Raw genomic sequence first — 288,358 nt, 5'->3', positions numbered from 1 at the left:
AAACTGCTTGCTTCACATCACTGCTGTGGTATGAAATAAGATTTGAAGTATGCTTACTCCAGCTTTCATGGCTGTTTACCCAAATTTTTAACCAAAAGATAGTGACAGCAGTTATTTTTAAGAGTGTCTAACAAAGGAAGCTTTACTGTCTCTGACCAGCTCTTTTTAGAGATGGTGACCATCAGCAAAGAACAAATGAGACCAAAGGAGCCTGAGCCTGTTCCTTCAGTGATGAATGTTGCAGGTGTTACAATGGGGCTACTGAATCAATTTTTATTTTTTTATTTTTTATTTTATTTTTTTTTTTTGGGGGGGGGGGGGGGAGACGACTGACCCTTCAATAAACAGAAATTGTCCTCTGAGCCATCTTGTCTCAGGTGGGTGACACTGACTGGCTGGTACCTGATTTCTATGAGATGATGCCAACATCAGTGTGCCCCAAGTGCTACTGATTAAATCCTTTTTCTTTTCTGTGGCCCCTCCATGCGTAAGCAGCTCCCAGCAGCTGTGTCTGTCATTCTGCCCCTCCCTGCCTCCTTCTGATGACGGCTGTGATGGGTCCTTCAGGTAAAGCCTTGATCATGTTCCAGGCCTCAAAGCGCGTCATGTCCTGCAGACTGACTCCCTGGACCTGCAGCAGTGCATCTCCGTGCTGCAGACCGCTCTGCTCAGCTGCTCCACCTGACACACACACACACACACACACACACACAAACACACGTTGGGCTGGGCACTCCAAAAGCAATGCCTCATTATGAGCTCTTGGTATCTTCCACAGTGTTACCATACTGGTTTCAATAAGGATGTTTCAGTCCTGATAACAAAACCATTACCTTTTGTTTTAGTATTCTTTAAAGGTCAAGTGTTTAGGATTCTAGAGGGACCTATTGGCAGGAGTGGAATATAATATTCATAATTATGTGTTAAGGGCTGCACGGTGGCGCAGCAGGTAGTGCTCGTGCCTCACAGCACGAAGGTTGCCGGTTCGATCCCCGGGTCAGGCGGGGCCTTTCTGTGTGAAGTTTGCATGTTCTTCCCGTGCATGCGTGGGTTCTCTCCGGGTACTCCGGCTTCCTCCCACAGACCAAAAACATGCTCATTAGGTTAATTGATGACTCTAAATTGTCCGTAGGTGTGAGTGTGAATGTTTGTTTGTCCTTTCATGTGGCCCTGCAATCGGCTGGCGACCGGTTCAGGGTGTACCCCGCCTCTCGCCCATTGTAGCTGGGATAGGCTCCAGCCCCCCGCAACCCCGAAAGGGATAGGCGGTATAGATAATGGATGGATGGATAATTATGTGTTAATTAGTGTATAATCACATGAAACTAAGAATTGTGTTTTTGTTGGCTTATATGAGCCCTTTGTATCTACAGAGGGAGTGGTTCATCTTCCAGGTAGTCCGCCATGTTTCTACAGTATCCCAGATTGGTCAAACTAATCACTAGCGAGGGCCTTTTGTGTTATTACATCACCTGAAGGCCACCATAGACACACAAAATGGAGGGGTAAGGGGAGGAGTTTTCAGTTGGGTGCAATCTGAAACTTCATCAGAAGATGGCACCAAATCCCATTCACTGGACCTTTACGTAAAAGCAGGTTTCTACCAACCTTTTTATTGCACAAAAAGTCGCACAAACCAGAATTCATGGCCAAGTTTCAGTCATGTACAATTTTAACATAATTACTGCGATGACAGACACGAGTATTACTGCTGTAGTTGTTATGTCTGTAGCAGCTTCCATTCACCAGGTTCCATTCCCAATTTTGAAAATAATTGCACTCCAGAGATTAATCACATCCCCTCCTTTAAGAAAATCTAAATCTCATAATTATCTGTCTTTTCAGTGATAACATTCATTCACAGTTGAATAAATAAACACCATTTAAAACCTTGATAGATGATTAGTGATGGTTTAGAATGAAATATAACTTATGAACTGACTGGAAATTTTTTCATTGGACGTATAACGAAATCATAGTGTACCTTTGAAGATCCTGTTGATGAATAAAGGTCTGTCTCCATGGATTGAGCCTTTTCCTCCCTCCAGAGTGAAGCCGACTCCTCCGGCTCCTTTCTCCAGCTCCACACTCACTGGAGCCCCCAGCTCCTCCACTGCAACACAAAACAGTCAACAAAACAGGGCATATGTAGCCTGCACACCTTAACTTAACCTTAACCCAAACTTGATATATTAACTGGTAGAATTTCTGTCATGGTAATAAATGTGAACCACAGGGCTTGTTTTCTGACAGCACTGTAAATGTGGAGATGGTCAAACGGTTGATGGCGCCACCCTTCTGTGTTGTTGTATGACTCACTTGCAGGGTCGTTGAGCTCTTCGCTCCTGCAGCCTCCCCCCTCTCTTCCATCCTCCTGCACTCTTTTGCTGATGACCACCACAGTCAACTTCAGACTGCGGGCCTGACGCAGAGCAGCGGTGGCATCAGCGTGTGTGACGCCACGCAGCGTTTGTCCGTTTATAGACAACACCTCATCTCCTTTCTGAATGGTGCCCTCCTGAGCTGCCAGGCCGCTGGGAAACACTCTGTGGACCTGGATGGAAAGCAGATTCAGAGAGTGTGTGAGAGTGTGTACATGTGCAGACGAAGGTCTCAGAGGTCTCAGAGGCCACATTCTTCGTGTTTTCACCAGAAGCCGTGACATATAACTGAGGGAGATCTCTGCAATAGCTGATATATTTGTCACTGAATCTTCGAAGCGTATGTAACCCACCCTGCAAACATTTGACGCCACAGAAGTTAATTTCATAAAAGCTTTATCAGAAATTATTGACTATGTTAGTCTGACCAAAACTACACTGTTTTGGTCAAGATGGAACAATGATGAAGAGAATCTGCGAGAAGGCCAAGAGCAACCAAAAACCAGACAGACAGACCAGAAGACAAAACCAGCCTACTAGCTGACTTGACATCTGTACTTTATTATTCTAACAATTCATCTTCCTGGCAAACATTTGTATTATCATGATATTATCATATTCAACAAATAATTTGCATATTATTTTCAGAACAAAGTGATATAATATTGCAACTACAAACAACAATGCCTGCATTATAGATGTATCTTTCACTGTTGTGTATTTTTCTTCTATTAATGCCACTGATCTGGATCAAGTTATCAAGCAGCTGGAATCTTTAAGTCCATCCAACATTATGAACATCTCACTGACTGAAACTTTCCCCTCCTCTCCAGGGGTTCTGTTATTACACCATTACTGAGAAAAATAAGAGATCCTTTTGTAATTAGTAACTATAGACTGATTTCAAACCTCAGTGAAATACTGGAAAAAGTTGGATAATTACTTTTCTGTTCATAGTTTTGAAGAGATTTTAATGAAGAGACATTAACATTCAGTTGGTCTGTACATTTCTGTCTTCTGATGATCTCAGGCCTATAAGCAAGCCGCTAAACCATTATCAATGATTTTTTTTGCAGCTGTAAAAAGAGAAGCCTGAGATAATGATAGCAGGTTTGAAAAAATAGACAGGAAGTGTATTTAGACTTACAGGCACTGTCTCTGAGGCATGGTGACCACGTCAGGAAGGAACAGTTATTTTGACTCTGATGCTAACTTTTAAAGTCACATCAATAATTTAAGCAAGACAAAACTAATGTGTGTGTAAAACACATCTGAAGCTAGAATATTTCAGTGCATGCATTCATCTCAGCCTGGTCAGATTACTATAAGGCTCCTCACATTGCTGGGTAACTCAAACAAACAGCAGGAAGGCGTCATCTCATTCAGGATGCAGCAGGCTTCTCTATCTCCAGCTCTATATCATTCTCTATATCTATATCTATATCTATATCTATATCTATATCTTTATTTATATCTATCATCCAAATATGGTCACCTCTGACTCTATATCAATGTGGACAAAGTACTATCCAAATTAAAATCAGTCCAAGTCTTGCTCTAATTTGATCAGCATGAATGTATAGAGTTCTGCTTACTGTAGGAGCTTTGCTCTCCAGATCAGAGCCTCCAGCGATGCTGAAGCCCAGTCCAGCTCCCTCCTCTTTATGCAGAATCACAACATGGATGTTCACCAGTTGCTGTGGAAAAAGGTCACATTACAACTTTAACTGCCTTTATGAAGGAGCTTTGAGCCACCAAGCATTTTTCACATTCACACAACTTTATTCATTCATAGATCATGTTTCCAAATGGAACTGACTCTGAGCAAGCCATGGCACCATCAAGCTAATTAAGGTCTGAGACTTTGGCTAAAGATCTTTAAGAGCTCTCAGTCAGATCCACCCCTCTAAATAATGGTCACTACTGGCACCAAAAAAAATGGCAAAGGCCAAAATGCCAAACTCGAGGCTTTGAAACAGTCATCCACAAATCAGTGGGTGATATGATGGTGGCCATGACCACTTCTTTTAGACAGTCTATACATTTAACCCGTGAACACCTATGGCTTACGGGAAATAGTGTTTGTTAAAGGCTGCAAATTAAAACAAATACTGAATAAGCAAGAATATTAGATTTTTCTATTTATTTTCTATTTAGAATATTAGTCTTTCAAAACACTGCTGCCCTCATCAAATATATGAAGTGAACCACAAAACACACTGTTGAGGCTGAGTTTTAGTTATTAGTGCAGTTACAAATGTCAGCAGGATTTTGAATGAGGTTTTCTTACATCTGGAAAAGAACCTTTAAAATCCAGTTTGACTGTGGCTCATGGTGAATTACTTTTTCAAAATTTGAGATCAAAGTCTTTTTTTCCAAAGAGTCCTTGCCAAACACGCAGAATAATTATGCTACATAAACAAACACAAAACTAACGCCCACAGAAGGGACTGGAATAAGCAAACAGGAAAAACAAGAGTGAGACTCTGCAGCTATGCTGACAACTCTGTGAGGCTACTGAGGCACAGCGGTGCTTTGAACTCAATGCTAACACTAGCATGTTAGCATGCTCACAATGGCAATGTTAAACATGTTGAGCAGATATAATGTTTACCATGTCACCATGTTCACCATCTGAGTTTAGCATATTAGCATTCTAACAGGCTGATAAGCACTAACTAGAGAGTGCAGTTGAGGCTGTTTTGCAGGTATTTGGTCATAAACCAAAGTATGAGACAAACTGAAACTTTGACGTGATGGTGGCACTTGATGTCGAGGGGAAGGGAGGGCAACATGAATGTGAGTACCAAATGTTATGGTAATCTATTCAATTTGTTGAAATACTTCACAAACAAACAAAAAGAAAAAAAAAACCCTGCAAACCTCATGGGAGCATATTTCACAGAATAAATGAAAACATTGTCCTGCTGGTGGCGTGAGATGAGAGGTCAAGGATAACCACTGGAGGCCCATGACTGTCATTTTTTATAATTTCATTAGAATTCATCTGAAAGTTGAGATGATCAGTGTGGACCAACACAGTATTTGACTGATCAGCAGCCTGACAATGCCATCCCTAGAGTCATGCTGCTACCCCAGCCATCTGCTGAAAAACCAAACAAACTTTACGCTATTCAGACATTTTGACTCTAAAAATATCCATTATTTTATGCCTAAAATAATTTTTGGTGACTAGTGCCAGTAACTAGTGTACAATACTTGATTAATACTTGACAACTTGATTACGTTGAAATCCCTCATCACACTCAAATAGTTACACACATTCAGACCTGGAAGCTGCCCAGTGAAACCATGGTCTCATTTACTGGCCACTGAGCAGTTCCACTGGAGAACCTGGGGTAAAATGCCTCGATCAAGGGCACCTCAGTGGTGGTAATGAGAGAGGACAAGCACTGCTTTTTTTTTTAAAAAAAAAAACAACATTACAAATCTCTGTGTAAAATTGGTGCAAATGGGAGCGAGGGACAAATGAAAAATAAATATGAGCAGTTCTACATTTATATTTGTAATAGTGCAGTCATAAAAAACAGCCAGATGGGTTTGAATATTTCATCAAGGTAAATAGAACACTGATGGTTAATGTGTAAATCCTGTCTGACAGTATTATGGGTTGCTATACAGAACACAGAGCACTGATCTTTCAACGGAGGCACCTTGTGTTTTCAGATCATCTCTATTTACAGAAGGTTCTCAGTCTGCTGTTTAATACACAGCAGATGTTGAGCACATGATGGCTCTCAGATGGCCAAATATTTGAGTTGTAACTGAGATTTCCATTTGACTAGGACACATGTAAAGTTCCTCCAGGACGCGCACACACACACACACACACACACACACACACACACACACACACACACACACACACACACCAAAAAATGAACACAAAACACACCAATTACAAGACATGCATGCCAAATAACATTATTCAAATGGATCATAAAGGCACAGTGGCCTCTTTGATTCTCAGTAATCAGAGACAGCAACAGTATTAAGTGCACAGTTAGATCCAATACCAGACCACTGCAAAAATATTTCATCCTTGTAAAAATATACTACCTAAAAGTTTACAGTAAATACAGTAGTATTTAATTAGATTGATCCATTGAAAGTTCAAAAATACACCTGAAAACAGCACTAAAGCTCACAAATCAACATGTTTAATGTGGACACAAACAGAGATAAAAATAATCATTTGTGATTTTAGGGGAAGATATGTGCTGGAACTATTACTTGACAAACACAGCTGTAACAGTGTATCCACCCTGCACTTCAGTGCAGTGTCTCCGCCCACAGCGTGGTTTGCCATTAAGAGCCAGCAAACACAGGTTTGCTTTTGGTCTCTGAGCAGACGCGATACATACCAAGCTCCTGCTCCACTGTAACAACAATACTGTGTGAACTGCCTCACAGTCACAAAGAAATACTTTTCATTTTTCTTGTGGACAAAGCCAGTATTTAGCAAGGTGGGAGAGTTTTCTACAATAATTGATTAACATTTGGTGGCTGTTTTATGTGTACATTTCAGTATATGCTATGATTAAATCTGACTTCTTGGAGGTCAACAAAAAATAAATTCTTAAAGGATTAAGCATTCACCTCAATAAAGTGGGTCTCACTTTATTTGATGTGATGTGTATAAGACTGACATGACACTGTCATAACCATCACATGACACCATGTTCATGTCATGAACAGGAAGTCTTTTTTCTTTTATTATTACTATTTTTTACCTTCAGCGTCTCTTCATCCAGACCTTTGACTTCCTGGATCATTCTCTGTATTTCTTGTGAAGGGATGGCTGAGATGACAGAATGAACACATGCAGAAGTGACTGCTGCCTTGTCATGAGATCCCCCTTCCCCTCGCTCAATGGTACACTCCCTCAGTGTCGCCAAGCTGTGATTAAAAAAAGGGGAAAACACATTACGGATGAGAATGTACTGATACCTGTGAGCATTGTGCATACGGTGTGTAATGTGCTGTGTTTAACATTTGTTTTGTCAAGAAAAACTTGTCACTGCTTCTCAGATGAAACAGGAAGTCATTTTTTTCAACCTGAACCCACTTCCTTATGAATATAAAGCAGGCACAGAGTGCCTTCTGGGGGAGGAGTACCTCTAAATGATAACACACTGCATGCACAAGTCATGTTTGGACAATCTGATGCGCAGACGTCTTACCTGACAGAGAATCCCCTATCAGTGCCATCTGGGACAACCTCAGACTCCTGTGGGTTTGTAAAATCCACTGCAGAGGGGCTTTGCAGGTTTTGGGAGTGAGGGTTACCATGGCAATGGTGCATGGGTAGAGACTGCATCAACACTTGTGAAACCTAGACCAAAAACAGCACATTCAAATAGAATAAGACACAATTAAAATCTTAATTTTTGAGTCGTATTTTCTTGGGTTATCATTCCAATGAATAAAATTGATGTATTCCCGTTAACCTTATGTGAATTGCTGGTATGTGGGACAAAGACAAGTGATGGGTCAAGAAAGACAGGCAGATAATCAGACAGGCCAGGAAATGAACCCTGAAGTTAGCCAAACATGGTCAAAAGAAAAATCATAGTCATTATTAAATTATTATGGTCTACTGTAAACATCCACAACATACAGAACCACTTCCTGCTTCCACTTTGACTCTGAAATTGGACATGCGTGGAATGAAACTTTGTTTGAAATATATGCCCGACTATACAATGTCAAGTTTGAGGCATGTCATATTGTGCATTGAACACCTTGCACCACAAAGAGTTTGGCAAGTGAACCCAAATGCAGAAGACAGCAGGAAGACAGGATCAAAAACAGAATGATTTGTCCTTTAACCTCAGACACAGGAACAGGTGAACAGAAGAGCAAACTCAACACAGACAACTCAAAACTGGACTAAAATACAAGCTACACTGTTGAGGGGATCACGTGCAGGTGGAGAGATGAAGAGAAGTTCAAGTTCAGAGGAATGAGAATAAGAAAGGAGCAGGGAAAACAGTGGGAGCAGAGCAGGGCCAACAACGGTGAACAGCAAGAGCAGAGCTGGGAGCCAGGAGAGAAGGGAAAGGAGAAGACACCCACCCACCCAAACAAACAGCCAGAGCAGCACTGAGACACACAGGGGAACACAAAGGAAATAACTGAAGGCACAACCATGACAGTGACACCTTGTCAATCAAAGCTCACACAGTGTAGAGGGACTGGAGTGGTGCACACACACGCAGCTTTCCTATGCAGTAAAGGCTTATAGAAACTCAGGTGTGCTAACCTCCAAATAAAGCTGTATAGATAGTCTGGATAAACAGTTGTTTGTAGCTTGTTTACAACTGTATGATTGCATGTTTGTGTTTCTTGACCCATCAGATTTTGTTAAAGCAGTGCTAAAATGGTAAAAATGGCCTAATCTCAATCATTTCTCATATGGTGAATATAGCACATTACCATTGTTCTTCATGATTACCTGGTTACTGAAGGCGAGGATTTTCCCTAAGCTCTCTCCCTCCAGGCCCCTCAGGGCCAGGTCTGTGGGTGGAGCAGCACCCACAGTCATGCTCGTCAGCTTTCCTGAGCTCCGTCCTCCGTCCCCCTCTGGCTCCTCTGGGGGACTTTTCCCTTCAGCTTGATTGATTCTCACAGATGTCACAGGAGGTACAGCCTCGGGCTCTGTGGAACTGTTAAGATCCTCTCTGTGTAGCTCAGACTCCTGCTTTGATGGGACGTCATTCCTGTAATCATGGACTGCAGCTGAATAAGAATCATGTGTCCCTGAAGCCAGATCAGTGCTGATGTTGTCAGAAAGTGGGAGATCTGTGGGGGAATGGAATGGGGAAGGTTCACTCTCAGAGGACTTGGCAGTTGTTTTATTATAAGCTTCAGAAGTGGAGGAGGTGATAGCAGAAGGTGTAGCAGAGATGGTTTTGCTGTCTGTCTCCCTAATGGATGAAGGCTGGTTTGGCTGGATCTCTTTGGGGATTTCATCTTTGCCCTTTCCATAATCTCCATGTGAGGCTGGGTAATTCCTGGACTGCTTCTCCATAACATGAGGAGAGGTGGAAGGTGCCACAAGCCTCCTGCTGCCCCCTTTCTCTGGACCCTCTGGACTGGAAAAAGACTCAAATGAGTTGATCTTTTGTTGGATTGATAGCTTGGCTGTTGATGAGGCAGACCTGACTCCAAAACTTCTGTTGAAGGCCACAGTGGGCCTCTGCCCTGCTGGTTTATCTTCCTTCTTCTGGTCCTGCTCATCCCGAATCTTCCTCAGACTCTGGCGAAACCAGGTAGGCTTGGGTGCCACCGGGGGACCCCTCTTTGCTTCTGGAGGAGTTTCAGATGTGTTTTCAGGAATCATGTCAGCCAGAGGATCTGAGGTCATGTCTGTGGCTGTGCCATTGAGTTCGAGGTTGTTCTCTTCATCACTCATGGTGGCAGGCTTGCTGTGGGCGTTCATAGGCTGTATCCTGTCAGCAGTGTGGTGGCAGTGATGGTGGTGGATCTCAGGCACCTCTTCAGGGGAGCTGTCTGAAAGACGAACCCAGGGATCCTGAAGCTGCTCTTGAGTATGTTGGTCAATACGGGCCTGTCTCCTTAGAGTTCCTCTCTTTGGCTGTGAGCAGAGCACACCTGATGAATCACCTATTCACACAACACAAAGAAAAACAGAAAAAATTGGAGATGTGGTCGTATGTTACAAACATTTTCATTTAACAAACTCATTATCAAATATTAGTGTTTTCACACTGTGAAACAAATGATGGCTGGAATAGTCATCCGCAAGCCCCATGAAGTCCAAGGTTCTTCAGTCCAAAAATGAGTGATTTCCTGCATTTAAGTGCATTTATATAAAACCAGCAAAAACCAAAGTGCAATAAAATTGCTGATGATGGAAGTGTAACAAAAACCAGGCTATTTTTTACTTATATCACCACTTGGATATGTGCAACATACTGTTGGGTGTGGTCTAACAGTTGTCCACAGTTGGTCATCATCAGCTTTTAGGACAACCATCCATCCATCCATTTTCTATACCGCGTATCCCTTTCGGGGTTGCAGGGGGTGCTGGAGCCTACCCCAGCCATCAACGGGCGAGAGTCGGGGTACACCCTGGACCGGTCCCCAGTCGATCGCAGGGCACAAACACACAACCACTCACACTCACACTCACACCTAGGGGCAATTTTACAGTCACCAATTAATCTAATGAGCATTTTGGTCTGTGGGAGGAAGCCGGAGTACCCGGAGAGAACCCACGCATGCACGGGAAGAACATGCAAAAGGCCCGACCTGGGAATCGAACCGGCAACCTTGCTGGTGTGAGGCACGCGCACTACCTGCTGCACCACCATGCAGCCCTAGGATAACTATACAGTATAATTTCAAGTGAGGTTAATCATACTAAATTTGACCTTTAATATTTGTGCTTCTGCTCAAGGATCCTTAACAACCCTGCTGTAACTGAAGCAGAATTGAATTGACCATCAACATTGCCTCAGCCCCAGTTGAACTCCATCATTATATCCTGATTGAATTTTATCTACTGACACATAAAACACTGCTTCAAATAGGAAATGGAACCTGAGTTGCTTTCCACTGAAATACTGCTAACCACAGCAGCTTCCTGTCACGTTGCTGAATTTTACTGCTTGATTAATCAGACTGTTCTGAAGATGCATTCAAGTGCTTAAATGTAAGGTAAAAGTGCTTGTCTCCTACCTGTGTGTAGTCTGTCGTTGGTGCTGGCTGCTGTGTCTGGGTGAGTGAAATCTTCTTTGCTCCCCTCTGACTGTTCTCCTATTTGTTCTCCTTCCTGCTGCACAAACAGGAAGTATTGTGTCACAACAGCTTCTCTCGCAGCAACCACATAGAGGTGCAGTAATGTACGTTCCTTCCGCTGAGATATTCATCCACATCTCTGCTACTGTTCTCACACCCTTTCATTCAGTCAGTACCGGGCCCATAACCTAACAAGCAACAAGCATGATGCATATGGACAGAGGTTAAATTGGGATTTGTGAGGAGAGGGATCCCTTTTCCATTGATATGGGGTGGGCTGGTTTCAAAGGGACTATGTCTTCCAATGAAAACTGCAGACATTGTGTCCTATGTATGTGGATTGTCTATTGCCTAAATTGCCCACAAACCCCTCTCAAATTGAAGACATGACACTCCTGCTGCTGTTAGATGGCTGCTGCTCAAAGAGAAGGAGGCTACACTCTACATTTGTTTTGTCAGCGTGACACAGCGTCTGTAAGCAGATGTTTCAAGCCAAAAGTGTGAGAATTGGCCACTGTGACAGTTTTGACAGGGTGTGATTTACATGACAGTAATTTAACTCCATACAGGCACACAACAAGCAGTGTTTGCATGCTGACATGCACACAAACACACTCACATGCACAGTAAGTATGATTGAAACATAAGATTGGTATTGTAACCACTATATTATGCATTTGTATTCCTTATTCACTTGAGTGAGTTTTCAAGGCCATTTACACATATAGAGAAGTATACACACACAAACAACACAAACAACATGGCCAAAAGTATGTGTCCACCTTAACCTTATACTCTGGCCCAATATCAGATGATTCAGCACACAATATATAATTTGTACACCTGGAGCAAATTTCCTGTGCCACTGTAGGTTAGTGGTCTGTCATGCAATGAGGTGCAAAGTCAGGAGACCAGAGTCTGCACTCTGTGACAGACCTGCAATAATGTTTGCCTTTGAAAAAAAAGTTTCATCAAACGTAACCACAACTTTATCATGCACAGATTGTAGGAGGAAGGAATGGTAAACATTGGCAATGAATGATAAAATACATCAATGAGCATAATGTAAGGTGTTGCAGAATTGCCTGATTACAGTGTTTTTTCATAGTGATAAGGTTGTACAACCATGTGTAACTGTTGAATGTTTCATTCCAAAACCATTGGCATTCATCTGCTACTACAATAGTCTCTGCTCGGATGTCTTTCCAAAAGATTTTGAAATCCAGTATAAAAAATAACTCCACAGAAAAATCACACAAAAGTCAATGGACAGTGGTGTCCACATGCTTTTGGTCATAGAGTGCTCATAAGAACAAAAACTAGAGGGGAGGAAATGTGGAGGCATGACTGATTTGGTGTTGCATGCAGTAGTTGTCATGTTTTGGTTGAACTGTACTTTCTATTGAGGCATCTTTTATAAAGAGCTTATAAGCTGTAACTAGTGGCTTTATTAATGTTAATAAATAATTAATGATTTATTTATCAATCAAAGGCCATTCATGCTCATAGATTAACCCATTAAGATGTCCAAATAACATTAACCCTTAACCTTGCCTTTAATTACAACTTTTAAACACTTAAAAGTAGTACCAAAAATACACATGTAAAAGAACAGCAGTTAAATTGTGTGCTGTCAGTGTGCTGTGAATAAAGAATTGTCCCATTCTCTTTACATTTCATTCATAAAAGGTCATTCGTGTTCGGCATGCTCTCACCAGCAAATCACTGAAAGGCACATCATTTCACATACATTCCTTAAGAGTAATCTGAGGATGCTTCGCAAGGCCTTGTATACACTGCTGAAGAACTGTAGGCAGTGAAAGGAGAGGAGAGGAGAGGAGAGGAGAGGAGTGTGTTACATGTTACTCATTTCAGAAGAAGCAGGATTAGTACATTGAGGGAAACATTAGTATAAGCAGGTACAGTACACTGAAGAAGACAGTGCAGTTAGCAGGTAGCGTTCCCCCATCTGTCTCTTCTGATGCTTAAGAGAAAGAACTCAGAGTGGAAGTGAAGCAAATAGAGCTGACAGCTTCAGACATACCTTGTGACTGAACTTAGATACTGTTTGATTAACCAAATTAGCTGGATCTGAGCAGCATCTCTCAGACAGTGAAGGTCAATACAGTGAAGAAAAACCTTCACATGTACTCATTTTACTCTTTTACTCTGCTTAACTTTGGACTTGCCTTTGTTTATCACCAAATTTAAATATTTAAAGAAATGTCCCTTTTTCGCTCTTTAACTGTATGGTACATACCTCAGGTAAGGGTTGGGTCTCAAACCTGGCAGATTTGGCCAGGTTGAACTTTAGGCACTGGTACAGGCTGATCTCAGTTTTAAGACTGTACATAACTCTTTTGGTTAAAATCTCTCCATTTGAGCCAAAAATAGAGGTTGAGTTACAGGTCAATTAAAGAAAGGAAATTAATATTTTTGCAATCAATGTCTTATCATTGGTGAATTTCTGTGAATTTCCCTTAGGGATGAATAGCCTACCTACCTACCTACCTACCTACCTACCTACCTACCTACCTACCTACCTACCTAGTGTAACTACATGTACATAAAGTTTTCATGCTTACAGGCTTGTAGCATAGTTACCTTCAAGGCTGGGACATGTAGTCAGTCTGTAGATCCTAAATACAAATGGCCTGTATGACGATCTGTCTATAAATATGAATAATCATATATCTGTATGATGGATAGAGGAGGTTTTAATTTGGTGGTTTTGTCAGAAGCTAATTAAAACATATCATGAAAAGTCATGCTGCATTTACTTGCACATGACGATTTGTCATACTGTATATTTGCAGTAAGAAAGAGTATCTACAATGATTTCAGGACCAAAGATTGTCAAAGTAAACACCATGGTGTCCCCATCATGATGTAAAAGGAACCCTGTTCATTAAAGAGCAAATGCAAGTGAGTACAATTTTTACAGCTTCTTTAACTATAACCCTCCTGTGTTGTCCTGCAGCTGTATGTAGAGTGCTGTACCTGGCAGCTGGTGTGCAATGATGACTCCAGTCCTTCATCTCTATCTGGTGATCCTCTACTGGAGCCACTGGAGTCTCCATTATAACCCTCCTCACTAGTCACATCCTGAGGCCAGCAGTACCGACGTGGAGAAGCTCGCACCCTGCAGGTGGACTATGCACGCATGCACGCACACACACACACACACACACACACACACACACACACACACACACACACACACACACACACACACACACACACACACACACACACACACAGTTTACAGTCAATGCACTAATATACAAAGGCCTAATTCAGACTAGTAAATGGTAAAGCAGTCATGTTTACTGGCACATTTCCCATGAGCCATGGGACTATAGTGGAACCTTTGGGGTTATAATTAAGGGTGAATGATTTATTGTTTGGAAGTCAGATGTCCATTAGGTTGGCTGTTGTACCCATTAAACTTTGTATGAACTTCTGTATGGATACAGTGTGCCTATTCATTTGATCTACTTATTGTATTAAATCTTTATTTAAACAGGAGTGAGATTAAAAATCTCTTTTTCAAGACAGTCCTGACATAAGACAGACAGCATGCACAATTATTCAGTTACAGACATCAAGCAAACATATAACAATTTACAATGAAAACAATGCGCAAATTACAGAATCATAAAATACCAAAAAATATTCAGCAGCATTCAAAACATCTACAGCCAGATATTCTTGCTTTCAAGCCTTTTAGAATCATCATAATGCATTAAGTGAGACAGCTGCTGAAGATTCAGGTCATTTTGCAACTGACAGAGTACTGCAATGTCACTGAGTACAGACTTTATGGACAATTAGTGGGAGTGAAGACAACACCTCCCTGTGCATTTTTGAAGAATGTACTGTTAAGATGGAAGCAGACCAAGAATAGCCTTAGAAATAAGAATATGCCAGTGGTTGAGTCTACAGGTGGACAAGGCAGACCATCCAACCCCTGCATACAAACTGAAATGGTAAGTCAGGGCTTTGTAAGAAATCTCAGTGGTCCATGGTAGACAGTATTCTGCATGGCAACAATACGTGCATGTATGTAACATCACCACAGTCCAGCAGAATATTGATAGATGTGCTTAGATCAAAGAATCAGTGACTGCAATTTTTTTTAGAAAAATTTCTTAGTCATCTCCGTCCTCCTAAGACCCAGTTTTTCATTCCTGCAGAGGACCTGTGATAGTCTGACAACTTGCCCCTATTGCACCATGTGTCATGCCAGATGGACAGTGCAATAGGGTTCAGCCCCCATGACCCTAAACAGGATATGTAAATATAGAGAATGGATAGACCTTGAAGATGTGAGAAAAAATAATGCAACAAAATAGGGTCTCATGGCTATTGTGGTAGTCCCTTTGAATTTTGTTCGTGTTTCAAAACTACTTTTATTTTAGTCTTAACGCATTTTTTTGAAGAGGATATGAAAGAAGGAAGGAAAGGATGTGCATGTGGTACCTTGTTGCCCCTGAAGGCCAGATCTAGGGCCTGCTGACTGGATAAGGTGGCAGAGGAGGAGTTGTATGGGACGTTGTAGTCTTCATCAGGATACACAGGCACTGATAGTCTGTTGTCAGACCATGTCTCTGTCATAGACTATACAACAGGAATGGGACAAAAATAAGATAACATACACTGCTACACATCAGAAGAGATGATTACTATTTCCAATTAAGAAAATCATACATCAACATTCTGATACATTCTCATAAAAAAATCTATATATAGAAAACTAACTAACTCTCTGAATACACATCCTAGAAACTGTATTTTGAACCATGTGTTTTCCCGTTTGGTTACCTTGGGTGTGTCTAGGCTGTGGACACGGGATGACGGGTTATGGTGTGTGTTGTGGAGGTTGTGGATGGTGAGGCAGCGGTTGTGGTGGTGGTGGCTGGCGGTGTTGTCGCTGCAGGAGCGGGTCATGGTCCTCTGTGCACGTCGAACCGTCAGCTGGCTGAAACTCTTCTCCAGACAATGCTCACATCTCTGGCGGCTATGAGAGCAAGACTCCAGTCTACGCAGCCCTGGCATGGGAAAATAAATACAAGAATTTTTCTGAAAATAGATGATAATATATTGAAATAATGGCATAAACAATCACATGAATACTCACTGATCTCAAGTATTGCATGAATTAGAGATGTAATGAACTGAACAGAGGCTTTTCAATACTTCTGCATTCAGTATGTGTCTCAAACTGTCCATGTCATCATAGTGAGGCTACTCACTCTTGATCAATGTGCAATAGTAAGCATTAGAAATCTGAATGGTCCTTCCACTACACTGGTGCTGAGTTATAAATACAATGACAATGAAACATTCTGATTGTGAGTGGAATTTTTACTGTCTATTGGAATGTTTGGACAACTTGAAGAGGCACTCCACTGGCTTCACACATGCAGTTCAGTTTTATTTCCATGAGTAGTACTACTCACAAGCCTGTGAAAAAAGTTATACTTTGTCTTTTGTGTTGCTTTTGGAGGAAGCTTCAGCTTTCTAAAATCTGAAAAAATAACTGATAATGTCATTAAGATTATCCTGGATTGGGCTGGGAGACAGATTTACAAGTATAGAACTGGAAGCCTGTGCAGGCATTTACAAGGCGGATTCTGATAAGTGAGTTTTATTATGGAATGTCTAGAATCCAGTGTTATGGAGTGTAAACCCCACAAGGAACTAAATTTGACAAAACTCTGGAAGTGCAACATCAAATTACTTGAGTACAACTTTAATAACTCAAAACGTACAAGAGCTATTTCGAAGAAAAGTCTTTTCACCATTCTAGAGAATTAAGCACAATTTGACATACTGCATGTATAATGTCTGTAACATTTGAGCTATGGGGGATCAAAATTGGAAACATTCTTTGTGAGTCTCTTTAAAAAATGCAAATATTTATGGTTTATGAATTTATGAATTTTAAAATAAAAAATGCATTAAATTCAACACTAATGGTACAATAACAGCAGAGCAAAAGAAAGGGCATGGGGGAATGCTAATTAGTGTGCAAGACAACATGAGTCAAGACAGATATGTGCCTATGGAAATGTAATAATGAACAAATAAATATGTCACCATCAATACTCCACTGGCTCTTATCCTTTCTCAGTTTGCTGTTTTCCACTGCCTGAGCGATAGCGTCATTCAGCTGCTGCTCTGATACCTGTGATACACAGAGTGCAGGCGATGGGAATGTCAATGGTGATGTGCAAGTCAGGGTGATGACAAGTACTGATTTTCACATTCACATTTTAAAGAGAGTTAAAAAGGTCAAAAAGGACAACATACGTATAAAAACAAAGAGTATAAAAATAGTCCTAACATTATCGTCTGAGCCTTAAAATCCAAGTTGTATAGAGCTACTACAGAGCAGAATTCCTCTCTCAGTATGTCTGTAAAACTATGAAATCTTCTGTATTATAAAGTACCAAAACCAACACTGACTTGATTCTACTAACAAGGACTGTCTGCGTCCAAAGTCAATAATTAGTAAAAACACAGCAATGAGCCACATTGCTCCACTCTATGTTGATACACACACACACACACACACACACACACACACACACACACACACACACACACACACACACACACACACACAGTCATTAATTTGGCTCAATACAACATACACCATCCTGCAGCAACATAAACTCAGCAAAGCACCAAATTCATTCTGCTTCAAGTAGTTTAGAATCTAGTTATACAGAAATACTGAGATTTCAAACCACCACCAAACAACAAACAAGAGTTACTAGAGAGGCAGTTTAAGAAACTAGAAAATAGAAACAGTGTCAAATGTATCCCTGCTAGAAAAAACAGCACAGACCAGCATCATTTCCATGCTGGTCCGTGCTGGTCTATGCTGGTTGATGCTGGATTGATGCTGGTTTAGCTGGTGAGTCAACATAGCTATGTTGGTACACCAGCATGGTATTGCTAATGTTACCAAGCCAGTAACATGCGCACCTCGGCAAGCACATGTCCTGACTGGTGGACCACTAGTAATGCATTACCTGGATTATTACCTGTACTATTTTACATCTGCTTGCCTTTTTTATTTTGAGCGAATCTGAGTTGTGGAATTTAAACGGAGAACAAAAAGCTGGAGTGAATGTGGTTTAGGCGCAGCTCCTCCGTCTGTAAAATTGCCCCTAGGTGTGAGTGTGAGTGTGAATGGTTGTGTGTGCCTCTAGCCCGTTGACGGCTGGGATAGGCTCCAGCCCCCCCGCAACCCCGAGAGGGATACGCGGTATAGAAAATGGATGGATGGATGGATGGATGGATGGATGGATGGATGGTTTAGACGGAGGAACGTGTTTACAGGCAGCCAGTCCTTGTCATATCATTAATGTTATGTTGCTAACATTGTTTAGTTGAGTTAACCTAATTTACTGCACATGTATAATGTAACGTTACTATTGATATTTATGTTTTATTGATATAAGCAGCAAAGCACACGTAACAAAATTTAGCGTTACAGCTGACGTAAAGTTACTTTGTAGTGCTGTAAACCGTTAGCTTGTGTCCACACTTGGTCCAACACAAACTAGCCTTGTCTCCTGTTTGCCCAAGGTCTGGTTAAACGGACCTTCAAACTGTGATAACACCCGACGTTTTACGAGTAATCCATCTGGGATTAAGCCCTCACTAACATCTGAATATCAGCGCTGCCTGTGATGATCGATCATTAAATGTCCAACGTGAGGCGCGACAGGTGACGTCATTATAATGAGCCATGTGCTTCTGTTTGTTTGAGAAACGATGGAAGATTCAATGATGGACAGATGAAGAAAGATACACTTGCATCAGAACAGATTCATTTCATTAGATAAATATCACTTTTTCATTTAGTTGTCTGTAGTTGTGAAATAATTCTACGGAGGTGACAACGCTTGCAGATGAGATTCAATTGGAGCTTTACAGGAGCTACAGATCGCATTTGTTTCGTTCCTTTTTCAGAGCTCACATGGTATTTTCTGCTGCTGACATGTAAAGACCATTTTAATGAATATGAAAATAGATGCTATTGAATATTATTACATACCCTATCTTTAAGTAGTTGAGAATTTAGTAGAACAAAGAAATTTGATAAACATGACCTGTCCTGTGTCTGTCCTCTCTGTCTTTGTAAAAGGGAAAATGCAGCATCTGCTGAGATCCAGAACTGCCTTGGGAGTTGCTGTGATGTATTGTGGGGTTGTTGGTTTCAGCAACTCCACTTCAGGCCTTCATTCAGCCTGCAGGTAGCACCCTTTTCTCTTCTCACTCACATCCAAACACATATTGGCACATGATATGATTCAGTTACTCAGTGGTGTGAAATATTTTCGGTTTGATCTGAACTTTGGTGTGTGCCAAAGTGCCTGTATTATACACAAATGAGGCTGCACAATATGCTGAAAAAATCATATTGCAGTTTTTGTTTTTTTTTGACAGATTGATTAGTGGGAATGATTATTTTTACATCATAATGATATGACATTTGTTGGCATCTGTACCCAACTGACATGTTTTCTAACATCTGGAGAACAAGATTTGTAGGCCAGAGCATCTCTGCATCATTTTTGTCACACATTTGACTGTCATGTCATCCATCAAAAAACTGCAGCTTCTGCAGTTTGAATATTGCACTTGACTATATTGCCACTTTGATAAAAATTTTTATCAACTGTGCAGCCCTACCCCTAGTCGCCCAATGCTGTGCATCAGTGTGTCAATGTGTGTGTGTGAATGATTAGGTCTCCCTGATGAGCTGGTTGGCACCCTGCATGGTAGCATGTATGCACTTAATTACACAGAAATACGGTATGTGATATGGCTTGTGCTTGTCTTGGAGAGATGTTATAGAGGTGTTATTTGGCCTTTAACTTGTTATGTACGTGTTGTATGTTTATTTCTGAATATTTTTTACACTGATAACTGCTAATGATGAGAAACTTGCTTGTGTTTTTTTTAGATCAAGCATTTGAACAAGGTTTACAGGGGAGAACAGCACCCAGCAGAGAGACAAGTCCACCATTAGTAAGTATCAACTGCAGTATATGAGACAAGATATTAATCAATTATTAGTATGGTCAATATAATCCACTGTCCCTTACATTGTGACTGAGATCTGTATGTGGAGACAAATCTGTAAAACTTTAGGCTGAAAAAAAAAAAAAAGTCCAAAAAAGTATTTCGCTGGAAGAGCTGGAAATACAGACAAGTCATCAGGTACAACTCACACAGGCCTCTCAATTGGCTGTCTTATCACACATGACTTTTGCTACACTTCTGCCATGGTAGATCTGCAAATAAAATGCAAATTGAAATCCTACTAGGACTTTTCAGTGACCCTTACTGTGTCCTTTTTCCCTCCCCCACCCCCAGATGCACCAAAGATCCAGCTGATTACTGGCAATTTGGAGGAGGATTCTTCTTTATCTGCTACGTTGCATTGTCACTTCTGATACAGATTCATTGACCTTTTGTAGTATGTTTTGATTTGACTTAATAACACACTGTATAGTGGGGGTTCTAATTAAGACTGTAATGATTGTCCACAAATATTATCAGAACTGTGGTATACAGAGCCCCCAAGGGCAGCTCTTCACCTGTTTCAAAGGTGAAATCATGACCTCAAGTGATTGTACTGCTAACAGATAAGATAGACACATGGAGAAATACTATTTTTAGTTTTTAAGTTCCAGTTCCTTGAATAACTGGTTGATATTGTCAATTTACATCTGAATACACCAAATAAAGGAGTTGTAGAATCTGGTGTACATTTTATTTGTAATGAAGTTTCCAACCCCACTTTAATTGAAACACTGAAAATCTTTAGATGTATCTATTCTGTATTTCCTAAGTATGTTTTCAGTTGAGGATATTTCACAGTAACCTTTAACATGATATTTTTAGTCAGTACAGCAGTTATAATATTAAATGTATTACATTAAAACTGGACTTTTACAAAACTGAATCATTAAATATTGCAGCTTGTACTTTTGCAGGTTTTTAACGTTATTTGACATATTTAAACATTCAATCTAAACACAAAGACTGCAAGTTACAGATGATTTTAATCTCTTTTTATGCAGTTTACAATCTTGAGCATGTGTTAACGCACTTAATTGAAAGTGTTAGATTGTAATAATTTAGGAAAAATCTGTAGAATAACGGTATTTTTCTGCAGAAACTTCAATGAAAGTTTAATTTTATTTGAATCAGATGTATTGTTTTCAATATTTGACTTTAATTTTAGGGTTCTTGTTTGGCAGCCATAGCTGCCAGTCATTTGACCTTTTTTTTTTAACAGATTTTTTTCTGACAGTGTACACAATTACACATATGCATAGACATGTCTCTGGGGCCCAGTGTTAGGACTCTGCTATAATTTCTGTTGCAGCAGTAGGTTTCTAATTGTTTCTAAGTAGGTTTCTCAGTATGTTTTTCTAATAGCTTTATATCCTAATGGGACCAGTTTTCTAATTGTTTTAGCTCCTAATGGAACCAGTAGCTTTCTAATGGTTTTGCATCCTAATGGGACCAGTAGGTTCCTAATGGTTTCTTCTAATGGTTCCTAATGGGGTTCCCATTAGACCATTAGAAAACTAATGTTTTTTTTAATGGTATTCTACTGGATTTTTCAGCAGGGCAGGACCCTGTCTTATTGTTTTGTTGACATTGCTGCTACAGATAGTTACACAGGGAGGTGTGTTGCAGGGACACAGCAGAAGTTCATGACCCACCAGACCTCGGAGGAGCTCCTCTCTCACTGCACTACGCTTCTTGCCTGCATTTCTGCAGAAATTTAAATTCACTGCATGGGACGAAATTTTGCTAAACATAGGATCCCATGATGGACCAGCATAACCAGCATAACCAGCACGGGATGTTGGTCACCAGCATCAAAACACAACATATGCTGGTATTGCTGGTTATACTGGTCATACCCCATGCTGGTTTTGCTGGTGGCTAGCTTTGCTGGTCTATGCTGGTTTTTCTAGCAGGGATTAGAGAGCAAATTCAAGACTGACTTGACTTCTCATCTAGCACCATTGTCACAGGTTAAGCATTTCATTTGTCCAATACTTTTATTTATGACCAGTAACCTGCAAACAAATGACGTCGCCATCAGTCTCAGCTGTACTTTATTTTTAGTGTTTAGTGTGAGTTAGTAAGTGTTAGCATGCTAACATGCTAAACTATAAATTGAACATGGTAAACATTAACCCTGCTAAACAACTGTATGTCAGCATGGTCATTGTGGGGGTGTCAGCATGCTGATGTTAGCGTTTAGTTTGAGGTAGCACTGTACAGCCTCACAGAGCCACTGGCCACTCGCTTTTATTTATCCTGCAAAGTTCTGTATTCCAACCAAAAACCTCCATTAATGGCCACTGAACAACACCACTAGTGTCAATAGGTGTTACATAACTTCCTCAAGGGCTTCATCTCAGCCAATTACTGACTGTTGTTAAGGTCCTAACAATTCATTGCAGTGTTTCCCCTAGAATTTTTTTCAGACCTGGTGGCACCCACCGGAAAAACCCTAAACGGAGAGACGCATGGGATGGTGTATTGGCGCAGTTGGATTAAATCAGGTGGCACAGCAAGCAGTCTGCAATTCTGCAATTATTATATTTGCATTCAAATTTTTGTTCACCCAGACTGTATTCAAGATCACAAGGAGAGGGTGACTTAATAAGAAGCATTTATTGCATACAAATGGAACATGCTTGATTACACATTGGCACTTCAACCACACAGTGTGCATTGTTCTGTGCTGCACTTGAGTTTTCTCGGTTTAGAGAAGAACTTCACCAAGGCTTTGTGGTAGGAGAATTTCCTACACATAATTGAGATTCTATCAGTTATAAATAATTTAAACATTTAACAAACATTAAACATAGAAGTTTTTTATTCATTTTATTATAACAGAGTTACATACATTTGACAATGCCTGGGGAAAAATGACCCCTCAGTGGTTCTAGTGGAAAACTAGCCTATTGTCTGTGTCATTTTCATCATTATTGCTTACCAAAAAAAAAGCTCAATCAGAACAAAAATATAAGCTAAACAACAAATTGGAAACTTATCATGGGGAGTGTGGTACAACCAAGGGCTGTATTTATGGTTATTAAGCCATTCAGGATCCCAGCCAGATGTTCTGTGTTTAGCTGTATTATTTTTTATTTATTTATTTATTTTTGGACTGGGTTACCAGTCGGACCGGGCCCGCGGTCACCCGGGCTCTCAGCAGTGGTACTTGTATCGTTACTAGGCAACGAAGCAGGTTGACTCATGTTGCGCTGCACAGAGGCGCTCCTAAATGTAAATGATTATTGATTTATGAATGAATGAATAGGTGGCTTATTTTTGGCATATTGATTTTTTTTTTTGGCCTGGCGGGTGGTCTCCCTGGCCTGTGCAATGGTAGGGGAAACACTGCATTGAGTACTCATTTTTCATCCCTGCTTATTCCTCCCTTTTGATAAGCAAGGGGGTGAGAATGAGAACTATTCCAGCATGTACTGGGAGGATGTCCCAGAAACACACACACATTTATACACAGCAAGTTAGAGCCTCAGGTCCAACCTGTTGGAGTTTGGACTAAGCAGAACAGCAAATTGAAAGCTGAAGGGAGTCCATGCCAGCAGCACAGGGACCCCGAGGTGAACTCATGAGGCAACGTTAACATTGAGCCAGTAGAGGCTTTGCCCTGTAAGCCTGTAAATCTGCACTGGTTGAAGTAAATAAAGTTGAGGCGTTGCATACTTTGGGGTCTGGGTGTCGACTGATGATGATGTGGACTGGACCTGGTGTGCACTGGCTCAGGACTGTGTAGACGTCATTCAGCGCCATGTTGTAAACCACAGTGTCGTTGATCTCCATGATCTCATCCCCACAGCTAAAGGTAGCGAGAGTTCAGGAAAAGGTGTTGGACAGAGAGAAAAAAAACATAGAGAAGACAAACATAAGTGTGCAGAAGAGCTTGCATAGTGTTACACTCAGGACCAAAGACATGGTAGAATAAAATATTGTATTTTATTGTTGGGCACAAAAGATTTGACACATATACTGTTTAAATTATATATAAAAATAAACTCTGTTGTAACTGGGTCAGCTGTGTAACATACATATACCACAGGAGTTTTGAAATACATTAAGGAGAAAGGCTGTGTATAGGAAGTGCTTTAATTAGTGAACATAGTATTGATGGTCACATACAGAACTCTGCTTTTAACCTCACATCATATTACAAGCTGCATCGAACAGTATCTGTCTTTAGCAACTCACTCAGTTACACTCCTTCACATAAACTTTGTCTCATTTCTTTTTGTGACAGTAAGTTTTCAAAGTCTTTCTAACCAGGATTCCTCCTTACCGGAGTCTTCCATCCATGTGTGCTACCGATCCAGGAGAAAGGGTGTGGATGTAGATCCCAGGGCATCCATCACTCGATGGAACACAACACAGTCCAATACCCAGACCAACACCAGCCTCTGAGGAATGACACACACATACAAAACCTTTATTACTTTATACTGTGATCTGTTATGATATAGCATTAAAGGTGGCCACTTTACTTCAAAAAGATTGAGCATTTATAATAAAATAAAGGACACAAGAGCCATTTTTGGTATTTTAAATGATAAAATATCAAAAAAGTAACTTTAGTGTCAGTACTGTTCCTTGAGGCTGACCTTTCTGCAGGATAATCTCTATCATGATGCGGTCTCTGGGTTTCGCAGGCTGACCCGGGATGCTCAGGGTGTTACTGCAGCTGTTGTTCAGGTAGTTGTAGTCTCCCATGTCAACACTGACCCTGGCCATGCCTGTTGTGGAGCTGAGGGAACGCGACCTGCACAGCTGAGCTACTTGGGCCTGACCACACAGAGCTCCCACACGCAGGCTGGTCCTCACCACCAGAGTCAGCAGACCCTTCTTGATTTGCTGCACAGAGAAAACAACATTTCATAATTCAAAAAAACTCAACTAAACTAAAACTCTTGTTTAAGATGTAACCGGGATGGATTAACTCTACCATGAGCAAAAATGAGCTCTGGTCTTCTGCTGACAACCTAGTTTCACCAACTCTCTGCACATTGTGTATGATTAGTAATTAGTAATGACACTTTTGTTTATGGTAACTTGATAAAGCTCACATTTATTTAGGAATATGCACCACATAAACACAAGCTGCACTAATCATAAAGGCTTTAAAACTAGATTTCAACTCAACAAGACGAGGCCTCATGATTATGTGATAATCAAGCGTCACCTTTAAGACACTGTCATTTCGGTTTATGTTGTGTGTTCCGTGGTGCACACAGTGTTACCAAACAAATTTGCAACGAATTATATTAGCACAAAGATCCCACGGTTGGGGCCCTGGGCGGTTGCCCACTATGCTCGGTAGATAATCCATCCTTGCATGGAACACTGGTGAACAGAGCTTGCTCAGTGAATAAGAATAAATTAACTTAAAAAGGCATGTTACTTACTGAATGGGTCACACAAGGCCATAAAACCACTCAGCCTCTTACAAATACTGCGCACAATAAATGAAAGACCTCTACACTGAAAACAGATAGATCATTTTGCCACAAAACTTGTCATTTTTGGTATGTGTGTATTTACAACACCAAGCCCAAAAAAGTGTTAGGTTTCTTTTGAAAACATTCACCGAGCTAGCTTCACTGATATCTGTAGGCTGTGTGTTCTAGAGCTGAGGTTGCATCCCTGATTTTCTTTCGCCTGTTGCAGGAAACTTCCAATGAACCAGCAGCAGATGGTCACAGTGTTCTTGAAGGCAAAAAATATATAGATCTTGGTCCTTTTCCATTAAGGGCTTTGTATACAAGGAAGAGGACCTTCAAATCAATCCTGAATGTTACAGGAAGCCAGTGCAGAGCAGCTAAAACTGGACTAATGTGCTTTCTCCTCTTGGTTCTGGTTAATAGACGAGCTGCAGAGTTTTGAAAGAGCTGAAGTCTCTCAGAGAGTGAATGAATAATACTATATACTGTATCTTATCTTATCTTATCTTATCTTATCTTATCTTATCTTATCTTATCTTATCTTATCTTATCTTATCTTATCTTGTCTTGTCTTGTCTTGAGACAATATTTGAATCTTTTTAAGCCGTGCAATTCTCTCAGTCAGTGGCTCACAGTCAGTTGTCACCATGTTGTCTCTGTCCTGATCCGGTTACAGACACGACAAGAAGGTTTGTGCTGCCCAGAGGTCACACTCATCAAGCACTGAAGAAGTCATAAAAGTGATAAAAAATATGGTGGTAGCCATCTGTTTCTTTCATTAATTTAAGTCCCTGTGATTTCTAAGTATTAGGGTTTGTCTTTTCAAAACTTCAAAAACAAAGCAAAAAAGAAAGAAAGAAAGAAAGAAAGAAAGAAAGAAAGAAAGAAAGAAAGAAAGAAAGAAAGAAAGAAAGAAAGAAAGAAAGAAATCTGCAAACGAATGTAAGCAAAGCACAGAGCAAGCAGGAAAAGTGTCTGCTCTGTAAGAGAGCAGGAAGTGATGTTTATTCAACCATCACATTTCAGCACAGAGCAATCATCAGGGCAAAATGGGCAAAAGCACGGCCATATATAGATACAAGATGGCTGAATGTTTGTCAATAATCCAGTTGACAAGGCGCCTCTAAAGGATGATACACTTCCAAAAGAGAAACTTCACGGTGAGTAAAGCAGCGCACACGTTACATAAACATTTGATTTAAGAAAGTGGAGAAGCTTTTATGGATTGGAGAAGTTTAATTGCAGTGGATGCTGAATCCCTTAATTGCACAACTTTTAATCTCATTATACTTATTCACATACTGAATATATGAAAGTCACCCGTTTCATTTTATTTATTTCCTTTGAATTGTATATGTTTGTTTGTCTGTCCTGTACATGCACACATGCATATAGTTGAGTAGATATGTTGGGGTGGAAGAGGTATTAAGATGCTTTACTTGAGGAGAAAATAGTCATACCCCAGAGTAAAAATGCCATTTAACAAGTAAAAATACTGCATTCAAAATATTACACGTGCAAACTGTTCTCATGAGTATAATGAGAAAACTACTTAAAGGACGCTACAACAGGTCCTTCATCCAACCTCTGTCAGACTGTTTAACTCCAGCATCATGTAATGTAGCACTGTGCTGATGTTTCCCATTTCAACATCACAAACATACTGTTTTGGGTTTTTTTTCACTATGGTTATTTATGCTGAAATATGCTCACATCCATTACATCTTGTGCAATTTGTATTGTCGTATATTTTTTTATACTGTGCAATAGAACAAACACTGTATTCATTATCAATTGTGCAATGTTTTTTTATGCAACAGTTTTTTCTCATGTGCAATTCAACATATGTCCTTGGCAGAACAGTATTATCACCTTAGAATGTGTACATAGTGTACATACACATGGTTGATTTTTATTTTTCATTCTGTATCCTTTTTATCCTGATCTTTGTGTGCCACTGCTTTTGCCTGTCTTTTTATACTTTGCTGTGACAACTTAATTTCCCCGGCATGGGATTAATTAAGTTTTATCTTATCTCATCTTAAAGCAAATGCCGACTTATACTCTTATTTAATCAGTAGCAATGCATCATGTCTTAAAAACGTATCATATCATTTGTATGCATGCTCTTACAGACCCTGCACACCTATAATCACCCACACAGGTCTTTCACTTATGCAGCCTAATGAGTGCTGTGCTTGATTTCCCTCACACTTACCCAGTTATCATTCTTAGCACATAGCAGTCTGATCAGACAGGGTGAGTGGAAACACGTGTTTAGACACGAGTCTAAAATCTTCAATGTAACTAAAGCTGTCAAATAAATGTAGGCAAGAGTTCAATGTATTAAACCTAAGTCCAGTATTTGGGTAACTGTAGTTAGTTACTTTTCACCAATGTGAAATATGTGATATATCGACCCTGTCTTAAAATATTCCATTTACATCATACAAAATTGTTTTCTCAATCACTTTGTGCTGACAAACCTAATTTCTGCCTGCACTGTAATCAGAAGCAGCTTGAGTGAATGACTGGCATCTGGTTTGTGGTTGTGTTTGGGCAACAAAAGCATTTTGGTTAAGGTTAGGAAGAGATTGTAGTTTTGGTTAAATGTTGATAGGCAGCTCTCACTTGACTTGCCAGACGCATTATCAAACAACATTTCTTCATTGTGTTAACAGAAAATTGACTCCTGACCTGACTTGTTGTCAGGGTCATAATTGCCTTACTTTGAACTTGTGCAGGGCTTCATCGTGAGTCAGACCATGTAGTGACTCTCCATTCAGTTCCAGGATCTCATCACCTACACAGACATCAGCAACAGAAGATCTGAGAGCATTGAAGTGTTACACAGGTGTGTTGTGTTACACATCGTGTGTAATATTTTGCTTTCATCTCTTACTTTTCAACTGACGGAGTTTAAACTTCAACTAATAATCCAAGTGCCTTCATCACATGCACTCTTCACACACTTACAACTCAAATGCAATTTTCAACTGCTGTAATCTTAAATCAGACTTCAAAAGTGTGTCAAATGACCAGTTGGAGAGCCACAGCAGAATGAAAAGCCTTTGTGAACTAGGTGCCTCACGGTGATTAATAACAGAGAGTAGCAGGATGGAAGTTATGGAGAAAAGACATGAATCATCTCACACTATATTTTGTGTATGAGTTTCATGTACAGTATGTTGTCACTCACCCTCCTGTAGCCTTCCATCAGCAGCTGCTGCCCCTCCAGGGAAAATGGTCTTGACATAGATCCCCATTGGTCCGTACATGCTGTCCCTCCCTCCCACTATACTAAAGCCCAGACCCTGAGAACAGCAGCAGAATTCATATTAATAACATCAGCAGTGATCTTTAAACAACACTATAATCACTAGCATAGTTTTTAACATAAGCATAATTAAATGGTACATTTTGGCATTTAACTTAGATAAGAGAAGTTAATTAAGACCTAAACTGGTTGAGTGCCATGTCCACTGTCAACTACTAAAAGGAAAACACAAGTACGTGTAGAAACAGTGGTGCAAAAAACAGTTAAGCAACATAATTCATTTATTGTACAACAGTTATTATAGTCTACTGACGACAGTGGTGACTGAACTGCAGCAGGTACAGATCTGTGACAACGTTTACAATCTGATAATAGAGAGAACTAATCATTTTTCTTGGTGGGGGTGTTCTCACCTTGCCATGGCCCTTCATCAGAACAATATTACAGATGATGAAGGCTTGCACGTTGCTGCAGGAGTGTACAAGCTGGGCAGAGCTGAGAGAGCGGGAGGGACGGTGCACAGGCTGGAGAGGAGCGGCATGTAACACACACACACACACACACACACACACACACACACACACACACACACACACACACACACACACACACACACACACACACACACACAAAGCAGGGAATTACATCATAATGTAATTCTTCCCTTTACTATAAGTAAGCAATAACATTTTGTTGCTGACATGATCAAACTACTAGCATCAATATTAAGTCTGAATTTTAAAAGCTTCTATCAGATTTACTTGTTTAAATATCTGTTAAAATGCCAATACAGCAATAGTCACACTGCTGACCAGTCCTGGGTATTATTTCATATCTTTGGTCAATAATTTGTTTTCTTTACATTTACATTTTAAAAAAAAGTCAAACTGTCCTGCTGGGAGATAGCCAGATCATGATCTTCTTCACTCAGTGATTGTTAAGAATGCACTGTTTTTCCAGCTATATGGGTCATCTGTTTATTGTTAGGATGAAACTTCTAGTGGCCCTAGAAAATATGACATGAGGAAGGGACGACATCAGGTGACGCAGTATAAAGAGCAAGAAAGTCTGAATATGCAGGAGGTGGAGTGGATGGATGGGCCAAACAAATGAACAACCGTGCATGTTCTGTGTGACACTGAAAGACAGTGCTGACTTATTTTAACCTATGGAACGTACGTGACAGTGCCATTTTTAACGCAAACCATGATCTTTTCCTAAACCTAGTAGTTTTGGTGCCTAAACCTAAGCAAACTGTAACCCCATTAACTGCGCAATGATGAAGGTCCGGTACGCCCACTGCTGGTACTCTCCAATCATCAGATGATGTTGTTTTAGGAGTCATTGACTATAGACATATTCGGTCATTTAGGTTCACGGATATGTTGCATTTTTCAGTTCAGAGACTGAAGCTTTTCTTTGTGTTTTACTTGACACTGTAAAAGTCACAGAATTTCTTCAAAGTAGATTCTGACCAATAAACCCTCTTTGAGACAAGACCTCAAGATGAGAAGATAAGGCGGGATCCACCTCATGGACCTATTCATGTCATTTGTTGTGTTCCATTTAGAATGTCAGATAAATTAAATACCTGTATAGCTGCATGAGGAAACTCCAGCTGCTGGGACAGAGACTTCCTGTTTCCATATAAACCACCATTCCCATGAGGATGACTTGCATACAGCTCTGGGGTCTTCATGATGATGCTGTCCAGGTCCCCGATCCAATAAGGATGAACGCCTGGTTACACACACAGTATCAACAGAAAATGAATGTCAGGTTAAAATGAATCTGCCTTAAAATTATAAGACAGAAATAGACCCAGAACCCGCATTTAAACAGTCCATTGTAAAGCGCATGAAATCAGTTTTAATGAACTTCAGTGAGAGGCCAACAACATAGAAACAGCTACCAAACATTTAGCACTTTACTCCAAATGTTCAGTTCATGTTGAGAATGCCACATCAGTGTGTTCACTCAGAACAGCGCTAAATTTTACATCATCACACTGAAAAGGCTTTTCCTTTAGTTCAGGATATCAATATGTATAATTTCCCCACATTATCCCACACTGCTCACTATCTGTCTCAGCCTCTGCCCTCTGGAACGTGCCACAGATCCTTGTCCACCACACCATCCATTTCAGGTGCAAAAAAGCAGAAAGGACCCAGACTTCTGCCTCCCAGTTTTAATCCTCTTTCACTGTCATGGATGCAGCTCTTCGCTGTACACCGAGCAATACTGTGACTATCATTTTTGATCAGTTCGATATATTATGTCTGCCCAAACGTTATGCTGCTGACATGGTGTGCTGAATGTGTTTGTCCATGCTGTACTGATAACAAATTCATTAAAAATGAAAGGATGTATTGGATTGAATTAAAACATACAGAAGCTTGTATTATCTGAATCACTGTGACTATATGTCTTGAACAGCTGTCATGTTTTTGTCACTCCAGATACACAGCACCATTTACAATCTGCTGAGTTAAATCTCACTCCAGTGGAACTGTAAGCGCAGCACTTCTCACAATTAGGACCACATTTCCCAGAAGCGGCTTGGCTTCCCAGTGCTAAAAGGGTATTACTCCCTGGCCTCACACCTCCCTAAAGACAAAAAAACATACTAGAAACAATTTTCCCATCATCCTCCTGTCTTTCATCATCTGTCACCCTCTAAAAGCTTCTGCTGTGCCTCTGGACAGAACAGCAGCCTCCTCCTGTTTGTGCAGCTTTCTGCCTAAATGTGACTCATTCAGGCTGTACATGCAAGTGAAATGCAGTAAAACTAATGCCTCTCACTCATGTTGGTGGATGATAGATATGTTCTAACTGAGTGAAAAGTGTATGATACACACTAGTTGAGCTGGAGCGTGTCCTGTTGTTGGCCACCTGTCCTGTTGGGCTGTGCTCACTTTTCTCCATTTCCCAGCATCTCTCCTCATTCACCTCTGGGATGGGTAACTACTCACACACACACACACACACACACACACACACACACACACACACACACACACACACACAAAATGGGAAACAGAAAGAAATCTTTGTGGACAGTATGGGCAGCTTAGAAAACAATGTAAATGATGACAAAATTATAAATCTAATAGTGGGTGAGATTTCTCTTTTGGTAAGAGATTAGTTTACCTTGAGGTGGTTGTTATTGCCTAAAAGTTCTTCGTCTGTGTATCCAGGCAATGATGGATGTTCAGAAGGGGAAATGAGAGCCGGATGCTGGGGGCTTGTAGTCATGCTATGCGAACAGAGAGTGTCTTCACAAGTGGAAATGTCCTGAAGTACACAACACACCAACAAAGGCAGTTCAACTGTGGCACAACAATGGCAGAAGGTAACTGTAAAGTTCACTGGAGGCTTACTTCATATATTGGTTCACATGATCATTTCTGTACTAATTCTGACTGCGCAGTACAAAGTAATACATTACACTAATCTTTGTACTTTGTAATGGATTACTTTGTCTATTGTAGCTCTAAACTGCATATCAGGACATTTAACTGCACTGAGCAGTTAGCATTACATGCATTAAACATACTGTGGTACTAGATCAAAGTCTAGAACAGAATAGTGGAGAATAACAGTTTAATAACAGAGAATAACAGAGACCCAATAATTCCCTCATGAGCAAGCACTTGGCGACGGCGGCGAGGAAAAAGAGAGACAGAGAGAGGGACAGACAGACATGCAGTCACAGTAACAGTCACAGTAGTCACAGTAGCAGTGACAGTGGATGTAATAACAGTAGCATAGCATGGATCAGATTCATATTTGTCATTTATCCATTTTAAAGAGACATTTTGAAACCCTTGAAAGAGGAAACACATCAAACACAAATGAAAAGTTTGATAAGCAGTGAAACACGGCAGTTCAACACCAGCAGGGCTTCTGCTCCTACAGACCAGCTGTAGTTGGTCTGTATGACCAGTAGCTTACTGTATGATGGTTAATATTAGCAAGCTATATATATATATATATATATATATATATATATATATATATATATATATATATATATATATATATTTTTTTTTTTTTTTTTTTTTTTTTTTTTTTTTTTCAAAGTATGGCCCTGCTCAATTATGACCCAGCCCAAGAATCCTGTCATACTGTAAGTGTCTATAGTGACTATCTGACATTAACAAATGGGCAATTAATCCTTACTTAGAGTTTCAGAGAGCAGGGAGAGTGTATTTTTTAGGTTTTGCACTGGCTTTGGAGAAAAAAAAAACCCATTATTATTATATATAATATCGTGCTCTATCTATTTTACCTGAGACATGAAAGACATAACAGCTAAGATCATTTGAACATATTTTAAGAAAACTGAAAATAGGAAGAGCATTTTGGGAACTTTGGGGTTTATTATACAAAGAAAATGACATTAGCTAGCATTTCACAAACAACACAAAAAGTTTTGTCAATTTTAAACTAGTCTTTGTATTCAAAGCAGTGGGAATGCAGGCAGATCTTTTGACAGTGTCAAGGTCCCCCTTCAACTCACTACTGTCACAACTGCCCCATAAAATATGACATGCACAGTTTCACAGTTTCAAGATTCCCTAAAACCACCAGCTGGTGGATCTAAGCTTTATTTCAATAGAGGAACCGCTTCAATGGTCAAAGAATTGTGACATCTTTACATTAGTATAATATTTTTACATAATTTGATTTCTGTTAATTTTGGGTCACATTAGGAAAGGTCATCCAATTTCAGGCTAAAAGAATGGCATTTAGGGTGTTTTTACTGATGTCAAATGTCAAAAGGGTTAAATTTGACCCAAACAGTATGTAATGGTTCAGTCAATTCCCTGACTAAAGCTTCATATATCTACAGCAACATGATTTATATATCTGCTGGATCATTATGAACTGGTCGTTTGGAGCACATTGCTGAAGGGAGCCATTATGAAAAAAAATCAACAGACAGTGTTGAAAACAGAATCAGCTGAGCCCAGACGTCACATGTTCGACATTCTTTCCTACTGCTCTTTTTCTCCATTTCTGCTTCATTCTGCTGTTCAGGTTTCCACAGCCTCTTAAAAGAGACTCAAATAGACTTGGCAGGATGACAACATGTTACGCTGCCCAGCAGGAAAGCCACCACGGCAACCAAAACCTAAAACCTGAAAAAAGCCACATAGACTGCCCCTGTGGCTGCTGAGGAGCAGTGGAAACACACCATGCCCAGTTCAGTACTGACAGCTGTGTTCCAAATGACACATGCATACACTCAGCTACTCTGCTTACTCCTGTTGATGCAGTTCCTTGTCTAATGGTAATACTGACTAAAAATAATTAAAGCTATAATCTCACAACACATTTTTAAGATTTTACCTGGGACTTCATGTAATGTAAATGACACACCATTTCCCTGAATCTCCATAACAAGCTGAGGAGATTCCTAAACTGTGCTTTGTTCATGATGTCAGAATGTATCAAATTCCTTGACTCTTCCTGTCTGGAATACACGTTTTCTAGACTTCATGTTATTCCAGAAATTCCATGAGCACTCTGAAGCGTACTAGTTATCTACAGTAAACTTTGCTGGGTTTTCTTCTTTTCACATTGCTCTTTTTTTGTTAACCAAATTCAAATTCTTTAAATGCCTGTGTGTGTGTTACCATTTCAGACTGGATTCCAAACAGCCTTGTGTTTCAGTGTGTGTGGGAAGACTGGGAATGTTGCAGCATGAGAAATGCCATGCCCACACAGAAAGAGTTAGTGTCGAGAGGGGACTTGGAGTGACTGGACTATCATTTTTGACTCTTCAACAGCCCATGGACACACGCAGGCCATGTATCTGATCATTATTGGTTTTATTTAGTTGTTTATCTATATATCTACATTGACTTCAAATATCAGTGAGTGCATCACATTGATGAGTACTCAGGATGCTGAAACCTATTCATGCCTTTATTGCATCTTTCTAGAGTACTGTGATTATGTGACTGAATAACTTTTTTAAATTCTCTTCACCTCCCGTCTCTAGATCAATGATCTGCTCGCATCACTGTGGTTGCAGACTTTTTACACTTTTAGAATTCACAGAAGGGAAGGATTCTTCTTAACAACCACAAGGTCCTGCATGGCATAGCCCAAGATAAGTCAATTAGTGACCTTATAAAGCCTTATTTCTTTATCATTTGTAAGATTGCTCATGATACAATTTATTGATAAGAATAGAGCAAGCAAACATGTGCCCAAAATTTTTGTAAAATCAAGTGCAGGATATGAGGTTATAGCTGTTGCACTAGTGACATAATGACATTCAAGGTACATTAAGCATTATGCAAGACATTTACAGTATACACACATGCAGTATACAAACATGCATCTATTTGCACCAACAGGTAAAGCCATATTTGCACAAATTACTGCATCAACAGATTAACTGCCATTGTAGAAATTATTTATCTTGCGTAATGTTTTAATTACCAAAGTGTTTGGCTTTATTGGACTGATGACAATAGGATAGAGTTTTCGTAGTAAATTAGAGAAAAGCAGGAGAAACTTCACAGAGTTCATTTCATGCGCCAGCTGTCATTACCTCATTATAGGCTTTAATGTGAATGCTCCGTGTACCCTCGCCTGCCATCCAAGCACTGCCATTTAGAAACTGTCCGTTAAAGGGTGCCAGCTTGTCTGGGCTCAGGAAGCTGCAGCCTCTGAAGAATGAACACACAGAAACACCTGAAAAGCATGTCCAAAAATTTCAAGCACAAAACTTACATAACTCATTCAAATAAACATATTACAAGAGTTAAACTGATATGCCAAAAGTCTGCCGAATGTCAATATATTTTGCATTTTACACTGATTAGTAGCATATTGAAAGCCTTTTCACTGAGTCAGCAGATGAAAGGTTTTCTGTGTTGATTTTGACCACTAATACTGCTTTGTTTTAATGAATGGTTGTATTCACTATATGACACACATTCCTGCCATGAGTTTCATGTCTCGGATCACCAATGGTGGCAGTAATATGCAATGAAACACAGCAATGCACCAACAAAAGCAGTGAAGAAGAAAACTGCAATGGATTTAGGACATGAACAAATATTTTTCAAAAATGGACTGGAAAACATTTTACGAGGAAAGAAATGCAACACATTTATTAGCTCAGTGACACACACAACGCGTTTTGGTGAAAGTAAAGTATTATTTTACTTTGTTTACAAGTATTTAGCTCATGTTTTTTTCTCTTTATTTTTTAAATCCCAGACATGAGTGAGTTGCTTCCTGTTTCTATATTTTCTAAATCCAGGACACTGTGTTATTTAATATATTTAAAGTCATGATGAATATCAGCTAGCCAAACTCAATCTGAACCTCAGTATTTTTGCAAAGGTACTTTGTGATCCTCAATGAGCTGTGTGATTCTCCAAAAAAAGAAAAAAGATCCAGATTAGGGCAGGACATTATGCTTCTCTAATTCAATACTATGACGATACTTAGGTGCTGATTCAATGTGTACTATGATTAACTACTGTGATTCTACAGGTATTGCAATTTAATATTATAATTTATTGTGATTTTTGATTTTTATTTGTTTTTGAACACTAGATTATGAGAAAAAGTTGACTCATACACTGCTAGAGGCTATATATCATGAGTCATGTGTCCAAAAACAAAGCACATCACATGCCAGTCTTTTTGAGTATTATTTCAGCAGCAAAATAAAATACTTTTTGTTTTTCACGCTTAGCTGCTCATCATAAGAAAATAAGTAAAGCAAGATGTTGGGCCAAAATGAATACAGCCCCTGAAAATGTGAAACTTTAGATTAACATCCTTAACGTATGAAATTGAACTTGAAACCTGTCCTTTCAAAAGCCTGAACTTCAGTAGACATAAAAGTGGTCAATAAATTGTACAATAGAATGAATGTAGCAGACTAAGTTAGCAATGTGAAGTCAGCAGCTACTGGTTCATTTCCACAGATCACAAGAAATATATACCTGTAAATATAAACTTGCATATTTTATTTGAAGCATGTGAAGTAAATGGATCATTTGTTGAGATTTTACCACTGTTGTGATGCAAATTTCTGTTTGCGGTTTAATCAAAGAAAGAATCAAGAAGTCGATTTCGAAATCGTAAACCAAAGAATTACGATACTAAAGTGAATAGATTTTTTCACACCTCTAATCCAGATTGGAGTTGAATTACTCCACTAGCTGTCATGCTTTTACCATGGCCATTAACCAGCAAACAGGAGTTAACCTTGGATCAATACACACTTAGAACTTAACTGCTTTGAATGTTCTTTGCAGCCAAGCAACCAATGAATCCATGACCATAACCAAGTCCTCAGGTTTCATGAATGTGTCATCATAACTTGATCAGTGTACCAGGTTAGACATGCTGCAGAAATCATTCATCTCAATATGCAACCACTTGATTAGTCTGTCTCCAGCTGACGTTAAGGGAAAACAGTTGTATTAATATGCAGTTTTCCTGATCCACATAAAATATCCAAATACAGATGTAGTTGAAGTGGGTTCAATGTCAGACATCAGCATAATGATGATAAGTTCTGACGGAACGTTTTTCTTTAGCTGTACTACATTCTAATTTAATCTGATATGAAGAGTGTATTTTTGTATACCTACCTAAGTGCAGCTTTTCAACATCACTTAGAGTTGTGGTACTGTTTCATTACCTGTGTTGGTTCCCTCCATTCCTCACTGGCTCTACATTATTGTCTTTGTCCTCTGTCTGGACGCTGTTATCAGCCATTTGTGGTCCACACACCTCCTCAGTGGGCTTTGTGGCTACACACATTTTCCAGATACTACTCTCCTATAAACACATACACATACATACACACAGTGAACACATATAAGGGAACCTCTGTACTAGGTGGTAGAAAGCAAGCTTTATGAGCATATCACCATCTGGTTAAGGGAGGGAACAGCCAAGGAAAAAGAAAACAGCAGTAAGGTTTTATAAGTGCATGAACTGGGTCCCAGTGTTTGGAGGTTAAGCTTATGAGGCAAAGTCATTTATGTTTCAATAGCTCTTAAGGGGACAGTATGTGACCAGATTATTAAATAATATTATACAGACAGTATGATTGTGTTCTTTAAATGGGTACTGAGGTGTTTCTTGTGGGTCAATTACTTTAAATATCAATAATTTTCACAAAGGTGAAGGTTCACACGTGAAAAAAGGAAATCAATAATCCAATTGATAGTAAAACAACTATTTGAATGTGTTAATCTTCTCTAATCTTAATATTAACCCCTTTATGACAGCATGACTGTATTCACAAGGACTTCATTCATGAATATCTATTTGACTGTAAAGCATTCACTCTCAACATAAAAGACAAAAGCAATTGGCTGATAGTTTCTGTCTGGTAGGTGACTGATTTATTGTTAAAGGTGACATAAATTAGCCTCAGAGGAAAAACGCTGCTTCATTAAATACCAGTAACTTCTGACTCAGCACAATTAAGTCTTGGTATGTGTTACTGGATACCTTTTAGACAATAACACATAAAAGTATTAGGCACATGGATAGGGACGTGTTGGCCAATCAATCGCTTTGCTCCAAACTGAAACATCTATGAAACTAATGAACAAATTATCATAAAATTTTGATCAGACATTTGTTTTACCCTGAAGATGAACTGTGAAAACTTTGGGGATCCTCCTCCACCATCATCAGGTCAAATTTATAAAATGGCCATTATTTCATTAATACCAAATACCTGGAAAACTAGTGACATTCCCATCACCGTCAGTTGTTCTTTGTGTTTCGTGATAATTAGTAAATGTTAGCATGCTAACATACTAAGCTAATATGGTGACCAAAGATTAGCATGTTAGCTATGTCCTTGTAAGCACTGCTGTCACAGAGCTGTTAATGTGAATGTAGACCCATGTGATTTATTTAAATTAGAAGGCAATCACTTGAATTATTACTCATTCATCATTATCATTTCTATTTTTAGTTCCAGCAACATGCGGACAAATAATTAAAGACAGTCAGAGGTTGCTTGATGAGACAAAAAAGGTCTAATTATTTTTACAAAGTCAATTGCTTTTTACAGACTAAATAACCAAATGTAGCATTTTGCAACTTGTGTTCTATCGGGAAATGTAAAATGCCTCCGTTTTTGCTACTTTATTTAAAAACTGCCACCAATAATAATTTATTAAATATTAACATCCTACAGTAACTGATATGCAGTTAGAGTGCTGCTTCCCACCTGTACAGCAAGTGCTCTTGTTAATAGTTAGAAACCATATGTTATTATGACATTACTCCAATGTGTGTGAAATGACTGTGTTATTTACTTTGACGTAGGCAAAACAATCAAGCAAACAGCCTTCATAAAATAAGAGCATCCTGCGGTCTACATTCAATGACTGGAAACCAGGAGAGTGCTTTCTGAGGCAACACTTGTCTGATGGCACTATTGTTGTCATCTTTGGAATAATTGTTTCCTAACCACTGACAGAAGTGTTAAAAGTCTTACAGCTGTAGATATTAAGTTAACTCCCTCCCACCATTAACTCCTTCTCCATGACCATAACGTAAATATAATAAAAAGTTCTTTGTGTAGCTGGCTGTGAGGGATGTATGGTCTTGGAGTGAGTTTGAATCTGTTTGAGTACATCATATTGGGGTGTACATAACCACAATGATCCTGGTCCCATGTTGCATGTTACCACCTCTCAAAGCGCCATAGTGTCTGATAAAACCATACGGGGGACATGTGGATCATAAGAGACCAGTTCAAAATTACAGGAATTTGCATTAAACATGTAACAATGTGTCGGAAACATAACTAATGATGCTCACTGGTCAAGATGAGCATCATTACTGTCTACCCATATTTGACATCTGTGGAATGAGCTGTAGAAACAGAACAGAACAACAAATCCTGCCTTTGTCTGACTGTTTGACATTCAGGCCAGCTACAGCTCTCCGTCTACCAACACACCGGCACAGGGCATGTGATTATCATTGCATTTACCACAGTTTATGGAGCACAGCGTTAGCACGTTGAAACCATGCTGAGGCTTAGTATATACAAGTAATAAACACTCATTTCTCTGTGTTATGTTGTCAAGATTGAAAATTGTTGATATATTATAAAACATGACATTATTAATGGGTAAGTCATACATCTGACCATCTGGAACCATAAGTTAAATGGCAGATGCTTCAGTCAGTCATTTGACAGGAATGAATCACAATTGTTGGGGTATATTTCCTTTACATGATCTGTATTCTCATTTAAAAGCACAGCCCTCCCTTCCTGTCAGTTCAAAGCAGAAACTTTCTCTGCTACAGTCACGTACTGGTTAAAACTTGACAAGAACTGTAATCATAACACCACCATTAGTCATCATTAGCCATTATTTGTCTACTTGAGCTCATGTTTCTTTTTTTCTATTTGCTTTTGTGTTTCCTTGTGTGATGTCATAGATGGTTGTTGTTGTTTTTGGTTATTATAAACATTCATTTTCAGATTTCAGACTGCTACATGTTACTTTAATAGTTAATAGTTCAATAGTTTGAACTATCAATATCCATCAAGGGACTGGTATTGGAAAATAGCCTTGGCTGTATTCATGTGTGCAGTTAACTGACACTGCTTCTGCAACTGTCAGTGTTTTCTGTGCTTGTCCCTCACAAACACACTACTGAACTAAAACTACATTTTAGGGAGCCTGAAGGAGCCATGTGTAGTGAAAAATGTTTGTTCAGCACAAATGGTCATGGTTTTTATTACTGTTACATGACAATTCATCACCATATCAGCTGCAGAGTCAGTCAAGTGACTGTGGTTTAAGGCTTTGACACACACTGAAAGTGAATGCCTTCTGACATTGATATTAAAATACTAAATCTGTTTCTGACTTCAATATATACAGGTAAATATATAAATGAAATCAAATATATCTCTGTGTCTAAAATAACGCTTTGGAACTCATCCATGTCACAGTTGTTCTAAAACAATTTAGTGTGCAATGCATGGAAACACTAATTTAACAGTTCAGTGTTTAAGAGCGCTGAATTACGAGAAAAATAACAGTATTGGCAGTTATTTCCATTCAAGGCAACATGATGTCATTTTTGCTGAACAGTGGCCACTTTGGCTTGAAGTGGTAACTACAAAATAATGGAACATTTAATTTCTCTGGAGTTAGTTGTTTTTATGACATCATCGTTCGGTGATGAGAGAGAGTAATGCTATGTTGGAATACCAAAATGCTGCTATACCAATGGCATGGATGGTAGAGGTGGGACAGATTCCCATGTTTACGACTCGTGACAGGAGAACTCAAGGCAGTTCTTTTACTACAGAGTTGGGCTAGTGAGGGTTTAAAATACTGCGTATTGACAAAATAACACTCAATCAATGAAATGTGGGTTTAGATTTTATTGAATGATGGACTTTGGCTGATGTGAGGAATGTTTGGTTTTCAAGCACTACCATATTCCAAAGATCCAAGTTGGATCTATTGGAGCTGAAGTTAGGGTTAGGGTTAGGTTAAGTCCTAAATACTGTACCACTATGTTGATGTCCGCACTATTAAAGTCAGAATCTCTTAATTCCAATGATTCCAATATTAAACATGACAATGTATGAAACATGGTTTTGATTGACATTTCAGTTGGGTATAGTGAATAATAAATGGGAGACAGTAGATAGTAACACAGATGCATCTATCTGAGACAACATTCAATGCAATTCAGCATAAACTACTTTCCCATATCTACATTACAGGCCTATAATCACAGAAGCTCCTCTCAATTATTTAATTTGCATGTCTGTTGCCCAGCAAAAGGGCACAGCTCAGAGTCACTACAGGAAAAAGACAACAAGAATTGATATAAAAAAACATCAACCTGGTGATGGAACTAGAGGAAAAGTCAAGGGATGACCAAAGTCAAGAGAATTCATCCTTTAAAGTAGTTTAAAGCAGGATAAGGGTGAGGATATTAGTAATTAGTCTGAGATTATGCTTAGATCATTTTCAGATGCAAATTATCAGTCTTGTGCAGACTCTTGCAGTTTTACCTTGATGCTGAAGGACCTCCTTACGCTCCTCTTGTTCTCCCTGAGTGTGGCGGTATGATGCACCTGGTTATGTGCCTCAGTGCCTCCTCTTTTCTCCAGGGCTGATTGCTGGGTTGTCCTCCAGTGTCTGTTTTCTGTATCTATGTACTGTGTTTGATCCCCAACAGTCACGTCTGTCTTCCACCCTGGACTCCATGTATTGGACCCGTCTGACACTTCCCCAGCGTGCCTCTCTTCTGGATAGTCATCATTAGTTTTAGAGTGACACAGGATCAGGGACCTGGAGAAAGTCACTGAAAGTCAGCTTCAGGCATTAAATGATATAAATAGCAACTCTGTGAGGCTGTAAAGTACCATAGTAATGATGCCATAAAAGTGATAGAGCAGAAGTGCATGCTGTATATCAGAACTGAAAAAGAAAAAAGAAATACTCAAACTATTATCTCTGGTTTTCATTTGACAAAACTCAATCAGTATGTAGCAAATTCCAGACTATGAAATTACATGATTTACATGCAGTTGTAAAGAAGGTTTTCTGCTATTTCTGCCGGTGTGAAGGTGAGTGAGCTAGCTTCTTGTGTCTGGACCTTCCTGTGCAGCCCTAGCTGTAAGCCTTTAAGTGGTGCTGGTACCTGGAGAGCATGGCCAGCCTCTTGGAGCGGTGGTTGTGGCTGCTGCTTGGGTTGTTGGTGCTGCTGCTTTTACCCTGCTCCCTGCGTCTCCTCTCCATCCTCCGAGCAGCCGCTGTGCTGGCTTTCCTCCTCTGGTGGGAGTATCTCTGAGGCATGGCTGTCAGTGTGTGTGTATGTGTGTACACTGGGAGCTCAGGAACCAACACACTCCTCCCAGCCGGCCAGAAGCCTAATGGAGAGGGACGCTCTAGAGGGCAATTAGAAAATTCAGTTAGGACAGTCTGACTGCATCCGTGTGTGAGAGTGTTCTGAGAAACTGCTGAGGCAATTGTGGAGGCTAACAGAGATAAAAGCGCTTTTCATTCCCTGCTTTGAAAAAAAAAAAAAAAAGCCAAAGTTTTCCTCAGTCCACATGACTGCAGCTTCATCAGACTGCTGCTGAGAGAAACAATACTTCACACACACATGACTAGACCATATGGAGCATGGGCAACAGCATCTGATGTAGTTGTAGAGGCTCACTCTTAGCTCAGTTTCTTTTTTAATGTAGACACAGTCTATACTTTGTGAGAACATGTAATGTAAGATAATGGTGTAGCTATATTGTATTGGTTCCATTAATGGGCTGGAGTGAATGATGGTCTTTACACTTCAGTGTTTCACACTCTAGAGATTACTGTAGGATGACCCTTAAATGCATTATACATGCTAGTGTAGATAGCCTCTCACATTTGCCATGAACACTTAGTAAACAATGTGTAGAAGCTCTTAGTGAAACACATAAGGCCTTTGTCTGACATCATTATCTTACTAGCTTCTCTGCTAACCCCCTCACAGTCAGAGCGTGTTTTCCAGCTGCACACAATGTTGATTCTCCGACTGCACGAGGCATTCGCACTGTCTTGCTTGGATCATTTCATATTGACTGAACAGTAATAACCTCGACTTTTGTGACTGCTGCAGCTTTAGTTTTTGATGATTAGATGTTATACACCTGTCAAAAACGTTTTCCACTTCCTCCAATCTTCATGCTAAGCTAAAATAAACCAGACAAACTACAAGACCGCACCACGTGTGGTTTTGAGATGGTCACTGTGTCAGATTAAGCAACCTTGGCTGAGTTCTCAGTGCTGCTCTGTTACAGTGACGTGGCAGCCTGTATGCTGACAAATGCCTCTCTGTGCTGTGAATATTATAGCATGCAGGTGGAACATAACAGACCTCTTCAAACAGTAAATACTATGTATAATGTGCTGATCACGAGGCAGTGAGTTGTAGTCCCAACTCTCAATTTTATCTACATCTCTGAAGCTAAAACTAAAATAACTAAGAAAATTAAGTATGAAAATAACTAATTAACATATGTTTTATTTAAAAAAAATCTATTACATAAATGAATGCATTAAAATGACTTTAAGTCTGTTTTCATCATGTTTTGTTTTCATCCATGTCATATCACAAAGGCCAAGTCCACCTGTACATAAGCATGTTGTGTTGTGTTGTGTTGTGTTGTGTTGTGTTGTGTTGTGTTGTGTTGTGTTGTGTTGTGTTGTGTTGTGTTGTGTTGTGTTGTGTGTGATTAATAAAAGTAAATCTTAAATCTTAAACAGCCAACCAGAAGCCTAAAAAAAGCTATTACCGATAGGCTACCTGCAGCTAGAGGTCCAACCAGGTCTCCTTCAAAACTGATGAGTTAGTGCTGGGGTCTGTGTTGTGGGAGTGTTGGATTTTGCAGCAGTGACTTCAATGGCATATTCTGACAACTCTGTTCCTCAAGAAAATTGGAAGAATAACTGTACATTTCTGTGTAAACATGTAAAGTCTAATCAAGATTAGCACCAGCACTATTTTGACGTCCGTCATTGCACAGAATCACCTCATGCAAACAAAGGAGGTAACGCACGCCGCCACACACTCGGTTGTCACAAGCCAAACACTCTTCACCCTGGAAGAACTTCTCCAAAAGCTTCCCATCTCCTCACCTGCAGCTCATCAGTCCTTCAGTAGACAAACCAGTCCACTTCCACTTGGTGTCAGTCAGGCTACCTTTACACTTAGGGAAAACGCATGTGTTTTCATGCGGTTTGGCCTCTCGTTTACACGCAAACTGAGTTTTTTTCATGGAAAACGATCATTTTTAAAATCTCCGGCCAAAGTGGAGATTTCTGAAAATGCTGGTTATGTGTTGGCGTGTAAACAGCGTATAGGTTCCGAAATGTCACAACATGCAACTGAAAATACTTAACGTCATGTGAGCGACCTATGTTTGGCATAGTTATGATGGCGCTCGACGGTGTATTTATCTGGGTTCATGTAAACGACAACATTTTTGAAAACGATGCTGTGTGCACAATGTTATTTTTGAAAACGGAGGGGCTAAAACATCTGTTTTCCAAAAGACCCTGCTACATGTAAACGTGTAGCAGATTGAGTGTTGTTGCCAAGCTCTCCAGCATTTCTAGTTTTTGCCTCTGCTTGTTCTGACTCTGCTTGTTCTGACTCTGCTTGTTCTGACTCTGCTTGCCTGTGTTTTGGATTCTGATTATCTGTCTGGGCTTCTTTAGAATTGTTTGCCTGAATGACTGATGTCCAGCTTTTGACCTTGCTTGATTTTTGATACAGATAAATTCCTGAACAGCCAAATAAATCAATCAGTAATCCAGTGAATGAGTATAGATGTAAGGTTTTCTTTTCTGATGAATCAGTGGCTCCAATCCTGAAAGTGTGTTAGCAGTTATGGAGCATTAGTCGGCTTGTGTCGGCTTGGCCAGATAGACAGGAAACAGAGACATGGATCTCTATGCTGGAGGCCTATAAGCCCCAAAGACTCCATATCTCCCCCTCTTCCCTTTTCAAAGGCTTATACACTCTCTAGCTGGACAGATGCCAGCACAGTGGAAACAACACTAGGATGTGTAAATCAATCTCAGCAACATTCTCTAAACCAGCTATTGAACATCATATTCTTTCTGAGCACTCCGTGAATATAAATACAAATGTGCATTTAAATAAAGCCACGTCAGATCTGCAGCACTGTAGTACCATATTCAAGCAACGATGGTTGTTTGTTTGTATGTGTTTCCCTGCGATTGACTGGCAGCCGGTTCAGGGTGTACCCCGCCTCTTGCCCATTGACAGCTGGGATAGACTCCAGCCCCCCCGCAACCCCAAAAAGGGATAGTCGGGTATAGACAATGGATGGATGGATGATACATTTACTGAGGCACTGTACTTTGATACATTTTTGAGGTACTCCTCCAAACTAACTTGAATATTTACCATTTACTGACTTTTCAATGCAATTTCAATGTAGTCAAAGGATCATCACTGGCAGACATAACATCAACTAGACCAATTCAAAAGCAGCTGCTGGATGTAAAAGTGCGGGTGGATGTTGTTGATAAGAGAACAGTTACAATCAACCCACACATGCTGAGGCAGGAAGAGACCAAAGGTTCACTTCAGAAAAAGTCAAATGTGAGATTGGTTTGTTCAATTCATTGTATGTGAATTCTAAATTTTAAAATCATCATGTGTGATTTTAGGGGTAGTTGCTGTAACAATATTGTGAAAACAGTTTCCACCCAGTGTGTCAGTGCACTGCTGTGTCTCTGGTTATAGAGTCAGCAAGCACAGGTTTTTGTGCGCGATCATCACTGATGGTTTTGGCAACCTCACTGTGATGCTACTGGCTGTTAGAAATAGTTTGAGCAAGCATGTAACTCCTATAAAACGTTTCTGTTTTTTACACTTTTGTTTGTGTCCAGATTAAAAAAGCAAGGCACAACATGTTAATTCGTGAGCTTTCCCCCTGCTGGGACAGATACTGTTTCCAGAAAGTAACAGCTGCAATTTCACAGGGTCTTTAAAGCCCTTGTGTGTAGTCTGTATGTTAGTTAGCATGTATATATTTACGCCTTGCTTCTGAGAAGCACTTGTTTCAGAGCCTTGAAGATGTCACTCTCTCCTGCGTTGTTGGCAGAAGTTCAGAGTCTAACTTTCCTCCGACACACTCTATTCTGTTGATGTCATGGCTCAGCAGTAACACTGTTTAGAATGAAAACCAAGAGGAAAAATGGAGGAGGAGGAGGAGGAGGAGGAGATTGAGTCGTGTAGGTCACACTGAAAGATGTGTTTTGGATAGACGTGTGTGATGTGTTTGCATATTCATGTGTGTGTGTGTGTACGTGTATGGATGTGTACATGTCCTCATAGAAACCATACTCTTAGCCTCTCGCAGGGACTCCAGCTGAACAGAACCTGATTGAGAGAGAGCAGTGGGTGGGGCTGCTGTGCTGTGCAGCTGAACAACGTGTGTGTTGTTTGGAGTTTTCACTGGGGATTTTTCCAGTCTATGAGACGGAGCAGGGCCTGCAGAGGACAGCCAAGAGAGCCACCTGAAGGGAGTCAGGCTGCCAATGAATTATCCACCACTTTCACAGTGTTACAGTCACAGAGATTATTTCTCAACTTGGCCTTTAAGGGCACACGACTCATCTTGAATTCCTGTTCAGCAAATGATCTCACACTCTCGACGGAGTCTTGGCTACTATAGCCTCTGTTGCATCAGTGTGGAATGACAACTTCATGCTGACTATGGCCATGTGGCCTTATCTAAGCCTGGACCCGTGGGTTTATGTGTGGCTGTGGGGAGAGCAGAGAGGAAGCCATGCCCATCCACTGCTGGCCTCATTGGGCTATTTGTACTCTAAACGTTGCCTTGGAATGGACATACACAGTGTTATATAATTTGTGTTTTCACAAAGGACTTCTGTGTGCAAGTCGGTCCATGAATACACACACACACACACACACACACACACACACACACACACACACACACACACACACACACACACACACACACACAGGTTATTACACACATCCAGCCTCAGGCCAACAAGTGCATCATGTAACTTCCCTGCTCTGCAACTCATTTTCATAATTACACAATGCTCACTCAGACGGGCCTCAAAAACAACATTTTTTCTCTTACTTTCCTGTCATATAATCTCTATGGTCGTAAATGTCAACTTGGATACCAGTCTGAGAGACATATGGTTCAGATAATCACGGACTTGCACTGATAAACATTCCCATTAAAAGCACTTTAGCGTTAGGAATGGAAGTCCTACTCACCGTAGCCGATCATGCTGTCTTTCAGCCAGTGTCCACAGCTTCTACCAGAGGATGGATTCAGTCCACACAGACAGGCAGAAGTCCAGACAGAACATCAGGTCAAAAGCTGATGTATCACTCAGAGCATGGCTTCCTCGCTGTGATTCATCTGGGGTAACGTGCCCGCACCTCTTCTCATCGTCCGTCCTCCACCTCCCTCCTTTTCCTCCCCCTCTGTCTGGAGAATACAACACTGTGTCTCAGTGAGGCATGGCTCCCCAAAATCACTGCCCTTTTCCTGTGAGCCAGCTCCAGAGAGGAAAACACACCACACTTAACTGGGCCTGACCTCACACCTATTTTGCAACACACACTAGTTATAGTCTTTTACAAGACTCTGTGAGTGTGTGCCTGTGTGTGTGCCCACAGATGTGTAGGTACATACTGTATGCTGTACAGGATGAATAGGTTCTCTGTGGTCCCCTCCAGTTTACATATAAATGTGTGTGTGTGTGTGTGTGTGTGTGTGTGTGTGTGTGTGTGTGTGTGTGTGTGTGTGTGTGTGTGTGTGTGTGTGTGTGTGTGTGTGTGTGTGTGTGTGTATGAATCCAGTTTTCAGTCTGGATCAGTGTTGTTTGAACTGCAGCACTGGCAGTAAATATACAAATATGGGTTGATTTTGGTGGGGGTGGTGAATGGAGAGAACTCTGGGTTTGTTTTAGGCCTGGTTGGTATGTGGTTTAAGATACTGATGAACATTAAATGTGGGCTATTTTCAAACTCAGAGGAAACCAGCATTCCTAACAAAGAGGGTGCTGTGGAGGAGGAGCTGTCAAACAGACACAAAACGTCATTTGATAAGAATTAAGCCAATAGGCACATATTTTCATTGTTGCATTAGAAGAAGAAGAAGACATCCTTTATTAGTCACAACAACACAACATGCAGAGTTATGGTAGGAAACTGCACAGGTGAAGCACACCAGGGGCGGTGGGCTGCCAGCTGACTGGCACCCGGGGACCAGTTCCTTTATCGTCACATTGGTCAGGTGGTGATCTTCTTGCATGTTTTTTGTGGGGGTATTTTATGGAGGATACCCCCAGGTGAACACGAGGAGAACATGCAAACTCCACAAAGAAAGGCCCCTTTTCTTGAGCAGCATGCACCAAAGGCATGGTGGAGGACACGCCCCCAGCGCCCACAGCGCCCCTGGTGGGAATCGAACCTGGAATCTTCTAGCTGTGAGGTGACAGTGTTACCCCTGTACCACCTAATTAGTTTAGTAATTAGTTTTGAATTGTACAACTATGTATGGGGAAACATTCCCATCAGACTACATTTAAGAAGTTACAAAAATTCCGTACAGAGATTATTTTTCATTCATGCAGGTTAGAATCTTAGCTTGCTGGTGGAGGCAACTATAGTAGCTTTCGTCAATGAAAATTATGACTAAATATCGTCGTCAACGAACCTTTATCACGTGACGAAAAGAGACGAGACGCAACGCAACGTAAATGCTGGTCATGTGACGGTAACTATAATTAAATATATAATGCAATATCGTTGACGAATAAAAACGAGACTAAATGTGGTTTACAAAATAAAAACTCTCCTGAAATGTCTCTTCATTTTCGCTGACTAAAATGAAACGAGACGAAATGTTCTAACGTTATTTCGTCTCGTTTAGTCGCGTTGTTATTATTTTGCAGTGTTTCTGTTTCCCGTGTCTCACTTCAGGGACCGCACTGGTGACGTCACGGCATTAGTTCCCACTCGCGGCATTATTTAGAAGATGCAGCTGCAGTAGATTAGCGTTAACCACAGACAACCAACACAGAGAACGGGACCGATGGACAGCCAGAAAGCTTTGGTTGGTAAAATAAATATGTTGTCAAATCAGAGCGTCTTCGTGTCTGGAATGGATGTATTCTTGAGCCTATAAGCTAACAATAATATAATAATAAGACCACCTTGTTTGAATTGTGAAATGGGTTTGACTAAAAGAAAATTTTGGTTTTGTCTAAACTACTAGATACTCTATTGACTGGGTTAAACGGAATTGCATTACTAAAAAGAGACTACAAATTTCATTGACTAAAACTAGACTAAAATGTCATCAGTTTTCATTGACTAAAACTAGACGGAAATAGTCACGGATAATTCTGACTAAAATAAGACTAAAATGCTCAGACTTTTAGTGGACTGAAACTTGACTAGATTAAAAAGAGTATGAACGTGACTAAAACTAATAAAAACTAAAATGACAGCTTGACACAAAGACTAGACTAAGACTAAAATTAAAACAGGCCACCAAAAACAACACTAGAGGCAACCAGAAATCCCTTGTCTATGTCACATTGACAGTGTACTTCAGTGAGACTGGTGACAGACAGATGAATGAAAGTTAAAACTGAAGTAGTAGAGCCTGAGATATCCTGATTTTTAGTCCCATCCAGTATGGGTCAACACTGGATCCTACGCTTCCCATAATGCAATTCAATAGCATTTTATGTTGCTATTTGATGACATTTACTGTCTTTTGAACATCCATGTCTTTCAAGCTCACTGTTAAATAGCTGAACCTGTGTTAACTGATTTTTTTGGCCTCTTGGGAGAACAACAACGTCTGACATCACATTTTTATATTAAGTTAGTAAGACTGACGTATTACCAAACAGTTGTTTATTTACAGATCTGGCAGGCACAGAGCAACATTATTATTTATTTGGAGGGTTACCTTAATGTCACTGCCGCTTAAACTTCACAAACATGCCACCTGCAATTTGTTTTACTAATTTTTAGCTCCACATTTTTGGTGCATGTCATGCATTTATCAGTGGAAAGCAACATCATTCCTCACATGGCCTCTGTTGACTGAGTTAGGTCAGTAAGCTGCATCTCTGCAGCCGCTCACTGGCTGTGGTTAACATTGTTGGGCAGCTTCAGAAGTCCCTCCGTGGACCCCAGTTGTCTCTCATGCTCTTATGCAGACATTGTACAGGCTTCAACCCACACAAACACATCTGGAATAGAATAATTTAGAATATCTTTCTATCATTTTGACAAGAATGAATCAGATATCCGCTGCATGAGGAGTTTGGTATGTGTTTTGTTGTGCCTCCCTCTAGTGGCTCACATGAGTCACTGTGGTTAGGGGCCACAACAATGAATTCCTACAGAGGTCTTCCTCAGTTTAGAATTTGACCAGTGATGAGGAGGAGTTAGACTTTGTGAGGGTTAGGGTTACACAACCCAATAATGTTTTTGTATTTGTTTACACTCCTCGCCCTCATCAGCAGAGCTGCCTGAAGAAAGACGAGACAGACATGTCTAAGGTGATACAATTCAAGGGCATAGGATGTGGTCCCTGAACACATATTTGGTAAACAAATAATATTTTCTGGCTTAGTAAGTTGTTGAGGATCCCCTGAACACTCAAGGGAAGCTGACAAGCACACAATGAAGATTCTGAGGGCTGCAGATGATGCACCAGTTGTAGCTTGTCCCTCAGCTGTGCATCACTGGCCACACTGAGGCACTGTACAGGGCGGATGTAACAGATCCCACCCTTGTCCTTGCAGGCACCTAAACAAAGCATTACACATCACTACTGTGGTGACTGTAATATGACAGCACTCATATGAACCCTGGACTCTGGTGTCAAAGTTGTGCACTTTGCTAACCGGCCCTCCTACTGCTTATGACTTCTACCTGCTGCAAAAGGAAAGGGTAAAGTGACAGGAGACACAGGGAGACACAGACAGAAGCACAGCAGACACAGGGAGACATAGACAGGATACACAGTGAGAGACAGACAGGAACACAGCAGACACAGGCAGAAACAGACAGGAGACACAGCAAAGGGAGAGACAGACAGGAGCACAGCAGACACAGGCAGAAACAGACAGGAGACACAGCAAAGGGAGAGACAGACAGGAGCACAGCAGACACAGGGGCAGGCAGACAGGAGACACAGGGAGAGATAGACAGGAGACACAGGAAAGGGAGAGATTTAAGGAAACACAAGGGGAAACAGTGGAACATGACCGTAGCTGTGATAAACTGTGTAGAAAGTGGAACTATGTCACTCTGCTAGGATGGAATCATTTTCCTGTGTTTATGCTTGAAATGAGATTTGACATGTAATCTTCTGTAGTTAACTTGAGAAGTTTAAAAAACACCACATGGCTTGTATGTTGTACTGTTTCTTATGATGTTAAAGTAGATGCCTTGTTTCTGTCTGTGCTGGGTGACATGAAGAAATGAAGAACTGAACTGAGTCACGGTGATCTAATAGCACACAGTAGACAGGCTTCTGTACTGTACTGTACTGTGTGGAGGAAATGGACCACACCTCAGAGGGAAAACAGGCTAAAAAACATCCTCAGTAAACAGCCTGAGAGCAGGAAGCACTCTCTCTGGTGTGTCTCAGTGTTTCACTTCCATCTGTGGCCTGGGCCACAAGGGGCTGGGCTGAATATATTGAAACAATGACACACTCCTCTGCCTCTTTCTGATCTCAAACAGAACATATTACTCTTACTCTGTGCATCTATCCAAGGTTCAGAAAAGAATGTCTTTGATTCTGTCTCTTTTGATGAAATGTCTCGTCATGTTTTACTTTCAAATGAAGGATAAATGGTACTTTCTTTGACACTTTTCTTCCCACTGTTGGCCTGCTATTGTGCAGACCGTGAGCATGACCCTCCTCCTTTGCACAGAAAGGTTTATGGTTTAAGAGTAGTTGACTTTGCTAAGGACATGGTCCTACCCTGGACATGGTCCTGCCCTGGACATGGTCCTGCCCTGGCTTCCCACTTGCAGTCTCGTTCATTTTGGACAAATTACCAGGACAGGTGCCATTGATTGTCCCGAGGTGTTTAGACCTTGGGCCAAAGTTGACATCCCAACTTGTACTACTTCAAAAATACAGTGAAGCATTCTCACACATGATTTCTGTGAAGTATCTACACCTTGAATCCTTCTGAACAGCAGCAACATTAAATCACAGCCTTACAGTTTGGTCCCATGTCTCTCACAAACCTGAAGCTTGCAGATGAGTTTGTGCTGAACACATATTTTACATACAGATCTCAACTCTGATTATTATCTTCTTATGTTGCCACTATAAAAAAACAGTTCATTTTTGCTGTATTTTCATGGATCCATTCTTATTCAGGTATTCAAGACTTTGGAGTCTCTGAGGCAGCATGTCAGCATTGCTGGCATCCTGTCTTCAGTGTTTGAGTCTTCATGTGTGAACGGGACATGAAAGAAAGCCAGAGTGAAACCCGAGAAGTTCCAAAAGTGAGAAAACCTCATTAAGAGTCAAGCTGATATTTTGTAATAATGCAAACTTTAAATCACCATATAACCTTGCTCAACCATATATTGTGCAGTCCTTGATCATTCAAGATTCAAAAATCATCGGTGCAGAAATGTCAAAATGTACAAATGGGAATTATGAGAGAAAGAAACTAAATAAAGACTTGTAGCAAGCCAGTCTCCCTCCAACAAATGATGCTGTAACCATTGTGAAGAAACATAACTTCTTTTAATTAGATTTGAAAAACTCGTTTTGGGGTCACTTCACTATGAATGTTATTTCTGTGTTACAGTTCTGCTGTGACAGAATAGTCAGATTGGAATAGAATAAGTCGGATTGGTCATAATTGCTGATTCCTTAGAAATCTCTTGTTGATCAAAGTTTATTTTGTGCCTTCAGCCCCCTCTGCTGTCAAAATTAGAGCTGTGCCTTTTCCATTTACACTATTTGCACACCTTTGCAGGTTTATTTCTAAAGGAGGCAGGCTATTTACTGGGCTCATGCCCTACAGAATCTGTACTGTTAAGACAATGCACCACCATTTGTACAATGGGTGTCTTTTAATTCACCATTGTACAAATGTATGTTTGTGCAAATCCTAGTCTGCTTTTTGTGAAACACACAAGACACAGAATGGGCCCTGTCATCATATTACATATTATTATTGATGAATTAAATGTAAGTACTTTAATGTTATAGCTGGTTAAAGTGCAGTTAACTTCAAAACACAGCAACATATTTTATAGTCTGTTCACACATCAACACAAGTGCAGGTACATCATAATTGTACTTAATTACTTGAGTAAATGTGCTACAGTCTGCCACTGGAAACAGGACAGTGTCGAGTGAGTATGTGAGTCTGTCTGGGAAGTACAATACAATGAGAACATGAAGCAGGAAGAAGTGGGCTCAGCTGAATGATTTAATTGAATGGTACTGCTGGTTCACATTACCTTGTGCACATACTCACTAACTCTCTCTCTCTCTCTCTCTCTCTCTCTCTCTCTCTGACACACACACACACACACACACACACACACACACACACACACACACACACACACACACACACACACACACACACACTGATATCTTTGCACGTTATGCATTTTATTACTCAACTGAGTGCCCCAATTTAGAGGGACAGAGAGCAGTGCAGCAAAAGAGTGGAGATGCATTCAAGAAGAGGAATTCATGGCATTTCTTGGTTTGACCCTCCTTGCAGGTATGGAGAGAAGCTGGGATGGATGCAGTGTAAAATGTAATGCTTAAGACCGTAATGAGTAGCAGGAGATTTGAAGAAGTCAAAAGTGGTTTGGTGATATCAACTGATAGAGGCCCGAAGCTGAGTCTAGTTTTATTACCTGATCTAGACACTGAGCCTTAAAGCTGGGCTTTGTGTCAAAAATCTAGTTTTAATACCTTCATTGTTTCAGTTTTATACAAACATGTTACATATTCTGAATGTGGTTAATGAAATTTTCTGGGCTAAGGTACTACTCCAGCACAGAAAACTGAACACATTGACTGCTGACCACTGAGAGCGGGAGGAATGGGAGGTCCGGGGCCCGACAACTTATTTCTGCTCTGGGGGCCCCAGGTAGATTAAAACAGGCCATGGCTTTTGCACTGGTGGACTCAGGCTGTCTGAGGGGCAGGGGGAAAAAATAAAATGCACATTTTTGCATATTGTGCTGTGTTACACATTGCATGTTGTCTCTCAAGCGAACATCTTCTGGCTGTGGACATGTTCATAAGTGGCATGGGATGCAACTTGTTGTGACTTGAGAGGGAATTGTTGGGTCTCTGTAGATAAAAGAGCTCGGCCTGTACCAGCTCTACATGGAAAGTGTCCTGAGACAACTTCTGTTGTGATTTGGCGTTATACAAATAAAATTGAATTGAAATTGAACTGAACTTAGGTCTGGACTGTTTAATAAAGTAGCACAAACCATTGCCTTTCCAATGTGTACAGTACCTTCACACCCTCTACCTCCAAAATAAGATTCCCCAAAAAGCCACAGTGGAATTCAAGCTGATAGTAAGAGCTTATAGTGCTTTACAAAGGACTAGCATGCTAACACAGGCATTTCACCACTGCACTGAAGTACAGCCTCATACAGTTTCTTGTATTGCTGCAGATTCTTGTTTGTTTGGTTGCTTTAGCAGCAGGCAGGAAAAACAGTAGGAGCTGCAGACTATCATCAAGAGCTGCTACTATCTAGTTTCCACACCCTAATGGTGGTAATATCACCCACCCTCCACCTGGCTTTAAGACAAGAGGAAGTTACGTTAGCCTCCTGGTAGAAACAGGATATGTGACTAGTGCTCACATCACAATGAAATCACACACACACACACACACACCTACACACACACACACACACACACACACACACACACACACACACACACACACACACACACACACACACACACACACACACACACACACACACACACATTTCTCTTACACACTCTGTGATCACTGAGGTTATCCCTGATAAAGTCAAAACTGACTGCAGAGGTGGCCTGGGGCACAGCCCAGTGTAAATATTTGTGTTTGTGTGTGAGGACAATAGCAAGCATGGTTGGGTAGGGACAGGATGTGAAGTGTGTGTAAGGGGAGTGGGTTTGTGTTAACAATATGTACACTGTCTGTTCATCAGGAGGAAGCTCTCCAGCGACTGTGAATCCAAAAAAAGATCTTGAAACCATTGTGGCTCAAAGGTCAGTGTGTGGGTGTGAAAGCGGCCAGCTGATCTTCTCTTCCCTGCAGGCAGGTCCAGCAGAAAAAGAGGGTCTCTGCATGGCTAAGGTAAAAGGTCAGTCTTGTCCTGCGGCGGGAGCCAAAGAAGGGCTGGGCCTGGAATTAAAAATGGATTTGAATATGAGCCAAGTTTCCACATTCTGAGGCTAAATGTGAACCAAGGGTGTTTTCAGTAAAATAGAGCAGATGTCAAAGTAGGGGAACAACTACTTAGCTCCATCACCTGCAATAACAGCTGAGCATTATCCCCATCGCTGCCCACAACCAGACCTGCTACGAGGAGCTGTCTGAAGATGCTCAGCTTCTCAAAACAGGCTATTATATGTTATATGTCCACATAACATGTTTTAAGACATATAAAAATACTCTGCTTTGCATTGGAAAATACAAAATACACTGGGTAGAAGATTTATTCTACCTCAGTGTCTGTACACTAGAGGTTTTAAGTTTTCCCATCACATTTATTTTAGTTGCATATTGGACTATGATTGGCATCCAAACTACTTATGATGTCACAAAATAATCTTGTATGTGTCAAATGGAGATTCAAGGTGAGCACAGAGAAACTTTCCCTTGTCTGCAGATGAAAGTGAAAACAGGATTCTAGTGTCAGACTCTGCACATACATACTACACATATCATTTTGAAGTGACGCTCAAACATTCAATATACAAGATCACGAGATATCACAAGATCTCACAAGAGCATGCAAGCTGACAATCCATCTTGCTGGGCTTCAAGTTATGTTTTTGTGGCCAAACCACAGTTGTTCCAGACTAATCAGAGTCCTATGAGGAACTACCAGCAGTTATGGGTGGACATTGTTTCATTGGAAAACAACAATCCTCAAGAGGTTAGCGTAGCTGTTGCTATAGCATCAGTTATATCAGCACTATGAGAACTTCATTGACAGAGGAGTCAAGAACTGTACCGAAGGCTTTTCTCTATGCAAAACATGTTTCACTCTTCTCCCAACTGGTTTCGGCAACAGTCCCACTGCATCATATGGTTGGTTGATCTGCAAAGTTTAACTTAGAGCATGATAGACAGATGTTCATCCAATCACCTGCCAAGAATTCATTTGAAGTGCCTGTCCTTTTCCAAGCAGTTTCTGAGGATGATTTCCCAGATGGGTGTGTGGAACCAACCATCTGGCTCATCAGGTTAGAGTACACATGCTATATTAGGGACACTAGCTGTATTCATGAAATGAACTGTGAAATGTTTTGAGAAAGATGGTTGTTCGCTGAGTCTTTGAAGCAGAGAATGACTGATCACTGTCACTCTTGTGTGGGTGTGTGTGTTTGTGTGTGTGTGTGTGTACAGAGCTGGAATCAGGATGTTTTCAGCCGTTATGTTTAACCTCCTTCATGATGTATGTCCTTGTGCTGCCTGTGATTTAGACCATGCTGTGAAATAACATGATATACATTTAATATAGCTGGATGTGATAAAACCTGACAAATATCCATCCATCCATTATCTATACCGCCTATCCCTTTCGGGGTTGCGGGGGGCTGGAGCCTATCCCAGCTACAATGGGCGAGAGGCGGGGTACACCCTGAACCGGTCGCCAGCCGATTGCAGGGCCACATGCAAGGACAAACAACCATTCACACTCACACTCACACCTACGGACAATTTAGAGTCATCAATTAACCTAATGAGCATGTTTTTGGTCTGTGGGAGGAAGCCGGAGTACCCGGAGAGAACCCACGCATGCACGGGAAGAACATGCAAACTTCACACAGAAAGGCCCCGCCTGACCCGGGGATCGAACCAGCAACCTTCTTGCTGTGAGGCACGCGCACTACCTGCTGCGCCACCGTGCAGCCCCCTGACAAATATAACAAATAGAAAAAAACAAAACAAAACTGGAGACTTTGCTGTCTAATCAAAATTCTTTTGAGGGGAGCAGTGAGTGTGTTGGGGGGGACTTGGAGTCATGACCTCAGCATATCTAAAGTATTGACTACTGCCCTGCTGCCAATAGTAACAGTAAGTTTGAAGTGCCTGTAACGTTCCCTCTGTCAGAGCAAAAGCGCTGTTATTTAATCAGCCAAAGCCATAAATAATGCACCCAGGATCAGTTTGCACTTCTCAGGCTACTACAACAAACCTGGAAACCTAACACGCTCATCTGCCTGGCAAACGGGAAGGACGTCCAACTTATACAGTGCTAAACATGGGCATTAACGGTGAAATACCTGAACACTGGTACAGTTAACTACATAGCCCAGAACTGAGTGTGTGTGTGTGTGTGTGTGTGTGTGTGTGTGTGTGTGTGTGTGTGTGTGTGGGTGTGTGTCTGCGTGTGTGTCTGCGTGTGTGTGCGTGCAGCCCCCTTGTCCTCAGAGACTGGTGTCATCAGCGCTGTGGGGATGGGAGCTCCCCTGGGAAAAAGGATAGGCAAGTGTTTCCCTCCTGCAGCAGGAAATGGGCGAAACCTTGCCTGAAATTATGACTCCAGCATTTTGTCGTGTGAAGGAAGCCACTCCTGATAGCACAGGCTATAGGTTTCCTGTTGTGGGCCAACAGTTTTGGCTTCACAGAGTGCTGTCAGGGAGGCTGCAAAAAAGAGCTGCTGAGAGCCTTTCAGCTTTGTATATGCCACAAAACGACTGAAGCAGTGAATTTGCAAGCTGTAATTAACTCTTTAGCACTGTTATATTGTAAGATTTAGGGTTATGCGCAGGAGGAAGTGTTAGCTGCAGTCCAAACTCCAGTTTTAGTTTATTATTAGCTATGTGGCTAAAAGAAAAACTTGTATTTTATTGTTCTAAGCAGATTATCAGCTTTTGACAGGAAGATTGTTTAGCAGCTTCATCACCGTTCAGACTCATTTTGTACACTCCTTTGTATTTTTTTTAGATTAACTAGAAGAATCTTCTTATTGCACAAGAGTAATATGATACTAATGAAGGAAATTGTGAGAGTTGCAAAGTGGTTTTAACAATTTCATTTGTGTTAGTTAAATATTAAAAAGGGAAGATTTCATATTTTTATGACAAAGTGGTGAAGTCACTGGGGATGATCAATAAACTTGGTCTGATGAATGCATCTTGTTTGTCTCCTCTATTAGTCCATGACTCATCCTTTTATTTATTTTTATTTATTTTGTTGTTTAGGTGGGGCGGCACGGTGGAGCAGCAGGTAGTGCGCATGCCTCACAGCAAGAAGGTCGCTGGTTTGATCCCCGGGTCAGATGGGGTCTTTCTGTGTGAAGTTTGCATGTTCTTCCCGTGCATGCGTGGGTTCCGGCTTCCTCCGGCTTCCTCCCACAGACCAAAAACATGCTCCTTAGGTTGATTGGTGACTCTAGATGGCCCCTAGGTGTGATCATGGATGGTTGTTTGTGTATATATGTTGCCCTGCAGTCGGCTGGCGACCGGTCCAGGGTGTACCCCGCCTCTCGCCCGTCGATAGCTGGGATAGGCTCCAGCCCCCCTGCAATCCCGAAAGGGATAGATGGTATAGAAAATGGATGGATGTTGTTTAGGTCAATACATACTACTCTTATCTCCATAAGCTTCACATACGGCAGAACTTACTGCCTGTTTACTCTATAGTGCACTATATTCACTGCAATTTTTGGACATCTGAATTCTTAATGTAAAATTTATTCATTATATAATGCCCTAAAAGATTCTAAAGTCTATGACTTGCACATGAATGAGTGAATGATTAAGAGAGATTTCAGACACAGTCCTGGACTTTTGAAATTCTGATTGTCAGCAAGGTCTGAAAACCTTTTCACGATTCCTTTCATCTGATATGTGTTTCTATATAAATGTGTGTTCTTGCCACTTTCTCTATCACCATCTTTTAGTAACATCTTCAGACCTAACTATTTTTTTTCTGAAAGTATCAGACAGGTTGACCACCGTCACCTTCCTGTTTGTAAAGCAGCTATGTCCCCTGAGGTATTGTGGTGCACAGATATTTGACTTTCAAAAACAAATCCTTTCCGTTTAACTGCTGTGTTCACTCAGTCCTACATATCATGGTGACACACTGCATTGCTTTACCCTCTGATTCAGGTCTTCTATCTTCGTTTGTTTTATATGATGCACTATGAATATTGACTGATCGGCGCTTATTTCTCCATTTATTCCTCATTTCATTTGTATTTATTTGTATTTCTAATTCTTCACTTGGAAGAAGCCCACTGTGTAACCCTTTACAACATGCTGTTTGGACAAATTAATTTCTTAAGTTGATCAGAACTTATCATTAAGGAATAAGTAAATTATTGTGAGATCTCTTTCCTTTGGAAAGTTGGATTGAACAGCAGTTTCACTTTGAGCTGGGATTCACACTCAAAGTCAAGACATTTGTTCAGTTAGTTTATCAGTGTGAGTCTGTGTGTAAAACTCAATTCTTAACAACACCCAGGATGCCAAACTTGGCAAGCACTATTCAGAGTCATATCAAGGGTTACCTGAACTGTGTTATAAAAGGATTCAGCTCAGATCCAACTTCAAATGCTGCATGGAGGACATCCCTATATAATACATTTCATTAAAAGAGGATTTGGGTTCTGTGAGATTACCGCTGCCCAGATTTTCTGACCACTTTCCTCCAGCTGTAAGAGTGTGACCTGGGCTGAACTGGAGGGCAGGGCAGAAAACACAGGATACTGCTCCACGTCCTGGGATGTGTGGGCAAGACCAATGCTGTGTTCATCATGCAGGATGAGAGGTAGCAAGAGGAAACATTTCCATTTTTATGACTTGGATGTTGGCGTGAACAGTATTTACCTGTCCACAACTGCTAATTACAGTATGTGCATATGACATGACCATGGCATTATCGCAATGCTGTGACAATGAGTGGATCTTATGTCTACTGAAGCTAATTAGCTTCAACATTATTTGATTTTTTTCAAGGAGTGCCCTCAAACCCTGACAATTACGAGTATTAGGAAAACAAAAAGTAATCTGAGATTTTGACCAACAATGAGGTCATCACTGACATTTCTAACATTGTCACACACACTGTCACAGGGTAGTTTCCACCTGCTTCTAGATAGCACGGTGGCACAAGTGGTAACACTGTTGCCTCACAGCTAGGTTCCCGGTTTGGTGGCGTGTCCTCCAGCATGCCTTCAGTGCCTGCTGTTCTAGGAAAAAAGGGGGCCTTTCTCTGTGGAGTATGTTCCCCCCGTGTTTCCTCCTTAATAACCCCCACTAAAAACATGCAAGAAGATCACCACCTGACCAATGGTGATGAAGAACTCCTGGTCCCCTGGTGCTGGCGTCGGCTGGCAGCTGGCAGCTGACGCCAGTGCGTCGAAGAAGAAGTACTGAAGAAGTACTTTGAGAAACTCAAAGATAAGATCCCAGCCAGCCTGGACCCTCACCAGTTTGCATTCAGAACCAACAGACTCACAGAGGATGCCATCTCCACTGCCCTCCACTCAGTCTTCACACACCTAGAAAATCAGAATATTGTTTGTTGATTTCAGCTCAGCATCCAACACAACCTACTCCATGGACCTGAAAGATATTGAGTCCCAGACTCTGCAACTGGATATGGAATTTCCTAATCACAGAGTCCAGGTGGTTCAGACTGGTAGTCATACCTCCTCCACCCTACCGATGCACATTGGAGCCCCCCAGGGCTGTGCACTAAGCCCCATCTATGGAGCATCAGTCATATCCTCCTGAGACCCAGCCTATTCATTTGTGTCCTCTGTAGTGAACATTTGGTTTTGGTCTATATTTTTTGACTCATTTGAGCTACTAAACTAAGTCCTGGTGTGCTCAGTAGAGGACATCCTGGCCTTTCCAGTGATATCTCATGTGTTTGGGTGGGATGAGGGAAACTTTATTGGAGACTGCAGCAAAACGCAAATGCCAGGAAAAGAGAAAAGGTAAGTCAAATACTGTTAAGATATTGTTTTTTAACTATGGTAATCATACATTTTCTTGTTTATGAACATGTCAGGAACCATAATTTGGAGTCAGAGTTCAGCAAAACTTTTGTTTGGAAAAATAATAGCAACTTTATGAATGTTTAATAATGTCAATTTAATTCAGTTCAACAAAAGACGTTCAGTTTCATTTAAAAAATGGATTGACATTCTTGTTTTCTTGTCAGCCTATTATGATTTCGTTGTGTTTTGTTGTGTAAAATCATTCTGTTGTCCACTACAGTGGACATGCTGTAAAATCTAAAATATTTTTTTTTGTATATATATATAAAATTCTAAGTTGAGAGTTGTTTTAGCTCCAAAGAGACAGGAAATCACAAAAAAAATGTAATTGAAAGATACTTTTTTTCCTTGGTTCGCAGGAGGATATCATGGAAGTGAGGTACTTGCTTGGATCCCAAAAGATATCAAAAGACTATAACCATCCCAGCCACAGTCTGTTCAGCTGCTGCCGACTGGCAAGCGATACATAAGTATCTGCTGCTGTATCACCAGACTGCAGAAGGAATAACAACTCCAACCCTGTGTTGTTGGACGATCAATAAATGAACCCTGAATCTTCAGAAGCTTAGGAAAACAGAGCATGGCACTTTATCGGAGATGGGGAAGTGAACATTTTTGTAGACAATAAGCCACACAATGCATTTAGGCCTGATCAAGAGTGTTTTCAAACAGTTAGTTTAGTTGATCACCTTGGATAAAGCGCACCACACATCTGCTTTCCTAAGCTCACCCAGAGGCTGTTCCAGTTGTGTGACTGTCTGAATTCTACTGGACACCACCATATCAGCAGAGCACAGATCAGTGACTGAATGCCCAGCAGACCATTGGACTGGTAGATTCTGGCTGCCTTTCACAGCCAGAATCTACCAGGTTAGCCTACCTGGTTTGGATGTGGTTAGCCTAGCTTAGCATGATCAATGGAAGCGCAGGGAAAACAGCTAGCAAGCTCTGCCCGAAGTTAAGAAATACTCCCATCCACAGCTCTAATGCTCACTGATGAACATTGTGTATCCTGTTTGTTTAATCAGTACACAGATTCAACACACAGAAATGTAAAAGTGACAATTTATGGCTTTAGACTTACAGTACATGCTGGAAATTTTTATTTCTGACCAACAGCTGCATGCAGTGACTAAAACCTGTGCTCACTGACCATATCTGCACTGAAACGAAGTGTGGATGGATAAATTCAGGATTCAGGATTCCTTTATTGATCCCCGAGGTGAAATTGTTTTTTGTAGCAGTGCTCCATGCAAGATAGAATTATAGAATTTGAATAAAATTAGAAAGAAAGAAAGAAAGAAAGAAAGAAAGAAAGAAAGAAAGAAAGAAAGAAAGAAAGAAAGAAAGAAAGAAAGAAAGAAAAAAAAACAGAATATTAATACTAAGAAATGGAAAATACATATTAAAATTTCTATATATACTGAACATTGAATGTGCAAAATTGAAGTGGGTGTGCAAAAATTGAAATTGGAAAATATACATCAGAACAGACAGTGAAAGTGAAAGTCCAAGGGCCATTCAGAGGGAGGAGTTGTACACTTTGATGGCCACAGGCAGGAATAATTTCCTTTAGCGTTCAGTCCTGTTTTTTGGTGGTATGAGTCTTTCACTGAACGTACTCCTGTGCCTGACCAGCACATCATGAAGTGCGTATGAGACGTTGTCCATGATAGTCCGTAGCTTCTTCAGCGTCCTCCTCTCTGACACCACCGTCAGAGAGTCACACTCCATCCCCATAATGTCACTGGCCTTGCAGATCAGTTTGTTGAGTCTGTTGGCATCTGCCATCCTCAGCCTGAGCAGAGTCCGGCAGATGTTGAAGGACCTCAGTCGTCTCAGAAGATAGAGACGACTCTGGCCCTTCCTAGAGAGAGCGTCAGTGTTCTTTGCCCAGTCCAGTTTGTTGTCAAGATGAACCCCCAGGTACTTGTAATCCTCCACTATGTCCACACTGACCCCCTGGATGGAAACAGGGGTCACAGGTGTCTTGGTTCTCCTCAGGTCCGCTACCAGTTCCTTAGTCTTTGCCACATTTAGTTGCAGATGGTTCTGCTCACACCATGTGACAAAGTTGTCCACAGCAGCCCTGTACTCATCCTCATCGCCCTTACTGATACATCCAACTATCACAGAGTCATCAGAAAACTTCTGAAGATGGCAGGTCTCTGTGCAATAGCTGAAGTCCGTGCTGTAGAGGGTGAAGAGGAAGGGAGAGAGAACAGTCCCCTGCAGGGCCCCAGTGTTGCAGACGCACATACTGTGGTCTGCCAGTCAGGTAGTCCACAATCCAGGACACTAGGGGGGTGTCCACCCACATTGCTGTCAGCTTGTCACCCAGTAGAGCTGGACGAATGGTGTTGAACGCACTGGAGAAGTCAAAAAACATGATCCTCACAGTGCTCGCCGGCTTGTCCAGGTGGGCGTAGACACGGTTGAGCAGGTAGATTATGGCATCCTCAACTCCAAGTCGGGGCTGATAGGCGAACTGGAGGGGGTCCAACAGTGGCTTGACCATGGACCGGAGCTGCTCCAGGACGAGTCTCTCCAGAGTCTTCATAATGTGGGAGGTCAGTGCCAGGTCTGTAGTCCTTTGAGGCCCTGGGCCGTGATGTCTTTGGCACAGGAACGAGGCAGGACGTCTTCCACAGCATGGGGACCCTCTGGAGACTTAGGCTCATGTTGAAGACATGTTGAATAACTCCACACAGCTGGGGGGCACAGGCTTTGAGCACCCTGGGGCTGACACCATCAGGGCCTGGAGCTTTGTTAGAGTGGAGTCTCATCAGCTGTCTTCTCACCTGGTCAGCAGTAAATCAGAATCAGAATCAGAATTCCTTTATTGATCCCCGAGGGGAAATTGGAAATTGGAAATTGTAAAGCACACTGTGGAGGTGACAGGTGGGGGAGGTGTGGTGTAATCCTCTGGTTGGTGAGTGAAGTTAGTCTGGCAGTCTGAGGAGGTGTGCAGAGGGCTCACACAGGAAGATGGGGGGTGTGAGAAGGAAGAGAAGGAGAAGGAGGGGGAGAAGGAGGGGGAGAGGGAGAAGGCGGGGGGGAGTGGGGAGTGATTGATGATGGTCGTCCAGGAGTCAAATCTATTAAACTGTTGCTCTTTCAGAAAACACAGCCCATAACTTCCCAAATACAAGTTGTTGTTTTAAAATTTCTGTTTCTGTGCAGATTAAACACAAGAAATGTGTTAATCGGTGAGCTTTAGAGGTAGGTGTATTTTTGACCTTTGGACAGAGCCAGGCTAGCATTTCCCCCTGCTTCTAGTCTTGATGCTAAGCTAAGGCAGATGCTATTAGCATGCAGGTTTCTGTGGCCAACAATGCTAACCAAACTGCAACTGAAAACTGAAAATAAGGACTCATACCTACCTCAGTCTCCTGAGTGAAAGTCCTGTTTGACTCATTCATGTACCATGACCTCCTCCCTGTGTTCGGACAACCTGCTCACCTGGCGACCAGTGTAAATAGCTGAATAGATACCATGTGATTATTCTCACCCAGGTGCTAACAGACACTCTATCCTGTTATTTACACTGTCACATGTCAAAATGTCCTCTGTAAAAAGGGCTTGACACAACCTGAGACTAATATGACCTGAGAATGTAAACAGAAAGCACACAGCCAATAAGAATATACTGTCAGCGTACCAAGCAGTCATTCAGCCTGCTAAGTGTCTGCAGATGAGAACTACCTGAAACACAAGGCAGGAAATTCTGGCTCTTTGACTAGAAGACAGTGAAAATCCCACAAGGTAAACTATTCATGTGATAGCTCCATTTCCTCTACTGCAGGGAGGTCAAAGGTCAAGTTGGCTACAGAGTAACTGGCTGGAGCTGGCCTGGAGTCAGTGTGTTGCTCAACAACACTTCAGCTGGCTGTTTGCTGATAGAGGAGCATGATCTCAGGTCCAGCTGATGCATGGAGGCTCTGAAACACAGAACCATCACAATGTGTCGATTGGGGCAGCAAATAATTATTTTTATCATCTCAGAACCCCTCAATTTTTTTTTTAATTAATTAACCAGTTAATAATAAAAACACCTGCTATTTCCTGCACTTCACATATTTAGTGTTGTCTGATCAACAGTGGAATTGCAAAAATATTCAAAACCATGACAAAGAAGAGAAACATTCTTTGATTTGAGAAGCTGAAACCTTTTATGCTATCCTATCCTTTATCCTTTTATGAAAAGCATTTATGCTTCGATTGATGAGGATGGTCAAAATTGTTGTCAATGTTCTGTTGATCAACTTGTTAAGTCAGCCTCTTGTTACAGTACTAGTGTAGATGTCAGTGGTGGAAAATTGACTACAACGCAGTACAGTACTGTACTTCACTCAAGCATTTCCATTTTATGATACTTTATACTCTGCACGTCTACATTTCAGAGGAAAATATTGATTTTTTAACCCACTACCACTGAAAACAGTAGTTAGTGGCTACTCGATAGTGATTTTACACACAAAACATAGAATAGACTTGTAAAATGATGGGTTTAAGATAAAACCACCCAACTAACTCTGAAGTTGTTCAAATGAGCTCCACCTCAATCTGTGACTACTCTTAATGCTACGTGCACTGGAATGCATCAGTAATAATGATCCTGATCCAGTAATATAATCTGACAATGTAACACTCACAGGAACAACTTCCTGGAGAATGAGTCCTGCTTTTAATGATTTCTTCATTTTACTGACACTTCCATACTTTTCTCTACTTGTACTTCTTCCACCACTACATGACGCTGCACAGACAGTTTGAGTTTGTGTTCCCAGTTATTGTTGAAAAGGAGGCACTAGTGATACTTATATTAACAAAACAACTTCTGTAGCAATGTCCTCATTCCATGATTTTAGCAGAACAAAACATTCTGTGTTCAATCACTTTGTCTGAAAGGGTTTGTTCACTTCAACTGCAAAAAAATGTCCATATTTACTGTCTCTCATCTAGTGGTATCAAGGCATGCAGATAGGTTTTGGTGATATTTGTCCAGGTTTCAAGATATCTGACAGAAAAAGCAACACTGCTGACAGCATGTTCTGAGGATTACAAGGTTTACTAACCACTGAAGAGGTCAATAGTTCCATCTTATAAAACCATTTACTGGGTGTCTTTCAATGACAGAAATACCACACAGCTCATTTCCCTCCATTGTACTGGGCTGGCAGCAGACAGTTATCTCCAAACCTGGACAAATCAAACATGGACAGATACCACCAGAGTGAACAGACAACATGGTGTTTTTGTTGTTATTTGGGTGAATAGATCATATTAATCTATTCAGCATTTCAAAGCACATTAGCCAAACAACAGCATATCAGAAACAACATTTTAATAGTTGAAATAAATACTCCATTACATGCATGATCAAAACACTTTAAAATACTATAGGAAGTCTGGTAAATAGTGTAAAACCTATGGCACACACTCACAGCAGCTTTTACCAAATAAAAATTCACACATTGAAAAAACAAAAACAAAACAAAACAGAAAACAAGCATCGAGACACTCAGATCACTCTTTCCAATATGACAAAGCACATGTTATCGAGTAGGTCAGCCAACCATAGGTTCACACAGCAAGGCTACATCCATCATCAAGGCTGTTGTTTTCACCGGAGCTGAAAACTGAGGTAAACTTTTCAGGTTTGAAGGCTGCAGTCTGTTGGTGAGCGGCTGTCTGCTGAGCCCGGGCCGAGCCCAGAGCGGTCAAGTGGTCACATTCTAACAAGGTTTGAGTCACATCCAGCGCAACAAAAGACCCTGTAGTGGTTGTTTTAGTGCTTCTCTGCATTCTATCACACTTCAACCACATGAACAGACCCACAGACAGCCGTCTTCTGATGTCACTCCGACTCGAAACCTGATGAACAGGGACAACCCAAGTGAGTCTCTTTGGTACGTCAGGATAGGACAGAGGGGACTGGAGCTCATGCTGCCTCGTCCTAAACTAATTCACAGAATGAGAGTTGACTGGCGGCAGAGTCCTTGGAGAGGAGCGTTCTCTGAGTGCCTGAGTGAGCAGAGTGCAGCCGTCTGACACAGCACATGCTGAATTACGCAGGCGCTCACGGTAGTCTGCCATTTTGGAGCTACTCTCGGGATGCTGCGCAACATCCCTGAGGCCCTGAGTGAGGAGGACACAGGCTGAAACCACACTCATGGCCCCCCCTAACACTGCAGTCTGTACCCCCTTCCCTTCAGTGGAGATACTTGCAGCTCTTCCCAGGAACTGAGGTTCTGTGGCAAACCCAACCAGGGCACTGACTGCCTGCACCAGAGCGGCACTGAAGAGGACACAGCGGTTCCGGGTCAGCTCACTGGGCTGGGTTTTCACCTCTTTCACACACGCCAGGAAGGCTGTGCCACTTGTGCTCATGCTCTTGACGCTCAGTTTGAACTGCTCTTTTGCAAAGCGGTCCCTCGACCTCTCGCTAGCCAGCGACGAGATGTCCGTCAGATTCTTGAGGCTGGTGGAGATGTTCTGAGAGAGCTCGAGGAGGAGCTGGGGAGTGAGGTCCGGCAGGGGCGTGACCCGGAGGAGGCCGCAGCTCTGTTCCACTTCATGCCGGCAGCGGGTCACTTTGTAGCGGTCTACCAGACCCGGGAGGCAGGGCTGAGAGCCGGGGGTCTCCACGGCTGCCAGGTAAGCGGCGTGGGCTGAGCACTCAGTCAAAGACACCACCAGGTCAGCCATTTCCAAGAGGCGGTCCCCCACCTCAGTGAAGCGGCCCATGTTGAGCTGACTCTGAATGTCATGGGTGAGAATGGAGAGCTCTTTAGTCCTGGCGATGACTGTGTCGCGGCACTGGTCGAAGGTGTCAGCCACTGCCACGCCTTCAGAGGTCATGACCGGCCTGGTCTCACTGGACAGCAGCAGGAGGTCGGCCACCAGCTGCATCTTGCCCTTACATGTGTCACAGATGGAGGAGAGGCGCTTCCTCTGCTGCAAACTGCCAGTGGGTGTGCTGGTTGATCCCTCGCTAGCCGATTTGCCAGAACCACCACTAGCCATAATAAGGAGGGAAGTGGAGGGGAGAGAGGGTCAAACTGCTCTTCTGTAAGGGATCAGTTATTTACCGTTTTCTGCTGCTGCACACTGCATTGTGCTGTTTAAGACATTTCCAAGGTTCCCAATGAGCCTCACCTCACTACTTTTTACAAATTCTTTTCAATAACTGGCCAAACAGTCTTCTTAAAATTCCTTCAGAGTATAGGTCATCAACTGTACATTATATGTTGACACACAGGACATGTATTCTCAATGTAAACATGTAGAAAGAGTAAAACTCAATTACTGCATTTACTAATATTCGAATAACATCTCCATTATTAACTTATGTGTCTCTAATGTATATTACAATAAAAGTCTCAACTATGATCTGGCATATCCCCAGTTATCTGCCTTGGTTGTTAGTAATTTTACAATATAACACAGTCAATCAAAATCCCCGCGACTTGTGAATAATCAGTGTAATAAGATTTACGCTCTTATCTTGACAAATTAATTTAAATGCCCTGAACACAATCATCCAAAAGTCAATATTGTCATTGTAGTCCCAGGTTTTTGTGGAACAGAACAATTCACAGGTTGATGAGTTAAAAAAGAAATCACACACAAACTGCAGTGCCACCGAGGTGCCTTCAAAAGGCAAAGTGCAGACTGAGAATAATTCAAATAATGTCAAAAGCTCCTTATCTTTTCAATCAATAACCCATTCCCACCTGGAACTACATCTGCCTCTGTGCTCTCTTCGTAACGTCAGAAGCCTTTTCTTATGGTCTTTTTTGGACTAAAATCAATAGGATATCATTTTGTGTCCACTCGCATCAGAGCAAGTCGCCTGAAACAGCACCGAGATCTCGTCCGACTGGTTCCCAAACAGTTTGACCGGCCTGGTGAACTCATGCTGCTCACAAACAGGGCACCACCCGGGCAGCTCTTCTGGACAGCGGGGAGACTTGTGTTCCCCTCCAGCACCATCATTTCATGAGTCCTCCCGAGTCAAATCCACCGTGAGGTCGACTTTCCAAAAACACACACTCCTCGATCCACTTTCAACCTCTTCTTTTTCAGACACAGCCCTGGGTTGGAAGCTAGCAGTTGTTCCGGTCGCTTCGACTCCATATGCATCGTCCGTCTGTCCGCCCTCCACCTCCTCCTCCTCCGCGTCTTAACTCGGGACCAGAGACTGTGTAGCCCCGCATGTCCTCTGTGGGGACTCGCTTCTCATATCCATACCAGTCGGCAGCCTTCGGAAATTTACCTCACTTTGTCTTGGCAGGTTCACGGTCACGAAAGTGTAAGTGTAGCTGGAAGAAGTGGCCGTTATTCCCAGAGATTCAAAGTCGTGCTGCGCGCTCCCGCTGCAGCACTATGAGGAAGCAGGGAGGGTGTGGTCGCGGCTGAACGGCTGCTGGACTGAGCAAAGTTGTAGCAACGGAACAGCACAAGTAGCCCATTGCTTCAGGTCAGCTTTCCACCATGTCTGTGAACTGGTTGTTGTCTCACGTTAACGACGTCGCGGGTGAAGACTGTAGTCACACAGTAGCCAGAGAGCTCCGAGGAGTTTTACGACTGCTTTTACTTTCAGGTCTAGCCGCTGAGCTGCCATGAGACATCCCTGCTGCGTCAAGTCAGCCGCTAGCTTAGCTAGCAACACTGAGACCGGAAGCATGTGCATTCAAAATAAAAGCAGAGCGTTTGTTGCCAAAGAGGAACAATTTGGAGTCACCGAGGCCGCGATATCGCTCTGGGAACCTCAGGCAGTTCAGGTCTCTCATTATGTATAAACTGTATTACTTCTTGGCTCCTCTAAAACAGCATTTAGACCATCATGTTGGTAATTAATTGTATTATATGTAATTGAGCCATTTCCGTTTTAGAAATCCAAATATTTGGGAAAAAAAAATGACGAGTCATAATGTTCTGAGGGATGTGGGGATGAATCATCACCTCAGTATTTCTCACATCATGGCTACTGTTCTGCTCACAGCTAGATATGAAGATACATCTGTCACAACACTATCTTTAGAAGCTGCTACAGTCAGTGATGTAGTAGTTCTATATTACTGTAGTAATTATTGTGGTCTGTTACTGGAGTAAAAGTTGCCAGCCTTTTGCTGCTTGTCTTCACCTCAATCTTTCCCTTCTTGTCTCTCTTCAGCTGCTCCGTCTAATACAACAAAAAGAAAACTTTTCACTACTTTCTACTGTTGGCCACAAAGAGCTGTATGTTATGTTTTGTATATGACATACTAATCTGTAAAGCAACCACAGGTGTCTAATCATGGGTAAATGGAATACTCAAGTTAAGTACACCAGCTCACTTGAGCAAATATACAAGTTACTTTACTCCATCAGTGTTCACACTTTTTAAGGACATCCTGTTCAGTCTGGAAGCTTACCTCAAACTTATTTTTGAAATTATGTTGATTTTTAAAGTTGGGAAACAGGACATTTGCTAAATATCAAAAGCGGAGTGTAGGCCATAGATACATTTGCAGTTATTTCACACACACAGTTACACATTTGATATGTTTGGGAAGTTTAAATTGTGCAGCTCCATAACCTCACACTGTGGTTTGTCTCAGGGGCTGTGAACTGTCAATCCTGGAACTGTTTAAAATAATGATGTCAGAGCCGACATCCAACAAGCAAATACAAATGTGAATGGTATCCAATCATAAGAGTTGATGGGAAGTGCTAAGAAGAAAAGGGAACCAATCCTGCTGTAGTATGGGAGGGACTGTATTTAATGGAGCACTGAGGGAGAATGAGTGGTGTGAAAGCCAGAATATTGTGTTTGTGTTTGTATTTCCTGACTACTTTCTTTAACAAAAGACACCAAGACCTCACAGGACACTAATGTAATATAATATAATGTTGTAAATTCTGACTCATGAATGTTCTTACAGTGTTTATAACAAGAGTATCGACCTCTTTGAACTGATACAAGTGCTATAAATCATTGTATCATGGTCATGAATTGAATTATTTTATACTGAATTGGATAATTGTATTCAGTAATTTTCAGTGTGATATTTTGTATAATTCTATCAAACTAAATACAACCCTGATTCCATAAAACACTGTGTGAAACATATAAAACAAATGAGATATATTGCCAATCCTTTTTGACATGGACTCAAGACAATATATTGGATGGATTAACTCATCACTTTCAGTGATTTTTGAATCAGGGTTGTGTTAGACAAAAAAAAAAACAAAAAAAACAAAAACATCGAAGGTATGAATGAACTTGTACAATGTCAACTATATGGCTGAAACAAAAAATGTGATCAGTCAGTTAAATGTAAAAAGCATTTATGAAGCAAATATATCAAACATTCTCATTCAGGATTTTCTGCTTGTCTTTGTTTATCAACATTGTAAACCAATTATTGGAGAGTTGGGACCACAGAAATGGAAATAACTTCATGTGTCTGAAATAAGAACTCAGACTAACATAAGAGCAGACTGAACATCAGTCTTTAATGTACCTCGCTGAAAGTTTCAAGCCTTTTTCACCTCTGACCATAGCCAGCATCGCTGATGGGTGTGCTTGGGTGTGGTTAGAGATGTGCTCTGTTACACTTGTAACCAAAACCAACAGTGATGTCATAGGGTCCTAGAGTATCTCAAGGTAAGCTGAGCAGTAAAACCCCTGGAGATCAGGGGTATTAAGTTACTTTTCAAGTGCCATACTTGAGATTATTTGTAGAACTTTACTTTGTGCTTGTAAGAATCACTTTGGTTTGTCTGACTTTTTTGATTCCTTCTGGAGTTTGGATGCACAGTCAGTTCTCTAAATGGGAGGCTTCCTCAACAGAATTGGAATGAATTATTAGATTTATTTTTTCAATCTTGCATTTAAAGATTTGTATTTGATAAGTAGAGCAAATTCCATCAAGTCAAACTTGATTCTTTGTTGGTGGACAAAGAAACTAGATTGCAGCAGACAGAGGTGTGTGTGTGTGTGTGTGTGTGTGTGTGTGTGTGTGTGTGTGTGTGTGTGTGTGTGTGTGCGTGCGTGCGTGCGTGTGTGTGTGTTATTCATTGAATAGCTTGCGTACCTTTCATGGAGTCTCTATATTTTGGATATAGGGAATGATGAAGCTCAGGTATGTTCATGGTAACAAACCCTCTTTTCTTCTTGGTAAGGGGTTGTGATGAACTCACTGTGAGTGAATGTGAGTGCTGTTGTGCTGTCAGTGGGGCATGCAGCTGCACAGGGCACAGTGCCACTGGGTGGAGTCGGCCAGAGAGGAAACAGCTCTACAGTTTGTGTCAGCTCGGCTGATCTCTGATCTCCACGACCCCATGAGCAACGCCGGCCTTCACACACCGCTGTCTAACAGTGCCTCCATGATATAGCCACATAGCCACATGCTCACTGAGAAAAAACAAAAAAAGTTTTGTTTTTTAGGATTGTAGCAGGAAAGATACACTAAGACTAATGTAATAGTCTAATACTGGCTCTTTTTTTTTGATGGTGCACAAAAAAAAAAAAAAATTAAACACATGAACACAAAAATAAAATAAATATTAGGGATAAGGAAACGTCTATTGCAGGTCCTGTCTGTGTACAGTGGCTCCATTGTTACTGAAAAACTAGTAAAAACACATCAGGGAGCCACCCTGTCCTCCCACCCTGAGTGTTTTCAGAGTGTGTATGTGGAAAGGTAATCAAGAGACACAAAGGTGACTTATGTTTTAAAGTAACACAGACTTTTAAATGCTTTTATCTGTGGCATGTGTGTAAAACATTCACAATCAACATCAGAAGGACAGAAAATGTTGAGGCATTAAGAAGAAATATGACCACTCCAGCAGAAGAAGAGCGAAAATGTTATTTTTGAATCATTCTGGCTTTATTTTGAAATGCCCTCATGTTGTCCGCGTGCCACCAGTCAGCTTTTTATCGCTCTGACACGCCCCTCCCATCTTGTGACCAGAAGACTCCAGAGCCAATCAGAGCACACCATCTGTAGACATGGCGTCTGACTTCATGTGCAGATCTGTAGTGCTCCTGTTCTGCACGTATTTGCTTTGTATTTTAGCGACTGACAGCCAAGTTCAACCCAAGAAAAAGAAGGATATCCGAGACTATAATGATGCTGACATGGCACGGCTCCTGGAACAATGGGAGGTACGTGAAAGTGTTGGTTTTCATTCAGTCAGCATTCAGACATTAGCTAGCTACTAGCCTAGCCGTGAGCAAGGTATGTGATTAACTGATCACACATCATCAGTACAATACAACTCCGTACTGTCTACGGTAATAGAACAGTTTATCAACAATAATTTGTCCTATGTTTGTAATCGTGTCTAGGGGAGATAAATGATGAAATGGGTTTGTGGTAGTACCGGAGATAAATATCTATCAATAGCGTTGCAATGCTAAGTTGCTAGTTAGATAATCGTTCAAATAATGCTGCCTTCACTGTCGACACAAGTATACTGTTTACAAAAGGGGAATCCGGGTCTGTCCAAATTCTTATATTCGACACAATATACTCCTCCAAGAAGCCTTCAAATAAAATGTCTGCAGTTGGCGGCTTTTGGCCATGAAACATAAACAGCAACAACTCCACCTGTTGTCTCGGTGGTGGAAAAATATTAACCCCCCACTTCGTTAAAAGCAGCAGTAACACAGTAAAATGTCCTGCCACAATGAAAAGTCCTGCAATCGGAACGTTAGAAGTGTTAGCAGTGAAATGTACTGAAGTGTGAAAACTAAGAGTACTGGGCACAAAAAGTACTCACTTGAATGTTATACATACTCCAGCGTTGCTTTCTTCATATCACTTATTGTAGTGAATATAGTATACTCATTTATTAATGTGTGAGCAGCATAATTTAAAATACCCAATTCTTACTTTTCTATTTAAGCATGCTTCTCTGTATGGAGTTTTCTATAAGACTCCACACACACAAGCATAGTAACATTCTACATTGACCAAACTGTGGAGAGCTTTTCATTTGACACTTAATGTGCTCAGAGACCACATCTCTCAAGCTCAGACACCATCAACAGATGATAGAGATTCATATGATGATGCTGACTGTTGTTAGTGCTTTTAGGTTCGTCTGTTTTGAGTGCCGTAGTTTTCTTCTGGTTGGATAAGATGATGTTGAGCATTATGCAGCGTTTCATCATGTGTCGGCCATTCTAACTTCTCATGACTCACTGTACATCATTTCTCCTCTTTGTTCCACAGAAGGATGATGACATTGAGGAAGGTGATCTCCCAGAGCACAAGAGATCTCCTCCTCCCATTGATTTCACCAAGGTGGACCCCTCCAAGCCAGAGGAGCTGCTCAAGATCTCCAAGAAGGGCAGGACTTTGATGGTTTTTGCCACAGTGTCTGGGGATACCACTGAGAAGGAGACAGAGGAGATCACGGGCCTGTGGCAGGGCAGCCTCTTCAATGCCAACTTTGATGTTCAGAGGTAGTTTCTCTCTCAGCTCATTTGACATTCACAAGAACTTTGTTGAGCTGCTTTTCAGAGAAGCTTTGCTTCTTATCAACTTGGCCTGCAGCAGTGATGTGTTTTTGACAGAGGTGACACAAGTGGGACACTGATGTATGCAGAGGTGGCATGAAGTACACACACACACACACACACACACACACACACACACACACACACACACACACACACACACACACACACACACACACACACACACACAGACAGACAGACAGACAGACAGACAGACACAAACGTCAGAATAGCATTCATTTCTCATAACTAATTACTAACATTACAGTATGTTACAGTTTCTTACATTCCCGTGTTTAAGATTTTTTTCAAAAGATAAATTGCCCTATCAGGTACAACGCAACAGAATGGCACCATACAAATTTAATATAAAGCTTCCATACTTTATTTGATTAAGTCCTCAAAAAGAAATTGTACCTTCACAATTAGGCTACATATAAAAGAAAACAATGTATATTCAGAAATACCCCTCAAACAGTCGGCTGGAGCTGAGGCTCTCTGAGAGTATCCTCAGAATATTTGTGAGTACAGCTTGTGAAGCTTTGAGGCATTAAACACAGTGAGCACAGTGACACCTGGTGGTTTGTGGAAATTATAGCAGCTGTTCCTGACTGGCCAAAACATTGACACATGCTCATGTTCAAAGTCCATTTACTAGCTTTTGTCAACTTTCAACTGCATCTTAAGGTCTTTATTGGCAAATGGAGTTGTCGTCATGTGACCTAAAGTATGGAACTTCGATCATGTCATTAATATACATACAACAGCTTAATAATTTTTAAGTTGAGGAAAAAAGGGCAGAAAGAGAAAGAGGAAAGAGAAATATTCTCGAAACGCTAAATGACAGAGAGTTAATGAAACGCTACAGATTAGATCATGTAGGGATAATGTTTGTGGCCGATCTCATTATAGGTGCACTCACATCGCCCACCCAATGCTATAACACTGCAATCACGGAAACTGATGAAAACTGAGCCATTTTTCCCCGTTAATAGATCTATCAAATAGATGAATTATTAAAACCTTCACGGTGAATAAATGTAAGGGAAGAAACATGATAACTGTCAGCATGTGAACAAGTAACTGCATCTGGCCTGTGTTTCCAAAGCCTTTGCAGGCTGCTTTTAAAGTATACCTTCCAATTTATTCAGATGCTCATAACATACTGTAAAATAGTATTCATAATTCCACCATGTCTTAATAGAGACTAGATTCTATGATAAGGCCTTTTGATTTCAGTCATTAATTTATTTATTTGTAATCATCCAGTCACACCTTCTGTGTGTATGTGTCATACCCAGCAGTGGGATCAATCATGCCTCCTCACTAAGAGATAGGTATCAGTCCTTTCTTTGCTCAGAGTTGCTCTGAGAATTTTCCTAAATCACTCTAAGCTGGGAAACTTAGCTGCAATTTTTAGGCTTAGTTAGGAGCTCTCTGTGAGGACTCTCAGAATGTTCTGGTGTTTCAAGGGAAATTATGAAAATCACAATATTGGTCAGCATAATGTCAGCTCAGTGTGTGCGTTTTATTTGTGGGTGATAATTTGTCTAGCAGTCTATTAGAACCAGACTGAATTTAATTGAAATGTTTATGGCTTATACATTTTATTCCAGCTGCATTCTGATGACCTGATACCAAATCTATTGGAATAATTTGGAAAGCAATTTATTTCATGGACAGTATGTTCTCCCATTCTTCTTCTTAATCTTTCGAATTTCTCATATTGTAACCCAGTATGAGTCAGTTCATTATCTACAACCTTTTAAGTTTTCATCCTCCATTCATTTATTGTCAGACTCACAACACTCACAAACCCTCACACCTCATTGGCTGCCTCTTTTCAGGACACTCAACTACTTTCAATGTATGATTTCATTTTTTTCTATTTACTTTTATCTTCAGGATACAGTTGATCTTCCAGACTGTTTCATTTATTTTCAAAGGAATTCACAGATTCATTCCCTTCAGCCAGTCATCTTATCTTCCTCTTCCTTAGTCATTGCACAGAGGTAGTCTGTAGTAATTAACTGCCCCTGATTTCACCCACCTGTCCTCCTGCAGGTTTGTGGTGGGCTCCAACAGAGTGATCTTCATGCTGCGGGATGGCAGTATGGCCTGGGAGGTGAAAGACTTCCTTGTGGCCCAGGAACGCTGCGTGGACGTCACCGTGGAGGGACAGGTGTTCCCCGGGAAGGCTGCCAAGGTGGACAACGCCAAACACAAGCAGCAGAATGAAGGCAACACCAAGAAGAAGAGCAAGAAGAAGACAGAGAGCAAGAAGGCGGACTTGGAGGGGAACAGAGCCAGTCATCTGAAACAGGAGCTGTGATGAAATAACACAGAGGGAGAGGATGAGTCACAGGGCTCTCTTCTTCTGGTCTTAGACATGATTACTCTCCCGTCCAATCGGTGAGAAATAAACTTGTGAGTGCTGCAGGAGCACATGAAGATGGGATGGTTCAGTCAGTGCCATGAGTGAACTAATAAATCCTGTTGAGTCTGTGAGCCTTGACTGCTGAGCTCTTCAAATCAGTTGTAATGTCAGTGCAGTCTGGTGGTTTTAGTTATTATCTGTTGATTGATACACAGTAAATGAAAAACAATGCATCCACATATTGTTTGAAAGGTACTCAAGGTAAGCATTATTGACCTTTTCATTTCTTTTTTCTATGCCAGAAGCCATGTTAGGTACAGGAAGTGTTTTCTTTTCTGTTTTAAACATGGAGTCATTCATCAGACCTTCAAGTCCTGGTCTGTGTTAGACTTTGCTCACGTTGGCAGCATCCACATTTTCTGTTTGATTTTTCACCAAATATGAAAATAAATTTTTTAAATAGAACTATGAGATATCTTTCATTGCTGAGTTTTGAATCACATGTCGTCTGGAGCTCCAGTCTGTAGCGCTGACATTGACTTCCCTGTAATGACTGATGCACTACATGCAGTGTAGTCAGTGTAGTTGTGACCCATGCATGAGCATCCTGTAGGAGTCGCAAATGTATCTACAATTTGCAAGTGACACAAATTGTGCCACAGATCATTTTTGTGAAAGAAGAGAAGAGACGTGCTTTTATTATCACTACACAACAATGCACACACTACATGCACACGCCATGCTTTGTGAAATTATTTCTCCACATTTGACCCATCCTGGAATGTCCTTCCTCCACGGCAGACCAGGAACGGTGGGCTGCCAGCCGACAGCGGCGCCTGGGGACCCAGTTCCTTTTGTCACCATCGGTCAGGTGGTGATCTTCTTGCATGTTTTTAGTGGGGTATTTTATGGAGGATACCCCAGGTGAACACAGGGAGAACATGCAAACTCCACACAGAAAGGCCCTTTTCCTTGAGCAGCAGGCACCGAAGGCATGGTGGAGGACACACCCACAGCGCCCCAGACAGAAATCGAACTTGGGACCTTCTAGCTGTGAGGCGACAGTGTTGCCACTGTCCACCGTGCCACCAAAGTGGCCTGAGCACTTACTGCCCAACATCGGTGCTGGACCTCACTGATGCTTTTATGGCTGAATGGATGCAAATCATGTTCCAGCATCTGGTGCAAAGCTTGAAACTAGAAGAGTGGGTTTTGTTATAGCAGCACAATAATGCCCATGGTGTCACAATCATGTTCCACTTTCATGAGCAAATGTTTGAGTGACCAGATACTTTTGGCCATGTAGTATAGTCATATGAAAGTGGCACACAGATATGGCTATCTCTCCCAGCTCCACATGCAGCTGTGACAGAGGGTGACCTGTTGCCCAGAGTGAATTCCAGCAGATAACCTGAGCCCTGATGTACCAACTATCAAACACGTCGCATAATGCTGAGCTTTTAGTGTTGTAATTTTACATGTGACCAACAGAGGGCAGGAGAGCATTGTTTTGTGTGTCTGTGACAGAGATTCCAATCGCGTAAAGGGGCATTTTAGAGGAATATAAATGGAGAATAGTGAGAGCATCTTTAACTTATTCACAGTCCTGACTTATGTTCCCAGTTATTATTCATCTGAAGTGTTTCATAATGCTCATTTGAAATAATGCTCAGGACACACTGGTAAGACCCACAGATGCCAGTACTGACTACATGGCACCAGTTAGAGTGAAATAACTTCACTCTGCATTTGTCATTGAGAGGTTCAGCATTTTTGTATTTGTGTGATGAAAAAAACAATCAAACAAACAAAAAACTGCTCATTTGATTGAAGTGGTATCAGCCATACACATAGCTTGGTTGACAGGCTGCACTCATCAGTAAGTGAAGTGGAGATGCACTGTATGTAGCTGTATATATAACACACTCTGTCTGTTAACACATGTTTTACCGGCACAGTCCACAGGTGTCACTAGGAACCTGACATTCAGTCCTGATAATGAATTCCATCTTTGACTGAGCATATGCAAAACTAAGTAATGACAACTCTGAACTCACTGAGATATTCCTGCTCCATCGATAGTTATGGTTTCAGTATGCTGTAATATATCGAGACAAATGCAGATGGTCTTTTCCCTCTTTTCTTAAGTAGTAACAGTTTTGCAAATCTGACCATGTTTTGTTCATCTTTGTAAAATGGTGATACTTAGTCTGGTGTTCACGAGCTAACCGCGCATATTCTTTTCTTTTTATTAACTTCTGGTACACCTACTAATAACCCCCACAGGAGTGCATCCAAGACCTACATCAACCACCGGCCCCCTCTGCTGGTCACTACTGGTGGTGACACACTAACACATCCCCCTTTCTGCGAAGTTGTTAACAATGAGCATGAGAAACACATGCCTTAACACACTTACATGACGCCAGCACTATAAATCGTAATTATTGTAACCACACTTACAACAACTTGTAGTAAATTCCAGCTTGTCTTTGCTGAACATATTAACATGCTTTCACTTAGCACCAAGCTCTTTTTAGACAAATGAACACATTTTAAAACCCATACATCATATTTGTATTTTTCTTTTGTTTGTTCCTTTTTTTGAAAACAAAACAAAACAAAACAAAACAAAACAAAACAAAACAAAACAAAAACAATATTTAACATTAGAACCTAAGCATCCAGTACACTGGTTTAACTGGTCTTTTGACCTGACGTTCAGATCTCCTCAGTACAGGCAACCCTGTGGAAACATCACTTGTCTCCACCTGCACATGTCCATCAGATTTCAATTCAGGCACCATGTCGACCTGTGACACAGCATCCTTTCCATCTGCATCACCACACAGTGTGCCTTGGAAAGTCTCTTTGGTTTTCATAAGGTTGCGACGGTTCCTTCTGAACACATGTCCTTCCTCTGTTTTCACGTCAGTAGCTTTTCTGTTCCATGCATCCTGGTCTTGGATTCTCACCACATCATCCTTTTTAAGAGGTCTGAGAGCTTTTGTTGACTTCTCATAACGCTGCATTTGTTTCCATTTCAGGTTCTCCATTTTTGACTGAATCTCAGTTCTCTGTTTGACCTCTATGTAGTAGGGCAGTGTAGTGTGCAGCTTGCACAGTTCTGCTGGGGACTGACCACAGTCAAGGGGAGCAGACCTGTAGCTCAGCAGAGCTAGATAAGGATCTGACTTACTGTCTGTGGCCTTCTTCAGAAGCTGCTTAATGATGTGCACTCCCTTTTCAGCTTTGCCATTTGCCTGTGCATGCTAGGGACTGGATGTGACATGGAGGAAACCATACTGTTTTGCAAACTGCTGCCATTCTCTGCAGTTATAACACGGACCACAGTCTCTGGTATTCCATGCCTGGCAAATATGGACTTAACATGAGTAATAACACTGTTGGCAGTTGCATTTGTGAGCAGAGCAATTTCTGGGAAGTTTGAGTAGTAATCGGCGACTATCACATAGTCTTTTCCATTACAGTGAAACAAATCTGTTCCTACTTTCTTCCAGGGTTCAGTGGGAAGATCAAGAATTATCATGGGTTCCCTTGCCTGCTTGCTCTGGTACTTTTTACATGTTTCACACTGTCCAATGATGTTTTCAATGTCTTTATTTATACCATGCCAGTATACAGTGTCTCTGGATCTCCTTTTGCATTTTTCTCTTCCCAAGTGTCCCTCATGTAGTTTCTGTAGCACCTCAATTCTCAAGCTGTGTGGTATTACAATCCCATTGCCTCTTAACAACAGTCCATTTGCCACACATAGCTCTGATCTGATACTTTGGACAGGACCCCTTGGGCCAGCCACTTTGTAGGTGTTCTATCACTGTTTAAAGCAGTCTCTTCACTTATTTGCTTTGATTTAGCATCAGACACTGGCAGAGACTGAACTATCATGTTAACATTATTTTCCACTTCTTTTTCAGTGGAGCTCACGTGACTCTCCTCTGGAGCTCTTGATAGTGCATCTGTTAACACTAGGTGCTTGCCTGGTGTGTATATCAACTGAAAGTCATACCTTTGCATTTTCATGAGAGGCGCTGAATCCTCTGCGACATCTCATTCAGGCTTTTCTTGATGATCGACACGAGAGGACGATGATCTGTCTCAACTGTGAAGGTGGGAAGACCGTAAACATAGCAATGAAAGATTTCCAGTCCATAGGTCAGTCCAAGACACTCTTTTTCAATTTGAGTATATCTGCTTTCAGTCTTAGTCATGGATCTGGAAGCATAAGCCACTGGCTTCCAACTATCTCCTTCAGCTTTCCGCAAGACAGCTCCAAGCCCGTCCTTTGAAGCATCTGTGGAAATCTTCAGCTTCTTGGTTGGATCATAATAAGCCAGCACAGGAACAGTCGTCAGTGTGGTCTTCAAAGTATTCCACTCACTCTCATTTCTCACTGTCCACTTGAATTCTGTGGAATCATGAAGGAGTTCTCTCAATGCCGATGTTCTCACTGACAGGTTTGGTATGAACTTTCCAATAAAGTTTATCATCCCCATCACTCTCAGCACACCTTTCTTGTCAGTTGGGCGTGGCATGCCTAGGATAGCTTTTATCTTTCTTTCATCAGGCTCAATACCTCGAGCAGATATTTTGTCACCCAAAAATGTTATTTCCTGCACACCAAATTGGCACTTGGCACGTTTTAGTTTCAGTCCATTTTCACGTACCCTTTGGAGCACTTTTGTCAGCCTTTCATTATGTTCCTGAAGGGTGGAGCCCCAGACGACCACGTCATCCACATAACAACGGACCCCTTCTAGTCCCTCTAGCATGTTGTCCATGGCACAATGAAAAATCTCAGAGGCTGAGATTATGCCAAATGGCATTCTGAGAAACCTGTACCTGCCATAAGGTGCATTGAAAGTGCAGTACTTTCAACTTTTCTCATCCAGTTTGACCTGCCTTTCACTCCTGGTACCATGTTTTAATAATGATTCAGTTTTCCTCAGTTTTCAGTTTTTCTTAATTTCCTCAGTGTTTTTAGTGTGTGTGTGTGTGTGTGTGTGTGTGTGTGTGTGTGTTTGTGTGTGCGTACGTGCGTACATATGTGTATCTCTTGTGTCTATTATTTGTTGTATTGCTTTATGTAAAGCACTTTGGGCTGCTCCTTTGTAAGTGCTCTATAAATAAAGTTTGATTGATTGATTGATTGATTGATTGATTGATTGATTGATTGATTGATTGATTGATTGATTGATTGATTGATTAATTGATTAATATCAACACAGACCCAACCCAACCCAACCACAGTTTCACATTACAGAGCAGTCACTATTTTACTACTTAACATCAAAGACTCTTCAAAAACTCCCAGCAATCAAGGAACTGAATATATAATTACAGTTTTACTCAATAATTAAGCTCTTTCCAATTCCCCCTGTCTGATCTGAAGATGTTCTCTTCTTATTAATATATTTGGGTAGCACAGTGGCACAAGTGGTAACACTCACAGCTAGAAGGTCCCCAGTTTGAATCCCGCTGTGGGCGCTGGTGGCGTGTCCTCCACCATGCCCTCGGTGCCTGCTCGAGGAAAAGGGGGGCCTTTCTGTGTGGAGTTTGCACTAAAAACATGCAAGAAGATCACCACCTGACCAATGGTGACGAAGAAGCACTTGTCCCTGGGCGCCGGCGTCGTCTGGTCTGCCATGGAGGATCGACAGACTGAGGATGGGAGATATGCGGAGAAAAATAATTTCACAAGAAGCATGGCGTGTAGTGTGCAACTCACTTCTTCTTCGAACAGAAACCCGGGATCTCTCAAGGCCCAGCTGTGATATTGGGGTACCTCAACAGCATTCTTTCCATTACCTTTGTATGGAAACATCACACTCGTCTCTTGTCATTGATACAGTCATTTTCTTCTCTGACCATCCAAGTATTGATGTGATCACCACTAACTTTTCTTCTGACTTTAATCCTTATTGAACTGGTTTCAGGCACACCTAAATAAATAAATAAATAAATAAATAAATAAATAAATAAATAAATAAATAAATAAATAAATAAATAAATAATCAATCAATCTCCACGGAAACCAGGCCAACCAGTGATTCAGCACAGGTTTTATGTTATGGCTGTGCTCTTGGGTCGCTTTGTTTTTGTGTTTTCGCTTGTGTTTCCTCTCTCACTTCTCTTCTCAGCAGTTTAGAGCGAGATGGGAGCTGGGTTGAGTTTTCTCCGGCTGCGCCGCTGAGACTCACCTGAGCCGCATCAGCGAAATAGTCACACACAGAGCCTCTTAAATTGACTCTCTCCAGTAACCATCACGAGTTCATTGAGCTTTATGTAATTTCTTCACCACTCACCTCTGTGATTCTTGGTATCCCTTGGTTAAAGAAACACAACCCGCACATTGACTGGGCCACGGCCACTATTCGGAACTGGAGCGCGCAGTGTCACGCTCACTGCCTCCGGTCCGCCGTTCCCACCAGACGTCCAGACTCTTCCCACGCAGCAGAGGTAATTGACTTGACCAACGTTCCCAGCGACTATCACGACTTGAAAGCAGTTTTCAGTAAAGACTCAGCCTGCTCACTTCCACCACACTGACCGTACGACTGCGCTATTGACTTGCTCCCCGGCGCACCACTTCCCACCAGAAGACTGTACAACCTGACTAAACCCGAACAAGAAGCTATGGAGACGTACATAAATAACTTTATCGCTGCTGGACTGATCAGACCACCCTCTTCCCCGGTCGGCGCAGGGGTTTTTTTTCGTAGAGAAAAAAGACAAAACCCTGCGTCCCTGCATCAACTACACTGGACTTAATGACATTACTATAAAGAACAAATACCCACTGCCACTCATTGACTCCGCATTCAGCCCCCTCCACGAGGCCCGCATCTTCTCCAAGTTGGACTTGCGCAACACTTACCACCTAATCTGGATCCGGATGAATGGAAAACTGCTTTCAACACACACCTGGGACATTTCGAGTACATGGTAATTGGGTTAACAAATGCACCTGCTGTTTTTCAGTCTTTTGTTAATGATGTTTTAAGAGACCTGTTAAGCAGAGTGGTTTTTGTTTATCTTGATGATATTCTAATTTTTTCTCGCACTCAGGAGGAACACATCAGTCACGTCAGAGACGTGCTGCAAAGATTATTAGAAAACAAACTCTTTGTTAAAGCAGAAAAATGTGAGTTTCATGTTTCGAGTATTAATTTCTTGGGTTATGTGGTGGAAAAGGGGCAGTTCTGGCCCGACCCCTCCAAAATTGAGGCAGTTAAGGCATGGCCTGTGCCTCCTAGCCGGAAGCAGCTGCAGCAGTTTTTGGGCTTCGCCAATTTTTACAGAAGGTTTATTCGAGACTACAGCCGCATAGCAGCCCCCCTCTCTCGTTTAACTTCCACTAACACTCCTTACACCTGGTCTCATGACGCTGAGAAAGCTTTTGAAAAACTGAAAAACATGTTTGTCAACGCACCTGTTCTCATCCACCCAGATCCTGAGCAGCAGTTCATAGTGGAGGTGGATGCGTCAGATTCAGGAGTCGGGGCTGTTCTCTCCCAGCGCCTGCCTGCGGATCAGAAGCTCCATCCATGCGCCCTCTTCTCCCGCCGACTCACTGCAGCGGAATGAAACTACGATGTGGGGAACCGGGAGCTGCTGGCGGTGGTGTTGGCGTTGCAGGAGTGGCGGCACTGGCTGGAGGGGGCTGTTCAACCCTTCATAGTGTGGACGGACCATACAAATCTATCCTACCTCCACGGAGATTGAACTCCCGGCAGGCTCGTTGGGCTCTCTTCCTGGGGTGGTTCAACTTTACGCTCACGTATCGCCTAGGCTCCCGGAACGTGAAGCCAGACGCCCTTTCCCCTCAGTTTGCACCTGAGGAGGGGGAGAGCGACACAGAGATGATCCTCTCTCCCGTATGCTTGGTGGGAGCAGTTCGATGGCAGGTGGAGCAGGAGGTCTATGACGCTCTAAAAGACCACCCGGCGCCTGACGGCTGTCCCCCTGGGAGGCTGTTCGTCCCACCACCCGCCAGATCCTCAGTGCTTCTTTGGGGACGCGCCTCCCGAGTAGCCTGCCATCCGGGGGTGCACCGGACGTTATCGCTGGTGCAGCAGAGATTTTGGTGGCCATCTATGGTGGCGGATGTCTGAGCCTTCGTCTCTTCATGCACCGTGTGCGCTCACAATAAACCCTCCCATCATGCTCCGGCTGGCCTCCTACACCCCTTGCCCATTTCACCGCGCTCCTGGTCCCACATTGCCATAGATTTTGTTACCGGCCTTCCTCCCTCCGAAGGTAACGACACTATCCTGACCATAGTTGATCGGTTTTCCAAGGCAGTTCATTTTGTTCCCCTTGCCAAACTGCACTCCGCCTTGGAGACCGCAAACTTATTAGTGCAGCATGTCTTCAGGCTTCACGGGATTCCCCAGGATATTGTGTTGGACAGGGGTCCCTAGTTTATGTCACATGTCTGGAAGGCATTCTGCCGGGCACTGGGCACCACCTCCAGCCTCACCTTGGGTTACCACCCTCAGTCAAATGGACAGACTGAGCAGGTGAACCAGGACTTGGAGACCTCCCTACGCTGCGTCACCCTCCGCCTCCCTGCCTCCCCGCCTCCTGGTCCATCCACCTTCCCTGGGTGGAATACGCCCACAATTCCCTAATCAGCTCGGCCACAGGTATGTCCCCTTTTATGATAACCTCTGGTTTCCAACCCCCACTGTTCCCCAGCCAGGAGTCCGATGCTGCGGTCCCTTCCTTTTATCAATGATGTAGGGACCGATTAACTGGGGCGTCATCTTGCGAGACTCCGTCTGGAGTGGTAGATCACGAGAAGAGAGCCACACTTGTTGACCCACCTTATATTCTGGTGCGGATGTCGATCAGTCAGTTTCCGGTTCTGTTCTGCCGATTTTCCCAGGGCGGTCCGCGCCTCTCTCCACACACACCAGAATTGGGCTCGCACAAATAGTATCAGTGACTTCTCTAGTGTTGTGCCTGTTTGCAGGTGGACTTTTTGTTATACTTACTCTAGCTGAGTTTTTCTCCCTTACGAAGTGATTTCTGTTCTGTCACTTTTTACTTTAGCCTAGGAGCTTTTCCCCTTGTGGAGATTTTTGTTATATTATTTGTTACTTTGTGTTTGGACATTAAAAATCCGAGCTTCTTGTCTCTGCATATTGGGTCCTGGCCTCTCTGTGTCTCGAGTCCGTAACATTTTATCTGCTATACTCTGTCTTTAATACAGATCTTCTTTCTAACACTAACATTTTCTGTGGTGTTCCACTCTGTGGAATGATCTGCACCCTTAATTGACTACAGAATATCAATATTTGGGTCATGAGACATCCAGGAGACACCGGCTTTGCAGGTAATATGGAACCCTGGTGATCCTGGAGCAAGCATCTGAGTGCAGATGGTAATCAGTGAAATGACAAAATGGGCCAGGAGGGTTGAATCTCAGTGAAGGAACTTTCAGCAAAGCTGTTTACGTCCTCAGAATGTGAAGAGGTGTTCCACTTCAGGATTGGGGTGCCATCAGGCCACCACCATGCTTTTTTCAACTGGTGCATTGATTTAAGTCATCCATCCTGACTACAAATACTGGAAGAAAAATGGAAAATCTGCCTTTACTGTGGTCAAGACTACCCTGCCTCATTTTCTATGAAACAGGTTTCTAAACTAATCTGGTGCTCAGGAGATTTGTACAGTCGCTAAATGTCCTCTCTCCAAAGCTCCCTGTTCCCTTTCCACTCGCACCTTTACCAGCCTGAGTTAAAGATGCTATGTGAGCACTTTAATTACAGCTCCCTCCTAATTGTAACAGTTATTGTAGTTACTGGAAATTGTGTAAGCTGCAAGTGTACTCACTGCTAGAGAAATGTCCAGTCCAGTCCAGCCAACAAGACAGCTGACCAAGTCACACACAGTCTGTGCTTTTACAGCACAGAGGAGAAGCTGCTGATTCCGTAAAGCAGTGGTAACCAACCTTTTCAAGCCAAGATCACTTTTCATGTCACAAAAAGCAAAGATCTACGATCCATTTCAGATTTATTTTACACCTTTTAGATTCTAAAATTTAGAAATACAGAAATCATTTCCAGACTCATGCTGTATCGTTTTACTGCCAAAACATTTTGAATATACATTTGACAGCTGGTATGTACAAATCAACCTGAACCTGTGTCCTTTTTAAGTGCATTACAGAACAGTTAGTGTGATGGTTGTGCCTGCAGCCCATCAGTTAATGCACTGTAGTTGGGCTCATAGTTGGAGACACCTATGGCGCATTTCCATTACACAGTTCCAGCTCTACTCGACTCGGTTCTACTCTACTCTACTTGGTTTGGTTGGGTTTCCATTACAATTGAGTACTTCATAGTACCTCCTCAACGTAGGCAGGGTCGTCATACCACGGCTGTGCGAAACTGCCATGACATCAATTTGTATGCAACGCAAACAGAGCCGACAAACAATGGAGGACATCGAGGCGATGTTGTATTTGCTGCTCGGTTTGTGACTTTTTGTCACACACAAACCCAGAAAAGTCTGGACCTCGTCGACGGACCACGGTGATATTTTACGAGCAGCCATTTCCCTCGAGTGAGAACAAAGAATAAAGTCAGCGGTTGCTGTTGCCCGGCGTTACAATGGAGGGGGTGGGATTGTTTTTCCGGTGTTGGACGTCACAGACCAGTGACGACACTCTCCGGCCAATCAGTGGCCGACAGGCTGTTGACGCCACACATATAGTATCGCTTCTACTCGCTTGGAACCTTGAAAGAGCAGGTACTAAAAATAGTATTGGGTACCAGGTACTATCTCTAATGGAAACACAAAACAACCGGGTAGAGTAGAGTCGAGTCGAGTCGAGCTGCGCTAGTGGAAATATGCCACTAGTCTCACAAAGTCAGCAAGATGTCTGTCAGTCAGACAGGTCCTGTGCTTTAATTTTATTTTTCATGTGTGAAAACGCCACCTCACAGAGATATGTGGAGCCAAAATAGGATTTGACCTTTACAGCACAGGAGGAGAGAAGGGGAAACTTTTCTTTGTTTACAAGACCCCAAAAGTGTCTGTCATTAGCCCTTGCCTGCAATTCAATGTCATGGCAGGTCAGTGAGGACTCTCAGATCATGCAGCCACGCATCATCTGACAGTTCTTTATGATGCTCTTTAGGTGATTCCAGAAATGAGCGGATCTCAGGCAACAGGTCAATGCTGCAGGACTTTTCCGCGACTTAACCAGCGCACTTCAGCATGCAGAAGCAAATCACCATAAACTGCGTCAACCTCATCCAGCAATGACTTGAATAAACGGTGCTGCAGTCCCTTCGCTCGTATTGAATTAACAATCCTTGTCACCAGCATCATTACATGGGAAAAGTTCACAATCTTACTATCAAGAGCTTGCTGGTGGATAACACAGTGATAATTGACAATTGACAAAAACGGGGAAATTGGGATCTTTACGGCACAGTGCAATAAATCCAGCATGTGTGCCAATCATTGCTGGAGCCCCATCTGTTGTAATGGCAACCAATTATGAATGGGAATATTGTTGTCGCACACATACCGTTTGAACTCGGTGAAAATGTCCTCGCCCCTGGTCCTCTCCTTCAGTGGTAAAAGAGTCAGGAAGGCGTCTTTTGAGGTTAAATCCTCAAAAGTCATCCGAGCAAAAACCATCAGCTGTGCTGTGTCAGTCATGTCAACTGATTCATCAAACTGCAGAGAAAAGCGCTCGCACAACGATAAATCTGACATCACTTGTTGGGATATGTCCTCTGAAAGAGACTCGATCCTTCTCGCCACTGTTGCAGGACCAATTGGCACACTCTCAATTGCATGTTTGATCTCATTCTTGTTTTTAAAGTCTCTGAATAAAGTGTCTGCAGCTACAGACATTGCCTCCTTAAACAGCTCCCCATCGGTGAAGGGTTTCTTGTGTTTAGCCAAAAGCTGACTGCCTTATTCTTGTCTACCTGCTTGGTAAAAAGTTGCTGCTGGGCCGTCAGTGCTGTCTTTAGCTCCTTTACTTTGCTGGTGCGCAAGGCGTTTTTCGGCGGGTAGCCCTTGCTGAACTTGCCATGGTTTGTGACGTGGTGATGCTCCAAGTTACCTTTCTTTGAGAGAGCAGTAGGCTGGTGACAGATGAGTCACACAGGTTTGTCTTTAACCAATGTGAACAAAAAGTCATGTTCCCGCTCAGAGTGGAAGTAGTACGTTTTCGCCTTTTTTCTGTGTTTGTCCGCCATCTTGACTGCTAGTCCTGCCGAGCGGTTTCTTCTTCTTCTGTTAAAATGCTAGTAGCCAGCAGCTGACGATTTGGATGACCCAATCAGAAATCGGAGACAGAGCGGCAACAAAACTATGATTGGTTTAAAGTAGTAAATATGTGTTTTTTAAAAAAATACATTTTACATTATATATATATATTTTTTTTATTTTTAAAGATCGACTTTTACCTGGGCAAAGATCGACATGTCGATCGCGATCGATGGGTTGACGACCACTGCCTTAAAGGAACCTTTTAAAAGATTCTAATGAAAATGTGGAAACTCTTATTTTAACTCCACATTATGAATTTTATTTAGCAAATGTAGAAGTTAACGGCAACACACAGACAGTGATTAAATGTTATAAATGCAGTAAAAGAGATATTCAATAGAACAGATTATTCTATCCCTTTCCTATTTTCCATAAAGCTGTTTTACTCTCATTTTTGTTGAGATTTGAAAGATGAAGTTGGAAAAAGAAAGAGTCCATAGAGCTTCCAAACCATAACGAGTCAAAAAATCCAATTTTTAGATGTTTGTGGGCAAAAAGAAAATTTATCAGCCCGTGTTGCAGTTTGAATGTATTTTTGTTTTTATGAACGCTTAAAGGCCTTGCAGCTTTTCGAAGTCTTGTATTGAACCCAGCAGCAACTTGAGTGGTTGCTGCTGAGTGGTCTTGCCTTCAGCTCAGCTTAACTAAAGCTTCAGGAGGAAGTTTCTGTCCAATCTTCACAATGCATTCATTCAATCCAGTGATGCAGGGTTCAATCAGTGGCAGCTCCCCTACCACTTTCTCTGAAATCTAGGGGGTTTATACCTTCTTTACTACTCCTGTAAGAACACCCTCCATGAAGCAACTTGGAATCACAAGGTTAGTCAGCTGGAGCAACAGATGGCATGTGACATGAGCTGGTGGCTTTAGTATGTGACACAAACAACCACAATTCTCATTACTTCTGTTATGTCACTTAGGGAATCTCTGATCATGAGCCCTGTGTTCAGGACATTTTAGGTCAATGAACCAATGCTGGTAATATTTTCCACTGCTCTGCTGATTGTCCTGCTATAGAGGTAAACAAAAAACCAACAAACCAAAACCTTAAAATTGCTACCTCCATCCATGTCTGTCTAGACTCATATATGTGGTGAAGTCTTTGACAGAATTTAATAAAAAGTACTAGGTGTATTTTTGGTGAAATGTATTACTCCAGAAACATGCTGTCTTCTCTTTAAGACTTTTTTCCAGAGGAACACAGAGGACTGATGGAGAGCTTCATCACATGTGATGAAATGTGAAAATGAGAAATATGATCACAATCTACTCTTCTGTTCCTGAGGTATGGTCCTGAATAATTACCAGGAAAGAGTTTTTGTAAGTCATAACAGTGTCACAGTGAAGTTGACCTTTGACCTTTTGCTTATAAAATGTCATCACTTCACCATTCTGTCATTAGATATTTGTGAGAAATTTCATCACAAATAGCATATAAAATTATTGAGCTGTGGTCAAAAATGTGTTTTGTGAAATCACAGTGACCTTTGACCTTTGACCACGAAATTCTAATCAGTTAATTCTTGACTCCAAGTGAACGGTTGTGCAAAATTTGTGGAGAGATACTGCCTTCATGGTAGGACAAATGAAGACTAATCTTATATGGCTGCTGTTATTCATGTTGTTTTCTTCCAGTCTTCATCCTATTCTACTTATTTTCTGTTTTCTTGTTCCTCTTTTCTTCATGTGTTTTTGATAGAACTTGTCTGTGCACTAGAAAAGGGGACCCTGGTCATGCTGATCGGTTACTAACTTCCACCTGGTTCTGAGCATATAATGGATACTGGAAATGATGCTTTCGTGTTAGTGTGATGTGAGAAGGATATTTTGGGGAAGATGTGCTCTTACATGTTGTTTTGTTTGTCCCTGCAGGGACAAAGAGGTGTGCTGATGTGATCATCACAGTGACATTCAGACAAACTGTTCAGCATCATTTATTTCTGTACAAAAGTCCTCAAAGAAATTCAAGGAGTGGAGGTTCATTACTTTACAAGCCTAAGCCACATATACAACAAATCCATCTGGTGTACAGTTAAAACAAGCCAACTATACCAAGAGTCATATGTCTGCAGTAAGTGTCTGGTAGAAATCTTTTAAATTGAGCTATAATGGTGTCTTACATACAGTATACATACAGGAAAGTAATAACATTAGAACTCAAAAGATGTCCCTTGAAGATTTGGATCAACTGTGTCTGTACAATAAATAAGTATAAAATATATCTCTTAGTAATCTGTGGATTTTTAAAAACACATTAAACATACAAAACACTAAATTACTGCTACAACCTCCGAAAAAAGACCAGCTATTTCGGCAAAGGAAGGGGGAATCCTTTTTTTTTTTTTTTTTTGCCAGATTGCAACGAAGATTTCGCTGTCATTTTGAAATGGGGAAATTGCACATCTAAAAGCTCCCTGATTTAACATTCAGCTGATAATTTAATATTATGTATTATTATGGGCTTCTTGCTGGTTCACTCCAAAAACAGACAGATGGACCACAAACACTGATATGAAAAAAAACATGGGAGTAAAACATCACAATATCAAGTGATGAGCAAGTTAACAACCACAGGTCTTAATGCAAAACAAGGAATGTTTCTGTTTTTTTTTTCATCTTCTCTTTTCTTTCTTTAAACAGTTTAGTCAAACACTGCAGGACGTTAAACCAGTCAACTGTTACATCTGTCACACATCACAGAGACCTGCATGGGTAGGATGATACACATACATTATACATGCATTTGATAGCTGGCCCACACTTAGTATTTGCTCCCTCTGTTCATAAAAAAAACTGTGCATTTGCATCATGAATGGCCTAGCAACCGTGGCTGACATCATGGAGGTCCACTGGAGGATCGTAGTAGTTGGTAATATGTAATTGGCAAACAGCCAATCTGCAAGAAGAGACTCTTGGAAATAATCAATGTAAAAAGGGAATGATTTAATATCTCTAATATGGAGGTTATAGTGAGACAGTAAACTGACCAACCAAGTCTCCTACAAACTACAATCATACACAGCTCTTTATAATGCAAATTTCTGTTAATTTCTAGTGCTCCTTGCCAGTGCAGGACGGAGAGTGAAGCAATAGTTCAAACAAACTCTGGTGCATTTGCCACTTTGGTTCAATTTGGTTACACTGGTGTGAAAGATGTAAAGTGAGCTTTGGTGTGGACCAAACTGGAATGAAAATTGCAGTGAAGGCTCACCTCAGTCACCAGCTTCTTTTGCTTTTAACTTAATGCATGTACTTTGTCGTCTTTGTGATCTTGCGCCTCTTTGTTGTTTTGCATAATCTTGTAGCTATTATACATCTCTGCACTGACAGAGCACTGGCACTGAATATTTAGCAGATTTTTTAATTCTAACTTAATCTGGATGTGTTTTCTGCTAATACAAAATATTTGTGTATGATCGTCAAAAGTAGGAGGTTAGTTAGAGTCATTTGTAACTCCAGTTCTATGAGTCTCTACATAGACCTGTAACACACTTAGCTATTGGTTGGAGAATCTACCCAAGACTGCTTTTACATCTCACTGGGGAACCAAGCAGGAGGTTCTCTGTGTCTGAACCCCCTTAAATGTTTTTAATCAATTGGCTGTACATTGTTCAATAGTGGTTACAGTCATCTCTATTCCAATGGAAGTTGCTCTATCTGTTATTGGCTGGTAAGAAGAGTTCTTGAAAGGAGTCAGTTGAGCTGGTTCAGCCATCTGATCTGAAAGCATTTCAGGCATGTCCAGCAGGAGGAGACCCCAGGACAGACCCAGAACAAGCTTGAGGGTTTTTTATATCCCATATGCTCAAGGAAAGTTTTGGGATTACTGGCAAGAACTGGAGGATGTAGCTGGGGAAGGACAGCTATCTTACACAGTACAACACATCAGCATGTCAGCAGCAAAGTGTGTCCACTGAAGCTGCAACACTGACCATGTAGGCATCTCATGGCTCATCTCTAGTTCTATGCAGCTGGTCTAATTCTTTCAGTACCAGTTAAGTCCAAACCCTGCATAACCAACTGCATCTTCACTCTGCACCATTACTCATATTATTGTGCCATGACCTTTCCATGACAAGTTTTTTTTTTTCTCCACCTCTAAATGGGGCCATTTGGAACAGCTACACTCTCGCCTTTAGATGTGGTTAGATGACACAAACTAATTTTTCAAGTTTAACCAGGCCTTGAATCCACACTTGATGAACATCTATCCCTAGTCAGGAGGCTTGCTGGGTCACAGAGACAAACCAAAGACAATAAACTTCTCCCTAGATATTCATAGCTGGTTGCTGGACCATAGCTGGTCCACTCAAAACCTTGCAAAAGTGCAAAAGTGAAATGCTAGTGCTACCCTTTCTTTTTGAATGGGAGCAAGAGAAAAGTGGGTCAGGAGACAGATTCCACTGGTATCTGCCAAGGTAGCAAAACAGGAGTAATGGCCATTCGGGGGAGTTACAGACGATGAGTATGTGCTGCATTGTGCCTGTTGTCATTGAACAACATTTATTATTATTATTATCGCATGATGCCGGTATCAATAACAGCAGACCTTTGACCCTGCCTTCATGTGTGACTGTTCATTTTGCTTTTAGGACAATGTATAAGCTAGTTAAGTCCAAGCATAGCCCAACCTCAACAGCATCACCTAACAGCACTGTTTAACAGTGTGATCTAATGCTAAAGGGTGTCAACATTTTGCTGTAGATGTCAGAGTTCTGGGATAAACCAATAGCGAAGTCCGTTAGTGGACAAACTAATAAGGTTTAACTGTCTTTAGCCCCTTTTTCTATGCCAAAGCTTTTCTTGGTGTAGCTTGAGAAGAGCCAGGAAATCTTTGTAGCTTCGTCAGAGAGCTAACGAGCCTAGTGGATAATGTTAATCTCAACATGAAAATAAATGAATGTCCTTGTTAGCTGGAGCACTAAACAGATATTCTGACAGCACAGCAGTAATGGGGTGCTGATCATATCCAATGGTTAGTTTATCTGAGAAGCTAACATTATGTAAACATAACAATGATGTTAGTGATACAATGACAGCATTAAGTCAGAATCAGAATCAGAACTGATATCAATCACGTCAAGAATCAAGACAGCTGAATTTCTGCAAACACTACTGGCTTTTTTGAGCCACTGTTGCCAAAGAGCTGAAGACCTCCAACATGGCCACCAGAGGATGCATTGTCATCTTAAAGCTCTCTACTGATGTGCTGCCCATGATGCTGTAGTTCATCATGGGCAGTGCAAGCCCTCGGAGAGGGTCTTTCAACACACCGAATCACATTATTTTTCTCACCACCAAACCTAGAAAAAACACCACTTAATCCTGGACCAATGGCTTGAAGCACTGATTCTGTAGTGCTGGCACTGTGTATGTGAATGTGTAAGTGTGTGTCTGTACATTTATTTGGGGGAGTATATGTGAGTCAGTATTTGGAGGCTACATAGTCTGTTGGCTGTCCTCCCCACTCTGCCTGCCACTCATAGTTTCATCTTGTGGACCACAGGAACAGGCAGGACCTGATGGATCTTGACTCGGTCCGTGTCCACCTCCAGATGGACCCAGTCAGGGTAGAAGGAGCCCTTGAAGCCCACAAGTGCCAGCTTATCTGTAGGGAGGCCAAAGGACATTAAAGTAAGTGAAATCATCTGAGTTCCAATTCTGAACAGGAGATCAATGTATAATGCTTGCTATTGCAGTCTCTTGTAAGGCACCACACATCACAAAGGCTGATTATTATAAAAAATGTTGTTTTTCCTATAGTTAATTTACACATTGACTCATGCAGAGTCATTGTCAGCTGCTGTAGTCCTATTCTACTGGTGGTACTGGTGGCCATACAGGAGAAGTTTGGAATCCAGTGCCTTGCTCAAGTGACAGACAGCATTACACATTCACTTAATTATGTAAAGCAGGTGCTGTGATCTGAATCAGAAAATTGTTGGTGATACTCATACTCAACTCATACTCAAACTAGAAAGTACATTTTTTTTTCACACACCTTCCAGGCATAAATCTCAGAGATGGATCTCACATTCATCTCAAACCATGGACAAATACAACTATTTCTAGTATTTTTTGATACAGGTCATCATGGACTTGATTCACTCTTATTTGGTTTCCGGTTGTGAAAAGTTGCAGATCGTACCTGGAACTCGGTACATATTTTAGTATCCAAGCAAGCTAGACCAATACTAATTGAAAATATCTCTCTCTCTCTCTCTCTCTCTCTCTCTCTCTCTCTCTCTCTCTCTCTTTTTACAAGAAAGAGCAAATCATTTCCACAGTTCATGAATCAGTTTGTATATATTAATACATGAAACATCACTACTGGACACTGACATGTTTACTAGACTAAATGTCTCTAAATGTGTACTTGATAAATATTTCAATAATCCTGATAACTGTAAAATAATGAGGAGAAAATAATACTTTATTGTCACACTGTGACCTGGGTAAAATGCAACCAATGCAGCAACAGGGCCATCTACTGCATTTTTGTTGAAAATGTTAGCTGTTTTGTCCAAAGCATTCCAGGTACAGCTGACACATGTTGAAATGCTCTGCTGTGAGCATATTTATCTCAACAAACCTTAATACAGATACGGTAAGGTACCTTTCAATTTGATGCTTTTGTCTGCTCCAAGTCTCTCCAGGACTTTGGTCCAGGATCCTCTGGTAACCAGATGGCCTTTAGATGTAATGAGGACAATGGAACTTGAGAAAGAATGAGAAACAGAAGAAACCATGTTAGTGTTCACATTTAGCTAATAGTAGCCGCATGTGTCTTTTAAACTCCAGCATGTGTTTTGTATTGGAACCTGAGACACTTATTGTCGTGAATGCTTTTGGGTGAGTGTAATCTTGTGGCAATGCCATGGGCTTTCTTTGGAGACAAACAATTTGATCAAATTCGGTGGTAAATCATATGAGGAATCTTAAACAAAGTGGAGGTATAAACTACTGAATGATTCTTAGTATAGTTGGACAGTAAAGGAGCAGCTTCTTACCCATCTCTCAGTCCATTGACATAGTTGTCTATCTGTGCAGGGATTCCCTGTAGGATGGAATTCCTAAAGCCTTTGCTCTCCACCACCTTCCCATCATGCCCACCAATTACTGTGAGCTGCACCCCATCTTCTGGTTGGTACAACTTTCTGCCATTCACCTGTCAGAACACAGCAAGCCAATCATACTACAGTTCTGGGATCTATGCAATGACAGCACTGCACACATCAGTAATGTCACAGCTGAGCAGACCTGACATCAAATAACACAGGTCATATATACCATATATTGAAAAAAATGAATAACTTTTATAGCACTTTTAAAACAAACTGAGATACAAATTGCCATACTAAAATAGAAAATAGTATACAACAACAACAACAACAACAACAACAACAACAACAACAAGTCAACCAGTAGGAAAGTTTTAAGTAAGGATTAGGTGTGAGCAGGTTAACATAAAGCAATACTAAGAGTCTTTTTTTTTTTTTAGAGTGGGCTGGCACAGTCTTCAAATGTCTGTGGAGGTCAAGTCCAAATGCATTGCCCCTGAGCCCCGGTCAGACTCAGCCCACAGTTGGGCTTGTAGAGGGTTCAGAACTTGGTAGTTGGGAGCAAGGGCATGTCTTTATCAAAATCGTAAGAATTACACTTAAAGGATTAGTCCATAGTTTTAGTATTGCACTGCCACAAAGATAAACTTGTGATAGACTGATCTTAAAATTGAAGCAGGCCAAATCCAAGTCCAAATTGAAGCAGCAGAGGCCAAGATATCCTGATTTTTAGTCCCTATATGAGTCAAGCTACAAAAACACTGGATCCCACATTTCCTATAATGGAACTTGATAGCATATTTCATTAGGCCTTACCACACTCACATCTTTCACATCATTTTAAATTTTTGGGCTACAAGCCCAAAGTGAGATAACCCTGATGGCATCATTATGACATCTACAGGGTTATTTTCTCAGACTTGACAAAGTTCTTCCAGACTCACAGACCACATTATAGAACAGTAACCATGATGAATTAACAGATCCCCTTAAGAATGCCCTGAAGAACCAACTTAACAGTGAGAAAGTTTTGCTAAAAGTGAAGAATAGGACATATTTGTCAAGGCTCCAGTGAGGTAACCTGACACGCCAGATGGTTTGTTGCACAGAACCATCTGGGAAGTTTCAAGAGTTTAAGAATTCTGTTTTGTCTGAGTAAACGTGAAGGACTTTGAATCTTTTACTTTTAGCAGTTTGACAAATACAGAACAGAAACAACCTTCAACATTTTCTGTAGACTATTAAAATCCATCCTGAAACATACAGTAAAAGCCATTACAAGGCAGCAGAAATAAAGGTAGTGTATTCTGTCCTAAATGGGTTCATGATTAGTACAACACTAACTGGCTTAAGCAATCAAACCATAGAGCCATTTTTCTGACGCTCTGTTATATTTTCTGTTCCTTAACCAATAACCAGTGGTTTAATTTTAAGCTGTGACAGTAACTCTACACCCCCTACTCTACTACCTGTATGAGACAAATCATACCTCAGTAAAGGCAAAGTCCTCCTTGATGTGGAAGAAGCGTGTATTGTAGGACTCCAGTTTTACCTCCAGGAAGTGTTCTGGTGAGTTCTGATGGTAAACAAGCAAAGGAGTATAGTTGGAATTAATACACATTTGGCATTTCACAGAAACAATTTAAAGTCAGTTTTCACTCACCACACACAGCTCACAGACCTAAACAAATTAGATGAAATAATCACAGCTGCAGTAGTCATTTTAATATAAGGAAGAGATTATATTTAGAATGATTGCTGTGAGGAAATTGAGATTTAGCAGCAGGGAACAGTAACAAGATAAAGCCAAGAGGAATGGAATGCAAATAAGAGCAAAGCAAATGGGAGATTCATTAAATTGGAATGTGTTTCTTAGAAATGTGGTACATCCCTTCAAAGTTTGAAACATGTGTGTAAGTATGCATGCTGTACAAGACAGTGCACAGATAAAGATATGAAAAACACACAGATAATACCAATCTAGTAAATATATACAGAATGAAAATATCAGAATTCTAAAGATAATTGTTATTTAATATGCAAACTGTGCACTGTGGGCGTAGCTTTTGAATGTGTGTGCTGTGGACCCTTTTCACACTGACAAACACTGTGATTTCAATTTGTGTTATGTCTAATTTTGTCATTTGATTTATTTACATTTTTCTTTTCTTTCTTTTTATGATATTATGATGTTATCTGTCTTGTAATGCTATTGTGCCTTTTAATAATGCTGGTTATGTGTCAGACAAATTGATGTCATAGAAGGAAAATCACACCTCTATGCTGTGTATCACACAGCATGGCTTACAGGGGAAGTTACTATAAATGGAAAACAGCCTTTATTAATGTTATTGATTACACCTGTGTTGTATCTGCTAGGTCAACATGTCTACAACTGTGTCTGAAATCCCTCACACTAGAGCAGATTTTGATGATTACCTATAAGGCATGTGGTAGCCTGGTTCCTAACTATATTTCTGATTTGCTGACATTATATGAGCCTGAGTGCAGTCTGAGATTCTCTGGTAGGTACTTTGGTTAAACTTGTTAATATCATCATCTTATTAATGTACACATTTAAATTACAGGTTAATGAGTAATATTCATAACAGAAGGCAGGATTTTCATTATCTGGTAATAACTGTTTTTTTTATGGAGAGAATCTGTTGGAGTCTGACATATTAAAATCTCTCTGGTCATAATGTCTAGTGAGAAGAATTCTTGAGTTAGATGTGAAAATATTGTTGGTGTTGAGTTGGTGGTGACTGAAAGATTGTTGGTTTCTTTGTAGATAAAAGAGCTTGGTCTGTACCAGCTCTATATGGAAAGTGTCCTGAGACAACTTCTGTTGTGATTTGGCGCTATACAAATAAAATTGAAATGGAATTGAAGATGACTTTGTCAGTGTTTTATGATGCTAAAATTCTATTTCTAGCAGCTGTTTCTTGCTAAGTTAAGTTAAGTTAAGTTAAGTTAAGGATCTTACTGTTTAACAAGAAGGTCAGTCTCTGTAGGGATCATTTCTTTTCTTGGGGGGGGGGGGGGGGGGCTTTTTAGCCTTTATGATAGAAGCAGCTGAAGGTAGGACAGGAACGGGGGCAGAGAGAGGGGATGACATGCAACAAATGAGCCACAGGTGGGAGTCAAACCCACAGCCACTGCAGAGGACTGACAGCCTCAATGCATGGGGCACACACCCTACCAACTGAACTATAGGGGCACCCCTGTAGGGATCATTTCTATAATGTTGTGAGACGCTTATCATAATAGGTCTGTCAGTGACAGAAAGGAACACTGTTAGTGGACGTACATTGATGGTGCGCAAACACACCAAGGGATTTCATTACAGCCTGTTTTGTTGCTGTCAGCAGCAGCAGTCTATCTCAATACTGCACCAATTTCAAGAATTGTTGTCCCCATTAGTCACTTACACACAAAAACATTGGAAAATGGGGTCTATAACACAGAAGATATTTGACAGAATTGTCCCCATTTGTCTGGGGCATTGAAATCCTCCAGGACATGGGGACTGACGCGGAAACCTCGATGCACGAAGCAAAGTACCAAACATTAAAATGCCATTTGGTTATTGAAGAATGTGATGTGACAGTTTCAAATGGTTCTCACAGTATATGCAATAGTTTTTTGGGCAATGTTTAACCTTACACATGTTTTCTTACTTTTAGACAAGTTGACTAGTCTTTGAACTTCAATGTAAACGTCAGGGAGATCAGTCGTTAAGAGCATCCCTTGTTGTAAGCTTAGTGCACTAATGTAGTGATATAATCGAGTGAGGGTTTGATCCCTGCAGCCAACCAACTGGATCCCAATAAAGTCAAGGTTTAATCAATTAGTCAGTAACTTAACATGTGTCACAAACCACTTCACCAGGCATCAAATACAGTAAATAGGGTTATGAGAATTGATCAGGTTACTGATTCTATGAAGACTGTCACAGTCAGTGACACTGACAGAGGTCTGAGGTCAACACTGATTGACATTCACCTTGATGATGCTTCAACTCTCTACTGCACTAGACTTAGAACTGAGCTCACAGCAATTCTTCTCCATCAGAAGTGATATTTATTGTTGAGTGAAGTGTAATAATGACAAAGTGTACAGCACAACATGCTAAAACTAGCACACTTAGGGCATATTCATACCTGCCTTGTTTGGTTCGAACCAAACCAAAAAAATTGCTGGTGTGGACCTTTTGGGCTGGTGTGAATACAAACCATCGAACTCTGGTGCGGACCAAACAGCTGGACCAAGACCCAGCGGGAGAGGTGGTCTCAGTTCGCTTCTAAACAAACCCTGGTGAGGTTCGCTTGATATGTGAAAGCGACCGTGCTTGCTCCGACCCAGTTCTAAAAATTATATGCCTTTTTGGATGCAACAGGCTCCCGTTGCTGCGGGCATTATGTTGTGCCAAACGCCTCTGATGCTCCAGAAGTTCTGCAAATAATCTCCATTGTTTGTTTTCACCAGCGCCCCCCCTTTATTTTACCGCGTTACCCTGCCCCTGACTGTTTTGTCCAATGATTGAATGATTTTTGCACACATGTGGGTTTGTTCTGGGGCTCTTGCGAAAATTGCAATGTGAAAAGGAACTGCACCAAACCAAAAAAGAAACATTGCATTTTGGTCCGAACCAAAGACAGCGGACCAAAGGACTTTCCTGGCCTGAATATGCCCTTAAATGAAAAGGCTCATGGACCAGGAGTATATGCTTCTTCTTCATGTGGCACCTGGCATGAAATGTTTGTGTGAGTATTTGAATGTCACTTAACACGGCATCAGGGACAATGACAGTTCCCATCCTACTGAAGTTGGGAGGGGTTTGAGACAAAGCACTTCTCTAACCCTGAAAGAGTCTTCCCTCCTTGTTTGTTGATCATCTCATAAAGGTGTGACCAGTGTCAGCTCCATTACAACTATATGTGAACACAGCTATGTAGAAAATGGTTGGTTTAAATACATTTAATTGCCCCCAGCCCTCAGTTCTCACCAGCCCGGAGTTCGGTATCTTTTTGGGCATGGTTACATCCACAACAGGCAGCTCAGCGTGTTTGGGGTAGGTCTGGGCCATGCAGTTGCTGGGTGGACTGCCTTTAGGGATGATGGCTGTGATCTTCACCCTCTCACAACCCTTGACGGAGCAGAAGGAATACTGCTCCTTGTCATTATGGGCCTTCACCCTCAGGAAAAGCAAGCTGCAATACAAAGAGTAAAACTTTAGACATCTCACGCTTCACCTGATACTTTGCTACCAAAGACAAGACTGACATTGTGAAACGCAGATTCATCTTTACAGGAAATTACAGTGCTGAGGCTTTATAGGACCTTTTTAATCTGTTTAGCTTTTAGTTCACTTGCCATTGTCTCCCATCTCTATGAAAACATTCACCAAAGACCAAAACAATCAGAGAACGTACAGTATCTCACAAGTATGACTTCCATACCTCAAAATTATGACTTATTATCTAATTACAACAAAAGATCTCATACTTTCAACAGAGATCTCATATTTATTTACTGATGATTTACTCATCATTTTATCTTACTTTGTAATTATGAGGTTGTTGTCTTGTTTCTTGTTCTTGATTGTGGTTATCGATCATCACTATTTCAGAATCCAGATTCATGATGGCAGTACCTCTTTTACTTAAGTTCCTCTTTGGTTTGAGACAGTGAGAGATATTCATTATAATGTGGTATCACTATTAGTGTGGTATTGCACAGGTCCTGGCTGTCCCACGATCTAAACTTAAGCTCAGAGGTGACCATAACTGTGGAACAGCAACTCCCTCCAAATCAGATCTGCCCTGTCCACTTGCTCTTTTAAGTAAAGGCTCAAAACTTACCTTTAATCAGTGACGTTTGAAGGCTCCTGATGTGAACGATTTTTTGACTTGTTCCTATGCTTCTGTGTTGTTATGTGTGCCTATGAGCTGTGTGCATCGATGTATATGTCAGTGTGATTTTAACATAACATAAGCAGCCACTCCATCAAACAGGCTGAATACAAACCTTAAGGTAAGCCAAAGCCATTTGGAACAGATGGTAATGGTAACTAAACATCTCTCAGCTACCAAACCCAGTTAGTGCTTCAATATTGGCCTTCTGGACTTATTGTTACTGTGTGCTCACAGCTTTCCTGTCCAATGAAGGATTATTACAGCACTTTCAGTTTGACCTCGCAGTAAAGTGCGTTAGATAATGTGGATAAACTGTTGGTTTGTTTACAACCTGTCTGATCATTTGGTTGCTGGTGTGTTTTGACCTGTTGGACTTTGTTGTAGATTAGATCTCAGCTATTATATTGATGAGTACAAATGGCGCTAAGGAAATCAAAAATATGACCAAATAACCAAAGTTGTAGGGAACTGGAATTATTGGAACACGGCATTGACATTGACATTAGGGACTTAAAGCAGAGATGGTTGAAAAGACAGCTATGGTGTTTACAGACAAAAGAGTTCTACTTGCATGCATGATTGTATCTCACACTTCCTCAGGTTGTAGCCTGACTGTCTACTATGGGAGAACCACCGGTTTGCTGTACCCAGCAATGCAGCAATGTGCCAAAAAAGTGTTGGCAGGTAATCATAGAAGCAGCTGTAGAAACACAACTCCAGTGGCCGCTGCGTGTCAGTAACTTGTTTCTGGCCATTTGGTGAATGTAAGCCGAATATTAAATCTTCCTTTAGCTCTGGTTTGGTTCCACCTTGAGAAATATATGTGGCTCGTTAGAGTGTGTTTACCAGATTTTTTTTTTTTGGCCAAAAACAGCTGTCTGCAGCAGCTGCAAACAAGGTTGATGAGAATGAAGTTTTGGGCCCAGAAAAGCAATCTGTACGGCTCTGTATAGCTGAGGGGAACTGCAGCGTTGGTGATAATTCTCTGTGGGTTCATCACTACGAGTGACAGCTTTCACATTACACAGTCATTTGATCCATCGTTAATAAAAAAATATTGATTAGTGTAGCTGGCCTTAAAATGGTTGTCATAATACATCAAATGGACAGAAAGCTGACTTTTTCAGTCAGCGTATGATGCGATCAGTATGCACAAACTGTGGAAGCTTAAATACTCATAGGACTACACTGCACTGCTTCTACATGCTTTTACAGGGAATGCTGCTTTCTGGTTGATAGTGTTTGTTAAACTTTGCTCGTAAGATGAGGTGAGCTAATGTGGTGGTCTGTGTGTGTGTGTGTGTGTGTGTGTGTGTGTGTGTGTGTGTGTGTGTGTGTGTGTCTGACCCTGTGTCTTCCTCCCAGTAGTAGTATCCTCTGGTCGAATGAGAGTGGTTGATCTTCTCCCTCTGTGTCGTCCTCATGAAGACACCAGTCTTGCGGGTCTGTTTGGTCAGGCGGTTGTGGATGTCGGAGATGATGGTAAAGGAGGTGCCTTGTGGGTAGCAGAGGCCCATGTTGATCCAGTCATTTCTAAAACACAACAAACAGAGCAATGGAGATATAACACTGAAATCATCTCAGCAAAACCTGATCTCACACCCATAGTAAAAGCACACACAGTTATATCTATTTTTATCTAATCAATACCACACTGAACAACTTAGTTTATCGATCGATTGATACAGAAGTAAATGTCAACAGTTTAAAGAAAGATTGTTTCAGTCATTTATAAAAGAAAAATAGACAACATGTTTTAGCTTCTCTCTCTAGCTATTTCTCTTTTTTTGTAGATGCATTATATTACATTATATTTGTCTTTTCTGAGTTATTGTGATTGCTATGTGAATGAAGAACATTTTCCTGATATATATATATTTTTTTTACTTCAGAGGCAATTCTGAAGGAACATATTTGAAGAAATGTAATGAAGCATCTTTTTTGTCTGTTTGAATGTGTTGTCAAGGTTTTGTACCCGGATCTAATGATAACAAAAAAAAAAATAAATAAAGACGTTAAACGAACTTTAACATCCTGTATACCACAATAAAAACTAGCATGTCAGCTAGTGTACAATTCGTCTTTGTTAAAGTACATATTAGTAGTAGTATATTTCAACATACACCTGACTTGTGTCTTACTCTGGTAGTTTATCTTAATATGTAAATTATGCATTAGCCGTCAGACACAGTGTGACTTGCACAGCCTTTAAGTTATGCACTGCTTTAAGTGGCTGATTGTCTGTCTGTGAAGCATAGAGAATGCATGTTACATGCATTCTTACAATATACATGTTTTAGTCTTTTCAGTTTAAGGATTGCTATATCAAACTCTGATTTGAATAATTTAGGCTCTCAGTGCAAGACATGTTCACTGTTTAAATAAATCCAATCCATGGATTTCACCCCACAGAAGAGGGCTGGTGGCTGCAGCCCTAATTGCAAAATAATGTTTCCAAATAATCAATCAGGCCAAACAGACAAGTTCAAAATGAATGAAAGAAAAATCTACGATATAAACTCCCTCAAAGTCAACAATTCATTAACAAGAGAGCAAATTGAAAAGATGATGATCTGTCTAGCTCAGCTGCTCTCTACTGAGTGGGCTACAAGATCTTTCATCAAAGCTTCAAAATCAGCAGGAGGGGGCTGCATTTTAATATATAATACTGCACAAGGCAAGAGAGAACGGCTCATTAAACCACAATCACTTAGTTTACTCTCAAAAGACAGACAGCAGCTGTTCTTAGATCAAGTCAAACACAAACAAGTCATATTTCAGCTCTTTCTGCAGGGAATCAGCCCTTCTTGCTGTATGTCTCTGTGAACTGTAGATGGCACCATTGGTAGATGCACCATTGATGGAAATATGCTGTTCTGGCTCCGGACTGTCCATGTCAGGGTGGACTCAAGCCATGGGGAATAGATGACATGCTTGAAATGACAACCAGCCTTTAAGGAGTTTAAATAGCTGAAGGCCTCACTGTAAACACCATCTGAAGGGAGGAGCACAAAGTGAGACTCTCCCCATTTCTGTGGTGAATCTTTGTCAATAGCTGGAGTGAGTGGAATGAGCTGATGGCCTCCATCAGTTTACTTCACTCAGCATGCATTATCTAAGTGACCTCAGGCGCTGCTCTGCAAATTACAGAAAGCCTGTGTTTAACTGTGTATGTGTTCCCTCTTTACATACATACATTCACCTCTGAAGGGTTAAATCAGGGATTAGGGAGCATCTGAAACACTCTCCCCCACAGCTTTCCATGGCTAAGATTCAGGAATCAGCAGGCAATTTGGTCAGATGTGTGGAGGCGTGAAAGTAAGCAGGGCTTAAACCTTTCTGAACACAACCACGTCCTGCACTTTGTGTGTGCGACACCATGAAAGCCTTCGAGGAGACACTCTGTATGCCATTGTCCAGATTTGTATGTGGATCTAGTGCCAACATGACCCACATCGCAACTTCAGCACCAACAGTTTAGTTGGAGATTCAGGTGTGTTATGCTACAGTAGCAGCTGCTAATGTAGCCTCGAGCCTCTAGCCTGCAGCAGAGATGAGGAGCAGCTGGACGTTCTGGTTAAATCACTTCTTTCTAACTTCACAGCTTCTGATTATTTGTCATTGCTCAAATTTGTAGTCTTTAGACCAAACCAATGCTGACTGAAATGACATAAATATAGGCAGTTTATCATAGTATACACAGATCCCCCTGGAGCCACAAAGGTTTAAACAAATTTTTCATACATGCAATACTAATCCCTAACACATATAAACAGACTGTAATCACAGCTACCCCTGAAGGTCTCAGTATCCCTCAAAGAACTGGATCATATGGCGCGTCGTTTGACTACATCTAATGGGAAAAGTGTTTAGCTCTGTACCGAATGATCGTGCTCAAAGGTTGGGGGAAGAGCCAGTTATCACAGCCTCCTTCTGGCTTTGTCTTCTGTGCATCTTTGCAGGCTTGATATGATGAATCATACAAATGGGGTTAGTGGCACACACTTCCTAGCTGTCTCCCCTCAAAGTCATTCACAACACTGCTCTCAGCTGCACACATGACAAGTGACAGAAGTGGATTTTTGAAGAATGAAAAATACTCGTTGAATTGTCAGTTTTGTTAGACAATCTGAGAAGCACTTTGCTTGAAGTATGTTGAGTTTTTGAAGACTTTTGTATATCTTAGAGAGATGACATCCAAGGACAGGAAACAGTGAAACAGCAAGAATCCTGGACAAGAGGCTAAATGAGAAGCGGTAACAGACATCAGCTGTCTGTGAACACCAGACCAAAACCACTCACAGTACAGTGGGAAGAGGTCAAAGGTCAGCGAGCAGGAGTCAGTGGAGGAAGATCAAGGAGGACCATCTTTGAACAGAGACAGGGTTACCATCTCTCCCCATATACAGCCCCTACACAAGTTGGGTCCATGACACTTCTCCTCCTTTCCCTCCTCTGAGTCCTCTGAGTATGCAGTAACAGTGTGATGAGGGATGTGAAGCTAAAATACTGGCTAAAATTCACTTCATGGATGGCTGACTGCAACAGATAAAGCCCTCAGGCTTCTTGGTGCAGTCAAGGAACCAGGCATGTACACAGATCAAGTCCTGATCTGGATGCTTAAGTCTGTTTATGCACATATTATCCTTCTCTTTTAGATCAATCTTGAGTTAAAATAGACAATATCTTTTTGAAAATTTGCATCTACAATAAGGTTAAAAAGACCAGTTCACAATCCCTGACTCCACCCTCTACATTTACATGTATTTATCTCTCTCAAACAGAAAATAAAATGTCCCTGTAATATTAGATGAGCACAGAGTCCTGAGAGATTTTATCTTCGACTAAGGGGGTACTATAGTTCAGCATGGTGCTCTTAGCTGTAATTTACCTGCTCTAGTATTCAGATTATCTTGGCTGATGATATGAACACCAGTCCAGACATTTTTACATTCTGTACTTTCTAGATTTCTAAACTTCAAAGTTCCCATAAACCCTTGAGGAAAAAAATAAACCTTGGGGCAAGTAATTATAATCTCACTCATAAACACAGCACAGTCTTGTAGTATAGACAGACCTGTTCCAAGTGTTCATTTGGTTCCATGCAGATTTAAATGAGTACGAGTAGACACATTAGAGCTGCTGATAGAGGTGACTGCATCATACCAGCAAGGAAAAGTTTCCTAATCCCAATCAGTCTGAGGATCATATGGCTGCAACACACTTCAACAGATCTGAGAGACTTAACAACCTATTTGAAAATGTGGTTATTTCAGAAACAACAGTGGTGACATGATACTGTCTATGATACTATAATAATTCCACTTCAGTCTGGCAATCAGCATTAAGTGCATTTAAAGTCTACATGCCATATGTGATTTCTAATACTGGATGCAATGTGTGCATGCTCTATTTTTGGTTTCATGAGCTCTCTGTCAATTTCAAGGCCTTTGCGCTATTCATACTCACCTATTGTTGTAAAGTCATGATTGCTATATTGGCTTGAAAGTGCCTGTTCCATTAGTCTGCCCAGAGAGTGCAATGTAAATGATCCATTTGGCTGACTGGTACATTCCCATCACACTAATGTTAATTAATGTGTGTTGCCCATGATGAACAAAACAAGTGATTCTCACCCAGTCAAACAATTCGAATTAGACCTGCTGTAAACATGCTTTGTGTGAAAGTGGTGTGTGCTGTCACAAGTGCAGCTCATGTGTCCACTGACTTGTTGAAGTTGATGAGCCAGATGGTGACCTCAGCAGGCGCCGCCTGGTCCCAGTGGATGGTGTAGCCTTTGGCCAGCATGATCACTGGCTGGAACTGCTGGTAGTGTTTCCTCTTACCCAGGGCGCCCTCTAGTGTCAGGGGCCGATCAGGATATTCATTCTTCACTATGTGCATGTTCAGGTTTGCCGGGTTACGTGTTTGGACATAGATCTGAGGAAAAGATAACCGTAGAGTCAGAAGACCGATTCTAATACTTCTAATAAATACACAAATAAATTACAATAGATTACAATACATTAAAAAAGCATTATCCAATACCAACATCAATATCATTTTAGATTTCTTCTCATGTCATCTGACTTAAATGGCCCCTGCACTCCATGGGTGTGGGCTAAGCATCTAATGTTTAACTTTCATGGTGTAAAAAATCAATGAATAAATAAAAATAAAAAATAAAGAAGAAGAAGAACGTACAACCTACCTTGGATAATGACTCATTAAAACATGGTTTTAATATTTAAAAGAAGGAATACTAACACAATCTTACAAATGAAATGGAAGAAATGAAATGTGTTACATTTTTCTTAGTCTGGTATGACCAGTGGTTCATGGTAAATAATGTGAGCTTATGGTATTGAGGTCCAGATAGATATTGCTGACATTCCTGAGACAGTTTGGTGACTTCATGACCCTTCTCTACTTGTACTCCTCTTTTGCTACCTTGTAGCGTTGAAGATTATCCCTGAATTGTCTCTTGTGGCTCTAGCTGCAGGCAGCTGTTAGATAGTCACTTTAGATACAACTTATACATTAGACAACTTTTAGATTGTTGGAAGGCACCTTAGAAAGAGCTACACTCGCAGTTTCTGCCTGCTTCCAACCTTTCTGCTAAGCTAAGCAAAATGTCCTGTGCCAATCTGTGTACTGACACTGAGATAACATTGAAATGGTACACTGGTTAACAAAACAACATTTTTCCCAGAACACACTCAACACACTAAATATTAGAAACACCATATTCTCAAAAAATGCAAAAATAGTAAATCATTTGCTTCTTGTTCAAATGTAATTTGGATAATAATTAAATTGAATAATAATTTGAATTGTTGTAAAAACAATTATTAATATGATTACACACTACAAAACATCCACCTATGATATCAGATATTATTATTATTGCATAAATAGACCAGAGACACAGGGAAAGAGTGGTGGTGGAAGGGAATTGGTGGGTGTTCAGGACAGCAGGCTGGATTGGCTGAATGGTTCGTATTGATGTCACTGGAGTGTAACTAAGAAAGAGACAAAGTGAATGATTGATTTGTGAGGATGAATATGTGAGTGAGTTTGACGGCCATGGACCCACCTGTGCATAGCGGCCGCTGCAGATAGCAGCCCTCCAGTCGGGCACATCAATGCAGTCGGGGTGACGGAGCAGCCAGTTGTCCTCTTTAACCAAGAAGGCTCCGGGATACTCACTCACTGAGCCGTCGATATCGTGGAAGATGGTCGTCTTGTCCCCGTCCATCTGCATCTTATTAAACCAGGGCCCCGGCTCCCCAAAAAACACCCGAGACGTGATCTACAGTCGAGGGATGGAGCAACACAGGCATACATTTGAAGCTGCTCATCAAGGGTATTTCTAAAGTATAGTGGAAAGGATATCCAGACGCTCTCCAGTTTCTACTCTCATTGAGGTGGAAACATTTAAAACATGGCTACGGCTCCCAGTAAATGTCATCTATTTATATGCACTGAAACAGTAAACTTCACTTCAAGCTTAATAATTATATATTAGCCCAAGTATCTTTTCCACATTATGTACTAAAAACAAACAAACAAACAAACAAACAAACAAAAATCATATCGCCACATACCAGACAAAATACACACCAATACTGATAAATCTGTCGGTCAGTCTCTTATTGAAATAAACTTTTCTTCTAAAAAATTACAAAATAAAAGTTTTGTTCAGTTCAACTTGTTTTGTTTTGCGTATTTCACACAGAAGCTGACTCACAGGTACGTGGTCGAAGGTGATGTCAGTGACGTTATTGTTGGGGCAGCTCTGCCAAGAGTTGTTGAGCCTGAAGCCAAAGGCACTGGTGTGCCGTCCATCCAACGCTGTGTACTTCCGAAATGTGCAGTTCTGCATGTTGATTGGCCCGTCGTAGATCTGCATGCCCCGGATAGGAAAATCACTGCAGGGAAACACACATCCACACACACGTCAACCCATTAGCAATTTACACTCAGTGCTGAGTAGCAAAGCTCAAAGTAGTATGATGTTGATATAGTGCAGTGTAAAGTAAGTGGAGGTTGTGGCAGTGGTTGGAGTAGAATGCATGAATTTAAGTCCCATCTCATTCTAATTCCACTCTCTAATTTATAGTTGGCTAATATTAACCTGGTTATAACCTGGTTATCTCCATCCATCTTTCCATGCTCGAAGTTATGAGCTTGTGGAGCAGGAGGATAGCATAGATGCTGCTACAGCATCAGTTACATCAGAACAGGAGAGGTTTTTTTTCCCCAGCAGTGGCATTGGTCTTTGTTCATCATCTTTAGCCTAAAAAGTACATTTTCAACCAAACTTCCATCCGGAAATCTTACCTCCTTTACTCATTAGCACACACACTGTATTTGATGGTTTTCAGTAAGAACTGTCTTCATCACACTCATTATCACATCTACTCACAACAGTGTGACAAATCAATAATACTGACATTTGTTTTTTTTCTAGCAAGACTAGCAGCAACAGATTGGGGTAGAGCAGAAAAAAAACAAATTTGGCTCATGAGGAAATGGGTTCAGATGAACTCTTGCAGACTTGCACAGTTTTAACAGTGGAATTAGACTAAAGTTTAAGAATACAGATGATTGTGAAAACAGACTTTCACCACTTACATATTTTACCTAAGTGAATGATGAAACTGTCACTGAAGTACAGACAGAAATTCTCTAGTGGCTATTTACACTGCCTTTGACAGGGAGGCACTAACTGGACCACGACTACTTATCTTAACAAGTGAGAAACTCACAGAATTATCACCAGCTCTGCAGTTCCCTTCAGCTCTATGGAGACACACAACTTTATTGTTTTGGTCTTACTGCTCTGATACTGTTACTGCTCTGATAAACCCACTGTACACTACCTGCCCAGTATCATAGAGAAAAAACTAGAGACAAGCTGGTAAACATTGTGAAACATGATCATTAAAGAACCAGATCATTTTCTCAGGAGTTAGAGGAGACCAAAACAGTAAAAACCTTTGTAAAACCAAAGAGAGAGTGGGAGTCAGGTGGACACAAAATGTCTCCAAACAAATGCTAATGTTGGTCTGTGTCTGCTGGTCTGGGAGACTGGTTTTGGTTTACCAACATGTTAGCCATATGAACTTTGGGTTTATAATATTGCAAATGTTATGTGTGATTTTTTGCTTGTTGAGGCGTTCTAATACTCACTCTCAATGTAACATCTGTCAGTTCAAAAATACATGACTGGTCACCAGCTGGTCGCTAACTTTGGTGTACAGTGGCTATATCAGAGACATTTCACTGAAAACAGCTGCTGCTGGAAACAGCGCTAATCAAAGCTCTAAAGGCTAAACCACAGCAGTGAAATTGTGGGCCCTAAAAACCAGAACAATGTACTCAAGAGGCCAAAAAAAGTTCTGTAGAGTTGAGGGAAACTGCAGAGTCGATGGTAATTCTCTGTGGGTTTGTCACGTTTTCATTCATTGTCAATACAAAATCATATTATGATACTTCTGGTACCATGCCTGATTTTTCGAGGAATTTCCAACTATAAAGTTAGTGTCGTTTTTCTCACAGATATGTCCAGTGTAACCATTCTGTCTGACATGTTCAAGGTCAGACATACCTCAGTGGTGGTGCAGTGAAAAAGGAGAAAAACTCATGATCATAAGTCACATTCTGGTGATTTTGGACTGGGATAAAGAGGTGTATGTAGAACTCACTCCCGAACATTTGATGCCATGGATGGTGATTTCCATCACCATCCATGGCATCAAATGTTCGGTGCAACACAGCATGAGAGCACTTGTGCAATGGTGTGCCTGAGTTCATATAGTTGCATCAAAGAGTGTCAGGCTGAAATGAAGAATCCAGGCAGATGTCCCTTATGCAGACTGCTCTTTCCCCCCACACAATAAAGAAACCTCTGATAATACTGCTGTTGAGACATTCCTTCAGAACCAGAACCGAATCACCGAAGCAGTTTTCAGTTTCTCAAAATGTCATACACAGTTCCAAAAGAAATAGAGAATAGAGATAGAAATAGACACACAGCTAAACAACGACGACAAGGCTTTTGTGTGTGTGATGTCTGAGAAATACAATATCAGCTTATCAGACATACAAAAATACACAGTCAAGTTAGGAATAGGCAAATAGTGGTTAGGGTTAGGGTAAGGCTCCAGGAAATGAATGTAAGTCTATGTAATGTGATGTGATGAAAACCCCTGTGTGTGTGTGTGTGTGTGTGTGTGTGTGTGTGTGTGTGTGTGTGTGTAAGGGTGTGTGTAAGGGTGTGTGTGGAGGGCATGGGACTGATTTCTAGCATACCAAGTCTGGCTCTCACACATACCGGCCTGAACTGATGCCCCACCAAAAATCTATCTTTGGAGTATTAAACACTTAAGTGTTTTCAGCTCAGACCACTCCACCTTTTCCGCTGTCCAACCATTTATGCTCAATGTGTTGTGCTGTGTTCCACACACAAAGCATGAAACATACACTCTGCTCTCTGTCTCTCTGTCTGTCTGTCCCTCTCTCTCGTCACTGCTGACACTGCTTCTTTATGAGGGAGCAAAACAACAGCTTTTTACAGAAACTTTCAGGCCTGCAGGGGTTGAATGTACAGTATTCAAAAGTTTCTAGTGACTGTGGTTTCAACTCCATGTCAAAAGGAATATTGATATCTGCTCTAAGTTTAAACTAGGCAAAAATATGGCTGAAAGGGGAAAGATATTTAGAAGTCATGGTTACATATACAGAAATACTGTTTTAATAGCTTTTCACTGACTACATTGAAATGAGCGTGCTTACATGTGTACTGGTGTCTTGGTTTTTGGTCTTATTCTAGTTCTGATCATATTTGGGGTGTGTTTTTTTCAGGAAAAATCTACAGTTATTCAGCTCCATGTGTACACAAGTCTGTCATTATCCACATTTCTGATTATCTGTAGTTCTGTCGTTGACTCCTCCATATCTATTTCTCTACTGACTGAGTTACCGCAACAGTTTAGTGGCGAAACCTCTTTGGTTTCTAACTGCCTGGACTCTGCTGTATTTAATATTTTGTACTACCAGCTGATTTGGCTGCTCTATTGGATCACCAGTAATGAAATATGAGTAACAATAAAATGCATGCTCTGTTTTACCAGTGTCCAGTTTTCTTTTCTGTGTGTTGATGATCATTTTGTTATTTATCATTTGGGCTGCAAACACTTACATGCCACGTGGCAGGGTTCTGCCAGTGAGATCAGAACCCCCGGGGCCCCATATCCGGTTGTCAGGGACGGGCATCCCACGATTGTCACTTTCACCAACAAACAACGAGTTTTTCACCTGCTGATGAGAGCCATCATCATCTGGAAACGTCCCTCCACTGCACACACAAACAGGCAGAGTTAGAGCCTGGATACCCCAGCAGGAGCAGCAGGGAGTGTAATGACAGTAGCATTGCTAAAAGTACACGTTTAACCGTTAAATTGTTTCATTAATCCCACAGTAATGATATCCTTTACCATTCAAACATGAGAATCAAGACATTATTCAAGCAAATAAAAACTGCACTGTCAGGGTTTATGTAGAGAAATAAATACACATACAGAGACACTGGTAATCAGTAAGTGGACACGCAAAACCAGGCCAGTTTGATACAAACCAGTAACTATTCAATTAATTAGTTAATTTTGTGAGTGTGTGTCATTTTAATGTAAACAGGGAGCATCAATGTAACAGTTCAGACTAAATGATGTAATGAGTATGCAAAAACAATAAAAACCTAATTGTTTTATGTCATTTTCTTAATACACTCTGAGCTGTGAGTGGGTAGGAAGTACTCAATAATCAGTAGGTGATTTGAGGCAGGCGCCATCCCTCTTGTTAGCAAAATGACCAGCTAAGCTGAGCTGCCATTTCCCCTCTCCGTCCTCTAGTAGCAGAGAGAGAGCAGGGGCAGAGGGCTTGTTATGTTGAATATGTAGGTCTAGTCTGCTGGACTCACTGATTCTTTATCTGACTGAGGTTTGTACAAGTTAGAATCTCTGACCCTGACCATGGCTCTGAAATCAGTAGCCTAACTGTGCTGTGTATTGATAAACCCGTGGAGCTGTCTGTGGTGCTGCAGTAGCACACAGACTTGTAATTGTGCCTTTTACTCTCAGTCTGTCCCTTCTGTCTGTTTCGTAATGGATCTAAAATGTTCTCTCAACTATGTACTATAAATACTCAACTCTACACTGTATTATAGTCTACTGTATATACTCTATAGAGTGGTGTCACCTTCATGATCAAAGTGACAGGTAGCAACGTGGAGACGCAGGAGAGCGAGAGGATCACAGAGACACTGGACGGGAAAATCAGACACCTGTAAGCTGAGACCAAATCTGAATAATGAATGTACAGCATTATTCTGTAGCAGTCCTGTGAATGTACAGTGTTTGTCAGTGCTTATAAGGCACAGTAAGTCCACCTACCATTCAGTTTAGCTAAAGCTGAAGCTATTAAACTATAGATAGTTTTAGCTTCAGTTAAATTCTTTCTACATACATACATTACATGTAACTATGTTTGTCTGCACTGTGTTAAATTAATACACTTAAGCCCCTGAAAGCTTGGCTGAACTGACAGCTCAGTTCAGCCACTGTCACTCCACAGTGACAGTGGAGTGCAGACTCCACTGTCACTGCATGCTGAAGCCTCTGGGACAGGTGCACTGCCTGTTATTCACATACTTTGTGAGCTTACTGCAGCATCCTCTGCTGCTATTCATATCATGCCCCGCAACACAAAGATAAACACAGAGCCTTTATTGAGTTATTCAACTATTCAGCCAGCCTTCACTCATTCATTTGCATTTGACCCTCAATATTCAAGAGGAAGTAAAAGGTGAAATCATTATTTGACCTTCTCAGTCATTTCCCAACAAAAAAAGCAAGCAACCCTGGTATCCAAAGGGGGATGCCACCAACTTTGCACATGAAGATCATGTGGCTCTGGTGGAGCAGGTCTGAGAAAATAAATCTCATGAGGTAATCAGTTACTTCAGTTTGGGTTTTGGAGAACAGAAAACATGTTGCCGTTTAAGTGATGTGGGTGTTACCAGGCAAGGAGGCTCTTACAAAGATATGCTGTCTGCATTATAGGAAGCGTTGGAATCAGTGCATTTGGAGCTTGACCCATACTAGACTAAAGGTCAGGAGTCCTCAGCCTATGCTGCATGAAGTGTCTTTTTTAAATGTTTTCAGTGTTCTGTGAGTCCCCACACATTATGGAAGTATAACTGGAGGACCCTTCAAGCACATCTGTTCTTGCTAAACAGATGTGCTCTACCTGTGCACACCTTGGACTTCCATTTGTGAAAGGTGATTACATTTAGATTTTTTTTACATCTAGATTAAGCTGTCTATATTTTAAAACACCATTTTCATTATGAAAATGAAATGTGTCTACATTTGTGTTTTCAGGTTGTTATTGTAGAGAACATACAAACAGTCAAATGTTCTGTCCTCTTTTCAGCTGAAAACAACTCACAGCTAACATCTGGTGAGGAGTAACAGACAGTGACAGACTGACAGCCAAGTTGACCAAATCACTATTTTATGACCATGACATCTGACAAAATCACTGACATTTAAAATGAGTGAACACAGAGAAAGTTAGAGATGACAGAATTGTCTTTTGACTTCACAGTTGACTGTGATTGTGGCTTCAGACTCACCACATACACACACCTGCACGAATATATTAGCAATCGCTGGTTGTTAGGCTGACAGTGGGCAGTTGAAAGATTTTTACCCAACCCTCAATGGCCTGCCATTCGCCATCATTTAGAGAAATCTAAATGGGGGGGGGTCTTACCTCGCCAGAGTGAGGCCAATGCCATTATCAGCAAATCTAAACAAGAAAGAGAGAACATTATTGCTGTGAGCATAATAACAGTCTGAGGTCTCCAAGTACAACACACACACACGCACACGCACACACACACACACACACACACACACACACACGCACACACACACACACACAGTCTGAAGGCGATAAGAAGTTATTAGATAGGGATGAATTTCTTACTTTCATCTGTGTCATCAAATGTGCAACAACCCGTGATATCTGAAACTCAAACTGAGGATTTTCAACTACACTCAGTTGCACCGTAAGTTGACTTCACTCAGACAAACATATGTATATTCATTCACTCGTCACTTGATAAACGTATTGCTCAGTTTTGCATCCATGCATGCATGCAGCACTCACTGGCAGTCATCCAGCCAGACATCCCCTCCTCTCAGCCAGGCTCCATGGTCCTGGTTCTTATAGGCTACAAAGTGATGGATTAGAGCAGGGACTCTGGGTTTGAAGGGGTCAGCATCCTGGTGTGGGCCATATCTAAACAATACAGTAGGACCCACCAGTAGCACAGACATGCAGAGAGAGAGAAAGGCAGAGTTAGCATTTAATGACATTTCCTTATTTGTTGTGCATTCAGGGCTGCAAAATAACAAGTTAATTTGTCGTTAATTTCAGTTAATTATTAAAACAAAAAAATAAGGCACAATATTAACACAGATTAATAATGCTTTGTGATGCCCCTTGACCCCAAATCTCACTTAACATACAACCTTCCACAGTACTCTTGCAAACATGACAGAGGCAGAACATTAAAAAAATGCCATTGAACACCTTTCTGGGCAGTTTCTGCAGTAAGGAATTTTCTTACCGTGGAGTACCTCAAGCCTGAACTATCACCTCAACTCAAAACACGAAGGTCAAATCTAGCACAGCACCTGACACGACCACGAACAACCAGTCTCATTCAAGCCACACTTGAACAGACGTTCAGAGTGAGTCTGCCTGTGACACATTATACAGCACATGCAATTAATTAAGATGAATTAATCACAAAGAATGTAACTAATTAGATGAATTGTTTTAATCACTTGACAGTTATTTATACGATTAGAGTGAAGTGCTCTTTCACTTAAAGTTTTAATCCTTCAGATTTCAGTCATGGTTGATTTTGTGACACCTGTAATTACAGCAAATGTGTTTTAATTATGTATCCACCACAAACACTTGGTCTATAGTTACTACTACTCCTCCTACTACCAGGATGGAAGTTAAGACTGGATTAGTACCCCATCACTTCATCAGATGAAAATTTATTGCACTGTTTTTAGCCTTGGCTTAAGAAAAACTGATCTTGAATCTGTGCAATATAAACCACCTGATCTCTATGCCTACTCACCTTGACCAATAGCCAGTCTGTATAGTGCATTGAGACTTGCTAACAATCACCATTTCCCCAGACATCTCACCATTTAAACAGTTAATCATGAGAGTTTCATTCTGATTGGATAATGATCAAGATCAAGAGCCAGTCCAGTCTTTGTGTTGTACTTCTGTGCAGTCTGACATTAAAAAAAAGGGCCCTTTCATGCTCAGGTGCCCCTGCACATGTACACAGACTGCCCGTGTGAAAACACAGTAATAATGAACTATGAATGAATGTCGTCTTCTGTATTATATGAAAATTGTTTCACAGTGTATTTCTTAATTTAAAGTACTATTAAAGTACCTAAAAAGTTAAAAAAGAAAGAATTGAGCCTACAGTTCTCCTGTTTCTGTCCAGTGAGAACCACTTTCCATTGCAAATTCATTTTGACCTTTTTTCAGCCAATGCAACCTCTGGGAAAGCTTTCTGAGAAGGACATGTCCACACTTTGAAGAGCATCACTGAACTGCAGAGGGAGTGGTGTGTAGGGTGTATTCATATGAAATGCTGAGGTCAGGATGACACATTGGTCCTTTCACACTGATGACATGGGACTGTTACACAGACTGCTGTTCTACTTGTGTACTTCTCCTTGAGTTGATTTCAATGCAATTAATCTAACTTAGATTTAAAGTGACACTCCTACTGTGGTTCTATATTATACCAAATACCAGTTTGTCAGTTACAAAACATCAACAAGAAACATGACCAGTACAGATTGCAAATTCATCATGCTGAATTACTGGGTGTGATATAACTTCAGCGCATCATACAGGGTGTTTGTTTGTTGCAGGGTGAGGAAATTTACAGAGTCTGACCTTGCTCCAACCAGAGACAGGAAGGGTCTCTTGTCCTTGTCGTTTGCCTGGGTGGTCTTTACTCCATTATCAAGGATCATTCCAGCCTGGAACGGAGAGAAGAAAAACTACATGTCAAGCAGGATAAAACAATAAAACACAAATGTTGAAGAATAAATCAATGTTAGAAATAAGTTGTCCTGATGAAACAAATTCAGAAGTTGACTGTGTTCATTCATATTTTGTACTACTCTCCAACACAATCTTGTCTCTATTTTTAATGTGAAATGCATGTGAATAGAATATGAAACCCTCTACAGGCTTCCAACTCAGGCTGCACTGCAGTTATTGGAATTTTTATTCAGTGACCTTTTAGTTGAGCTGAACACCATTATTTTTGTGTTATTTCCTCCCTTCGTGCAGGAAGAGTGTGTGAGTGTACTTGTTAAACATATTTACTCACTTCTTCAAGCATTAAATCAGACTTAGGTTTTTTTCTTTTGTCACTCTATCAGACACATGTTGGACATCCCAGCATCAGGTCTGAAAGGACCAGTATGTAGGATTTAGTGGCATCTAGCAATGAGGTTGCAACCGACTGATTACCCCTCACCTCGATTTCCAAGCATGTATGAGAAGCTATGGTGACTGTGAACTTGATAGAAGTGTTTGGTTTGTCTCTTCAGGGCAACTGTAGAAACATGGTGGTGCAACATGGTTGACTCTGTGGTAGAGGACTCATTTCCTCTGTAGATACAAAGGGCTCATTTTAAGATAACAAAAATGCCATTCTTATATGCAGGTGATTATACACTAATGAAAACATACTTAGGAACTTATGTCCCTCTCTGCCCATAGATCCCCCTGACTTCTACACACTGGAACTTTACCTCTTTCATTCGTATCATCAATTATAGTGAATACCCTACCAAATGTTGTGGCCCTGACAGTGTTCACGGTACTGTAGATTTAATAAAGATGTCTATGAACCTTGACTTGCGCGCTTCTTGTTCTGGTGCTAAAATGTAATTGGGTAATTGCTGTAAGGGAGCTGTAACTTCAAATAACCAGGCTTGTGTGTGTGATTGTTCGTAGCAGCATTAAGAAGTAGTTAAGAAGAAGGCAGACGGACACCAAATGAACTGACTGCAACACAGTCCTGTGATGTCATAGACTTTTCAAGCTCTTACGGCAAAGATGTTAGCAAACATTGACAGTTTGCCCCATTAAGACTAATACTCTGCACCTAAAGCCTTTAGAGTGCGATGTCTTTTTACTGCCTTTCCAAAGCTAACAATATAACTACAAGAGGAAACATAAGAAAAAATATTATAACAGATTAAACAGTGTGTTTCTGTGTCCCCTAATATTATCATCAGATTTCATTAAGTGGCACTGACTTAGCAAGATGTAATGTATGTAACCTGATATCACTCATGTAGCTGTCAACTGCATATTTAACACTCTTTGACAGGTTTCTGAGTTTCAAATGAGCAAATTGGAAATAATAACAAATGCAGGTTCAAATATATTAAGTGTCTGGAGTGCTGCCCGAGGCATCGAAGGTCAAAGATATTAAATGTTGGTTTTGGCTTTGCCCCTTACATTGAGAGATTTCTCAGAGGACTATGTTTTAATGATATATGGATTGTAGATGGTGAAATCCCTGAAATTCCTGCAATTGTGCATTGAAAAATGTTGATCCTTTCACAAAGTGGTGAACCTCTCTCCATCCTCCCTTATGAAGGACTGAGTCTTTCCAGGATGCCCCTTTCATACCCAATCATGATGCTATCACCTGTTACCAATGAACCTGTTTACCTATGGAATGATGTAAAAAGGTGTTTTTGGAGCATTCCACAACTTTCCAAGTCTTTTGTTGCAACAGTCCCAACTTTTTTTGGAACGTGTTGCAGGCATCAAATAAAGAATGAGAGTATATATACAAAAAACACACTTAGAAGTCATTTTGAACTTCTGTTTTTGTTCCGTATTCAATTGAATTTAGGTTAAAAAGGATTTGCAAATCATTACATTCTGTTTTAGTTTATCTTAGTTTATTATAGTTTTAAAGGATGGGTGTAATGAGTTGGTTATTGCTTTTTGATTGGACAAATTCCAAGCTAGATGTTAGGTCTTTTATTTCCTTATGAAGCAGCACGCAAGCAAGGGGATCAAGTATTTTTATTCATGCTGGACAGGACACTATCCTAAACCTCTCTGTCTGTGGATAATAAAAATAAATGGAAATGAGTGCTGCCATGTTCATCACATTTGTTGGGGTCTTGCAAGGCAAGGCAAGGGAAGACAAATTTATTTGTATAGCACAATTCATACACTAGGCAATTCAAAGTGCTTTACAGAAGCATAAAAATCATACATTTTGATTAGAAGAGAACAAAAAAAAAAATAAATAAAATACAATTAAAGGAAAATTAAAAACAGACACCAGTAAAAGACAATAATTTAGCATTTAAAATGATTAAAACCATTGAGCAAATACATTTACTTTAAGTAAAAGCTGTAGCAAATAATAATGTTTTCAACCCTGATTTAAATGAACTGACAGTTGGTGCAGACCTCAGGTGTGCAGGGAGAATGTTCCACAGGTGAGGAGCATAATAACTGAAAGCTGCTTCACTTTGTTTGGTTCTGATTCTGGGAACACAGAATAGACCTGTCCCTGATGACCTGAGAGGTCTGGATACCGCATATGGAGTTAATAAATCTAGAATATATTTTGGTCCTAGACCATTTAATGCTTTGTAGACCAACAGTAAGATTTTAAAGTCTATTCTTTGACTCACAGGAAGCCAATGTAATAATCTGAGGACTGGTGCGATATGGTCCATTTTTCCGGTGTTTGTAAGGACTCGTGCAGCAGCATTTTGGATCAGCTGTAGTTGCCTAATTGATTTTTTGTTTAGGCCAGTAAAGACTCCATTGCAATAGTCCAACCTACTGAAAATGAATGCATGAACAAGTTTTTCCATGTCTTCTTTGGACAGACATCCCTTAATTCTGGTTATATTCTTCAGGTGGTAGTAGGCTGATTTGGTAATCAGCTTTAAATGGTTGTTAAAATTCAGGTCCGAATCAATAATTACACCAAGATTTCTGGCTTTATCTGTTGTTGTCAGTGACATGGAGTTAAGTTGAGCACTGATCTTTGACCTTTCATTTTTGGGGCCAAAAACAATCACTTCTGTCTTATCTGCATTAAGCTGAAGAAAATTCTGGCACATCCACTCATTGATTTGATGAATACACTCACTCAGTGAAATGGACTGTAGTCATGTGACGACACAGAAATATAAAGTTGTGTATCATCTGCGTAAGTATGATAAGAAATATTATGATGCTCCATAATCTGAGCTAGGGGCAACATGTAGATATTGAAAAGAAGTGGTCCGAGAATGGACCCTTGTGGCACCACCATACATCATCTTTTTTCATTCAGACACATGCTCACCAATTGACACAAAGTAGTCTCTATGTTGTAAATAGGATTTGAACCAGTGTAGTACAGTGCCAGTAAGTCCCACCCACTTTTCCAGTCTGTCAAGAAGTATGTCATGATCAACCGTGTCAAAGGCAGCACTGAGATCTAATAATACTAAGACTGAGGTTTTGGAAGCATCATTATTCAGATGTATGTCATTTAAAACTTTGATAAGTACAGTCTCAGTGCTGTGGTGTGGACGAAATCCAGACTGAAATGCATTAAAAAGATTGTTCTGCATCATAAAAGCATGCGTTTGTTGAAAAACAACCCTTTCAATAATTTTTCCTAGAAACGGAAGATTTGATATTGGCCTGTAGTTACTTATTACTGAAGCATCCAGATTAGTCTTTTTCAGGAGAGGTTTTATTACTGCAGTTTTCAAGGCCTGGGGAAACTGACCGGACTGAAGAGAATTATTTATTATCTGCAACACATCTGGAGCTATGCAATTAAAAACATTTTTAAAAAACTTTGTTGGCAGAGTATCAAGGCAGCATGTTGTGGATTTTAACTGTGATACAGTTTCTGTCAGCCTCGTACGATCTAGAAGGTTAAAATGTGCTAGATTAACTGGAGAACAAGAAGGCACAGATGGACTTATCATTTTGCCTGAGTTGGAGCTGCACACTGTTTGTCTTATCCTTGAAATTTTATCTGTAAAAAAGGCTGCAAAATCATTGCATGACTTGTTGGACAGCAGCTCAGGAGGGACTGATGCTGTGGGGTTTGTCAGTCTGTCCACAACAGAAAACAAAGTGCGGGCATTATTACAGTTTCTGTTGATAATCTCTGAGAAGAATGCTTGCCTTGCCTTCTTTAGTTCATGGTTATAGGTGTGGAGACTGTTTTTGTAAATTTCATAATGAACCTGGAGTTTGGTTTTTCGCCACCTGCGCTCTGCCTGTCTGCAGACTCTTTTCTGGACTTTGATCAGTGTGGTGTTTCTCCAAGGTGCCTTTTTCCTTCCTGACAAAACTTTGGTCTTAATTGGAGCGATGGAGTCAATAATAGTCATAACTTTGGAACTGAAATCATTTACAAGGTCATCAGTTGACGCTGAGGGCAGTGTTGGTGATGGTGTAAAAGACTGAGTGAAGACTGCACAGGTGTTATCATTAATATAACGCTTTTTGATTACCTCTGTTCCACTTTTTTTATGAATAGCAGGTGTGGCCATTTTAAATGACACACAGTAATGATCAGAAAGAGCAACATCAGTCACCATAACCTCAGAGATATTAAGCCCTTTGGAGATAACCAAATCTAATATATGCCCTTTGTTATGTGTTGAATGTGTTACGTGCTGAGATAGGCCAAAATGATCCAGGATGTTTAGAAGTTCTTTAGCACATCCATCTTTGAGATTATCAACATGAATGTTGAAGTCACCCACTAACACAACACAGTCAAAATCAATACAAACAACAGACAGTAGATTGGCAAACTCATCAGAAAACTTTGCATTGTATTTAGGGGGCTTGTAGATGGTTATGAAGACTGATCGACAGGGAGACTTTGATTGAGTGGCAACATATTCAAAAGATTCAAACTGACTGTAAGAGACTCTCTTGCATTGAATGCTATCATTAAACAAAATGGCGACTCCACCTCCTCTCTTATGCATTCTTACTTCACTTATGAAACTGAAATTCGGAGGGGCTGACTCATTGAGAACTGCTGTGTTGTTATCTTGTCCTAACCAAGTTTCAGTTAAAAACATAAAATCAAGCTTGTGCTTGATGATAAAGTCATTGATTAAGAATGATTTGCCTGCCAAAGACCTAACATTTAAAAGAGCTAAGTTAAATGTGCTAAAAAGTCTAACATCCCCATTTTTTAGAACATACTGTGGCTGACACGGAATACATGTTAAATTCGATGATGTGATGTTTCTGGAGAGATGGACCGATCTTCTCCTCCTACCTAAGGAGACATGAATCAATGAAGCTTCCGGCACAATGGGCCCTGGCTTTTCCTTGGAAAAGTCATCCCTCATGGTTAGAGCATACAGGCGGGGGGAGAGTTGGTTCTCCTTCATGTTTTGGTGTTTGCTGCTTTTGTTTGGATTCCTCTTGTCTCTTGTCCTTGGGAGTGGGAACAGTGTGACGCAGGAAGAAAGATAGGTTGGAGGCAAAAAGTTTTACTCCTGACTTGTTTAGGGAAAGTCCGTCTTCTTTGAAAAAATGTCTGCGGTCCCAGAAAAAGTTGAAATTGTCAATAAAATGCACTGAGTGGACATCACATGCAGTTGAAAGCCATCTGTTAACTGCCAACAATCTGCTGAATCTCTCTCCTCCTCCTCTGACTGGTGGTAAAGGCCCACTGAAGAAGACTTCAGCATTCAGAGAGCTCACTGCATTTAGCAGTTTGCAATACTCATGCACCTATTCATTTTGAAAGCGCAATGACCGAAGAGGAAACTCCAAATCTCAACTGTCCAATGGTGTGACATCATCACTCGACAGACTCGCTCGTTTACAGGGCTGGTCCCGTTTTACTGTGGCCCAGCCAAAAAGTCACCAGGAGATGGAGTTTTTAACCAACTTACTGAAATAATATTAGCGGATTAAATTTACTAGTAGCAGTTGTCATTTCAGTCTGCAAAATCAACAACCATTGGTTAAAATTAAGAAGCCTGTTTTTGCTATCATTCTAAGTTTTATTCTGTATGTGCAGTGCTAGATTGCAAAGCTTCACAGGAGCAGCAACAGTAACAAGTCATGGTACAGCTAAGATCTGGGTGGTTGGTCAGACTCATTGGGAGGCAACCATTTAGTCACTGTGCAAGCTAATGAGCTTAAAGACAGTAGGGCCTGCAAAGAGCTACTGAGTTCAATATGAATCTGAGTAGGTTTGGCAACCCTTAGACATTTTGCTTAATAGAGTTTTAAGGTGGGGTAATGAGATACGTCACTGACTTTTAGTCAAGGACAAATGTAAAATCTTGCCTAGTGGAGCTTTAACTACTCCCATAACAAGGCTGGAAACATTCAATGCAACTTCTATCAAAGTACCAATGCTAACAAGCAACCCCCAGTTGTTTCAAAGCTCTTAAAGCACAATAGTACAACTTTTTCTTACATGAAAGAAAAATAGTCATAATGATAACAGCAATCCTCAGCCAGTTTGTGGCTTCAAAACAAAGACGCCACCACTGTTTTGCTGCTCTGAATGCCCAACCTGCATCCCTGACACAACCTCTTCTCTCACAAACATCCTGGGGTGGAAGCCTGACATGAGTTATGCTCCCATTAGGATGATCCAAATTAAAAGTGAAGAAGGGAGGGATAGAGTGAGATGGGAGAAAAAAGGGATCACTGTTAGGGGCAGAGAAAGGAGGGAGATAACAATAACACTTCCTCTCCACCAGTGCCTCATAAATCTCTCTCTGCTCGAGCTGTACTGTGCTGTGCTTGATGCCGCAGGCGCCTCCAAACTCTCTCCTGTCCTCTCCATCTCATCTATCTCCTTTGGCTCACTTTCCTCTCTCTGTGTTGTCTGGCCTCGATTTTGTTATTTTCACTATTCACCCACTGCTCCTCTCTTTGTTGCTTACCAGGTCACACGTGACACTTTGTTTTTGTCTCCCCTTAGCTCTTGATGATAGAGTGATTTCAATATTCAAAATAAAGGCTGATATATCACAAATGTCTTAGCTTCTGGTTAAACATGGCTAAACCCATGTAGGCTGCTGCAAAAACAACACCAATAAATCAGCAGAGAATATTTTTAGGTCGCTGTGATGTACTGACTTCTAGTAATGGAAAACCATGAATAGTAATCTATATCACTTCAGGAACCCTGGGACAATTACTGTTATTCTTACTGTGAGACATTTAGTGAAATGGTGTCCAAATACTGTCTAAGAGGCTTTTCTGCTCATGAATGAACAAAAGAAGTCTCAGGCAGAGATATCCTGACCTATCCTGTGCTTAATATGGGTCAAGGTCCAAAAACCTACACTGTCCGCTTCCCAAGTGATGATTCCCTCCATTTGACCCCTCTTGCCTGGTAAATGCCCACGCCTTTCAAATGCCACATCTCTCAGACTTTGTCTTATTCATTTGTAGTCCCCTAGCCCAAACTGAGTTAACCCTGATGACATCACTGTGACATCACAAAAACCATAGAAGACATTTAACAAGTGTTTTCAAAGACCTACCTGCACAAACCAAGACTATATACTGATGTTGATGTTTTGGTACTTAGGTCATAATCATCATTTCTTATGGAGGTGTCAGGTAAACTGGGTTTACTACACATCCTGGTAAAACATGCCAATGGTAAAGACATTTCAGCCTTGGGGCAGCACACATCATCACCAGTGAGGAGAATGAGACCAGTAACACATTTGTTTTATTTGTTTAGTTTGGGGACAGTGCGCTGAGAGGTGGGCAAGTTGCCAGTTTACCAGCGCACTGTAACTGTGCCGTGGTCCATCGTTAGGTCCTGTATGCATCTGCAACCACTGAAAAAGATTTCACCCATGTGACAGACTCAATAACAGGTACTAGCCAGGTAGGATGCTCACTCTAGTTTAGTGGGTGCCACATCTTTTGTTTTGTTTCTATCACCAAAGAAGCATTATTGCAATATATTACTCTGTAACTTATTTTTACCCCTGTTGCATTTCCTGGCCTGTCAAAGAGGACCTGAGCTCAGGAAAAGGCTTTTTATATATGAGTCTGAGTGCGACACCCAGGTATGAGCAATATGACCTGTTTTTCAGCCTAATTAAGAGTTTTGTCAAATATCTGTAGTTTTTCTTCTGTGTAATGATTAAGATGAATGAGTCATATCATAGTTATCTTGATATTAATTGGTAGTTTTGTTGGTATGATCCAGTGTGAAGCGCTAACCATGTGGTAATAATAGTTCTGACTACTATTAGTCCCTTTCTTCCTCCAAGCCTCTGTTCGTCCTCACACTCACCCTGTAGTTGGAATGGGCTCTGTTGTTGATGAATTGGCCCATAGGTGTGTGCTCAGTGTGTCCCGGGGAGTACAGCCCCTCTGAGGGGCCAGTGGGCACATGGTGGAAGATGAACCAGAAACCTGTTTCCTGAGAACACACAGACATATGAGCATAAAAAACTATAAAAGTAGAACAACAAAGAAGCCGTGCACATGTTGAGATCTCTTTTCTCTGACACAAACATGCACACTCCCACACACACAACTACAGCCTCCACTTTGCCACTCTGCATGTCAGCCTGTCTGCTTTTCTCACAGGTATGTAAATGAGAATAGTTATTACACTGGTGAGGATAAATGAGACTCCATTCTACCTGACATATCCTTGTGAAATCCCAGAAGTACGATCATAATTGGCACTCTATCATAGAGAAAGTGCAGGAGTGCCTCTGTCTGTTGTCTACCTGATTCTGAAGTTAATAGGAGTACACAGCCATTAATCTGACATGGCAACATGGTAATGAGACAGACCTCCACCTGGAGAGACATGGTGGAGGGGAAGAGAGAGGGGGTGAAGGAAGACAAAGTGAAAAGCCCAAGTGAGAAACTCACCTCTGAGCCAGCAGCAGCACAGTTGATGAGGTTGTTATTGGGGTTGGCGATCCAGAAAGTTGAAGTCGCGCTATAAAGAGGGAGAGTGTTGGAAAGGAAAAAGAAGAGTTTGATCATTGGATTTCACACAAACAGTTTTAACCTGTGATAGAGTAAACAAAGAAAGTGTGAACACTGCAACTAACAACAACAGCAACTGAGGGAAAGACCTTTTTTTTTTTTAAATTCACTCCAGCACTGTTGGTACACAAAAAGACTACAGTATCATTTAATCACATTTTGGGGATTTATTTTTTTTTCCTTGGATATCAAATCTAAATGGTTTTCATGGAGTCTAATGGTGTTTTCTTGCCTATCCTCTTAGTGGTGCCTTACATCTCTTATTAAGTAAATATTTGTATTAATTCAGTCATGCAAGTAAATGGATGTCATTTTTTAGCAAAACCAGGATATTTGTATGCTGCAAGATGAAAGCTTGTGAGTGGACCTTGATTTAAGACTATCAGACAAATTGTTTGATTTGTATTGCTGATACTGTTTTTGTGAATTCATAATTGATGCTTTTTGTCTGTACGTAATGTAATGACTGCATTACATTACACTCTCTTATCTTTACATTGCATCTGTACTTCCAGTGTACTTTAATAGTTGTGTATATTAGAAGAAGGATACATTATCATTCTCTGTCTCCCTCCTTCTTTGTCTTTTTCTTGCTTTGGGTCTGTATTTATTGGACATCCAGGATAAATCCGTGCTAGCAACTTCATTACAGCCCATAGTACAAAAGTGTAGGACTAAAGTGCAGATGTATTCTGAAAAGTAGATACTGTTTTCTAATCCTTGCTTACTCAGAGCATACAGCTTTTTATTCTTCCTGGTTTACATCTGAATTGTGAGACAGAATGTTACAGATATGGAAGCCTTAAATTCATCAAGGAATCTGAAATATACAACTACAAATTCTTATGTTTTTTGGACATGTTGAAATGTACTTTAAGTAAAAAAGCCGGGCTCAGATTTCCTCAACAATATTATCACTCTAGCTTACAAAGGTGACAAACTCCTTTGCTCGTTTGCAAACAAATTGTGGCAAAGTGGATTTACTCTGAGCGACATCCCTCATCTTGACCTATCTCTTAACCTCTCCTCTCAATTATGCAGCCTTAACAAGGATGTACGTTCCTCTGCCCATCACCCCCTACAGCAGCTCCGTCTGGATGGGAAAGGAATTAGCTCTGGTGTAATCAAGGTCTCAGACAGCAACAATCAAAGTTCAGTCCAACCCCCCAGGCTCCTTGCTGTCTTTTCATGTCAGAGAGGATGAGAGGGAGGAAGGTCCAGCACAGACAGAGAGACAGACAGACTGTCTGCTCTCTTCTCTCTTTTAGAGGCATCATTGACAGTGAAGATGTACAGAGCATTTGATGCACACCTCAGCAGTGCCAGTTCACCTCCTGGGCACTGCTGAGGTGCCCTCAGCAAGGCACCGAAGACCAAAGTGTGTGTGTAAATAGCAATAGAGTGAAAAAAATGAATTTCTCCTTCTTCCAGTGATGATTGTAACAATATGATGTAACAGAGAAAGAAAGTTTAGCAGGTTTAAAGGTCAGACACACTGGAAACAGCTGCTGGTGCGCTTCCAAGCATCACTGAATCATTTACATGGAAGTCTCTGTCTGGAGTTACATCAGTTAGTTTACACTGCAACATGGAGTTGGTTTGAGGGTGAGGAAACTATATTTCTGCAGCTGATTCATTTTCCATTGAGGGAAAATGTTTCACGTTATAATGATAAAGTTGGACAGCTTTACTTTCCTTTACTTTCCTTACCCAAATAAACTATAAAGACAGCTTTAACAAAAAAAAAACAAAAAAAAACAATCAAAGATAAACCACAGACTTGATCCTAAAAACTGACTGACGGACTGACTGCTGTACCTTTAAATGTTTAAATGTTTCGCGTGACAAAAAACATCTTTTTTCCTCACCTCTCACTAGTGGTATCTGTCTACACAGAGAGCTTTGGATCCAGGTTATTAAATATCTGTCTCCCACATTTCTGCCTCCACCTTAATTCAGTGGAGGTGGATGGAATCAGAAAAATTAATTTGTCACAATTACTCTGCTTTCTCAGCAACACTGTGCAGATTAAGGGTCGTGTTATCCTCAAACAGAAAGAGTTCATGTGATACGGGGCATTCTGCAGACGTACTGTATGCTGGCAGCTTCAGGCCATTATTTCCTGACAAAGTGGTGCACACTGCCTTGTTTTGTTCTAGTTTTGCTGCCAAAGCTAAACCAAACTGGACTTGAACTTTGACTCTAAATGTGCTGACCTCCACAAGTCCAATGACATTCTGGCTGTGAATGGAATTGTGATTGTGCCAATTTCACCATAGAAAAGAATGGAGAAGTTGTTGATGTTGTGTTTTGGTCTGACAGACAGCTGATGCTCAGTTTCTGGTGCTCATTCAGTCTCTTGCTTGGAGGCCTTGCTTTTTCACTGATTTATAATGATGTCATACACCACTACAGCAGCTCAGTCTAGCAGGGGTTTGTGAAGACAGTGAAGAGGTGCACAGTGTTGACCTTGCTAGCCATCTTTCAAGCACTTGCAGTGTGGACACAAACAGTGAGTGGGCGCTGGACATCCAGTGTGTGTCCATACATTCCTGTAGATTGAAGTGAGACAGAGCTTTTCATCTAATCTTCATACTGTCCCTCTCTCTCTCTCTCTCTCTCTCTCTCTCTCTCTCTCTCTCTCTCTCTCTCTCTCTCTCTCTCTGTCAGAATGTGATCTTTTTGTTCATTTCTGCATTCCATCTTGGATTTCCAGATCTTTGATAAGTGTCTCCATTATTATTGGTTGACTTTCATTTGTACTATACAACCTTTCTTTACAGCATGCACATCTCTCTTGATTTTTTTCTCAAATTGTTCTGGGATTCTTTTTGTGTGTGCACCTCACAAAGCACCTTTCACACATGCACCGAGCATAATGAGAAACTCGTGATATTTTAGTTGCAGGTATGTGAGAAAGAGCAGCTTAGGGTAATGAATATTAATAGACATGGTGGATATGCAGTTCGACTGCACAACAGCTTACCAAATGAAAGCACTATGCCTTAAACCTCTACACCTTTTTAGCTTTTTTTCTTTGTTTCCCTCTGCCTCTTGACTAAAGCATTCATGACTGCTGCTGTTAACCCACTTCCGTATTTCAAGGAGGTATATTTTATTTTTCAGATAAGCTGTCAGAATTTGACTAAATGTCAAATAAAGATAAAAATTGAGCCTTTTGCCAGAAAGAGTTAAGTAACATAACTCTGTCATTAAAATCTGTCTGTTATTAAAAGTATCCAATAGCAAAGACATGGAGGTGTAAATTGGAGCACAAGAACACTAACCACACCATGAAAGAGCAGCTGGGATATGTAGGAAGTCCAGTAGTGTGTCATTATGTAGAGAAGTGGAAAGGGTGTGGTGGTCGACCGACATTTTTTCACGAATTCTGTGGGTCACATGGAGGAGCCGGCGGGACGGGAATCATAATAACAATAGGCTAGGTCAGTTTTTATATATATATACACACACACACACGCAGTTCTAATATGAATAGACACAATTATCTAAAACACTTTATTTTGAACATAATGCTAGTCGTTCTGTCAGATATTATTGTACCTGCCTTAATCAGACCTGTTAACGCTGGGATTTGAAAGTAACAGTCTGCCCTGAGCTGTCCCACCACCCATACCACTGTCCACATCCCCTTTACGTTCACTCACAGAGAAAATCACCACCAGGCAACCACTTGCTTTAAAATGTCAGTGCAACAAAGACTGGGTCTAGTTCCTTCATTAAGTGACTGCAGTCAGGTGGTCACAATCAGAAACCTGGTTGGAAGCGAAATGCTGTGAATATCCCTGCAATATATAACAAAAAAGTGAGAATAACATCTTGTCAATAGATACATACTGCCACCTGCTGTACCAGAGGGGAATGTAGCAAACACATGAAATAGGCAGCTATGACTCCCATCAACATTACAACGTAATTATGTTATGTACATAAATAGGGGAGATTTACAGGAAAATATTTCAACGGCAACAGGAGAGCCGGGTAAAATACAGGAGAATGCTGGGAGAAATGGGAGGGTTGACAGGTTTGACCTGAAGCAACACAAAGTAGCACAAATCAAACACACCCAGGACTTCACGTGACCAGCAGCTGCACGCTGGATTTGGCTAAATGCTAAAAGCTAAAATGTGGGTCCTCCAATGGTGACTTGCTGTAACTTCCTCCTGCAGTGAGGAGTGTCAGGACCTTCTGCTGTTTCTGATCACTTCTGTCACAGTTGTGACTGCAGAGCCTCATTCAGCAGCGGGAGCAACAGCGGGACAGACAGGTGGACTGGTTGTAGTGGGACAAAGAGGCTGAATGGACTGGTTATAGTGGGACAGAGAATGTGAAAATCAGCATGCTAACAATGATAATGCTAGTATGCTGATGTTCAGCAGGTATAATGTAATGTTAACCACGTCTTCCATCTTAGTTCATCCTATTAGCATGCTAACATTTGATAATTAGCACTAAACATAAAGTATAGCTTTCATGTTAATGTCATTAGTATTTCAGGTATTTCATGATAAAACCAAAGTAGTCGACAATATCTACTGCGAATTTTCAATAAAAAACAAAAGAGTCAACCTCACGGTGGAGCTTGAGGAAAAGCCACAGAATCACCAGAGCCTTGGATGGATTTTTTTTTGCATAACACACACACGTGCACGCACGCACGCACACACACACACACACACACACACACACACACACACACACACACACACACACACACACACACACACACACACACACACACACACACACACTTTTAATAAGCAATGTGTTTAAGGCCCAGCACATGCATCTGGCTCAGTTTAAATGACAGTTTCATCCTCCTCATGCAGCCCACATGTCTCTGTTGCCAGCAAATCTGACTGAAATTTATTGTTCTCATCTGAGCATTTAAATTCACCTCATACACAACTCAACAATGACAGGATAAGAGACAGAAGGAGCCACGAGGGAGCGTTAAGCTGACTGGAAATTAATCATAAATCTTACAGTGGGGAATGTTGTTATTGCAATTGTGTTTGATTAAATTGGAATTTTTGAACACAGTAATTAATACACAGGGATTTGGAAATCATTACAGAACATGCTGATCTAGACAAATTGGACAAAAAGCCTCATTAGGAGTATTGTGTATTACCAGGCTGTTGTAGTTGGATAAATTAGGAGAGGACAGAGGGAAAGGGGAAAATACAAATAAAAGGAAAGGAGCAGAAAGTAGAGGCTAAGATAAGGTTAGAAACACCAAATCCCTCCAGTACCCTCATGTTGGAGAGCAAGTGGATGACTACATATCAGTGGAAGCTGGTGCCATTATGCATCCCTAACCTTGGCCTTTATGCTCTGCAGCTGAAGGCAGAGGCAGCGAGGTGAGATAAAAAAAATCATGTGACCTGGATTAAACCACTTTATATTCCGAACTGCATATTTATGCTTTAAATATAATGCCACTCTAACAAAGTGAAGGTTCAGAGGGGAAAACAGGCTCCTTCTACTGATAAATGTGTGTGTGTGTGTGTGTGTGTGTGTGTGTGTGTGTGTGTGTGTGTGTGTGTGTGTGTGTGTGTGTGTGTGATTTTTCAATAGATAAACGTACAAATATGATGTACAACACAAAGCATCACATTGATGTTTATGTGAGTTCATACAACCTCAGATGGACTACATTGCATGTCAGCTTTAATATGAATCTTAAATAATAATAACAATAATAATGATAGCTAGAATGCCACACAGATGGGTATTATTTTGAGTCAGGGCCAAAATATTAAGATACAGCCCTGCACAGAGTGGACAGTGCAGATGAGAGGAGACGTGCAAACAGGTAGGAGGTTCATTTAAATAAGGCAGCGCAAAGAAAGTTGTTGGCAACATCAATCTTCCACCAGTCTGATGACTTTAACTACAGCAAAGAAAACACTTTGAGCAAATGTGCAGCAATAACACCAAAATCCTTAAAACATAAAACTATTATTATTATTAAGAAGTAAATGAATCTGCATTTACCTATAGAGTGTTTTTTACACTATTTGCAGAGCTGTCCTGCCGCCCTCTCTATTCACCTTGATTTAATCATGTGCACCAGGCAGCTACAAAGCTACCCACATAAAGCATCTCTACAAACAGTAATTTTAACAGATCTCATAAGACAATAACAAATACCCTGTGTGAAGACTTTGCAGACCACTTCAGGCGCAAAATTGATAACATCAGATCCAGTCTTTTATTGCAACAGGTTTTTACTACCAACACGTCTGGATCACAGGTTCTACCTGAGGATACACGGGAGAGTTTTGCCCTGGTTGATGCAAGGACACTTGGTCGAGTTTTCTCCCAGGTAAACCCCCTTTCAGATCCAATTCCCACACCGTTTTATAAACGCTCTATGGGTTCTTTGAGGAACAGCTGTTATACATGGTGAATTGCTCTCTTCAGACGGGTGTCTTCCCTGCCTCCTTTAAAACGGCGGTGGTGAAGCCCCTTCTGAAGAGGAGCAATTTAGACCCCAATATTCTTAATAATTACCGACCTGTATCCAACTTACCTTTTTTAAGTAAAATTTTAGAAAGACTTGTTTTTAACCAAGTAAACGATTTTTTAAACAAAAAGAACATTTTAGAAAGGTATCAGTCTGGTTTTAGGATGAACCACAGTACCGAGACAGCCTTATTAAAGATTTTAAATGATATAAAGTGCAACTTAGATAAGCACAAGCTCACAGTCTTGGTTCTACTGGATCTAACTGCTGCCTTCAATACAGTAGACCATCACATTTTATTAAACAGACTGAGGCACCTGGTCGGCCTCTCAGGTACTGCTTTTAACTGGTTCGTCTCATACCTCACTGACCGACACTTCTTTGTAAGTTGGGATTCATGTTCCTCAGGTGCCCATGAGATCAAGTGTGGGGTTCCCCAGGGGTCAATTTTAGGTCCAACTCTTTTTAATCTGTACATGCTACCCCTCTGGGACATCATCAGGAGGCACGGCATCAGCTTCCATAGTTATGCTAATGATACGCAACTGTACATTGCCATGTCTCCTGATGACACAGGGCCTATTGATGCCCTTTTTAACTGTATTTTAGACATCAAGTCATGGATGGCAGAAAATTTCCTTCAGCTCAATCAGGACAAAACAGAGGTCTTAGTCACCGGTCTTGAAGGCCAGAGAGAGAAATTTTTACCAAAACTAAACCAAAACTAACCCTAACCCTAACCCCTAACCCTAACCTAACAAAGATAGGTTTTTACCATCTTAAGAATATAGCCAGAGTCCGCCCGTTTCTCTCTCAGGCCAGCACGGAGGTGCTGATGCATGCTTTTATCTCTTGTCGCTTAGATTATTGTAATGCCCTGCTCTCTGGTCTTTCCAAAAAGAGTACCTCAAATTTTCAGCTACAACAGAATTCAGCCGCTCACGTGCTGACGAGGACCAGAGGGCAGGAGCACATTACACCAGTTTTAAAAACGCTGCATTGGCTCCCCGTGTGTTTCAGGATAGATTTTAAGGTTCTTTTATTAGTTTTCAAATGTCTTAATGGTCTCGGGCCTTCTTATTTATCTGACCTTCTTTTACCATATCAACCCTCGCGGACCCTGAGGTCCTCCGGTTCCGGCCTCTTAATCATACCAAAAGTAAGAACTAAAACACATGAGGAGGCGGCTATTAGTCATTATGGCCCCCGACTGTGGAACAGCCTGCCGGAGAACCTCAGGTCCGGAGAGACTGTTGATGTTTTTAAAAAGAGGCTCAAGACTCACTTTTTAAATCAGGCTTTCAATTGATATGTTTGATTTATCTCATTCCTTTAATCAGGCTTCTTATCTTATCATATTTTAGTTGTATGTTTTAACAACATGTTTATTTACTATTTATTTCCATTACTCATCTTATTTCAATTTCAATGTTTCATGTTTTGTTTTATTTTATTTTACTTATTATCTTATGAACTTTTCTTCTTTTAAATGTTTATTTTTTAATTCCAGTGTTTCCTCGGCGGGTCCTCCACACTGAGAGATGTGTCTGATCTGTTGCAGGGGGTGCTGTCCTCGGGCCCTCTTGGCCCGGCTGGTTGGGTGACTCCCTACCTTGGTGTGGGGTCCACCGGTCTGTTGGGCTCGGGTGGGCCCGGGTGCGGGTGCCGCCTGTGCTCACAGTCCCTGATGTCTCTCATTGTGGACGACCCCAAAGGTGGCGTTCTCCTCAATCATTAGTGCCCTGCCATGTCTCGTTACCCTGCTATTGTCTGCAGTAAGAATGTGTGTGTGTGTGTGTGTGTGTGTGTGTGTGTGTGTGTGTGCGTGTGTGTGTGTGCGTGCGTGTGTGCGCGCGTGTGCATGTGTTTATGCATGTAGTTGAGGGTGGGTGTTTGTACATACGGAGGGTGGGAGGGATGGGTTTTTATTGTTGCTTTATTTTGATTTATATTGTTTTTCAACTCCTGTGAAGCACTTTGTGTTGCATTTTATTATGTATGAAAAGTGTTTTATAAATAAAGTTTGATGATTTGATTTAATACAACCACCATACAACTCAGCATTCTGCTTTTTACTGGTTTACAGAGACCTGTATAAGGAAGTTATTTTACACTGCACACCTAACCTGCTCTGGAGCAAGTCATGCTCCAGATAAGACATCAACACATATTAAAGCAGAGCCTACTGACCAGTTAGCATTAGCAGAAGATTTCATTCAGCTTGTTGTTGTCCTGTTTCATTTTTTTCTTGTTGGCTACAAGCAATTTCAACGCAGATACCATCCTACAACAGAGACTGACTGAAGCTCTAAATCCTGTACCTATACTTGTAAGACATGAAAGTAAGCATTCTTACAGCTTTGAATTATGTTTTTATATTTATATTTTATTTGCTCCAAAGGCCATTTGACAACACCAGAGTTGAAGCTGAAATATTCAGGCTAAAATTTTCAGACAAGCCATAAGAATACATCTAACCAACACATTCATTTAATGGAATAAACAAATATAATTATAGTCTGATCTGCTTGTGCCCTAATGACGGGGCATTGAAACCATCTCTTAAAATGTGTCACAGCAGCATTTGCTTCATAACGCCTTTCATGAATAAAACATGAACAGCAACAATGTTTTGAGTTGAATGAGAGGGCTGTGATGAACAGGATTAATGAGCTCCTGCTCCTGTGCTACGAAGCAAGTTCAGCATACACAGAGTTGTAACAGTAGCATAGCTCCTTTAAGAAACAGGGCAGTATGCAGCATGTGTGTGCGTGGCAAGTGAGTGGTTGAGTAAGAGAGCGTGATTGTGGCAGAGAAGACAGGTTAGCAGTGAAGTGGTTAGCAGTAAAATACAGTGCTGGTTACAGTTTCTCAGTGAATAAAAGCTGCAGCTTCTCCACAGCAAAATGAAGCTCCCGTGTGTTGAGGCGGTCAGCCCTGAAGCAAGAATCAACTTGGTTTGGGAGGAAAACAGATCTCCTCTGTGCTTCCTGACTATAGAAGCTGTACAAGAAATGGATAACACCGGGATATCTCTTCATTATCTGACCTCACTAAGCCTAATAAATGCAATTATGCAAAGTCACACAATGGTGGTCATAAACTCAGTCAGTTAACCCTGGTTTTCCCAATCTAGTATGAATGCCCTCACATTAAAGAAGCTGTGTTTGCAGCATATGACCATTCACAAACATGGACAAGTATATTGACAGCACAGCTGCATATTTTACAAACAAAAAGTAAAGTATAATATTGGAAGAGGTTCAACACACATAGTATATGTTACTTTTTTTTTTCTTCAATTTTTCATTTCTGTCATCACTTAACAGTTAAAAACCTCATCGTCTGCCTCTGGTTGCAGAGTTGAGGTGGTGTTGTTGTGGTGTGTTGACTTTCTCTAAAAGAGGCGCCACTTCCAGCTTTGCGTGGAATACCTGCAGACGAGGGAAATGTAAGTATACAAATAATTATCTGTGTGCTTCTTTTGTAGATTAGCGTGATCTATTGTGTGTTGTACTATGTGTTTAGGTATTGGGAATGATGTAAAGCTAATCGCTAGATTGTAGTTACTTCTAGTAACTAACTTTTTTGACTAACCATTCAGAAGCGTGCTGCTGAATTCTCTGAGTCTGAGCCTCCCCTCCCTTCAGGATCCGTTTCAGGTTCGAACATGTACAGTTGAACTACTGAAGAACTAGGTGTGTTCATTGCCACCATGTCCGCTACTTTCACACGTTACCATGGTAACAGTTAATGAGTGGGGCGTGGGCAAATGAGCAGCAGCTCTAGACTATCCATATTGGTTCACTTAAGATATGTTGTTGTGGAGAATGTGCGTTAGCTGCTGTGGTAGTCATTTTCAACAGCTGCCATTAGATGTTCACATCCATATGAGCAGTCTTGAGTCACACATTGGTATGCATAATCTTCAGAAGAAAAGAGTTTTTCATATTTTTAAATTGGTTATTTTATGGACACGTGTGATCACAAGCTGTGTAAGAGACAATTCCCTGACCTTTAAAATGCTGGCAGGTAATTGAAAATGCCATCTGTCATTGATGGGTGAAAACTAATTGCAGGTGCTGCAATACTCACATCATCTAACTTCACAAAACTACAAAGACTGGAATAGTTATTGTTGTTGTGTTCATCCTCTGCCCTCATAGCGTTGAAAATATTGTTTTCTACTAGACCATTCTGGCACTGTTAATTATCTGTTTTCTTGTGTCTTCAAGTGGAAATCATATATTTATTTCATTGTGTCTGTATTTATTCTTGTTGTCTGTCTCTCAGGTCAAAACAGAATCACTGTTTTAAAGAGTTTCTTCCATCATGTGCATTTTTTCAGATGAGAATCTTTGCTTAGTTTAGAACTTTCGATGGGAGAAACACACAAATGTGCTGCATTTTACATAATTATTCAAACTTTTGAAAGTGTTGTGGCAGAGAGAAAACTAGTTTGTGGTAACAGTGCTTATGTATTGGAGGAAGTACAGAGTGATACAGCTAGCTTGCGATTAATTGGTGCCAGAGGCACGTTGAGGTGGTGAGTCCACACTAAACTCTGCAACACTACAAAAATAAAATTACACACAACCAAGGTTGTCAGTGGGAAAACAGGAATAGTGTGAAATGCTTTGTGCGAACATGATACTTCTACTTCAGTTGACAAAGACTCTCCCTGTATGGAGGTAACAGTTCCAGCACCATGATTGCACCCTTATTCCTCACTGCTGCTTCCAGGCAGATAACCCTCTTGAAGTACTCACACAGGGTGTTAGTGATTGGTGGAAACTGCTATTACCAAGCAAATCTGACATAAATCCAATTTCTGGCAAAGGTCTGAGTTTTAGAGAAAGTGTATTATTGGTATCTTGGTACTTCAGTGGTCCATGTGCATAGCATACGACTGTTACAGTCCCAGAAAGGGGGATCAAATGTTGCATATTGTGCCACTGCACAATATGAGAAAGTAAAATCTTAATATAAATGAAAAGAAAAAGCTACTTAACTTCTACCTGGCAATTATAATAATACAAAAATCCATATACATCTACTATTACTATAGGTAACATCAATTAGTAAGGATTTACAGCCCTGACATAAGGTCCAGCAGGACAGGGATTTGTTTTTCATTGTGTTAGCTCTGTACTCCAGCAAGATGGATTTGGAAAAAAAAAAAAAAAAAAAGAAAAAGTGAATTAAGTTAAATAATGATTCTAATTCAGTACAGATTATGGGATTATTCACAGTGGGTGAACAGCCTCTGTATTGGATTTGCCCGTTCCTTGGCTAGTTACTGAGGTTGCAGCCCTTCAGTAAAGGAGGTATGACCAAGGGGGTATTCCCCACATGGAACCCACAGGGTATTACAGTGAGCCTAAAGAGAAGAGTCCCTCTGCTCAAATCCAAAGAAGCCACCAATTACAAGTTTTTAAAATATAACATTACTATTAACTGTCATAGGCAAGGCCATGTGTTTAATTAGTGAGGTGATTATATAAACTATTATTTAGCACTGATTATGGTGTGAAATGAGTCCAGATCTCAGGTTGATCACATTGTACATTTGCTTATCAGTCACTGATAAGAGCAGGATGTCACAATGTTGGAGTTTAATCAGTGATGGTCACACACCAGGACAAAGTTAGTTTGATCACAAGATTGACACGGATTTTACAGAACAAACAACATCTGCATTGTGCTGATAGATTAAAGTCTGTATTGACCAGATGGAATTGTCATGTCTGTCAAGTCTCTGTATTATTTTGAACACATTTCATGTCTTTCCTGTTTTATTTTTGTTATCATTAATTTTGTGTTTTAGGTTCACTTCCTGCACGCCTTTCCCCTGTCTCATCACACCTGCTCCCTGATTGTTCTCTCCACCTGTTTCCCATCTCCCCTGATGACCTCTTGTATTTTACCCTGTGTGTCTCACAGTCTCGTCGCTAGTTCGTTGCACTTCACAGTCCTCGTTCCAGCGTTTATTATCATAATCTGTTTCGTATTTGACCTCGTTTTTTGCCTTAGACCTTGCCTTTAGCCTCTCATTTCTGGATACCTCTGCCTGTTGTTTCGATCTCCTGTGTGCCGACCTCTGACTGGAACCCTATCCGAGTCGTGCATTTGTGTCTGCCGTTTCTGTGCCTAGAGTTCATGACAGAAATGTGTCTAGTAGTCTTGTGTCACTGCTTATTCCTACTGTAGCCTTCAACATCTTTAATCTGAAACTGAAACACTTTTACATATTTAAGAGAAACTCATTTGTTTCACCTCAAATATTCCAGATTTTCTTTGGAAGAAATTGTACAGAAATTGTAAGATGGAAAATTTTACTTCTCTTATTTGGACTTGACCCCTGGCTCCAGTATGACTCAACCCACCTTTAAAGAGAGGATGCACTTACCTGCAGTCTTGGCGTGGGTTGGCCACATATCCTGGGTAAGCACCGTCAGTGATGTCACGACACATTTTGCTGTCTCTGTCTGAAGGCAGCAGGGTCCCGGCTCGCACCATCAGGCCTAGACAATGGTCAAATGTGTTCCTCTCTTCTGGACCATCCTCCGTGAAGAAACAGTGGCCTAGCGTGTCATAGCCCACTATATCCTTTACCTGCAAGGGAATAAACATCTTTCATTTCTCTCATCATGGGCTGACAATATGTCTCACTAGTGCAACACTTCAGTTCCAAATCAAACTGCACAAATAATTGCCAACAAAGAATGCAGTCACCTGTGAAAATTGACATTGTTTTGTACCTGGTTTTGTATCTCACTGTTTGCACCGTATATGTAGTCTGAATGTTTGCTTCACTCCCTGTGCATGCTGCATCATTCATTCTTTTGGTTTTTCACTGGGGACCAGGAGAAACACAATACTGTTCTGCCTTGTACAGATGGATAACAATAAAGTCTCTCTTATTTATCTCTTATCTTATTTTTGGTGTGTGATTCATAGTTTTTCTCATTTTTTCTTTCTGCTCCTCATTTTCTATGAGGCTGAGCTTGGTTATTGTGGTGAATAAATAAAGGAAACTCTGGGAGGTGACCACAGAACTCGATGCTATCGACACTATTAGCATTCAGGTAGTATCTCTCCCTGAGAGCTGAAACTAAAATTACCTTCACTGTCGGTTACCTCTGGTAAATATGTTACGGCGTCAAATAGTAGCCTTAAATTACTGCCATTTATTATTAGCAAACACTACAAAGCTTGTTAGCTCATCTGTTACATCCACCCTATGCCAGCTTCAATCTACACCTACATGACTGACTGAAATGGAAGAAGCCATCTGATTGGCTATAGAAAATTCCATCTTGAAAATTGTGCATTTAAGACTCGAGCCATGACAGGGGAGTCTCAAAGAACCAGGAAAGTTTACATGACAAGCAGCAAAGGAGCTGGTAGATAGTTGGTAGGCTACAAATCCAGGTTATCTGCTTCCCCCTGCTTTCAGTCTTCATGCTAAGCCAGTTAGCTGCTGGCTGTAACTTCATGTGCAGACAAGAGAATGGTATTGATCTTTTCATCTAACTCCAGAAAGCAAGAGTATTTTTCAAAATGTCAAACTATTTCATTATGGCCCTTACAAATGCATCAAATAAAAACAGAAACAGAAAAAAAAGAGTAACTGACCAGTAGTCCATTGGAGGCGTGGATGGTCACACAGCGGGAGAAGGAGTGGTGAATGGATAGATCGCTGACAGAGGTCGGAGGGTTGTAGCCTCCCCTCTCATCCACATCGCCATTCATATGGAAATGGACCGGATAGTGTCCCATTGTCTGCTGACCCATGTGCTGCAGCTCCATCCCTGATATATGAACTGCCCTGAAGCCCCGCTCCACCTGACAGTGACAGAAATTAATTTCAGTCACTCCTACAGGAAGATCAAGCTGTTGTATCACTCTAATAACAGTTCTAACTGTAATCATTGGTCATAGGGAAAAAGGCTAATAGGTGTATTGGAATGAAATGACGCAAAGACTTCTTCAGCAGTCGGTGGTTGTGGAAAATATCTAATGAAAATAAGGGAAGGGGGATGATGAAAGGAAGGAGTAGTGTAAAAAAGAAGTGAAAATCAAGGGTGAAAGGAGAGAAAGAAGCAGGTGGGTGGGAAGAATTATAGACAAATGCAAAGAGGGAGGTAAGGCAGGAGGGAATGAGAGAAATAAATAGTTGGGGAGGAACCGAAAGAAGAGTGATGAGAGGAAGGTATGATTAAGGTGGGGAGGGGGATGGAAGGAGGGACCGATTCAGGAAAGATGGGAAATAGGGAGGATGGCAAAGATGAGATGGAGGGAGTCAAGATATAGTTCACAGATGAAAAAGCCAGGAAGAAAGGAAAGAATGGAAGATATGAGGTTGCAGAGAGGAAGGAAGCATGACGGATAAAAGGAACTGAGGATAAAGGAAAGAAGGAGGGTGGGTGGAAGAATGGAAGGTGAGAGGACTGCAAAGAAAGACAGTCAGGAAGGAAGGGTGGCATTGATGGAAGGATGGAAAGGAGAGAGAAGGAAAGAGGAAGGAAAACAGGAGATAAGAAGGAGAGAGGATGAGAGAAGGAATGAAAGAAGAGAGGCATGGGGAGAAGGAAAGAAAAAGGATGTAAGAAAGACTAAGAGATGGAAAGACAGAATAGAGGAAGGGAGGACAAATAAGAGAAAGAAGGGATGAAAGGACAAAAAGGGCAGATAGAGATTCACCAGTGAATAAAAGACATTAGAGAGCAGAGTGACTCAGTCGTAAAAAACATCGTTGTTCCACAAACCAGAGCCAGTGTTGCACAACATCATGAGAAAACCTCCTAACTAACATTTTTGGTGATTTTCATTGGTACAGCTTTTGAGAAAATGCTCCAACCCACTGCTGTTTATGAAACCATTTCTAGAACACAAGCAGAAACAAAGTCTGCTCCTCTCAGCTTGTGGCCAGCTGATAATAGTGGCGATACAAGGTTTTAACACAACATTAATGGCACCACTGTCACGGGAGGAGTGTGCTCTGAGGCGTTCATTTTGAAGGGCTTCACTGAAATCTCCCAGGCTTTCCTTTCTATGTGTGTGTTGCTGTACACGCCCATGCATGAGAAATATGTGACATGAGGCTGTGATGGAAATTTATAATAGGATATGATAGCTTGCCCTGGGGAGAGAGAGGCACGAAGGCAGCAAGAATACAACCACAGCCTCTCTCTCGCTCTCTCTCTTCTTTGTTCTTCTGTCCTTTCCTGTCTCTCCCTGTCTCTCTCCACTCTTTTTTTCCCTCCTGCTGACAGGCTGATCCATACAGCATGGTTTTGTTCAGCATCTTTAATGGTTCGAACTGAACTTTTAATCATCTATCAGTCAGTGCATTAAATTTAGATTGACCTTATGTAGAAATATATGTGTGCAAATGGCAACATGGAGCTTTGCACATCTAGATGCCTTTTTCTGAGGCCTGTCTCGTGGCTCTGGCAATGTGAGTCAGCTCTCAAAATAAACACACCAAACTCAAGGTCCACTTTCTAGGAGATTTCAGAGCTTTCAACCAAATCACATAACCTTCAGCAGATTGAGTTTGCCCACTGGATCTGCTCATCCATCATCTGCTGATGAACACCACATGACATGGCTGAAACCTACAGAACAAGCTACTAGCGTGGCTGAGGATTGTTTTTGCGAGATGCAAACCTTCTTCAAAACATAATTTCTGCTCTGTAAACATCATTGTGAATACTCATACACTGTGAATGAAAAAATGTACCCCCCTCCACTAAGTTGTGAAGACAGTGACAGTCATGTCATTACTCCATCCATCCATTTTCTATGCCGCTTATCCCTTTCGGGGTCGCGGGGGGGCCGGAGCCTATCTCAGCTGTCAACGGGCGAGAGGCAGGGTACACCCTGGACCGGTCGCCAGCTGATCGCAGGGCATGTCATTACTCGCTACTCAAATTTTAGGACTCCTCACTGTATACATTCTATTTGAGTTTCAACACTGTGTCCAGTATAAAGTTAGGACCTGCATCTGTTTCTGCACTCTGCACATCATGAGCTTTCTCTTCTGACTCTGTCTAAGACCGCAGCATAATCACAAAAATGTTGGACTGTTCTTTCACCTTTTATTTGTTTCAGCTGTCAGCAGAAAGCGACTGTCTCCCTGGCAGTATCTGCTTTCCTTCCATGTGACCACTCGTGTCTGACACAGATATTGGTCAGGGTCAGTGTTGGAACTTAAATGAACAGTGCTTCATTATAAAGTGCTGTCTCAGATGCACTAAAGCACTGTGGGGGTTGTGCAGACTGGAGGAGTGGGCTGTTCCCCACTTTTCAACAGGCAGTTGTCCTCTGGAGAGGAAGCCTCCAACGTTAATGAACCTGGGTAGCGTAATCAGTGGAGCACTGTCACTGATTCAGACCATCATCTAATGAAACTACAGAAAATCAGTTTTTAATGCAACTAATTGGTTTTACCTGTTGAGACATGTAGGTTCAAGTGATTCCAGCTATGAACAAATTGGGAACTTAAAAAATTAAAGCATTAACTATTCAAAAATAAATATTCCAATAAAATAAAATATTGCCACAAGCTGCAAATATTTTGATGGCAATCAGTACATCATAATGAGTTTGTAAAATGTTGAGTTATTACAGCGGCTCTTTATAACAAAATATCATAAAATTTAGAGATAAATAGCTGAAAGGTTAAGAAGCTCAAGGTCCACCTTGTCTTGTTCTGTGGCTTTAGGCCGTATTACAAGGTGCTCATCAGCAGAACAACTTTGTCCATTTGGCACGGGACTGCAATATGAACTGTGTTCAAACTTTTCACGATATTAGTGACCTTGGACCGCTCATTTACTTCAACCTTCACTTGAGACTGTTTTGTCCAATGCTGTTCCAAAGGTCAAGAATTACAGTTACATGAACTCAGCTGGCACTTCACTTGTCTCCAACAAGTCACTGCTCAGCGCTCATCCTCGGGCAGCATACGATGGCCCCTGGGGGAAACTGGTTCACATGTAAATCACCTTATTGTATGCTCTGTAAATCATAAGGTTAGACAACAGCATACCTTCAAATGTCCTCCAAAAGTGTCGAAGTCAAAGAATTTGCAGGCCTCGTTGCCATAGCAGCCAGGCTCCATCTCGCCGCGGAGCAGGATATTACGACTCAGTAGGCCCACCTCTGCCCTCATATCCACCCCATCTACCTCCTCACCCATGTGGATGAACTGGGCCTTACCTGCATGTGCACACACACACAGACACACATACAAACCATACCTCAGCTCAAGGGCTCAACATTTTAACATTACAACAAACACAGTTTAGAGGCATCTGTTGAAAAGTGCTGCATGGATTCGCACTCTTCTGCTGACAGTGCTGTCTGAAGTTTCACAGTTTCTACTAAACCATTCATTCAAGGCAGATGAGCACAGTGTTAACAGGCACCCATTCTCACCAGAAAAAAGCACAGTTTGTTGTTTGTTTGCTGTGTGAGTGTGTGTGTGTGTGTGTGTGCATGTGTGTGCATGTGTGGTGTGTGGGAGTGTGACTGAGCAGATGTTTCGGATAATTGCGATGGAGGAGATAATGGTGACACTGAGTCAGAGTTTGTCGCACCATTTTTTCTCCTTTAAAAGGAGAATGGGCAGGCAACACTTATAATTATGGTGAACAGGCAGAGGCAGTCATATACACATTGATGCATAACACACTCAAACTTTAATGTATGTAGAGCAGTCTAAGAGAGAGAGAGAGAGAGAGAGAGAGAGAGAGAGAGAGAGAGAGAGAGAGAGAGAGAGAGGAATGCTGACCATGAGTTCATCCCTGAGTCAACCAAAGTTAGAAACCAAACCACTTCTCCATTTTCCCTTCCACCCCACCCACATTCAAATTTGCAGTGCAGTCACACAAACCTGCTGTTCAGACCACTTACAGCCCTGTGCTGGAAAAATGCAGCTGGCTGGTCGGAGCATGAGCATGTTGTTTCAGGGACAGGTGGAATGCAATGCAAAGATATATTTATATGAGTATAGAAATGTCCTTAAACTGGGCTTGCTGCATCCTTATAATTTTCTTGGCCACCTAACAGTTGGACCTTCCTCCTTCAGCCTGCTGTTACAGGATGCTCAAAACAAAGGCTCTCTTTTATTCCTGTAGCAATTCAAACATGAAGGAACTATCCTTGCAGTGGTGCAACAATGAGTGGCTTTGCTCACCTGTGTGGTACCTGGCATCCAGAGCAGAGCTGCTTGTTGGTATTTTGGAGGAAACTGGGTCTTAAATGTTACGCTGAGAATGGACATTTCATTGTGTCTCTGGACATCATTCCACTGACACTTTGATGAATCTTTAAAAAAGTATGAAATCAATATTCTAAGAGAATGCAAACAGGTGTTTTGTGGTCAACAGGGGATCATATATCATCATCAGATTCTCCTAAAGCTGAAAGCTTCCCCTCAGTACTCAATGTTAAACAGACTCCAGAGTGCACTGGATGCTCGCTGAACCCCTCCTGACTCATAAGCACTCACTGTGCTTATGAGTCGGCTGTGTGCATCACTGCATTGCTGTTCAGTTGTGGTCGAACGACAGGTTGTGTGACCTAGTTTGTTTGAAGCATACCAACACATTCAGAAAGCTTCCAGTTGTCCAGCCCACCCACGCTCACACTGGGCCTCAGAAAGATGGAAAGCTACTGTATTATTCATTTTGAATTGTGTAGCTCCTTGCAAGGCCAATTTACACCTCAGCAATGATAGTGAGGCTGAGGAGAACAAAGAGGATTCCATGAAAGGCAAGGAGAAGAAAAGAGCAGCAAAAATAACACAGTAAGTGAAAGAATGGTGCAGGAATGATACTGCCTCTGTTCCACGTGTCTGCCACTCCTACACATTCACCTCCTGAACAACGTAACAGTGTTGATCAGAAAAACAAAGTGATGGTAGGGAAAAAAAATGAAATCAAAGAAATATTCAAGATCACACACCCACATGCTTAATCTCCTTTTCTCCTCCTACTCCCTCCATCAGCACAGCCAGGACTCAGAAAGTACAAATAAACACTTTCATTCCGGCTCAGACTTAAAACAGCCCAGGCTTAAAAGACTTTTTTCAGATCTCACTTTACTGCTCGAGCCTAATGTGAGTCCATCCATTACCCACAACTGATATGAGCATTTTGGAAATGAATAACCAGCTTTCTTCTTCACTTTATTTTGAGAGTTATTGATGTTGTTTTGTGCTGTGATGGCGCTGTGGTTAAGGTCTGGTTGGGTTTAGGCACAAAAACCACTTGTTTTGTTGCTGCACACAGGCTAGAAAATATCCTGACATCTCATTAAAAATACCCAGTTTTGTTGCCACACACAGGATAACTTAATGTGTCCGTGGTTTGCAGAAACATACACACATCTGCCAACATTTTATTCTACAGCTGGTCTGGTTTCCTGTGGATGTTTTCCAGACCTAAGTCTCATGGCGAAAAACTTGACCTGGAGAGATGCAGCACAGCTTTGCGAGGCAAGGTAAATGTCAGGATAGAAATAGAATACTGCTAAATGCTTCACCACCGCTCCAGGCCATTGATCCTCTCCACAACATTTATTTTCTACTCTCATCATCATTTATGCCATTTAGAACTGTCAAAAGTTGAATATGTAAAACCCTGGCACAAGTTATTGGACTGATTAATAGCTCCAGGCTATCTGTCTCTGTGTTTCTCTCAACTATCCTCCAGCTCTCAGTTGCCAACAACAAAAACAACACATCCTCCCTGTTTGTGCATAACCTTAGGGGCTGGGGAATAGACTTGATTAGCACTGCATGTTCAAAGACGGTACTGCAAAGTGTCACGCAGGCAGGAATTAATGAAATGGATTACAGTCAGGAGGAGACTGACAGGAGCTGTGAGGAGCAGCCTTGGGCTAACAAAAATAGGATTTCCACTCTGGATGGCCAAACAACCTGTGATGTCAGAGAGCTGAGGCAAAACACAGACGAGTGGGGTGGGGGCGTGGGGGTCTGTAATGGACTGATCTTCTAATGCAGCTGGTCAGGAGGGAAATGCCAGCAGCTCAGGCAGAGATTTGAAAATAAATCCTGGACTCCACAGCAATATTCTGGGCAGAAGACACACAAACTTGACTTCTGGTGTGCGAATGGGTGTCGAGAAGCGACAGCAATGAGAGGACACGTCACGTCATGTTAGTGCTGTCTTTTAGCTGCTGCAGGCACTGAGGCTTTTTCCAAGAGACAAAGACAAAGGCCATTTGAATCATACAGTAGAACAGTGAGGGCTGACAAGGCTGACCTGAGGAGCCCCGCTGAATGTGCAGTGAGAAAGATAGAAAATAAGTGAATGCACGAGTATGTGTTCATACTAGCATGCGTGTCAGTGTGTGTATATGTGTGTCAGCCTGAATGGGTCCAGTCAGAGCTCCAGGATGCAGGCTGAGACTTTCCCTTGGCCCTGAGTCAGTCCAAACACCTTTCACTGACTCCCACACACTGCTCTAGGCTGTCTCAAGCTGGCCTCTATTATACTGAGTGTTTATGTGCAGACACACACACACACACACACACACACACACACACACACACACACACACACACACACACACACACACACACACAAACACACCCCTCCTTGACTCAGCCTTAGCTCTCATGAAAGGGTTCCTAGGAATTAAGATGGTTAGATGGTTCAGTGTGTGATTTTAATCTGTTTAGGCAGATATAGAAATGCCGTAATTTAACAGGGATTTCATCCCAAATTACTAAAGGCTATACGTGAAGGAGAACAACACATTCACTCACTCTGTATTCAATAAAAAAAACAACCAATCCTGAAAAAACTTCAGCATTTTCTCATCAAAGTCACGAACAAAGCGTAATAACATTGAAGTTAGAAGATTTTAGTCCTTGTTGAATTAGCAACACCTGTGGTAAGTCATGGTAAGAGCAAGTATGCTTTAAAAACACGGGTCTGTTCTAAATGACACATGCAGCAACCACTGCAGGCAGTAAACACACTTTCGGCAGCCGCTCTGTCACAAAGACAGCACAGCATTGTTTTAACAGAGTGGTTAATAATTAGGAGCAGCCACTGACTCCAGAAGTACATTTTTGATGTTACATATTTAAATGCACGTTGTATTTAAAAGAAAGCAGTTGATTACATCTGTCATAAGCCACTGGTTTTATCAGCTGTCATAACACTGTACTCAAGTAATTGCAGAGAATATGGAAATATCTTTTAAAGTGGGTCCACTGGGGAAACAAATACGAGCAGTCAGACAGTCATGCATCATGAATCATGAAGTCAAACTGAATGTGAGCAGACCCATAACACTGCTAAATCTCCTTCATTGCACAAGAACTCCACACATGCACAAAGCTATGATGAGTAAGATATTGGCCAAAATTGAGCCAGTAATCTGTGACATATGGGTAATAACCTGTTCTCCCATCAAAATGAGTATGACTAACCTTTACTGCTTTTGTTTCTTGACCAATTGAACTGTCTTTGTTCAAGCATCTTAGCAATTACTTTGATTAGCAGCACTTTGCAATAACTCAAAGAGCCACGGTCAGTACAATGGAAATAAAACTTAAGTTTCATAGATGATTCAGTGAGGAGGGCTCAATGCCAACTCCCCTACCCTAACCAGAGAACCAGCGGGACCATTATTCCTGGAATCCCAGACGTCCAAAATAAAGTGGAGGAAATAAATATTGTATTCAACATGTCCACATTTTTTCATTAAACATATCACCAATGCAGCTATTTACATGAAACTAAGACCAGTCATTGGTATTAACTGGCTAAAACTACACAGATGAAGAAATCAGAACATTGCAATCCTCTGGAAAGTTATATGCAATAGAGTTGAATGATGATGATGATGCAAAGGAGACTGCAGGTGGTTCCAGAGGAGGGACATAAAGGTGGGTGAATGGCCCCGTCAGTCACTAGACACAAATGAACATTTGTAGAGCGAACTGAAGATAAGATTCACCAGCAGGCCCCTGACTCTCTTTAAGTTTTAAAGAGTGTCTAGTGTCTGGGCCTGAATCCCCCCTGAACACTGTGCGAGAATAGTTTCTTCATGCAGGGAACGTCTTGAAGCTGTCATTGCAAAACAGAAGTTTCTGCATCAAGTATTACATTTCATTTAATGACTTTAGAATATTTTTCCCTGTCATTCCACTTTCTTGCACATAACTTTTTTATGGACTGCAAGGTTGTGATTTCTTTATCTGTTTACTTGTATTCAGTTAGAGGCAGTGTCTGGTCTCACTTTCATGTGAGCAGCTGTATTATGTGCTGTGTTATGAATGTTTAATGAAACATGTTGACATGTTGAATACTCAATATTTGCCTTAATAATGTAAAATGTGTGCGTCATTGTCCATATCACCATCAGTGCGTGCATGCATCCATTCTTTTAAATCTCTTGTTTTTAGGTATACAACTCGAATCCTGTACAGGGAAAGAGGATTGTCACTAACAATTAACAATACTATACAGAAAGGTGACTACAGGAAGTAAACCATTGAATGACCACTGGAAAGAAAGCCACAGAAAGTTAAAGACTATCTGAAATGGGGTTTGGTATAATAAAAATCTTAAGAATGATACATTTCATGTGGTTGTTCAACAATCACTTTGTAAAATAAACCCACCTAATGTTTCTGTTGTTCTGTGCTCTCATTGCTCTAACAGTACACCCAGGCTCAAACCAACAACAGTTAAGCTTTTATTATTCCAGCATCTAAACTGTGAAACAAGCTGCCAGCTTGCCTGTGTTTTAGGTTATCAAACTGTTTTGCCAGTTTAAGAAATATATTCTGGACGGTTTTACCTTTCTGATATATTTCCACTGCTTGTTTCACGTGCCTGGTCTTTTTTCATTAGTTTAGGTTGTTTCTTGTTCTGTCACCATTTGCTTTTAACCTTGTGGATCACTTTGCACTAAAGCGTGTGTGTTCTATTAGCGTAAAGTTGGCTTTATGTAGCTTGCCATTTCAATTTAGAATGAAATTTCTTCAAATGAAGAAAAACATTTGTCTTTGTGAATGTCCTTGTCTGGCATTTCCTGATTTATTTTGTTACAGCTTCAACAAGCAGACTAAAATCTCCTTCCTGTTCACTGTTGTTCTGAAACTTTGAAATTTGAACAGCACCCACCAACTGACACCATCACCTTTAGAGAGGTGTTAAAATATCCTGGACATCTTCAAATTTGTTTACATGCTTTAACTTGCTCTTTCTCCACTGCCTCTTTTTTGTATAAAATCTGCCCATTCAGATAGACAGGAAGTTGAACTGTTGATGTAGGAAGATGTTACAGTGCTTTCAGACAGTGAGTGGTAGCCTCCATTATTTTCACTGGAAACACAGGGGTAGCCGTGCTGCTGAGGTCAGTGGCAGCAGCAGGGAGAGGGAGGTGCCACTCCCGTCAATATGCACAGCTCTTTTTCATTCAGAGTTCATGATGGTTCAACTTTTTCAACTTGCTGCTGTGGCATTGTTTTGCATGCAACTTAAAATACAGAGCAACATTTCCACTGAGCTCCATGAAATCATGTACACATAAAAAACCCATTACAGATAAAACATTTATGCTGGGGGGCTTATCTCTGCAAAAGTTTCACTGGATAATGTTATCTTGAGCATGCATGAGGAAGGAAAGAAACTGTTCCACAGCAAGTTAAAGAGGTGGCAGGTGGAGTATAGTAGTTTGTAGAGGTAAGGCCTGTCAGTATGAATTTCGCTGCTTTTTCCAGAATGAATAATGATAGTTGAATTCACTGCGCATGTAGATTTCTGCAAGCAAAATGTGCATACTGTAACAGAAGGTCTTCTAAGCTGGCATCTGCTGCAGCTGGGCAGCATACTGCCAAATCCTCCCATGCTCTGGAATGGCTGATTTAATTTGAAATTCATGAATTCCTGATACATTGTTATGTTTTGCTTAATATTCATCTAGTTTTTTCTAAATTCTTTGAAAATCAAAAATTCAAGCTAAATACTGATGTATTCATGGATGATGAGGAGCAGATGAAGACAGCATTAGTTCTCCTTACAAAAGACGCTGAGCTGTGCCAGATGCAGCCCACAGAAGCTGGATTAGAGTGGAAAACACACCTCAGTTCTCTGTGACACGTAGTATTTCAAGCTTAGGGGCCTCTCCTCTATTTTAGGCTCAAAAACAACCTGACATCCTTTTCAGATGAGAGGTGGGTTCCTCAACCTCAGTGCTCACACTCTCTCCCCTCTCTCTTACATATGCACACACTTACAGGGCAGGCTCTAGCAAACAGGAGGACAGACTTTACATTGATTTCATAAGGTCAGTCACGTCGAGCTGCAAAACTCAAATACACTACCATGGAGGGCTGTGGCATCCTCCCCTCAGCTCTAATTGCAGCATCATTTTGTCTATGGAATGTCAGACAGTAGTGAAAATTCGATGTTTTGTCTGACCAGCAGTCTACAACTAAGATATGATGGTATTCACTTTACAATCCTTAAAGCTGAGGAAAGCAGCACATTTCACATAGAAAATATGGAACTGGATTCTGTATTTTTGTATTCAATTCTTAACATTTTCTTATACCAAACCCCAGTATTGATAATACTGATGACAACTTTTAGAACATTTTTGCATTTGGTTTTGAGTTTGCGTTTCCTGCATGGGATTCAAATAGCCTATAAGGCTTTCACAGAAAATGATGCATTAACCATGTGACTCCCCCTAGAAACACAAATTGTAGCTGTTTCTGTTTGAGGATGGATTAAACAAACATGTTAATGAGTGATCTATATGGGCGTTGGACAGAGCCAGGCTAGGATAGGCGTGGAGAAAGTAAATCACACGCTCCCCAGCAGCAACTGTCAAAAGACCTCTCCAGTGAAAGCAGCTGGCTTTCAGACATGTTAAAGAACACTGTGGACAGTTATATGTGTGGTTAGTCTCGACTTTAACTTGATACAACAAGTTCAACTGCTCTGACGACATTTCCCCAGCAACATCAAAACCTTTCATTCCAGCCCTGCAGGTAACACACTGTAGTTCGCTGGTTCTCTCACCTTGGACCTTGACTTGGTTGGATGTGCAGGTAGGGCAGGGCAACAGGGTAAACTCTTCAGCTTGGTGCATGGAGTAGTCAGTACTGGCCACCACCACCCGATCCCCAGACCCCCAGCCCTCTGGTTGGTCAGCGAGCTCTAGGATGCTGCTGTTGGTCAACATGTCGATGGAAATGGAGGCCTGTGGACGAACTACAGTGGGAAATAGTGAGAGTTAGACCGCACGCACTGCTATGTTCACACATCACAAAAACACTCACAGCAACACTAGTCTACACTGGGAAGGACAAACACCAGCACAGTGCATGCGTGAGCATATGTGTGTGTACACACAAACAAAAGTACGGAGTAGGCTGAATGTAAAGTTGGACTTCTAACTGATGCAAGCGATTAACAAATCCTGCCATAGATACCAACCGTTGGTTTTGATTTATACTTGAGCATCAGATTTTTTATCTACTGACTGTGATATGAGCCATAGTGGGCTACAGGCATTCTGGTAAAACTGGAGTCATTTCCAGGCAACACAATGTTATTGTGCCTGGTCTTCATTACTGAGTAGGGCCCTAACACTGTGCAATTGCTGTCTGTATGTTCATTCATTCATTCACACAGAGCAGCATTCGCTATGAGGATAAGGTCTGTAGTGTCATGGCTTCACTTGATGTGTGGCTACAGTAAAAAGGAGAACACTATTTCCTTAACTTCCTAAATGTTTTTTTCTTTACCCTCAACAATCTTCAGCGGCATCAGAAAATACAAGCAGACCAGTAAGAGTTCTTGCGGTCCCCATGTGGCATCTGTAACAGTTGTAGCCCTGATGGTTAGCTCTATTTTTGAGGAGGCACAGCTCAGCTTTGGAGCCTATGTCTATACCACACCACAACCCTCTATAATTCCAGTTTAAGAAACACTTTTATCTTTGACTGATCATTTTACACTGACCTGTTAGTTGTTAAGAAATAAGCTGACACTTCTCATTAACACCTTCTGTCCATGTTCCCTCGCTCTTCAGATGCTGTCCAGGGTTCTAACACTTCATCAAGACGGACGTACCACCTCAAAAAAACACTGCACAGATCACAGAGTGCCTTCCGCTGGATGGTTTGTCTTGATTGAATACACTTGTTAGTGCAATGTGATTCATCATTTTTGAGGTTATATTCTGTCCATGTTCATTTGTAGCCAAATTCTGTGAGACGTTAAATAGAAAAAGTCTTTTCTGTCTCAATTCAGAATAAAGGCATGCAAAGGTTTTCTTAGAGTTAGTGGGTAAGTTAAGTCGGGCTATGTGACATTTTCTGTGTGCACGTGGGGTAATTACAGAGTGATGCAAATGGGTTGCACCCAGTGTCAACCTTGACAAAAGATCACGCCAACACTACCTCAGCAGTCGCTATGTAACACACAAACACAGACAGAGAGACAAGCCCAGACAGAGGTCCATGATGGTTGGAGCAGTGCCTGTGAACTCTGAGCTGGCCGTGCTGCAGCATTTTCCTGCACAATAATGTGAGTTCCATGCATTCCAACCATAGCAGCCTCCCAATACACAACAAACTCTCTGGAGCATAGCCAGAGTATGTCTCTATATTCATAGACACTGATCAGCTTTAGCTTTCTATCCATGCTATATTAGTGAAGGTCATTAATCGGCGCTGAATCATTAGATAGTGTACCAAGAGCACCAAAGTTTGTACTCTCCTGTTTTTCAGAAAAAGCATATGAGTGGAAAACATGTCATGAAGATATGCCAAAACATAACAAACTAACAAACATTGACAGTAAGTGAGGAACGTACCCAGTTTTCCACATAGGAAACGGACCCTGTAGTTGCGACAGAGACCATGAGCCTGGTCTTTGTTAAGGCAGACAAAGCCATAGTCTTTGTCATTCTTATGAATGATGTCTCCTGTCTGGTTGGATGATATGCCATCATGGGTCTCAGCCTAGACAAAAGAAAAATGAATGCAAAGACACTTCTTAAACATTAAAACATTATTTTGTGACAAATTTTTTGACACATCAGTGGTATTTGTAGGTGACAGGGTTCCTCAAGATAAAAGGAAAATTTCAAAATGTTGGAAATTATGCTTGTCTATAACCTGACTGCAAGACAGAGAGATGTCTGGCCACTAGGCATCAGGACATCAGTTTATTGCAGGCATCTAAAGTTATGTGTTTTTGCACCACACATCTGGTATTTGTCTAGTGTCTGGCTTCTGATGGCAAACAGCAGGAATTTCATAAATGCCATCAGTACTGAGAATTAGGGCTCAGTGTGTCATCAGTCTGGACACAAGAACTAACTTTAAGTGCAGGTCAGCATCTTGCACGAATCAGTTCTTGCAAGATCTTAACACAAAGCTCAGCCATTTCATTTATGGACAGTCTGTGCTTCTTTCCTCTACAGCAATGTCTACAACCTTTCCCCACATGTGAATTCACTGCCAACATTAAAATTGCTCCACTGTACATGGGAACTGTGGAAGCTTAAACGCTGCTTGCACTAAAAGTGCTCTTGTGCAATCCAACCAGTTTCCCTTCAGAACAGAACTGGTGGCACAGTGGAGGCCAGCAGAGAATTCCCCCTCTCCATGTTTTTATTTGTGGTTGAATTAGGCTAATGATGCTAATTTCTCAAAAATGTGTGTGGTAAGCATTTCTTAACATCAAAATTCTGTACATCCTGTTTTGTGATGAAACTTTCAAAAGCAGCAATGAAACAGTGACCTCATGAACTCCAGTGACCTTCAGTGTTACCATTATAGTACAAAGCCAAACAGCAACGGGAAAGTGCTGATGTTCCGCCTTAGGCAGCGAGCCTCTTCACATTTCCTTAGCGTGGTCAGATAATCCAAAACAAATCAGAACCGCATTACCTAACGTTTTGGAATGAGAGAATAAAACTTACTTAGTTGCTAAAAATAGAAATCCCACAGAGGCAAATTAGACAGTGAAAACTGCAAACTGAGGAAAACTTTGAGTATGTCCAGACTAGATGGAAAAATGATGACACACACAGAGCTGGCAGCTGAGGGAGGACATGGCAGTTCATCCCAGATGTTTTTAAAAACAAAATGAATTTTATTAACTACATGGTAAAAGACAGATACACACACACACACACACACACACACACACACACACACACACACACACACACACACACACACACACACACAAAGAAGATAAGCACATTTCTGGAGATCATTATTGTATGCCAACAAACCATTTGGATTTATTCTTTATCTGAACAGCAAAAAAGGACAGTTCAGTAAGAGAACAATAAAACATAAAAGTCAAATTGTTAGGGAGATGCATTGGAGCAAATTGTTCAAGTTATACTGTTAGACATAAAAAAAGAACAGCTGTAGCCGACAGTGGCTATTTTTTATGCTAATGGTATGGGTGTTGGAGGCGGTGTGGGCAGACCTGGCACAACTGTTTATCTTCATGGAAGGCTAACAGCTGCTGCTTCATGGTGCCAGGCTGGATGCAAATTCATTGGCTGGGGCTGTGTCATGTCCCAGCAGCACAGTAATGGCAGGTTGGCTTGGCGCTGATGATCGGCTGACTAGATGGACAGACCCACCCCTGACAAAACTAGACACAGGAGCAGCTGGAGTTGCCGTTGATGTAGCGCCTCCTCTTCCGTACACTGTTAATCCAACGTTATTGTTGCTGTGTGTAGCTGTGAGTTTAAAGATATAACTCCTATGTTTTTCATGAAATTTGATAGTGTATATAGTGGCACAGTGTGCCATTCCTGTGTTGCATTCAGGTCGCCTTCACATACACAAGCACAAGCACAAGCACAAGCAATGCACCATGTAATCCAGTATAATTTCACCTCATGATAACAGCCTCACTGTTCACTATTCACTGTCTTTACATCGTATCAGAGCTGTATTAAGTTACTGCTAATGCAGTAACTTTTGTGGCTGTTTCACATTAAAAGCATTCAACTGGCAAAGCATGGATGGCTTTTTTTGTGAAGGCAGCACACAAGATGCAATGTATTTGGCACTGAGGGTACCACTGACAGCAGAGGTTCATTAAAAATGAATGTACAAAACAAGACGTTGAGCATTTTAGTCCTTTTAGACAGAGGATCATTTTTAAAGCTGTCAGGGAGTAATGGAACAAGAAAGATAAGCACAGCACAGCACAGCACAGTGAGCTGTTAGATGAAGAGCTGCAGGTGACAGGTCTGCAGTGTCAGATTCAGATTGCAGATGTAATTACTGAGTGACTTCATTGTTAAAACAACTTGAGCTTGTTGGCTACACAGTAAACCAATAGACTAGTTCTTCTGTTGTATCTTTAGCACAGGTGGTCAACCAGTGGTTGCTGTAGTATTAAACCACACTTGCTGTTACTATGGTAACCACAGGTGTCACAAATCATCCAGGACTGTAATTTTACCAAGTCCTGTAGGTTGCAGCTACAAAGGCATAGAAAGTGGATTTGCTTCATATACTTTAAACACATGCTGTGTCATAGCTACAGTGCTGCTGAGATGTAGCGCAATTAAGCCAACCTCCAATCACTTTCTATTTGAATTAAAGAATAAGGCTGGTGCTAGTCCATATTTTATGTTTTGCTGAAAAATGTGCCCAGCCATACCAGCAATGTGTTAGCCGATCTGTCAGACTTCCCTGCCTCTGTCTGTGGCTGACAGCCTCAAGCTCTTTGGTTGAAGACAAAACCAGTTGGTAGGGTGTAGTTTCAATTTAAAATTCAATGTAAAATAGGCTCAGTAATTTTTCAGACAGCAAGTCACTGTAGTTATTTATTTATTTGTTACAAATGATTCTTAGACAGGAGAACATATGTGGAATTGAGTTAAAATAAACTACAGCAGTCATTGTTGTAACAAAGGAACATGTCACCCAGTGCAACAGTGTGGCTCATTGCTGTGTTTTTAATAGCTGTTAGCGAAATCAAGCACTACAGCTCTACAGCACAGAGGAATACGATATACAGTACCAGGTCTTGCATACACAGTATTGAAAATGTAGCTATTGAAGCTACAAGCTACTCGTCATTAGAAGTAGCTGGGTTGCACTTTAGTTCAAAGTACACTAGAAGCTACTATGAAAAAATGCTTTAACACATTTGGCTATTTCCCATCAAGAAACGTCTACTGTTCAGTGATATGCTAAACAACTGTGATCACAATCATAAACAATTTTGTGTTACCATTTTTACATGACTGCTGTTTGTTTGCCATATCCTGCTACTTTGTGAAAAACTAGTTTTGTACTGGCTATGTACAACACTAATGTAACTTCTGTAAAGATGTGATCAAAGATGCTGTTCCGTCAGATGCTAACTTCCCTGTGTACTTAAGCCCCTGGCCACTTTCAGTTGCCAAGTGCAGTGACAAACCCAGAAGTAAAGCGACATTTGACCAGATAACCTTATTTGTGTGCATTCACTTTCTTCTGCACTGAAATAAACCTTCAACATGTAATTTTGTCTCAAATTCTGCCATCCATTTAGGTTTGCAGAATGAGCCTCATTGCAGAGGTGTAGTCTCCAGTCACATAATTTGAATTTCAGTAAGTCATGACTATGATGATGACTGAGACTGACTTTAATGGTTTCATTTTCATAGACTTGTATTTTTGTTTTAACTTAAACCCCACGTTTAGGATATGTGAATGACTGGTACTTGTGAGCAGGGGCTGTTTTATGCATAGGTGAGAGAGGAGGCTGCCTGGGGCACCACAGACATTTCAGTGTTGAACAAACCCAGTGGTTGCACTGAAATATTCACCTGATTTTGAGTTTGCAGGCTGACACTATAATAGGACACTCTAGTCGGGGCTCACTGTCATATCATTAATTAAAACTGTTGGCTGAGACATGAATAGTGATTAGGCTACTTACAGTCCATGCAAATATCATATCCTGAATATGATCTAAGCCAGAAAAATGTCTATGATTGTGTACAGATACAGCCGCGACTGGAGTCACATATAATGATAAACATTATCATCTAGACACTAAAGTTAAAATTAAGGGAAGGAATGAACTGTTACAGGCTGGAGAGCAGGGCCAGTCCTGGCACTTTGATAAATATCCTCTAGATGCAGTATCTGCTGTACAGCCAGTGAACAAATGAACTGCCGAGACATAAAATAAATCAAGTGCAGCCAGCAGTTTTAATTAATATGACAGCAAAGTGTCAGTAAGCAATGCAAGCAGAGCTGCGCAGAGTTGTGCATCTACTCCAGTAACATTCTGCAGGTGAACCACACCTCTACAAACAAAATATCAGCAAATTATTGGCCAATGAAAAGCTCAATCCCCTCGGGGGCACTAGTAAATGTCAGCGCTTGTACATCAGTATGCATCAGAAATCCCTGAAAGAAGGGTATGGAAAAAAACAGCATTCTGGATGCAAAGTGATATCAATCCTTGAGCCTGGATCTGCGCAACACAACAAACAGACCTGCTCTCCCAAAATGTTGGAGGGTTCCTCGAAGCGTGGGCTTGTGAACAGTGCTGAGATACAGGCACAAAGATGACAGCTGATGCTTAAATTTAAATACATCAGAATGCCACAGGTGAATTATTTTACAGGATTTAGTAAATTTACTGTTGTTTTATTTAAAGATGAAACTGAAATGGTCTTCCAATATTCCTCCTTTGCAATTTGCTGGAAACAGACATCACCTCAGGCAATCAAACATTTACACAGAGGGAGCTCGAGGGTTTGTGGGTAAACTGACTCCGACAAATTATACCTTCACACTACATTCAAATTTTAGAGTCTACTGATAACCTATCAGTGGATTTTCTTGTTGCTTCAGAAGAATATGATAATGACCCAGTTGCCAGCATCAGCTGCTCTCATCTCTGTGGCTTGGTAACTGCATTTGCTCTCAGCAAGGTGTGTGTGTGACTGTGCAAACACACTCATGCATGCCTGTGTGTTTGATGAATTAAGAAGAGATTTACCTGGATGCCCAGTGGACTGCTACACAGACGGTCTGGATAGGCCTCGTGCAGGTCAGACAGCTTCTCCCAGTCTCCAGATCCCCTCTCATCATCCCTATCAAACCATTCTGTCCACTCTGCCTCTGTGGAACACACACACACACATACACACACACACACACACACACACACACACACACACACACACACACACACACACACACACACACACACACACACACACACACACCAGTAGCTCCCAGTTCAGTGGTCAGACAGCCAAGTGGTACATATTAGACTAATCTACGACAAGGCTTTGACTTGCAGTCCATTTAGGCTGTCAGAGAGCATTTGCAGCAGAGTAATTGAAGGGCTCTCTCCTCCCATTATGTTCTCTGTCTGGCTGCCACAGCAGGAAATGTGCATTTGACTGTGGGCCTGAATTTCAATCTGAAGATCAACACACAACCTGCGATCAACCTTCAGGCAGTCTGAGATTGTGTTTAGACGTGCATGTGTGCTTCCATATCTGCATGCAAAAGTGTAGCAGTTTCATTAAAAGAACTGCTGTCTGATAGGAGATGAGAAGCATCGAGCTGGAGTCAGCTTTGAACTGAAAGGGGTCAATAGCGTATGAGACAGTTAGATAAGAGGCGGGGTAGTGATGAGATGACGTGGTGATATCACGACAGGTGATCAATGACAGTTCAGGATGAATTCAAAGAGCTTTGCCTGTGTGTCTTGTGCATGGTCATCTTGATACCATATAAATGTCTTAACACTGACCTCTGAAGTAGTGTCATGTAAGATCGCCCTGTTACTTTTCTGTGCCAGACACACAAACACTAACGTAACTGCACAATTAGTTCCAAACCTGGATTTCAGTTTCATCACATCCCTTACAATAAACATCACAGTGATTTTTGGTGGAGAAAAGTAGGAGGGTGTTGATGAAATGTGGAGCCCATCGTTTTCTGAAGCCTTTGCAGTAATTATTTTAGGATTGAAGACTTCTTACATATTTCAAGGGTTAAACCCAGACATTTAGGACAGGTGGAGGTAGAGATGGTGTGTTGTGTAGTAAATACAGCAGAATACATTATCAAGCTTTGTTAACATGTTTCCTGCTATTTGTGCTATCCTTCCTAAAGTGCAAATGTAGGAGACAGTCGCACTTTGCAAACACCCAAATAAACTGTGACTCCAGTCTTGTGTACCTGTTTTCACAAATACAGCTTCACATCTGTGGCTGAAAAACAAAATGGTGGACACCTACACATCATCCAACAAACTTTGATGTGTATGTTTGTGTGTGTGAGAAGAGTTACCTTGAACCCACTGGCTGCTGGTGGTGATGGTGAAATGCTCCCCATAACTCGTCTGAAAAACTCGAGAGCTCAGGGCCTCTGAGGAGGCCTTGGTCCCTGACAACACACACACACACACACACACACACACACACACACACACACACGCACACACACACACACACACACACACACACACACACACACACACACACACACACACACACACAGCACTTAGAACATGCAACTTTTTTCCACATACGTGAGATCAGGCTGGGAGCAAAAACTTCAAATTGAATCCCACCTTGATAGACAGCGTGGTCCTCCACAACAGTAGTAGCATCACCTTTGGTCACTATGAAAGTCCAGGGGTGCCTGCAGAGGAAAGAGAGGCGAGATGAAGCAGGGGAAAGAGAAAACATGACATAGGTCTGAGTAACACATCCTAATACCTTGATAACTGAATAGGTCGATGCCAGTGACTCCCAAAACGACTTATATCACAGTTGGAGAGTATCAGCTATAACCTGGACCTTTGTCGTGTCTGACCTCAATCCTCACATCATTAACGTTGTGAATTGGTTGCAGTTTGCTTCATTTTAGGTACCAAAACTACTTGGTTTGGCTGAGGAAAAGATCAATCAATATGTTCCTGTTATGTCATATAACATAATTACATTATGTAAGATTATTAAGCAAGATATGTTAAAAAAAAAAACAAAAAAAAAACTGCCATGATTTGTATGGCCACTAGAGGTCGCTTAAAAAAATCTTAAAAATGGGTTGGAATAACTGACTTATAAAGTCTACCTGTATGGTCGGCTCATTTGATAGAAGACAGGTACGGTGGCCGACAAGGGCAAACGCGCCGCAAACAGCAAAACGCTGCGAACACAGGAATGATGCAAAGCCAAAAACACACAAACACATAAAACAAATGCAACAGAAAAACGCTGCAGGAGAAAAATGCTGCAATCACAAAAACAAAGCAGAAGCAAAAACTTACAAACACAAAACGCTGCAAATTCACTCCACAAAACGGAAGTGCGCCAGGCCACTAGGGAGACTCGGATGGGATGGACCGGTCCTGTAGGACCAGACCATAGAGATATAAAGAGTAGACGCCGCATCAACCGCTCCTGCCTATCGGTGCTGACGAGCTGTGGGGCCGCCGTCTTGGACCGGTCACCTGCTCCACTCAGTGCTGTTTGGCAGGCGCAAAGAAGTCTCAGCGCATTTAATCCATCATAACTCTCTGAATACTAAACTGATTTTCATGCGTTTTTTTGCTGCAAACGTCATACATGTAGCTATGATACAGGACAGTTGGTTTGGTGTATTTTAATATTCATATGGGATTAACAGTAATAGAATATTCTGATGTAGCCTAGACTGTAAACACACACACACACACACACACACACACACACACACACACACACACACACTAATATATGATAGAGAAGCAGATAGTGGCGGTAAAGTCAACTGTTTTAATAATTTGAAGACAATATATGATTAGGCATTAGAAATATAATGTGTTCATTAGTCAGTATTTTGTTTCTATATGTAAATATTTATATATAGCCTTTGTGTGCTGTTGTGATAAATAAACTGTAACGTATGTTAACGTATGTTCTGAGTTTCTGTTGCCACGGTTACCAACTAGCGTTTGAGCCAGCGCAATAATTTAGAACAATCAGGCTATTTGACCGGAACTTTTTTATAGGTGTCCCACAACACTTTTTAACGGACACCCTGCAGCCAATCAGAATCGAATATTCACCCAGACTGTGGTATAAGATGACACTTATTTGCGCCTGCCAAACAGCACTGAGTGGAGCAGGTGACCGGTCCAAGATGGCGGCCCCACAGCTCGTCAGCACCGATAGGCAGTAGCAGTTGATGCGGCGTCTACTCTTTATATCTCTATGGTCTGGTCCTACAGGACCGGTCCATCCCATCCGAGTCTCCCTAGTGGCCTGGCGCACTTCCGTTTTGTGGAGTGAATTTGCAGCGTTTTGTGTTTGTAAGTTTTTGCTTCTGCTTCATTTCTGTGATTGCAGCATTTTTCTCTTGCAGTGTTTTTTTGTTGCATTTGTTTTTATGTATTTGTGTGTTTTTGGCTCTGACCTGTGGTCAGGAGAGAGGAGTGGGGTTGGGCAGATGGAGGGCTTCCGTATGGAGAGCACTGTAGGCTTCATGTCTGCTGCCTGGGCTCACATGGTGTAATGTAAAAAATGTACTGGTAACGAGAGAGTATTGCTCTGCCTTTTAAGACTTTGGTGCCATGATGAAAAAACCACCTCAGATATTGTAATAAAATCAATTGGTCCTCTACTTCAAGATATCATATGAACTGAATTGAATTCAACCTCATTTTACTGCACAGTACATATAACATTTTTACATTTAAGCATTTTATTGTTTAATAACAAAATGTACATCTAAAATGTATCTATATCAGGTATATTCATTATCAATTTATTGATTATTGAGGAAAAACACATTATTATTATTATTATTTTTATTATTATTATTATCATTGATTTCTTAAGTTTTTTTTGGATCACTAGTATAACTTGGCAGTAAAAAATCTCCATCATGTTTTCCCAGAGCTTGTGATGTCTTCCAGTCTTTTGCTTCTTTTGTTCAACCAACAGGCCAAATCCCAAAGAATGATCAGCTTACAATAACACGAAACATAGAAAATCAACATATTCTCTCATTTGAGAAACAAATGTTCTGCATTCTTGCTCGATAACCGACTTAAACAATTGTTCTATTACCAAAATTGTCAGAAAATCTCTGGTCTAATTAATTACGCCAGCAATGGCTTCATTACATAAAAGTGTGCAGTATGCTATTCCAAAAAGCAAGCAGGGACAATACCAATATCATAATTCAGAAGAATGTATATGATTTAAAGGTGCTATCTCTAAGTTTTAAAGACAGAGCTTTTAACACGGGCAGTGGCAGCCTAGGAAACTATTCCAACCTGCATACGTGAAGAGAAGACTTCAAGCTTTGTATCTATTCACATTTCTAAATACTATGCCAGCAAGCATCCACATCTAAGGAGTGGAGTAAACTGCTAACACAGACATTACAGAATAGAGCAAAACATATTATTTTGTTAAAAAGCTTCTATGGAAAAATCCTCATGACAAATCTATTGACTAATAATCAGTCATAGATGTAATCACTTAAGACAGACCAAGCCAGCAGGTAATGGGGGCGACAGAATACACATTTCGCCAATGGTGTCACACTATTGCATTGACCTGCACATGGCAGCAATGTGCTGACAAAGGCAGAGACTGCAAGCATGTAAACAGGGACGTATACATTGCTGTATTTAAATTAATGGAATAATAATAATTTAAAAAAATGGCCTTGCAAATGTTTTTTAAGGAAATGTTTTTTAAGGGAATGCACTCTGCATGTTTTTTAGACTTCAAGGATACACACAATGTGAATGTATATTAATTTAACAACTTTTGTTTGTTTACAAGGAAACTCCATATGGAAACTTGGTCGATATACATGGTGGGTAGTTTAAGGGACCTGGGAATTAGTAATTTAGGGAGCACTAAACACATTCATCAGGACCAGCCTGGCAGTAGGAAACTTCAAATCTCCGCAGTCATTGAAGTCACAGAGGAGTGAATGACATTGATCAATAACACTTGTGAACTGCTTCTGATTTACTCTGGTAATTCTCGACAGTAAGCCACTAAAGTGTTACTGTCAACACCATTAAAACAAGAATGCATGATTTGAGAGCAAGTAAAATACACCCAGAATCTAACATCCAGTTTATGTGAAGCCAAAACAATTTGGTTTGTACCCAAAGAATACCCTATAACTTGACTACATCCGCAGATGTTTGAAATAAATTTTGCTCAGCTTTGGAAAAAAAAAAAAAAAAAGCTGAATCGAGGTGTGTTGGAGTGTTCCTGTGTGCTGCCACTAGCACCACTGTGGCAGCTGCAGTAAACATATGCAAATTACATAACAAAGATTGTATTGCAGAGTCTACACTGTCTCATAAATTCTGGCTTATTAAAATGTCTCTGGGTGCACCACAAATTACACAGCCTCCCTCTCCTGATGACACCAGTGTTAGCCTGTTGGCAACAGTGTGAGGAGAGAAGGCGACAAGAGTCATTAGGCAGGAATCCCTCAGCAGCCTCACCATCCCTCCAATCCATTTACTCTGTCCTCCACAGCATCCACAACCATGGAGCAAAGTGCAGACTGGGAAGGGGAAAGTTAGCTCACACTCTGTCCTCATGTCCTTTCTGAACCCCTCTCAGTGTTTCCTGCGGTCTCCTCAGCAGCATTAAGTTTCAGAACACCGCGTGGCTCGGTGGTTAACCGCAGAGCCTATAATGCCAGGATTTGCCAGCATCCTCTCTCAGCCCACAACAAGGCTTCTGATATTAGAGTTGACTAGCCCTCTGCAAAACATGCAGGCTTGTGGTTTACTATGCAAAGTTGCCTATCTTACAGTTCTGCATTCTTATGTCTGAAAAACAAGAGCGCAGTTGAGTCTTGTTTGAGGAATGCGTCAGCGTAAAAGTGTACCCTTCCTTATCCACTGCGATAGTGTCAGTCAGTTTTGAGACATCTCCAGGGGTTTGTTATCATGGCATGATTCAGTTTCCATTTCCCATGCATTCCTGACATAGTGACACTCACACACACACACTCACACACTCACACACACACACACACACACACACACACACTCTCCCACTCCCACTTGTTATGGAATGCTGTATTAGCTAATCCTGTTGTGTGTGCTTTAGTGATGCACTATCTCTCTCTGCAGAAAGTGTTTAGGGCTGACTCTGTGTGTGTGTGTGTGTGTGTGTGTGTGTGTGTGTGTGTGTGTGTGTGTGTGTGTGTGTGTGTGTGTGTGTGTGTGTGTGTGTGTGCTATGCTCATGTGTACATTAAGTTAAGTTACATATATGCACTTTTTTGAGCATATCGAGGCCCTGCTCAGTGTTTTATGTCTGGGATCTTTGCTGCTTGGTAGGGTGAAGCAAACTTCTTCCACTGTGCTTTCTTCACAGCACCCCCAAACAGCGGACAGAAAGAAGAAAGCAGAAAGTTAAAGACCGGCTGCTGAATATTAAGAAGAGCCAGATGTTTTTCTCAGGAGTTGTTGGGGACTGAGCTAAAGCAAGAGAATATAGGACTTGCAGTTAACTTATCAGTTGGACACATACACATCTCCAAATGAATGCTAATCCTGCTCTGTGTCTGCTGGATGCATACATTAACTATTTGCTAACATGTTGACCATAAAACTTAAGCACACTTTTCAAGTGACTACCACATGATTAAACTTTTCCATCTGTTTAGGCACTCACAGCACTTGGTTAAAGTCAGGGAGGGATTACAGTGCTGGCTTAATGCAGAAAAAGTCCACAGTGACTTAAATCACAAAACACAATGTGATTATCAAGGCTGAATCCAGACCGCAATCTTTCCCTAATCTAAAGGAAAGTGCTTTTGTTGCCTAAATCTCACTGCAGACAGCAGTCAGGATGCAAACCCTGGTCACTAGAAGTGCTGTGCTCTCTACACCCACCATCCACCTGGCCACCCTGTGATGTGTTGGCTATGAACATAAACTAGTTACAAAAAGTTTGGGATATTTGGCTTTTGGGTGAAATTTCAGGATTAACCTAAAATGCACTATAACCTTTACAGGTGAACTTAATTTGACCTTCTCTAAACTTTTGAATGCACAGGTCCAACTGTTCAGTGGTTCAGTACTTTTTGAACAACTTGCTGTTCTCGAACAAGGAGCTGAACGGCAATATTCACAACAGGTGTTTGATCCATGAATCGACCAATACATTTCCTGGTTCAATTGGAATTGGTATTTAAACAGTCCTCTTCAACATGCTGTTCACATTTTGACATCATGAGACCAAGATAACACCTCACAACTGATCAACAGTACCTCGCCATTGCGAGGCTTCAACAGGGTGTTCTCAGAGGGAAGCTTAGAGTGTCACAGAGAGTCATCAGCAGGTTGCAACAGAGATACAGAGAGACTGGAAGAGTCACAGAAAGACATAGAAGTGGATGTCCGTTGGCCACATCCCACACTGATGACCGCTTCATTGTGAACAGTGCCCTGCGGAACCGGATGATGAATGCCACTAAACTCCAGGCACATTTAAAGAAGGTGAGAGGCACCAAAGGGTCACGTCAGACCATTCGAAACCGTTTACATCAGCGTGGTCTGCGTGCTAGACGACCTGCGAGGGTACCTGACCACACCACCAGGCATAGGCATCATCGTCTTACATGGGCCAGGGAGATTTTCCACTGGACGAGGGACCAGTGGGCCTCAGTGCTGTATCTGATGAAAGACAATTCACGCTGAGCAGAAATGATGGCTGCCAAAGATGTTGGAGACATCCAGGAGAGCGCTAAGGAGAGCACTGTTGTCACCAGACAAGCCTTTGGTGGTGGTGGTGTTGGCAGGTGTGTCTAGTCAATACTGCCCTACACTTTGTGAACTGTACAGTGACAAGCCCATACTACCTGAATAACATCACTGATCCAGTCATTGTGCCCCTGCATGAACAACGCAGGCCTAATTTCATCTCATAGACAGCAATGCTCCAGCTCATCGAGGTTTCATCATTAGGGAACGGCTGCTGGAGAGTGGGGTACCTCAAATGCAGTGGCCTTCACTTTCTCCACACCTGAATCCCATAGAGAACCTATGGGATCAGCTGAGTTGCTGTGTGGAGGCTCGTAACTCTGTACCCCAGAGCCTCAATGACCTGAGGGCCACCCTCCAAGAGTGGGATTCCCTGCCTCAGCAGACAATATTTCGGCTTGTGAACAGCATGAGACGTCGTTGTCAAGTTGTCATTGATGCTCAAGGGCACATGACAAGTTATTGAGACATTGACATTTTTTGTTGTATATCCACCACTGTTGTTGGCTTTTGTTTCAATAAATTGTTTGAGATGAGGAAATCACAATTGCATGCTTCTACTTAAATACCCTACTTTCATATAACATCACTGTAGTGTGAACTTTTTAGATTTCCATACAGTACATTTCACCAAAGCCAAATATCCCTAACTTTTTGTGAGCAGTGTATTTCAGGTAGTGAGTCCATTTCTCAATGTGATTGGGAAAATAATTTTGTACAACACAAATCTAATTTCAAGGTGATGGAGTTGTACCTATAGCGGAGAGGTAAAACCCCTGAATGTGAAGAGCATGGGAGCTTTTATCTGCTCATAAATCAACTTTATTCATGAATGCAAAAGGATGTTATTTTTTCTTCATTCAGATGTTACATAGCTTTGGTCTTGATTCAGAATTTTCCTTTGTCATATGACGTTATATTTTATGTGTGTTTAGCTTCACTAACTTCACAGCTAAAGTATACTAACTTTATGTATTTTACCTGCCTGAGCAATGTTTTTTTATGTTATGGAACTACGGATGGAAATTTGCATTTTTGCTACAATCCGGCATGTTTACATATTTGTATGTTTATTAATGTGCACTGTCCCATCCAAATAAACAAATAAATACAAAACACAAATACAGCTGAAATGTCTTTTCCCAAGCTGCATACACTCAGTGTCCACTTTAATAGATACACCTGTACAACTTAATGGAATCCAACACATATGATTACTTTTGTCATAATGGCTTCAGTTTTTGTTGACACTGTCATAGAGGTGTGAATTCAATTTTCTGTTTTAGCACTGAGTTCATAATTAGTGGTGTTGTACTGGACTGTATTATATTCAGAGGTGTTTCTAACACTCGGACAAAAAAAATAACGCTGTTGTATTGAATTGGAATAGACTGCACAGGTGTACAAGGTAAAGTGGCCACTGAATGTATACATTTTTACAAATGTTACTCTGGAGATATTGCAAACCATTAAGTATCAAAGGGTCCTTAAAAGCTGCAGAGATTAATTTGAAAGAGACAACTTTACACCTATACTATACCTGAGGTTGTAAGATTTTCTCATTAACTCACAGCAATCAACAACCAGAACGCTCCAGTGCTGGAGCTTGGAAAATACATTTTATTTCCTGACATGATGTGAGCTGAATACCTATGAGTATGTACTGGAGGAAATGAGCAGAGATGCTCATGATGAACTCATAGTACTGATCAACAGCATGTAACTAACATTTATTGTCATTACTGATTCATCTATTCATCTATTATTGTTTTGTTTATGAACATTGGTTTTTTATCTTCCAAAAAACCTGAATGCCAGTTTCCATCGCAAGCTGCCAGAAGAGGCTAAAATGTCATTTAGCTTCAAACATAAGACTTCAGGAGCTCACCGAAATCCCAGATTGCTGATGTGCTGGCTGCCTAGCCTGAAGAGACTCTTCTTGGCTGCATCCTCCAAGTTATTGGAGCCCTCATCATTCACCACCATGGCCAGTATGAGTCCCGCCTGCACACCATCCACGTATTTTGCCAGGCGTCGACTCTCATCCTTACTACGGTATGTGTCAAACCTGTAGGAAGGGAGGTGAAAAGGGGAGCAGGGGAAAGAAACAAAATCATTATTGTTTGTCTTCCATTCATCCTAAAACATAGACAAGACAGAAGTGAACACTCTGCATTTTAAAGCATATTTTGTTGAAGTAATAATCTTCATTCCCATACTTTAAGAAATTTATCAGTGGGTATCTGCCAGACCAGTGACCTGTGGGTCAGAAATCCTTTTTTCTACTTAAATTTGTATCCTGGAGGAGGAGATTGTTATAATAACAGAGAGGCAAGTTTGTTTGAGAAAAGGGGCTTTCAGCTGCAACAATGTGCATCAGGTACCTCTCAAAACAAGGTAAGAAAACTTCAGAGGAAAAACTGTAACATACTGATATGCAGCCATTAATGTTAGAAGCAGACAAGTATTTCAACACTGCTTTGAAACCTGGTAAGATTTTTATTATTTCACTCCTTTTCCCTTTGTTTATTAAAGTTTATTTGTGTGGCATGTTTCATTTTATCATGTTTCACATAGACATAAAAAAGAAAGGAAATGTTTAAAGGCGTGTGTGTGTGTGTGTGTGTGTGTGTGTGTGTGTGTGTGTGTGTGCGTGTATGTATATGTGTGTGTGTGTGTGTATGTATGTATGTATGTGTATATATGTATATGTGTGTATGTGTGTGTGTGTGTGTGTGTGTGTGTGTGTGTGTGTGTGTGTGTGTGTGTGTGTATGAATACACAGACATGCATACATGTTTTCAAGTTTCATGAAAGCACTTATGGTAGCTTGTATTACTAAGCTGTCAATTGGAGACTGAAGGAGCATTTCAGATCCATCCATCCATCGAGGTCGGGGGGGGGGGGGGCTATCTCAGCTGTCAACAGGCGAGAGGCGGGGTACACCCTGGACCAGTCGCCAGCCGATCGCAGGGCACATACACACAACCATTCACACTCACACTCACACCTAGGGGCAATTTAGAGTCATGTTTTTGGTCTGTGGGAGGAAGCCGGAGAGAACCCACGCATGCACGGGAAGAACATGCAAACTTCACACAGAAAGACCTGACCCGGTAATCGAACCAATGACCTTCTTGCTGTGAGGTATGCGCACTACCTGCTGCGCCACCGTGCAGCCCCATTTCAGATCCAAATACCTTTTTTCTCTTGTTCACTGATAAAAATCCACTAACAATAAAGTTAAAAAAAAGAATTTCAGTTGTACATTAATGTGCATTTAACACCCCCTTGTTTCAAGTGCTATAGGTGCCTTAAACAATCAGGGAGTGTATCCACATGAAAAATGGAGGCTAAAATAATGTCTCATGAGCAAAAGAGCAAAACATCAAGATCAAATTTAAGTTGAACAACCACTGACATTCATTAATAAAATACTATACCACTTCAAAGCAATATTTGCTGTCTATCCATTATAATTATTGTTTCATTGTTTCATTTAATCTCTCACTGCAATTGAGCCAGTCGGCATATTAACTGTTTTGCAATAACCATTTTGTGCATTTTATGCCACCTTTAATCAGACACTGTCTAATGGCAATAAATTTGAGTAGACTTGATGCAGTCCAATGCCCTGCCTCCTCTAAAAATTACCCAATCATCTATTTACCACAATAAAATCTGTACATCAATTCATCTGACCTCCATCTGGAATACAAATGTAATGAATAAAGACTCATAAAAGGATATAAAGGATGGCATTGATTTCTAAATTTAATATCCCTACATGAAGCAGTGCCAGAGCCATTAGATGCATATTTGTCTCCTTCATTGCAACCCTGTGGTTACACAGCTTATGAGATGTCAGCCACCTCATCATTTCTGCTCTAATTAAGAATCTCAGGATTGTTCAGCAACCGAGACACAGCCTCTGCTTGGAGGGGACCTTCACCTGTCAATGTGCAGCACCTCTCCAGTCTTGGGGTCGACAACGTGGATAATGATGCCTCGGTTCCCCCAGCTTCTCTGGAACAGATAGTTGTTTTGGTTGCTCTCTCCAGGATGGAAAGTCTTGTTGAGGAAGGTCCATGCCAGCTTTTTTTCTCCATGGATCTCTAGTGTTCCGCCTGTGCCCACGCCAATGTACTTTCTCCCAAAGTAGCTGTGTTCCTGATCGCTGTCATCCGATCTGAGAACAATGTGAGAGAATTAATATTCTCATTCAAGTTTCTCCATAGGACATTTGAGGCAAGGAAGTATGCTTCAGTGTTTACATTCATGATCCTAATGCAGACATCAGACATTTAGAGGAAAATGGCAATTTGCCCTCATATGGTAGTAGGCAGAGAAGACTGAAAGTAGGAAACAGGGGAGAGGGGGTTGTAGACATGTCATAAACTTGGGGACTGTCCACAAATACCATGAAAATACACCAATACATCCCTAGAGAGCATGGCTAAAAACAACAAATTTTTTAAAATTCCTCGGTCTTTTCGTAAAACACCTGTGGGCTGTATTTTTTAACAAACATTACTATAAATAAATAAATTTGTTGGGGACTATTTAGAGAGTTAGATTAATCCACATTTAGTGAATTCAATCTGGGGGCCCCAGCCTTCACTAGGGGCGGCTGTGGTTCAAGAGGTGGAGCAGGTTGTCCACTAATCAGAATCTCTGTTTACACTTTGAAGTGTCCTTGGCCAAAAAACTGATCTGGGTGCCCTCAAAAAAAACAACAACAACAAAAAACCTGCCCCCCGTGCTGCGCCATTGGTGTGTGAACTCCTATGTACGTCCCTGTGGATGAAAGCATCGGCCAAATGACTAATTGTAATAGCAATTGTAATTGTGTAAATGAGTGTGTGAATGTGTTGCGTTATAATACACTTTGAAAGGTCGGTAAACTAGCCAAGTGCTGTATAAATGCAAAAGCTTTAATGGAGGGTCACTTTGTAATTTTGACGGGAGTAAGAAAATCTTTATATTAAGACACTTTTAATTAAGGTACACATATTCACTGCTACCTATTTGCTTATTAGCATACATGCAGGCAGCATATTGGATATTGATTAGTAATTGTAAAGCACTTACTAATGCCTTATTCTGCATGACCATATTGTAGAACTACTAGGACATTAACTAGAGTTTTCCTTCAATAACCTTCTAATTAGTGCTTACTGATAGTAAGTTGTTGTACATGAATTATGATTTTTATAACCTAACCCCCTCCCATAATGTATAAAGTACTTTATAATGACTAATAAAAAGCCAATATGCTGCTAATATGTATGCTATTACTGAACACTTTGAGTGTTAGTTGGACAGTTTATCAGTTGTTCTGTACTTTCATTGTTTCACTTTAAAGAATGAAGGAACATGGAATAAGTGCTCTAAGGTAAGAAGAATAAGCTAGGCTTTATTAATCTGTTCTAGATTATATCATGGTCTTGGCTCATTGTCATTTCCTATAACTTTCAATCACTAAGCAGCGCATAAAAATTTGTTACGGGATAAATACAAACTCATGGTGGTAGGAAATCTGTATAGTGACTGACAAAGTGGAAAAAAGGCGCAAAGCAACAACATAACATTAACCATGACCAAGAAACCTTTCTTCCATTGAAGTCAGCACAGTACCGGTGGCATCAGACCTGAGCGAGGAAGCCTTCCTGGCTTCCTGGTAGTTTTTTGTTACTTTTCACCTGCCTGACCTTGTTCTTTTATTTATTTTTTTATTTTTTCCCCCTTTTTTTTAAGAAGTCGCTAAGAGGACTGACTCACTACCTGATGAGTTAGTATTTTCAACTTTCCTCCAGGTAATACATTTTATGAGTAGATCAGGACTGAGGCACTATTTACTTGCAGAATCGATTCATTGTTGGCTTTGGTCTCTTCTTGGTATATGCTGACATTAGGTCAATAAAAAAAACAGTGCCAAGCTTATCCTTTAAGATTACATGCTCCATAGAAATCCATTATAATATTCTCCTGTTTTACAATAAATATGTAATCAATCAAACTACATCACATTGATGATATCAGAGAAGGACTAAACTGACAAGATTACTCAGAACTTTAATGACGGGCCAATAGGTTCATAATATCAGAGAGCTTGTATATTGGGTGCTTTGAATTGGTAAATTGACTATAACGTATGTTGGTGTTGATCATCATCACTTCTTGAAAACACGTTGCTGCATGCTAAACTTCATACAACTGCACCTTCCAAAAAGGGAGATGGTGAGGTTGCCTTTATAAGGACAGTCTGCGCTTCCGATGTGCAGCTCCCCCTTGTTCCCAATCAGAATGTGTTTTGTTCGAAGCAGTATGGGCCGGTTGATGTCAGCAATCACCAGCTTTCCTACAGGACATAGAGAGAGAGAGAGAGAGAGAGAGAGAGAGAGAGAGTTGGTGTTAGTGGTGGTGGGGAGGTGGTGATGAAGTCTCCTGGCAGGTCTTTCATGCCCCAGTGCTCTCAGACACCTCCTGTCTCCCTACCATTTATGGCCCTGGGCTCAGGCTGTCCACACACACACACACACACACACACACACACACACACACACACACACACACACACACACACACACACACACAGCAGATGTAGCTGGCCATCCACCTGTGTGCAATCCAATGATTCCAGTTCAGTAGTGAAGTGGTGAATAGCTGTTGAACACCAAACAGCATTTCCTGTATGTCCAACTTTTCTTGCTTTCATCACATTTTGTCTTAAATAATATTACTCAGTGTTTTTGCTCAATACATTTAACTAGAATGCAATATTGAATGTAGTCTTTGAAATCTTCTCAGTTAATAATTATATAATAAATCAGTCAGAGACACTTGGAAGGAGGAGGTCAAGGAATTGATCATTTATAGTAAGTGGTTCTACAGTTAAATGTGAGAGAAAAGGAATCCAAGCAGCAATGATTGTTCTGCTGGGAGGACTAATACCCTAAAATACATACTATGATGGTATAGAATCAGAAGTAGGATCGGATTGGATGATACTAATGAGCTGGTTGCCAAACAGATGAATCACTAAGGAGCCAATGACACCAAGCATGAATAAAGACATGGTTAAATACAAAAATATGTTTTCAAAAGTTCAGATTCCGTGTCCTATATTAATTGTTGTTAAATGCATGTAAATAAAATCATTTTTCAGTTTTTTTAATATTAAAATTCCTTTGTTTTCCTTTCTTGTAAAATCTTAAAATATTTCTAGTCTATGATCTTTAAATCTGGGTTATATAAATAACTTTATCCAATCAAATATGATTTAGGTCGACTAGCTTACATCATCAAGCTGCATTTGTTAAGTCACGTACACTTTTAAGCAACCCAATCACACTACAAATATTATAGAATTTCATTTAAATCCCCGTTGTAACTATACCCAACACATATATTCTGATTCACTCAGAAATATCTCACATTACAGATTATGAAGAAACCTTTGACTGGTGAACATAAAATGGACCTGTCCAGCTTACCTCCATTGAGAATCTCGATGGAGTGAACTGTAGCTGAAGTTGTGAGAAGGACCTTCCTGCCATAACCGATTGTAACACGGTGGTCTTCACTGTGTCCTGGCATCCAGGGTTGTAGTCCTGGCTCCTTATCTGGACACACTGCAGGAGACAATAAATACACAAACATTTCTTTTCTTGAGAGACATACAACTCACCAGTGGTGCAAAGTGACCAAGTACATTCACTCAAGTACAGTCCTAAAGCACAGTTGCTTAACTCAAGTATTTCATTTTTATTCTACTTTATACTTTTACTGCATTAAATTTCAGAGAAATAATCGACCTTTGATTTCAGGACATGCAGTTTACAGCTATAGTTGGTGGTTACTTTTGAGTTTAAGATTCTACATAAAAATGCATATTGTCTGCCTAATTAATTGTTATTGTAATTGGAATTGAAAGAGATTTCTTCAAATAGCCTTCAAAACAGTGTGCTGGAAAGAAGGCTCCAGCCAACTGTCGAAATTCAGATTCAGGAGGAGCAATTCACATTCTGTAGTGGGCACAGAACATGTAAGGCGACCTTATCTGTACAGCACATTTCATACACCAGGGAAAGGAAGGGCTTGTCTAATATCTGCTCTTACTGGAAGGTTATTACAAGTCTGTTTTGCATAATAACCAAATGCTGCTTCATTGTGTTTTGTTCTAACTCTCAGGACAGCCAGTGAACCATTTCAAGTTGTCTTGAGGGTTCTAGGGGGATCATATGGAACAAAGACATCAGAGATGTATTTGGGCCCAGAGCCAGAGAATGAGTTGTGGGTGAGCAGGATTTTGCAGTCAGTTCACTGGGTGACTGGTAGCCAGTATAAGGATGTTAGAACTGGAATAATGTGGTCATACTTTCTAGTTTTTATCAGGCCCATGGGAGCAGCATTCTGAATTAGCTGGAGTTGCCAAAGACCCACTGCTCCTTCACATCAAAAACAGCCATTTGAGGTGATTTAGGCATCTGATCAGGATGCTACCTAGGTGCCTTTCTTTGGAGGTTTTCTGGTCCAAATGGTAGGAGACCCTGGGGTAGACCCCGAACCAGTGTTGGGAAAGTTCATTTTCTACATGAACTAGTTCATGTAGAAAATGTTCAGTTCAGTTCACAAATTTTAAAATGAATAACTTCAGTTCATAGTTCGTAATTCAAAATTTTGAACTGAGTTCCAAAAATGAACACAGCCCATATAGAACCACAGACAGCAATTATTTTATCAGTTTCAACACTGTAACTATGCGTCAGATTTCATCTTCATATCCAATTTTGAATTCTTATCCAACCAGGGTTTACATTAGCATTGAGGGGCCAGCATTTCCACATTGCTGCTTTAACGCTTTGTTGCTGTCCATTCAGCTGCAGCTTTCACCCCATGTGACTCAAGTGCGGATTTTCTTTTTGAAAGCCGGCGGGCAAAGTTTGCACAGAAATGTAAGATTTTTGCCTTCGCTGCCTGTTGCTCGAGGAAAAAGGACCTTTCTGTGTGGAGTTTGCATGTTCTCCCCGTGTTCACCTGGCGTATCCTCCATAAAAATACCCCCACTAAAAACATGCAAGAAGATCACCACCTGACCAATGGTGACGACAGAGGAACTGGTCCTCGGGCACCGGTCGGCTGGCAGCCCACCACACCTGGTCTGCCACAGAGGAAGGACTGACCAAGGATGGGTTAAAAGCAGAAAAATAATTTCACATATGCATGGCGTGTGCAGTTTCCTCCCTGAACTCCGCATGTTGTGTAAAAATTGTGACTAATAAAGGATTTCTTTCTTTCTTTGTTTCTTAAAATGTTGCTGGGAGAAGAACATTTAGAGAAGGGAAGGTACAATAGTGATAAAGGACCAAACAAACACTTTACAGGAATATAAGAAATGAAGTAAAATAAAATGTGGCCATGAGTCACCTCTCCTGTCTCTCTGTGGCCTTTACTGTATCAACAAGCAACCTTGTAGCAATGCTCCAGTCCCTTTAGAATTGATGGAAAATATTCATTCTTTTACAGCATGCTTCAGCTACTGTAGTGTTTATCAGGCTTTATTGTCACCTTGACAAAACCTTTTACAGTTGAACATTGCTTTTTACAGGACGAATGATGTGATACGAAACATTTAGACATTTTTAAGGGGGGACTCAAAAGAAAGTAAGCATCAGGGTAAAAAACGTTTGTGTCAGTCCTTCAGAATCAAAAAACAAGGGCTTCTATTTGACTCACTATTTTGCATTGACATTAAACAATAAGAAAGAAATCCTTTATGGGGCAGAGAGAAAGATGAAGTGGGTGTACTGCCTGAATGTATGCAGATATTCATATTTATATACAGTATAAACAGACCAGCCTGTTACCTTTTCTTGATGAAAAGTTAGAAAAAAAAATTCTTGAGGCAGTTGAAAAGTACTATGGGAAAAGCTTCTAAATCATGAGAGACAGAATTACAAATTACAGCACATCAGAACATCAGAAAATATGCAGTAATCCATTGATACATTAATCCACAAGTTTATAAAGGCACCAGTTTTAGTACCTCTGCTTTGTTAATGAGTTCTTTGCTGATCTGATTTGTTCAATTTACCTTTACCTACTCTGAAATTTGCACAGCTCTCCAACTACCTAAATGGGGATAAAAAAGTACAAAAGGTTAATGGATTGCTCACTCAAGAGTAAGAGTGACTGATAAAGCCATTTATTCTATGTCTGTTATTGTCAGGATAGCACAGAGACACTGTGTGTTTCTGTCCAGTCTGCCCAATAGAGTTTCAATCTATTGCTCTCTGGTGTGTGTGGTGGTTACCTCATCTCCCTGCCACCTAATGGATTTGTCAATGACATTGACTGGCTTGGGATCTGAATTGTCAAGTAGATTTCCCAGAGGGCTAACTCTGACTCATAGGTGGTACCGTGTGATCAGCTGGTTTCTGTTTGTCTGTAAGTGACAGGCTTTGGAGGATGAGTGTCTATGGAAACAGTGGGGCTGCAGACAAGCAGCTATATGTTATCTTAATATTGCGTTCATTTAAGTTTCTGCAAGTTCATTCATGGTCTGTCACTAAACTCAGCTTGTCTTGTCTTGCTTTTTCTTCTTGGTTGCCCTATGCTGCTTTTCAATAGACAAATGGACCATTAATTTTATTAATTGTTTTTATTTTTTTTTACTATTATAATTATTTTTGATATGGAAAGCAACCCATAGGCAGCAGCAGCTCCTCATCAGCAGCTGTAAACACACGTACTCCTGCAGTTAGCCCTTGAAGATCTGTAGCTGTCAGTTACTGGAGTGTTTGACAGTTGTGAGTATAACAGTTGAACCTGCTGCCTCCTTTGCCTGAACTTCCTTCTTAATCCAACAAAATACATCACAGGTGAGTCAGGCAGAATTCTGCCACAAAAATAAACAAGCCAACTAAACTACTTCTAAACACGGGACAGGATAATAACTGTGACACAGCAGTGTTAAAGGGAGCTGTTTTATTATAACTGAATTATTGTCTTGAACTACTGCTGATTACTCTGTCATGTGTTCATGCTGTGAGCTTGTATTTTCCTTGTTCAGGGTGGATGAGGCCAAAAACACCAGAGCTCAGACTTAAGCTTCTGATGTGATGGCCTGTGTCTGTGGTACAAAAAAGAAAAAAGAAAAAAAATAAATAAATAAATAGCCCCCCCCACTTGTATCTCCACAGAGACAATGATACGCTGTGTTTTGCCCTTATCCTTGGCAGTAGCAGCAGCATAAAAGATGGTGATGCAGGGGGTGAAGTTGGACTCAGAGGTTGAGTAGAAGTGAACCAACACTGGCTTTAGCATGTTGAACCTCTTCAGCTGCTAAAGGAAGTATATCATCTGCTTCCAATGGCCCGTGGGCGGTCTTCCCATCTATTGACAAACGCTATGTTCACACTTTACACCTTTAGAAAGTTTAGATTCCCATGAATCCATCGATGCAGCTATTTAAACATACAATCACAACAGGAGGCTCAATAACAGTCAACAACAGACAAACAACTATATTAAAAATGAATGCAAAATTGATACAACTCACTGACATCTCTCAGCGATGTACAGATCAATAATATTCTGACAAAAACAGCCTGGAAACATCAAAAAAGGTCCACATGGTCCACTGCAGGGGGGGTGGGGGGGTGGGGGGACGACTTAAAACTGGTTAAGCTTAAAATGACTCCTGCAAAAAGAAAGGTAACAGATGCTACCTTGTTTCCATTTGTACTATTAGTGACCAGATTATTGTTAGGGTAACCTTTCTTTTCCAGCATGTAGGTTGCTAGCTTGGAGGCTGTGCAGACTTTTACTAGACTACCTACTATAGCTTAATAAACTCCCCCCTGGTAGAGAGTGGATACAACTCAAGACTCTTTTCTTTTCTCCCTTTTTCTGTTTATTGCACACACACACAATAAACATTCACACACTAGTTAGCCTACCTACTACAGCTACACTAGCCTACTGACGCTTAATCAGCCAGTTAATTAGACATTTAGTTAGTTAGGTTGTAAACCTGCAATGCAAACACAAAAACAAAACCCTGAATTAACAAAGTTCACAGTTATTCATGTTTTGACACACTAGCAAGGCCAGCTTATAGCCACCTACAGACAAGACGTACTGGTCCTGACGATCAATTAAATGAAATGAAACTCAACATTGGTCAACTGCGCTTACTGATGAACTGCACATGCTCCACCCACACAGACCAGAGATTAGGAAATTATATTCAAACAAACCTCAAAGTAAGATGAGAGATAAGACAGTGATGAACATCACAGTAATCTAGTTTGATTAACATATATAAAATGTAAACACAAAATATACCCAGGTCCTATATATACATACAGCAATGATTTCAGGCTATTGTTGCCTCGTAGCAATGGGGATTTTGAAAATGGGAACATGCGGATAGTAGAAGGAGAGGAAAATGCAGCCTGAAATAGGTGGCCAATGCCAAGCCTTTACCAGCAGCCTACATCTGGTAAATCGGACTATGATGGCTATAAAAATGGCTAAGCAGGATCCAAGCATAGGCTCATGTATACGTATTTGCAGAAAGGATTCTTTAAAAAAATAAGGAGATACATATAGTTGGATCTTTGAAGCATTCATAAATGCATTTCTTAGAAATTTGATAAATACAGGCCCAGATTCTTTCTCTCATTGTCTGTACAGTATAGTTCTACAACAGCGGCTGATCTGCTTGCTTTTGTAGGTGCATTGTAAATGAACACCAATGCATCCCTGGCAAGATTAATGAATAAAAATGGATGGACTATAGAACACAATTTTCACTATTTAACATACAGTGTATTTAGACCCATTCTTAGTCATCCATTCAAAAGAACATATGCACTGCAATGCAATTCACTGCAGCATTGTTTTGTTAAAAAAGAAAGAAAAAGTTTTGCTACATCTAGGCATTACTGGCAGCACTAAAAGGATTGGAACTGGAAGTCTGATCTGCTGTATTTGTATTCATATGATTTCTTTATGCAGACAGGAAATTAACTGATGGCATGCATTGTCTAAACAAAACAAATCAGTCTTAACACGCTTGCTAATGGGCTGAAACCTGCTTAGCACATACATTTTTCACACATTTTGCACATTTTCATTTACATGTTCTCCATGTAATGTGACAGACAATGAGGATTGTCTCTAAATTAGCCATATATCACCCTAATTTGCTTTTCTGATTCTCTTTGATGTATTCTATTGCTCTTTGCTTTTTAAAAGCCCCATTTTCACAGGACTGAGACATCATTAAACTGTCTTTTAATAAAATAACAAATCAAATCAAACACCATTCAGACAGCAGCTTGGCTGTTGTTTTTATAGCTATGGATGACAATGTCTGTGAGTTGGTCCACCACATCGGTGCAGACTAAAATATCTCAACAACTACTAAATTGGCAGCCATGAAATTTTGTACCAACATCTAGGTTCTCCAGGGAATCAATCTTACTGACTTTGGTGACCCTCTGGTATTTTCAGTTTTGAGTGAAATATCAATATCATATCAATAAGAATTTGTCCATTTGTGGTATCCAGAGGAATCTCGAATTGTGATGACTTTGAGTTTGCATCTAGCGCTGCCTGCAGGTTGAAGTTTTCACCGTGTAAAATATCTCTGCATATACTGTATGTGCACCACGTCCAGCCACTCCTGTAGCTTTCTGAATCCCACAATCAGACCTCACTCTGTCTTTGAGTGTGGCTGTTGTGGTGGCTATGTTGTAAACATGTTTGATTTCGATGCAGTTAGACAAAACATTGTATAAAAATACTTGTGCTCAAGCATTAACTGACACGTAATCCTGTTGTAAAGTTTTGTCTTTAACATTGTATTCTAAGCCCTCACTGCTGCGACACCTCTCAGAGATCACCTGCCAATCAAAAGCAGGTCAGTTTGTCGTTTTTCTGCTGAGGAAGCTGATGCTCAGACTTGTTCACATCAGTTGACCAGAGAGGACCAAATGGCCATTAATTCACACAAAAACATTTCATTATTTGCTATAACTTCTACTTATGTTCCTTTTGCATGATGACATTTTCCTTGTCTTGAACTTCTCATTATGATGCAGGCCCATTACTAAACCTGCAATAAAAAGCCAATCTGCCTCAGATTGAGATGCTGTTGTGGCTGTGATTAGAAAGATTTGTGAACAGCTCAGAAAGCCTCTATTTACCGTCGCAATAAAGCTACAATAAAAACAGAATCAGTGAGAGAGGTGTGTTAAGTTTATGGTGGAAGAGGATCTCTAATGCCTTGAGCACTATTACAAACAAACACAGATATATACATATATGGGCATTATATTATTTCTACATGCATAATATGAGGAGCCTCTAGGGCCTTCACTCGTGGCCAGCTGTGCATGGGGAATGCTGGCTATCTGGTATTCACAATTAGAAAGACCTTGAGGATGTACTCTGTTCCCTCTATCACATGTTTGCAAATTGCTTCTATCCAGGACTGGCCCATGTAGATATCTGATATGATGTGTTATACAATTCTTCTGGACATGCACACTAAGCTTCAGATAAAGAGAACCTGATCAGAACTGTTTTGTGTGTCATAAAAACACATGCACATGCAACAACAGTTTGGCCTGATTGTATTTTATCCTTTTACTCATCATAGTGAAGACTGACCAGAAGTGCAAGTTTTCTTCTTTACTTGGTTATAGAACTGAGAATCTCTTAATGATCCAGTCCTGCTGTTCAGCTCAGTGAAGGCAAACAGCAGCTCTGTCTCTCCCTCACTCTCTGACAAAGCTCCCTCCCTCATCCTTAGAAATTAATTTGATGCAGGGATTAGTATCCTTCAACACCCCTTCAGCAGTAAATCCATAAACTGATAATGGTATATTCCTTTCACACTGCAGGTAAATACTGTGCATCACTGGTACCCTGTACCAACTGTCTAACATTGATTATAATGATTTAGCGGTATATAATGTAATCAAAATTCTTTTGTTTAGTATGTTTTGGAGAAAAATTACATGCTGCATGCAATCGTGTCAAGTTGTTACAGTAAATTATGAGTAGGTCATTATGGGTGCCTGTAAAATCTTTTTCTTGGGAAGGCACACCTGTTCTTTGCCCTGTTAACTTTCAGTCTTTCTACTGTATATACAACATCTAGTAACTTTAAACAAGTATAAAGAAGCTATGTTGATATTACTGTAGTGTTAAGATTATGTTGGCTAGCATGATGCTGCTATTGCACAGTGGCAGAGGGCATTAGAGTGAGTGAGTGCTCTGTTTCTTTACAGCTTTTGCAACGATCCCGTCACCAAGAAATCACCTTATACTACCAATATCTTTTGCTATGATTTACTGTTACTGCATGTAAGAGGTATTTAGGGTGAATGGTGGTTGTACAAGACAAATTTGAAGTATATAAACATAATTTTTAGGATCAGGTGACATCACCTCCATGCAATGAAGGTGAATAGAATTTAGCTTGTGGTGAAAATCCTTGACCTCACTCAGTTTTCACCTTAACTACTTTTTCCAAGAAATAACTGGATCACTTCAGTGCCAGTGCTGTGAATTCCATTCACATTCATTGCATTAGGGTAAATAAGAAAAGTCATACTTTTCTGCAGTTTTTAACTGTAGCTCATGTTACTACATTTGATGAGACCATGTGATGCTGTGAAAAGCAATTGAAAGGGCTAGTATGTGGACCTGAAGCTACTCTGTTCAAGGTAAGGAATTAAGTTTCACTCTGCTTTTACATGTAAGCAGGGCGAACCATCTCTTAAATAGCCAGTTATTTGCATTCCACATACATTACCAAGAGAATATCATACTTGTTAATCTACTTCACTTATTGTACCTAAAAGTATCAATCTGAGAGCTATGGGGGGCTTTGGCGTCATAATTACCTCATGCTGCATTCAGGGTGTTTCACAAACTAATCTCCTTGACAGCAGCTGTTGTTTACATATGGAGACTATGCTACAGGTCCAACATTTAAAGGTATACTTCACTTCAGATTTTTGACTGAAATGTGCAGAGATGAGTCCAAGACAGACTACACATTACTCCATTAACCCATCATTGAATGTAAACTACAAATATTGTCTATTTCTCTTCTGTGCCCCAAGTCTTGACTGTTGTTCAAAAGCTATTAAAATCCACCTTATATTAAACTGTATGTTTTGTCTCTGCTAGGGCATACAGACCTGCTCTGTATATTGCATGTCCTGTGCCATCTGTAAAGGATAAGATTAAGGGATAAATCTAGCGATAGTTTTCTTAATGTCAACACATCCCATAAAACAACCACACCAGTAATGAATTTATGCATGAACTGAAGTATTGTCTGTATATCCAAAACCTGAAATATCATATTGAAGCACATCTTGGACTGCACTCTGGAGAGTAGTGTCATGTCAGGCATTTATGAAGATACAGGTTGATGGTCTACCTGCTGGGCATTACTGCCTGATGCACCTCCACTGGTGCCTTTTAGGCAGTAAAAGTAAAAGAGTAGTGTCATGTCAGGCAGAGATCACAGCATGTTCAGAGACATGCTTCCCTGTTTACCTGATGAGGAGAATAAACCACACCGACCATGTTCATTGTACTGACACAGCAAAACTGATTTGAAAAAAATACGCAAAACACGTTTGACAGTGATATCATTGTTTTCAATGACACATGCTCAAAAGATATTAAATCTGTATTCTATCAAAACTCCCACACAAATAATTTGTTACACGCCCTTTTTATTGAAAGCACAATTTCCATTCCTGACTTGTGTGAATGCAGTCTTTGTCTTCATTTCAAGGTCAACATCCTGAAATATGGATGTTTTTTCCTCTGGCTTTCATTCTTATTTTATCTCAATCTTCTCTCTTTGCTCACTACACTTTGAGTAATAAGCAATAAGCTTGATATTACAGTGATTTATAGGGTGGCCGAGTCCGAGAGAATACTGACATGGTATAAACTGTATTTCTTGACATTAAGTGTCCTTAGCCCACTGAGAAAATCAAGATAAGTAAGAAGAAAAAAAAAGATGTTCTTAACTCACCTGCTTGGATGCTGGGGAGCAGCAGAGCTGCCAGAAACACACACGTCTTCATCTCTCTCAGCCTGCCACCGACCAACTTCACACCTGAGGCCTTCAAAGGTTGCTTCAGACCTCCCAGTGGGTTTCAGAGTGTGTGTGCCAAGTTCACAGTGGGAGGCTACCAAAGGCACCTAGAAATAACATTGAAATGCAGAAGACTCAGCAAGACATGTACAAATAGGCATTTCTAAAGGACTCATTGGTATACAAGAATGGCAGGAGGTCTGGTACATTTCTGGACAGCCATGTCACTCAGTGTATCACCACCAGCTTTCAAAGTTGATTTTCAATTTACTTTTAGAGATAATGACAGACGCTTCTCCAACACAGACTGAACCACTGCAACATCACACAGGTTTTGCAGCGCTGCTCTGTGAAGAACTTCGCCACTGCTATTTTGATATCAGGCCTTTGGTTGTCTTCAAATGATTGACAGAGGAGACATATTGAGCTGCGTGGGTCACTGATTTTCTATGGTCACAATTCAAATTCAGCAGTGTTATCCTTGGTAATGAGTCCTGCTCTTTCAGTGGCTTTTAACTACTGATGACCATACAAATTGATAGAAACCTGTTATGGACAAAAAGCTAATCTCTTTTTCAGACTTTCCAGAACTCTACAACACCACTTGCAATTAAATAATTCTAATCATGATTTTATATCAGGGTGGGATAGAGCTACTAGATTAAAGTTGCTATCAACATTCTTAGATAGTCTTGCTTTTCCAGCACTTTTCTGCTATCTTAATCACACTGCTGACATAAACCTGTGCTATTCTTTGCCCCTGTGAACACTCTGTGAACAGAGCTGCAGATACATCCTCCTAGAATGTCCGGCTGGTCATTAACAGGGCCTATACAGATCTTTTGGAAATCCCTTCTGGGTCTTCGGCTGTAAGAGATCCCCCTCCATGACATAGTGAACGCTGCCCAGACTCATAATGCCGCTAAGCACCATGTGTGGAAGTAGTTACAATTCTTGTCTAGACATGAGAAGAGGCAGTGATTATGAAAACTCAAACAATTTACTGCCATCAGACTGCTGCAGTTTGCCCAGTGCTGCTGTTATTTTAAGGTCATGCAAACATTATGCTGAAACCTTTTGTAAAACATTAATATAGATATTAGTTTTTAGCTAACATAAAATAAAGTTTGTTGTTCAAATTGAGCAAGCAAGCAAGAATGCAGAATACATCTCTGCAGTAATTATTGATTGCTGTACATCTATTCTGTACCATAAAAGTGCTAAAAGGTTATTCAACAGAGCTGTGAAAAAACTTTCATGTATGCCTCTTTATTTACATACTATCGCATCTATAACATAATCTACTAAAATGTTCATCAATAAACAGCTATTCATTTGACTCAGGCAGGTCTGAAATGTGTTAGATTAAAGTCTGAATCTTTGCTGTCCAGGTGTCACTGAATGCATCTGGGATTTCGCAGAACGATCAGTACTGCTGGTCTGTTCGTTGTCCACAGCCAGCTGTGTCTCAGATTCTTTCCTTTGAGTTTATTGAACACCTGCAGCATCACACAGCAGCTGAACGATGAGTCCATCTTTGAATTGAGAGAGTGATGTGCGCATGTGGCACAGCAGTCATAGCTTTGACCAAGAAATGTGTTATTCAACATAAGTGCATGAAATGAAATGAAACCAAAATGAAAGTGAGTGGGAAAGTAATGATATGCACTAATACATAACGGTGTGCACACACAGGAAATCAGCTGCAGTCATCCGTGCACTCATCAATCAGACAGTATGTACATGGAAGTGAAGAGTTGTTGCTATGGAAATGATACACTATCCCATTTAGTGTGTAAACTTGTAGTTATTGATACGTTTCAGACCACATTCTTTTGAAAGTAAATCTTTCGATGAAACTTGATGAATATAACACCCACTCTCACTTGATTTTCTAGTTTGGTTATACAAAGCATTGCAAAAAGGAGAGTGAGCTAAAAAATATGACTGATTTCATTCTCATATTCCTTTCTAACATTCTGTAACACATTAGCATTTGAGTGTAGCTTTTTTGTTCATTCTTAATGGGCCATTGTGTCATCCTGAGGTTCTCAGCCTCTACAACTCTTAGCAACAAGACACACAAACACGAGAACATTTTTACATGTATGCATATGTTTAACTGGGGAAGGATGTAAGCTGTGAATAGGAGTTATTGTGATCTCCGGAAATGTTTTGATGGATAAACAAAGAGCACTGTTGTCACCAAGTACAGCACAGCAATATTGTCCTCCATTGTCCACAAAGTGGCGTTAACCCTAAACCTCTCCTGGTCTGTGAATAGCTGCTTTTGGAAACAGAAGTATGTTTATGTTTATGTTTATGTTTATGTTTATGTTTATGTTTATGTGTATGTTTATGTTTATTGAGGATGCCCATTAGCCAACGCACAAACGCCAGGCTAGTCTTCCTGGGGTCCTATTTAAAAAGTACAATACAAACAACAATACACAACAATATACAAATCCAATTACCATTTAAACACAGATCCACAGAGAAGAAAAGAAGAAAAAGAAAAGAAAGAAAGAAAAAAAAAACAGTTTCCATAATGATATTCTATTAGCGCTCAAGTCTAAAAAATGAATTTACATGTTTTTTGAATGCTTTTTTGTTAGGAATGGTCCTAATATTTAAAGGTAGAATGTTCCATAATGAAATTGCTCTATAAACAACAGTGTTTTTCATTGAATTAGTTCTAGGTCTTGGTAATGTAAGTTGACGCTGAGTTGAAGCTCTGGTACTGTAATGAGGAACATCTGAATTATAACCAATCTGATTAGAGAAGGCAGTGGGGAGCCTGCTATGAATAATGTTTTGAATAAATAACAATAAACTGGTAGATAACCTATGAATCACCTTCAGCCAACTAAGACAAGAATGCATTCTGTCAACACTACATCTATAAGAACAATTACGAACAAGTCTAGCTGCCCTATTTTGAGCAGTTTGTAATTTTATCAGCTCAGACTTGGGTGCAGACGCCCAGATAACTGAACAATAATCAAGATGACATAACACCAGTGTCTGTACTACCTGTCTACGAATTTCAGGAATTAAATAGTGAGCACATTTCCTAACAGCAGCGATACTTCTACCCATCTTGGTGACAATCTGATTAATATGGTCAGACCATGAAAGTGTGTTACTAATGGTAATTCCCAAAAGCCTGACTTTATTATCTTGTTTGATAGATTGTCCAGAGATTTGTAGGTCAAGTGTAGGATTTTTAGCTAGACTGTGATGTGTACCAAAAACAATACTTTTAGTTTTTGAAATATTCAAAACCAGTCTATTACTTGTAACCCAATCAGACACTGCATTCAAGTCCTTTGAGAGGACAGAGTTAAGTTCACCTATTGTAGGTGCAGAGGAATATAGTGTACTGTCATCTGCATATAATACAAAATTGGATTTTTTAATTACAAGTGGAAGATCATTTATGAAAATAGAAAATAAAAGAGGACCCAAACAACTACCTTGCGGCACCCCACAGCTTAAGCTTTTGCTGTTGGAAAGTGTACCATTTAAATATACACGTTGACTTCTGTTGTCTAAATAGCTTTCAAACCATGAGACAGCCATCGAACTAAAACCATAACATCTCAATTTTTCAATCAGCAATTCATGGTCTATAAGATCAAAAGCAGAAGTAAAATCCAATAAAATTGCACCTGATAGCAAGCTCTTGTCAATTCCCATTAGCCAATCATCAGTCATTTTAACTAGTGCTGTACATGTGGAATGTCCAACTCTATAGCCATGTTGAGAAATATCCATCAAATTATTTGATGTAAAATAATCTTGAATCTGTTTGAATACAATCTTTTCAGGCAGTTTACTTAGAATTGCTAAAATTGTAATTGGTCTGCTATGACCATCCATAGGGAATTTGGAGTCTTTTATAATTGGCAGTATTTTACTTTCTTTCCAGAGATTTGGACAAATTCCACTCAACAGACAGGCATTGAATAAGTGACATACAGTATTAGATATGTGAATGGCAGCTGTTCTTAATAATTTACCATCAAGACACTCCGTACCAGCACAATTTTCCACAGAAATGGTCCTTAACAAATTCTCAACCTCCTCTAGTTCCACCAATTTGAATTCAAACTTACAATTTATATTTCTCATAATGTGATTATCAATTAATGTACATGATTTACAATTATACTCCATATCCATTTTATACCTTAGTTTATTAACTTTTTCCACAAAGTAGTTATTGAAATAATTGGCCATTTCCAATGGTTTGGTTATATACACTCCATCAGATTCAATGTAGGATAAATTCACCTTGGACTGTCTACCCATTATATTGTTCAACACATTCCAACACAAATCTTTTTAGCTTGGTCTCTTTGTTTCATTAAAATAGTCAAATCCTTATCTATCCAGGAAGCACCATTAGACCGTACAGTAAATTTCCTTATTGGTGCATGTCTATTAGCTATGTTCTCAAAATATTCCATGAAAATTTTCAAAACAATTTCAGGGTCGGATTCATCTCTAACATTAGACCACTTTACCTTTTTTATGTCTTCCAGGAAGGCATCCTCACCAAAAATTTTCTAAGACCTAGCACTAATTATTTTCATTCTAGCTTTAGGTACTTTGGATCTTCTAGACACCCCTATCAGATTGTGATCACTACAACCAACTGGGAGGGACACTGCTTTTGAACATATGTTAGGCACATTAGTATATATGTGATCTATACAAGAGGATGATAAAACACCTTCCTTACTAACACTCACCCTTGTAGGTACAGACACTATTTGAGTTAAATTGCAAATTCTGGACATAAGCAGTAATCTGTTCTTCATGGAACAATTGTCTGAAAGCCAATTTACATTAAAATCACCCAACAAGTACGTTTGTTTGTTTTCATCAGTCACTCTATCAGTCATTATGCAAATGTAATTCAGATATTCTAAGTAGAAGTATGGAAAGTCTTGCTGCAAAGCTGCCAAGTTGGCAGCAATGACTGGAGGTTCTTCCTGACCACAGCTACATAAAAAAAATCTGTAAAACAAGTCAGGACATTTTGCACTCACTAAATGAGTAATTAAAAATACTAATTTAGTGACTTAACAACATTTACTGCAGATTAATTGATTGAAAAAAATGGCTGAATCACTGTAAACTGTGCAGCATTCTGATGCTGGCTTTGATTAGATATAATTAGCTGATGCTGCCATGTGGCGAGCTCAGTCAGAGACTGTGGACATAACCGAACACTATAATAATTAATCAGCATTTATTTTCTAAGTGGTTATGGATAATGGACAGATGTAATTAGCTTGCTGTTGGACTAGTTGTGAGAGAGTTTGTGAGAGTTTCTCTGTTCAGTCAGATGTAGTATGCTGGCCTATTTACCTTAGATGTAGATACACTGTTCATACAAGTGCTGACTTAATGAGTCAAACACAGCCTTATAATTCATTCAGTGTGTTAATGGCCTGTTATGCTGCCAATGTGGTTTGTCCTTCTATAGTTCCTGCCAACAAACTTTATCTCTGTTCAGATGCTGCTTCTGTTTATGAATGCAAGTGTGTGCATATGCTCTGCAGTCGACCTGGCTGCGTCATTTGTGCACACTCACAGGTCACAGCTGTATAGTAATAACTGTTAAACATTTCTCCAAGGTAATCTCCTCTGCATATTTAAATCACATGATTATCTTGTCCAGCAGCAGATTAATCCTTGTGCTGCTGCAGCAACAAAGGAATATTAAAGATTCCATTTGCTGGCAAAGTGCCCATTTTAGCAAATATGTGATTTCTGGTGGTTGTAGTTACTGTAGAGTTAATTACTTAACCAGCAAAATTTCTGTATGGGACTCACTGTATTTATTCGAATCTTCTGTTTAAAGAGGGATTCTGGTGGTGGAGAGGTTTAGGGAAGTTTAGGTCTTGCAAGAATCTACAGAGTCTCTGGGAAAATGAGGAGTAGTTTTATTTCACAATCATTTCTTTCATTAGAAAACATCCTATGTAAAGACTTTAGGGAGATGATTGCTGTCCTTATAGGCTTAACACAGCACTATTATTACCACATGCATACAATATACAGTATTTCATATACAGTAGTCCTTGGCACAAAATCAAATTAAACAAAACATGACTGTAAACATCTGAGATCAGAGAAGTGGCAGCATTCTACAATTCCTCTTCTCCATTGAAAATGTGGTGAATACTGCCCTTTGGCTGCTTTATGGGATGTTAGCATGAGGCATGTTTAAGAATATTTGGGATGCATTGAAATGAGGTCCAATGGACCAAGAAACAGGAGCAGTCAGACAGCCAGGTTTATCCAGATGATCAAAAACCATTATATTTGGAGATGAAACTGAAATTAAGTGCCAGTTATAATCCCTCATTGAACAGGAAAATGGTGTGCACAAGTACAACAATAATGACCCAAAAAAAAGAGAGAAGTGGGTCTGTAAACTGTGATGACTGTTTAAAACAGACTTCTTGGGTAATAACTTTACCATTTACCATCATTTTCTTTTCAAAAGTAGTTTTCCCAACCTGGGGATTTGTTTCCAACCTCGGTTCCAACCTTAATAAAGCTCTTAAGTCTTGTGTTACATTTAAGAAGGAAGATATAACCCACACCTTGCTGTTCAGTTAATGAAAAATAATACACTAGCATACTGTTTGCAACAGGAAAAACAAAAGATATCAGATCATTCTCATAGACTGTTGTTTATTCCGCTGAAAACATGGTTGTTTACTTTCTTTGCTTTCTTTATGAATGAATAAATCAAATAGAATGCAGTTAGGAAACTTGTGATCGTCAGCACACAACAAAATCAGCCAATTATAGGGGCAGAGCCCCTGTACCTTTCAGCCAATTCTACAGTAAACGTTGTTAAGTCACTAAATGAGTAATTAAAAATGCAAAAAGTCCTGAGATGTTTTGCCCTGGCAGCATGGCAACATCCTGCATGGTCACACAAATTTGTGCCATCAGACATGATGCAATTTGTCAGACCAACTGTAGTCTTTCATGCAGTTAAATCATGAGGCGAAAATTCATGTTTATTGGGTTCATGGATTTATGTTTCAAAAAACAGTCCACAGTAAAAAGTCATTTTGTACATTTCTGATTCCTTTTTCTGTGGAACATTTTGAACCTTCACTGCAGTGACTATATTTTATTTGTAAGGTCTAGATTCTCTAAATTCCTTGAGGAACTGAAGTGACCCACACATCTGGTGGTGTGGAAGTAAATGTGAGACTGATTACAAGGCTGTTCAAAGTAATTGTGCTTGTATTCCCATTGATGCATTATGAATGTGATTATCTCATGAGAGGGCTCACATGTTTCCCTCTCAGGGCCAAAAGGCTCCTGACTTGGCAGCGAAAACTGCTGCACTGCATGTGTTGCTGGCTCACAGTAATACACTACACTTTTGATCACATTTAATCATGAAAATCAGAAAAAAAAAGTAGAAAGGAAATAATTCATATTTTAAAATGATGTGTATATTTGTTTTATTTCTGCTTTTCTACATATAGGACACATTACATACTGCAGTGGCACTGAACTCATTGGATGTAAATTTGGAGGTGCAGAAGTAATGAAGAAGTAATTCAAGGGATACTGAGCTGCCCATTTGTATGACTCAGTGCATGAAGAATACAAAGACACACAAAACACAGAATGAGGTTCAACACAGAAAGCACACCCCTTCAGTGGGTAACAGCTTAGGGATCTATATCTAGGACAACTTTCCAGCTTCCATGCTCATCTGTGCATGCTGGTATGTTTATAGATGTGAGCAGACCTGCTGGCCCAGTCTCATTACCAGGGCATCAAATACCAACCTTTTGTGACACCCCTCTGTGTCTCATAGAGACTCACAAGGTGCTTTTGGCATCTGAAGACTCACCAGGCTGAGCTAACTCCAATCTAAACCCATCCACAGCAGTATTACAATCAATCATAGCAACTACTTCACCTGAAGGAGTAGAAAGAGCAACAAAATCCTTAGAGGGGTGAAGGTAAAGGTAGAATGGTGAGTCATTCACAGGACTCTTACCCTGAAAGCTTCTTGTCCTGTGTGAAACTGGAAGTGGAGCAATCATGGCAATGACAAATGGTGACAATTTCACAAAGATAAGCGCATGTCAGAAAGACTTTTCTTTCTCCTAACCAAGTAGTTCTAGTACCTAAACCAAACCAAACCAAACGGCAAGTGTTTCACAACTGAGACTATTTCAGAATGTTTACCATATGCTAGAAAGGCTCTGTGGTAGGAAGGCTTTGCATGTCACACACAGATGCTAAACGGTACATCCTGACAGACAACATACCTCAAGAAAATTGTGTATAAAATAGTATTCACTGCTTTCCAAAGCTGAGCGAGGAGAAAACTGTTTGCAAAGAGTGGGACCTGTTGATGCCAGACTTGGAAAATCTAGATATGTCCACAGATGATAGTGATCCCAGCTGTGTAACTGCAACATACAAATTTCAGGTTTCACCTCCCCAATAGAGAACACTTAAAAATCATTAAAAATCATTCTTATGTGAAGGATTGTGTGTGTGTAACACACCTACAACAACCAGGAGCATCTGGTTATACACTTCTTTGACCCTCTATGAGAAAAATAGATGTGTTGGTTATGGACATGAGATGTTAGGTTATTTGACAAGTTGCCCCAAATGTAGATCCCCATACAGTTACCTATAATGACTGTTCCAGGTGGTACAACATGCCCTGGCATATGTTCTTTTGCACAAGTCCTCACTCTCCCACATTTCTATTGCAATCACAGTCAGTGAAGTTATAGTGGAGTGACCAGTGGAGTCACAGAGGCCACATTTGTAAGAAATAGGCCAGGTTGAAATATACAGGAACTTTCAAAAAGTGTCAGTTTAGATGCTTTGGGCATCTTATCAGGGCTTATCAGGAGGTGTTCTGAGAATGTCTAACCTGTGGGTGACCATGAAGCAGACCCAGAACACACTAAAGCAGATAAATAACACACTGGTAGGATGATACGAAAACGCTGGAAGATGTGACTAGGAAGAAGAACATATGGACTACTTAGCAGAAATAGATAAAAGGATGGTTTGCCTATTTCATTAATATTCCTATTTCCAAACTACAGGGCCAAGTCTTGTTAATGGCTGAAGATGCCCCTTCTCCAGTACACCACAGTATTCAATTTCAAACCTCATCTTTGTCACATCTGCTACTTCAAGCATAGCATCTGCCTTAACACAGTTGAACATTAACAAAGATGTATTCCAAAAGAAACATGTGCTGCTCTGGAAATAGCCATCTGTACTGCCAAACAAGTCTGCAGAAGGAATCAACTGAAGACACCAAGTGAAGCATTCTACCAGCGAAACATCTTTGACATGCATTATCAAGCAGTTGGATTCATGTGTTTTGTTTTTTCTTTTGTAAATGCAGTGAAAAATGAATTGGATTAACATTCATACAAACTTCACATCTTACTACAGTTTTGCTTATTGCAGCTATGAGCAGAACCGTATTAATCAAAGTATGTGTTTCCATGTGTTCCACCTTATTTGTGTTACTGCCTTAATCGCCTTATGACTGGATTACTGGCGTGCATTTAAACATAGCCATTGATGTTCCATGCATGAGAGAAATGTGTTTATGGCAGAGAAGAGATATTATCACGATTCACAGAGACAAAGATGAATTGTCCAGCACACTCACAGATGACACTGAGGAGTTTGTATAAAATCATGTTATATACTTATACTCATGTCAAAAAAGTAGATGAAGTGTTTCATCAGCCGATCAAATCAGTTCTCATAGATGACACGTGAGCTCAGTAAAGTCAGTTTAGCCTTAAACAAGTAACTCTGGAAACAGAAACTGAAAGATAATTCCATTTCAACACCTGCTAGTGTGTTTTCAGTTGTGCTTAAGCCCTAAAGAAGTGATCATAGAGAGTCCAAGAAAACAGGGGAGGTTCTGTCATCTCTAGCCAAGTCTGTCAAAGCAGCCTGTCCATTACAACACACTACTTAACAACTGATGCTGACAGCAATACATGGTTTTGTTCTTTTGCCAATGGAAAGGAGGAGGAAGAAGATATTTAACTCTTTTTCTTATCCTGGTGTTTCAGAGAGGAGATATGAGAAAATGTATCTAAACAATGATAAGGATGAAATTTGGTTTTACATGCAAGATTTCAATTGTACCCAATGTGGACATGACCACAGTCTGAAAGGCTGTCAATAACAGCCTTCAATCATGGCTTGATACTGTGGCTTTCCTGTGGTGGACAATATCTGCTCACAGGTCTACCAGCTCCAATCCACAGCAGGGGGCTCATACTGCCAGCAGGGACAGATAACCTCTCATTCACATCCTCAGTCCTTCACCTTCAGCCCAGCTGCTGACAGAGACTAAACACACACACACACACACACACACACACACACACACACACACACACACACACACACACACACACACACACACACACACACACACACACGTTCAAAAATGACATCTCTTTTAGTGTCATATTCCAAACCAGTATAACTCTTCAGTACAACTATGGTGTTGAAAGAACAGTGATATTAGGAAGCGAATCGTAAATTGAGATTTATATGAGAGGCAACATGCAGGGCTGAGGCCATACGGTAGCTTATGTGCTTCCAGGCCCTGCTGGTTATTGGACATTTTATGAGCTCAAAGCGACTGTGAAATTTCAAATACAAGCTGGCACTGCTCTGACAACACTCACACACACTTCCTAAACAATGAACTTCTGAACGAAATTACCTCTTTCCCTGAAGAACCACGCTGCCTGCCACACATACAGTGACACAGCTGTACACATACACACATTCACACAAACACATTTGCAAGCAAGTTAAGTGAGGGTGGAGGACACTTTCAAAGATGTTTTTATGACTTCCACAGTAACAAAGACTTACAATTAATCTCTTGAAGAAACAATCATTAAGTCCATGAATAGTATGTAATAATATACCTCTGGGGAAGCACAAAGTGTTGGGTGGAGCACTGTTAGCTGCATTAGCAGCAGCTCTGTTTGAGGTCTAGCTAAACACCGGCCATATGGAGGTGAGGAAAATCTGCTGACTTCATAAATACACATACTTTTTCCAAATCCATTTATGTCTGAATGCATGATTTGATCCCTGTCTAATCTACAGGAAGCCAATCCCCTTACAACATCAGGAATAGCGTGCCACTGCTGAAGATTTTGATAAGCTTATACTATATTCCATTTAAAGTGGAACAGTCAGATCTCCCAGCTGATGGGATGTAGTTATCATCACTGTGTTGTTTCAGTCTACTTCTTTCATCTGCTAGTGAGCTTCGCCTGAAGCGTGGAGACAGCTTTCCATGCAGATCTTAACGTACAGTTCCTCATACTACCATTAGGGGTCACTAGTGCAGCGACAAGGTCACAATCCCTCTCTGGCTTCCCACCCATGAACACTACCAGCACCTGCACAAGCTGGAAACACTGCTGCCTGAAATACCCCTGATTCTGAGGTAGTGGCCATATGGTTCCATATCTGAACAGAGTGCAAAACAGAGCCTGATGAATAGCTTTGGTTGATACACTGGATATACAATTTTAGCTTATCACAGATGTATTGTATCCTCATGTCTATAACTGATAAGTTACAAGCAATTGGAGTAAAGAAATGCCAAAAATATATCTGAGGTAATTTAAAAACACTGTCTCCATTATATAATTTATGCTGACAAGTATATTTACACAATAAAAGACTACTGCTACTCATATCTTGGTCATAATTTCTGAAAAAGTTGTTATCATCAAAATTTATGATTATCACATATTGCCATTGGCATTGGCCTCCAAAAATCCCGCACCAGTCAGGCTATACTGCAAAACACTTAGAGGAGCAGCAACAGCATATGATAGACTATTCTTCTTGTTTGGCAGTGTCAGCAGTGCACAAACTAGTCAGGATAGCACAACACCTTTTCACTGTGTTTGAAAGCTTCATGTGTAACCACACTGTAATATAAAGGTTGCTGTAAGTGATTTCTTTTACTGCTTGAGGGGAGGGCATAGACTTGAAAACCCGTTGCCTGTTCTTATACTGTGTGTTAGCAAACCTTATCCTGATGCATACATCCACTTCTTCATGAAGCAGAGAAAGAGCAACATTACCATCCTCAGATGTGCTTGAATGGATTTCAGAGCAAGTCTCAAGTGAAGACATTAGATAAAAGTGTGGGTGAGGTACTCTGTGGATGCAGTGACATCAGTTTTGCTATGGAGCAATGTCTAAATATCCAGTGCCACCACAAATTTAGGTATTAGGTGTAATTAGGTGTATTTCTTATAGGCCATTAACAGTGCAGATTAAGTTTCAATTTTCAATTCATTTTACATTAGTAGCTGATAAACAGCTCCCAGGGGCTCCCTCCTAATGTCATTTAAAATGTTAAAACCCATCAACCCTGGCATAGTTAACCCCCCCCCCCCCCCCCTTGTGTATGGTGTGGGTGTGTGCATCAGTCAGTGAACCTACTAGTCAGTAAAATTATAACAGTATATTCTATGTAATGTGGCACCAAGCTAACAGAGGAAAGACATTTGATGGTAAGCTGCTAGGCACCTACAAAAGCTCAGTAATTATAATCTTACTGCCATTCAGCTGAGGTTGGTACTCCAGCCAAGCAAAAACAGACTCAAGCGGAAATGAATTCAGACCTTGTCTGCCGTCTTGAAAAAACACAGGAAATGAAGGGGGCAGTCGAGTATATGAATGGATTTGAATCCACTGGTATTGTTCCTCCAGGGGTGTCTGCAACAAGTCATCACTTAAAGCCTTTGTATGGAAGGCACAGGCAGAGCAACTGCAGTGAAGACAGAACTAAAAGGACCCGGCAATTAACCAAGTCCACTGAAAACATACTAAATGATACTTATTGCTGGATTGGGAGCATTTTCAACACAGCATTAGCCATTGTTGTTTGCCTACCACCAGTGTCTCTTGAAAATTGGAAAAGAACTAGGTTGACATTGCCCCATAAAAAGCCTAAAATGGAACCATCTCCATAAACAAATGTTACTTTTTTTCTTGACCTCTCGTGCCAGTGCTCACTAAGGGTCAATCAGTGAGAATCTGAGATGGATAATTCTCAATGTCTGATAAAAGCGTGATCAGTGATGAACCAGTGAGTCAAGTCTGATGGCCAGATGAACAGAAACTGATCCACAAATCCTCTTTACAGATGTAGACCAAGACCAAAACAACAGGAAAATTGCCTGAAATCCTAACAAGGGCTTGACAAGTGGCAATTAACAACAATATAGTGCATCAGTGCCAACTTTATTTTCTTGAATGGTTTTCTTTTTTGCAGTAGAGCTCTTTGGACTATAACCAGGGTAAGATCCAAGATTCAAGTACAACTTGTAGTTGGAACAGGGGACAGGTCCCCTTCAAAATCCTATTTTTCACCAACATTGAGAGTGTTGCCCTCTGACTGTCTGTACTGTCTGTACTCTAACTGTCAAAAGCCATGTGTTTGTTTGTCCCATGCTTTGGTATGAGACATCCGCTTTCATTGACTTTCTTATGCTCTCATGGTGCCCAAACTAATGTTGGATTAGAGCAGTGTTTCTCAACTCCAGTCCTCGGGCCCCCCCGCCCTGCATGTTTTAGATGTTTCCTGCTCCAACACACCTGATTCAAATGAGTGGCTCATTATCAGGCCACTGCAGAGCTTGATCATTTGAATCAGGTGTGGTGGAGGGGGGAAACATCTAAAACACGCAGGGCAGGGGGGCCCGAGGACCAGAGTTGAGAAACGCTGAGAAAACCAAAGTCACTCCTTGATAAAAAATGCATGCTATACAGCTGTCTCCAGACATCAGACTATTTTCCATATTTTAGCACCACACATAGAACGTACAGAAAGCAATAGTAAAGCATAGTATAGTGAATGTTTTCTTATACACATGTATGCAATGTTTTTAATGTTTAATTGTTTTAAGTGTTTTGTATAGTTTAGTCTCAGTTTTATTTAAAATGCATGGAATGGTGTAACGGTGTTGTGATCAAGCATCCTGTGTCACCTGACTATACTTAATATGGAAACAATAAACAGGGCAATAAGTCCAAACTTGTCAATTTAAACATTGCCTGTTGGAGATAATTATCTGCAGTGTATTTGAAGGTTCATCAATCACAGGAGAACCCTTCAACCATACCGTACACTCAAAGTAATGAGCCTTATGAGCAGCAGTGTGCTCTTGCAGACTTTTATTTACTTTGGGTTCTTCCTCTCAGGTACAGATGGCCCTATCCGATCAGCGGATGTTGATGTAAAAGTACTGCATCTGCATGTTTTACAGTTAAAAAAGGAATTGAAATTGTTTCTATTTTTATTTATTTATTTATTTATTTATTCAAATGCTCTTCTCAAATTAGTCTAGAATTAAAAATCAATCAGTGATAAGACAGTAAAACACATCGCCTTTGGTAGTAAAAAACTCTTTATAGCAACAAGATAAAAACTCACTTTTTACAAAGTGAGTTCCAAGTGAGAGTGTTTCTTACATTAATTGTGGGGTAGGGTGAGGTTGAAATCAAAATATGCTTTGCGCCCCAAAAAGACTAAGTCCAACCCTGTAACACATTCACAGACATCCGCCAAGCAGCTCTGTCCACAGTGCTAAAAATATCATTAGCAATATCCTGAGGCCTGCAGTGACAATGGATAAAATGATTCACTCAGCAGCCAGTCAGCCAGTTTTGATAACAGACCTGCCTCAACACACATAGTAACAGGCAGGAGGGGTAAGTGCAGGTATGTGTGTGTGTGTGCGTGTGTGTGTGTGTGTGTGTGCGTGTGTGTGTGTGTGTGTGTGTGTGTGTGTGTGTGTGTGTGTGTGTGTGTTTGTGTGTGTGTGTGTGTGTGTTTGTGGCTTTTCTGAAACCCAGTTCGGATTTGGTTGCAGGAAAATAACATACTGAACATGTTGTCCTCAACCTGATACAGGTACTCTTAACAAGGTTAGCGTGAGCATGAAAACACGTGGCGAGACACAGATGAATACACTCTGTTACAAAGGTATGCACGCATACACACACACACACACACACACACACACACACACACACACACACACACACACACACACACACACACACAAGGCTTTTCATCACTTGTGGGGACATTACATAGACTTACATTCATTTCCTGGAAACTTACCCTAACTAAACCTAACCCTAACCACTATTTGCCCATTCCTAACCCTAAACCTAACCTGTAACCCTATCCTCAGTTTTTACCCTAAAATGTAATTGTGGGGACCTGTATGTTGTCCCCACATATGACTGTGTGTCCCCACATGTGACTGTGTAAACAGATTTTTGTCCCCACGACATGAGTAACACATGAGCACACGCATGAGACACACACATGTCTGAAGAGGATTACACATACACATAGACAACAAAAAACGCATGAGGCCTGACCTTTGGCAAAAAGAGAAAATAAAAGGCCAAATGCCACAAGCTGAACATGGTATATATGTTTAAGCATCCATCCATCCATCCATCCATCCATCCATCCATCCATCCATCCATCCATCCATCCATCCATTTTCTATACCCGACTATCCCTTTCCAGGGTTGAACCAGTAGACCCTGAACCAGTTGCCAGCCAATTGCAGGGCAACATACAAAGACAGACAACCATTCACGCTGACACTCATACCTAAGGACAATTTAGAGTCACCAATTAACCTAATGAGCATGAGAACCCACGCATGCAATGGGAAGAACATGCAAACTTCACACAGAGAGGCCCTGCCCGACCCGGGGATCGAGTCGCCAGTCCCTGGGAACTTTGTGGGCTATGGGGGGCGAACCCCGGCTTCCCGCATGTGAGACAGATGTACCGCCCACAATCCTACAGCGACGAAGCTATGTTTAAGCAAATATATGTAAATAACATTTCTTGCAAAGCTATCTGAATAATCCTCTGGGTAACACAATAGCAATGCAAAGTTCTCGACCGACTCGACCGAATACTTAGTGCATGAAGTTTTCCATTTCAATCATGACTCAGAATTATTAAGCTTTCACTACTTCCGCATTTGCTTACTATTTCTTAATTTACTTATTAAGAGTAATGAGCTGATTTGGCCATGATGTGTATCATACAAGCTCCATCTATTTCATTAATGAATGACACAACAGTTTAATAAATGTCAACTCAGGGTTAGTTGATAGTTAGTAAGCAAAGTCAGTAGTAAGTGCTTCACAGCAGGTAGTTACAGTACTTAAAAGTGCATCTCCTGGCTTTGATTAGACCCCTTAAACTCAAGATTACATGTTTAAAAGTTTTTTTATGAACAAAAACCTCTCCATGCCTTACATTGGCTTAGATGTAACTCTACACCTTTGCCTTCATGTAGTATGTGCAGATCTAACTGGTCTCCACCTCAATCTCCACCCACCCCCTTGTCGCTCACCTCCAGCTTCGACTCTTCTCATCAAACACACAAACCTCATCAGCAGCTCAGCTGTCTGACAAACTTTTAACATTTGCTGTTACAGCCATATAAAATGCCCTGTCAGCATTTACTTGGCTGGCTAACGTTGGCTAACATTATCTGGCAGAGTGCAGCTTTGTTTGGACACAGTCAGCAGATAAAACCTGGGAAAAATAAAGTTAATGGCTGACTAATACTGGCTTGTATTCGCTGTGTCTGCAGGATAAATGGATGGAACAGCGTCGGGCTTCAGTTGAAGTTTTGTGTTAACTGTTCTGGAAAAAGGCTACTGCAGGCTGCAGTTTGGCTTTCTGATTTTCAGATCCAGCTGAAAGAAACCAAATACCCTGTACAGAGAGGGTACTTTACCAGGCAGGGTTAGATGCTGAGGAAATACAGAAAGGGTCTCCCCAAGTCCCCTTATTAATAACATAAGCAGGCCAAAAAGCGGCCCCCATGACTCATATATCCACCCCAACCTCCTGCCTCTGTTGACGTTGTGTCTTTATAATACCACCACCTGATTTCTCTTTGGCTCCCATTAGACAAGGATTTTAATTTCTTCAGCCACTAAAGCTTTGTCATTGAATGCATACATGCTCTTTGGGCATTAACATTCTTGGAGGTGCAGTCTCTGTTTTATGCCTCTTGTGTTGTTGTCTATTTGTCCTGAAATGAGATCCTGATATCATAGAGATTACTTGATTCCATTATGTTACTAGATATAATTAAAGACATATTTTCTGTGGTGTTTTATGGATTATCTCTAAATAGAAACTGCTGCATTTGAACACACAGAAATGAGCAAAATCTTAAGTGTATGGAGCACAACAGGGAGCGTAATTTTGACACCTGCTGGCTACAACAGAAGATCAGAGGCAGCAAGGTGATCTGAGACTGACTGACGGCCAACATGCTCTTGTTTCAGCTTTCTGTTTCTCTCTAATCCTTCTGTCGCTGCAATGAAATGATGAAATCTCTCAAGAGTTACATTAAAGAGAAGGAAGGGGAGAAATGACCTCATTAAAGCTGGCAGTAGCATCACCAACAGCATGGAGTATGATTCTCGGTGAGCCCTGCAGTCACACTGTGTGATCCCTGCACCGCCCAGAGATTACAGCAGCTGAAAATGTAAGCGTGATGAAATTGAAACACACACTGCAAATGATGAAACTCATTTGACGTTAGCAGTGGTTGGGGGGAGCAAGGTGCAAGGGTTTGGGCTGTTGTTTTTTTTTTTTGTATTTCCACCAGACTGTGTGAAAGTACCTTCACTGTGTTGGTGTTCCAGTCAAGATGCTGATTAGGGAAAATAATAATTCAAGAAGATCAAGAGCAATACATGGAATCAAAAGTACTGTAAGAAAGGAGAGATTACAGCATTGGAATAGTGAAGTACAGTATTCAGCACTGGAGATAAAACAAAATATATTAATGTGGCTAAAATTGGTACTGATCTACATCCTTTTTAATCTATAAAAGGTCAGCATCCAAATTTTGTCTGTTGTTGCCTTGCATTTTAGTCATTATCATCGCAGCATCAAAGGCAACAAACACACACGTGAACACACAGATCACACAGGAATGGAAAATAAAAGAGAGACAACACTGGTTTTTGTTGAAAGCAAAGCTGACTGCACTAATGTGCACAGCTAAAGATCTGAAGAGATAAGTAAGGAACAACAAAAGACTGTGAAAGTTGTGGAATGCTCCAAAAACACCTGCCTGGAACATTCCACAGGTAAACAGGTTGATTGGTAACAGGTGATAGTATCATGATTGGGTATGAAAGGGGCATCCTGGAAAGGCTCAGTCGTTCACGAGTGAGGATGAAGAGAGGTTTACCACTTTGTGAACACATGATTGTTAAAAGGAACACTTCATAAAACCATTGTCCGTTAACAAAGTTTGCTTGCAAATGATTGCATTATTTATATTTTACACAGTGTTTTTTGCGGTTGTAGCAATAAAGACAGGAAGGTTGTGGAGGACCATCTGTGGTTATGGTGGCTGTAGCATGACTGACTTTGCTGCAGGAGACTGAAGTTTGTATAATTATTTCTATCACAGGCCTGCAATTACTGTTCGTCTTTTGGTAACCACAGTATTTCTGTAACCTTAGCCAGATGTTTAGTTGCCCATTCCTATCCATACACTAACCATAGCTTGTTTGCTATCTCTCCCCTGCCATAAAGTGAGAACTGAAATGTAGGTTATTCAGAATGCATCATCAACACAGATGTTCATATCTGGTAATTTTGACCTTAAGGACTCATATCTGCAGCATTTATTTTAAACACAAGGGGCTCTATTTTCATCCCTGCCACTGGCACAGTGGCATTTTTGTGCAGTGCAAGGGGCGCGCAGCACACTTGGTGTTTTGGTCAACCGAGGTGCACAGAGATACGCCAGGATGGGCGTTGCGGCGCAGTAGGGGGAAGTGTCGGCATAATCAGCCGGCGCATTTGGATTTTTGGTCCATTTCGGTCCATGCTGGTGGTGTAAAAGTGCACTGAAAGCTCGCCACCCCAGACCTGGTCAACTCTGTGCGCCAGCGGTGCACTGCTGGGCAAGTGGATTTTCGTAAACCGGCAGAGTCGTGCACTCATGTCACCAACACCTCACAGGCAGGTTTCCACAGTGTCTGGCATTTCACTGTGATCAATATTTAGCAACAACCACGATTCAATGCAACTATCTGAGTCAGCACATACAGTCAGACCTAAATTTATATATTTTGATCAGTATCTCATCTGACCACATCGCAAGCACGTTCGCGTAATGGTCACTCAACCTGACTGAATGTACACAGGTGAAACAGGGATGTCTGGTGATCTGTGACTCAAACCGTATATGCCACTTTCCCCGGGTCGGCAGATGACTCGTTCATCGTGGTGAATTCTAGCATCCCTACAGTCTTTCAGGGGGACACCCCTCTGGATGGGTGGCTGCTAGGTGATAACGGCTATCCATTGAAAACGTGGTGGATGACACCATATATCACACCATCAACAAGACAGCAGCATGGCTTTAACAGTGTTTTCAGCAGTGCTCGGTCAGTCATCGAACGCACATTTAGGGTTCTCAAAATGTTTTTTAGATGTCTGGACCGGACAGGTGGTTCATTAACATACAGCCCTCAGAGTGTCGCTGCATTCTTCATGGAATGTTGTGTTTTACGCAACATGGCTGGACGTGGATGTCACTATGAACTCACGGAGGATACATTAAGGGACTTAAGACGGACAGAAGCCGAACTGCATGTTGCCATGTCAACTGGGACAGCAGCAGAGTGCACGGGAGAGGAGGGAGCGCCTCGCCGCCCAGCTTTGTCATTAAGTGAGTATTTGCAGTAGAGAGATAGACAGTATGGAAATAAATTTCGCGAGAGCATAGATACGGCCACTGCGAGTCTGGACCACCCGGACCAGAACGTCAGTCTCTTCCTGGGAGAAGTTTGCACGTCGGACAGTTTCCTGCGTGGGCTCAGTCATCCTCAAAACTTGCCATGCGCCTCACCAGTGGCGTTTTTAAAGGTGAGGCGAGGAGCTGCTGTGATTGGTGAAGATTTGACTCGGCTATGTCAAACCCACTCCACGCCTTCTCCCCTCCCTCTTTCTGAGTTGCGCCGCTGGGTGGGACTGAGATGAGAAGGTGGAGTATTTGCGCCGGCAGCGCAGTGCATGAAAATACCGAAGTGTGCGCGGCCACACCCCATCAGCGAAGCGGACCTGACTTTGCACCGCGCCTCTGCTGCACCGGTGGAAGCGAAAATATAGTCCAAGGTTTACTTAGTTATTCCCAAAGCTTTCGATTCTATGCCACAGCCCTCTTTACATTTACATAAGATCGCCATGGGATACAGTTGAAAGCTATGGAAACAGCTAAATGAGTGGACCTTGTATTCACAATATTTACAACAATGAAGTAAACTATGACTTTCAAAGTTTTTTATTTGGGAAGAAATATTCAATCACAGAGCTCCAAATTCTGTACGGTACTAAAAGTAAGCTAAAGCTAAAGGTTATGCTCTGTAGAAATCCCCCCAAAAAACAAAAAAAAACCCCAGTCAGTTTCAGTAATGTGTTTTCAAGTTTTCATTCACACCACAACCTCCACAGCATTTGTGGCTGAAATCATTTGAAGAAAATTTCGAAATTGGAATTTAAATCGGGGGAAACAACCAGTGCCTCCTCTCATTTTTCATTTTTTCATACTTGTGTGCGTGTTCATGAGTGGTTTCATCTAACAAAACCAGGTGGCACATTTTTAGGCCACATATTACAGATCATTTCAGCTCAGTGCTGATAACAACACATGTTGATAGGACCGTTCTGACTGGGAAATGAGTCCTGTGCCTGCTGCCTTGAGATGTTACCAGCCTTGCAGTTATGATTAGCAGTCCTGGCTGACAGAGCAGCCAGCAGGTTCCCACTGATGTGCTAAATAAATATATAAGGCACTCCTTTTAATTACTTCTTCTAATTAAGAGTTTTCTGCTGGTGATGCACAGCAGCCACGCTGAGAGGAAGAGGGGGGGCAGAGTGAGAGAGGGCTGTAGAGCTGACAGTCTCATGGGTTCAGAGAGACCTGCTGCGCCAAGACAGGCGCTCATACAGATGCACAATCGCTGTGCTGCTTCTGTGTTAACTAGGACAGAGTCCCCAAACATGCTTCCCAGCAGCAAAACACTTCATTCAGACACATTCACACAGGCACAAATAAAACAAGTCTCAAAGTCATCAAACCATGATACTACTTGTTTTTTTAACAAATGTGTTTGCACTCCACCTTTTGGACAGAATTAGCAGTGTTTGCTTCCCCCAGTAGCTGATACACTCATTCATTAGTCCTTACCAACAGAAGAACATCAGTAGCCTTAGGTGTCACCAAATTAACCATCTTCAAGGATAGAGCGGGCAGAACCCTGTTTTGGCAAATCTCTCTGGTTTTGGTCTTTTCATTTGTTGACAACAAGAGTGTTAGTTAATCCCTCAGTACTCTCACTTCTCTACTCTGTCTGTGGCGCTCAGCCTCTAGTCCAGGAGTCCTCAACTACATTTGTCCAAAATGTCTAAACAATAAAAAAATAATAATAAATGTCTAATGTATTTACACTTAATTAGCTTATCATTGAATATTGTCACTTTCTTACAAAATTAATGTTGTTTGAATTTTTGGCTAGTTGCCAGGGGTTGGCAAGATAATTGACGATCCCTCTCAGGATGGATGGACAGGATCTCCTCTACCGGTCAAAAAAAGTTTATGTGGGTTGGATGTGGAGATTGAAAATCTCTGCTCTACCCCATTGGTTCCTACTGAAGATGTAAATATTTAAAGATTTCTTTTTTAAAAAATAAATTTCTCTTTCATCAAATGTCAAATAGAGAAAATGGTGCATTTGTTGGAGACTATTTTCAGCAGCAGATTGATCCACATTCGGTCTCTGATGTAGACAGGTGCATAGATTAAAATTTGAGTAGATCTATTGTGTCAGACACAGCAGTACGAAAAATGCATCTGATAAAGCTTGTCAACAAAATCCCCCTCAAAAGCAATCATAAAGTAAGCTAACACTTCCGTAGAGACCAGGTTATGCTGAGGCTAGAATAGTGATAGTGTTATTATTGTAAATAATAATAATATAATAATATATAACTCTAGTTGTGCTTCTGTGCTTATCTTTTTGAAAGTAATGCAAAAGTAGTGTAACCAGTATTGTATTACTCTACATTTTGAAAGTAACTTAATAGTAATAATAGACCGATCATTTTTCTACTGTTGATGCAAAGAAAGGACTTGAAAATTGAAAAAAGTGACAGGAGTGCAGAGCTGACAGGATGGAATCAGGACTGACAGATGTTGTTATTCAGCATGCACACACAGCACCAGTTGTCGTCCAAACTGCTGCTGAGCTTCCTGCCCTGCCCTCTGCCACAATGCCCCCTGTCCAATGCAATAACAAACTCCAATTCCACTGACCTGGCAACCCTTGGAATCTGCCAGTGCTGCACGTCCATTTGAATCCTGACACAATACAACATAATTGTTTTCCAACCCCTTGACTTGTCTGTCACACAGAGAGGTGACACTGGAACACCAGTCAGTACTTATTATTAGCTCTAGTTCTAGAGGACATTCCCTATCTATCCACTTTAATTCAGTGTGCTTTATTGGAATGAAACCTCTTGAGCTCTGCTGGAGCCAGTTGGTCCATCTTTACAAACTCATCTCAGAGAAATGCATTGCCAGGTTTAAATAAATCAGAAAAATTCCAATGATTCTGAATACACCATGCTTAGTTTTTTTAAGTATAATATGATGCAGTAAACATGTAGACAAATTCTATTATTGTAATGGTACAGCCTTTTTTTTTCAAATGTAAAGACATGTAAGTGTGTCTGTGCAGCCATAACTGTGCTGCATTGATCTTAGACTATTATACTAATCAGACAAATGTGCCTGTCTGATTGCATTTGCGAGGGACTGCTTTCTGCAGCAGATCTGTACACAGCTGGTGAGTATTTGGAGCAGCAGGACAGTTTATGTGGGCTTGAGCCAAAATGTATTACAGTGTGAGTTTTCCTGTCACCAGTGCAAAAGTCTGGCTCACTGATCACTGATTTTTGAGCAAATTTGGAATTTGGAAGTCCTTATTAGACTTATTACATAGAGGCTTTTCTAACGGGCTAACCTGCCTGTTCTAACCACCAGTCACAGAGTCATAATGGCTACTTCAATTAGATTCCCTGCAGGGCCAATGACAGACAAATACCTTGCTTTCTTGCTTTAAAAATGCTGGAAATTCTCTTGGTTCAAGTTACTGAATGACAGCAGCCAGTGAAATCAAGGTCCTTTTTGATTGATTATTATTATTATTTTTAAACATCAGCACACATATTCAGGCCAGCAGCCTGCGCAATGTGGTTCATCTGTATGCTTCCAACTTACACCCATCAGGCAACCACAAGTCTAATCAAATGCAGCTTGAAATCTGACTGAAACTTTGAATTAACCAGGAGATGCAGCAGTCATGCCAACATGCCTGCATCATACAAAACTGTCAGTGAGCTTAGAGCTCCACATCTCCTCAAGATCTGAATCACTGCCTTCTCACATTCACTCACTGCTTTGAAAGGATGCAACACTGCTACAAAAATGAGCTTTACTGTGACTGAGAGTGGGTGAGTGGAGGTTGGCAGACTAGAGAAGTGAGGAAGGAGTGTGGAAGGAAGAGAGGAAATAACTGCTGATCCTTGTGGAGGTGTTACTGGTCTAAAACAACAAAACATTTAACAAACTGACTACCTATTTATTTCATTCCTCCCACAGTCTGCACGCACAGCAACAAATCTCCTTACATGCTCGATGAGAAGCGCGACTAAAGAGCTAACAAATCTCAATTTCCTGACAAATGACTCCTGACACAGGAGGGGGCTGCTTTGATAACTTTCCCTTTTTTTAATAAGATCACCTCATCTCAATATGTTGTATCCATAGGAACCTTGCCAAATGGCCCACCATTTGAAAGTCAAATGAGAGGAGGGCTTTTTTTCCAAACACACACACCTACCTCTTTTATCACTGTGTCCAGTGTCGCATTATCCCATGAAATGGACTTTGCAATACTGTCATTACAATGATAAATATTTTACCTCATTAAAAATAATGTACTTCACTGTGGCTGTGATAACATGCAGGTAGAGGGCTATGCATGCACTCATAGAACAGGAGTTACATATGGCAACTACTATAATCCTTGCTGCAACACCGACTCTTGCAACAGGAAGATGTAGAAGTTAGAGTTGTGAGCGACGCATGTCAATTTCTCTGTTGTTGGCTTCAAGAGCCAACACAAAATTCTCTGACCATCTGAGGAAGTGAGGACCCAGTGGATGAACTTCATGGAAAGGTCCCTGTCGCGGGGAAAAACACAGGCGTAGTCGGAACGATACTGGGTTGGTGTAATTTATTTGCCGGCCTACCAAGGTGCAACCAGTGATATTTACAAAAAGGTGAAAAAACAGGCAAAAAGAAAATAGATCAAAATTCAAATAATGTTCCAAAAAAGAGTTCTTCAATAACTCAATGATCTTTCCTCAAAAGAAAACAAATTTCAGCACACAGTCTGGAGATCAAGAAGATGTTACCTTCTCTGTAACCAAGACAAGACTGACTCATCCAGGGCCAAGCAGCCTCCTTTTAAACCAGTTGCCTCTCCCACTAGAAAAAAAACATAATCAGCATTTTTTTTTTAACCATATCCATATTCATAGTCTCCCAAACTCCAAATATAAATAGAGCAAAAATAGTGTTTTTTTTTTCATAAATGTTCCCCTTTAACCATCACAAGTTATTCACAGCAAAATTAACTTTACAAACAAAAAAGGTAATGATGTAGGTCACATGATCATAAAAACGCACGAGGACAGACTATTTAATGGAGCAATAGGTTACGCCCCTGTTTGGCCAAACTCAGACAGCGGGAGACAGCAGGATGAATATGCAGTGCACAGCGGTAAGTGATACAATGGCCGAGTGAATACATAGGGGAGAGTGGGGTAAGTAGTGCCAATTTTTACTTAAAGTGCCTTTTACGCAAGGGGATTACAGGAATGCCTCCAACTAAAATATGTACATATAGTTTAGGATGTTGTGCATATATATATAGCTTTAGAAAATAACGGAAGTAAAAAAGATCATTTTAATCTCACAAATGCTTAATGCTATATAAAAGCAAGACAAATTCAATACAAAAGTACTTGTTTAATGTTTATTTAAACTTTTAACATCATCAAAGGCCAATTTGCTTCAACAAGGCCTAGTGCCACATGAACACATGCTCAGAACAAAATGAAAATTCCAAAATGAGCACCTAACTGCATCTGAACATCTTCACAGATTCGGCCTACTACTGGACATTCCACCTGTCAATGCTGCAGGGGAATGTGAACTTGTGCTCCCTTCTGGCTGTACCACCAAGCTTTTGTGGTGTGGGTAGTTTCTTGAGCACATCACCTCTAGGGATGACTCCTTCATCATTCTCTCTAAATGTGAAGATGGGCTTTCCATCAACAGACCTTTTACAACTTTGCTTCAGAAACTTTGCGCTGATCTCGTCACCTTCAACATTCTCCACCAATCCAACATAGTTATAGGATTTGGATTTTTTACTGTACCTGCAAACTTCACAATGACAAAGTCACCAGCAGACAGATCCTTGTCACCATCATCATCATCACCGTCACCCTGGACATCGCTAAGTGGAATTGGAAAGTCACTCTCTTCTGAGCTACTGGAGAGCACTTTTTTGGGGGGTTTGGTTGGTTTTGACCCTTTCAGAACCCCCTCCTTGTTTCCACTCCTTTTCTTCTTTTCAGCCCGTTCCTTTTCTCTGCTGTGTGTCTTCTCCAGGCCATCTTCTGCCTCATCATCGGTGGTCATCATCTTCTTGGTTTTGGTTTGATTTGCATGTTTCTTCTCTCTTTCATTCTTTTTCTTTTCCTGTTCAGCCTTTTTATCTTTAGCCTCATTTGGAGCCAATTAAATAATCAGACTAGAAGGCTGGATGTGGGAAACTGGTTTCTCATGTTGCTTTTTGTGTCTTCTCACATAGCCAGAGCTAACATTGTCTCCACACTTGACACCGCAGCACAAGCTCAGCTGATTTTGTTGTTACACAAAGGTCTCCTCTACTGCATGCTGCATCGATATGTTTGTTGCTGCTGTATGTAAACATACTTGACTATTGTACTTACATGATAAACTTTGGGTTTTCTGCCAAATAAATGGTCTTGAGATCTTAATTCTATCCCTAAGAATGAATCACATTACATTTAATCAATCTGCGTTATGAGGCAGTTTACTCCTTCCATCCAAAACAAAGGCAGGACATTTGGATTCCTATTTGGAGACAATAAACCAAAAATAAAATAAAAAAAATAATAAAATAAATAAAATAGATTATTTTTAAAAGATATGTTATTTTACATTGTTAAGAGAGTGAAAAGAGGTAGAATCATGTTTGAAGAGGAGTATCACTTTTGGTTTTGTAATACCATGATACAATACTGTCACTGTGAAAACAAACAAAGAAAAATGCTATTACATATATTTTAGGTCACATCATCCACCTCTACCAGGTAGACATGAGGCAAAGCTGGCAGGAACTGTGAGAACAGCAAGGCTCAGATGACATTAACTTAAAACCCCCCAAAATAGTGGAGAAGTTTTTTCATATCACTCACCCCTAACACACACACTCACACTTGCTCACAGACAGCAATGCTAACCTACACTATATTAGCAAGTCCAATGTGTGAAGGTAAGGTATGAAATAGTTGATTTGCTGAGATGGCCTGTCATGAACAGAAGATGGAACATTCACCTCTTCTATTAATCTGGCTAAACCTCATCTGCTTGACGGGTTTGTTGATCTGTTCACCTGTAATGTGGCTGCCCCGGTGCATCGCATATCTGTAATATATAGCATATCATTAAGGCTACCTACACAATCACAGCTGAGCTGCTTTCAAAGTTACACGGACACATCAGTGCTGCCTGAGATCTGCGCTGATGCAGCTACAATATTAATCCCACAGGACTGCAGAGATTTGACCATAATTTTTTTTTTTTTTTTTCTGCACATTCAGTAACTCCCTTTCTTGTTCTGTTATAACCACCTCTCTTGTTCAGGATCTTCCAAGTCTCTAGCTTTAATGCCCATGTAGGGAATGATCCTTGGAGGCGTAATAATTTAATCTCATTTAGTCCTCAGAGGAGACGGTGTATTAGAGTGTAATGGCTCAAATTAGAGGACGTTCACTAGCCTTAAACACAGGGTGATGCTGGGCTTTAATCTGATGAGCTTCAGTCGGTTGTTAAGAACAACAGAGCACTGCTGGATGTCATTAAACAGAGCTAACCTGTATTACAAGGTTCACTATGGGAGCTTTAACAATTAGAAAAACATCTTTAAAGCAGTACAGAGTTACGGGAAGGCAATATCTAACTGTTAAAAGGTGTGCCCTCAAGAAATAGGGTTCACAGGGCCTCTGCCTCCTGTAACTATCCCTATCAGCTGCTGAGAAGAGCAATGATGTGTCATCACACTCAGCAAAGATGTTTCTAAGCATGCCTACATGAAAAAATTTTGCTGTTGGGCCGTTTTTGACCTAACACCACCTTCCTCAACCTGCCACCCTCTGTGCACGGTGAATGTGCTCTAATGCCTCCACATTCCCACTCAGTTCAGAGCAAACATCAGACTATATATGGTGGTTAAATTATGCTCAGAAACCCAAAGAACAACCAGTCCAATACTGGAATGATATTACCTAGCCCAAGACTCATTCATTTGTGGTACTTTGAATTAACACAATTATATTTAGGAATATACACCATGTGAGCACAGTGTAAACTAAAATATACAGTTTGACAAAATAATCTTATCTCAAGGCTTTTTTTGGAACTTCTAGTCACATCTCACAGTCACTGTCAGTAGATGGAATTTGTTCAGTTATCATTGAGATGACTCATCATACAATAAACTTTAGGTTATACTGTAGATGCAGGGTTTTCAATCAATCAATCATCAAGCTACGTGAATCACTTTTAAAGTATCTTGTTACATCACTTTGTTTGCTGCTAGGGTTATGCATTTAACTTATTTTTTTTTTATCAAATTAGACCTACTCTATTTGAGATGTTGTTGTTGAAGACTGAGATGACAACAGATACAGGATGCATGCAAGAAGAAAAGTCATGACTCAAGCTTACATTATGGTTACAGCTGGATCTGCTATGTGTGCAGGGAGAAGGATTCTACAGAGCTGTGCCAGGGTTCCACTCTTGCTTTCTGCACCAGTCCCAAGCGAACCTGTGTGGAGGCCACCATAGAGGCTGCAACATAATGTGATAGCAAAATGGTTTACTGTATGGAGCATACAAGTGTTCCTGGTAATGTTGTGTACATCCATTCTCTTCCATTGAATCTACATATCTACACAACACACTGAACCAGTAAGTGGACTCAAATAATGTGTGTGCTGTTAAAGTTAAAGCTCAAACATAGTGTGTACACATCCCAGTGTTGGATGTGGTGTGTTGGCAAGATGGCTATAAAAAAAGCTAGTGAGGAATGAGCCTACAAATTAAGTTGTTGCTCCCAGGACAATTTCATTTCAACAACATGTCCTCATCAGGTAAACTCGACATGTGAACAAGCAGACCAGCTAAAATGTTACTCCAGAGTCAGGCTATGCTAGTGGCTCTGTGGGGCTATACTTAGTCACAGTGTTCTTTGACTTAAATGCAAGGAAATTTCCATCTACTACATTTCCTGACATTCCATCCAGTAGTTGTAGTAGGATGTCAACCTCAAGGTGGTGCTAGAGAAAAGGTCAGGGGGACACTAAAGTTATTGTTGGGGACTCATGAGTGTCTGAACAAAAAGTTGTGCCAATTCATGCAACAGATATCAAGATATTTCACTCAATAAGGGGAAACTTTGACCAGCTGGTGAAAGGTTGAAGGAGTCATCCTCTTGGCAACATGTCTGTATCAGATTTCATGGCAATCCATCAAATAGTGGCTGAGAAATTTTAGTCTGGAGCAAAGCGGTGGACAATCTGAGACAACAGACAAATCTTTCAATAGTATAGAAAAGTGGTAAACAGGCCCACAGAAAGGCATTACCTTCACTACATCACTGATCAACAATCAATTTCAACAATTAAGTAATAAGAAATGTACATAGTATGGCATATGACATATATGGTTTACTTTTAGCAATGCATCAGCTCTGTGTGTTCCACAGATTTACCTTCCACCATCACACAGGAATGTCACAATACTTCTGTTACTGTGTAGGTAATACTCCCACAGACAGCAGATGATATATTAACCATCACATTTACTGTCTTTGCTGGCTAAGACTCTTACTGTCACAGACGCGTTAAATAAAACATAACTGACGAGATCTGTGTTTTTACCTGCTCCATGAAAACTCTGTCTGCACATTCTGCTAGGCTTGTAAATTACACATAGCACACACACATTAATTGTCTCCCTAATTGTCTTTTTTTTTTTTTTTTTGGAGAGAGGAAAACCTTGTGAAAAATTCTGATTTGCATTGAATGGATTTTCTTTTTTTGAGCCGTTTAGGAATAATGTTCAGGATCACACTATGACTTGTGAGTGACTTCGAGTGTTTTTAAAAGTTTTGCTTATATCTGTATAGTATTTGTTTAGAAGAATGGGGCTACATTATACTGTATGTTGTTTTGCATGTAAAGTATGTGTGCATCCATGAACGAGCCACTGTGCAGTACTTCCCTATGTGCGTGTGTATGAGAGAAGAACTAGAGGGCCCTGCTATCTGCAGCCCTCCACCCTGCCCTGAGGCAGGTGGCAGTGCAGATGGGATTTTTATAGAAAACACCACCCATAAAACCAGCATGCCATTACCTTTACAGCCATGTAGATCTGAGAAAACACGAGAAACAAGAGATACTGACAATTCCCATCAATGTGTATACGCGTGTGTCCGAGATACACAAACATGTTCAAACACACAGTGCAGATGTTCAGAGGCTATTTGCTAGTCACAGGGACAGTGAATCTGAACAATCATGGCAAGAATGACACAGTGGTGGGAGAAGGGTCTTTAGAAAGACACTTTTATCCTTTCAACATCATACTAAATCACTGCAATCTGTCCTTGCCAGGACACAACAATTATCCTTCCATTAGCATTCCTCTGTGTGTGTATGTGTGTATGTGTGTGTGTGTGCGTGCGTGCGTGCGTGCGTGCGTGCGTGCGTGTGTGTGTGTGTGTGTTTTATTGGAGTAAGAAGACGTGCTGGCCTGCAAACTGATAAATCAATGCAGAAGAGAGGGAGGCAATTATGGTCATTATTATTTATTTGGAAGGTGACATTTCCCAGCACACACATACATACACTGTACATGTGCACACACATCAGTGGCATAATGGAGACTGATATCCACTGCCACGTGTATAGGATACAACACATCACAGCTCTGAACCAGATGTTTAACTTGAACTCATAAATCTCATATGTCTTGAAAACTATGGCTGCTTCTCAGTGACGCCGTCCAACAAGTTGTATAATTACACAATGAAGATATTTATGTACGAAACCCTGAGAAAACAAATTCATTTTTTCATTTCTTTTGGGTGACACCCTAAAACAACTACTTACATGCAGTGAATATTGTAGATTTAAGTCCAACCAGTGGCAGGAGTCGAAATAAAGATGGACAGAATATTTTATGGTTTTTAATAAAGCCAGTGCCTACAGCCGACTCTAGAACAAGAATAATAGCTTTTAGAGCGTATTATTCTTCTCCTCTTGAAAAAAACAATAAGCTCTGATTCTGACACTGTGAACTGAAGTCCAACCTGTACTGTAGGACATTTTTCTATTTTATTCAGGGAAGTTCTAGTGTTTTACAACTAGGACAATGAGCAGCACCTCTTCTACCTCCAACTCAATTCAATGAAGGATTTGAAATGATTTGAAAGTAGATTTTCTTTCTTGTTCTCAATTTATATTAATGATATAGTTCCCTTTTCCGATTCCTATTAATTTCATCTTTATGCAGATGGCACAATTTTATATTGTCCGACAACTTCTATAAAATCAGCCGTTGAATGCCTGCAGTCAGTCAGTCTTTTAAATTCAGATAAAACAAACTGGATTTTATTCCTATATGTTTATTGTTTACTTGATAGTATGTTATAATTCTGTATATAACTGTTTTATTGTCTGCTTCTGTTTTGTTTTGTATCTGGACACCATTGTAAATATTGGGATTTGGATTTGCTAGAATGCTACAGAATCCCAACCCTGGACCTCCAGGTATAACACTGTATTTGTCCCTGTCATGTTCCACACAAGCACTCTGTGGGAGCCGGTTCCAGTCTGATTGTTTTTTTGTTTTTTTTTGCCTCACTTTGCAGCATAGACTCACTGGAAACAAATCACCACACACAACACCATGCTAACGGCCTTTCACTTCTCACATTAGTGCCTGTTTGCGTACACAACTGTGCCACCTTGAAAGTTCACTTCATGTTCAGTCTGAACCCACTCTGAGGCTACGTTCCCACCAAACGCGATGAAACAAGATCGCGCCGCAAGATGACATACAAAGTCAATGCAAAGACGCGATGTGAAGCGTCATTTTGCCGGGCGATGCGATGGCCGCGATTGCGTGGCGCGATGGACGCGTTGGCGGCGAAAATCAGAACCAGGTGAACATTCAAAGCTGTGATGCCATCAAGCGTTCCACCTTGCCTGGCTGGTGTGTTGTACTGAGAGGTAAAACAGAAACACAAGTCATGGATTCTAAATGAGGCACAGAAAGATTTAAGGTTTTTGATGTTTAAGGGTTGAACTGCTCTGGCCTCAGAACAGAGTGCTGCAGTGGAGGAATGAATCCAGAAGAACAACCAACTGAACAGGGAGTTCAAACAGAAACTACAAGTTGTGTGTATGATATGTATTTCCACTTTGTCTTCAAGCTGTCAGCTGTTACCAGTTCCTTTATTGACTGGCTTATGGAAGAGTCAATATGTCATAGCTTGACTTGCAAGTTCATTTTTACAGTCAGTCAGTTCTTATGGGATTGATCAACCATCATGGTTTAGGTGATGTAAACAGGAAATATTATGTTTCCATGGGGATCTGACAGTAGCTGTAAACTGTTTTCCCTTACCCTGCATTGCTCTACATTTTGGTTGATGCAATGCATGGGGAACTTCACTCTCTGCATTTAATCCATCTTTGGTGTCAGGAGCACTGGGCAGTCACTGAGCAATAGGCAATGATCACTGGATTTCTTTTGAAACTGAACACAAGTATTCAACAAAACAACAACTGGACTTGCTGTAGATTGCTGTAGTCAATCATAAAGACACACAGAAAACCTGGGACCAGGTATTGTCCCAGCCGAGGATTACTGGTTGGTTTCTGGGTTTCTGTGAATGTGTAGTGGGTCGACTGAGGCCCAAATGCAAATATACGCCTCAGGGTCCCCTGATACATTAGTCTGGCCATGCCTGGATGACTGAGAATCTTCACAAATATATCTCTAAACATGACGATCTGAAGATAGAAGCAGTGCCTTTATGTGATTTCTAAGAACGTTCAGGGACATTTATCTGTGATGGACATCAGAAATACCACAGTAAAGGCCCATTTATACCCTCCGGATCCGGACGAAATCCGTCCGTCCGTCCCACACGTTGCCTCCGTAGGGGGCCTTCATACCTCCGTCCGTTTTCAGCGTTTTGTCAGTGTGTCCTCTAGGGGACAATGTCGAGTCATAAATTACAGAGCCGTTGTCATGGCAGCTGATGCCTTGTCAACGCTTCTGTCAGCATATACCGGCATCAGTAATGGCGTCAGTAGAGGAGGTTAATATAATGACAGTACTGAGAAATAGGAAAAAAAAAGATTAGACGAATCTTTTTTTTGACGTGGAGCCGGTTCTCTTCTTCGTCGTTTTTTAGTTTGACTTATTTTGCTCATTTTGACTCTACACTGCCCCCACGACTTCCGGTGGTTTCGAGTGGTTTCGTCCAGAGAGCCCAGATGGCTAAGCTCAGAGCCTGAGCTGAAACAGCCTCCGGATACGGACGAAAGCGTCCATATCCGTTATTTACGGAGGGTATAAATGGGCCTTAAGAGTAAGTTACACTGATCATAGCAGCATACAGTGTGTATTGTATAATGTGTGTGTTGTGGTTTGAGTGTAACCGGTGGTATACCACAATTTCTTGTTGTAGTTAGTCAGTTGTAGCTGTGTCCTCACTTTGCTTTTAAATAAATACTTAATAACCATTTAGTATGTTTTAAGTATTATTATAAGGAGTGTTAGGGTTCCAGTGAAGAGAAACTTAAAAGCAACAGTCCAGAGTTATGCAAAGGGCTTGTTTTCAGTCTTCCACAGACCCACAGATGAAAAAATCTATGCTTTTCATCTTTGTGTGTCCAGTACAGACAGAGGTCCATGATGTCTTTATCTTAGCACAAAGACTGAGAGCAGTATCTTACTTCAGACCTTGAATCCTCTAGACTGTTTTAACTTTGCCATGTCTTTCTGTCAGTCTATCATACAAAACCAAGGACTCAAAGCTCTTACGTAATTCTACACATGTACCAAGATTTGTCATGGTTACTGCAGTCTCCAGTCACATGGATCCACAGCCAGGGCTAATTTCTCCAGAGCAGAAATAGAACAAGAGACAGGATTAGGGGGGTTGTAATATGCTGATAATCTGCCTCCAGGACATGAGAACGTGTCTCATAGTCATTCTGAGGCCGTTTGGTTGGATATATTTGGAGTCGTGTTACAGTGAGGACACCAGGGGTCTAAAGTTGTTTCATAAACAGCCTGGGAGATTGACAACCCCCCGGGAAGACAGGAGAGGTAATGTGAGAAGGCTGCAGAAAAAGCATGTTTCTGAACCCTGCTGAGCACACGTGCCGGTGTAAAAACACCCCGCACACACACACACACACACACACACACACACACATCCACTAACCACAGGTTAGGTCAAAACACCTAAAATCATACATGTAGTGGACATGACAGGTAGGAGGCAGGGGATGGCTTCACAAGACATGTTTCACTCGGAGTTTATCAGAATTATTGGATGTTCACAGTTCACAGATTTATTTCCAACATATACAACATGTTTGGAGCTGAACTGATTAGTTTAATAATTGATTGATACTGACTGACAAAAAAATGAATATAAAAAAATAAAAAATTAAATGGGTCACTTTGCAAGCAAAAATGCCAAACATGAGGACTCAAGCTCCTCAAATATGAAGATTTGTTTATTCCCTTTGTCTAGTATATTATTTTCTGTAACATGATAAAAGCAAGGCAAGTACATTTCCATTGTTCTCTTCAATTGTTAAGATTTTGCACTATTACCCTATTATTACTGTAGAAATATTACCTTGACATGACATGATTACTACTGACAGTCTATTAGTATCACCACTATGTCAGATGTGTGAATTAGCTCTCTCTCTTTCTTTCATATTTATGACAGAGGTCTGACCTGATCCTTTCTTGCTGATCTTTGGTTAGTCTGGATTTTTTTCATAAAGCCACCAACAAGCATTATTTTGAGGCATGGATGCAGCCGCAAAAAATATATTCTTAGATTGAAAATCAGATGCCTTTCATCATTCAGAAGCGACTCTCATTTAATTCTTAGATGTAGAAAAGTCTTTCCTTCACTAATGGAAACCTGAACCCCCTTTGAAATGTCTGTAACAATTCACTCGTCCATTTAATAGTGCTGCCGACTATTTGAAAGAAGGGAGTGAAATGGAGGAAAAGAGGAAAAGGAGAAATGCCTCTCATCTTTACCACCAGTAATTTCTTTGTAATTTCCATCTGAAATGTCATGTAGGTGTTTTCAGAATGCTTCTACACAGTACCTCTATTTTTACACATGGTGCTGACTGGTTGGTCTCATTGTCAGTTGGTCCACCACTTTGGTCCCGACTGAAATGTCATGACAACTCCTGGACAGATTTTAAAACATTTGGTGCAGACATTCATGATCCCCAGATGTTAAATCAGATCAAAGTCTTTGCTTATCCAGTAACATGTCTTCACATCTACTGTACTGAATGGATTAGCACCAAATTGTGTGGAAAAATGTATGGTTCCCATGGCTTTGATGATTCCCTGGCTTTGGATGGATTTGGTACAAGCATTTCTCCAATACTTTGGTTTATGATCCAAAAAAATACAAAACCAAATGAAAGTAAACATTCCCATGCCCAGCCTGAGCTGTATTTTGCGTTTTGTGCTAATTGGAGCATGTAAGTATGCCAGCATGCTAAAATAAGATGGTGGGACACAATAAACATTATACCTCCTAAGCATCAGCATGTTGACATTGTTATTCTGACCTTATTAGCATGAAAACCACTACTGTTGTGTACATTTCCACAAACTGACTTTGAGTCTCTACTTTTAGACATCGTGCAGTCCCTTGCAGAGCCACAACATGACTGTAGAATCTGAGTCTCATTTCTTTGTATTTCGTCCAGCCTCATTCTGACATTTAAGCACTCTGTGTCTGCATGAGGATTATGAATGAAGAAACACCAGGATGACTTATACATGGTAAAGATACATGTAATTACCTAAACACCAGTTATACACCAGTATTCCTCAGTATAATATATTTGTGTATATGTGTGTGTGTGTGTGTGTGTGTGTGTGTGGGGGGGGGGGGGGGGGGGGGGGGGGGGGTGTATTGTTCTTCTAATCAACCTCATTCTTTTTCTCAATTTTTGTGTGTTTTTCTTTTGTATATATTATATGAGCATTGTTAGAGGGAGCCTGAGAACAAGAATTTCACTGTCATCGTGCATAAGAAATAACTAAGGAAGGAATAGCTGAATGTCTCTCTAGAAAACCCATAAAAACTAGCAATGTTTGGCCTTTTGGTAACTTGAAGATGAAAAACCAAACATGTCATCGACTATAACTTTAAATCCAGGACTATCATTTAGCACATGTTCTAATGTGTGGCCTACTCAGCAGCTTAGATTAAGATCTTTCTTTCTCATCTGTAAAGGACATACCAATGCTAAAAATATTGGCAGGCAGGAGTACACTAATGCTGTACAGATAATAAAATAATGGATTGATAGCTGGCTTAAATAGGAACATAGTGTCTGAAAATGTGCCCAGTGTAAACATTTGATCCAGACAGCGAGGTTTTAATTTCACAAATCAAATCAAAAACAAGGGAGGGATACTTAGGATCAGTCCCCTGTGCAGGTGAATAATTATAGCTGGCCCCAGCTGTGAAATACTAATGTCTGTGAATTCATACACCACAGGAGAGTTTTACATATAGTTTCTCATGCATGCTAAAGGTGTCAGGACTGACAGGCTATCTGCAGCTCACTGGTTGCAATCTGTCAGACATTCTTCTCTGAACCCTGGGAGAGAGGCAAGAGAGCAAGAGAAGGTGGAGAGGGACAACGAGGCTGAGAGAAGATAGAAGCTCTTTTGATGGGTTCATCGCTCTCAAATGTTCCCATAATCACAGACAATGAAGCCATCACACTAGAACGGGAGAGGCAAGGTTCCTCACCTCTCTCTTTTGAAGCATAAGTCATTCTCCTTTTGCGTCTCCATCCTCCTGTGAACACTCATTAAGCGATTCAGTCAGAGTAATGAAAGGGAAATAGCCTGCGGCACTGGCTATGTGTCTAGCTGAATGAATAGCTCGTCATGGCCGTTTAAACGCCACCTCTTCCTGCACACACATCTGCAAGGAGACAATAAAGGCCACTGGCTGAAAGGGATAAAGACATCTTGTTACATGGAGATACTTTGAATCAGTAGAAGTGTCTCTTAGGGCTATCTGCTAACACTGAAAAACGATAAAAGGACAAGGAATATCAAAAGAGGTCTGACTTTTTTTTTACTCTTTTCTCCAAAGAAACAAGGAACTTCTGGCTCTGCTTTAGCACAGGCTCCTCAACTACATTTATCCAAGGGCAAGATTTTTCTAAGCAGACACTGTGGGGGCTGCACTTTGAAATAAAATAATAATAATAATAATTTAGGCCTAATTTGTCTATTATTGTTTAAAACTTTCACTTTCAAAATAATGTTATTTTTATGAGCCTGTATTAGTTTGAATGGACGTAATGATAAATAGACCTTAACTTGTAACAACCTCAGACCTCCACCAAGGTGACAGACCGGGTTCAATACAAAACCTACAGTTGGGTTGGGTTATAGACAGATATGAGATAATAACTAATCTAATGTCAAAATAAATTCAAAAACCCATTGTCATTAAATATCCTTTTTTTTTCTTTTTTCTTTTTTTTTTTTTAAGGTTGCTAATTTCCTAGAATATAAGCACAGGGGAGACTTTCTTTCGTGCTCCTGGACTGAAACCTTGCTAACGTTGGGGTTGACTGCCTTCACCTTACTCTACAGGTGGCAAGCAAATATGGGAACATGACTTGGGTCTTGAGGAGCTGTGGCATTTATCCACTGACCCTCTGCATCTCAAGCTTTACATATACTTTGAATGCTAACTTTACTCTGGCCCAATCACCAGCCTGCCTGCTCTTGGCAAAGCCACACTGTCTCTTTTCACTAGCTATACACACTGCACTGAGCTAATTCCTCAAAGGCACAACACTAGTCTTAAAACACACATGATCAGAGCTGATCCTGAGCACACTCAGATCTGTTTGGATACACTTGGGTATTAGACATACTGACACACAGACCTGACACAGTAAAACAACACCATACTGGTTCTGATTAGACTGAGCATGACTGGGACCTTTTCGAAACAAGTATAAGTGGACCTGTAAAGACGTCATAAAGTAGAAGTTGACACACACCTCAGAGTTACACTGATTCAACTGTTAATTCTGTTAATCTACACTTTAGAGGGTGTTTTAGAAAAATCTCCGTTTTAGTGGCCTAAGATGTTGTTTGTGTGTGAGCAAAAGTCCCAAACACAGAGGAAAATGTTTGTTTTGCAAAATAGCTGTATAGAGGCCAAAGCCTTAGAAACATCGCTAAATTGCTTCAAGGATGTCCAAGAGGCCAAATGTATTGCTTCCGAATTAATATTTTCAAACATGATTGACAGGGTTTGGGGATGGGAAGCCAGCGAGGGATCAGATCCTTGACTTCTGCTGTTCCAGCCTGTGCTGCTGGGGCAGCGCTGTCTCCTAGAAATTATCTTCATATACAACTAATTAGCAACAGCAAATCTATTTTGAGGGAAACGTAATGCCAAACAAATTACATTTTCTATTAACATGAAGAAATGTTAATTAAAGTTTCTGGCAAGCTGCAAAAATGTTGATAGTGAACATATGGCCACTGACAATGCATTTCAATGTATCTTGCAATGCACTATCCTCTCATAGTGACTACAGCAATTTTCAAGTTTTTTCTGGTTATGTTTAAACACTGGCAGCACTTGGTTAAGGTTAGGCAAAGATGGTCTGGTCTGTTTTAATGCAGAAAAAGTCAGCAGTGACTTGAGACATTGAAAACATTGACATTTATTGACATTTAACCAAAATCACAATCTTTCCTAAACATGCTTCTGTTGGCTAAACCAAACCTCAGATAGGAGTCTGGATGTGAACCTGGTGTCACAGTCCTGCACTCGCAGTCCCTGAGACTCAAGTGCAGAACATAAATGTAGCGTTTTATTCACTCAAGAAACATTGCCTCTGAACATAATCCAGGAAGCAATTATGTTATCACCACAATGCAATTATGAATGCAAATTAGCTGTATATAAATGTAATTTCTAGCAGACATGGTTGGGTGGGGACAGCATGAACTTCTCATACTTTAAACAAGAACTGCAGGAGGTGACATGTTTTAAAAGGGACAAGTAACTTTCCCTCCTATCCCCAGGTCAGCAGCAGAGACAGCAGACAAGACCAGAGTACAGAGGCTAGGACAGTAAAAACTGGGACATAGGGGACAAATATCCAGCAAAGCATTTCTGTAATAAATGAAAATGTGTCTGAAGCTATTTGATCTCGGGTTTTATCAAATATTAGAACAGTGCTGATGCCTATTTCTTTAGACAATAACAATCTCATTCTGTGTACAATATGGCTGCATACATCAGCATAAAAACGGACACACACACCAACACACATGCACCCCTTGTTCAAACATCAAACAGTGGCCAGTAGGGGATCCTCAGAGGCAGAAAACATGTTGACAACCAATTCATGTTTCTCAGGTCCTGAAAATTGATTTCCCTGCTGTAACTTTCACATCACCCTCTGAGCCTCCAATCAGCTGACAAGACCCACTTAGAGAGCTAAACTAAAAGTCAAAAATAAAAATGTGTTTGAAAATCATGGCAGAGGCTGTCATGAAGCACTCCTCTTGAGCCTGGACAGAACAGTGTAATGTGATCATGTTGGTCCTTCTTTAAGCTAACAGAGTCCTTAGAGCACTACAGTAAGACTACAATATTTTTTGAAAAACACTGTATTGATAAAGGGGATGCATTCTCCTCAATATCCACAGTGATCTAAAGTGATTTCAGGTCACTGTTTCCTCAGTTTGTAATGTAATTAAGAAATGCTGGAGGAAACAGTGGAGGTCAAGCTGAGGTCTGGAAGACAAGGAAAGCTTTCTGAGAGAACTGCTCGTTGGATTGCTTGAAAGGCAAATCAAACCCCCATTTGACTGCAAAGCGACTTTGATGAAGATTTAGCAGACTCTGGAGTGGTGGCGCACTGTTCCACTGTGCACTGACACATACAAATATGACCTTCATGGAATGATGATGTTATCAGAGGAAAATCTCTCCTGCGTCCTCAAAACAAAATTCAGTGTCAGAAGTACACACAGGAACATAAACATTTATGGAACATGTCTTTTGGACTGATGAAGTTAAAATAGCACTTTTTGGTGGCAATGAGCAATGCTATGTTTGGAGGGAAAAAAGGTGCAGAATTTAATGGAGAGGAGAACGACAACAAGGAAGAATGGATTCAATTCAATACCAACAAATTCTGGAAGCCAACCTCACACTGTCAGCTGGAGAAAAAGCTGGAGATGAAAAGAGGATGGCTTCTACAACAGGGTAATGATTCTAAACACACCTCAAAAACCACAATGGACTACCTCAGGAGGCACAAGCTGAAGATTTTGCCGTGGCCCTCACAGTACCCCAACCTAACTATCAGAAAAAATCTGTAAGAGACTGAAACAGACTTCAGTAGAGCAGTGCATGAAAGACAGCCCAGGAAACTCACAGAAACAGAAGACTTTTTGCATTGAAGAACTGGCAAAAATCCCCCAAACAAGAATTGAAAAACTCTTAGCTGGCTACAAAAAGCCTGTACGAGCTGTGATACTTGCTAAAGGTGGTGTTACTAAGTACTGACCATGCAGGGCAGCCAAACTTTTCCTTCGGTCCTTTTCCATTTTTGTTATTTTAAAACTGTAAAAGATGGAAATTAAAAGTAATCTTGCTGGAAATATTAAAGAAACGTGTCATCATTAACTTTATGCTGTTTGAAAATCAGCTAATAATTCATTCATGAGCACAGGTCCTGTGAACTGACCCTTTAACATACTAGTAGCACCAGACATTGGGAAAAATCACATCTTATGACGAACTGTGTTAAAGGTTCAGTTTTTTTGTGGTTTAATTCTTACTATTCCTTTACAATTAGCCTAAAATGCCTATCTAAGGTGCACCCATAGTAAATTGAAAGCTGCCATCTCTTTTGAAATGTAGCACTCTGAAATTTTATCCCCAGCAGTCAGAATCACAATAGAGTAACAGAGGTTTCATCACACTGAAGTAGAAGTTCTTTGTCTCTGTCTGATTCCTTTTTGTCCTGATAGCTGTGCCATCAGGGTTTGAGTGTATGTGTGAATGGTTATTGCTCCTGATGAGCAGGCGGCACCTTGCATGGTAGCCTCTACCATCACTGTAAGAATGTGTGTGAATGGTTGAATGCTGGCTTGTGTTGTAAATCTAAGTGCCTTCCAAAAGCAAGTGTTATAGGGCACTTTGAGTGGTCAGTAAGACTAGAGAAACACTGTATGCAGTCCATTTATCATTCATCAGAATATACTTAGGATTTTCTGCCAAATAAATACTGTTGACATGCCTAATCCTACCCCCTTCCTAACTCTGAGAATGAATCACATTACATTTACTAATTAACCTACATTATGATCCAGGCTACTTCATCCACGTGGATGTAGGCCTATACATCAATTTCATTCCACGTCAGCTATTTGAAATCCTTTTTTTATTTCTTAGGCTATGTTCCTTTACATTTCTAATAGAGTAAAAGGAGATAGAATGTTTTAAATGGAGTACGCCTTTCATTTTTGTAATAGCATGATGAAACACTGTCAGCGTAAAAAACAAACAATAAATGCTGTGGTATACATTTTAGTCCCGAGTTCTCTTTACATAATGGAACTGCTGAAATTTCGGTCTCACAGCTCTTGTCTGTCCATAGACCTTTTGGACAGACAGCTTGAGAATGAAAAGAATGAAAAAAGATATGAACAGACAACTTAAATCTCCAGTGAAGTGGCATGTAAAAGCAAATGTGCTGAGATGTTTGGCTGTGCTTCAACAAGCCCTGGAGCGACTAACGAGTATCCTTATTTTTTATGAGCTGCTTCCTGCTCTGCTGTCTGCTGTGATTCCCTCTGTCAGCTGTCACATATCTATCTCCCTTCTCCAATCCCAAATAACTCTTTTTTTTTTATCTTCTCTACCCTCCTTGATCCCCCCACTCCTCCACCTCCCACCTCCCTTCTACCAAGTGACTTTGTTAAGTACTTTGTAAAAAAAGTTACATGACACTCTGTATTTCCCCACTCACCTTCTGACACTACATGCCCTACATCCTGCTCTGCAACTCAATTCAATTCAATATATCTCTATTCCAACTTCATTTCATTCCCAATGATGCACTCACCCTGGTTACCTCCCACTGCCCAACCAAATATTCACCTTCTTCACTCCATTGCTCCTGATCTCCTTCCTCTCCTCGACCACCTTATCAATGCCTCTTTGACAGCTGGTTGTTTTCCTAACTCAGCTGGAGTGAAACCTCTATTAAAGAAACCCTTCCTACACCTCTTTCTAAATCACTTCCTATATATCTCCACCAGAATAACTTTTTTGATTTCTACCAGTTTTCTTTCAAGGCAGGCCACACACCTCTGTGGTGTCCCAAGACTGCAAGGAACCTGCGTGTGACACGATGCGATTAGCTGTCCTTCACATCACTGCAAGTTTTTCCTCGCCACTGTCGCCAAGTGCTTGCTCATGGGGGAATTGTTGGTTTCTTTGTAGATAAAAGAGCTTGGTCTGTACCAGCTCTATATGGAAAGTGTCCTGAGACAACTTCTGTTGTGATTTGGCGCTATACAAATAAAATTGAATTGAATTGAATTGAATTGCAACAACCCACTCTTGCAGATTAATTCCCCACAGCATCAGGAGGTACGTCTGCTCCTCACCCAGGAGGTTCAGGTTCTGTTCCAGGCTCCTTTATCTATCATCTAGACTACTTTAAACTCGCTCCTGGCTCGTGTCCCTGCATGTGCCATTAGACCTCAGCAATTCCCAGCTGGTCTTGAACCTAACCAAGTTATCCCAAACCACACTGCTCCTCCACACCCTGCAGTGGCTACAGGTGGCTGCTCGAATCCAATTTGACACTGGGACTTTTCTACCATGCTGTGAAAGGCTCAGACCCATCCTCCATTCTGGACATGGTCACAGACATGGTCAAAGATTTGACAGCGTGGGGCAGCTGTGGCTCAGTTAGAGCAGGTTGTCCACAGTTCATGAGGTCAGAGGTTGGCCCATCCAACCAGGCTGCATGTCGTAGTATCCTTGTCAGTGTGTGTGTGTGTGTGTATGTGTGTGTGTGTGTGTGTGTGTGTGTGTGTGTGTGTGTGTGTGTGTGTCAGCAGTATATGAATGTTTGTGTGAATGGGTGAATGCTCACGTGTTATAAAGCGCTATGAGTGGTTGGTAGACTAGAAAAGTGCAGGCCATTTAGCAATCCATACACCCCAGCCTGTCTGCTAAGCTCTGCTGCTCCTTCACTACAAGGGGCGCCCAGCTAAACTGTGCTAGTCCACTGTGATGGAACAAGCCATCTGTTCAGGCAGCACCTCAGTGTATAAAAAAACCCTTTATCTCTTGTTTCTAAGCATAGCAAATGACCGTGATGTACTTGCATGATTCTTGCAGTTTTTGGGTTCTACATTTTGAATGTATTTACTGTAAGTTGCTTTGGACAAAAAGGACTGTTTTGCATCAATGGTTGTTTCAGTCGCTCTGCAATTGGCTGGCGACCGGTTCAGGGTGTACCCCACCTCTCACCCATTGTAGCTGGGATAGGCTCCAGCCCCCCGCAACCCCGAAAGGGATAGGCGGTATAGATAATGGATGGATGGGTTGTTTCAGTCAAAGATCAAATCCACAACATTCTTCATCAGTTTTTTCAGACATCATCCTTTTTTTACACAAATGTACAGAGAGCATGTCCCTGTGTGACAATGTGCTTAAATCACAGGCTGGGGAAAGGACTAGCCACAGAGAGCTCCTGCCTTTTTGACTGAAAGTGCTACTCCCTTTCAGAGAAGCAGCTCTGCATTTCACAGCATTGAAAATCTCTAGCTGTCAGTCTGTCAACACAGAGAAGTCAGAGCAGTTCAACAATAAATACAACAACTGAAACATTCTAACATTAAACGTTGTGCATGCCACTCAAAAACAAGGCAATTTATCACAATATTGTTTTGCTGTGCGTATTGGAGAGCCTATAATTGTCAGTCTGGTGCACTCAGTAGCTCTTCTTATTATGTGCAATTGAACAGAATGCAATTTTAACAGAAGCTGATGTGTGTGTGTGTGTGTGTGTGTGTGTGTGTGTGTGTGTGTGTGTGTGTGTGTGTGTGTGTGTGTGTGTGTGTGTGTGTGTGTGTGTTATTAATAGGAAGATGACTGTGTTTTGCTGCTGAGAACGAGCAAAAGGTATTTTATGAGCATTAGGGGAAAAGTAGTTTGTTTGGTCCAACTTCACAACAAAACCTACTGCAAAGAAATTCATATTTTTGATGCGGCTTGATTTTTTATTTGTAGCTACACCAGCAACCAATAAACACAGTCACCTATTTGATGCACCACATTGACAGGAAATGTGGTGCAAGTCATACAGAAGAAAACCAGAACTAAGCTAGCTGACAAGCTAGCAATTACAAATAAGTTTATGCTACATGTACAGCCAAATTCAACACCAGGACCAGAATCCCACGTTCTGAATGCTTTACCTGAACTGAACATGTTGGCTTATTTTGAACTTTACGTATTAGTCTCCTGGACATTTCCATAGCATTAGCTTGCTGTGTTTCTGCACTTGAAGTGCATTTTTTAAAGCTGTGATTGTATTGACAAATTGGAGAATTTGATTCTTCCTGTTGTGTTTGTGTCTCTTGTGTTTTATTGATGTGTAGCATTTTTCTTTTAACCAGCATTCAGACTCTGTACATTTGAGCAAATTAACAAATTTAATATGCAAAATGATCAATAAATACTCCAGCAAAAGTCAAATGATAAAATATGTATTAGACATCAGACTAATCATCACAGTTGTTTTCTTCTCGTAAACTCATATCTAGACTTGATCCTGCTGTTGGATTAAATTCACAGTTTAAAGGAAAACGTAGTTCTGATATTGGTGCTGGGTTAAATGCCTAAGTGTAGTTTGGGAGAATACCAGTTAACTGATGAGCAGGCAGCAGAGAGGGCTGACGGACAGAGCCAAGAGAGAAAGGACAGAGGGGAGAAACTGAAGGGGAAATCCAATAAAACTAGAAGAAATCCAATGAAAGACAATGTAGTGCAGAGAAACAGCAGAAAATGGAGGGTTTCTGTGATAATTCAGGCAGTAAATGTCACATAAATACCAAGACGTCAGAGCCCGGCTAACTTTGATTGCACCATGCCTTTATCAGCCCCTGGAGCAGGCATCGTTGTCAGAAATACTCTTCACATATATAGTACCTATGTGAAATGTCAGTGGTGTGAGGGCAATCACACCTCATTAACTTTTCCGGCCCAATCTTCCTTTGTTTCTTTCTCTCTGAGAACACAAAGAATCAGTTCAGACTCAGCGAAAGAGGACCAGAAAAGAAGACAAGAGCTAATTACATTATGCTAAATGAAAAATCAGGTAAGCTACTGGAGGGTCACAGAAGTGCCTCATTTTCTATGAATTACAGTGATTCTGAGACTAATTTTTACTTGACCATCATAGGATACCAACTCACAATAGCATCAAGTACAGCCAGAGAAATTCCTGTCTCCCACATGAAAACCATGGTTGCTACATGCACATCCACTATCCTCACTTCCCTTTGCCTGTTTGCAGAGCATCAGACCCCGTGTCTGGCCTTGAGGGGGTGGTGATATAGAATCTTGTGTAAGTCTATTAGCATTCTACCTTCACCTATGGGCATAGCTTTTAGAGGTACAGACAGAATTACATCATGGATACAAGTGGCCAAAATGAGTTTACTCCACAGGATATCTGGCTCACCCTTTCAAGATGTTCAGGCCAAATACAGGCCAGTCTTAAAAGAACACAAGTAGCATCGATGGTTGGCGCATGTTGTTTCAAAGAATGTCATACAATCCAGGAGGGCCACAAACAACCCTGGTAGAAGGCAGAAGCATGGACATGCACTCTACTCATCAGATTCATAATGCTGTTACAACGAGTGCATTCATCCACTCATTCTCCACTGCTTATCCAGGTCCAAGTTGCAGGTTTACTATAATAAATGATGGGACTGCTTTTTGTTTTTTTAAACTGCGTTGTTGTCTGTTTGAGCATTCACATTCAGGAGCTCAGACAACAGGGAGAAGTCTGGAGTATCACTGCTGTTTCTTTGCATAGAAAAGATCCAGGCATCTGAGTAGGATGCTTCCTGGACTGTGAAGGTGTCTCAGACATGTCCAACTCAGAGGAGACCCCAGAGCAGACCCAGAACGTGTTAGAGGGACTGTGTAAGCCATCTGACCTGGGTAAGCCTTGGATATCCCAGGACTTGCTTGGCCTGCTTCCAACATGCATCAGACCAGATATAAATGCCGGACAATCGAATAAAAGGATGGGTGGCTTTAAAAATCTGACCAAACAAGAGTATATCCATGTTTTTTGTTTCATGTGTACACAGAGTTGTGGTCACTGCCATCTTACCAGCAGATAGAGAGAGTGTCAGATTAATCCAAGGATAAGTGTATGTGTATGATCTTTCCACAACACAGCCTCACTAACCTACACAAAGCGCTAGAGAAGAAAACCTGACTTCAGCACACTCCCTCATTAGGTAAAGTCTCAGTACCTCGCTGTGATTTATGTGTACTGTCTATGCCAGGGACGGCTACAGGCCACACACACATGCATGCACACACACACACACACACACACACACACACACACACACACACACACACACACACACACACACACACACACACACACACACACACATGCATGCACACACACACACACACTAACACACACACAGAGTAAGAAAGTACATGTATGCACTCACACGCACACCAAGTCAAAAAAACACATCCGGCTGGTGATGAATGAAACCCTCTTTGTATGGTGTTTACCATGCTGCCTTTCTCTAATTGGATGTCTGTGGTCTTAAGCTTGAGTTTATAGTGCTCTGTAGAGCTGCAGGGAACCACAGCACCTCAACTCTCGAGCTAGTCCATCTGCTTTCCCTCTAAACAGACACTCCAAATCCTCCAATTCCCTGCTTTTAACATTTAATGACCTACAACCCCAACCAGTGTTGTATCTAATGTACATTTAAGGTTCAGCGTTTTTAGGCTTTACCAACTCTGATTGACAAACACCCTGATTCCTAAAAACAGACTGGTTCAAACCAGTTGTTACCTTGATTTTGTCTCCATGCACCCAAACAATCTGTCTTGCCGTTGAGGACCTCTGATGTCAGTAGTTAACAGTAAAGTTGTAAAGCACATCTTACAAAAAAAGCGAAAAGAAAAATGTGAAGAGAATGCTAATGAGCTCTCGTACACTGACTTTAACAAGAAACATGACAGTATTGGTCACCTGTTCAGATGCCTGAAATGACCTACACTTACTTGGGAACAGCACTTGTGAAAATAATCTCTTCTCTTTGTAATGAACTGGTAAAAGTTCATAGTACATGATCAAAAGCTCCAGAGCAGCTACTACATGGACCTTGCAGTGACACTGTTTGTCCATTATCTATTTATGTTTTTCTCTTGTGGTTGTATGAATTATTACAGTTAACATAGTACATGCAAAAGTATCCTAACTTTGTTCCTGCACAACAAAACTTTGTGGGGTGGAAGAATATTTCAACAAAGCGTGCAGCTTTGACATGGCTGACTGTTTGCATTACATTAAGTACCAACTGTCAAAGTTGGCTGCATTTATCCGTGATGATAATGTTTCCCTAAGCATTTGCTTCCCTGTAAATGTTCGCCCAAAATCCAAGCAAAACTTGACTAGAAGGGAGGAATACTCACTTTGGTACTATGTACATTTGTTCTTAACCTAGTGATGAATATGTGTGAAAAGCTAATCTCAGCTCAGCCTTTCACAAGCAAACAGAACAGGCTTCGCTGTCATGACTTTAGATAAATCATATAAGATAAATGATAGGATAAATCATATAAAGGTGCTCTGTAACCGCTGTCTCTGTTCAAAGATGGAAACACTAACTAAGCTAAAGCTACAAAAAATAACTGATAAGTTTGTCACCATAATATAGCTCATTCTGGAAGGCAATGACAAATTATGTATTCATCGTTCATTTTGGAGGACTTGCTGTTAAATGCAAAAGAGAAATGTTTGAAAGTTTGACATAGATATTTGTATAATTTAGTCTTTTGACCTTTTCACCCCCTTTCAAGTGTTATTTTAAAAGTGCTGTATATTCTACACAAAAAAATAATAATAATAATTAGGTGTTTTCACTGCCAGGTTTCCAACCACAAAGAAGAACTTGACTAGTTAGCTCATGCAACCTCTTGAGATCACAGGTATTCACACCACCACACACTGCAAAAATGCATGTGACACTTCAATAATTAATGTGTGATTCACTGCCTTTACTGCAGACGTGTCTGCTCCTACTGTTTTCATTACTTTCTCCCTTCAACAGAAAATAGTTCCCAACAGAAACAGTGACAGTGTGTTTTGTGGAATATCTGCTTCCAGAAAGCGATGTTACTGTTGAGTTTTTTCAATGTACTTTCTTCAATACGTTGAGCATCACAAATTAAATTCTATTCTCTTCCATTGTATCGGGCTGGCAGCATTAGTCTTAACACAGACCTTAAAAAAAAAACAAAAACTGAAAAAACAGCAGATAAAATCATCTATATGGTGATAAACCACTAAGGTTGTACATATGCTTTTTGGTGATTTGGGAGAACTGCACCTTAAATATTAACTCTATGTTAACAGTCATTACTCATGGGTTGTCAGTTAACTTCAGTTGGTATACATCTCATTTTGGAGCAATATTCTGTGTTTGCAGTAGTCATCTAGAATGTTACAACAGAGAATTTCCATGCAGATTTGATGACGCTGATAAATATTATATCAGTGATTCCTGGAGTTCACATCTGTCTATTTATCTCTCTCCCTGTGCCCCCAGCAGGGCCCAGCAGGTTTTAAGCTTTTCAGCCAGGAAGAAAGCCTGTAGAGGTGCCACTTCTCTCCAAACTAGGCCACACCACCACACACACACACACACACACACACACACACACACACACACACACACACACACACACACACACACACACACACACACACATATTCTTGTTCTTCTAGCATAGTCCATCACATCTAAATGTTTCACCCTAACCCTAACCTAAACCTAATTCTAAGCTAAGCCTTAAAATCATGTCTGAACCCTCAAACAGCCCTTTGAAGGTCTGTCTGAAGAGAATGAGTACCTGTGAGCATGCACAGTGTGTGATCCAAAAGAGAGAGGGAAATGAAAATATAAACGCATATTTGCTTTTTACATTTTGGATGTTTAACTGACTGTCAAACATCTTTAACAGGAAGTCAAAGGTCATATTTGAGTCTCTGCGTGTAGTGGCAAAGAGGAGGAAGCCATTGGTTCTGGAAATATTTTTCAAATTTCTGTCATTTAAATCATCAATGTGTTTGAACAAAAAAAAACAAAACAAAACAGTCTGCTAGGTAATGTATTGACATAACAGGTGTATGTTACAGCCATTAGTTTCAATGATTTCAAATTAACTGAGAAGTTCAGGGTGTGCTTTTTAACACCTGGCCAGGGAACAACAGATAAACAGAAAACAGCCTCTGATGCTATCCCATTTCCAGTTTTTGTTTTTTGATCAATGAGGACCAGCATTTTTTTTTTCACCCAGCTGGCATAGTGGATAGCTGTACATACCACAATACCCATAAGCCTCAGTCGCAGTTGCTCTGGAGAAGAAGCCAGTTAAAGGTGTAAATCAGAGCTTATTCAAAATTGTTGTTGCTATTTGGGAACATGATCGTCCAAAACTGACCCAGAATCCAAGGGACAATCATTCAAACTGCCAGGTGTTTCATCTGGGCTCTAACTTGCCATACCAGTGCACAGGGCTGAATTTCAAGCCCAGTGATTGGATTTTTATATCAAATTGCAATTTGGGAGATGTAATAAACTGTGATTTGCCTTTCATTATTTGTATGTTCACAGGCTTGTTTTGACTCCATATCAAAAAATGAGACATGCTCTGACTGAGTTGTTCATCAGAATCAGAATCAAAAAAAGCTTTATTGCCAAGTACAATTTTACACATACAAGGAATTTGTTGTGGTGAAGTTGGTGCATGACACATCTACTAAAAAAATAACCTATTAAAGAAGTTAAAAAAAATTACAATATAAATATATATACACAAGTCTTTTTGTTTTCTTTTTTTTTTCAGAAGTACAGTCTGTTTTTTCAGAAAGAAGTCAGAGGTGAGTGTTCATTTAATGCATAGAGTTATGGCAATGCCAATGTGACAAGCATTCTTTGCAGTGATGATTCAACAGCAGGCCATGAACAGGACTTTTACAGACAGCTCTACTGTCCACTGTGGTATTACATGACCATCAGACCTGCAGTACAGCAGAAAGGTTCGAGGGAGAAAGCATAAATCCATCTGCTGTGCAGCTCTGTAAACTTGTCCACCACACCTGCTGCCCTCCATATGAGGACCAGCATCCAGATGTTCCTTAACAACCATTTTCCCTTCCAAACTGGTAATTATGCTCCTGCAGCTTTGCCTTTAGCCTGCTAAATATGCACCATTCCTGAAAATACCAATGCTCTACCTCCCTGCCACTGGAATACAGTCAGGGCCTGAATACCTTCCACTACATTGTTGTCATTTCACAAGTCTAATCCCCAATTCACTGACCTGTCAACACTCGTACTGTCGTGCAGGCACACACATGCATCTACAGCACTCACATGAGTTTCAATGTGATCATAATAACATCGTTCGGAGCTTAATCTCACTCTTAACAAGCTGGGACATGCTGACAAATATATAGTGCAAAAAGCAAAAAAAAAAAACACAAAACAAACAAACAGCACTTGGCCTTGAAATAACTGCGTCTGTGTGTCTCTCGCAGGGCTGCGTCAACACTAAATAATGGAACAATCATTGCTCTAACATCCAGTGCTGTATTTAATTAGAGTGCAAAGAAAACAACATAGTATTACCTTTGAGACACTCTGACCTACACTGGTCTGACAGACAAGACAAAGTGTTTCTGAGAGTGAAACACCAAAGTTGTTTTTCCTGAGAGGCTGTCTTTTGTCCATGACATGACGCAGTGGCTAGAGATAAGACACACAGATAAGTCAGACAGAGAAGCAAAGGGGAACTTGAGCTTATCTCCCAAGACCAACAAGATGGGACAAACAATACACTCCTTCTCCTGCCCTTCAAACAACCAGCAGAAATTAATACAGCATCGTTTTGATTAATGAACATTACATCGTGTGCATCGATCCGCTGTTCTAGATTCAGAGCAAAGAAAAAAAAGCTGACACTGGATTGATTTAGTGGTCCAAACCGTGATTCACCTCTAATTGCTGTGAGAGACAGAGACAGAGGGAGACTGCTCAGTCGTCTCCCTCCACATTAACTGTATCTGTCCCCATCTTTTCCCAGCTCAGGCCTTGAGCTTATATTGACTCTCTGCAACTCATCCTGTTTATTAGACTTTCATGAAGATCGAATAGGCCATGTTTTCACTGATTTCATTTTGCATTTATCACCACCCCTCTATTTTATTTATTTTTTTTTTAACAAAATTTAGTATTCCAATCTTTTTCCTTTACCTCCAACATCAGACGCAGAGATGCTGGCATGATGATGTGCATGTCTAAGTTGTTCCCTTCCATTGCCTTCTTTTAGATAACAGCAATGGTTACAGAAAAAATGCAAGACTACTAGCCATTTATCTACTGTATCCCATGTTGGTGTGGGGGGACTGTACAGAGTTTATTTAAACTTGCATTAAGAACTGCCTCATGCTGCCTTAAAGGAATACTCTGCAATACACTGCAATTTCTTATGTTCAAATATGTGAATCAGCGTTTTAGCATGCATTGCCTTTTTTACAGTGAACGAGGCTGAAGGTGCTTTCAGACAGCAAATGTTTGCTGCTGTGTCTCTGTGACCTCCATGTTCTGCATTTTCAATCGGCAGTAGCAGGGCACAACACTACCACCAAGGTCTCCAGCTACCTTCAATCCCCCTAGTCTGTACACCGCAGGCTGCTGTTATCCACTGAGTCCGATCTCATCACCCAAATAAACAGCGCAGGTTATAGCTTAAAAAAAGGAAGTGGTCTCTAATATGACATGATTAATACAACAAGATTTGCATGAATATTGTTTATTAGCCCAAACTGGATAAATGATACTGATACTGCTCACAGACCATATCTCTTCATTGATCTGTCTGCTCTCTGCTGGTGAAGAGGTGTATAATTCAAAGCAATCAGACAGTAAAATTGGCTGTGGGATCATTTCTCTCAATGTGTTTCCTGGAGGTACAGCTGTGCTTTGAGCTAAATACTAAGCATAACATGTCAGCATGCTAACACATTCACAATGACTAACCCAACATTTGGATGTTTGGAAGGTATTACTGTACATGTACATTTACCATCTCCATCATCTCTGGCTGTTAGCATAATCGCTAATTAGCACTAGTACAGGGCCAGCTGAGGCTGATGGGAATGTGATTTGGTCATAAACCTAAGCATTAGACAAATAATACAGCCCTGGTCTCGGCACTAGGCAGTGAAGTTTCACTGAAAGGGATGTTCTTTTTTTGTCAGAGAGGTCCAGTTCACACTTAGTTGCTGGCCTTCAAGCAGCTTCACTTAAGCAGTTCTAGGGTTAGGGATTCGAGAGGAGCTATAAGCATTGCAAGCAAAGATTTATCAGATTTTATCTGCCAAGTCCAAGGATCTAACCAGAGACCTTCTGGGCACTAGCCCACCTGTCCAACCTTTAGGCATCAGCAAAATACTCTCCTCACCGCCATTGTCATCGGGAGATCAGACAGATACCAACAAGCCTGATTGTTACACACAATATACTCAGTCGGTGCATTATATTCATACAACAAAAACTGGATAATTCCAGAAGTCTCTTTTAATATGTTCAGTGATGCCATTCTAATCAGTATATTACCCTGTTCATTGCACATTTTTATCTATATTTATCATGACATGTTTAGCATTGGCTTTAAATGAAGTGTATGGTGCAGTGTGCAGCATGTACTGCTGCATGGTGGTCTAAAGAAGTATTGAGAAAATAGAAAGTATATTGGAATGCATTCTGAACAGACTTGTGGCACAGAGACAGCAGGGCTGTGATTGTGCTTTATGTTGCTGTGCTGCGCTGCTGTTACTGTGATTGCACAAAGCTCTGACACAAAAGCCTTTCAGCAGGCGTGTCTGATGTGTCTGAGGAGGAACACAGCATCTACAACAAACTTCTTCCGAGGGGAATAATGTGTGTGCGTGTGTGTTTCTGTGTGTGTGTGTGTGTGTGTGTGTGTGTGTGTGTGTGTGTGTGTGTGTGTGTGTGTGTGTGTGTGTGTGTGTGTGTGTGTGTGTGTGTGTGTGCATCTACTGTTTCTGACCAGTTTAACACAGCAAAATACTGAATGGTGTTGGCCCCAAACAACAGAGGGAGGAAGTGTTTAAATCACGATTTAAATTGGTGTTCAAAAATCACACTAAGAGCTTTTACACACCCATCACACACACTTTAATGAAAGACCAGTGCATCATATTCTGTTTTTCCATCATCAATGAGCAGCAGAAATTTTGGAGATTCACTGTTTTAGCTGAGGGCAGCAACAAGCTCAGCCTCCTCTGGGACATATTCTGGGGTCCAGCCACCATTGACAGAGCGCACACTGCCAGCAGCAAACAGTCGGCAGTGAATGAATGTGTGAGCGCAGGACAGGTAATCCTTTGAGTGATGCACTGCTATTCACAGCAAGAACAAAGCCTGGGTGCTGCTATTCAAGCCAGTGTGGAGCTGATTCACCTGAGGCCTCATTTTTAAAAATGTTCAGTGGTTTATTGTTGAACTTAGTTTAAGAACATTTCCGATTGTTATGCTTACGTCCGATTCATAAAATATGCTGAACATAAAAAACCCTTGTTTTAGCAGGTTCTAAGAATCCCATTTGTAACTTACACACCTGTGATCTATAAGTCTCAAATCAACTCAGACTGACTGCACCTGCCTTGAGATTTCCTCTTATATAATACCAGCACAAGTGAGGGTTAGTCAGAAATAGCCATGTACCAAAAGAGAAGAGCAAACTTTTTGAGAGACAAGATCACAGTGATGGCAGAGGAGACTGCAGGGGTTGAAAGTTGCTTAAGTAATCAACATGAAAAGATTCATTGATGCGGTCTCTCAAAAAGTAACGTCTTCAGGTGAGCAAATCCTCACACCTTTAATTGATTCCTATCACACTGTTCATAAAGCTCATGCCTAGTTCCCCACAGGATTGGTTGCATCATGTGCCAATACCCCTACATAACCTGCAGGAGAATGACTTGGTCAAGTCTTTGTTTACAGATAAGATCATTTCCACATCAAAGTAAGGTTTCATAAAAAATTACTTATACAGAGGTTAAGATCCGTTTTTAAAAATGAGGCTCCTGAGCACTCTGAGGCTCTGTTCCTGTTCCTACACTTGCTTTGAGCACATGGGTGTGTGAACAATAGGTAAATATGCAAATATTAATATGCAGTACATTTTAGAATATGCAGTGTCTAATATCATAATTCATCATCACCCATGGACTGTAAAACAGCTGTCCAGTGGGTGGTGATAATGGAACCATAACCCTCTGATTCCAGAATCTGATGTCCTATTCAGCATTCAGCTCAAGAGCTCAGTTTCAAGCACTGTGATGTTAGAGAAAGTCTTCCTGATGTAAACACATCTACTGAAATGATGTAAAAGAGCAATAACAATCATTATGCATGAACTAAATCTACAAAAAGTGAAATATTCTCATACGTGCCAAATTAATATAAATATGTAATTAAGGATCAGAGTGTTTTGTATATATTTGGTAATGTATTTTCCAACTGTGCCTTAAAATTTCAACATCATTAATTCAGTAAACTGGCAGCTGATTGCTTTACAGCACAAAGACCAACTTTGTGTTAGCTCGCTTACGTTTTTATGAAGTGTACCCAAAAGTCACAGACTGCTCTAGAAGTAAGATGGTATTGCATATTGTTACAAAAGCAATCGTGGAACGTAGTCTGGACCCAAGTGGAGATTAAATAAGAAATACTTATTTCATAGAGCTCCACCTGCATAATAATATCTTAGATCACAAATGTTATCCATCCCTCATGTGCAGAAAGACAACATTTGTGTTGTCTGCACCAGCTTACCTCTAGCTCATGGTTCTCATATGTGAGCCGACAATATATTGAAGAAGAAAATGTAGACAAACTGCTGCCAAAACGGAGAGGTTATTACTGACTGCTGCATCAGAGACTGCTATATCTGTGACTGAAGGGCCAAAAGAGGCATTTCCAGCACTGTTGTTGGCATGGAGGCTCTTCTTTTGTGTAAGAAACATCAGTGTGGTTGAGTATTTTTGAGAAAGAACAGGTTGTTCTCAAATCACACATCATTTGTTGGTTTGTCAGAAGAAAATGCGAGAATGCACCACAGGTCCCTACAGGTTAATCCAGCCATGCAAGCACTCACCAAGGCACTCTACAGGGATGTCTCCCTGTAGTCCAACTAACAGTCTTAAAAAAAAAAGGGATTCAATTTGCAGTGATACAAAACAGAGAAATGCCAGAAAGGATTTGCATCTATGAAACTTAGCTCATCTACAGTAATTGAAATCATGCAGCAATATAACATTTTGCAGCACTGATTTTAATTTATTTAGTAAATCAACCTGAATGTGAGTTCTGGGAAGACTGGTTTAATATTGGAGTTAGGCAAGAAAAATTAGTGATGTGTGTTCCAGAAGGGAGGAAAATCAGTGAGTGCAGCAACTACTCAGATCAGCCAACCTTCCCCAGGGGAATAAATCTCATCTAAATGTGGCTTCAGGCTTATGAGTGTATTTATATTGTATAAATCTTGCTTAGTACAGCTGTAGGTATAGCCAAAACATAGATTAACACATAACTAACCTGGTTTAATTTAATTGTTATTATTTTTGAAGGATTTAATTTGTTTTGTCCCCTTTAGCTTCTAATTTATGGTATCACATGTCAGGTTAATAAAGGAGGCACTAAAGTAAAATGAATGAAAATGAAAGGAAGTGAAGTGAGAGACAGACGATGGATATAGAAGCGTAGCAGAGGGGCGGAGGCAGGAAGAGGGTGACAGACAAAGACATGGAGGGACAGCTCAGCCAGTCATCTTATCCCAGGCTGACGTGAAGTGCCACGATTTAAGACATTCACACTCAATCACGGCCATAAAGGCTGCGAGCCAGCAAATCCCCGGAGCGGCCCTGGCATCCCACGCCAAATCCATCATGTCTGACTGAGAGAGAAAGAGATGAATTCCCTGTTGTAAAACAATCTTGTGCTTGGCGAAAAGAAGAATCTATCATTGGAAATAAAGATCAGACCCAGCCTGGTTTTTAAATATGATAACCATCAGAAGAGAAAGAGAGGCAACAGAGGAGGAAATAAAGAAAAGAAAAGCAAGTAGATTCTTCAGTGTAACAGACACCTCAGTGCTGGATGAAAATGCTGTTCAGTTTCCACACACAGATACAGTGAAGCTTACGGCAGCAGACTGTAAACACACTGCACATTGTCCAGGGATTAAACAAACTGTTCTCATCTACGACGAGGATCCCTCCTTCTGTTTCTCTTCATGTCGACAAAAACAGTGCTTTCAGGCACAATACAAATGAGTTTTCCACATGTACTGACATTTGTATTCTGAGGGACATTCATGTAATACTTGTGGAGTGTGACCTGAATGAGGAAAATGGACCTACATATGTTTGAGTTACAGTTTATTTTTCCGTTGAGGAATCTAATCTGAAGCAGTCGAGACAGCTACATAGCCCTTACACTCATTAGCTGTTCAATACCAGAAAACCTAGAATTAACCATAAAATTAATGAAACATAAAGTTCTCATTGCTTCCAGTCATTATGCTAAGATAGGCTAACCATGTCCTGCCTCTTGCACCCTAAGTGTTCCCTTAGATAAAATTATAAATATAGGATTTTGAATATTTTATATTGTACTTAAGCAAGGATACTTCCTTTGCCACAGTAATATTGGCTAAACAAGCCAGTGAGTTGGGACCTTGGACCTTTGACCCTGCTTGCACTTAGATCACCCAGTCCTTCCCATTGGGATCGCAGCCTGAAGCCAGTTCTTTTTAATTTGGCAGCAACACAGCGTAACCATGCTGATCCCTAACACACTCTGGGAGGAGTGTTTCACTCCAACATTCCTGAAGAAAATGGCCCAAATATTTCCTGGCTGACGGAGAGTGAGAACAGTTAGTGTGGGGTCACCTCTGAGTGTATGTATGTCAAACATTCAGACAGAAATGTCATAGACAGATAAAGAGGAAGAAACAGAGGTGATGGAGGAGAATGTAAAAGCACAGCTGCCTCTCTACACCTTTGACACTCTCCCTCCATAACTTTATTCTTTACTTACGTACTGGGGTTCCAAAGTGAAGCTTACAGGTTTTAGACATAATTTAAAACCCAATTCTGAAGGTAGGTAGATACTGTTTCTTTTTTCCTTTTACATTTTCCTTTCTCCATCAGGCCAACACGATTGATTGAACTTCTCACACTTTTTTCCACATACATGCACTTAACCACTTACATTGACAGCCGCCCTGACAGATATGCAGTCATTCCATCCATCCATCCATCCATTTTTTCTGTCCCAGCAGTGCAGGAACATTGAGGAGCTGTGCACTGGCCCATGGTCAACCTAGGAAGCTTCCCAAAAAGTAGTGAACTGCACACTCATAACAGCTCTATAATAAAGCCCTTTCACTCTTCACTCCTTTCCCTCTCCCCTTCACAGGCGCTCAATACTCCAGCCACCATTTCCCAGCATTTCCTCCAAACAACATGCCAGTTCTCTAACAGCAAAATTCCTTCAGACAGAAAATTGGAGAAGTGAATCTAATTTATCATGGCTTTAAAAGTCCTTGCAGCTGATCCAAAGTGCACTCACACTGAATTTGCTAATGAAATTACAAGTAATGGTATTAGCATGATGATGAAGTGATGTTATTAGAAGTAAAATTCCTGAGCATATGATGGATTTTAGCAATGCTAAAAAACAAGCTGAAGACTAACATGGTCTCATATACAGTGTTGGATTGTTTTGGAGTTTGTTCTTTTTTTGTGCCATCTTTTTAAAATCATTATTTCAACCACTTGATGATGCTGTTGTTGCTAATTACCAGTTGGGGAACTTGAGGCCGTACAACTCAAGGTGTCACAAAGCTCAAGGCTTAGTATCTGCAAACTGTTTTTTGTTTATTAAATGGAAATTTGTTTGGGAATATGTACCACCAGAGCACAATCTAAACTGACATGCTGAGTTTACTTAACTACAGTACATAAACTTGAGGCCCTGTCTTGAAGAGGTGTCCTATGTGAAAATGTAGTTTTGAGACTTTCATTATATCATGTGATAGACTCTGTCCAACCTGGCTCAATCAGTCATGACATCCAACTCAGAGCTCTAATTTGCGCAGAAAATGATGTGTGTGTGTGTGTGTGTGTGTGTGTGTGTGTGTGTGTGTGTGTGTGTGTGTGTGTGTGTGTGTGTGTGTGTGTGTGTGTGTGTGTGTCCCAGCTTTAGATTACACTGCAGGTGATTAATGCACCTGACTGAATGACAATCTAATACAAGAATGGTAGCACAACACCATCAAAGACAGTAAGTCAAAAGCATTTTGAAGAGACAGACAATAAGCATTTACAATATATCACAAGCCAAGTGAAACATGAGTCTACTTTACCTGTTAAAGGAAAACTGTAGTTTTCTTTTACAGCCTTTCACATTAGCTCCAAAGCAGAACAGTTGGAATAGAAAACATTCAGGCAAGTTTTCAGCAAGTCGAAATTGTTAAATTTGTCCATTGCATAGGACTCATTTGTCCATTCATCCATCAGCCATACCTACTTCTCCTATGGAGGGTTATTAGGGGAACTGTAATCGATCCAAGCTGACACTAGGGCTTTGCGATATGGCTGAAAACGGCATCACGATATAAGTGTTTTATATCGGTCGATATCAATAATTATTGATAGTGATTTTATTTAAAATAAGGACCAGGAGAAAAATACATTCAATTTAAACATTTTTATTTTAAATTTAACCTTCCTCTGATTATAATCCCCTCAGCTATCAAGGCAGAAAGGAAAGGAAATGTCAACACAACCATGGAAAACACTCAAATAATAAATGTATAAAAAGTGTAAAAATGTAAACAGAGAGAAACCTGAGAACTTTTTTTCTGCAGGTTTAGTGCAGAAAGTTCACAAACTGATTCACCTTCTGCTGAATAAAATGTTTTCAGATATGTGCAGTGTTTTGGAAACATAGCAGAAACTGAGGTAGACTTGACTGAACTATAAAACCAGCCTAGACATATGAACAACTTTAGTCACTCTTCTTACTCCAAACATACATGAACTATTCAATTATATTTTTATTGCAAGTGTGTTAAATAAATTTGTGGTATTACCGGTCTGGGTGAGGACGAAAGTCTTGCAAAAGTTACAGACCACATTGGTCCGACTTATGAAATCCAAAAAACTGGCGAGCTGACTTTCCCTGTTCTATCGACAATTTCTTTGCTCGCTGCAGCGCTCACTTTCTATTTCTCATCTCACTCCTCGTGAAGCATCAAACACCAGACAACGAGATGGCGCAACCGAACTTGATAATGTTACATGACTGGCGTGTTAGCGTTACCTGAGAGCCAGTGCGTTTGTTCATGCAACCAACCTCGCTTCGCAACTTCAGGTTTCTTCCGACGAAGAAAAAAAAAAAAAAAAATTGAATGTTTTATCGAGCGCATTTTTTATTGATATTGATGACGTGTCTATCGCGAGACATATCGCTATCATTTTATCACCCAGCCCTAGCTGACACTGGGCAAATCTAGAGGCATCAATTAAGCTAATGTCATGTCTTTGGACTCATTTGTATCCCAGTAGATTTGGAATATAAACAACAGTTATATTTCATAGTTAATATAAAGGATTCTGGGGTAGTTAGTGGAAGAGAAAAGCTTATCAAAGTGCAGAGCAGATGTGTGTGTGTGTCTGAATTGTTTTTTCTTTTTTCCATATTAATCTCTTCAATTCTTCAATTCCATTCTGCATTCTTCAAATCTGCCAGTACCTCTGTCTCATTTCCTCAACTACCTTTTCCTGTAAAGCAATATGTTCTAGTCTAAAAGGGAAATGTACACTAGTGTTAAAAAGTCTGAAATCACCCAAATATTTTCATGTATTTGACAGACTTTTATTCACCAAGGTGGCATTTAATAGATTTAAATATATAACCATTGTATTATTTATGTTGCAAATGGCTTTTACTCCTGAAATGACTGATGTCAAATTAAGTAAAACTCATTACTTTAGTGTGCTAATGATAAACTCTTTCAGCCAATCCATACTTAATTATGTTTAACTGCAAATTAGATATATAGATAAAGACACCTCTGTACTTATGGCACTCCAGCCATTATTCTGTTCAATAAAGCAGGTAAATTGTATTTTCTTTAAATTGCTGGTATTCCTATAGTTAAATTATTGGTTGAAAATGGACACAACTAAATAGCCAAACATGGCAATATATTGTTGTTGTTTTTTAAAATGAAGGTAATTTCATGCATCAAGTTTAATGAAAATCCCATACATCAAGTACAATGTACAATGTGCAGTGATTTCATATATCCAGTACAATGTTGGGACCTAACTCTAGGGGCGAACAAAGATTGACCCACATGCAAAACAAAACCTGACACCAAAATCTCACCAGGCCTCTTGAATCTCACCTTAGTGCAAGATTTGGTTTGGATCCAATCCTGGTTTCCCATTGGACAAAACCCACTGGTCTTTCCACGGAAGGTAGGATCCATCTGTTTCTCTTTGAGTTCCTTTCCCTCTCTGTCTTTTACTAACCCAGACACGCACACATTCATGTGTCTTTATGCACATCAAAACACACAAATTGAATGCACAAGTAGCATGGTAGCATAGCTCAGCTTGGCTCCACAGCATCTTAATGTCAGAGATGTGCAAATCCTGTACATCTCATTTCTCAGTTTAACTCTCGTGGTTTCGCCCGCTGTCATGAGTTCTCGCATGACGTAGCCACTGACGTGGTCATATCTGCCATCTTGTCTCTCTCTTTCTTCTCTGTCTTTCTCACATGCATGCATGCACACCTGCATACACAAACATATACACAGACACACACTGTCACAGATGTCACGTGCTTGTTTGCAGTCTTTTTGCTTGTTATATTGTACAATATATTGTTAATATTACTGATACTGCACTCTGCCTGTGCCTCACATATACACTGATTTTGTGTGTGAATCCTTTAGCCTCAGATTCTCATCAGTTCTCATCAGATAGAAAGCTTTTTCTCTTTCTCCAACCTCAATCACACTTGTGTAACAGAGAGGGAGGGAATCAAAGAGCCCTACCTTATTTCTGGATGCCATACAACACACAGTTTGCAAGCTACCTAAGTGGTACGAGCAGTGTCCCAAACATGACAGTGAGAGCTCTGCTTGAGAAGGCTCTACAGAAAAAAGGCTGAGGAAGCTGCGATAAAGTCACTCACTATAAATCTGTAAGAGGCTTCTCACTTCCCTCCAGGTGCAGCTGTTTTATTCTGTGTCTGAAACCAGTGAAATGAGTAGCATGGCTGAAGTTGAAACATATTCAAGGATGGCCCTGAGCAGAGCCACACCATGTCCTCAGTGCTGGATATGTAACTTGGAGGAGTGTGTGTCTTTGGCAAACCTTTAAAACTAAAGAGAAGGTGTGAACCACCCTACCTCCCGGCTATCACACACCTGACAGCCAGGCTGTAAAAATCGATGACACCTGCTGATAGCTGTCAAAAAGACGTGTCCATAATTAAAGTTTCGTATTTGTAAAGTTAACAATTTGTGTGTCATAAAAGTTGTTTTACACAAAATTCCGCTGTCATATACGTGAGTCTGTGAAATTGGGTTCAGGTTACGAGTGTTTATATGAGTATGAGTCTAAAAGCTGTGAGTGCAAAGTCTTGAGAATACAACTCATTTTTCTATGACTACGAAGTCTTCACTGTGAATACGAATTCAAGTTTACGGGTCTGACTCGAAAGTGCTGAAATGACGTCACTGAGGTCACAGTCAAGTCACAGGGGAAAGTAATCGATCGGCGATTCCTCCAACTGCACATGACCCAGATGCAAACATGCAGGGCATGTTTGGGCATGATGTGTCGTTCACGAACAAAACAGAAGTATTCAGATCCTTTAGTTAATAAATCACATTAGTATCAAGTAAAATATCAAAGTACTCAAATTGGAGAAAAAGCTTTAACTATTTTATGTAACCTATAGTAATACATCATATTTTATAAACTCAGAATATGTTTTGTATGGCGGCAGTAACTTAATCTGCAAAGCAACCAGTAAAAGAGTTTTGCAGTGGAGTAAATATTCCCTCAGAATTTTAGTGGAGAAGGACATAGCGGCATAAAATTAAAATACTCAAAGTACAAATACCTCAAATTAAAAGCATACCTCAAAATAAAAGCATAGCTAACTTCCACCACTGGATTTATCTACCTGCCACCAAAATTGCTTTCCAAACCTATAGAGAGATAGACCTGGAGCACTGACACTATGGCCTTCAGTTTTCAAGTTTAAGAACCCTGCACTAGACAGGCAGGCAGGCAAGCAGATAGTTAAACTACAGCTGTTAAACACAATTATTTCAGGCTGATAATAGTGTGTTATAACCGAAGGAATGACGCCACGTTTGAAGAAAAGGGCCCAGGCTTCCCACCACACACTGTCTAATCTTCAAGAGTCTTTACTTCCAAGTGAGAGAAGAGGGATGGAAGCCACCATGAGGCGAGAAGAGCGAAATGTAATGTGCTGCAACTGAAATCAAATGCAGCATCAAGAGGGTTTTGCAGCGCAAAACCAGTTTCAAAGTAGAGCCATTCATCACGTTGTAGTCACTCGTACACTTTGTTCCTAGAATACTCGTGCTTTTGTATGCTGACCCTGAATCTTTCATTTGTCATGGACTGCTTGTAGCTTATTTGTTCTCCATGTTTCGATTATTCCCAATAAGCAGGTTGCCACTGCAATGGGTTGAAAGCGGAGACATCAGGTTGAGACATCGTATTATTACATATATCCTCGTAATTTCTATATGACTTTCTTCCCAGTCGATTTCTTGTTAGTGTGTGTGTGTGTGTGTGTGTGTGTGTGTGTGTGTGTGTGTGTGTGTGTGTGTGTGTGTGTATTTGTCCATGTTTAATATACATATCACTTATGTTTGCCTCACTTATGTCAATACATTTCTGTAGCATAGTCAATCTATGTACTCTGATGTTGCTCAACCGACAGACAGAGAGTTGATCCCAGCATACATTTGAATAATAGCCCCCATGCAAAAAGAAAATACAGAAATTAATAAGTTAGAGGAAATATATGATGGGAAATACAAAAGGAAAATAATACATTTAAAAATGAATAATAAATAATAAATTAACAAATAAAATGGAGGATGAAATGGGAAAACAAATAGAATAGACACAAAGGTAAATACAGAAGCAAATTCAACAGAAGTATGATTCTATGTCACATTCACTTTATGTCTCAACTTACTTTCAAAATATATTAAATATCAGTAGTTACTTTGATTTGAAAGTAAGACGTTACTTCGAAATACAAGTAGAGTAAATTATTACTGATTACGCTACTTTTGCTTCAAAATATCATGAGCATGGCTTGTAATAATGCTATTGCTACCATAGGCTCAGCCTAACTCATCTCTTACGTTAGCTTACCTTGTGATTGGTTTTGACAGGACTTCTGCTGACAAGCGGTTTTCTTGATTGCATGACACATGCAACAGATGTCATTTTAATCTTCGCAGCTGTCTGCAGTGGCTCCCTGCAGGCTTGCATTTCAGCTGCATCTTATGGGAGACACAGGAGAGCTACTAAACTCTTCAATTATGGGTGGCAATGCCTTTTTTGACACAGTAAATGTAATAATATTACAGAAATCCAATTAGTGGCAGTTTTGGTCCTCCAGGTTTGGAAGGAACTAATGAAAAGAAATGTAGTGTCCAGTGGTTTTGGAGCTTAACACATATATTATGAACCAAAAGTGATGAAATCTCAGCCTCTGCTACTTTGATTTTGAGCACTATTTATATCTTTATTTATTGTGTCCCACATTAATCTGTCCTCCCACTTCTAAAAGCCAACCTCCAGCTCTGGTGTTATCAATATGAGTCTGTGTGTGTGTCTCTGACCATTCAACATACACGCATAACAACAGTTCGCCTTCTTTTTTGACCATTTCATTCATGTAGCTGGTATTACTCTGGGATTTGCTGGATAGTTCAAGTGGCCTATCATGCTCTGTAATGTCTCAGATGGTTTTTACCCAGCCTGACAAGCTTCTGAGGATCACACCAAAATCTGTTTTACTTTGGCTTTGAAATGTTCAATATTAGAAATTGTGAACATCAGCAGTAAATATTTATCTCAGCCAGGCCACATCAGCCCACTGTCCTGTGCTCACGATGCCACCTCAGAGCATAATACAGGGAGAGATTCCAACAATCACACTGTTCAGAGGACTGCCTTCTGTATTCACCCCTGGTCTGAGTTTTGATCAGAGCACCTAAAATAAAGTGGCATTCATTATGCATTTTTCCCTCTTTGGAGCAAAGCAGTGACTATATTTATCTGGGAACAAAGCCGCACCTGGCTGCACTGTGTTTGGGAGTTTTATTGAAAAAGCAACAAGGGACAAATATCTTTTCAAGCAGACAGTAAGGGAGACAGCACAGAAATCCTGTTGGAGCTGCTAATCCAATCACTTGTCTTTTCCTGTGAGATATTACACAGACTGTTTTATAATGAGGCCTGGCCTCCTGCTCCACCCGTCACTTCTTTCTGTCATTGTGTGAAAAACAGACTGAGGAATGAATGAGACTTGGTTTCTGATAGACAATGACTCAATTGCATTTGTCATTTGGCCGTAGGTAAGTGCTTAAGAGGCTGTGGGCCTGTGGTCAACCCTCAGCCACAGTTCCTTTTCTTCGTTAAGTGGCCCCTGCAGGGTGGAAGCTCATTTTAATTAGATGTGTTCCTTTTTTCCTGCAGGTTTTGAAAATGATTGTCCATTAGTAGAACTGTAAATATTCCCCCTCTGCTGAAGGAGTTGTGAAAACACAGAAACAGGGGACATAGGTTTTCACTGCTGGTGTGATCTCTAGCTGCCGGTGTTGCCTCAGGGAGCATTTAGGAGCACATGGCCAACAGTAGTGAAGGCTCGCTGGTGCTCGGCAGGCCCATCCTGACATAACTGCTTCCTTTGAGGAAATATTTCAGCTGAGTGCACAGCATTCAACTATACCTTCTGTCTTCATTATTATGCCTGAAGGTTGCCTGGAATTGAATGGGAAAAGACATTGTTTTTAATGGAGCCTTTATGCCATGGTCAATTGCATTTGCCATAATAGTAAATTACGACAAAAATATTTTGCTGTTTTTCATCACTGCACTGGCTTACAACACAGTCAGAGGCTCTATGTGTGTAATGTAGCTACAGAAGCAGTCTCTGAAAGGCTCTTTGTAGTCCTTGACCAACCACATGATTGAGGGCTCCATCTACAGTACATATGTAATTACAGAGGCAGCATTTTTAAGTTAACCCTTCAGACAGTTTGGATTGTAGGTTCTCCTTTTGAAGTGTGTCAACTCTAAGTGTGTTGAGTGCCCGTGTGAGAGCAATTGACAGTCATGTCTAAAAATGCCTCGTGAAAAAGCATCATAATGATCTCATACTTCTGACCTTATTGCATGTTGGTGGAGGGAAATGCAAACCTACAACAGAGCTGAGCTATGACTGTGTGTAGCATCTGTCAGACTTCAGACATGCCTCATACCAAGCTGTCTAGTTCTTGACAATCTTCTGGAGGATTAATAATATTTGGGGAAAAATAAGACTGTGGGTACATCCCAAGTCTCTTAATTACATCCACATTTGTTTCACTTGCGTCTTTTCCTTCCTACCGTCTTCTCTCCCACAGGGGATGCATGGAGAGACACAGGGAAACCGTGCGAGAGAGAAGAAATCAAGAAATATATTTTTGGAGAAATTAGACGTCCTTCCCTTTGAAATATCATGACTTCAGGATAGCAGCTGATCACAACTGGATCAGCTGTCAGTGGGCTTTAACAGCTGCAGAGACTTTTGATGAATTTGTGTCTGCACAAATGCACTGTGCTGATACTAATAAAGGCACACAGTTATCAGTGCCACAGTGGCAGTGTTTTCTCTTTGTTGCCTGCACCTGCACATGAATAGCAACCTGCATGCTGTCTTTATACTGTAGCCTGCTCAGAGGCACAAGAACCAGTGTGCCCATGGTATGCATTCATTACTTGCATCTGGCTTTATTGAGATTCTGAATATTAAAGCATTAATTAATAACCCAGATGATTATCATATGAGTGTTGTCTTTTGAACTCTTCTGTAGCCTTGCTCATGGCTCCTCAGAGCAGAAAGTAGAGCTTTGAGATGACCTGCAAGATGACAGACCAGAACAACTTCTTTTTCAAGCAAGGATTGAGGAGCAAGTAAAATTAAATAAGGGACTTGAGACATGCCCTAGAACATAGAATGAATGTTACAATTCCGAAATGTTTTACTATAACATTCCATTAGGATTAAAGTAATAACAGAAAAATATCTCCAAAGGGGTTACCGTATCTCTGAAAACTGTTGAACACTCATTGCTTATATCACAACACAGCTAGTAAATCAGAAGTTGATGTATGTGTTTGTCTATTGGTCAGTTGTCACCAAAGCTGGATTATGAGCAACTTCCCTTCAGCCGGTTGGTTATGTGTGACACAGTTTAAACGATAAGTTACAAACAGCTCTAACCCGATGTTTAATCCTAAAAACCAATAATTAGTCAGGGATGTTTTATCTGGCTCAAGTTCCAGACAGGATGTAAATTAATTATGGCTGCCCACATGGCTTCACAGCCATCCACTGCCCAGCCAGTGCTGCCTTTACTGTCCCTCTGTGCTTGCTCTCTGCTGAGTGTACCTGATGAGATCGTAAGGTATTGGATGGTTTAAGGTAAGTGCTTGTAACACAACATCAGTGAGACAGTAAGGACCAGGAGACTGAATGGAAACATCAACTGTTTGTGAACACCAGAACAAAACTGCTCACAACATCCACTGGAAGAGGTCAAAGGTAATGCACCAGGAGTTACTGGAAGGCCGGAGAAAGGTCAAGGAGGACACCAAAGAAATATCTGAACCGAGGATAGATAGATACCACTCAAGCTAAATATGAACAGCACCTCACTGATTTTGGAGAGTCACATATCGCTGCTGCACTGCTGATGTAAATCCCACAAAATGTGGTTTACATTCAGAGGCATGATGAGACATGACTGGTAAATCTAACCCATTATAGATGTCAGCATTGAAGATGTATTTTTATAGCAATTTCAATTTGTAATAGACGTGAAACTGTAGAGCAAACTGAATGATACAAACTCTGTCAGCTGAAGCCATGAAAACTGTGTCTTTAGCTGGCCAGTGTTTGCTGAAATGTGGAAAGCCTGATGTTCATACTTTCTCCTGCGTGCAGGGAAAACCTGTTTTACTTTTAAACCTACATTTTCTCATGAAGGACTGGCTTTGTGGCTCCCTCTGATTTGGCCTGAGATTTGTTTGGGTTGCATGAGAGCGTGAGGCAGAGTCTCACACCACAAGCGTGACAGTTGGCAACCCTGCTGAAGTTCCATACATACGTGCGTCATGTGATGCAGACCAATAGTCAGAGGAAACTGAACGGGCATCTGAGTTCGCTTGAGTGTTCATCATCATGGTAAATAAGGAAAATAACGAGAAATAAATAATAAATGCATTACATATATTTCACTTTGTAAGTACTGTTGGACAGAATTAATGGAGGAATTTATGAATTAAATTTTGTGAGTGGCAATTGCATAATGATTTTATTAATTTATGCATCAGAATTAATTACACGTTGCTGTAGTCAGTTGAAAGCTACAATATTTTGTATCTGTCTGATCCAGTCCAAAACTTCTTCCAAAACTACCACAACAGATCAACAAATCGACAAATCATGACAGGACACTATACAACATGTCATAGGAAATCATCTGAAAAGCTCACATCAGTGCTGCCCACAACAATTAAGAAAAAGGTATTGTGGATGAATGGGACCCTCACCCACTTGGGGTGGGGTGTTGCTGCAGCACCTTCAACACCTTCCTGCAGTCCTGTCTGAGGACCAGCTGTATGTACAATCAGTGGTCAGTGAAAACTTTCCTCAATACAGACAATGATTTTTCAGACATTGCAGTGGATGCAGCATTTGGTTATCTAGTTTATGTTGTTTTTCTTTTTACTTTAAAATGAATTTTGAGATGTTGAGGAGTGTATAATGCGGGGCACACAATGTGCCACGAGCAGGGCACTGCATGCCACCCCGAGAGCCATCAGGTCAAAATTTCTATTGTTCCGCGACTTTGATATATACCTGCCAGTTACAACACTCCAATCAGCAACAGCTGTGCTTCCTTTAGTAATTAGCAATAGATTGCAACCATGGCAACATACTAAACCTTAGCATGTCATCATGCCTCACAGAGCTGCTAGCATGAATGTTGTTTACCATTTTCTGACATGTTCCAGCCTCTGATTAGTCATTGTGGATGTTAGCATTGCTAACTTTCAGCCCACATTTTGTTCATCTTTGTTGTTTGTGTGGGGCTCGCTGTGCGCACCCATTTGACCAACCTAAAAGCAAAATAAATAAACTGACCCAACTGGAGGTGAAAACATATACTGTCTGCCACCAAAGAAATTGCATGGATTCCGATAACACACACCCCCACCCACTTTCAGACAGGATGGCACTTAGTTAGCTTTGGCAATATTTCATTTTCTTTAAATGTGGCAGCAAATCAAAGGATGGCAGGATACATAAGTGCGACAAAAGACTCTCCTTCATGCTAATAAAAGCCTGCCCTCCCACTGGCAACCAAACACAGAGAATTAGCATCAATAGCACGGCCTTGGTCTTTTCTACAGCGAAGAAACACGCAGGGATAATTTTTGAACTTGTAAATAACAAATTGTTTCCATTAGAGAGATTTGGAACTCTCATTTCGCCCATTGAGCTTCCATGCATAATTGATCCAGTGGTGTGTTTAGAGAGCTTGTAAGTGATGGTAATTGGTTCAGAGGATTCAAATTAAGATGTTTTCAGTGAGAATGATACAAATACAAGCAGAGAGGCCCACAGCAGGGATTCACACACACATCCGAATGATCACAGTCAAACTGAGTATTTCACTAAATCCCTTCGACTGCTTTTTGGTCTGATAGTACCATACATAATAACATTTCCTAATGAGTAGTGTGACAAACTACTATTTCAATTTTAAGAAACAATCTCCCATAAAAAGAAATGCAGCTTTAGTTTGGTTGAACATGGAGTGGTCTTTTACTGTCACTGATAGCAGCTCCCACAGCTATGATTTACTTAATGTGTTTCATGTAATGAAGAAATACCATAAGCAAACCATTGCTGCCAGACAGAAACAAAGCCAAGTGATTATATTACTTTTGGCAGTGTGGTTAGTCAGATACTGTGACTCAGTGTCAGCAAATGTTGGCAATAACATACAGCTATATGGGCCAAATTATTGTCAACCTCCTTATCAACATCGTCCTCTGAGAGAAATCTGCAAGTACAAGGATCATGGAAACCAGTGTGATTGTCGGCAAAGTAACCAGTAGAGTATTCTGTCTCGTGCTGTGTCAAGATAACCTTGCCTCCAACTAAAGGCAATCCCTGTGTCTCAATATGTGGTGAGACACAGACAGACAGGAAGATCAATGAACAATACAGAGACACGAGAAATGTGAACACGAGATTCAGCCTCTGATAGTGCTTAAACATTACGTTTAAACAATCCTAAATTCACCACATTACTTAAAGCTCGGAGATCACCTTATAATTATTTAAGCTTATATAGACTAACAGTAATGTGTCATTCATCCTAAATGTAGTGACACACTGCACATTTTGGACTTCTTGGAGTGAAAAACAAGAATGAACATTGACAGTAAACTATATGATTTGATGGCATAATGCAGTTTTTCCTTTTTCCCAACAGTAATTGACACAAGTCGCATGCAACAATTGACATCATGTAAACAACGTACATTCTCTACATTAGGGACCTGGGTTTAATTTTTGCAAACATTAACTTATAATCCTTTCAAGCACCTGGATTTCTAGGTAATGTATGTATAAAATCCGGTTTTTCTGTCTCCTTGTGACACACCTATGCCAAATTAGTTTAAATTTAACACTCTTGAATTAGTTTTGCCTTCTAATGATTGCATTGTTGTACAGTAGTTGGTGTATATAGGCCTCCTTCAGCTGTCATTAGCTCCATACATGATCTGGTGGATACACTCTCTAAGTATTAATAGAGAGGTCATTGTCATATGTGATTAACATTGATTGGTCTCTGATTACTTTAAAGAGATCTGTTGCAGTTTTAATCTGTCCTAGCTAATCATTGAGCCTACTAGACCTTACCAAACGCTGATGTATTTGATCTTGGAGTTAGTGATCACTGTATCAAAAGCAATCATTTAAAGGGATTAGAATCCCAATTTATTGTTGAGTGTCACTTAAAAATGTTTTAATGAACATAATTATAAGCAAAATTTATCTTACGGCTGAAAATTCTTGACATTGTGTTGGCTTTGGGCTTCAATCAAGACCTTCCTCTCAGTCATAAACAAGCATGCATCCTCTAGAAAGCACGGAGTAAAAAGTAGATCAAACCTCTGGATTACCAGTGATCTCTCAGGCTTGTTAACAGAAAGAAATAAAGCCTGGTCCCTTGATGGACACTCTGGGAATAATTCCCATTGGACTGCTATCAGACAGAAGAAACAGATCACACATCCATGGTAAGGACAGACAAAAGAGTATTTTCTGGATTTAGTCTCCAGTTAAAATCCTGCATATTTTTGAAAGGCTGTAACTTACAATAAAAAATACTTTGCATCATTTCCTACTCAGATCAAGATGAATCAGTGTTTTCTGTCTGAGATGAAGAGATTACTTCAGCTTACAATAAACATCTGTAGCAGCTGGTTCCCTTTTTGAGAATCAGGGAATCTGATCCTTTTGCAATGGAAGACAATAAATTCTGTTTCTCACTGTCCTCTGTTTAGCTTTAATCCTGTCTCTTTAAATTTATTTAAAGACGCTCCCCTTGCCGTCAATTCCAGGAAATGAACTGAACTGCAGTTCAGAGTTTTATATATATAAGAGTTTTACTCTCACATTCAATTGACAATCCCACTGCTCAGGAGGGATCTATTTGGCATAAACAGATCTCACCAAGTTTTATAAAGTTTTATTCTTTTGCAGATAATCTATGTGGGCACACCTCAGAATCTGGAAGATGTTGTATTCTCTAAGAAACACTCATCAGTTATGTAATATGTTGTATAATATGCATTATATATCATGTTCCTGTGGTCATCTGTCTGTTGGCCTATTGATCTACTCTGTCTGCAGGACTGATCTTGCCAAACGCATGCTGAACCTCAACAACAGGCTGAACCGCAACGTTTCACTGACCTCTCAAGGTCCTCACTGATGGTTGTGGTCAAAACTGAGCTCTGCTGCACCTATAGCCACACCCAACAGTCACTACATGACATGCGCACTAATTTTCCACTACTATTCTGAATGACAATATTTGGAATTTCATACATGTCATGTGATAAACATATTCCAATTGGTTTTCCAAATTAAGCCTTTCTAAACAGAGCTTTTTCCAATCAAGACATGGGCATTGTGACGCAGTAGGGGGGAGTCAACATAATGAGCCGCGCATTGGGATTTTCGACCATTTCGGTCTGTGCCGGTGGCGTAAATCTGCACTGAAAGCTCGCCACCCCAGACCTGGTCAACTCTGTGCGCCAGTGGCGCACTTCTGGGCAAGTGGATTTTCATAAACCGGCAGAGTCGTGCACTCACGTCACCAACACCTCACAGGCAGGTTTCCACAGTGTCTGGCATTTCACTGTGATCAATAATTAGCAACAGCCATGATTCAATGCAACTATCTGAGTCAGCACATATAGTCAGACCTATATTTATATATTTTGATCCGTATCTCATCTGACCACATCGCAAGCACGTTCGGCACGCATAATGGTCACTCAACCTGACCGAATGTACACAGGTGACACAGGGATGTTTGGTGATCTGTGACTCAAATTGCCTGGTGACAAACGTATATGCCACTTTCCCCGGGTCGGCACATGACTCGTTCATCCTGGTGAATTTTAGCATCCCTACAGTCTTTCAGGGGGACACCCCTCTGGATGTGTGGCTGCTAGGTGATAACGGCTATCCACTGAAAACGTGGTTGATGACGCCATATATCACAGCCGAGGAGCTGCTGTGATTGGTGAAAATTTGACTCGGCTGTGTCAAACCCACTCTACGCCTTCTCCCCTCCCTCTTTCCGAGTTGCGCTGCTGGGTGGGACTGAGATGAGAAGAGGGAGGAGATGCACCAGCCGCGCAGCGCACGAACATACCAAAGTCTGCGCCACCACGCCCCATCGGCGCAGCAGACCTGACTTTGCACCGCACCGGCAACGGAGTCGAAAATAGAGCCCCATGTGTCCTTGTCTTTCCACACTAACCTCTTGTGCCTCTAGAATAGTGACATCTGCACTGATGCATTCAAGGTGCCATTTCAGTTGGAAATTCCATTCATTACAAACTCAGTTCGTGACATATAGCCTCTTGCCTGTTTATGGTTAGCTGTGTGCGTTGTCTAGCCAACAGTTTGCATGGCTGGGGTAGACATGCATGCAAAAAGAAAAGGCCACATCTCTGGTCAGAAGGAGAAACAACCCAACTGTCAAACATTATGAATGACCTTGATATCAACGGTTTTTGGATATGTGCAAAAGCCTATGACAAAACTGGCCTTTTTAAGGAGGTGGTTGAATGAATAAAAGAGCGAGGCTGCGTGTGTAAAATCAAGTATGCACAGACGCGTGGCAACGAGAATATTAGTGAACTATTCCTTTGCTCGTACACCCTTGAGTACACATCAGCATCACTAAAGCAAATTGAGAGGTTCAAACACATGAAGTCAGCAAAACAGAGGTTTTCAGATGCTGTTAAGTTCACTTACACTCACTGAACAATGTCCATCATCAGGTGTCCACTATGACAGAATGAACTCTTTGCTGTGTGCTCATGGAAGTAAATTTGACATAAGACAACAAACTGCGCATGTTAAGATTTTTCAGTGTGTATAAAATATATTACAGTACAGTACGCATTGCACACCAGTCTACTGTGCTATCCTAACCATGCTTACTAGCATTTTTTTCTGTACATGCACATGTGTGGCAATAGTATATGCTGTGGAGAAAAATGACCCATGGGACATGGGGAGTGTATAAAGAGAATACCAGGGTGGAAAGACAGGATATTATTTTATTATTGAAAATTTCCTGTGTAAGTAACTCTCTCATCTCATGGAAGAAAGGTTCAATCACAGCCAGCAGCTGAAGCTGGCAAGATAGGATTTGGATGCTAAGATGCAGAGTTCAGCTCTGGCCAAATTTAACCTGGTTAACAACTGAAAATCATTCTTAAAAGGCTTCTCAAAGAAAACACAGTAGTGGTACACACTTCATGAAATCATCTATATATGATTATTATTACATCTATTTTGCTGTTATATTTGATGGATTTGACAGGATCTCAATGTGATATATCTGTGCAGCAGTGCTGAACTGGATGTAATTAAGGAATACAAATATCACTGATGTTAAAGTGCATCAGAGTGGTCAGTTTGACTTGACTGTGTGTGTGTTGAGGTTCCAGCAGGTTGACAGCAAATTAGAGTGGGAGTCAATAAGAAAGAGAGAGCAGGTTAAATAAAATATGTTTAGTATTTAGGAATCATGGTCAAAGGCGTGCATTTAATATGAGGCTGTTTCAAATACACGCTTCACCCTCTGCAGAGGAGAAAAATAATGGCCCTGACCACAATTTGACAATACAGTTGTTTAAAAACTGAAGTGTGAAGCTAATTTAAAGGTCTGTGTCAAAAGTTATGGAATGTCATTTCAAAAGGTATAAGTTTAATCAAACTACAGAGCATGTTTTGTGTTATTGCACTGCATAGTAAAGGCTCCAGATTTGTGGTTAGAACTAGAAACTACAAACACTTTGTGTCTCTCATCCTTTTTGAGCCCTGGGCTATGAAGGCCTCGAGTAGTAGTTCCATCTAAGTAGCTGACTAATTTGCTAATACACACCTACTCCATTCTCACAACAGGAATACAGCCAGCTGCTATAATGCTATCAACACACACACACAAGCACATTAGATTGTTCACAAATCCAGGCATACAGGCCTGCATACACAAGCCATTGATTTGACATCAGAATGAATTATGAGCTGGAGGAGTAGAGGCATCCATTTGACTGCGTAAGTTTATTGACAAAAACCTATTATAGAGGAGAAGTGGCAGCAGCTCGACACTGAGCTGGCTATTATCCTATGGCTGTGTATTGGCTTTTGAATGAGGAAATATCTGCATGAGACAAATGAAAGGTAATTGGAATCTACCACAGAGACGTGAAAAGAAAATCATATGCTATTCTCCCTCGATGGATTATTGTGAAATGTCTGAGCCATCATCCTCTCCGCTATCAACAAATGTTAAAGCCCTCACCAAAAGTCTGCTGTCTTTAGCTGCACAAACGTTTCAGCAATAAATGCTGAGGAAAATGTATCTGTCGACGTGTGTTTCAGGGCGACACTTCAAAGCGATGCCTCCACAATAATCCTACTTTTTTGATTGAAGTCCTGCCTGCATGAAGCAAAATATAATACCCAATTCAAGGGGGGAACTAACTTTACAGCAAATAGCGTGCGCTTCACATGGCCTGTCTATCTGCGCACTGCAATCCTAGAAGATCTCTCCCTGTCATCTACTTCACCCTAGGTGGCCAATCACACACAGACCCCCCCCCCCCCCCCCCCCCCCCCCCCCCCCCCCCCACACACACACACACACACACACACACACACACACACACACACACACACACTGTAGTAGAGGTAGCATAGAGATTTGTGGAACACTTGGATCATCAGCTGCAGAAAATCAAGTCTCTACAGCATCTATGGTTCCAAACCAAGAATGAATACATGAATATGAATATGTTTTCTCTCTTTGCTCTATTTACTGGTTTTAAAGGTTTGAGTTTTGAGATATGTCTCTGAGATTTCTGTTTCAACCCCAATACAATGGAGGTGAATGGAAGGGAGTTTTTGGTGCTCATGGCATTGAAAAACTAGAATTAGAAAATTCAACATTTCTTTGAAGAAAAAGAGCCACAGTTTCTTTGGTAGTTTAGTTTACTTTAGCTTAGTTAGAATGGGAAGAAAAATTATTGGAAAAATTTTGTTAGGTTATTGCTTTGAAATTATTCCAAATATTTAATTTGGATGATGAGATGATGAGAAAATGATGAGAAACTTCTGTTGTGTTTATGGTCAAAACCAGCCAGTGTTCTTCTATTCACAAAGAGCAGGAATATGTTCTTCACAGAATGAGCTGCTGTTACTGGCCTGTTTCCATATTGTCTCTACTGTGTCTCTTTAAGGTGAGTAAGCAGCTTTTCAAGGCTGCTTTTACAGATGTTAGGTAAAATCCCATCCAAGCCTTCATCACACACACACACACACACACACACACACACACACACACACACACACACACACACACACACACACACACACACACACACACACACACAGAGCGATGCCCAGCGATGCAGGGAACATGAGGTCATAGCACAGCTGGTGAGCTGCATATTCTTTATATCTTTTGCTTAAGTTTTAAATAATGGATAGGCGTTGCATTGAAAACAGTACTGCCCTGCAAGCATCCACACAATCGCTTGATGTGACTGTGCATCGCAGGCTGAGAACATGTGAAGCAATTTAATCAATTCTTGTTTTGTTTTGTTTTTTTTCTCAACCACCAACATTAATTCAAAACACGCAGAGTTAAATCTGTGGCTTCTCCTGGTGAATATATGAGGAGAGAGGCAGTTAAACTCTGGACCAGCTGGAAAAGACAAACAGGGCTGGTGTTATCATGATGTGTGGAGGTGATATTCTCCTCTGAAATAATCATTTTAACTAAAACAGGCAGTCCTCTGACATGATGATATGAAGTTTTCCAGATCAGTGTGCAAGCTGTTTTACATAAGATCAGTTTGTAATGTCACACATTGCACACATGTAAGAGATCGTAATACAACACAGGAAAGACTTTCATTTTATATTGTTATTTTTGTTATTACAGCAATCTCTGTGCTACTGTTTTCCAAAACAACAAAGTTGGTGCTTCCTGGCCATGGCCTGGTGGTGGCCCTGAGGGGTGAACAGTGAGAATGTTAGGATTTCCAGCAGCAGTTATTGAAATGATCCTGGTTTGGTTATTTTATCAAAAAACCTCCAAAAGTGTGCGACTTTTGCTAGAAAACCAACACTTCCAGAGGGGTGCCAATACTTTCGTGCATGACTGCATATACACAAGTACATTCCACCAGTGGTTGTTTTAAATATGAAATTACACGGTCCAAGTTAAATGACATTAGTCATTTGAAATGTTAACAGTTCTTAACTAGCTAATGTAATAACTAAGTAATGTTAACATTACTGTTGGCTTAAACAGCTTAACTAAGCTTATTTTACCTAGCCACGGTCCCCTCAGTGTAAAATACATCACACGCTGCTGCCAGTGGTGAAGCTTCTCCATATCTTTTAATAAATGGTGAAAAAAGAAATAAAAAAGTAAATAAAGTGAAAACTCTGGAACCATTTCTGTGAGTACTCCTACCTGTCATTATCACCTACAGCTGTTAGGGTTGCCAGGCAAGAGCAGTGCCGGTTCAGACCATCTCATTTAAGAGGGCTTGCCTCAGCCTCCACGCTCGCAGACCATGTCCTTGAAGGATGCAGCCCTGAATAAAGACACCACTACATTCATAAATTCATGTGCCAGAAATACTACATGTGACATTTCCCATACAACTGGATTGCTTCTTTTTTTGTTTGGTCCTGTCTGGCTGCCCATGTCTCTCTAACCCCACACTGCCTTGTTTGCAACATGTCTTCTGTTAGAAATCTGTCATCTCCTTAGCAATTAACTGTAGAAAGGCACAGTTGTTGTTCTACTAAAGGTGTTGTAATTACACAACAAAAAATGTATACAGATAGATGTACAAGTGTTTTCACAGAGTAAGTAGTACTCCACATAAGTGCATAACTGAGCCTGATGTGTACAATTGTTGGGCTGATCCCAGAAAACGTGTGGTCTGCAGTAGAAGTCACCAACGTCCAGGCCTGACATCAGTGGTACTGCTGCAGTGGGTTTAAAATATTAATGGAATGTGGGCTTGCTAACATACTTTCATTGCTAGACAATTACTGAAATTAATTATGACGAATCATATCTAAAGCAACTTTCACACTCTTAATGCCATAAAATGGTTAAATCTCACGTTCAAATACACATCAGTGGGAGGCAGACAGGACAGGGCTTGATGCTGTGACACAAGCCAGGAGAGATGATTGACAGTTTGCAGGCAGATGAGAATGAAACCCATCAACAGCAGATTCACATGTTTTATTCAGCACACACAGCGCAAAGGACACACTATGGTAACACAGCGTGTACACCCTTTGTGTTAATGGATGAATATTAAAAAGTATAGGCTCCTGGGATTATGTGATATGATACATACTATCCTGCATCCTGATATTAAAGTGTGTGTGTGTGTGTGTGTGTGTGTGTGTGTGTGTGTGTGTGTGTGTGTGTGTGTGTGTGTGTGTGTGTGTGTGTGAGCCATGATGAGAAACTGGCAAAATCCTTTTTGCTTCCTGCAAATAATCCCTGTGAAATGACCACAGGTCTGACAGCAGCTCTGAACATTCACATATCTGCATCTCATATTGAAGATATGAATAATATGAATGACATAGTGTGGATTGTGCAGTGAGTATAAAAGCATACATGTAAAACAGAAATTGAATGAATTTTAACACAGTGTAAAGGGTTTCTTTTATTTATCTTTACAAAAAGATTAAAAAAAAAACATGTTTAAGGACACTGCTTCCTTCTGGTGCCTGGGGCTGCCAGCAATTTACAGAGGGAGCAGAGTGGAATGAGTCGTTAAAGTTCTCGCTCCAGCCTAGAGGGGCAGTGCTGAGTACGAACTTTAACACTGACACATCCTGGCTAAAATTTGAATGAATTTAGCAGAGGGCTTTAGATGATTTTAGGATTTATGATTTTGGCGTGGTTTAATGTATGACCAACAGTAGACCCAAAATGGCCACTACTGGTTCACCAGTCCGCTCTTTGTAAGTCCACACACACACACACACACACACACACACACACACACACACACACACACACACACGCACACACACATGCACGCGCATGCACGCACACACAAACACACACTTTTTTTTTTTTCGTTAACCTAAGAAGTGTTCCTTGCTCAAATACACATATTGCGGTTGTAGGCAAAACCACTGCTCACACTTAGGTCTACATCACCAAAAGTGCATGCACACACACACGCACGCAGGCACGCAGGCACGCAGGCACGCACGCACGCACGCACGCACGCAGGCACGCACGCACACACACATAGAGTCCTTCCATATGTGGATAACGAGACTTGCCTGTCTAAACACATATCTTGGCACATTAGAGACATGGCTTGATAAACAAGCAGAAGTTCCAAGTACCTTGTGTAGGTGTGTGTGTGTGCGTGTGTGTGTGTGTGTGTTCCACCACCATTAATACAGGGTCATTGCAGTGGTATCATGTTGAGATCTGTTGTTTCCAGAGCACAGACGTGCTCCTTTATCTCTGTTGACAGCTTCATGCCTGTTCTGATTCTGCTTATAAACTACTAATCACTGCTGAGACATTCTTGGCCTGTTGCATAAAGGCCCTGCCACAGGTTCATACACACTTAAAGCTACAAAACACCTCCAGCAGTGTCCCATGCTGGAGTCTGCTCTATGCGAATGAGGAGAATTTTTGGAGAAGATATTCAGCTGTAAACAGACTCTGTATCTGAGGATTGCTCATACTTGAAACTGAATTCAGAGCAGTTTAGGTGCTTAATAACTGGCAGCCAGTGCTCTCACTGATAAGAAGGGAAGCCATGGCCCTCAGAAAGAGATCAATATGGAACAAAAAAAACATGCTTTATTTTGCAATGACTCAGAAACACTGAAAAACAAGCTACTGTATCAAAACTGGAGCCCAATGGTTCCTGGATACAAATAGGAATATATGACCATTATTTTCTTTCTAATTTATTGATTGATATAGCCCTCTGTAACACTCCAAGAAAAACACAGCAGTCCCAATTTGTTAACTCTGCATTCCAAAATGAAATGAAATGAAATGGCATGAGGTAGCAACCTGCCAGTCTGAGTGGATCCAGCCTACATTATGACAAGAACAATAAGTAACAGCTATGTTTACATGAGGTGAACAGGTGGCAGCTTGTAGTGAGGAAAATCATTTTCCTTCTTGTGTTCTACAACATGTGTCACAATGCTCAGTGCTGACAGTATGTATGCTACTGTATTTACATCTGTCAGAGGTCTTTTCTTAGCCTTTTCTTAAGGTGGTAAACTCAATTCCTTCAAATCAAAGTGGGTAAACACGAGTTCCATGCAGTGTGTGCTACACTACACCCTTCTTCCTTGTGCTTTGATCTAAATTGGACACTTGGGAGCCAAACAAAACACAGTCTGGAGGACGTGGCTGCATTGAATGATTTTAATGTTAGCTTTTAAGCGGCTGCAGCGGCACGTGGACATGCAGATAGAGGTGGATATCTGTCTGGAGTTTGTCTGTCTGGATCACATCATTCCACAAAAAGGACAGACTCGCACACAAAGCATAAGCAGCTGTCTATTGTAATGCCAGGACAGGGCCTGGAATCAGTTTGCACCCAGTTATCCACGCAATCCCATCATTCGTGTTTTAGTTAATTCATTAAGAACATGGACTGGTTGGAGGAGGGGTTGAAGTCGGATTTGACCCAACTTCTGTTGCAGCATAGCACCTACAGGCAGGGAAACAACTGCTCTAAACGATTTCACAGGCCATTAAGGAATTGATGGATGGGTTTAAAAAAAAACAAAAAACTTTCTGTCTGGGAAACTTAATCTACGAATACGGAGCCATTATTGTCCACAGCAGAGCAGAGAAGGCAGAAAGCAGCCTGCAGTCAGCGTGCCTGAGAGAAATTTTCCTCTTTCAATTGAGGCTCAAGAGCTGATGGTTTCCTCAAGTAAACTGTGGCCTTTGGCTGGCGGCCCAAACATCCACGGTGGCAGCTCTCTGCCAGTGGATGTGTGCGTGGAAAGTACAGCCTACACTGGAAAGTAAAGACTTTTTCTCTGCCAAGAGAAGTCTTCCTCACATTGGAAAAAGATTGCTTTCAAAAGACATAACACAAGACAGGCCAAAAGGGTTAGTGTGTGTGTGTGTGTGTGTGTGTGTGTGTGTGTGTGTGTGTGTGTGTGTGTGTGTGTGTGTGTGTGTGTGTGTGTGTGTGTGTGTGTGTGTGTGTGTGTTGTGTGTGTGTGTGTGTGTGTTGGTACTTTAGAATAAAGTTATTTTTTCTTGCCCACCTGTGAAGCCTGAATTGTTGCTATGATTTTAAAGTAACCCGAGAGTCCATGACAGTTTCTTTAAGTGATAACTAGAATATCAACTTTATGCGGTATTTTCCTTACTTTGTAGCAAGTTAAATTTGCAATCATTGATTATTTTTGCCACATGGGGGCAGCAAAATGAGCTTAAAACAACACCAACATATTTTCACCTCAAGCTGAATGTGTTAGGAAATAGTTGTGTTAACACATTTATTAGACATTAGCATTATCTTACGAGCTATGTTGAAATGGCAAAAAAGCAGTGAATCTTAAATCTTGAATCTCATCTGGAGTTGTGTTTGTGTCCACCTGATAAAGTGAAGTCCAGCTTGGCCTCTTCCTCCTGAAGAGAATACGTGGCTCTTTAGCTCGTTGCTAACTTTGTGCGTCTGCTGTATGGTGCTAAGCAGTTCATGTACAGTGGGTTTATCAGAGCATCTCCTCTGCAAAGAGCTGCATGCTGCTGATGGAAACCAGTATGATGAGAGCAACAGTAAAGTTGTGGACTGCAAAATCTAAATAATGCGCTCATGAGTTCATTATTTCAAGCAACACTTTTAACATTAACTGCAGTAATTTGATGCATTGATGAGTCCAACATGCTGATTTTAGTGCAGCTTTATGCTTTCATAGGTGCTGCTGTCCTCTCTTTCAGTTAATCTTGATCATTCTTACTCTACTCAAAAGAGAAGCAATCACTTTCCGTCGCTCAGGGGGATTTGCAGCAGAATGTGAGAACATTTTAGGCCTCTCGTTTGTGCCATACCCTAGTTTGAATTATTTTACTGCTATTTTCCTCCCAATAGCTTTCCTTCCTTTTTGCAGGAAGACAACTGTGTAATTGCAGTTCCTGGATTCTTCAGCCAATATTTCAGCTTCAGCAGCAGAGAACATTCACACTCTCTCTGCTGCATTGCTGTCAGACATGCTCAAGATGCATGTTTAACAGCCAAACATCAGGTCTTAATTAGCAGCAGTGCATTCAAATTAACTCAACCGCAGTGTTGCTCATTTATATCATCGTTCATACTAAATACCCCACCAAAAGAAAAAAGCTCAGAGACACAAAACGTTATGTCCCTAGCAGTAATTTGTGGTGGGTTTGGGAAGTCAACTCCCTTCAGTGTTTAGAGCAGCAAATGTCATCATAGCTTCCATAGACTGGATAAAGTTGGATCACCTCTCTCTCTCTGTATCTCTCTCTCTGTCAATCAGTGATACAGAGCAGCAAAACACATTCAATCATACAAAAATCTCCAGCATGATCACTTTAAATAGACTGAAACACAGCAGCCACAAGCAGCTACAAAATAATAACCACACATACTGTACATCAAACAAAACATGTAGAGCCCACACAGCAGCACTTCAGGAGACCCTGCAGGGGCCGCTACAATGTGCAAGATGAGGGTCATGTGACTGATTGCTATTCTATAGTTTAAGTAACAAGACCCTAGTTAGTAAGGCCTCTGAAAGCAGCCTGCAGATACTCTCTGATGTCAGAGTCTGTCACATGACCTTCACCTTACATAGTGTCCCTTAGAGAATCCTGCATCACATCCACTGACCTGGGACCTGAGGGTAGTTTCTTGGAGACTGTCCACCCAAGAAGACCAGCGGCATCAGCACTTTCAGCAAAACAGCATATGTTCATGTTCAAGTAACAAAACCCTCTAGTGGCCACAGTCATTATGACAGGAAAAGAGGAGGAAGTGAGGTGATAGTATTACAGAGCAACAAAGTCCAGGGTGAGGAGGCCAGGGTGGATGGGTGAGTCAACAAAACATTGAACTTCAGCAAACTCGGAGGCTGCTATTTGTCTCCAGTTTCCAACAGCAAGTCAACAGTGTTGCAGTTGCAGCAGATCTGACACATCACAGCTGCAGATTTGTGATAGCAATACATGCCTATAATAAGAAAAGTGTCTTAAACAGACACACACGCATACACTGTGCCAGTCTCACACACACACACACACACACACACACACACACACACACACACACACACACACACACACACACACACACACACACACAAAGACAACAGTTCTTGCAACAGCTTGTACATTTCAAGTCAGCTGGAGATGAAAGTCAAAGCTACGACACCTAGACTTGTGTAATCCTTGCTCCAGCTTCACAGCCTGGGAGACCGCTCTCTGTCTCTCAGATGGTTATTTTTCAAGGTTTTCAGCACATCTTCATATTCTCCGCTTTCATCATCATCATCATCATCATCATCATCATCACCATCAACGCCCATAGACTAACAACCTGCTCTTGCAAGTATTGACTTATTTTACCCTCAACTGGTTGTGAAACTTTGCTCATTTTTTTCAGAGTGGGTCACTCAGACACAAATTGCTGTCCACAAGAATGCCATCCTGCTCCTCCTCATTATCATCATCGCTGCCACTCTTCCTCAGCCCGCTCCTACTCCTATTCTTTGTTGCAATGCTATTCTCCTCCTTGTCATCATGTCATCCTCCCTGGAGGACACTGGAGGTGATACGGGAACACGGGAAGGCAGCAAACAGCCACAGACAGCTCAGGGGAATCATCATTTCATCAGCACATGCACAGATTCCACTTGATCCTCACATTTTTCAGTCAGAAACACAGACTCACTGTCATCTGCCTGAACCATATCAGATGCATTGCAAAAGAAGATAAGATGAGAGTTATTTAAAAGGTGGCGCAAGCTCATGGTTGTTACTAGGTAACTGTAACAATCATTATCAGCCCTAACATCATAGTGAATGGTACAGACATCAAGACTTTAATATTGTTCGGCAACTGTAGAGTAAGTAATGTGGTGCGAAACAGAAACGAGTTTCAGATGTTGCTCAGAAACTTGTACTAGATTTCAAAGGAACTATTTTCAAATAAAATGAAATACTTGTATATATTGTATTTATTCTTGGTGATGTGTGATTTGTGTGATTACTAATGGCACATATTGACCTTTTCAGCCTCATATTTATGTCTTTCAGCACCAAAACTTCAAGTTGGCATGCTTAAACTCAAAAAGAGAAATAGGCTTTGCCAGTATTTTTCCAGTGGAATTATATTCCTGGCATTGAGAAACATCATTTACACAATTATGTGATGACATTTGCAGAAAAGTATATTTTCTAAGTTCAATTTGGGGGGAAAGAAAATGTAACGTAACTGGGGGACTGACATCAGTAGAATACAGAATTCTACAAGATCTCTGGCTATAGCCCTGACATACACAGACCTACAGGCAACACAGCTGATAAGCATTTTCCACGCAGATAGGAGGAAAATGGTGCACTAACCTGTTGTGAAAGAGGCTGAAGAGCACAGCGCACTTGTTTCCTCTGGAAGAGAACAGCAGCGCGGAGCTGGTCATGGACTGTGCACACCATTCACAGAGTGGAGAAGGGAAACCCGCAGCTTGAAACTGAACAGGCGCCGACATGAACAGGTTCTATTCTCGGAGAAGCATAGTTTGCTTTCTTTGTTGAAGATCAAAATCTCTTCCCCTCAAGTACTTTTTCGGGTCTATCAGCCTCTACGCGTGGTTCATCTCTCTCCCACAGCAGCATCTGGAGGCAGAGCCACCGAACACCAGCGCTGCCCTCGCTGTACCACGCTGGAGACTATGCTCCTCAGCAGATTATGCCCCTGAGCTATACTTTGTTATTCACTCTCATTTATGCATTTCAGTTCCAGCTGCACGCACTGTACGACCACGGCAAGATGAGCTGTTTGTTGACGATACCTGGGACTTCAAAGACGTGTGCTGGACTCGGAGCGATGCGATCAGCGCGCACTGACCGGCAGCCCACTTACCTTTGCCTGTAAAGTCGTTGCAGGACAAGCGCTACGCGTTCAAGAGTACAGCCGGCACCCACAAGCTGACAAGATGTTGCCCACGGACCGCGACCCTCTTCACTCTGCTCTGACAGCGTGGAGCAAAGTGTGCAGCTCCACCCGCTCAGACACCGCATTTACCGACACGGATCTCTCCAGCGCACCTGTGGCTCGCAGCCGCCAAATTACGCCCCGAAGTACGCGGCTGGATGCAGCACAGTGTAAACACACACACAATATTCCCACGCCCAAGAAAAGGTGTTAAAGAGGCCACAGAGACCTACCGACCTGTAGCATATAGTCCTCGTCCAGTGCAGCTCGGATCAGTGCAGTGATGGAACGGAGCGCTCTTAGTGTGTCAGCCGGCACCGGAGCGCGGAGACACGGCCATTCCCTGTCCGAAGCGCACGTTGCAACGCCGCCTCTATTTACTCCAGCTGGAGGAAAGACACGCCCACTGCGTGTGTGTGTGTGCGCGCGCGCGTGTATGTGCGTGCATTTGGAGGGGTTTTCCTAATTCCTTGATTCCTTTAAAAGCTATCTATTTGCAAGGGCGTAGCCAGGATTTTACAAATACTGAGGTCAAATAAAAATGGAGCGGAATAAATAAATAGAATATACAAAAGGAAAAAAAGGAATTTCATAAAAATAATTAAAATAAAAATGATTTTAAATAAAAAATAAGATAAAGGGGGTTTTCATTGATTTCTTTTTTTTTTTTTTTTTGACTAAGTACATTTTTCCTATACTAGTCATTCAGTCAGCTCTTCAAATATGGTGTCTGTAAGTCTTGTCTCCTCACTGTAGCCTCACAGCTAGAAGGTCCAGGGTTCGATTCCCGCTGTGGGCGTCGGGGGCATGTCCTCCACCATGCCTTGGGTGTCTGCTGCTCAAGGAAAGGGGCCTTTCTGAGTGGAGTTTGCATGTTCTCCCCGTGTTCACCTGGGGTATCCTCCTTAAAAAAAAAAAAAAAAAAACACTAAAAACATGCAAGAAGATCACCACCTGAACAATGGTGACAGAAGAAATTGGGTTGGTCGGATGGCAGCCCACCACTCCTGGTCTGCCACGGAGGAAGGCGACCAGGAGCGGTTAAAGGCAGAGGAAAGATTTCACCAATGTGCATGGCATGTGAGAGCATGTATGTAGTTTGTGTGACAAATAAAGGGCATTGTCCCTCCGATTCTTCTTCTTCATCTAAATGCTGCATAATACATTCTCCACAGGCATATTTCCAGGGACATGATTTTAGTGGGGAACTAGTGACTTTATTTTTTGGTGGCCTAAAAGTGGTCCTCCTTCAAGTATTGTCTGAAGTTGGTCTGTAGAATATCCACAAGTCCTCCAAATGAATGAACTAAATGCATTATTTGTAACTGCACTTTAGGACAACATGTGTTTCCAGATTTGACACGCATCAGCAGGACAGTGTCATTTGTCAGTGTCTTCCAAATCTGTTAAAAAATCCAAATAAAACTTTTCTGATGTTACACTGTGAAAGTCCAAACTCAATTTAAGTAAATAAAAACGACAACTTGTACAAAATTATTGTTTCAGAAAAACATTTTCTATACATTCATGAGGTTAGAGCTACATTTGTACTGTTCACCTCTCATGTAAACATGCAGTCCTAAGTCATTTCTATTAGCAACAAAACGATTGGCTTGTGTAACCGTTAGGCTGCAACTCTGCACAACCCTGCTGATACACAGGATATATTTTTGTACATAATGTAACTTTACTATGAATTCATTTCTAAATTTGTTTCCAAAATTCTAAACAAAATGATCTCACAGCAGCTATTTTATATGAGGTAAGAAAAAAAAAAGAATATCCTTATAAACTTATTACATACAGAAAGTTCATCCTATATTCTTGCGTCCTGTTACTATCTCTGTAATAAACATGTTAGTATGAAAACCTTCATTTTCAATTGAACTAAGTATCCTGTATCAGGCATATATGTCTGGCATCATTTTGGAACAAACCAGCTGCTTGAAAATCAACTGAAAATTCAGTAAGTGATTATGATCTTAATTCTGGACAGACTTTCTGTCGGCATATATTTAAATGCATTAGGATGCACAGCTTCCTCAGACCAGTATGGCCGCCATGTTGATGCATTGCTCCAATAAACAGCAGCAGTTGATCCAATGTCTGTATCTGTGCAGGTACTGTCAGGGGTTGGCAGCAGTGCTTTGATTGCGACTGACCCCGCAGATTTAATATCCCATCAGAACAAGGATGAATACAACAAAGAGCAGGACAACCAATCATTTAAAGACGAACAACAGTCCACATATCCAGGTACTCAGAGGCAAGTCCAAGGACAGGATTCTAGAAATACTGAGGTTTGAGTCAAAGGGTCCCTGCAAATCAAAACAAAGTTATTTTTAGTGATCACCTTTATACTGTGATGGAACGTTTCATCCCAACATGATGGGAGTGGTCTCTCCAGGATGACAACACCCTTATCTGCGGGTCACAACTTCACTGGCAGTTTGATAGTGTGAAAATGATGCGAATCATATGCTTCGACCTTCACAGCCGCAGGCTCTCAACCCAGCTGAACACTTTGGGGATTTTGGAGCAAAACTCCGCAATCATCATTAAAACACACTCTGAAAGAGAATGTCTTGTATTACTGAAGACTGGGAGCACTGAAGCTGTTGTGAAGGCTTGTATTGAAACTGCACCTAACTAGCACATTTAGTTTTTTGTTTGTCCTAACGTTTGTCATCCACCTATACCATTACAGGTTCTGTGGACACATTATTGGGCTCTATTTTCAACTCCGCCGCCGGCCTACCCCACCTCTGTCCTAACCCTTACCCTAACTGTACCAAAAATCTAATTCTAAATTAAAACCAAGGACTCTATTTTTGATTCCGCTGCCGGCGTGGTGCAGGCGCAGGCACAGAGCAAAGTCAGGTCCGCTTCGCCAATGGGGCATGGTGGCGCAGACTTTGGTATTTTCGTGCACTGCGTCACCAGCACATCTCCTCCCCCTTCTCATCTCAGTCCCACCCAACAGCGCAACTCGGAACGAGGGAGGGGAGAAGGCGTGGAGTGGGTTTGATACAGCCGAGTCAAATCTTCACCAACCACAGCAGCTCCTCGCCTCACCTTTAAAAACGCCACTGGCGAGGTGCATGGCAAGTTTCGAGGATGACTGAGACCCCACAGGAAAGTGTCCGACACCCAAACGTCTCCCAGGAGGAGACTGACATCACTCATGTCTAAATATGAGGTCCTTAGATGGTAAATCCTCGGCTTCCTCCTCCTCCCCCTCAAAGCAATGATATACTCCATCTTTATAGAAAACGTTAAGCATTACAATGATAACATTTGTATTTGGAATGAAATGACGTGGGTAATAGCGGACAACGATCATCACTTACGTTTTTTCTATGTGTCTGTCTCTCTCTGTCTCTCGAGTGCTCTGAGATAGATGCAGTATATATGCTCTGTAGGATGCCACGGCTGTTTCTGGTTGGCACAGCGACCTTAATTGATTAGTTCGCATCCCTGTTTCACCTGTGTACATTCAGTCAGGGTAAGTGACCATTACGCGTGCCGAATGCGCTTGCGATGTGGTCAGGTGAGATGCTGATCAAAATATATAAATGTAGGTCTGACTGTATGTGCTGACTCAGATAGTTGCATTGAATCGTCGCTGTTGCTAATTATTGATCGCAGTGTGCGTTCGATGACTGACTGAGCACTGCTGAAAACACCGTTAAAACCATGCTGACGTCTTGTTGAAGGTGTGATATATGGCGTCATCAACCACGTTTTCAGTGGATAGCCGTTATCACCTAGCAGCCACACATCCAGAGGGGTGTCCCCCTGAAAGACTGTAGGGATGCTAGAATTCGGCAGGATGAACAAGTCATGTGCCGACCCGGGGAAAGTGGCATATACGTTTTGAGTCACAGATCACCAGACATCCCTGTTTCACCTGTGTACATTCAGTCAGGGTGAGTGACCATTACGCGTGCCGATCAGATAAGATACTGATCAAAATATATAAATTTAGGTCTGACTGTATGTGCTGACTCAGATAGTTGCATTGAATCATGGCTGTTGCCAATTACTGATTGCAATGAAATGCCAGACACTGTGGAAACCTGACTGTGAGGTGTTGGTGACGTGAGCGCACGACTCTGCTGGTTTATGAAAATCCACTTGCCCAGAAGTGCGCTGCTGGCGCACAGAGTTGACCAGGTCTGGGGTGGCGAGCTTTCGGCGCACTTTTGCGCCACCGCCGCAGACCAAAATGGGAAGAAAATCCAAATCCGCCGGCTGATTATGCCGACACCTCCCCCTACTGCACCGCAACGCCCATCCTGGCCTCTGTGCACCTCGGTTTACCAAAATACCAAGGGTGCTTTTCATTACGTTGAATTGTGCATCCTCGTCTCCTCTCTCCTTCGTCGACCGGGAAGTTGTTTCCCCTCCGCCTCGATGAAGGATCTTTCAATTGCTTAAATGCACCTGAAGGAGACGAGGAGCAAGGAGAGAGGAGGCTTCTGAAGGAAATCAGAGTGAGGATACATTGGTGTAGCCTACGCTGAAGTCTTCTATTATATAAGGGGCGTGTTGTATGTGGCACACCTTTGAATCATGGCGGGAGCAGGTAAACGTCATCAGTAACTGACGTTGCGTTGGACTGACACTCTGGAGCGAGGATTTTTCATTTCGGAGTTTCGTCTTGGCTGCACGGTGGCACAGCTGGTAGTGCATGCCTCACAGCAAGAAGGTTGCCGGTTCGGTTCCCGGGTCAGGCTTTTCTGTGTGAAGTTTGCATGTTGTTCCTGTGCATGCGTGGGTTCACAGACTAAAAACATGCTCATTAGGTTAATTGGTGACTCTAAATTGCCCTTAGGTGTGAGCGTGAATGGTTGTTTGTTTGTGCCTTGCGATTGGCTGGCGACCGGTTCAGGGTGTACCCCGCCTCTTGCCCGCTGACAGCTGTGATAGGCTTCGCAACCCCGCAACCCCGAAAGGGATAGGCAGTATAGAAAATGGATGGATGGAGTTTCGTCTCCTCCGTCCTCACATCCTCGCATGTCCTCGCTGGGCGGAGCTAAGACGCGAGGAGAGGAAGCAAGTGGAGGAGATGAGGAGACCAATTAACCGAATGAAAAGCACCCTAAGTGCGCCATGCGCCTGCCTGCGCTGCATGGAAATACCACTGCGTGGGGTGCGCAGCCTGCGCTGCACCAGCGGCGGAGTCGAAAATAGAGCCCATTAACTTTTACTGAAGTAATGAAGGACACTTTTCAAATACTGGCACTTTTCATTTTGTGGGACTCTGTATTCTGTCCCTGTGTGTGTCATTTCATTGCATTTTCATTTCATTTCATTTCACTGGTATGAATGTGAGGTGAGCAGCACTGCTGGAAAATCTAATTATTGGGAATATTAAAGGCAAGCCTCTAAATCCCTGTCTCCATTTAGACTCTGGACCTTCCATTTCTGACACCAGTTGATTTTTTCTCAGTTTGTGCAAATATCTGCAATCATTAAACTGTCTCCTCACCTCAACATGATTAAATCTTATCTGGAAATGCTCCCTCGAACATAAAAACTACACTACAAAACTACTACGATCAACTTTTAAATTAATAAATTATAAAAACTTTTAATTTGTCAAGGTGTAAAAGTTCTCTCCCTTGAGGATTTTTGAAGAAGTTTGTAAATTTTATTGTCATTATTTGTATGTGTGTGTGTGTGTGTGTGTGTGTGTGTGTGTGTGTGTGTGTGTGTGTGTGTGTGTGTGTGTGTGTGTGTGTGTGTTAGGCAAGAGCCACACCACACCACTGTGTCAAATTATATGTACAGGGGCACGATGCAAATATATCATGTTGTCCACCTGTGTGCAACTGTAGTACTTAGTCAGTTGAATAAGCCAGAGGCTTTAGATAGACTTTGACTATGATCATTAAATCAAATAATCATTATATCAAATTAATAGTAAGACTTCAGATGGACTTCTGTGTTCAGTTGCTGAACAAAGCCGTCTATTTCCTGATCATCTTCAGTAGGACTAATTTGCCATGAATTATGGGTAAATTAAGACTTCTGTCAAACTGAACCTACCTTTACTCGAGCTGAATTCAACAGTTACAGTACAAGGACATTTTACTGTGAGAATTCAGCCAAGACTGTAACCATACAAAAAAAGTTCTGTAGCACGCACTCAATGCAGTTTCTTATTTCTTTGGGCAAACAAAAAAAACCTGTATATTTCCAAAAGGTTTCTCCAGTCACTAAAAACTGCTTCTTTCTCACTGCTGTCGACACAACAAGTGACAAAGCCATGTAGTGAATAAAACAATGACATGAGGAAAGGAGCGAGTCACTATGACTGAGTGACAAGTCTGCATAGGAAGGAAGTCCTGGTGGATGGATTAGTCGACAGAACATCAGACTGTAACACTGGAGACCGCTGCTCATTTCCCACTCCCCTCAGACAGTTTTTTGTTTTGCTTTTTTAAAGAATAATCATGATTGCTCGCCTGCCTTAACTGATCCTTATCCATGAGGATGTCACATGTCAGGATAACAGTACAGTATCATATGTTAGGATGGAAAGTAGCTAAACTGAATAGAAGCACAATTCGTTATCAAGTCATGAGAGACAGAGGGTTATAGTGTAATACTCCCAGATAGTAAGATAATTAAGTCACGTTCTTGATATAACAGGCCTAGAAGTTAGTAGGCAAATTTTGGCTTACATGGAAACCAATGTAACTTTAGATTTCAGAGCTTTTGGGCAACTGTGGTCAGAGGAGAAATAACAGACAAATCCAACTTACTCTCATCAAGGTCTTCCTGCCACAAAGCCTTCTAACACGTGGTTAATATTGTGAAACACTAAGAGTTTTTAAATGCTCCCAGTTTGGTTAGGCACCAAAACTATTTGCTTAGTTTTAAGGAAAGATCGACATAGGGCAAGCTTTTCTGTCATGTGGTGTACATGATGAAAATCTGACAGTTTGGCCAGCTTTAGGCTTCACACAGAACATGAGCCACAGTCTCCTGGGTGAAGTGCCGGTGTAGAACCCACCAGCGTACCCCGACCTCCACCTCTCTAGGGACTTTTTCACATCTAATATTGGCGCAGAGAGATTTAAAATGGTGTAAGTAGAAAGCCTGAGCACCATGGGAAAGAGACCAGGCTCCCTGATTTCATATTAAAGTATATATTGGTGCCTTATAGTGGTCTAACTTCACTCTAAAACCAACTCTCTTCAAAGCCACATTGTTTACAGGCAATGATGAAGACAGATTGATGACTGCAGAATGATCGGAAATGATTGGATCAGCCTTTTCTAAACATCCATCCACACAACACGTTTGACTTCACTGTAGTGTGATGATAAAGGAAAAATGCCAGTGGCACAGAGAGTTCAATTTCATGGAAATCAGCTTGGCATGCATGGCATTTCTTCTACTTCATTAACTAAAGCATGCCACCGTGACCAGCTTTATTTGGTAAACTGCCAAACTGGGCTGATGATTCCTCTCCTTCATTCATGGATGGTGTCTCTGGCACAGAGACCACAGCCAGCACCCTCTGCATCTGCAGGGTGACACACTCACAGACTCTCATTCAACCACATGATCTGTGTGTTTGAGTCCTCCAGCGAACATGATGCTGAATCTCTTGTTGTTAACTTTTAAAGATGTGTCATTTCCCATATAAATACTGCATATTATTGTCAAATTAAGTATTGTAGCCTGTTATAATTACGTTCTCTGAAATGATCATGGAATTAATTATCATGGAATTGACTGTGGAGTGCATCCTTCCAGTTCTGCATGACTGCAGTTTTAAAAGTACTTAATACAACCTTAATTTAACGTTCGGAAGTTGCTTTTATGTTTCTTTCTTGTGACCTTGTAATATTGCAGGACTTACAGTCATCAGCTTTGATTGGTTTTCCTCATGCCCCGTCGACACATACAGACTCAAACGCTCAATGCACAACAGGATGCTCTGTCTTGTGAATTGGCTCTCAAAAGATGAAGATTGAGTGATTCTCACCAGCCAGCCATAGATCAATTAAAACTTCTCTCTCTGCCGATAACTCCCTCAGGACTGACCAACAATCCTCTCCCAGTGTCTCCATCCAAAATTACTGGTAACTTGAGACAACAAATGCACCAAAGTATTGTCTGGAGTTCTGCATTCTTTATCATAATACAGCTAGAAGTGTGGCTGTGATAAGCAAGGTAATGTCATAAATATCATTCAGTTTAGATTTCATAGTGGTTTCCAGGGTTTTAAAAAATCCTGATGTATTTGTGGATCATTACAAGTAAATCATTGTTGAAAAATAATATTTTATGATGTAACAATGCTATGCATGTAAGGTGTAAGGCATACAAGTGATTAAATAATCTGTGATTTTGTGACTGTGTTAAAATTACTATTTCGTTAGGGGCCTTCCTGGTCAGTCGTGTTAAAGTCCAACATTGTGTCAGCCATCCATCCATCCCGACCTCCTACCTCTGTGGAGTATGTATGTGGACACTAGATTATTTGGCTATAAGCAAATATTGTTTTGGGTGCTTTACTGAAACGACTGATACTGGGAGGACAGTCTGAGAGAGATTACATCTCTACAAATTACTACCAATCACAGCCACAAGGTATCTGTTACCACCTACAACACCTAAAAATAGCCTTGAATCAGGAACACACTGGATGCAATATTTTTTCCCCAGGATGGTGAAGGCAGTATAATAATACTATTATATAAAGGGACAGGTTGTCCCCAGCAACAGGTTGTTGTTCTCTGTGTCTCTGGGATGCTTCTATAAAATATGATATTGCTCCTGGAACTGGAGCTGGAGACACCACTCAAAGACAAATCTTCCTTCTTGTATCGTTTGTGTTGCAAACTAGGATGGTATGGATGAGGATACTTTTAACAGTGTTTTGGCTGACTTGGGTTTTCAGCCAGGGTATGCAGCTGAGGAAATGCAGCGGAAAGAGAACAAAGCAATCCAGCAGTGAGACGCAGAGGCTGCAGCTGCGTTAGCCGTCCAAGTAATACAGCCAGCAGGAACCATCCAGAACTTGAGCTGCCAAGAGCACATAGCAACTGGTGGTGCCATTGCTCAAATTGTCCTCCAATGAAAACAGAAACTGAATTGTTCTGCTGCACTGAATTTTAGCGTGGGCATTTTTTGTTGGATGCTGTTGCTGACACCATCTCAGAAGGATCCATCATCACTATGCATGGAAGTTTTGCTTCTCCTCTTTGACAAAGATATGCTATAGACCTTTCTCAGGAAGAGAAGGTGGCAAAGACAACCAAGACCAGCAGAGCTAAGAAGCCAGATGACAATTGAGTGAGTATTTTTGTCACCTAATTCTATGTTTTGGACAACAGAGTAATGGCTACAGGCTAGGGTGCTGATACCCAACAATGAACAAGCAGAAGTTATGGATGGTAGATTATATTGTTTGACAAATCAGAAGCATACTGTGTGTGACTAACACAGATCATGAATGAACATTAGAACACAGGGTTCCTAGTCAAATTCAACCACTTTTCAAGCATTTTCCAACTGAATATAGCTGTGTTAAATTAGATATTGATATGGGCCTACATGTAAACATCAACATTGTTATTTTACTTCCTCACATTAAATAAAAAATATTGTGCTGTATGTTCACTCATTTAGTATGGCCCTTGACAGGATAACAAGAATGTTTGTTTTGTGTGAACTGTTAACCTGGAATTAACTCATAACTCCAACTGTTACATAAATGTAGTATAAAGAAGCATCGAAATAAGGACTAGGAATAAAATGATTAAGACTGATGTTGACAGACACACCAAAGGACAGAAAAGGTTCTCTCAGTTTTGCTCTGGAAACACAGGACCCAGAAAAAGAAACACCCCCAGAGACAAAGAGGGCACCAAGAACAGGCAGAAGACCTTGGACCCTGAACCCTCAGAGGACGTTGCCAGGGTGAAGAGAAGAAAGATGAAAGTCAGCAAAAATTGGGATGGACCAACAAAGCCACAGAGTGTCTCTGAACTGGACCAGAAACATGAGTATGCCACCTCATTCTCATTGGAGGCTGCAACACCCCAGAAGAAGAGGGACAGCTCCACCACATCCACCTCAGATGAATCAGCAGACAAGAGGCTGATTGACTTTGCCTCAGCTGCTTCACAAAGATCTTATCGTACAGGGTCTTGTATAGTACCTCAGTCCACATCCCACTAGAGTAGTACTAGTACTTGGCCTACAGAGGCTGGCCCAACTACAGTGTGGCAACTGGGAGTGGCCCTGTACAACAAGCTGGGACCACTGGTCTGCAGCAATCTGAGCTGTCAGCTGGTATGAATAGTCAGAGAGACGAGCAAAAAAATAATTGTTTGTACATATCTCTTGGAAATCACAGCATTAACGTGATATCTCCTGCTACATATGTGTTGTGTTCAGGCTCCACTTGGAAGGACACTGGTCTACCTTGTTATTTTTCTTTTATTGCTGAAAAAAGAATTTATTTAAATGTATTTCTAAGTTGTTTTTTTTATATTGATGAATTGCCTACCCCACCTCTGTCCTAACCCTTACCCTAACTGTAACATAAATTTAATTCTAAATTAAAACCAAGGACTCTATTTTTGATTCCGCCGCCGGCGCGGCGCAGGCACGTCTCCTCCCCCTTCTCATCTCAGTCCCACCCAACGGCGCAACTCGGAAAGAGGGAGTTGAGAAGGCGTGGAGTGGGTTTGACACAGCTGAGTCAAATCTTCACCAACCACACAGGCTCCTGACCTCACCTTTAAAAACGCCGCTGGCGAGGTGCATGGCAAGTTTCGAGGATGACTGAGCCCACGCAGGAAAGTGTCCGACGCCCAAACTTCTCCCAGGAGGAGACTGACATCACTCATGTCTAAATATGAGGTCCTTAGATGGTAAATCCTCGGCCTCCTCATCATCATCCTCCTCAAAGCAATGATGTACTCCATCTTTGTAGATAACGTTAAGCATTACAATGATAACATTTGTATTTGGAATGAAATGACGTGGGTAATAGCGGACAACGATCATCACTAACGTTTTTTCCATGTGTCTGTCTCTCTCTGTCTCTTGAGTGCTCTGAGATAGATGCAGTATATTTGCATCCCTGTGTCACCTGTGTACATTCAGTCAGGGTGAGTGACCATTACGTGCCGAACGCGCTTGTGATGTGGTCAGATGAGATACGGATCAAAATATATAAATGTAGGTCTGACTGTATGTGCTGACTCAGATAGTTGCATTGAATCGTTGCTGTTGCTAATTATTGATCGCAGTGAAATGCCAGACACTGTGGAAACCTGACTGTGAGGTGTTGGTGACGTGGGCGCACTTTTACACTGCCAGCGTGGACCGAAACGGAACGAAAATCCAAATCCGCTGGCTGATTCTGCCGACACTTCCCCCTACTGCGCCACAATGCCCATCCTGGAGTATCTCTGTGCACCTCGGTTTACCAAAATACCAAGTGTGCTGTGCGCCTGCCTGTGCTGCACAAAAATACCACTGCGTGGGGTGTGCACCCTGCGCTGCGCCAGTGGCGGAATCAAAAATAAAGCCCCAAGAGTTAAACCAGTTTAACACAGTGAGAAAAACCAACCAACTGTTCAAGACGATTCATTAAGATATCATGGTCAGCTGTATCAAACTCTACACTCACAGGACAGTAAGTGAGACCTTATCTGAAACTCCAGAATGTTTTTGTTTTTTTGTTTTTTCTTTTTTTTTAAGAAGGGAGTTAATTTAAACTGCAACTATCTTTTCCAGTATCTTACTGATGAAAAGACAGTTGGATATTGGCCTATAGTTGTTTATTGCATTACCATTAAGAGTTAAGACTGTTGGCCCGAGGTCCATGGGCACTGGTGTAGTCGGTTCAATTCAACAATTTGTGCTGGCTCACACAGAAAAATTGACATGACTCACTGCATGCATAAACCTAATCTAGAGCAAATATGCCCCCTTATGTTAGGTCCTTAAAGGTGATTTGATCAATATAGACTCAGAGTTGGACTGTTATTTTATTTCCCGATTTTTCCCAAATTGGGATCAATATGCAGTAGACATCCATCGATCCATTTTCTATACCACCTATCCCTTTCGGGGTTGCGGGGGGGCTGGAACCTATCCCAGCTGTCAACCGGCGAGAGGCGGGGTACACCCTGAACCGGTCGCCAGCCGATTGCAGGATTGCAGGTCATGCAGTAGATATCTGACAATGATTAAAGTTTATAGGCTGTTGAGCAATTTATTTTGGGGTTATCATCTAGAAGTAGGCATGACTGGCTAAAGGAAGTGGTGTCATTACTGAAGCCACACTTGGGGGGGTGGGGGGTGGCACTGACTCCAGGAGTTTCACCTGTGGAGGAGAGATTTGGGGGTTTGAATAAGAATCAGACATTTTGGACACAAAAAGAGACTGAGACTTTTATCATTATGTGTTGGTTTTACTGCATGCTTTTAGGTCAATATGGACTGCTGTTTATTTCATTTATGTTACTTCCCACCCATGACTTTTGACAATTAACAATAATGACCTGTGTTTGTTCTACCCTTAGGTGCCCCCACCCTCAGGCGAGAGAGCAAGCGAGGACTAAACACACTGTGGCAGCGTCCAGCACAGCCTTTGGCATAAGGAACAGGGAGCTGGTATCATCAACTCTCCCCATTTAGGTTTTGGACTTTTAGATTCTCTTTTTGTTCCTGTTTTATGTGAACTTCTACCTATTTAAGCCCATGTTTTAAACAATTAGAGACCCCTATTAGGTATTGTGTGTCTTCTGTAATTCTTTTGTGGAATTAGTCAGGTACCAGCAAATTGTAACTTTGGTAAAATTTTGATATAAATTGCTTTTGTATTCGCCTGCTATAGTGTTGTGATCTCCTTGGTTATGCATGTTGCTCACTCATCCAGTCAAAAGAAGTGAAAATAGCATCCAACTCTCCTTTCCCCCTCTTACCAAAAAGCAGAAAATCTTTCATGTTAAAAGAATGTTTTTCTTTGGTTCCAAGAATTGGTCCTGAGAGGGATGAGTCATTTTTTCAATGTTTAAGAAGACTGCTGTGCAGCAAAGTGGCCTGAAAAGGAGTGGGTGATCCATATAAAGGACTGCCTTAAAGGAAAAGCCTTGGAAGTTTTGTTGCCCTGGACCTGAGTCAGATTGATGGCGATGTATTAGTTTGAGTAATATCTAGTGCTGACAGCATGAGTTAGTTCCAAAGGCATACAGACAGCAGTTCTGGACAGAGAGAATACAACCAGAACTGTGACAGTGATACCAGGATCCAAAAGCAGCACCGACTGAACGGAGAAGCACGTGAGTCTCACAGGTACTGTTGTCCAGAGGGGCCAAGGGGAAACTCGTAGTCAGGGTCACAGAACAGGGGTCTTTATGGGGAAACAGGAGAGCAGACGAGGTCAAAGGCAGGCTGGGTCTAAACTGGGTAATCTGTCCGAAAGAATACGCTGGAGAGTCTCGCATAAGGGCAAAGAACAATCTGGCGAAGAGTGAATGTGAGGGAGCCACTTAAGTATGGCACAGGTGGAGATTGGTCTCAGGTGTGCGCTGAACAGGTGTGCAGATGAGAGAAAGAGAGGGGCAGCAGAAAAGGAGCTGGCTGATGTGACATGGAACAGATTTATTTGAACTTTGCAAGATACAAGAAGCTTCTGATAAGTGGCTAAGAGCTAGTGAGGTCCATGATTTTCAGGAGCTGCGTGAGTTGACTTTGTCACAGCAGTTCAAGCAGAGCCTGCCAAAGGTCATGCAGACATACTTGAATGTTCTGGATGTTAAAACTGTATTTAAGGCTGTTGAGGTGGCTGACCACTACGTTCTCATTCATAAAGATTTATGGTGTAACCAGAGGTTAGGTTAAAATTTATGGGATATTGAGAATGAGAAGCAATGATAAAAATAGTGGTGGTTGGTGTCCACAGGTGAACTCCAGAATGGTGGGCAGTAACACAAGTGCTCTTCATTCCTGGGAGACATCATCCATAATAACTGTCATAGACCTGGTCACACTAAATCTCATTGTCCAGTCCTACAGAATAAAGAGACCTCTGGAGCAGAAGTCAGTCATTCTGTTGCTTACGTTTCCGTCGCTTTCTGTTGCTTCTCATTGGTTTTGAATCCAGTCCAAGAACAGGTGGAAACTTTTGGATGAACTTGGAAATGTTTCCTGGTTTTCTGTCTGATGGGATGGTTGCAGTAAAGAAATGGGTAGTGGAAACTCCCATTAAAGATCTCAGAGAAGCAGCCTCAGAATAATCTGTTATGGTAGCTGGAAACATCGATTTCCCTGAAACGGCTGCCATGGGGAAATTTGTGCTGAGAACTAACATTTTGTAGGTAATGATGAGACTTGTGACTGAGTAGTGGTGACCGTCCTTTTATCTCCAACTCCTTGTGAGGTTGCAGAGACCAAGGTGATGGAGGAGGAATATCCAGAGGCCTTCCCAGTCTGTGCAGTCACCTGTTCACAAACTAAAACCTGTATATCCCACTGCTAATGCTGAGGATGATGCGGTAGCAAAGGTACCAGTTCTGCAGATGGCCAGATCGAAGGACCCTTCCGCAGATGACTTGGCGGACACAGTTTTTGCAAAATGGTGTGAATCAGTTGCCAGTGTCTAATTGGAGACCAAACACATGAACCTACTCTGAGCCTTCTTAGGGAGACAGCTCTTGTGAGGAGATTGAAAGCATGGCTGAAGGATTTTACCTCAAAGATGATGTGCTTATAAGAAAGTGGAGACCCCCAAATCGACCTTCAACTGATGACTGGAGTGAGTATGAGCAGACAGTTCTGCCTCAGGGATATCATTAAGAGGTATTTGGCCCATGATACACCATTAGTTGGTCACGTAGGCATTAGGAGTCAGGCTAAGGTCATGAGACACTTTTGCTGACCTAAACTCCATCAAAATGTGGTCGCTTTTTGTCACCTGTGTCACTCTTGTCAGTTGGTAGGGTAATGTATTGAGGAACTCTGAGATGCTGAAGTCACTTGATGATCAGCTGGTGTATCTACTGGCAGTCCGAGTTTAAGGCTCTGATAGGGGAGTTCTGCCCCCTCTTCCAGGGCTGATGCTTTTTCTTTACTTGGATTTACTAAAGGAGTACTGGCCTCTGACTCCTCAAGGCAAGGAGATTTCGGCCTTTGTGACACCCGATGCCCTGTATACTTTTAATGTTCTTCCATTTGACATGAAGAATACACCCACGACCTTTAAATGGCTGACCAATACCATGACAAATACGTTTATTTCAGTGGTTGCTTATACTGATAATGCGGTCATGTACATTAGTTCATAGGAAGAGTCCCTTTTACAATATGCAGGTATTGTTGTGAATTTACCTAAGTGCAAAGGTGGAAGTCATCCTCGATCTTCTTGACCCAAAGAGCCATTGTGAAGTTATGTGATGTTATGATAGTGCTGGGTATGTGTGGATTCTGTCGGAGATTTCTATTTAACTTTGCTCTGGTTGCTCAAGATTGTATGTCTGTTTGGGCATAAGCCTGTGTGTGGTTTTGGAGGGATGAAAGCCATATTGGCACGTGAACTTTTGTTGCTTACTCCCAATTTTAATGCACCATCTAAGATTGCAGTTAATGCCTGTGATATGGGAGAGGGGGTGTTACTCTTACAGGCAGATGCAGCTGGATTAGATAGACCAGTATCTGATTTACTGAACCTCATACAGATGTGTGAGATGGTATGAAAATAATCATTTGTAAAACACATGTGGAAAAGTGTTTGTGTTTGGTTTGATGATATAACTTTCATACAAAAACACCCTGACCAGTCACCATAACATGACCTAATAATCCTGCTCTACTAAACAATTCTAAGAGCTGTCAATGTTTGACTGCTGAAAGAAAGTCTCAAAGACAATGACATGCACACTCTGAACACACTATACACGCTGCAATACCAGAATATGTACTATGTACTATATGAATGTCCTGTAATGCGGAAGGGGGAATGGCACTGCTCCACAGCTTGCCCTGGTTCTAATATAGCTGCAGCCACTAACTACAAGGACACAGTTATAGTTTGGTGTAAAAATGTCTTTAGATTAGCAGTTCACAACAATGTTAGTTGTTAGTTTAGTCATACTTTAAAAACAATGTCAGCAACCACAAAAAATAGAAGATCCAACTGATACAAATATTTTATGTCAAAATATTATAGATACAAATATCAAGACAAAAGCAGTGGAGCTTAAAATGCAATGAAATATCTAATAGAATTAAAATCTATGATACTGAGCAATTAAAGGATCACAAAGCAAAGCAGTAATAACTAAAAACAAGGTAGTACTAAGGCAAAGCAAAGCAAGTATAATGGCAAAAAAAAAGCTATTATCAAAAAAGTAACAGTGGTATTGTCTGGAAATAAGAATACGATACAGTTGTCACACAGGGTGTCATGTCTCTGTGTTTTATTATTATGTACGTCGAACTTCAAACTGTGTTTACATGAAATCTTGTCTGCAACTTCATCTTCATCCATAGACATCACTGATCAGAGCCTTGAACTAAAAGCTCTGGTCTCAGACAAATTTCCAGCCCTAGTTAACTTGTATTCTTGTTTTCTCTAGAAAGAAAAGCTTTAATGACTTCCTGTCATGCTTGTGCACACAGGGAAACAAAGAATGTAGTTTATATATTTTTTGAGAGTTCAATAAAGACAGCAGGACAAAATGTTCTATGATCTAGTGTGGAGACAGTGTCAGTGATTACTGAAACTGCAGCTGTTACTGTGCTTCCAAAAAAGGAAGCTTATATCTTGGATGGTTGTTGAGATAACTGATATCACCACTTGTATGACACACATGGACAAATGATGGAAGCACAGTGTCTGCGCCAGTGGATTAGCAAGCTTGTAACCTAAGCAGTGGTTACTCTTGGAACCAAATTGAAAGAAAATTAGCATTTCGAAAAAGAGATGTAGGAATTTGGGCTCCCTCTGCTGAACAGCTATGGTAAAAATGTGGTGAATTGGAACAAATCCAAACAAGAACAGCAACTCAAAGTATGATGCTCAACTGATCAGGAAGAATTTACTCTTATTTGATTAAAATTATTGCCACATAGGCCCTACCAGACCTTGTTTGACTCAATGTAATTTGGGCCCAGCCTGACCTGGGCCCCAGGTGGGTGGATCCATAGAGATTTTGAGGCATGTTAGGTTGTGCTATAAATAGTTGGGTTACATTTACAACCCAATTCCAAAAAGGTTTGCATGGTGTGGATAAATAAAAACAGAGTGTGATGATTTGTAAACCTTTTGCAACCTATATTCTATTGACCACAGTATGGAGACAAAATAAATAAATAAATAAACTTTGTTTTTTGTAAACGTGTTCCTTCTGAATTTGATGCCTGCAAGACGTTCTGAAACAGTTGTTACAGGGGCATGTTTACCAATGTGTTATCTTTTCTTTTACCAACACTCTGTAAGCTTTTGGGAACTGATTGTTGAGGATTTGAAAATGAAATTCTTTCCCATTCTTCCTATACACAATACCATACTGCCTCCACTGTTGTTGTGTACTGCAATGTTTATAGACATTGGTCATAGCAGCAGTCACATTTTGAGAATTTGGTTGTAAATTTCTGTGACGGTCTTTCATCTTGAACAGTGGTGGTGCCAGAGAATTTTAATTGCAGGTGAGACAGTAATCCAAAAATACGACGGCAGACCTGTGAACAATGTGAGCCAGCAACAGAAATCTCCTGAACTGATGTGGCTCTGAAAACAGCATATGAGGCCTTCTTAAAATAGAGACCAGACCACAGCATAATTAGTAGCATATTTCATGCTGTCTCAACTCTACTG

The 288,358-nt window shown here is 41.0% G+C and overlaps 4 protein-coding genes across 5 annotated transcripts; 1 reads left to right on the top strand and 3 right to left on the bottom strand.

The window, feature by feature from the left end:
• Positions 1–308: 308 nt before the first annotated feature.
• Positions 309–48,110, bottom strand: il16 (interleukin 16). Of its 2 annotated transcripts, none has more exons than XM_070970044.1 (26): positions 47,835–48,110; positions 42,696–42,942; positions 42,064–42,343; positions 37,684–37,823; positions 35,569–35,686; positions 32,151–32,294; positions 31,859–31,964; positions 30,592–30,740; positions 29,414–29,524; positions 28,923–29,037; positions 28,453–28,526; positions 24,887–25,136; positions 24,568–24,685; positions 23,958–24,090; positions 17,271–17,358; positions 15,993–16,219; positions 15,651–15,788; positions 14,169–14,321; positions 11,109–11,202; positions 8,860–10,031; positions 7,586–7,737; positions 7,136–7,301; positions 3,977–4,078; positions 2,320–2,554; positions 1,985–2,113; positions 309–681 (listed from the first exon to the last, which is right to left on the bottom strand). In XM_070970044.1, exons 1-26 carry the CDS (start codon positions 47,845–47,847, stop codon positions 515–517), a joined length of 4,821 nt encoding a protein of 1,606 aa, XP_070826145.1. In that variant the 5' UTR covers positions 47,848–48,110; the 3' UTR covers positions 309–514. The 2 variants fall into 2 exon arrangements, with proteins under 2 accessions (XP_070826145.1, XP_070826135.1); XM_070970034.1 differs by having other exon boundaries at positions 11,109–11,205; positions 47,835–47,994.
• A 19,074-nt stretch (positions 48,111–67,184) lies between these two features.
• Positions 67,185–70,484, bottom strand: tlnrd1 (talin rod domain containing 1). Its single transcript, XM_070970517.1, has one exon. It carries the CDS (start codon positions 68,874–68,876, stop codon positions 67,812–67,814), a length of 1,065 nt encoding a protein of 354 aa, XP_070826618.1. The 5' UTR covers positions 68,877–70,484; the 3' UTR covers positions 67,185–67,811.
• Positions 70,485–73,848: 3,364 nt separating this feature from the next.
• Positions 73,849–78,214, top strand: mesd (mesoderm development LRP chaperone). The gene is made up of 3 exons (XM_070964314.1): positions 73,849–74,013; positions 75,086–75,318; positions 77,437–78,214. Exons 1-3 carry the CDS (start codon positions 73,858–73,860, stop codon positions 77,702–77,704), a joined length of 657 nt encoding a protein of 218 aa, XP_070820415.1. The 5' UTR covers positions 73,849–73,857; the 3' UTR covers positions 77,705–78,214.
• Positions 78,215–91,988: 13,774 nt separating this feature from the next.
• cemip (cell migration inducing hyaluronidase 1) lies at positions 91,989–270,833 on the bottom strand. Its single transcript, XM_070966034.1, has 29 exons — positions 270,736–270,833; positions 185,643–185,812; positions 176,059–176,196; positions 174,785–174,923; positions 172,515–172,751; positions 170,451–170,630; positions 162,393–162,463; positions 162,110–162,205; positions 160,803–160,924; positions 155,632–155,779; positions 153,831–154,022; positions 145,805–145,974; positions 142,384–142,593; positions 141,155–141,360; positions 128,133–128,202; positions 127,540–127,668; positions 119,124–119,209; positions 117,288–117,419; positions 116,889–116,924; positions 114,256–114,411; positions 110,800–110,980; positions 110,146–110,361; positions 108,778–108,989; positions 104,397–104,582; positions 102,140–102,344; positions 98,621–98,707; positions 97,081–97,238; positions 96,687–96,787; positions 91,989–95,678 (listed from the first exon to the last, which is right to left on the bottom strand). Exons 2-29 carry the CDS (start codon positions 185,692–185,694, stop codon positions 95,551–95,553), a joined length of 4,044 nt encoding a protein of 1,347 aa, XP_070822135.1. The 5' UTR covers positions 185,695–185,812; positions 270,736–270,833; the 3' UTR covers positions 91,989–95,550.
• Between the last annotated feature and the right edge of the window lie 17,525 nt (positions 270,834–288,358).

This window comes from Chaetodon trifascialis, chromosome 1 (genome assembly GCF_039877785.1).
Source record: "Chaetodon trifascialis isolate fChaTrf1 chromosome 1, fChaTrf1.hap1, whole genome shotgun sequence".
In the NCBI taxonomy this organism is placed as follows: domain Eukaryota; kingdom Metazoa; phylum Chordata; class Actinopteri; order Chaetodontiformes; family Chaetodontidae; genus Chaetodon; species Chaetodon trifascialis.
The sequence above is the reverse complement of the archived record's forward strand: the minus strand, read 5'-3'. Positions and strand labels throughout refer to the sequence as shown.

What these genes read in the sequence shown, in the direction of transcription:
- il16 (XM_070970034.1), bottom strand. An exon ending in AAGCCCTGCACAAGTTCAAA is followed by an intron (nt 25,137 to 28,452) that starts GTAAGGCAATTA and finishes TTCTCTGTGCAG; the next exon opens with CAAATCAAGAAGGGTCTGCT. An exon ending in GAGCCAGTGGAGTATTGATG is followed by an intron (nt 16,220 to 17,270) that starts GTGACATATTTA and finishes TTCCCATGCCAG; the next exon opens with GGCTGCGTAGACTGGAGTCT.
- tlnrd1 (XM_070970517.1), bottom strand. Translation starts at nt 68,876, where the DNA reads ATGGCTAGTGGTGGTTCTGGCAAATCGGCTAGCGAGGGATCAACCAGC.
- mesd (XM_070964314.1), top strand. Translation starts at nt 73,858, where the DNA reads ATGGCGTCTGACTTCATGTGCAGATCTGTAGTGCTCCTGTTCTGCACG. An exon ending in GGCTCCTGGAACAATGGGAG is followed by an intron (nt 74,014 to 75,085) that starts GTACGTGAAAGT and finishes TTTGTTCCACAG; the next exon opens with AAGGATGATGACATTGAGGA. An exon ending in GCCAACTTTGATGTTCAGAG is followed by an intron (nt 75,319 to 77,436) that starts GTAGTTTCTCTC and finishes GTCCTCCTGCAG; the next exon opens with GTTTGTGGTGGGCTCCAACA.
- cemip (XM_070966034.1), bottom strand. Translation starts at nt 185,694, where the DNA reads ATGAAGACGTGTGTGTTTCTGGCAGCTCTGCTGCTCCCCAGCATCCAA. An exon ending in CATCGAGATTCTCAATGGAG is followed by an intron (nt 174,924 to 176,058) that starts GTAAGCTGGACA and finishes TATGTCCTGTAG; the next exon opens with GAAAGCTGGTGATTGCTGAC. An exon ending in AGGACTTTGCCTTTACTGAG is followed by an intron (nt 97,239 to 98,620) that starts GTATGATTTGTC and finishes GTGTTCTGACAG; the next exon opens with GTGAATGGCAGAAAGTTGTA.